The following is a 288358-nucleotide window of genomic DNA, read 5'->3' as shown; positions in this document are numbered from 1 at the left end:
TGCTCTGGCTGGGACTTCTAACACTATACTAAATTAAAGTAGTGAGAGGGCATCCTTGTCTTGTTTCTCATCTTTAAGGAAACACTTTCAGCTTTTCACTGTTGAATATATTAGCTGTCATATGTGGCCTTTATTATGTTGAGGTACATTCTCATTATATTACATTCTCATTACATTCTATATTATGTGCTTGTCATATATGGCCTTTATTATGTTGAGGTACATTCTCTGTATACCAAGTTATTGAAAACTCACATAATCTTTACAACAGCCTGCCAAGGGAATCCTTTTATTAACCTCATCTTAAAGATCAAGAAATTGGCCTTACAGCTTACAGAAAGTTAAGTAATTTCCCCAAAGTTTGCAAGTGACAAAGCCAGAACTGGACCCAGCCGTCTGACCCCTCCAAAGCCCCTTTTGAGAGCTGAAGTAGAAGGCCATGGTGGAAGCAAGCTTTAATTGTCGCTCCTCCAGCCTGCAGCATGCCCAGAGAGAGCTGTCCTGTGGTGTCTGTATTATTCATTTAGCCGTGGATGATATTGCATGTTATACTATACTTTCCTATGTGTGTGGCTTAGTATTTTTATTTATTTTTTTAATTTATTTTATTTTATTTTTTAAGTTTGATTTATTTAGTCATGAGAGACACAGAGAGAGGCAGAGACATAGGCAGAGGGAAAAGCAGGCTCCTCGCAAGGAGCTCCATGCAGAACTCAATCCCAGGACCCTGGGATCGTGACCTGAGCCGAAGGCAGACACTCAACCACTGAGCCACCCAGGTGCCCAGTATTTTTAAAAATACATTGTGAGCTCCTTGAGATAGGGATCATGTTCCACTATAGCCCTGCACACATGCCAAGCAAACTGTTCAGTAAGCACACTGTATTTGTCTATTGGGGCTCAGAATTACCCGAGGACAGACACATGCAACACAGAAAATCAGAGCTGTATCTTAAAGATCTTCTAGGCTTAGAGTCTCATTTTACAGTTGACAAAACCAAGGCCTAAAAAGTAGAGTCAGAGCCATGGGGTTCAACACGTTCCTCTGGGTGGAGCCATCCTAAATTATTCTCTCTCCCTTGACCCCTTCCTCTGGGACCGTGCTGGGATTCTGTGTATATCATCTGTGTTAAACCCTCAGAATCCAGTGTCTGTAAAACAGCTAAAATCTGGTGTTAACACCAGTTTAATCAGATTTATACCCAGAATATATCAGCCTTATAGTCAAAAAGAGCCTTAGAAATCATTTCCATTCAACTCTCAGGTTGTAGATGAAGTAACAGGCCCAGAAATGGCAGGCAACCTCCCAGTTCATCAGCTGGCCGGTACTTATCATTTAAATGAGGCTCCTCTACCCAGAGGGAGCAAAGATACATAGGAAATATACATTGGCCTTCTTCTGGTTGGAGCATATGTGTCAGGTGAGGGTGGAGTGTGACTGTCTTCCCAAGCCAGTGTGCTTGGGGAACATTGTCCACTCTTCAAAGTCAACAGTAGCTCACCCTGTGCTAACCCTCTCTGCGCTGTTCTTTAAGCAATAGAAGTCACAGTTTAGGCCTGTGGGGGAGCTGGAACTTGATTCCCCCACTCTTTCCATTTCTCCAGCCCTTCCTTTCCCAGTGCCAACGCTGGCCCAGCCACCAGGTTAGGAATGTCACACATGTACAAATCATTAACTTCTCTGCCCTGTTTCTTCTCCTTGGGTAAAAAGCCTAGACCTAAGGAAAGTAAGTGGCTCCATTCTGTTTTGCTTTTCACAGAAGCAAAGGGCCAGAGGAAAGAGAAGCCCCACTGCTTCTTATAGGAAGTGTTGGCACCAGAGTATCAAGTGGGTAGAGCATTAAAGAAGGCTGTTTTGTCCTCACTAGAGCTTACCAGTGACCTTCCTCGGGAGTCAAGCCCTGCCCCTCCCATGCACTCACAAGCACAGTATGGATCAAGAAGCAGCACATATAAAAAGACCTTTTCTGAAAACTGAAAGGGATTGTTCTTGACAAGCCTGCAGAAACAGCAAAGAGCATATGGGAGGCTGAGCTCTACATGGGGAAATCTGTCAGACTAACAAAAGACCAGCTTTCCCAGGGACAGGAAGTTTGGAAGGTGGACTTCAGAGAAACTCTTTCAGTGGAGACAGAGGAACCATCCTCTTCCCAATTCCCTCCAGCTGTTCTTGGGCAGCTGGCTCATGCCCACCCACCCAGGCCCGCAAGCAGGTGAGAGACATTTTCATCTCCTGTATGGCTAAATTGCAACCACAAATGAACCATTCTGTCTGTTTCCTTCTTGCCTGCACCCAAATACTACTGAAGACAGTCTCACTGTCAGGCAGATGGGTTACTACATCAGGATCACCAGCCCTACATGGGACGAAAGGGTGGATGAAAGCTTATTACTTGTCTCTGGTCAGGTCACACTCCTATCGACAACTTTTTCAAACCTTCCCCACTCCCCTGCCCTTCTGATACCCTCTGCATCAACAAGTCAACATTGAGTCTTTCCTTTGTGTTACCAAATGTTTAAACCTACCCACATATTCACCCTTCCTTCTTGCTTCCTCTTACAATTGAAAAGTTCTTCTTTCTAACTAACCAAGAACAGTTCCACTACTTGTATAGCCCATCTTTCACCCACATTTTCATGAACCTCATCTGTAATTTATCCAGTCTTGCTCTTGTGTATCCAGTCTTTCCCTCTCTAATAGATCCGTCTTATGGTTACTTAAACTCATATCTTTCTCAACAAAAAAAGAATCTCTGAACATAACATCCTCTGTCTGTGGCCTTCTGTCTCTCTTTCTCTACACAATCTAATTCCTCAGAGTAGTTCCACTTTCTCACCTCCCATTTACCGTTCAGCCCACTCCAGCCTGGCTTTTGCTGTTGTTATTCTGCTAAAATAGCTCTGGCAGTGGCCATCAGTGATATCCATGGTCAATACAGTGGTCATCTTCCAATAGTCATCTTGCCTTTTCAGCATTTGACTCTATTGAATTGTTGAATGACCATTGCTTTTTTCTTAAAAAACAAAACAAACCAAAACTTTGCCTGCCTTCTTCTATGACACAATGCTTTTCTTATATCTTTGACCTGATCTTTGACCCTGATCTTGCTAAATCTCCCTTGCATTCTTCTCTACCTAGCCATTAGTTGTTTGAGTTCAAGCTATGGAGCTATCTTTACATCTGTTTATTTGAAAGTGCTTTTAAACATCACACCTTACTGCCTTATTAAAATGTTTAAATCAGGGGCACCTGGGTGGCTCAGTTAATTAAGTGTCCAATTCTTGATTTGGGTTCAGGTCATGATCTCAGGGTCGTGGGATGGAGCCCTGCATCAGGCCCTGTGCTGGGGGTGGAGCCTCCTTAGGATTGTCTCATGCCCTCTCCCCCTTTCCTCCTCTTCCTCTCTTAAAAAAAAAGAAGTTAAAATCAATGTATTATAAACATCTTCCCATATTTGCAAAATTATTTCTATGAGTGCTTATTGTGGTTGTACCACAACTTACTTATTTTGTCTCCTGTTGTTAGTCATGTAGGTCATTTCTAATATTTTTACTTTTATAAATAGTACTATGATAAAATTCCTTGTCTAATCCTTTCACATGTGGCTAGACAAATGATATTAATATTGATTACTACCATCCAGTCAATAATAAGTTGCTATGGAGAAGTTGGGATATTTGGAAAATATACACTTAGTGTTTTGAAGCCAGTGACATAGAGTACAACTAACCAAGTTTGCCCACACAGCAAGTGCCCACACAGCAGGACAGAATCTTTGACAAAAGAAACTGGCTTGGTCTAGGGTATTATATCTGCTATTTCTCTGTTCTTCTGAGCTTTCAACATGGGAGGTACTATCACAGATGATAAGGAGTTCTGGCCAAGGAACTGCTCACTCTGAAAGTCATGAGCTATGTGCCTTATTCCCACCCTATACTTTGGCAGGAGTTAGTCCTTATGGAGCCAGTTGGATCTCAAATGACTCCAGAGTAGTCTGAGGACATGGATTGACTAGAGCAGTTTCTGAGGCCCCGTATCAATCCTGGAACTGATCTGTCAGGCCCAGACTGGGATGGCCACAGGACCAAATAGGTCAGCAGAAGTCAGAGCCAGAAAATCAGCAAGACAGTATGAGGCACAGTCATGGGAGTGAGAGAGAATGGGGACGGAGGAGAAGGAGAGTTAGCACAAACAACCCCAGGGTTCCTCTTTCGTCTCCCAAATGTTTAATATTGAAGTGTCCCAGGTCTTAGTCCTTGGACTTCTCTTTTCTACCTATACTTTCTTCCTTGGTGATATCATTCAGACTCATGGCTTCTAATACCATCTATAGAGACCGTTCCCAATTGCATATTTCTAGCCTGATCTCCAACCTGAACACCTGACTCTTATATCCACCTGAAAAGTTGACAGCCCCACTTGAATGTTTAACAGGTATTCAGACTTAACATTTTTAAAACTAAACTCCTAATTTTACTCTCCCCACCCCAATTCTGATCAAACCTCAGGTAATAGCAATGTCACCCTTCTAGTTTCAGACCCAAAAACTTGAAATCATCCTTGATTGACATCTCTTTTTCTTACAACCTATATCCAACTTAGAATCAAATTCCATTGGCTTTATCTTCAAAATATAATCAGACTCTGCTTCCATCCATGAAAAAATGGGAAGTACTCTCTCACCATAACCAACTGAAAAACCGGATCAAGGATATGAAGCAACTATCTTTAGACATTGGACAAGAGGCAGAACAGGACTGTTCTGATCCCTAAGGGAAGAGAAATAAATGAGATGAACCCTCAGATGTGGAGGAAATTTTCAGATTACTCAGCCTCCATTACGGCACCATTGCACAAATTTTTATAGATTGGAAAAACCCTAACAGAGCCCAGTGATCTTGCTGAACTGAGGAGGCAAGTTAGAATTTGAGGAAGCTGAGTCAGCTAAAATTTGCTAGATAAATGTCAAAAAGAAAGGAGCTACATGAAGAAAGAGCTCTATATAAGAAGTCTACTCTTTGAATGAACACCAGTCTGTGTGCAAAGGGTGATACTTCACAACTCTAGGCCAAAGGAAAACTGCTGGAAAAATACTGATTCCTGAGAGCCAAAGGCTGAAAAATTCTTAAGACTTATGTAGGGCTGGGAATCATTCAAGTTCTTACCAGCCGGAGTAGAGAGGCCTTGTTGTGGCAGATTGTATTTTCCAGTATCTCCCACACCACATACTCTTCTACAACGTGAGTTGCTATACCCACATCAAGAAGTAGAGTCTTAAAAAAAAAAAAAAGAAGAAGTAGAGTCTTTTTTTTTTTTTTTTTGTCCTTTAATCTGGGAAGGTTTGTGACTGTTTCTACCAATTGAACAAGGTAGTGATACAGTGTTGACTTTGAGGCTAGTTTGGAAAGGCAGTATAGCTTCCAGACCAGAGTCAACTACCACATTCCCTCAGCTCCTACTTGGAGACATGAGGTAGGGCTCTTATGATCATCTGATAGAAGAGGAAGAAGCTAAGCTTAGGTCACAGTTGGGTCACACCACAAGTGGACTGGTGCTGCAAGTGGACTGGTGCCCATCCAGGGGCAGCCCTGAAAAACAGTGCTCAGAGGAAACTTTCATAATAGAACTTCCGCCCACTTGTCATTCTCTTGTAAGAAAAGATAAATAGCCTAAGGCAAAGAATATATAGGTAGCGATGAATAGCTTAGCTGTATTGGTCAGGGGCCTGGAAAGGACAAAGCTTGGAAGATAAGGGGCAGGGAGGTCTGAGAAAGAGGCATGTGGCTAGACCTATGGAAGTAGGCATGAAGTATGATGTATTTTGCCACATTTTTTTTTTAATTTTTTTTTTTTATTTATTTATGATAGTCACAGAGAGAGAGAGAGGCAGAGACACAGGCAGAGGGAGAAGCAGGCTCCATGCACCGGGAGCCTGATGTGGGATTCGATCCCGGGTCTCCAGGATCGCGCCCTGGGCCAAAGGCAGGCGCCAAACCGCTGCGCCACCCAGGGATCCCTATTTTGCCACATATTAATGGCCACCAGAAAGCAACTGCCACCAAACACAAGTAGACGAAATGACTCAGCCAGTTGATCTCAGATAGCTTCTGTCACTGGCTACCTCTGTGCAAACTCCCAGTCGCAAAGGCTAGTCTAGCTACTGCTTCCACAAATGACCAGCCTGCCAGGAACAGAATCTGATGCTCAGCTCTCAATACAGCACCATCCTTCAAGGACATAAGCCAGACACTTATGGCAAGTTGATAACACTGGAACTTTTTCATTTTGAAAGAGGAAACACCAGTTGACTAGCATTAAGACATATTTCATTAACTCAAATGCATATGCATAACCTCATGCATTAACTCAAAATGGATCACAGGCTTACATGTAAAATATAAAGCTACAAAACTAACAACAACAAAATAACAGGAGAAAATGTTTGGGATCTAGAGCTAGGCCAAGAGTGATCCACAAGGAAAAATGGATAAATTTTACCTTATCAAAGTGTAAAATTTTTGTTCTGTGAAAGATCCTATAAAGAGGATTTTAGACAGTAATTGGGAGAAAACGTTTGCAAAACATACAGCTGACAGAGAACTAGTATCTAAAAATATACATAGAAAAATCTTAAAACTCAACAGTTAAAAAAATCCAGTTATAAAATGAGCAAACACATGAACAGGTATTTCACCAAAGAAGGTATACAGATGGCAGATAAGCACATGGAAGGATGTTCAATATTCTTGCCATTCGAGAAATATAAATTAAAGCCACAGTGAGGTATCACTACATACTTAAATAAGTAAGAAATATGACCTCAAATGCTGGTGAGGATGTAGAAAAACTGGATCACTCACACATTCCTGGTGGGAATGTAAAATAGTCCAGCTGCACTGGAAAACAGTTTGGTCATTTTTTTACAAAACTAAACATAAAATTACCATATGACCCAACAATTACACTCTTGGCCATTTATCCCAGAGAAATTAAGACTTATGTTCACACAAACATCTGTACACAAATATTTGAAGAAGCTTTTATTCATTACAGCTAAAAAACTGAAAACAGCTCAAATGTCTTCCAGGGAATAAATGGCTAAACAAACTGTAGTATATTCATACCATGGAATACTCAGCAACTGAGAATGAACTATTGATGAACCAGACTTGGATGAATCTTCAGGGAATTATGCTGAGTGATAAAAAGCTAATTCCCAAAACTTATGTCCTGTATGATTCTGTTTATAAAACATTTCAAAATGACAAAATTTTAGAAATGGAGAATAGATCAATGGTTGTCAGGCATCAGGGATGGAAGAACAAAAGGAAAGGCAGCTGTGGTTATAAAAGACCAATATAGGGATCCTTGTGGGGATAGAACTGTTCTAGATCCTGACTGGTGGTAGATATTCTAACCCACATGGGTGATAAAATGATACAGAACTAAGTGCATGTGTACAACCACACACACACACACACACACACACACACACACACACACACGAGTACAAGTAAAATTGGGGCAATCTGAGTTGTACCAACATTGATATCCGAGTTGTAACATTGTGCTATAGTTTTGCAAGATGTACCATTAAGGGAAACTGGATAAAAGAGTACATGGGATCTCTGTTTTAATTTTTACAACTTCATGTGCATTTACAATTATCAAATAAAGGTTTCATTTAAAAACAACATATTCCTGGTTGATATTCCATATTTGGATTCTTTGGATCCATTCTTGCCTGTGGAGCCTTGGCCAACACCACAGTCCAAAGGCTTACGGAACACTAGATCCACTGACATGGGATCAAGCGTGACCTTGCCTCAGACGGTGGGCCTCACCTTTCTGCAAAGGAGATGTGGGAGTGGGCACATGACCATCCCCTAGTTCTATCTCATACCCAGAAGTTACTGGCCTGATGGAGGGGTGAAGTGGCTGCTTAAAGATATAGCTGAGGCACCAATTTGGAATTGATAACCTGCAAAGTTGGGGTGTTGTCCCCCAGGATGTGATCTCCTCCCAATCAACAATCATTATACAGTACTGTGTCTCCCAATAGGCAGAATGCATAAGTCCAGGAACCAAGAGGAAGAACCATTCACCATCACTCCAGTGGCCTCCTCGGGAAGTCTCTGCTTCCAGTCCTAGCAAATTGTGGCTTTGTGGGTCTAGAGGTCCCGGTTCCCAAAGGGAGAATGCTTCTACCAGGAGGAGCTATAGTAGGAGTTCCAGTAAGCTTTAAGTCACAGCTGCTGCCTGGTCACTTCAGGTCCTCATCCCAAGAGACTGGCAGACAGAAAAGGATCACCACATTGCCCAAGGTCATCAGGATGCTGTGTTACAGGATGCTGGGAGCAAGGAAGACTGTCTTGGGCACTCAAGTAATCTACTGGAGTGTCTCCTGATACTCCCTCTCCCAAGTATAAAGGTAAATGGAAATGTGCAGCAGCCTTAATCTGGGAAGGCATGGTGACCCACTGCTCAGATCAATAAAGGTCTGGGTCACAACACCAGATTAGCCACTTGGAACAGGGGAGATGCCAGCCAGGGATGAGGAGACTCTAGAATGGGTAGTACAGAAAGGAGATAATGAGTATTGGTTGTGGCCTCAAGACTAGCTGCAGTAGCAGTAGTGAAGACAGGGAGAGGTATGGCTAGTTCATCCCACTAACCTTCCTTAAGTTCCCCAAGGAAGCAGACCAACTATAGTTTCAGAGAAGCTGTTCCCAGATGGAGTGGATTTGAACAGCACAAGAAGTTGTTTGTAGTGGATACTATGAGGCAGCATCCAGATTCCCTCAGCACCCATGAGTGTTGCCTATTGATGGCTCATAGCTCTGTCGCTCTCTGGACAATGTTGTCAGCTAAAGGGAGCTTCCTTGGTTCATTTCTACACGCCCTTCTAGGAGGCAGCCCACATCTGAAGCCTGGTCACTGTGGGGCTAGAAAGCCCTGGCCAGTGCTTCAGTTTGGGAATCTTTATCTAAGAAGCATTTCAAAATTAATTCATTCAAAACAAAACTCTTACAGTCCTCTCTGAATCTTTTCCCTTTCCCCATTTCAGTAAATGCCAATTCCCTGCTTCCAGTTTTGAGAGCTTTCCTTTAACTCCTCTTTTTCTGGTTCCCCAGATGTCTTAATATACCAGCAAATCTTGTTGGCTTTACCTTCATATCCCCACTTTGACCACATCCCAGCATCACCCATTGCTAACCCTCTGGTCCAAATCTGTATAAATTCTCTCCTAACCAGCCTCCCTGCGTTTGTGTTTGCCTCCTGCCATCTAGTCTATGCAGCAACCAAAGTGAATATTAAGAGCTAAGTCAGATCATGACACTCCTCTAGCAAATTCTTCTAGTGGCTTATCACACTTGGACTACAAGCTAGAATCTTTACAACAGCCAAGAAGCCCTAAATGGTCTGGCCCTGTGCCATCTGTCTTAACTTCATCTGCCACACTGCTCCAGACTCTGGCCTTCATTCTGTTCCTCAAGCTTGCTGAGAAGGCTCTTGCTACAGGGTCTTTGTACTTGCCTTTCTTTCTTTCTTTTTTTTTCTTAAGGTTTATTTATTTATTTGAGAGAGAGAGAGAGAGAGCATGAGCAGGAAGGGCAGAAGGAGAGGGAGAGAATCCCAGGCAAATTCTAAGCTTAGTGCAAAGCAGATGTGAGTCTCTGGAACTCACAACCATGAGACTACAACCTGAGCAAAACCAAGAGTCATTCACTTAACCAACTGCACCATCCAGGTGCCCTGTACTTGCCTTTCATTCTGTCTGGAATGCTCTTCCCCCCAGATAGCCACATGGCTCCATCCCTCACTTCCTTTGGGGTTCTGCTCCAATATTACCTTATCAAAGACGTGTTTCCTGATCATCTTCTATGTAATAGAAACTCCACTCTCACCTTACCACTACCGGCTCTCCCTACCCACCTTTGCTTAACACTTACACCTGACAGAATTTTTTGGTTTGTCTATTTCCCTCCACTAGAAGGTAAGCTGCATGAGGACAGGGATTTGACTTTTTCGTTCATTGCACTATATCTCCAGTTCCTATAACAAGGCTTGGCATGTGGTAAATACTCAAAAAAAAAATAATAATAATTATTGGATGAACCAACAAAGTTTCAGGTACTTTATAATTTAGGCTTTCACACTGCCCTGGCTCCACTCCAAAACCACCATACCCTGAAGTACAGATACAGAGACCACCACAGAAATAGCCATAGTCACGTGCAACACACAGCCTTCACTGACCCAATAAATATCTTAGGAGAAAAATATCTCTTTGATTGTGAATTCACTGGCCTGAACCATTTTGACTGCAATGGGACTCAAAGATTCAGGAAAAAGGAAGAGACCCAAACCTGCAGGAATGGCTCATGGCATGACACCAGAGCCAATGTATCTATCAGGCACAGCGTTGAGGTCCCATGATACTTTTATGGCCCACAAAAAATATAATGTTAATTTCTGTTGAAATCAGAAGAAAAATGAGTATAATAATAATAATAACAAATAGATGATAATAAACCTAGCTTGGATTATATCTATCTTTTTTTTTTTTTAAGATTTTATTTATTTATTCATGAGAGGCACAGGGAGAGAGAGGCAGAGACCCAGGCAGAGGGAGAAGCAGGCTCCATGCAGGGAGCCCCACGTGGGACTTGATCCCGGGTCTCCAGGATCATGCCCTGGGTGGAAGGCGGTGCTAAACCGCTGAGCCACCCAGGCTGCCCGGATTATATCAATCTTTATGCCAATGTAGTCATAAAATAGAATTTTTAATATTTTTTATGGACGAAGCAGCCCAGGAAGGCAAAAGGGACACATGAGAGTCATAATGTGGCCCTGTCTGACACAGCTCACCTTTAAGGCTCTGGGGAATATCAAGGGCCAGAAGGATGGAGAGAAGGAAGGGAACTGAGGTTCAGCATACTTTCCCACTTATTTGTCACCCCAACCTAGCATTTTAGTCCCATGCTATCAAAGGGGAAACTGAAGCCCTGAAAACTTAAATGTTTTTGCCAAGGCCATTGGGAGAGTAAATGACTGCGCTGGGATTGGCACCTAGGCCATTGGAGACCAGGCCACAGGTCAACTTATTGCACTGCAGCTGACAAATGGTGCCTGCAAACCCACAGATACGGAAATGTGGTTAGACACTGCTCAGATCTGCCCTTGCCTGCCAAAGGCTGCCCTACACTGGGTCCTGCCCCCTGAGTCACCCCAGCTCCACCCTGCTCTTTGGGAGCCCGAATTTCCCTCATCAATTTCATCCCCAACGCCAAGCCCCTGCCCCACCCTGAGTTCCCCATCTTAATCACAAAACTTGGGGAGAAATAGGATCAAGTTGAAATGCCCCACCCTATGAATAGGCACGTCTGGCTGCTCCCTCCTGCCTGTCAGTCCTTCCAGAGAACAGTAACTTGGTCCTGAAGGAGAAAAGAACAGCCTGGGAGGGATTCATTCTTATTCCCACCACTGGCTGAGTGCCAACTCCTTCCTTGAGCCCATGGAAAGGTCTTCAAAGACTCGGAGGGCATCTTCTGTCTGCACCTAATCCTCCTCAGCACATGCTTGGGGGTAAGTGAGCTCTTTCCTGAGGCCCAAGCAAAGGTTCTCTAAGGAAGCCCCCCTGTCTGTCTGTCCTCCGTCTCTCTCCCCATTTGGTGAACCCTCAGATAGGAGTGGCTGGGTAGTATTCAACCATCCAGGAGAACTAGGAAGTGAAGCATGCCTCAGGAACAGAGGGCCCAGTTGAATTCCAGCTATGGATAAATAATTTAACCCCTCCAGGTGTCACTGTAACTTGCTAAACACTAAGAGTGAACAAAAGATTCATCGCATGCTTAATAATACAGATTCTGGAATAGAAATACACCAATAAATGTTAGTAATCTTTTATGCCTGTTGTATCTTCCACTCTGATTTGCCTGGTTTGGGGGTTGTCATATTCCTGGGTTTCTCATTAATTCATGACACATTTATTGAACACTTGCTATCTGTCAATCAGTATGTAAGCATTGGAAACACAACACTGAACAGAAGAAATCTTTGTCTTTGAGGATCTCCTGCTCTAGTAGGGATTGCAGAGAAGAGAACAGTCAACTACAACATAGTGTGATCATTGTCGAACTCTGGATCTCAGGCAATGGTGTTGCCATCAGGGAACCAGAAGCTCAGCTGGCAGAGAAAACTATAAGCCTTCAAAAAGTAGGTAATATGTAGATAAACAAGAAATCAAATCATTAGTACACAAGATGGACCAGGATGAATAATAACAGGACCCTGAAACCTTGAATTTGGCCATTTTATAAAATAAGCAGTGTAAACCTAAGTGTTCCTGGGTATTCCCAAGAGAGAAGCTCCTATTAGGGTTCTGGGGATTTAGCCTTAGGAGTTTTCTAAATTGATAATAGATTATTTTTATCAGGGCTGGCTTCATGAGTAAGTGGAGTAGGTTGCCACCCACGTGTATGTTCTGAGAGAAACGGGAGGCTGCCTCAGCCACATACTAAAATGCCTCCTTACGTCACCATTCCTGGAAGTCCATCATTAGAGTCAGTCCTTAGGGATACTTTTAGCGCTCAGAGTCTTCTTTTAGAGGCATGTAGTCCAGAGAGAGATGAGTCTTTGCTCTCACTGTTTGTTTGCGTAGGTTGCTCTTTTCCACATATTCAAATCCTGTCTGGCATTCAGGCCCAGAACACTTCCTCAGTGGTTTTATTCCAGCCTTGCCTACCCTTGTCTTTGGTACAAGTCTTTGATCCAGCAGGTATGGCCTTGTGCATCTTCTTGGTTGTGTGTGTACACTCTTCCTAATTAGTGTCTATCGATTATCAACTAATGTGTCTATTGTTGCATTACAAACCACACCAAAACTTAGTAACTTAAATGATTATTACTCACAACTCTATAATATGAGCTGGGATCAGTTGAGTGGTTTTTTGGCCAGTTGGCTAAGTGTCTCTCATGCAGCCGCAGTCATCTGAAGGCTCAATTGTGATGGGAGATCTAAGAAGGCTTCACTCACATGTCTAATACTTCAGCTGAGGAGATTAGAACCACTGGGGCTGGCTGACCCTACTCTCCATATGATGCCTCATTCTCGGGGGCCTCTCCAGATAGTCTCCTCTCTAGCAGGTTATCCTGGGCTTCTTTACAGCATGGCAGCTAAGTTCTAAAAGGGAGCATTTCAAGAAGTAGAGCTCCAGTATGCAAGTACTTACCTACCTGCTTCATGTGTGTTAATAGTTCTTTGGCTGAGGAAGCTACCCAGCCAACCCAAGAAGCAATGTAGGAAAGGACTTCAAAAGGTACATGTGGTTTATGGTGTGCCACCAATAGCCACAGTTTATAAACACTTAGAGTAGGCATCACATCTTTAAAAAAAAAAAATAGAGTATACTGGTAGGTGCTAAATAGATATTTATTGAATGACAGGTATTGAATATAGTTAACTGCCAGCAAAGCTCTATAGGATGGGCCTTGCAGGCAAGAGCTGGAGGTTGCTCCATTAGGAAAGCAGAAGCCTGAAAGGAAAGGTTATTGAACATCAAATACAAATTGGTAGATTTTAGTGAATTTAACTAAGGCCTTCCCCATTGATTTCAAGGCCAGAAAAATGTAAGCAATAAATATCATAAGAAGCCAAAGTATACTCAGTTCAGTACTATGTTACACCTCATGGAGAACACAGAAGAAAGCAGAGCCTGTGATGCCACTGAAGAAACAAGCAAAAATAGGAAAACTTAAATATTATAAGACCTAATAATGTCCCTAACAGTATTTAGCACATAATAGACACTCAAGAAATGTTCTGGAAAGAAGGAATGGGATGTGGTCAGAAAGAGAAAGATAGGGTAGTCCAGGTTTGGCAAACTACAGCCCACAGGCCAAATCTGGGCCTCCATCTGTTTTTGTAAATAAAGTTTTACTGAAACACAGGCATGGCCATTTTTTTACATATTACTCATGACTGCTTTTGCACTATCACAGTAGAACAAAGACTCTAAGGCCTGCAAAGCCTAAAATATGTACTAGCTGGCCCTTTACAGAAGTTTGCCAACCCACAAGTGAGTCTAGTGACTCAGTGAATGCTTCCTAGACTCAGTAAAACTGATACAACTTTCCTTGATGGAGGAGCAGGTAGTTAAGCACTAGGATAGATGGAAGATGAAATACTTTGTGCTCAAAACCATGAATAGTTCTGGCCCCGGTGAAAAATGTTTTTTGGGACCCTCCGCAAGGAAGGAATTATGTTGATGTGCAATAATCTCAGGCTCCAGCCCCCTGTTTAGACTAGTGGTCCACGTAATTCCTTCTGGCTTTCTCCCCTTCTCATCACCCTGTTTTGCATATCTACCTCTACATTTTTGACCTATGGTGAGGCAAGGTATCCAGGTATCCAGATATCAAACTTGGATAGGAGGGAACCACTAACAAGGTAGATGTACTTTCCATTTGGATATATATCTGGGTTCAAAGGAGGAAAGAGAGAACCAAACTCTAAGGAGAGAGGGCTTGGTACCTTAATCCTTATTCCTTCAGCTTACATGGGCCTCAAGAGGTCATCTTGGTCATTCCTCTGTGGTCAGACTGGATTGATTTTAAATCATCTCCTAAATCTAAATCACACTCACACACACACACACACACACACACACATAGGGATACAGACACACACCCCTCACTCTTCCCATGCCCACATGCTTAAAAAGAGCATAGTCTCTCCCCAGAGCTGACTTATCCATAGGCACAGTAGGCACAGTGCCAAGGGTCCCATGAGATTTTTAAGGACCAATAAAAATGTTTCAATTTTAATTTCTTTTAAAACCAGAAGGAAGACTGTATGTAATATCAATGGATATATAATAAGCATCCAGACTGAATTATGCTAATCTTTATACGAATTATATAAAACATAATTTTTAATATTTTTGTATGGAGGGAGAAGCCCACAAAGGCAAAAGTACCGAGGGCCAGCAAAAGCCAGAATGCAGCCCTGTCATCCTCAAGGAACATGTCTCAGGGTTCACAGACTTGATGGAGAGAGAATGCTTTGCAAGATCTGAGCAGAATTCCTTGTGACCATGTCCTTCTTTGGCCCAGTCCTTGGGAGAATTGAATACAGCTGCCTTTGACCTTTGAGTCAGAAAAAAAAAAAAAAAAAAAAAACCTCTCTGGGAAGGAAGCGGAGGCTTGCAGCTAGACAAGAAGAGTGCTGGTGTTGATTCAACTGGCCCCAGGGCCTGGCGAGACCAGACTGCCCAGCAATGCCCCCGCCACCAGTGTGTCCACTCCTGGCAGAGCAGAACCCAGCTCAGACCCTTCATAAACAAATATTGCTTCAGGCCCAAGTGTGTTGACTTAAGAAAGCTTCACCTCTCTCTGGCAATGCAGATTGTTCTAGGGGAGCAGCGCTCTGGCTAAGAGTTCTCCAAGGAGTGAGCGCAGCCTGGAATTTGCTTTCAAGCTTGGTCAAGTTTTTAGAGCCATAAGTGCTGCATCTCAGGAGCCAAGGATTCTGTTTGTTGATTAACCAACTGCTTTAATTTTCTTCCGCCCCCGGCCTCCCCACTTCTCGTTTTTTGCCTCATACTGGTCCTTTTTGGAAGAGTAGGGTAACTGAAATTTGCTTTCCTTGGAGTCAGAGCAGCTGATGCCACTTAAAACTCAACTTAAGATTTACCTGGATGATCTTTGTAATGGGTTGAGTTGTGTGTCCCTCCCCCCTCCCCCTGCCACTGCAAAGATGTGTTGAAACCCTAACCCCTAGTACCTTGGAACATGACTTTGTTTGGAAAGAGGCTCATTGCAGGTGAAATCACATTTGGATGCAGTCGTATTAATTTGACATGGTTGGTTTCCTCATGAAAAGAGCACTACTGTGTGGAGAAACAGAGTCACAGAGACAGAAGATGATCAAGGAAAACCAGAAGCAGAGAAAGGAGTTCTGCTGTAAGAAGCCAAAGAAACTGGGGCTACCAGAAGTGTACAAAGCAAGGAGGGATAGTCTCCTAGAGCCTTCAGAGGAAGTATGATCCTGCCAGTACCTTGATATCAAATCTCTAGCCTCCAGAACTGTGACAGAATAAATTTCTATTGTTCTAAGCCACTGATTTGTGGTACTTTGTTCTCGAAGCCCTAGGAAACTTGTACAGTCTTCAGAGCAAATAATCCACACAGCGAGAGCCTCAGGAATCAGTTGACTGACTTATGGAGCCCTTGGTCAGTGTAAAAACCTTACCTCTCAGAGTTTTTCTTTCTCCATTACCTCATTTTTACCTCATGAATACTTGGTGACCCAGGGCAGATTTTATTATCACTCATTTTACAGATGGCAAAATCTGGAGCTCAGGATGTAAATCATTTACCCCAGGTCATTTGTTAAGTGTCTCTGTGGCTTAGAAGAAAACAGTGAGTAATAGAAATTCAAAGTCAGTTCTGCCCCTGACTAGATGTATAGGGCCTTTGGTGAGTTACCCAATCCCCAAGGGATCTGAACTTCGGAATTTCAAGTATAGTTACATTTGTTTAAAGAATATTAAAAATTACCTTAAATCCTAAAAAAAAAAAAAAAGAAGACCATAATTTCAGAATTAAAAGCACGTCTTTTAAATAGAGTACATCTAGTTAATTTTTTTTTAAACTCACTACATTGTCCTTCCTTCCATCCCCACCCCCATCCCCCAGAAAACAGATATAAGGATTGGCATTTGGGAACCACTTCTGAAATCTCTCTAGGCCTCATTTAGCTTATCAGAGAGTGTTGGATTTCTCCTTGATTCCCTTCTACCACTTAACATTTTATGATTCTCTGACCCAAGCCCAGATTCTCTTTCTACTAACAAATCTGGAAACAGGAACCCCTGTGTCTGGATGGCGACGACAGCCAGAATGCTCTGGTCAGAGGAATGTCCAGGTCGTCCTGGTTGAATGAGTGTCCCAGGTTCTGTGCTGAGACCACACTATACCCTGCTGTATTCTGAGAGAGAGCAACCAAGAGTTGTTTTGGTGGCGTGTCAGGTAAGCCGTGAGAAGAACTGACTCCCTCTTAGGAAGTGACCCCTTCATATTTGAAGCAAAACAGTGTGGGATTTGATGTGCGAACAACAGCCTGATTTCTCCCTGCCCCTCCTGCCAGCAGGCTGGTTCTGGCTGGCTTCTCTCTCACCCTGAGCTAGAGGTCTCCTTGGCCCTGCAGGCCATCAGTTCCCCTTGCTGCTCTAGGTCACCTGTTTGGAAAAGCCAACCTGGAGAATCCATGCTTCCACACACAGGCTGCCACTGTGCTAAGCCTGAAGCTTGAATATGCCTCTTAGGTAAGATCATCAGTGATAATAATAATAATAATCTTCTGCACAGTTTTTGAAGGATTTTTAAATCCGCTTTTTTAAAGATTTTATTTATTCATGAGAGACACAGAGAGAGGCAGAGACATAGACAGAGGGAGAAGCGGGCTCCCTGCAGGGATCCCAATGCGGGACTCGATCCCAGGGCCCCAGGATCGAGACCTGAGCGGAAGGCAGATGCTCAACCACTGAGCCACCCAGGTGCCCCAAAATCCAGTATCGTCTTTCCATGATATCAGTGCTCAGGGAGATCTTCATGAAAGAAATGGGGCTGGAAGGGTACCCTGCAAAGGCAGGTGGTATTTGAACCAGGAGTTAGGGATGGGAAGGATGGGAATGGGATGTGGGGTGGCTGGAGGACAGAAGGAGCTGTGCTTACAGCTGGGAAAAGCCCTGCCTGAAGGAGGCACTGAACTCCCCCAGGATCAAGAGGAGATGAGCCCAGAGTGTGGAGATATCACAGGCTTTGGAGGCAGCCTCATTGGGGGTCAGACCCCCATTGGGTTGCTTACAGGACTGCTTTGGAGGCAGCCTCATTGGGGGTCACACCCTCATTGGGTTGCTTACGGGAGTGCTTCCCCCTATCTCCTGCCCCCTCGCTGTGAGGAAAAGCTCCCCAAGGCCAGAAAAGTTAACTAATCCTGAAAGGTCAGGAAAGGGCAGGAACAGAATGAGTCTGATAGGGATTCTCTGTATTAAAAAGTTGTTTAGGGCAGCGGTCACACTGACTCCACCCTCTCAATCTTCTGACCTGTTTGGGTCCCTCCATCCCCCCCCTCCCGGCCCCCCAAGGAGAAGTTCCAGAGTAGCAAAAATCCAAGGAAATCAACAGACAAACTTGACCCCTCCAAGGCCATTTGACCAAACCACCAAGCCAAAGAATAGTCCTGCCGCCCCCCCTCCATGATCTCAGGCGGGGTCCACAATAAGGACTGAGGAAGTGACCTGCTCTCAGGAAGCGGGTGGACAAGTGACCTAAGAGTCAGCCCTTCCCTTCTTGGAAGGAACTTATCATCTAAAGAAGGAAAGCTTTAAAATGCACTCCTTTTTCAGTGCAGAAGGAAAAGGAGTGGAGGAAGAATTTAGTGTCCTACAATAGTTTCTAGAATATAGAGGAAAAACTTTTTCTACAAATGGATACCTGCTCCCCCCAATCTGAGCGGAGATTCTGCAGCTTTAAAGAGACCTTTCTCTAGGGGCACCTGGGTGGCTCAGTCAGTCCAGCATCCGAGCATCTGAGCCTCCAATTTCTTGGTTTTCAGTCAGGTCTTGATCTCAGTGTCACGGGATCAGGTTCCACATCAAGCCTCGCAGAGCCTGCTGGAGATTCTTCTCTCTCTTGCTCTCCCTCCATCCCTCCCAACCTCTCTCAAAATTAAAAAAAAAAAAAAAAAAAAAAAAAATTTAACAGAGATCTTTCTCTAGAAAATTTACCTTCTACTTTTATAATTGTCCCAATTGAAACCTAGAGGAATTTTCTATCATATATGATGTTGATGTGTTTATTTCTTCATCTGTTTTGTTGCCCATCATCTCCTGTTGCAGCTGTTGAGATTCAGACTTGGCAGTATGTGTCGAGATGAGGCCTGTCACCCTAGGAACCAGAGGAAGATTGGGAGCAAACTCCTAATTAATATGTATTTGGTTTGTCATGACTTTATTTGAATTTGCGTTTCTTTTGTGAAAGTAATATATATATGTATACCCCTTTCAACTTTGTGTTTTGATTATGAAAGTAACTTAAGTACCCTTTGGAGAGTTTAAAATGAATACAGGTTCAAAATAAAATAATAAAGTAAAATAAAAACTTCCTAGTATGGTCTTGTTCTCCTCCCCAGATACACTCATGGTAATTAGCTCCTTATACATTCTTTTATAAAAAAAGCGTTTATGTAACTATGAGAGTATATCCTTTCTCAAAAACACACACAAATGGAATCGTACTATGCAGATTTTTACACATCTTGCTTTTTTCACCTAAAAATCGTCCTTGCTGATTATTGTTTATTGATAGTGTGATCATATGTCCTAGTTTGTTTGCCTGGGACAGTCCTAGGTTACACCTGCTGTCCCAGCATACTTATCAATAGAATCCTTTCTACTCTCAAAAGAGATTTTGGTTTGGATAAAGCTTCTAGTCACTCTACTTATCAGGCCAAATGGATCTTTTTTGCTTTCCGTAAGTTCGTGGAATGTTACACCATGGATAGCTCAAATGTAATGAATCACCCATCTGTGGAAACTTAAGTTATTTCTTGTTTTTAATGACTAGAAGCCATTCAGCAGAGAGCCTCCTGTATACTTACCTTCAAACTCCTGTGAAGGCACAAGTGCAAGATAAGTTCTTAGCAGTGAAAATTGCAGGGGCTCAAGGATTTGTGCCTTCTATATATTTTCCTATGAAAATATTTTTTTTCCTTTCTAAGTGTGGTATTATACTCTGTTATATAAATATATCACAATTTCCTTATCCACTTTTTACATTTTGGACATTCTAGCTAAATACCTCTCCAAAAAGGAGGAACTGCAAGCAGAAAAACCAGCCCAGAGTCACCCAGATCCTCCCACACGTCTTCACTGGACTTCTGACCAACCAGATCATGATCCCCCCTCACCTGATTACAGCAGGTTCTCATCTGACCCATCCTCTCCTCCTGCAAGTACCCAGTCCACTTCCTCCAGGAAGCACTGCCTGGCTCCCCAGCTGTGCTCACTGAGACTGGGATGGGGCCCCTTGTACTCCCCAGCATCCACTACTTCTCCAATCACCACACTCATCACATTGAACTATAATTTCTCCTTTAAAAAAAAAAAAGAAGATTTATTTATTTAAGAGAGAAAGGGGTAGGGCAAAGGGAAAGAGAGAAAGAATCTCGAAGAGACTCCCTACTGAGCCTGGAGCCCTACATAGGGATCGATCTCAGAACCCTGAGATCATGACCTGAGCTGAAATCAAAAGTCAGATGCTTAACCAAATGAGCCACCCAGGCATCCCCATAATTTCTTCTTTAATTCCCATCTTCCCACTTGAACTCTGTGTTAGTTTCCTATTGCTGCCATTGCAAATGACCACAAACTTAATGGCTTAAAACAACACAAATGTATTATCTTGCAGTTCTGGAGGTCAGACGTCTGAAATAGGTCTCACTTGGGTAAAAAGAAGGTGTGAGGTGTTCCTTCTGAAGATTCTAGATGGAATCTGTTTTCTTTCTTTTTTCCAGCATCTAGATAGTGCTCTTATTCTTTGGATCATGGCTCCTTCCACCTTCAAAGGCAGCAATGACCAGTTAAGTCTCCCTTACATCACATCACTCTGACACTGACTCTCTGTCTCCTTCTACATTTAAAGATCCTGTGATCACATTAGGCCCACCTAAATAATCCAGATTACCCTCTCTATTTTTTTTGTTTTAAATAATTCTTCTCCCAGTGTGGGGCTTGAACTCATGATGTCAAGATCAAGAGTCACATGTTCTACCAACTGAGTCAGCTAGGTGCCTTAGGCTCTATTTTGAAGTCACTTGATTAGCAATCTTAATCTCCTCTGCAGCCTTAATTCACTTTAGTGTGTTGCATAGAATATTCAAAGTATTCAAGGATTAAGACATGGACATCTTTGGGGGCCATTATTTTGCCTACCACAAACTCCAAGCTCTGCAAAGACAGAAAACATTTCATAGTCTCTGTTGCATCCCCAGTACCTGGAGCAGGTTAAGTATTCAATAACTGTTTCTCAATTCACTGCTTCCTGCCCTGTGTGATTCTTGAGGGTCTAGTCAAGAGAGGTGGCTCTAGGAGTGCCTGGGTAGCTCAGTTGGTTGGGCATCTGCCTTCAACTCAGGTCATGATCCCAGGGTCCTGGAATTGGCCCCACATTGGGCTCCCTGCTCACCAGGGAGTCTGCTCCTCCCTCTCCCTTTTACCCTCCCCCCTGCTCATGTTGCTCACTTGCTCTCTCCCAAATAAATAAATAAATAAATCTAAAAAAAAAGAGAGAGAGCTGGCTCTAGGGCTCCTCTCATCAAAGTGGGCAAGAAAACCTTGTAGAAGCTGGACAATCCTTTTACAAAAGACAGGGGCCATCATAGGTGTCGTTCAAGGCAGGGACCTTGTCTTTCATCTCTGTGTTCCCTAGCACAGAGAACCTGGCACACTTTGCAAATTCAATGTGTGTTTGTTGAATGGGTCAGGGTGGGACAAGTCTAGTTGGGGAAGAAAAGCTAGCAGCAAGGTGTCCACTAGGGCACAGAGTCAAGGTGAGAGAGTTAGAAGTCAGTTGGGGGTCCCTCCTATGTGACCACAGGTTTCTGAGGCAGACAGTGCTATATCAGTGAGGCCCTGAGAGCCACTGGACAGTCAGGTCAGCAGCCAACAGACGAGGGAGTACAAACGTGGTTAGCAAGAGAAGAGACGGGGGCTGAGTTCAAGAACCTGGGCATGAATGTTGGTTAAAATGGAGGGAGCACGTCAGAAGCCTGCAGGCGGGTAGGAGCAAGCCCAACCATGCCAGATTCCTGCTCCATGCCCCCAGGTATGTGTACTGTTGTTCTGTGCTGGGAACCAACTCCACCTAGCCACAAGCCCCTGGACGGTGCCCATGACACGGGAGCAGTAGCAGCCGCTGAGGGACTCTAACGCAGACCTGACCTGGGGGCAACACAGCAAGCAGCAGCAATAGTAGATACAAAGCTGAGTATGACAGAGTCATGGCCCTTGCAAAGTCACAGTCTGGGACAGCAGCCAGGCACTAACCCACTATTATGCAAGGTATTAGATTAGAATAAAAGGGGACTAAACTAAAGGTCTTTACAAAAAACAAACAAAAAGGGTCTCATTTACTCTTCCCAGCAATGCATGTGGTAGATATTATTTCTTCCATCTTGTAGATGAGAAATGTGCAGCTCAGAGAGGGAGGGTAATTTGCCCAAGGTCACATAGCTGGTAAATAAGTGGTAGAACCAAGATACAACCTCCAATTTTTCTTACTCTTAAGCCTACACTTTTAAACTCTGTTCCATAAAAGCAGAGACTGTTTTGCTGTATTGTGGAGCATAGCACCAAACATATCATTCTTATGCCCCAGTACTTGGCACACATTCCTTTTATAGCTCTATTTTAGCTAAGCTCTTGGTAGAATAAGCACATTTCACTCATGCCAAACAGGACTTGAAACAGGATAGCTTTATGTTTCTGAGCTTCCTTTCCTACCAAACTGTGAGCTTCTGGGAGAAGGAACTACGGTAGTCCCCCCCCACACACACACACCTTTTACTGCTTTTTTGCTTTTCCGAGGTTTTAGTTACCCACAGGCAACTGTGGTCTGGAAGTAGATGATCCTCCTTCTGATATATCATCAGGAGGTCAGTAGTAGCCTAATGCTACATCACAATGCCTACGTCATTTATCTTGTTTCATCTTACCACGTAGGCATCTTATCATCTCATGTCATCAGAGGAAGGGTGAGTATGATACAATAAGGCAGTTAGAAAGAGAGAGACCACATTCACATTGATTTTAGTTATACTGTTATAATTGTTCTATTTTATTATTGGGTAGGTTGTTAATCTCTTGTGCCTAATTTATAAACTAAACTTTATCATAGGTGTGTATGTATAGAAAAAACAGTATATACAGGATTCGATAATATCCACATTTTCAAGCATCCACCAGGTGTCTTGGAACATATCCTAAATGGATAAAAGCAAGCTACTCTATATCATCTTAACCTTTTAGCCTAGCACACAGTAAGTGTTCAGTAACTGAGTATGAGTAAGTGGAGTTTAACCTGATAGTGTTGTAAATCTGTGGACAGGAGGGGTACAAAGGGGATCTGGGCTGGAATGATGGGGGCCCTCTTTTTCTTGTCACTGTTAGTACAGTGTCTGGCACTTTAAAAGTACTAGTAAACATCAGCTACAAAAATGAACAGATGAGTGAATCCTGAATGTACCCTAGTTCTAGTTTATAACAGTAGAATCCTATCCACTCTGGGTAGTTCTAGAACCAATAGAGATACTGTTTTACATTCTGGGGACCCTCCCCAGCCCAAAGAATTTCACACTGTGTCTATAGAATCCCCCCGCCTCCAAAGAAACTACATTTCAGTTCCAAGTAGTTGTACCACAATCATAAACATAACCACAAAGAATGGAAACAAACCACCAAAACACTACAAGTGGGAGGCCCAACTCCTCCCAACCAACCAGTCAAGAGTGTTTCCAAACAAACACAAAGGGGTTTACACCTGCTCCAGATCCTGCCAAGAGAATAGAAAGGAAACCCAAGAAAGTCAGACTGGCACCAAGTGAGAACCCAAACAGGATGTTTCCTAGAAGAGGAGAGATTCCAGGGATTAATAGTAGTAGGATATTGACCTAATTCTACTATCTTTAAGGGATATAATTGCATAGTCCAATGAATCATACAATTCAGGCACATCGTACAAGCAGAGATGATAATAACAACGGACTTTTATTGAGTGAATATGAGGTTCAATGCTAAGCACTCTTTAACATTAGCTCACTCTTCATGGCAGCCCGGAGACCTGCTAAGACTGGGCATTGAGGTAATTAAATCATGTGAACCAGCAAGGTAGGTGAGAGAAAAGTGAAGGTGAGCACAGTGCCACAGCTGATGGCAGGAAGTCCAGATCTCCACAGGCGAGAGACCCAGTACCAGTATCTGCCAGACCTCCAACACTTTAAGCTGATGACTCCCAGACACCAGAGTCCTCTGGGGAAGTTTTCGAAAGACAGCTTTCTGGGTCCCTCTCAGACTCACTCAATCTGCATCTCTAAGCAGGGCTTAGAAATATATATATTTTAACCTATATTTTTAAAATCTATATTTAAAAATCTCTATTTTTAAAACAGCCACCCTGAATTCACTCTCATTCGTGTGTATGTTTGCAATATGCATGGGCCCTTAAGGAAAGTGCGAATGTTAAAGTAGTTCAGGACCCTGGACTGGCTTATTCCCGACTACTTTCCCTTAATATACCAGTTTTACCTGGTCCTGTGGCCTCTGGCTCTGAAACCCCAGCATTTGGGGTCCTATGGAGTTGGCGTTTCTCTGGGCTATACTCAGTTTTTGAATTTGAGTCAATTTGAAACTCCCTGGGACTAACTTGGCTCCCTTTGACATTTACTGCTACTCGGGTGGCTACGTCCTCCCACCCAGCTTTTGCATCCAGCCAAAGCAGTGCTGAGCCCTGTTAGTGAGGATGAGGGAAGGGACAATTTGAATTCAGAGTAACAACAATCAGAACATCTCATAGTAAGACGAGGGCACTACAAGAACTGGCCCAACCAAAGGCTTGAGATCTACTTTCTATTAGGAGAGGAATGAGTGCAGTCCTGAGCCTACAGAGAAGAGGATGCAAGTGAGGAGGACAATGAGAGGCCTGAACTTGAAGGTGGAGCTAGGACCATCTCAACAACACTCCCAGGTTCTGAGTCCTGTTCATGAGCCTTCATTTTGTATCAGTAACCATCTCCACCAACCCCTGTGTCTGGTCTTTACTACAGGTAAACCCCTCTGCTCGTTGTTGGCAACCAACCATGACCCACAGACAAAAATAGACTAGCTGGCCTCTACAAGCACTTTGCCTTCACTGATGAGAAACAAACGCCCATTTGGTTTACTTTCCCTTCAAAAGTCCAGGAAGCCTCTTGACAGAAGGTACTGGGAAGGTTTAGTGAAGGCCAAGGGTTTAAGTTTTGAAATCTAAACCATTTGACAGGTTCTGTGAAGGTGATGAAAGCCAAGAAACTTATGGTCAAATTGAAACCCTCCTACTTTATGTCTCACTAGATGTGGTAAGACATTCATCAAGAATGCTTACATGCAGAAAAATTCATGTGCAGTGAAGCAGGCTTGTGCTCCACAGAAAAAAAAGAGCTTTCTAATAGAGCCTTCTATCAGATGAAGAGTCAGCACTGGCAGGTGTGAAGCCATTTTTATTGGATATAACTCCAACTCCTATCTGTCAGCCATGCCACAGGTAAGAGGTTGGAACAAGATGACATTTTGAGATATCTTCCAATCCCTACATCCATGACTCCGTGATCATTATCACCATAAACCTTGAAGGCTTGCCTGAGTACCTTTCCCAAATGGGCCTTGCACCAGAATACAGAGAATAAGTAGCTCAGGAAAGGCCTGGTTGAGAAGCAGAACTAGTCATATTTTAAGGAATATTTCTGCAAAATGCTAAGCCTATGATAACTTACCAATATATAATCCTAGGAATATTTCTGGATTTCAGTTATTGAGAATCCAAGTAGCCTCAGCTCTGAGCAATGTCTGCTCATCAGCTCTTTTTTGAGAAGAGTATCTGTCTTGTACATGTTATTCTCCCTGTCTGCAAACACTTGGACCCTAGTTATCTGCATGTCTTGCTCCCTCTTTTCCTTCAAGTATTTGTTCAGTTGTCACCTTTGTAGTGAGGCCTTCCTAGACCATCCTATTTATCAGACTATCTTTTAATGGTAGTATTTAGACCACTTATATTTAGTGTAATTTTTGATACAACTGGGTTTAAGTCCAATCTGTTGCTACTTATTTTTAATTTATCCCATCTGTTCTCTGTTCCTTTTCATCTTCCTTCCTGCTTCTTTTATATATAGAAAAACATTTTTTGTGTTCCATTATAAGTATTTCTCATGGGGTCTTGTTTATTTTAGTGGTTGCTCTAGAAATTACAATATACATTCATAACTTATCATAGGCATATTTTTGAAATAACATTATAATATTAAATCATTTCATGAATAAGATAAAAAAATACATAATAATACTTATTCCATTTCTGGCTTTCATATTATTATAGTATATATAGTACTATATTATAGTAGAGTATAGTTATTTCTACATATGTTATAAGCCCCACAAATTGTTAGTATTTGGTTAAATGTCAATTGCATAGACTCATTGAATTTATACTCAATGACTTATAATCTATTATTATTATTATTATTATTATTATTTTGATCTTAAAATTGTCCCCCATTTGGTCAGTAGAAATCCCTTCAAGTTATCTCTTGTGTCCTTTTGGTATGTTAGTACTTTGTTACTTTTGGTAATAGGCCCTAGGATCATCTTATACTTCTCTGCCCTTACCCTGAAATTAGCCAATTCCCTTGATTCATTTTAATGCAAGGTGATATTCAAAAACCAGGATCTGGGTGTTCACTGTGCTCCTTCCTAATAGAGTCTCATTCATTGCTTCTAGGCCCCTGTACTCTCAGTGGACAGAACTAGGAAATATAAATATAATTATAAATATAAAGAAAAAACCACACATCTATATCTATTTCTATCTATTAAAAACCTTGAGATTTCACCAATACCTCCAATTCCAATCCAACATTGCAGGATTGATCTCAGCTTTCCCTTTTCCATACCTGTAACTCCCTTCACTAATAGTGAGAAATTGGCTTTCATTTTCCTCAATATATTACATATATGCATAATCCACCAAATGTAACCAGTATCCTGGCTACTTTGGGGCCAGTCCTTGGTCCTGCAGTCCCACTGATTCCCACCAGTGGCATCCTTGTTCTTGAGCTGCTCTAATCCCTGTTGGTCATGTTGGGGCAAAAACCTGTGCCCTAATGAAGGGCTCAATAGCCCTGACATAGAACAAAAGAGATGGTTGCATTGTTTGAGACTGACGACCTGTAAAGAAGATGCACTGGGATAATCAGGGACCTTGGATGCTAAGAATGCCAGAGCATATGCCATCATATACATGCAGGATGTAAAAGAAAAATATGTTAGGAGGTGTGCTGCATTGGTAGAAATGGAGGGGTGGAAGCATTGGAGATCCTGATAAAAATTAAGTTCTCTAGAGAACCCAGTCATTTCCAACTAGCTAGCCAAATGTCTGATTATATCTACACATGAACTGGGCTACAGTGATTCCACTGGAACTTTTACTGTCAAGTGGGTCACATCCGGGAGAATTGCCATTACACATTTTTCCAAACGGGCTACAGGTGCTTCCCCTCCAGTAAATTAAATCCTTAATAGCAGAACTAAAGGAAGCACATGTACACTCATACACAGACTGAATATAATACTGGCCCCCAATCAAAAATCATCAGGAAGTCAGACTTCAAGGCAAGCTCCTGTCCTGAAATGACTCTTTCATGATCAGATAGTGCAGGTATCAAAGAGAAAAGGCATAGATGGAGCTTTTGCAAGTGCCTGAACCCAGAAGGGATGAGGTTCTGAGAGATCAACTGGAAATCAGATCTGTTAATACCTGAATAAGTAAGTAAATGAGCTGGGCCTTGCAGACTAGGATTTCTGTAAATGAGAAGGAAAAGGAGTAGAATGTGAAGCAACTAAATCATGGATCCAGAGCAAGCCACAAACACACCAGAACTGTGTGACAGAAGGGTGGATGTATCTGCTACCCTAGAGGCAACATAGGTCAGGGCCTTGGCAAAGTCACATCTCTATCCGAAGCTAGGTGTTTGGTACCGCTTGGTAGTAGCTGTGTTGTTAGTTTCCTTCTTCATTCCATATGGTGGCTAGTCGATATCTCCTCTCTCAGAAGACATGAACGTCCTCAATCTCCTGCCTCTGCACCTACAGAGTGTTGCATTTTTAATACTATTTATTTATTTATTTATTTATTTATTTATTTATTTATTTCAAGTGATCTCTACACCCAACATGGGGTTCAAGCTCACGACCCTGGATTAAGAGTTGCATATTCTAGGTGGCTCCGTCAGTTAAGCATCTAACTCTTGGTCTCAGCTTGGATTGTGATCTTGGGGTCGTGGAATTGAGCCCTGAGTTGGGCTTTGTGCTCGGGACAGAGTCTGCTTGAGATTCTCTCTCTCCCTCTGCCCCTACCCCAGCTTGCCCTCTCGCTCTAAAATAAAAAATAAATAAATAAAAGCTTTAAAAAAATGTGTGAGATGCATGCTCTACTGGCTGAGGCAAGCAGGTACCCCTGAATTATTGCATTTATACCTACTCACAACGTTTTTCCTTCCTTTTTTTTTTTTTTTTAGAAGATTTTACTTATTTATTCCCAAGAGACACAGAGAAAGAGAGAGGGGCAGAGACACAGGCAGAGGGAGAAGCAGACTCCATGCAGGGAGCCTGATGCGGGACTCAATCCTGAGACTCCAGGATCACGCCCTGAGCCAAAGGCAGATGCTAAACCGCTGAGCCACCCAGGGATCCCCAACTTTTTTCCTTCTTAATCACGGGAAGACATATCCTGTCCAAGGCTGATTCTTCAAACTGCACTCAGGCTCCCTTCCCATCTCCCCCACCCCACACACACAATTATCACACTCAACCCTTTCAGGCTTTTTCAAAAGTCATGAAAGGCCAAATGTCTGTCCCGTAAGGAGCACATGAAATATCAATCTTCTACAGTTTAGCACTTGCCCTTTTTTAAAATCTTTTCTTGAACAGCAAAACTTGTGTTGTTCTTGTTGTTAAATATCATCTTACATGTTTCTCTAATTATAAAGGTAGTTCATGTTCATTATAGAGTATTTGCACAAAACTGTACTGAAAAGAACCTTTGTAATCTTGCCACTCATTGGTGGATTTCCATGTGTATAGATCTATGTCTAACACTTAATAGCTGACATTTCCCTGAGTGCTTTCTGTGTGCCAGGCTCACCAGGATCCAGTGAGAGACATGCCCCCAGTTGTGCATCGAGTCAGTGGCATAGTCTAGACTCAGTCCTAGGAAGTCTGGCTCCAGAGCATAAGCTCTTAAATTAGCTCCTTATGCCTCTACTTTTCACCCGAATCAGAATCATATTATTATAAGTAGAGGGAACATTTTTCTGTATCACAAAATGTTTTAGAAATGTGATTTCTAAAGCATAACCAAGATTTTTTATATAATAGCTGGTCAGTTTCCATTCAGTCGTCAACCCACTGCACTTTTGCTCCCAGTCCTCACCACTCAACAATATAAACTGACCTCACAAGTGTTAAAGGTAACTTCTTTGATGCCGTGTCCAATGGACAAGTTAAAACCATTCCCTTTCTTGACTCCCTGACAATATTTGACACCTTTATCCCTTCCTTCCTTCTGTAATTTAGTCAATAAGTATTTACTGAGCACCAATTATGCTCCAAGCACAGTGCTAAGTATCAGAAACCTCCTTCTCTATTGATTTCTGGGATATGTTCTCCTTTGCTTTCCTTCTCCTTCTCTGACAATGTTTTTCTTAGTCTCAAACTGCTTGGTCCTCTGGTCCTCAGCCCTGTGTTGGAGTCTTCACTAGTGTCTCTCAGCCCTGGCTGTGCCTTAAAATCACCTGTAACATGTGCCTGGAGATTCTGGCTCAGGGTACAGCCTAGGCATCAATATTTGAAGATGCAACATGTCCTTTACTCAATGGTTGCTCTTCCTCCTGTGTTCCTCATCCCAGGAAATGGCCATACCTCTCCATCCACTTATTGAAAGCTAGAAAACTTGCTTTCCCCTCCTGTTCCTTTTTTTTTTTTTAATTTTTTTTTTTATTTATGATAGTCACAGAGAGAGAAAGGGCGGGGGCAGAGACACAGGCAGAGGGAGAAGGCAGGCTCCATGCACCGGGAGCCTGATGTGGGATTCGATCCGGGGTCTCCAGGATCGTGCCCTGGGCCAAAGGCCGGCGCCAAACTGCTGCGCCACCCAGGGATCCCTCCCCTCCTGTTCCAGTCAGTCACTATGTCCTGTTGATCCTACCCACATTCCACATCTCTCCATCTCCTTTGTCATTACTTGTATTCAGCCCACCATCATCTCTTGCCTGGATTATTAAAATGCCTTCCCAGGTGATCTTGTCTGCAACTTCACCTTACCCCAATCTCTGTCATTTTTTGTTGTTTCGAAATGAAGACAGCTTTGCTGTTTTTTTTTTCCTGATTATATAAATAATACAGCATTAATATAAAAGTAATACAGTCATAGAAAAATAAGGATAAAAGAAATGATCACCTGAAATCTCACTACCCTGAGATACTTCTACTCCTCCATCAACTTTTGAATGTTGCTCAACCATATGAGAGAAGATTCTGAATTTGTTCCTTGCTGGGATTCAGATGCCACAGAGTGGAAAGAGTGACCATCTAACTGTAAATAAATGGGATAATATCATAGTGCTATTTTGTTTTGAATAGAGGGCACTTTTTTAAAAAAATACTCTTTTCCATACCTTCCCTCCTCTCTTTCTCTACTTCCTGCACCCCACCCCCACCCCACTTAATCAAAGCTAAGAACTTGGTAGGTGTACTTTCATACCTTTTCCTCATGCTCACCTAATCGTATACTGTGCTGGGCTTCTCATAATAGTGACCCAACTACAGAGGTTTAATCTCTTGAGAGTTTATTCTAGGTATGAAGTCCATGGCTCCATAATGTGATCAGGGAGCCAGGTTCCTTCAAACTATTTGCCTTGCAATCTTTCACGAGTCATATCTTCAAACCCATAAAATAGCTGTCAAAGTGGCAGCTCTCATATACCCCTCTCAGATAAGAAAAGGGGAAGGCCGCTTTCCAGCTACATCACTCCCTATGGTATGTGCACTTTAATTTATTCAGTCATTCCCCTAATGGTGGGCATTCACTTTATTTTCAGTATTTTGCCAACCACAAACAACACAGCAATAAACACCCTTGTTCATGTATCCTTGGTACCATGATTTATTTCTACAGACGAGATGGCCAGCAGTGGGATTGCTGGGTTGAAGGACATAAGTATTAAAATTGTTATGGTCTTTCTCTGATTGCCAAAAAGTTTTGTAGCAATTCACATTTCATCCAGCAATGTTATAAGTATATGTTTCCTCTTCATTTTCACCTGTAGTATGTGTTATCACTGTTCCTAATTTTTACCAATCCAGAGGGTTTAAAGTGACATCACTTTACTACTTTAATTTTAATAAGCATTTTAAGTGTATTTATTGGACATTTGGATTTTCTCTTTCATGAATTGCATGTTCAGATTATTTGCCCATTTCTATCAGATTTGCCTTTTCTAAGCAGTTTCTGAGAGCTCTTCGTATATTACGGATATTAATTATTAATTAGTATAGTGCACTTTGTATACTAATATACTATATAAAAACTTTATTGGATTCTCTTTGCCTATAGAATTAAATCTAAGTGGTTTAACAAAGCCAGGTGTGTTGCCTGAGTGGGAGATGGTATTTAGATGCCTTTGATAAGAACATTTGGGTAACTCCTTTCTCTCTATGTATATATTTGCATCCTCTGATTTACACAGAAGTTGAACAGTTCAGCTGATGAGGAAGGGTCTGAAGCTTGTTCTTGGCTGGATTTCAGTCATCCAATGGACTGGGGTGGGGAAGGGGTAGTGCCTGAGAGAGGCATGATGATAAGTAGCAGAGGCCCCAAGAGTACTAAGTCATCATAGAGAAGAAGGCATCTGGCTCCTTGAATCAAATGCAGCATTTGGGCCAGAGTGCCCAAGGGGAATGGTATTCTGGGTTCAGGGTGGACGCTAGCACTGGAACTTGTCTCACTAACCACTTTGGCAGCAAGTGTGGCTCCTGGAAGAAAGGCAGCTCATGTGGAATTTTCAAAAGCTATTACAGTGCAGTCAAGCAGCCTCACTGTGGAAGCTTTATTTGACCTGTACCCAATAGAAGCATTTCCCCAGAGCAGTGGCAATACTTTCGGGTCCTCCCATGCAGCAGTGATGCTCCAATGTCAACACTACAAAGCTCAACAGACTGCTAGGTATTTGTACCAATGACAACACGAGTCTTCCAGCCTTAGGTTGGCACTCTTGTTGAAGCATGAAGGCCTGGGACTGCAGAATTGTAGCCTGGCTAGCCATGAGCAAGTGATAACCTAGACTATTTCATCAAAACAGAGAAGTACTCCCTAATGAGTTCCCTAAATACGTGGTGAAAAAGACCCTGAAAATATCTTTGATTTTCTGCCATGATTTTGACTTCCTTTAGTCAAGCTGGCAGGATGCAGAGCTTGGGAGAGCGTGATATTGATGGTGGGGTTGCCCCTCCACACACTGACTGGTAGGAGCCTGAAACTGGTCACCTTCATTCTTATTGTACATCTCATGGCCCCTGCCAACTCTCTGGCCTTACCTCCTGCAGTTTCTCTGTCCTTCTCTGAGTTCTGAATGTGCTAAACCAGGAGAAAAGTCCTCCAAGCACCACACTTTCTTTGTCTGACAAAACTTTGCAATTGCAACTCTCTGCCCCTGAAACACTTCAGTCAGATTATTTATTGGCTAACTCCTGCCAGCCACTATCTCCTTCAGGAAGCCCTCCTTGATTCTTCCCATTTGGGCCTCAGGTCTCTCTGAAATGTCCTCAGAATATCCTGCATGTTCCCATACCCCATGCCTTCTATCAGACTGTGAGCTACTTTCTTCAGCATTGAGTACAGTGCTTGACCCATGATGAATGCTCAGTAATGTTTGTTACCTGAATGAGTTAACTAATAAAAAATTAAATGTCCATATATGCTCAACATTGTACTCATCTCTTCTAAGAGAAATAAAGGGCATGTCCCCTGCGCTCAAGTGACTGATAACTCAATTGAGGAGACAGGTTTTTTTTGTTTATATGTTTTTGCTTTTTTCTCCCCAAAACTAGTAAATAATTATATGTATTTAATATTAAATGTTTAGGAGCAATGAGGGCTGGGAAACTGGGACATAATGGAGCCATATACATGAGGAAAAGAAAGAACACCCTATTCTGTTAGTGAACATCTCTTTATGGTTCAAAAATAGCCCCCAAATGTGTCAAATATTGACTATGTGAAGCCCACTGTACCAATCACAGAAGCTACAAAGAGGGAAAATTACTGCCCTTGCAGACTTACTATCTAGTTGGAACCACCTCAGATTTTGTTTGGAAGTAGGCAGGGTGAACACAGGAATGAAACAGATAACAAACAAGTGCCATAGCTAGAAAGACAGGACAAAATAGTTACATAAAAATAAAGAAAATCCATTTTCACTTATTTAGAGAGCAAAGATAAGGGGCACCTGAGTGGCTCAGTTAGTTAAGTGTCTTCCTTCAGCTCAGGTCCTGGTCCTAGTGTCTTGGGATGAGGCTCTCTGCTCAGTGGGGAATCTTTTCCCACCCTCTGCTCTTGCACTCTTACTGTCTCACGCTCTCTATCCCCCTCTCGAATAAATAAATAAAATATTTTTTAATAAAAGAGCAAGATTAAAACATAGATAAAAAATTTAAAAATTAAATAATCATAAAAATAAAACAGATAATATGCAGCCTTGGTGGTGGTATGGTGAAATGAGTACTATTGCACACTATTCGTGGGAGGGCAAATTGGTACATATTTTCTGGAGGGCAATTTGGCACCATATATCAAGACTTTCAAAAATACTCCTACTCTTTTGACCTACTGGTTCTATTTCTAGTAATTTATGTTAAGGAAATAATCAGAGGCATGGACACTTATGTACCAAGGATATTAATAGCCGTGTTATTTTTAATGGAAAAAATAAAAACAGTCTAAATGTTGAACAATAGAGAATCAATTAAGTAACTTATGATTCATCTGTGTAATAGACATTTTACAGCCATTAAAATCCATGTTTTTCCCAGAATTTCAGCATTACGGGAAATTTCTCATGGCATAACATTAAGTGAAAAAGCACACAAAACTATATACATATCATCACCCACATTTTGTGGTTGTGAAAAGAGATACACCCAAAATGTTAGCAGTGGTGGAATTATAATCTTTTTTTTTTCTTCTTTGCATTTATTTTATGTTTTCTGTATGTATTATTTTATAGGTAGAAAATGGTTTTAATCTTTTAATGAAAGAAAATTGGTAGGTAATTTATGCTAAAAGCAAGATAAACAAGTGACCATAAAGTCACATTCACACAGAATGGCCAGGAATTGCACCCACTCTTGGTTTTCATGCCATGTAGCTATAGCCTTGTACTCTACAACCTTTGTAGTGTTTGAGAGGGGAATGCATGATGAACAAAGCAGAGAAGGGACTTGAGAGATTCTCCATGAAACACTTGTCATATTCAAGGGCAACTCAGAGGCCGTGCAGTTAACATCCCATACCCTGTGCCCCTGTGTCCCCTTTTCTTTTATCTTGTTTTCTTTTTCTTTTCCTTTCTTTTCTTTTCTCTCTTCACCCCTGTTGAAGAAAAGGCTGGAACAACCCAGAAAATTGAGAGGGTTTGCAAGGTAAGGAGAAAAGACTCTCACACTCACACCAGCAACTTGGGATCCTCATGTCTGTCCCCAGGAGTCCATAATGACCATTCAGGAATATCTGACCTGCCCCAGGCATAATGAGGTCAACAGTGTCTCAGTTCTCTTGACTGATGGAGGAGGGAGACTGAGGTAGAGATTGAGGAGCAAAGAAGAAGGAACAGGTTCAGATGTTAGTGCAGGAGGTCAACCTGATAATTACAGACGCTTCAAGCAGATGATCAATGTATGTTTGGCAAGCAAAAGCTAGCTTCCATTTGTGTCACTTTGGCCCCTGGTTCATTAAGGGCTTTCAACATTCCTTATTTTATGGATCCTAACCACAACCCTGTGAGGCACTAGTCCCCTTGTTTTGCAGATGAGATCACTGAGGTTCAACAAGATGAAAGGATCTGCCCAAGGTCTCTCTTGGCTAATAGCACTGGAGCTGGACACTGGGACTTCAGATTCCTCTTTCTTGTTTGACACACTAGGCTGTGCGAGACACATTTTCATATAAGAACACACAAGTAATATTGAACAATAAGAAGAAAAATGAAAGTGTTGCTAAAAGTTCGTGCTTGTGATCTTTGAAATTATTTTTCATTTCTCAGCCTCTCTCATGAATGCAAAGGAGACACACCACAGACAGGCCCAAGACACCGCCTCTGGTACTTAATGCCATTTTGTGTTGTGTTGTCCAAGCACAGCTGCAGAGCCTGGGCTTAGGGGGAGTTTCTGGGGATGGCCCTGTTTGCCCAAGGCACTGCTGAAACACTGGCCATATGGCTCGTGTGTGGTGGGCTCAACATTGGTTCTATGCAGAAGAGTCTCTGGACAAGCTACCATCTTGGATAGGCACCCTGGGTTCAGGTTTTCGTCCCTCCAAATGGCACCTCATTAGAGGAAAGCACAGTTAAGACCCCACATTGGGCACACCTGTTTATCCAGCTCCATCTCAGGTCATGCCCTCCCACTGTGTTTGCTTCTGACATGCACAGAAATGAAACACCTGGAGCTACTTTTGGCCTCGTGCTGCATATTGTCACATTTAATTCTCAGGCCCATCCAATGGAGTCTCCATTTTATAATTAAAGATCTTGTGGAATCAGAGAGGTCAAACAACTTATTCAAGGAAACATGACTAATAAGTGGATAGGACTGGAGCCCAGTTCTTTCTGTCAACAGAACCCAGGCACATTTCAGTGTGTGACCCAGCCTCCTCGGACAATGGGCGCTCTCTCACCTCAGCTCACTGTGATCTATCAAAGGAGATTCGACCAACTTGAATGTTTAAAAGCTGTACTACCACTGTCCATCAGGCGAGTGCACATGAAGAAGCATTTGCAGATCATGCATGAGACAGAATAGAGCTTTTTTTTTTTTCCCATCAAGGAGATTCGGAATCCCTGTTTTCTGGAAAACCTTCCTGGCCCTACCCGAATCTGCTTAACTTTAGAACACCATACCTCCCTTCTTCCCTGTCTTAACCTCCAAATGATTTTCCCTTGAGACAGTTACGGAGCAGTTGCAGAAACATTTCGGACCAGTCACACGGCAGCTGCCTGCATGTTTGCATGGGGGAAACTGTCACAGGATTTGGGCCCACAGAAGGCAGGGGCCTGAGCTGCCTGCATCACTCTAGGTAAGGCAGTGAATCCCAAATGAGCCCTGAACCATCTGCATCTACCCACCCCTCCCTGCCAGCTACCTTTCCAGGGGACACAACTGAGTCATCTTCTCAGACTTCAGCAAGTTCACATCTTGACCAAAACAATAGCAGAGTCTCTCCTCGGGAGATTTTCAGCCTCAGGTGAGAAAAGAAGAGTTCTTTTCATAGAATTTTCTCCTTCCGATCTGCTCTATAACCAGCTTTTTGGACTTTGGATTAGAATTGCCTGCCTGCCTTCTCCCACATGTGCTCAACACTTGCCCTCTGTGAACTGTGTGCAGTCTTCAGCCCTCCTGTCAGTGGTTCGGGGCTTGACCAAGGTCTGCGATGATCACACATAAGGCAGAAAGTGGAGGCTTGACTCCATCACTACTTTTCCTGTTGCTTAGCATTTGTACATTTTCAACGCATGCTAATCCAGTCTCCTCCAATAAACCGGAAGAGCAGAATGTTAGAGATGGGAGGAACCCTAGTTCACAAAGCACCTCCACAGCCTGCCTGCTCCTAGACACCTCCTGGGTCTTTGGCATTTGACCCAGAACTCTCCCCAATCACTGCAGCAGTTCCTAGGGGAGATGCCTCTTCTTTTCCCTTTGCCTCCCAAACTGTGGCAGGTCTCTCACTCCCAAATCAGTGCTCAGTGTTCATGACCAGAGAAGCAGAATCTTATGGCTCTAATTACCCTCAAGGGACCTCTCAGGTTAGCCAACAGAACTGCAGGTGTGGGCATGGCTGCTTGACTTGATTTTGCAGTGCCAAGGAAGGGCAGGCGTGATTTCTCTCTGGGGCTACAAGCCACTCATCCTCCTCTAGCTGCCACTCCTCTGCCACCATCACAGCCTCCCCCCTGCCCTCCCTGGACTAAGCTGCCTCTGTTCTTGGGAGCAGGGGAGTGGGCCTCCAGCCTAGAGGCTCCTCTATATCCTTTTCTGGACAAATCTTGCCTGCACCCGCCAGTGCCCCGTCCCAGCCTGGGAATCCCAGCAGTGCATTTGTGCTCACTGATGGCTGGGGTTGGCTATGGTACTGACGCCCTGAAGAGGATTAACGAGCTTCCCAGGCCTGTTGGTCGACTCTGCCTTGGGAAGCCGTCCAATCCAGAGCAGGGTCTATCCCCACAGCACAGCATGCTTTTCTATGACTCAGAACTTGCAAATGCTGAAAATACTACCACCATGTTCCTTGGGATGACAAATTCTCCCAATTGCCATCACTACGGACTTCCTTCCATGGCAAGCTTCACACTTGGTCTGCAAATCAACATAAGCCCTAAGACTCTGAGCATCAGGTGAGTCCATTTGTTGTTGTTGTTGTTGTTGTTGTTGTTGTTGTTACTTCCCAGTTATTCCTGCTAGGGAAATCGCCAGTGGTGTGGATAATCCAAAGAGACAGATTATCTAGAAATAATTTAATTCTCTCCCTGGAGTGTGTTAGGTGATTTATTTGTTTTAGGCAGAGCATTTACCTTTGTAATGATACTTAAAGTAGGGTAATGAGGGAAAGAAATGGCATTCCATCATCCCAGATTAGTTAGATAGGCAGCTCTGGAGGTGTGGGAGAAAGGGGAACCAGTGGGGCAGGGTTATAAAACAATGTGTTCAACATCCACCATGGCCAGAGGAACCCCCCACTCACTTCTTACCCAGGCTGTTACATGGGCTCACTGTTTTTGCTCCCAGGGATATGTCCACACATCTTGCCATCTTCCCATTTTGCCATCTTCCCATCAGTGTGGAGAGGCCTGCCATCTTGGGAGCCACAGAGGAGCAAATCAGGGAGGGAAAGAAATGCTTCTTATGTCCAAGAAGTTGAGAGCTGTACCCCCAAATAAAAAAGAGTAGGCTGGAATGTTCCTTGTCCAGTAAATATGGGAATATACCCTTGAGAGAGTGAGAGAAAAAGAGCAGGCTCTGGAGTTCATGGATGGCTGACTCCCTATTGCTTATTCTAGGATCTCAGAACTCTTGGCCCTGAACATCAGGACACCAAAAGACTCCAGTGAGCAGAGAGGGGGGAGGGAAGGCAGCTAGAGTGAGAACTATACAGAATTCAGATTCAGAAGAAAAGGGTTGCCTCTTGTTGGCTATGGGATCTTAGGCAAGTTATTAACTGTTCTGACCCTCCATACGCTCATCTACAGAAATTAAAACAACAACAATAATCAGAGTTAGAGCTTACAGATGAGAGGTAACTAAATAATAATGTTTATGAAAGTATTTTGGAGCTGTAAAGTCCTGTGCCAATTTCAGTTATTACCATTCCTTTGACTTGCTCAGTGAGATCCATCCACAGACCTGGATATGCAACTCAAGGAACATGCCACATTAGAGTGTGAAGGACTGTGTTCAGCACATAGGGGCATATTCAGCACATAAGGGGCATATTCAGGTGTGTTCAACAGTCCTCTCTTATTCGTGGGAGATTTGTTCCAAAGACCCCCCCAGTGGACACTAGCAAGCCAAACCCTCCATGTACTGTTTCTTTTCTACACATACCTACCTATACTGAAGTTTATAAATTAGGCACGGAAAGAGATTAACAACAATAACTAATAATAAAACAGAACAATTATAATAATATATCATCATGAAAGTTGTATGGATGTGATCTTCCTCTCGGAATCTCTCATTGTACTGTGCTCACACTTCTTGTGATGATGTGAAATGAAAAAATTTCTCTGAGATGAGAAGTGAGGGGAATGACAGACATTGCAACGTAGCACTAGGCCACAACCAACCTTCTGATGACGCATCAGAAGGAGAATCATCTGCTCCTGGCCCACAGTTGGCAAAGGATAACTGAAACTGTGGAGAGCAAAACCATGGATAATAGGGGGACTACTGCCCTTAATCACTGCTGTTCTCACTCTGACGTAGGTAGAGATAGCACAAGAATCCAGCCTTCCTGCACGTAGTCTTTTCTCAGTTTCCTGACATTTGGATGAATTTGTTAATGATTCTAGATCTCAGCCTCTTCAGAAATGCTTGGCAGTAGAATTACCATCTACTTTGGAAGCCAGGCTGGAACCTGCCCGGACTGTCAATAAGAGGGTACTTCTAAACACTCTGTGTGGGGTCCTTTGTGCAAGATCCTTTCTTCAAAGGATGGGGAGGTGGTAGGGAGATGGGGGGAATGGGCAAGAGTAGCAGGAGGTAGGGAGGGGGTTGGGGGAGTGATAGCCACTGCTGGCCTGAAGGTTTCCCATGGATGTCATCTTTTCCCATAGAGGAAAGAGAAAAAAGAATCATGACCGAAGGGTCAATATGCCTGTGATTTCCTTCCTGGTCTGAACCCTCATTCCCCTCTCTTATTTTGTCTCCTTCTTTCTTCTGACTGTTGCCCCCACCCCTGGCCTTAATGTTTCTGTTCTCTTGTCCTGTTAAAGCCACAGGGCCTCTGGGCTCAAATGGCAGACTCCTTCAGAGGAAAATATGAGATGTGCTCTGGGACCAGCGAGGTAACCTGTAGGCTCTCATTGTCGCTGAGAACAGGGGCAACAACTTCACGTGGATATTGTCAAACGGGCTACTCTGATTTAGGTGAAGTCTGGCTATTACTAAATCTTCACAGACTTGTGTTCCTTACCTGTCCAAAGCTGATGGAATCTTAATCCTCCTTCTATGTGTGGTCATCAGTGACAACTAATCCTTCACCTCAGGACCTTTAGTTATCCTTCAACCACTTACCCACCACCTCCCAGTGCTTTCTACCCTTCACGGTAACTTGGCAAATTTCAGATTGTCTTCAGTAAACATAGTGTTTCTATAAATAGAGTTCTATTTTTCTTAGGTTTATTTATTTATGTTAGTAATCTACATTCAGTATGGGACTTGAACCCATGACCCCGAGATCAAGAGTCACATGCTCTTCTGACTGACCCAGCTGGGTACCCCTTTACAAATAGAATTCTTAATTAGAATTTAGTAAGTCAGAAACTTTCAGAAGGTTCATATCCTGTTGTAGGCTGACCTAATGTGGAGATTCTTGTGCAGGTGACTTTTGGGGAGAGTGCTCTAGAAGAATCATGAAAGGAGAGAGGGGAGCAGGATAGAGAAGGAGAGAAGTTATACAGGAATGTGGTTTCAGGAGAAATGTGGTCTCAAACTGGTCCTTCTGGGAGCTTTGGAGTATAAATGGCAGCACAGCTTGTCCTGCACTGAGGCAAGGAGGTGGGTGCCTTTGTATCCCCTCACCAGTCAGCCACTGGCTGGTAGGCTGTGGAGAGGTGTCATTCTCAGGCACACGGGGAGATGGTTCTGGTGGGTCAAGGTGTGAGCTGTCAGCAGCAGTGCAGGGGTTGGAAGAAGGACAACTCTTACTGTAAAAGGGATCCCAGGGGTACCAACAGCCTCTGCTACATACCCTCTGACTCTTTAATTCCAGTTCTGGAACTCTGCCATATTGAAATAATTCTAAGTATAGAAGGTAAAAAGAGAAAACAAAAATGTTTAATGCAGTGTCATTGATGATAAAGCATTTCAAAATGCAAAAACCTGGGATCCCTGGGTGGCGCAGCGGTTTGGCGCCTGCCTTTGGCCCGGGGCGCAATCCTGGAGACCCGGGATCGAATCCCACGTCGGGCTCCCGGTGCATGGAGCCTGCTTCTCCCTCTGCCTGTGTCTCTGCTTCTCTCTCTCTCACTGTGTGCCTATCATAAATAAATAAAATTTAAAAAAAAAATTAAAAAAAAAAAAAAAACAAAACAAAAAAAAAAATGCAAAAACCTGGGATCCCTGGGTGGCGCAGCGGTTTGGCACCTGCTTTTGGCCCAGGGCGCAATCCTGGAGACCCGGGATCGAATCCCACGTTGGGCTCCCGGTGCATGGAGCCTGCTTCTCCCTCTGCCTGTGTCTCTGCCTCTCTCTCTCTGTGACTATCATAAAAAAAAAAAAAAAAAAAAAAAAAGAAATACAAAATGCAAAAACCTAAGTTTCAATAGGACAAGAATAAGTTAATTTATATAGTGGTATAATTAAGTAAATAAATAACACACTTGCGTGGTATACTTTGCCACCACAAAGCCTCTGCCCCTATCTCTCTCCCTGATTTTATCTGGTACTAGTCTTCCCCCTTGCTCACTGTACTCTAACCAAGCGGATCTCCTCTGTTCTTGTGGTACGCTGGGCTTGCTATATCACTGGGGCTCCTGCACCTGCGTTCCCTTCACCTAGAACACTCTGGCACAGCTGCTCCTAAATCAGTCAGAGTTTAGATTCCAGATCTCGGAGATGACTTCCCTAAACACCCATCTTTAATAGCTATCCTTGTCACTCTCTAACATATTGCCCTGTTTTATAGCTCTTATTACTCTGTGGTTTGCGCATTTATTTCTTATCTCTTACCTGTTTTCCCTCCACTAGAGTAAAACCTCTGTGAAAGTGGCAATCTTGCCTGTTTGGTTCAGAGCCTGAAGCATAGGAGTTACTCAACAGGTAGCTGTTTGATAAGTAAACAAGTGTATACACAGTTTAAAACAATGTTTACCAGAATCATACAATGAAATGGAAAAATGGCCAAGATCTACTGTTAAGTGAAAACATAATGATTTAAAATGTCATATATTATATCATTATATCTGCATGGAGAGAACTTCTGCTTTCTGACTGTAATGGAGTAACAGGAACTCCAAGAATTTACTTAACTTGAACAACTAAAAATCTGGACAAGCTATGACACAATGGTTTGGACAATAGTCAGCACATGACTGTGGTCCCTTAGAGAAGGGAAAAACAAAAAACCAAGGTCAGTTCCACGACTGCTTCAGCCTACTAGCTGGAGACTGTTCCCAAGCTGCAGTGTCAGGAGAAGAACCCAAGCGCCTGGGGGTCTTACTGAACTGAGAGATTGGAGTTCAAGGAAACCAAGATGGCTTGGGAATCTTGGGGGAATTCGTAGTTTGGGAGGCAGCATATCAGAGAGGACAGACCTCCCTGAGTGAGAGCGCTGAAGGTCTGTAGATCAAGTCTTTTGCTGAGTACTGATTCACACATGTATGAGAGAATCCTACATGAAGCTAATGGGGGAATGGTTGGAGAGGGGGGCCCAACAGTGGAAAGCAAGAGCCCCCCAAATTCCTGGAGCCCACAGAATTCTATTCCCCTTAGCCAGAATTGATATACCTCATAATACACACAGTGTCAGGGAAAGTCCTCAGAAAGGCATTGTCATACCAGTGGTGCTAAATCAGCTCCAAACTCACTGTCACTGAGGATCCACCCCTAACAGAACTTAAAGCAAGCCTTGCAGGAATCAACTGATTCTAAGTAACTTAACTGAATGTGTACAAGAACAAGATGTGTACCATTTCAAGGATTAGAACAAAACCCAATGCCCAACAATGTAAAATTCACTGTATCCCACAACCAAGCAAAACTTACCACATATGCATCAAAGTAGGAAAATACTATCTGTAACCAGGAGAAAATCCAGGAGAAAAATCCATTAGTAGAAAAAGACCCAGAAATGACAGAGATGATGGATTTAGCAGACAAGAACATTAACACAGCTGAGGAAGATAGAGAGAAACATAAACACAATGAAGGGGAAAATAGAAGATGCAAAAAGGGCCTAAATAAAATTTCTAGAGAAGGAAGGTGCAATATCTAAAATATACTGAATAGGATTAAAAACAAATCAGATAATATAAAAAAATCAATTAATTAAAGACATAGTAATAGAAACAGTCCAAAGGAAAAAAGACTGGGAAAAAAAAAAGAGCTTCAGTTACCTGTGAGTCAGTATTAAGTGATGTAATGTATCTATAATTGTATCTATAATTTGAGTTCAAGGAGAGGAAGGAGAATAGAAAAAAGTTTTTGAAAAAATTACAGTTGAAATTGTCCCCAAATTGATGAAAACTATAAACTCACAGATACAAACAGCTCAATAAATCCCAAGCAGAATAAACAAAAAACTGTATCAAGACACACCATAATCAAATTGCTAAAAGCTGGTGATAAAAATTAAAATCCTAAAATAAATAAATAAATAAATAAATAAAATCCTAAAAGTAGAGGGGAAAAGGATGTACAGAGGAGCAAGAGACAAGAATGATAGCACTCTTCTTATCAGAAACTTTGCAAGTTCAAGACAGCAGAACCTCCTTAGGATGCTAAAAATAAAAATATCTACCTCAGCAAGAGGTAGAATTCAACTTAGAATTCTATACTTGATGAAAATATCTTTTCAGAAACAAAAACAAAAATAAATGCTCTTTAAGACAAAGAAAAGCCAAAAGAATCTTTTGCCAGAAGACTTCCACAAGAAGAAATGTTAAGGGAGTTTTTCAGGTGGAAGGTGATGGAAATTTGGATCTACACAAAGGAATAAAGGGCACCAGATGTGTCAAATAGTAGGGCAACTATAGAAGAAAATTTCTTTTGAATATCTTTAAAAGATAATTGATTCATGTAAAAATAATTACAATGTATCTTGGGGTTTATAGCCTATGTTGGAGTAAAATGTATGGCAATAGCACAAAAGATAGGAGGGAAGAAATGGAAGTAAACTGTTGTCAGTTGCTTTCACTATACATGAAATGATATAAAATTATAAAATTATTTGAAGGTAGACTGATAAGATGCATGTTGAAAACCATAGAGAGCAACCACCAAAAAAAAAAAAATTTAAGAGCTACAGCTAATAATCCAATAGTAGAAATAGAATCATTAAAAAATCAACCCAAGAGAGGACAAAGAGGAGAAAAGAAACAAAGAATAAATGGGACATGTGGAAAATAATAGGTTGAACTTTGCAACCAACACAGGAGAATGATATCTCTCCCAACCTCTTGATTTGGGGGAAGGAAAGCCACTTGGTTCAGCCTGAGCCACACTTGAGGCTCTCAAGTGGAAAGGGAGTTATGGTGTGAATCACGGCTATACCAGAACCCCACCCTGGCCACCTTCCTGAACACCATCCTAAAGGATACCACGAAGGAAAACAACCTTGGACCTTCATTTGTCAGCCAGAAAAGTCTGTCCATCAGCCACCCCATCAGGCAAATAGCTGCAGTGAGCACTGCTTGTACAGAGAGAATAGCCAGCGTGCCTGGACAGACCAAGAAGGTCCAAACCACTCATGTGCAGAAGTATCTGCTCCAACAAGGTTTCCTCATGTGTCAGTCTTCTAACTTCATAGGCACTAGAGGGGTATGGTCTGCTGAGGCCACCAGGAAAATGTATAGTGAATGAAGGGGAGGGCCCAATGTTGTTTGCATGTTAGCATGGATTAGTTAATTAGATTGGCTGGATTATGCCTTGGAACTACCAACCCTAGGAGAAAGAATTCTTTTACCAGTAAGTTTTCTGTGTTGCCAGGAAGCCAACAATTGTGGGCAAGAAGGTTACAGCAGGAAGAGGAAATTATACCCTGAAGACCAACACTCTTGTTTCAATTTGCCCTTGGGGCTAGTCCTGTTGAGTTTTTAATGATAGTAGTGTGGTGGTTCGTAGTCTTTTTCAGCTGGAGGCATGTCATTGACTACTAGAACTTGGAGTGAAATATTTGGGAAAAAATAAGACTCAATATGACACCAAAGTCAGCAGTGATTTTTACCTTCGGTCATTTCTAGAACACAGCAAGCCCTCACAGCATCTCCGACAACCATAGACAGAGCACTCATGTTTGACCCTTTGGTCCCCTTTACATCATCATGTCGCTGAAAAGAGCCTGTTTATACCATGTCTTACATAATCCTGAGATGAAGTTCTCATATGTTCCAGTCAACACTGTAGATTTTCTTGGTTGTTGGTGTTTCATGGGTTTTCTGAGAGTAGGGTGGGAGGGTAGTCTCTGGCTCCATGTCATGCCATTCCTCTTTCTAAAAGAAAGTCTGCATCCCTCTCCATACCCTGTGCACGATCTGCTTGACTCAGCGTTCTGACGTATGCTGAATCCTCAGCTGTAGCCAAAAAAAAAAAAAAAAAAAGAACTTTATGCATTAACCAACATTTGGCAGCACCCTAGGAAAAGATCAAGAGGAGCAGAGAGAGTAAATAGGAAACAGAGTTCCAGCCCCAGGAAGTACGACTTGATTCGGGCAAGGCTACCCACCTGCCACAGCCAAGGCCTCGAGCCTGAATGGGTCACACGGGATGGGCTTCTGTCACTGGCAAGAGCTCTTCAGCCTTGAGGCCTATCGCTGGGCTGGGGCACAGCCAGTTGCAAGAAAGGAAATCATTTATGTACGTCAGGGATGTGTTTTCTCTTTCTCCCCGCTTTGCGGAGATGTTCTTGGGAATTCTTTGCCAGGAAGTTGGTCACTTCCTGCCCCAATGATGAGATTTCCGAGAGGCATAAATAGCTTCTCTTCTGTGGCCCCAGCAGCTGGCTGCAGACGCCTCCACAGTCCCGAAGGCGGGCCTCAGGGAGGGCGCTTCCCAGCGGTGGGAAAGGTGAGCAACTCGGGAGCACGTGAGCGGGAGTTGCAGGCCCGGCCTTGAGGACTGAGGAAATTGCCAGAAGTGTGCGGAAACACATGAGAAGAAAGAAGAAAAGATGAGGAAGAGTAAGAACATGTGTTTGTAAGGAAGGTCTCAGGAGACACAGCCAAGTCCCAACAGGCGTGTCAGGAACCGGTGGGTGAGGGCCACAGGGGGAGCCACACGCAGGCAGGGTTCGAGTGCTCAAAAAGGTCTAGAAAACAATAGCTGCTAGGACAGAAAGCTGTGACACTCGCCTGTCATGATACCTGGTCAGACCAGATGGAAGAACTCCCCAAGTGTGGGCTGGACACCACGTTGAAATTTGCCTTACACATACGTTATTTTTGTGCAACCTAAATGTGTGCTAAAGTTCCACTGGAAGTTTATCCATGTCGATGATTAAATTATTATAAAATACATCTTATTTCTCCCAAAGTGTAAGCCTACCTCGGCAAGAGGAACCCCTGCCTTGGGTCTATGCTTTCGAATTTTTCCTCTTCAAAGTATGGTCTTGTATCGGGAGGGTTGGCATCACCTAGGAGCGTTTAGAAATGCAGAATCTCAGGCCCTACCCAGACCTACTAAATAAGATGAGTCACATGCACATTAATGTCTGAGAAACATGCTTCCTCCAGGCGCATCTCTCCTCACTGGACGGGGAGTCCTCAGGGCTAAGGAGATCTGGCCACCCAGAGCCTACCTCCTCTTTTAGACCCTGCTCCTGACAGAGGGGAGGCCAGAATCCTTTGCACAAATAGCCCTGCCCAATCCTGCCTCCAGGATGTGCGAGGCTTTCCCCCGGACCCATCCTCCTGGGGTCCACCTCCCTGCCAGCGTGAGATCACCTGAAGGGGTGGCCTTGGAGCAGCTGCTTGCAGGGATGGGTTGCAAGCTGGTGTACGCACAGGCTTGCACATGAGGTACCTGAGAGAGAGCCAGGAACAGGAAGAGAGAGAAGCAGGGACAGATGGGATGGGGAGGGAGACGGGAGTCATCATTCCCTGTGCCGCCCCACTCCAGAGCAGAACTCCAAGGAGTTCAAGCATTCCAAATTTGAAATTGTCCTCCTCCATCATTATAAAGGTATATTTGTCAAAGTAGGAGGATGAAACATACCTTACTCAGCAGTTTATTCTCTCGATGCATCACTTAAATATTTAGGTTTACGTATATGGGACTCCATGTCTGGTTTTGCTTGTGCCCCACCAATGTTTTTGTTGTACCCAAAACGCACAAATCTGGGAAGAGCCAAATGACCATGCTCACGTTAACTGGTCCCCAGGCAGGATGGGACCGTTCCTGAACAGATCTGTCTATAGGCCACCTACCTGGCTGGTGATAAAGGCAGAAAGTATGCTTCAGAAGGTGAATAAGGGTGTTATAAAGCAAAATATGGATTTTTAAAAAGCTTTTATTTATTCATAAGAGACACACAGAGAGAGGCAGAGGGAAAAGCAGGCTCCATGCAGGGAGCCCAACGTGGGACTCGATCGCAGGACTCCAGGATCATGCCCTGGGCTGAAGGCAGATGCTTAACCGCTGAGCCACCCAGGTGTCCTGCAAAATATGGATTCTTGAAGGTAGAACAAAAACAGAGCAAGAATCAACCATCAACAGAAGTATAAATAGAATATCCTTTTAGCCCAGAGGAAAATGAGATTATTTCAGCCAGAGATGTTTCTATTGTGAAAGCTGGAATGTCTGAGATGAATTAGGAGTAGTAATTCTGGTGGAAACAAGGTAGGAAAGGGCAGCCTGTAGCTCGGTCCAGCTAGAGAACTGAACATATATAGAAAGTCCCAAGGACTAAGTCTGCCACAGTGAGAGGGACCAGGCCGTAGAGGCTCTTGATTTAAAAGATCAAGGGTTCCCAAACTGCTCTGCAGCCATCTTCATGCTTTGAGAGGTTACTAGGATGTTACCAATATTTTTCTTACAAAATTTCTTTAAATATATATATTAAAAAGATACTATGTAGGACAACTCTGAATCTACCTGTGAAAAAAATTTTAATTTAGACACTGACCTTATACTTTTCACAAAAATATCATAGAACTAGGGACGCCTGGGTGGCTCAGCGGTTTAGCACCTACCTTCAGCCCAGGACGTGATCCTCGAGTCCCTCACCAGCCTCCCTGCATGGAACCTGCTTCTCCCTCTGCCTGTGTCTCCAACTCTCTCTCTCTCTCTGTGTCTCTCATGAATAAATAAATAAAATCTTTAAACAAATACATCAAAGAACTAAAGGTAAGACCCAAAACTGTAATATTCCTAGAAGATAACATACAAGAAAACCTGGATGAGCTTGGGTACGGCAAATGGTTTTTTAAAATACACCACCAAAGACACAATTTATGAAACAAATAACTGATGAGCTGGACTTTGTCACAATTGACAACTTCTGCAAAAGACAATATCAAAAGAATGATCCAGAATGATCCAAGTCACAGACTGGGAGAAAATATTTGCAAAAGACATCTGATGAAGGACTCTTATCCACAATACACAAAGAACTCTTGAAACTCAACAATAAGAAAACAACCCAATTTTTTTTTAATAATTTATTTATTTATTAATTTTTTATTTATTTATGATAGTCAGAGAGAGAGAGAGAGAGAGGCAGAGACACAGGCGGAGGGAGAAGCAGGCTCCATGCACCGGGAGCCCGATGTGGGATTCGATCCCGGGTCTCCAGGATCGCGCCCTGGGCCAAAGGCAGGCGCCAAACCGCTGCGCCACCCAGGGATCCCCAACCCAATTTTTTAAATGGGCAAAAAAATGTGAACACAAGCACTTCACCAAAGAAGATACACAGATGGCAAGTAAGCATATGTAAAGATGTTCAGCATCATATGTCATTAACAAATTACAAACTAAACAATGAGATACCACTATACCCCTATTAGAATGGCCAAAATCCAGAACGCTGGTAACACCAGATGCTGGCAAGGAGGTGGAGCAACGAGAATTCTCATTCAGTGCTGGTGGGAATGTAAAAATGATATTATCACTTTGGGAGGCAGTTTGACAGTTCCTTCAAAAACTGGGGCAGCCCCGGTGGCTCAGCGGTTTAGGGCCACCTTCAGCCCAGGGTCTGATCCTGGAGTCCCGGGATCGAGTCCCGCATCGGGCTCCCTGCGTGGAGCCTGCTTCTCCCTCTGCCTGTATCCCTGCCTCTCTCTCTCTCTCTCCCTCTCTGTCTCTCATGAATAAATAAATAAAATCTTAAAAAAAAAATACATATACTCTTACCATAGGATCCAGCCATTGTACTCCGTGGCATTTATCCAGATGAATTGGAAAGTTATGTCCACACAAAAACCTGCACACAAAGGCTCATAGCAACTTGATTCATAATTTCCAAAATTTGAAAGGAACCGAGGTTTCCTTCAGTAAGTCAATGGGTAAATTGTGGTACATCAAACAATGGAATACTATTCAGCACTAAAAAGAAATGAGCTATATAAAGCCATAAAAAGACATGAAGAAATCATAAATGCATATTACTAAGTGAAAGGAGCCAATGTGAAGAGGCTACGTAGTATACAATTCCAGTTATATGACATTCTGGAAAAGACAAAACTGTAGACAGTAGGAAGATTAGTGGTTGCCAGGGGTTGGGGGAAAAGAGATAAATAGGCAGAGCAAGAGGATTTTTAGGGCACTGAAAATATTCTGTATAGGTCCACAGTGGTGGAGGATACACTTCATTATACATTTATCAAAATCCATAGAATGTACAACACTAGCTCTATGAACCATTTAGTCCATGCCAGTCTGTGCCTCTGTTTCCTCGTCTGTAAAATGCAAGACATTTATAATATCTATTTTTCAGGTTGCTTTGAGGATAAATGTCAGTATATATGAAATTTGTTTATTTATTTTAGAGAGAGAGGGAGAGTGCACAGGCGGGGAGGGGGGATCAAAGGGAAAGGGAGAGGAGCAGAATTCTGTGCTCAGCGGGGAGCCTGATGTGGAGCTCGATCCCAAGACCCTGAGATCATGACCTGAGCCGAAGCCAAGAGTGGGAGGCTTACTGACTGTGCCCCCCAGGAGCCCCAAAGCCAGTATATACGAAGTGCTTAGAACAGTGTTGGCAAGTAAGTATCAGCAAGTGCTTGCTATTATCTCCAGTATTATGATGTTGTTCAGGAGCTGCTTCTGGGATTTTTCTCAATATCTTATATATAAAAAATGTTCTGAAGTCAGATGATGTCGGAGAGATGCTGCAACAATGGGGAAGCTTTTTTAAAAATGTCTCGAGCAGGGAGGGTCTGCCTCTAGAGTTCAACTACCTCTGCAGATGTGCCCATCAAAGACACCCGGCCCGAGTGACCATTTCCTTCCTTTGTTCCTTACCTCATTTGTCTGGCTGGAATTTTATGTTCTTGGCACGTTGTGACTTTTAACTTAGAGAGAAAAGAATGAAGTCACATAGTCAGCTGCGTAATATTATCATCCTCGGCTCCGCCTCATATTCTCTTTCAAAGGCAGAGAATTACAAATAAAAACAGACATCCAGTGAATCTAGCACTTAGTTTTGCATTCGATCCCATTGGAATTCCAAGTACAATTTTCGTTTCTTAACAAATGCCTAACTTTAAACCATACTTAATTTTAGTGGTTATTCTTCCTCCTGACCTAACTTGTGGTGTAGCACAGTTACCGGCTCCCCTTGCCCTTCAATTAGGCTGAAATAGCTTCAACCATCTTCCACCCTAAGTCTGTTCGCTCACATTTTCCATTTTCAACTTGCTGCTCTTATTTTAATGCTTGATACTGTAAACAGACTGAATTTTTTTAAGTTTTTAATTATAAAAATGGACGTAATGAAAAATGTATCATCTTAACCAAGTGTACGGTTCAGCCCAGACTGCATTTTTTTAAAGGTTTTATTTATTTATTTATTTGAGAGCCAGGTGGAAAGGAGAGAGAACTGGGGGCGGGAGGGGGGCGGGGGGTAGAGGGGAGGGAGAGGGAAAGAATCTCAAGCAGCCTCCATGCTGAGCACAGGGCCCACTGTGGGGCTTAGTTCCAGGACCCTGAGATCATGACCTGAGTTTGAAACAAGAGTCAGACCCTTAACCGCCTAAGGCGCCCACGCACCCCAGCCTGGACTGTATTTTTATTGTTAATGCTTGTTTTTTGTGTGTGTGTGTGGTGTTTTTTTTTTTTTTTTTTTTTTTTTTTTGTTAATGCTTGTTTTATGAACCTACCTCATTTAACTTGTGGACTGTACAAACACAAGGTATACGTAGTTTTGGGGGTTTTGTTTTTTTAAGTCCTCAGATGTCTGGTAACTAACACCTCTAGAAGAAAGCTGTGGAAGGTTTTTCTTTATTTCCTGGGTTGGTTTTTGTTTTTGTTTCTATTTTTGCTATTATTACTATTTTTTTAAACAGTCCAGCTCTGTTCAGCAAGAAAAGGTTTGGTTTTCTAAGAAAATCTTAGTAATCTGGATAATGTAATTGCTATCATGAACCTCCCTAAACAGCTTATTATTATTATTATTATTATTATTATTATTATTATTATTATTATTATTATTATTATTATTATTATTATTATTATTATTATTATTATTATTATTATTATTATTATTATTATTATTTTTATTATTATATATATATATATATATATATATATATATATATATATATATATATATATATATATATATATATATATATATATATATATATATATATATATATATATATATATATATATATATATATATATATATATATATATATATATATATATATATATATATATATATATATATATATATATATATATATATATATATATATATATATATATATATATATATATATATATATATATATATATATATATATATATATATATATATATATATATATATATATATATATATATATATATATATATATATATATATATATATATATATATATATATATATATATATATATATATATATATATATATATATATATATATATATATATACTTCCCTCCTGGTAGGAGATGCCTGGGAGTAGTACTGAGGGGTGATCATACCTGCAGACACTTCTGTAGATGGCCCATTACTAGCTAATCTTGGAGAGAATGTCTTCCAGCACTGACTTTGAGCTTCTCCATACAGAGATCATGCGTAGTGTCCGTGACTGTGTTTATTCAACAGCAGCACTGACCAGTCTGGCCTCAGAGTCAGGACTGGCTCAAGTCTGGACCCTGGAGGCACTGATCAACTTTGTGGTCTCTCTTGACCCTCTCGGATCTCAGTCTGGTTACTCAACGTATCCTGGTCATGTGGGTCAGCCAAGAAGAAAGGGCTTCTGGGCAGAATGCCATGAGGAAGATTGTCCCTCAGGAAACAACACACCCTTTTATTTATGGTCTTTTACTAATCCCCCATCAAATCAGATTTTGCTTTCTCACACTGCTGAGGTGAAAGAGACAAAGACTTGTATTTAATATGCAAAAGCAGTAGCTCACATCCAAATTGCTATTATTCCTGCAAAAAGGCTTCTTTCAGGGCTTTACAATCCTTTTGCTATTTACTTGCATTGCATGGGTTACATTTACCTATTTTTTTTGTTGTTGCAAGTTTTATATAGCATAATCCCAAGGGAAGGGAAGCAGTTCTAGACTATTTCTTTTCCTAGCCAGCCATCCCATTGAAGTTTTATTTAAAAAGAAGGAGAAGGAGGAAGAGAAGAAGGAGAAAATTTTACCTGGATTTCATGTAAAAGAATTGCATAATATTTGAATTAAAAATAATTATTTTTTTCTTATTTTTTATCTTATTTTTTTATCTTACTTGCCAAGACAGACAAGAAAGTTAATGACACATGCAAATGTCAAAGCACTATAATGCCTTCAATTTCTTTTGGTTTCCTCCTCTATAAAATGAAAGGTTTGCCCTGAATAAATTATTTTTAAGTTTCCTTCTAGGTTAGTATTTATGATTCTACAGGAGGATATAATGCTGTTTTTGTTAGAAATTCAAGATGGTAATGTCATTTTTTAAAACACACAAAAACTAGCAGGAGAGAACAAAATTTGACCTGGAGTAGACTGGTGACCATTACTTAAGGCCACCCAGATCTACAAATGGTTGGCATTAGCATGGACAGAAGGGTCAGCAGTCCTTCCATGGAGTCCTTCCACCTGGAGTTTAAAATTTGCAGCTAAGGGGTGCCTGGGTGGCTCAGTCGGTTAAATGTCCGACTCTTGATTTCAGCTCAGTAGTGGTCTCAGTACTGTGGGATGGAGCCCTGCATCAGGCTCTGCACTCAGCGTAGAGCCTGCTTGAAATTCTCTCCCTCTCCCTCTGCCCCCACCTGGCTCTTGCACACACCCATGCTCTCTCACTTGCACGCTCTCTCTCTCAATAAAATCTAAAAAAAAAAAAAAAAAAAAAAAACAGAAAAACTTTGCACCAAGGGTTGCAAAATGCCTCCTGGGTTTTGAGGCAGGTAATAAAAGTAGTGGAGTGTGAATCCAAGAGGAATGGTCAGAGCCCCAGTCAGTAGGATCACCTGACCTGCTACCTAAGAGTATGTAAATATATAAATTCCATAACGCTGTGCTGCCAAAAGACACAAGCAAATCTGTGCCTATATCTGGCCTATAGGCTAGTAGTTTCCCGTTCTTGAATTCTAATTTAGCCAATCTCTTTATTTTTTAAGTAAAACCTGAGGTCCAGAGAGGGGCAGTAATTTGCTGGAAGTCAGGTTTGATTCCCCCAACTCAGTGTTCTTCCATCTGATTATCCCCTAGCTTAGATCTGCTCCAACCAAGCAAGTTTACTGATCATCCAAACAGAGAATGGATTGTGGTCTTGCTGCCCTTATCTGAAAATTTGTTATAATAATATCTACTTCATAAAGGTAAAAGGAGATCTATGTTAAAGTCACTTTTTAAAAATTCTGGCATGTTATTAGTCATTATTAAGTTATGAACAGCACCATCTACCACTCACATAGGTAATTTTATTTTGTTTTAGCTTAAATATTTTATTTATTTATTCATGAGAGACAGAGAGAGAGAGAGAGAGGCAGAGATACAGGCAGAGGGAGAAGCAGGCTCCATGCAGAGAGCCCGGTGCGGGACTCGATCCAGGGACTCCCCTCACATAGGTCATTTTAAATTGTCTGGTTGGGGATCCCTGGGTGGCTCAGTGGTTGAGCACCTGCCTTCAGCCCAGGGCATGATCCTAGAGTCCCTGGATCGAGTCCCGCATCGGGCTCCCTGCATGGAGCCTGCTTCTCCCTCTGCCTGTGTCTCTGCCTCTCTCTGTGTGTCTCTCATGAATGAATAAATAAAATCTTTAAAATTGTCTGGTAACCACATTAAAATAAGTAAAGCCAATATATCAAAATATTATCATTTCAACTTGAAACACATATAAAAATTATTGAGAAATTTACATTCTTTTTTTCATACAAATCTTCAAAATCTGCTATGTATTTCATGCTTACAGCACATCTCAATTTGAACAATCACGTTTCAAGTGCTCAGTAGCTACTGTGGCTACCATATTGGACAGTGAAGTTCTGGAAGTTTCCTTGTTCCATTCTTACCCTGCTCACAGCCAACCAAAGAAGAGCAAAAGTCCCCAGAGGTTTATCTGTTTCAAGCCTCTTATTGCTGGTTAATTAAATCTCTAAGCAACGACTGAGTCACTTGCAAGTGCAGAACACAATTTAAGAATCTGTCTCAAAGCCAAGAACATAGCTCCCCCCACACACACAAGGAGGGGAAGGCAAGGCCTTTGGGCTAGATGCCTTGAAGGAGGAAGAGTCTGCATTCAATCAGGTGCTCCTGCAGGAGAGGAGAAGATGTCATTGAGAAGGGGAGAGGAAAGCAGGGAAGAGAAACGGGTCTTATTAAGGTCATCATTTCCCTCCAGTCCACTATAAAGGAGAGTCTGCTGTGCTTTCCTCGCTCAGTCCTCATAATGGTCCATGAGGCAAGTACTATATTATTCCCATGTTATAGAAGAGGAAACGGAATCATAAAAAAGATCAAATAGCTAGTAATCAGCAGAGCTAGTGTTCAATCCCAAGTTCTTAACCATGAAGGCTATGCTTACGGTGTTCTCACACCATCTCCAAATACACACGGGGCATGTGAACATTGATTGACAAGTTCACAAGATGTGCATGAGTGTTTGGTGTTCACATATAATTTATTATTGTCTACATGACTAAATGGTCTATTTTCAGACACATTTCAAACTAAAACAGCACACTGCTTCCTAATAAAAGTGGTTGTTTCTTAATTTTTCTCTTTGCTATTCCCTTTCCCTCACCCACTGTTTCTGGTGGACTCCTGGGAGCAAAATTGTATGAGGGGGCGACACATAGAGCAAAGAGGAAGGAGGTGAATGCCAAGAACCAGCAGAGCTGGCTATCAGCAGAGGAGCTGGCATATCTATAGCATCAGAGAAGAGGACAATGTCAAAAATCTTGTTTATTAATTTTCCCTCCCATGATATTTACCGTTAGAATGGACACTGATAATTGAAATCACACAGTGTCTATGATCCATATGTGGCTTCAGCAGAGATTATACTTGGTTATTTTTCAACATGGGTCGTCCTCAATTTAAGATGGTTCAATTTAGGATTTTTCGACTTTATCACGGATGAGAAAGTAATAAGCATTCAGTAGAAATCACACTTTGAATTTTGATCTTTCCCCGGGCTAGCAATATTCGGTGTGATACTCTCTTATAATGTTAACATTGCCACAATCACGAGAGTAAACAACCGGTACACTTAACCATTCTATTCCCACACAATTATCCTGTTACTCATTTTCAGTAAAGTATTTAATCAATTACATGAGATATTCATCACTTTATCACAAAATAGGCTTTGTGCCAGCTGATATTGCCCAACCATAGGCTAATGGAAGCTTCTGGGCATGCTTAAGGTAGGCTGGGCTAAGTGATGATGTCCAGAAGATTAGGTATATATTAAATGCATTCATAGTATTCTTTTCACCTCTCAGTTATGAACTTATTGAAACCCCTGGCATATACTGGGCATCTAATACCTTTGAATCATGACACTTGGAAGCCACTAGTGAAATCACTTTATAAAAAAATAACAGTTGTCATTCATATACTTCATATATATATGTATATATATATATATATATATATACATATATATATATGTAGGCTTCACACCCAATGTGGGGCTCGAACTCATGACCCTGAGATCAAGACCTGAGCTGAGATCAAGAGTCAGACATTCAGTTCAGGGACGCTTGGGTGGCTCAGTGGTTGAGCATCTACCTTCTGCTCAGGTCATGATCCCGGGGTCCTAGGATCGAGACTTGAATTGGGCTTCCCGTGAGTAGCCTGCTTCTCCCTCTGTCTATGTCTCTGCCTCTCTGTGTGTGTGTCTCTCATGAATAAATAAATTAAAAAAAAAAAAAACCAGAGTCAGACACTCAACTGACTGAGTCACCCAGGAGCCCTCATACACTTCTTGATAGAGCATTTTCATAAACCCTATTTGTGTAATTGTCACAACTTCTCTGATTATGAAACAGGAAAGAAAAATCTTATTATATTTTCCTGTAAACAAGTAAATAATCAAGCTGGAGTTCAGAAGGCTTAACAAAATGGCCCAAGGTTCATGCAGTTAGTAAGTAGAAAGTCTCTTTTGAATTTGGGTTTCAGGTTCCAAGTCCTAAGTGTTTCAGTTGCCTGGAAGCTGGAGGCCATGGAGACCATGGTTTCAAGCTGGAAACCACCTCTTGTTTGCCACTTGCCCAGTTAAGCCAGGGATAGACAGAACCACCTTTTAGAGAAACCTTAACAGAGCTGTCCCTCTCTAAGTGAGTCTTGCTTCCAGAGCAGTACCAAGCCACCCCACTTGTTCAGCACCCATAACTAAAGATGGTTCTGGTGCCAAGTACTATGCTAAGTGTTGGGAATGTGAAGAGGAATAAAGCAGGTGAGAAGCTCACATTCCAGAAGCGGTTCCTCGATGTTTCTGCTGCACATCTGACACAGAGATGGGTGTGTAGGCCTTGGAAACAGGGCAAGAGGCATCAATCATCAGAATAAAGGCAAAATATCAATAAAAGCACCAAAGCAAGAAAAGTTATAATGTGAATAACAAAGAGACAACAGCAAAGAAACTGATACTGACTTCCGAGCTACTCCTCTTCTCATCCTTGTTCCCAGTATCTCCTGTTAGAATGTCCTGTGGCTAGAAACATATTGGTAAAGACTGGCCATATCTTGAGCTGATTGACAGGAGAAGTGGGGGAGATTTCTCCTTTGAAGGCTTCATCCTTGCCTGGACAAATGGGGGCATTACTGCTGGAGTGTTGAGGCAGGATCTGGGAGGGGAGGGGAGGATTGCTTGGTCTTTCATCTCCATGAGGCCACAGAAGCCTCAGACCCTCTCTTCTTCTGGCTGTGTGTTACTGGTTTTGCATCATAATGTGTGTGAAATCTGTTTGTGCATTTAATGCTGAGAATGAGATATCTCATGACAAGACTGTAACTCAAGGAGTGAGTGGAGGGAGACATCACAGGGACTTTTCCCCTGTTTTTTTTTTTTTTTTTAGATTTTTATTTTATTTATTCATGAGAGACATGGGGGGCGGGGGCGCGGCAGAGACACAGGCAGAGGGAGAAGCAAGCTCCTTGCAGGGAGCCTGATGTGGGACTCGATCCTGAGTCTCCAGGATCTGGCCCTGAGCTGAAGGCGGCACTAAACCACTGAGCCACCGGGACTGCCCTTTATTATTATTATTATTATTATTATTATTATTCCCCTGGTTGAGTAGAAGGGAACACCATCCACCACCAGCGACAACCACAGAGCTCACTTCTCTCTTCAGCAGGGTTCAGCCCAGATGGTGCTTTGTAGGGAGGGAATGCCTAATATGAAGCTCTTTGCTTCTAGAAATGGACCGGAGCTTATTTTTTAGTAATGTAGAAACTAATGAACCTCTCCCCACTGCCTGTCACTGCCCACTCGCTAGCTTCCCTATTGCTGGCACCAATCCTCGGTGACCCATATGCCAGGAACTCTGACCAGCAACGGGCAGCTCTTTCTCCTGAAGAAGAAAATTCAGTTTCCTTCAATGCCTAAAGGTCAGCTACATGCCTAAAGGAACAGCTCAATAACTGCCAGAGATGCTCCCAGAAGCTCCATTTTCCATCTTCTCAGAGGGTGTTGGTGTTGAATAAGTCAGGGCTCCATCCTGAAAAGACAAGTGATGCTAACATTGGTTGACCACCAGTCACTGCTGGGCCTACATTAATCCTCACCAAAGCTATAATGATCGCTACTACACAGACGGGGAAACTGAGGCTCAGAGAGATGAAGTGCCTTCCCCAAAGTCACACAACCAGAAAGCGACTGGGCCTGAATTTCATCACAGATCTGTCTGGCTTCAAAGCCCGCACCTTTCCCACCAAACTGCCTGGTGCTATGGGAGTTGGGGCACCCCACAGGTAACTTAATATTCTGGTGCACCAGGGCCAGCCAAGACAGGGGACAATTGTGGCTTGTCTATTACCCCTTGTGTCTTGAGAAAATAAGTCTGTCCAACCTCTAGCGTTTTCCATTCGGTGCAAGGCCTGTGCCCTTGTTTTTTAACAAACTTCGCCAGTTCCAACGTGAAAGCCTGGTCAAGGACCACTTAAAGAGGCATTCTCTAACCCCACACTGCGTGCATCGTTGGACTGTTGAGTGCTGAGGGTCCAGGCACTCTATGTTCCTCATCTCATTTAATCTTCCTGAAAAACAGGTAAAGAGTTTCCCAATCAGGTACATTTCAGTAACCTGCACAGGTGCCACAGCTGGAAAGTGGTAGGCTAAGGCCTCAAGCACAGGCAGTCTAGCATGAGAGGCTGCAGGCTTAGCCGCTACCCCGTGTGGCTTCCCCACTTGTCCTGCTACATTTTAATGGGGTAAAATGAATTGACTAGTGGGAATAACTCACTATCCACAGGGCTGAGGTTGATAGGACATTTTGAGACAAACTAAATTTTCAACATTTCCTTTCTCTCTGCCCCCAAGTCAGATGCCGAAGATGTACCAACTCCTCTGCTGGGAGTCAAGCCCTCTGATTCTTGGCATTCACCTTCTCCTTTGCTCTCTCTGTCTTCCCACCATACAGTTTTGTTTCCAGGGGTTCAGCAGAAAAAGTGAGCGAGTGAAAAGGAACAGCAAAGAGAAAGGTTAAGAAAATACTGGTTTATTGGGGAACGGTGATATTGTTTTATTTTTATATTTTTAATAAGATTCTATTTATTCATGAGAGGCAGAGACATAGGCAGAGGGAGAAGCAGACTCCCTACGGGGGAGCCTGATGTGGAACTCGATCCCAGGACCCTGGGATCATGACCTGAGCCAAAGGCAGACACACAACCACTGAACCACCCAGGTGCCCCAGTATTGTTTTAGATTGAAATCTGCCTGAAAATAGACCATTCAGTCATGCAGACAGTGATAAATTCTGCTAGCTAAGACTTGCCTTTGCCAATGGGCCAGGCATTCTTTCAAGTGGTTTACAAATCTTAACTCATCTAATCTTTACAAGAGCCCCACCAGGTAGGTTTTGTTACTAGCTTCATTTTCCATAAAGGGACACAGGAGCACAGCATGTTTGAGTAACTTGCCCCATGTCTCTCAGATTTGGGAGATGGAGCCATGACTTGAAGCCAGGTAGTCCTGCCCTAAAGAAAACTGAGCAAGCCTCTACGTCTGGAAACAGCCTCTTGGACAGTGGTGGACCTGTGCCCAGAAGGAGGGACAGCCCTCTGAGTAACAGCTCATGGATCACCACCTCTTCTCCAACTTGCTCTCCGGGATTACCTGGTTGTTAGCGGTTTTCCAAGGGTTGGAAAGGAAACTTTCCATTTTTTTTTGTTCTATTTTGTTACACTTCTTCTTCTTTTTTTTTTTTTTTTTTTTTTTTTTTAGATTTTATTTATTTACTCATGGGAGACACAGAGAGAGAGAGAGGCAGACACAGGGAGAGTGAGAAGCAGGCTCCCTGCAGGGAGCCCAATGTGGGACTCGATCCAGGGACCCCAGGACCATGACCTGAGCCAAAGGCAGACACTTAACTGACTGAGCTACCCAGGTGTTCTGATACTAAATATATTTAATTTATATTCTGCTTGGATGATTCCAATATCTAGAGTCTTTGTAACATGATTCTTCTGTTGACTCTCACTCACAGCATTTTATTTCCTTGTGTGTTTTGCGATTTGTTTTTTGAAAACTGCAAGTTTGCATTTATTAGATCTTTACCTGATGGAATTCTCTGAGGCCTGGTTGAGGGTGGTGTCTTCCTCCATAGAGGATTTGCCTTTGCTTCTTCTGGGCACTCAGAATCACTACTTAGGATCCATGTGTTTGTTTATTTTTAAAGATTTTATTTATTTAGTTGAGAGAGAGAGAGAGCACAGGTAGGGAGGGGGGCAGGGAAGAAGCAGGCTTCCCACTGAGCAGGGAGCCCGACCAACGACCTAGACCTACCGATGGTGGTGGTGGTGTGGGGAAGACTTGATCCCAGGCCACCAGGATCATGGCCTGAGCTGAAGGCAGACACTTAACTAACTGAGCCACCCAGGTGCCCCTGCCCACGATCAATTTAAATGAAATCCTCAATTGGAGGTTTTCAGCATATGCAAGTAGAGAGAATCTGGACCTCAAACTGAATTGAGGGCTGCTTTATGGTGACTCATATCTCAAGGAGACATTTTTTTTTCTCTCAAACTGAGAGCAAAAGCCAAGACAAGTGATTCTTTGTGAAGTCCCTTTGTAGGTACCCCACTCACACTGGTTCAGCCCTTCAGAAGCCCAGTCTCTGCTCTGATCCTTCAGCTTGCGTGGGCTCTGTGGTTGCTAGAAATTGAGAGATTTCCCTCAGGGTGCTTCTGGCTTTAGTACTCACTTACCTCTTTAAATTTGCTATTGCTTTGATTTTTTTTTTTTTTTTTTTTTTTTTGCCTTTCAGTTTTTCCTTTTCTTGCTGTGCACCATGTGCACACACACACACACCAAAGCATATCAGCTCAGCAGTACATTTTCAAAATTTAAAATTGGGGCACCTGGGTGGCTCAGTTGGTTAAGTGTCTGCCTTCAGCTCAGGTCACCATCTCCAGGTCCTGAGATCAAGCCCCACATTGGGCTCCTTGCTCACTGGGGAGTCTGCTTCTTCCTCTCCCTCTCCTTCTGTCCCTCCCCACCTCTTGTACTCCCTCCTTCTCTCTCAAATAAATAAATTTTAAAAATAATAACAGTTTAAAAATGTTTTAAGTATTTTTCGATATTTTAGGTATTTGGTAGTGATGGGATTTTTAAGACTATCTGGCCTACCTACAGCAGGAAATGGAAGTTACCTGTTTTTTTCCTAACGTAGTAGCATAAGATAATAAACTAAACCTGGAATCTGGGCTAATTTATTCAAAATGGCTACTATGTGCCAAGCACTGTACTAGACACTGGCAAACAAAGTTCTGCCCTTGCCATCAGAGTGCTGGCTGGTTCCATCTTCTTCATGAAGTCAGAACCAGATTAAATTTGGGCTAAGCTAATACCAGCTATATTTCCTTAAATGCACTTCTTAACCTATAAAAAAAAAGGAGAGAGATACCTCATGGGCAGTGCTGAAGACTAAGTGAACTCACCTATAAACACCAGTTGGGATGACTTCTGACAGAATTGAATCACATGACCTTGCCCAAGCCAGTCATTGTCAAGGAAAGTGGAAATATCATAATTAGCTTAGACCAATTAATATCTAGCTTTGGAATTGGAGACGGGTCATCTTTCTTTGACCCTCAGAAGGAAAGAATTGATGAACAAAATTGGGGTTCAGCTAGCAAGGAAGAAAGGGAGAACTGGAAGTTGAGTAGGCCGGCCACCAACATGTCCCACTACAGTCTGCAAATGCCCAGGACAATGGTGACTACCCCGCAGTTAAACGTCCAAAAAATGTTAGTTACCAGTTCTCTCAACTGCACCCAAAACTAACTTATCCAAACTGGTTTGAGGTCAATACCTTAAGACAATTCTTCACCCAGAAATTAAGTTACTTGACAGGTGCCAATGAAAATCTCTTCAGAAGCTTGAGACTGACCGCCTCTGGTAGCGGATGCCAGCTCCTCACACGGTGCTCCATGCTTCACAGCACATTGCCCAGCAGGTGTTCTCGGGTTGGCCGATTGCCTCTTCGGCTCTCCTCTGGGTTGGTGGATCCCTTGAACTTCTATACAGCCTTCCTTCTGCAACTGGCAAAAAACGTCTCCTCTGGGATAGAGGCCCCACCACACACACACACACACACGCCTGGGAGGGATGACTTCCAGCCCTGTCCTTTCACTTCAAATAAAATATAATAAAGTAAAACAAAAGAGAGAGACAAAAAGCAGAGCAGACTTGGAAAGACAGAAAAAGGAAAACATATACTTTCAAAAAAGCAAGAGAGAAGAAAAGGAGGCAGAGAGGGAAATATCTGTGTCCACTTGAGTTGTGGGGAAACCAGATTTTTAAAACTATTTTTTAGATTTAAAGATTTATTATTAATCATTCCCTTCCTAGTAACCCTCTTTTCAGCAGTTTCTTTATTCTTCTGGAAGCAGAGAGAATGAATAAAGGATCTTTCCTTCTCAAGAAACACTCCCCCCGCCTTCCTTGTCTCCACACCCCTGCCCTAGGAATCCATGATTCCAGGAAACGTTTTCAGATAAAACAATTCCAGTTACTGGAAAAATCTTAAGGCTTTCCTCTGTGGGTTTATAACGGCCTGGTCTCTGACTCACAAATAAAAGAGATTTACTGAGTTAGTAACACCTTTTATGTAGGCTCAAGTCGTTTTATCTTTCCCAGATTCACTCCTTGATCACACAATGATGAAGATAGATGAATGGGTTAGTGGTTTTCAAACTGCACATGTGTGCGTGTGTGTGCATGTGCGTTCATGCATGCGTGTGTGTGCGAGTACATGTTTACTTAACAGAACATCTTTTGGGATGATGATATCTTGTGTAAAACGCCACCATAAAAATCAGATAAAAACAGATGTGCTTTGGTTGAAGGGAGGGTGGGAGGGATAAGGGTGGAGTAGGAGAAAGAGGGGGTTTTATTTTGTTTGTTTGTTTGTTTATTTATTTATTTATTTATTTATTTATTTATTTTTAAGAAGGGGCCTTTAAAGGCCCCAGCAGCACCATGAAGTACTGCCCAGGTGAGGCCTTCCTGGGGCTGTGAGACAATCACTGGCCTAGCTCTTCTCTATGGCCCCTTGGTCTGGTCTAACTCCACTATTCCTTCTTTCCTTCCCTCCTTCCTGCCTTCTTTTCTTTTCCTTTCTTTCCTTCTTCTTCTTTTCAAGGGTGTGGAGACAAGGAAGGCGGGGGAGTGTTTCTTGAGAAGGAAAGATCCTTTATTCATCTTTCTTTCTTTCTTTCTTTCTTTCTTTCTTTCTTTCTTTCTTTCTTTCTTTCTCTTTCTTTCTTTCGTTCTTTCTTTTTCTTTCTTTTTCTTTTCATTTCTTTCTTGATTCTTCCCTTTATAAATTCACCCAGTAGCACAGCACACCTTTCATAGCTATGAAGTAGGAGAAAATACATTCCCTTCCTAACCTTTCTCTTTTTTTTTGGTAATTTTGAAAAAAAAATTAATAGAAGGAATAGTATATATGCAGGGAATAACGTAATTAACACTTACCATCCACTGAGCTGATCCCCTTAGTGGAATGAGTGTTCTCTGATTATATTGCCATGGTCCCCACCCTACTCTAATGAGAAAATTACAATTTGATATATTTGTCTCAAAAAGACTTTTTTAAAGCAAAGAAAGAAAACCTGGCAGACAAAGTTGAGGTTCTCTTATTTGTCTCTGCAATCCTCCTTTCTCCCTCTCCTTAGATGAACTCCATCATAACTGAATAATGCCCCCCGCCAAAGCTATCCTTGTGCTTAACTGTGGATATATTACCTTACATGGCAAATGGGAATTTGTAGATGTAATTAAATTAAGGTTTTTGAGATGGATTATTCTGGATTATCCATCTGAGCCCAATGTAATCACAAGTGTCTTTATTAGAGGGTGTGTCAGAATCAGAGAGACCTGATGGTGGAAGCACAGGTTGGTGGGATGTGGCCAAGAGCCAAGGAATGTGGGCAGCATCTAGAAGCTGGGACAGGCAAGGGTTCTCTCCTAGAGTGTTCAGAAGGAACACAGCCCTGCAGACCCAGTGTAGACTTCTGAGCTCAGGAACTGTAGGATAATAGAGTGGTGTTCTTTCAGGTTTTTAAGTTTGTGCCAATGAGTTAGAGCTGCAATAGGAAACTATTACAATGAATTAGACAGGTTTCCATCTGGTCAGTGTTTTTATACTTGGACTAGATAGATGGATGGATAGATAGATAGATAGATAGATAGATAGATAGATAGATAGAAATAGAGAAATTTTGTGTAATGTATTCTTTATATTCACCTAATGTTTTTGAGGATCTGTCCATTTGATACATGAACAGCAACTTAATCCAGTTCAACTGCTGTATAGTATTTTGTCATGAATATATCACAATCTACCTATATAATCCTCCAATATGGGAATTAGAATATTTTAAATTTTTCATAGCCATAAACATCCTTGTGTTTATCATAAACATCCTGACACACGTACCTCTTTGTACACAGACACAAAAGTTCTGCTAGAACACGAACCTAGCATTTGTGATTCTGTCTTCACCCAGCTTCCAGATTATAAAGTCCAAAATCTTTAGCATATGTTCCCAGACAGTAGACAGGATTACCTCCAGGAAAGCAAATAGGATTTGAAGAAAAGAGAGGGACGAAAGCTTTCACATTCGCCTTAATGTTTTGATGTTTGATTTTTTTACAGGCATGTATCACCTCAGTAAAAAGCAAGCAAACAAACAAAAATCTAGGTATTTGAGACTTAAAATAGAGTTTGAAAACAGAGGTCCTCAGACTAGATACAGCTGCCAGACATGTTTTGTTTGGCCCACACTGGTTTTTAAAAATATGGCAATATTCATTTATGTTAAATAATGAGGAGATTTCACAAAGAAATGCAAAGTTTCAACTTTGGAAACATTGGACCTGCATGTTCACATAGCAAAAATTGGCAGCAGCAAAGTTGAGCTGATACCCTCAGTGGAATGAGTGTTCTCTGATTATTTTGCCATGGTCCCCACCCTACGTCCCCACCCTACTCTATTGCCTTACACCTGCCTGTGTTACTTATTCATTTTATCTCCTAGTCTCCTAGAGGCAGTTGAGTTTGCCCCCCTAGCTAGAGTTGCCAGATAAAAACCAGAACTTCCAGTTAAATTTGAACTTCAAATAAGCAACAAGTAATTTTTTTAGTGTAAGTAGGTCCCAAATGTTGTTGAGCACCCTGTAATTTCATTTGCTTAATCTATCAACTCTAACCCCAGGTTTCCAGCTCTCAATAGCCTGGCCTCCCCCCACCGTTCCAACTTTATCTCTCATTGATTTCCTTTATGCTCTGGCCAAACCAGACAGCTCGTCAGTTTCCTGAACATGTTGTTTGCATTCTTCTTCTGTCTTGGAGATCACCCCTCTTCCTCTCCAGCTACCTAAGATTAAATCAGTGCCCTTTAAGACCAAGTTGAAGGTCCAGCTCCTACAGAAATTTTCTCTGCCTTGGGGATCACTTCTTCCGCCTTATTCCCATGGATAGAACTCACCTAGCATTTTTCATTTTGAAATGCGGTGTTACTTACCTTTTTACAGGAAGGTATATACCTAGATTATAATCTTTGAATTTTTATTATTATTGTACACCTAACAAATGCTTTGATTGTAAGAGACTGTTGGTTGATAGGAATATATAAGATCTGAGATGTAAGGATAATGTATCAGTTAGCTTTTCATACCAACTACTCCAAAACTTAGTGACTTAAAATAACAAATATATATTATAGTTTATGATTCTGTGGGTCAGTTGGGTGGTTCTTCTGGTCTGGGCTGTTTTTTGGGGGGTTAGATGGTCTGGGATGGCCTCACTTATATATCTGGGAGCTTGAGTGGAATGCTGGACCAAGGGTGTGGCTAGAGCCTCTTTCCATGGGGTGCCTCTCATCCTCAATGAGGCAGGACCAGGCTTGTCCACATGGTGATATAGAGTTGCCATCAGCAAGAGCCTCTACAGCGTCAAATTTGCTATTGTCCCATTTGCCAAATAAAGTCATACCGCCAAGCCCAGATTCAACAGATAGAGAAATAGACTCTGCTGCTCATGGGAAGAGGGATAGAGTCACATGGCAGTGGCATGCATTCAGGGAGATAAGAACACATGGGAGGCTATTATCATGATAATCTACCTCACATGATAATAAGAACCCAGTTCCAATGTGCTTAGAAATTCATCTCAATTAAAGAAGTATGCTTATTTTCTTTTATTTTTTTTAAGTATGCTTATTTTCAATCTTGGTCTCTGCATATCAGTAAAACTGGACTTCTAGAATGCCAAACTCCCCTACCCCTGTCCCTGGGGCATCTCCTATGCTGTTTCCTCTGCCTGGAATGCTCCTCCCCACCTCCTTGCCAGGCTAATTACTACATTTCCTTCAAGTCCTTTCCTAAAGTCACTTCCTTATCAGGAGCCTCCCCTGACTCTTCCGACCAGTCCAGGTCTCCTGTTCTGTGCACTCAGAGAGCACCATGGGTGCTGCTTTCACAGCACTCACTGCCACTGTTATGAATTACTTTGTTGTGTACTTACCTAATGCTATCTCTCCCTCTCAACAGAAAGAGCTCCTGGCCTATCTTGTTCGATGTTGAATCCCTGGCTTCCAACACCATGCCTAGCATATAGTAGCTGCTCAGTAGTGGAAGAATAAATGAATAAACATACAAACACATGGCCTACAATTTGCTCAGAGTGGAATAGAGCTGTTCAGAGCACCCTGAACTCTGTCAGAGTGGAAGGCAGGGGAAACTGCTGTCAATTGGGGAGATAAGAATGGGTTGCACAAAATTATCCAAGAACGACTCAAGACTAAATAGAGGGTTAAATGCCAGGTGCTGGACTGTAGTTGCTATGGGAGATGAAGACGGAGAGATCATGACAGGCCAGGTGGTTACAGAAGGCTTCATATAGGAGGTAGCATGGGAACTAGGTCCAGGGAAGGAACAGGATTTAGATGTGATGAAATTAAGGAAGGAGTCTAATAAGTCAAGGTCATGAGTTTGAGCCTCTGTAGCTCCAGTTAGACTGGTATCATCATAAGCAATTACTCACAAGAAGGAACAGGCAGGAGCACGAGTGAGGATGGTTAGGCGGAGCCATTCCCACAATCACTGAACCGGCTCTAGAAGATGGTGTTTCAGAGGACGTTGCAAAGTTGAAAGCTGTCTACACACATAAGAAAACAGCTCATTCAGAGATCAGACTCCTCTGAGCCAGTAAAGAGAACAACAGTAAACATCTGCCTCTGTTCTTCTGGAAACATTGTGGTCTAGATGCTCTCTCTCTTTCTCTCTCTCGCTCACTCTCTTATGCGTGGGCTCCCTCGCTTTTCCTCTCTTTCATGTTTGACTATTTATTATGACAACTTCCAAACATAAACAAAGAAAATAGTACAAGAAACCCCATCCCAACTTCAACAAGCATCAATACTTTGCCATATTTCTTTCATCTCCCTTCCTCTCCAACCTTTTTTCTTCCCTAAAGCATTCTAAAGCAAATCCTAGATACCGTGTCATAACACTTCTAAATAATTCAGTATGCATCTCTGAAAGAAATCAGGGTATTTTCTTACGTAACCACAATGCCTTTTACACACCCAGCAAAACAAAGCATGATTCCTCAGTATCATTTAATACCCAGTCTATAGTCAATGTTTCTTGGTTATCTAAGATGCATCTTTTTACAGTTGGTTTATTTGAATCATGACCTAAACAAAGTCCACACATTAATTTGGTCAACATGTCTCTTAAATCTCTTTTAATCTAGACTACTGTCAAATTAATTAAACAAGGAGGCCATTAGACTTACGTGGCTCAAGTGCCCTGGCAGCCTAGGAAAGCAAACCAAAATCTAAGCCTGTAAATACCTCAAGGTTATGAAATCAAAACCCTAAGGACAACCAATTACAAACAGCCAACTAGGCCTTAAGCTATGGACAATCAAATAATTTTCTTTGTTTTTGTACTTTTACATATAAATCCTTCCTCCGGCTCCTGTTGGTGGAGCACTCCTAACTACTTCTAGTTTGCCACTGCCTAATCCAAATTGATCTTTGTTTAAATAAACTCTTAAACATTTTAATATGCCTCAGTTTATCTTGTAACACTATGGATGTCCCCCCTTTCATTGAGGCGTCTCTTTGCCCACCTCATCCTCACTGCCTTTTTCTCTCTCCTGGATGGGCAGGGAGTGGAAAGATTAAGATCTCAGTTTGAGAAGAGGATGGGAGGGATGGAGTGAATATCAGAGTCAAAGGCCTTATGAAAAAAATTCTAATTGGCTTCAGGGGAAGCAGATTAAGATAAGAGACTCAAAAACTGGAGTTGACCTGCATGTTTTTTTACCACCTGAGAATGAGCGGAATTTACAGAAATATTTTTTAGAAGATTTTATTTGTGTATGTATATATGTATGTATGTATGTATTTAGAGCATGCAGGCAGAGGGAGAGAGAGAAAGAATCTCAAGCATGCTTCACGTTCAGTGCAGAGCCTAACCTAGGGCTTGATCCCAGGACCCTGAGATCATGACCTGAGCAAAATTAAGAGTTGGACACTCAACTGACTGAGCCACCCAGGAGCCCTGAATTTACAGAGATAGGAGTCTGATTCAGCTGCAGGCAAGAAAGGGAGGGTGAGTAAAAGGAAATCCAGTTGAATCTGATGGACAACATAGAAACACAGGCAGGATCAGCTACATCATTTGTAGGGCTCTGTGCAAAGCAAAGATCCCAGAACTCTTGTTCACAAATTATTAGTAATTCCGAGATGGCTGCAGAAGAGCATTAAACCAATCACAGGACTTGTGTGACTGCACAGCCACATGCCCCCATGATGCTGGCCCTGACATAGTCCAGGCCCAGGGAGGAGTTCTACAAGGCAATGCTTTATCAAGTTTTGTCTCATTTGTATTTAAGAAATGTGCAAGGGTAGTAGGAATCATTTTCACATCTGGTAGCCACTGCCAGCATCTCAGACTTACCAGGATGCCTCAGAGTAGTGAATGACTTCTGGAAGGTCATAGAGATCAGTGCTACATAGCTCTCAAATCATGGATAGTGATGGGTCTGGATCCCCTAGAGGCTACTCCAATGAGCATAAGTTCTAGAGCCAGAATGCCTTTTTTTTTTTTTTTTTTTTAACCAGACTTTATCATTTATTGGTTAGTATGAAACCTTGGTCAAGTTACTTGACTTCACTGTGCTTCTGTCTCCTCATGTATAAAATAGGGCCAATAAAAGGACCCATCTTATAGAGTTGTTTGAGAATTAAATTAGTTCATTCTGCTGGACCTGTTTATTGAAATAAATCCAGAGACTAGAGCTGGAAGGGTCCAGACAGAGCTCTGGTAACAGTGCTACCTGCAGGACAAGGACTGACTCTGCTCTTCTATAGAAGAAGGCATCCTCATTGTTCTCCCTAAGATTTTACACAAGGGTAATTAGCTAAACAAGTATTCAGCACCTCCTGTGTGTCAGGCACTTGCTGAGTGGAGAGCAAGCCGCATGTGGTCCTTGTCCTTCTGATGCTGGTTGTCTAGAATAGGGAGGGCTCCACCTGCAGAGTCAAGGCCTGCCCAGGTCTGTCACCAGGCCTTGCTCTAGATTCTCCACTTGTAGCCCACCACCAAGGCAGTTCTGCAGCTAGTGAGCAAGATTGAATTTCAGTATCCTGATTCCATGTTATCAATCTGCTTTGTAACATTCTGTTTTCACCAAGCACAAATCTTGATAATTCAGCATTCCCTTTGTGATATCTAGTAGTTGATCTCCTGCCCCAGAACCTAGACCCCTAGCTTGAGGTCCCATACTTGTTAAAACCCCAAGATGCTGTTAGCCTCCTGGCTGACTGCCTAAGAGAAGCTCCTGGATTCTTGGACGAGGTTGAGCCCACCTTTGGTTAAAGTTAACCATAATCATGTCACATTGGCCTTTGTAGGCTGGCCTGGACCCATGTGTGTCCATCTATCAAGCAAGTAGTCCCAGACCTCACCGTCTTATTCTCAACTCCTCACCACAGCATGACTCTGAACAGATGTGTGGATTTGGATTCCCATCTCACCAACACTCAATTCTAGGATGTGAAGAATATGGGCAAGAGAGGCTGTGGGAGGGAGCCTTAACAATGTCAGTCTGACATTGAAACCAGACTCCTTCCCATCATACGTGGCCCTCTACCAAAGCCTTTGAGGGGCAGTTTGTGTCTGGATGGCTACAGAGCATAAGTCAGGGTGGTAGAGGTGCAGGGAGAGTGGTGATAGAGACCAGCTGCTTTCCCTCTTGCCAGCTCCAACCCCTAGGCCACTTTGATCTTTTCTAGCTGGCAGTCCAGGATCACTGCCTAGGATACCACCATCCTGACTGAAGGCTTCCAAGCAGCTGGACTCTTCAGGTAACTGGTGATACAAAGAAGTGGCAAGTGGAACCTAAGGGAGAGTTTTTCTATATATCCTTCTCCTTCCCCAGATCTGCATTTTAGGATTTCTGAAATGGTGAGACTAAAACAAAACAAAACAAAATAGTTTCCCCGGGGTCACTTTGAAAGAAGTCATGTATATGAATTTCCCGCCTGAGGGCCGTAGGGCTGTGGTAAAGTTGAGAGCTACCAGTCTTATCGATGAAGTATTATTGGAACAGCAGAGAACCAGACACTGAAAGGATTATCCCCAGAAAAATCAAAGAGGACTTCAATGTGTAAATCTGAATCCTTTGGCCCTGGGAAGGGAAACAGCCCAGGCTGGGAAGGGGCCAAGCAAAAGGACAGACAATGGAGAAGGTGGCCAGGGCACAGGGCCAGGACTTCTATCCTATTAGCCCATGGCTTCCCTGAGATTCATCGTACAGAACACTGGGCTTCTTAACAGAGGATAAATAAAGAGAGTCTTTTGGCTACATTTTCTCTATAAACTAAGAGACTTTAAAGAATTAGTGTTGATGTCTTAAAGCACCAGTTGACAAATTAATTAACAATATTTCCTAAACAAAACCAAAGGCTGGTTGGGAAAGAGAGGAAGTCAAAAGTGTTACTTCCTGAAAGTATATGATAGTTTAGAAAGATAATGTTTTCAATCCTACAAAATACCAAAAAAAATTTTTTTTTACGAAGAGAGAAGTAACGATTTACCGACAAATAAAGGATACAGCATTCTGAGGTGGCAGGAACGTTTCCTGTCAGGCGGGTATATCTCAGAAGACTTAGGAAAGGCGGAATTTGAGCCTGGCCTTGCTGGCTGGGGAGGATCCAGATTCCTTCCACATGATGAAGCACCTACTGGGTGCCAGGCACTGTGCTAAGAACCAGAAGCACAAAGACGAGCACTGTGTGGACTCTGGCCTCAAGGAAGGGTTCATAGTCTATGTGGGCAGCAGATGTATGAACAGAGGGCAAAGCCGAGCCCTGGAAAAAGGTGTGATGTTTGGGTGTCTGGGAAAGGAAGCCATGGAGAGAAAGTGTGTGTGTGTGTGTGTGTGTGTGTGTGTGCATGTGCGCGCACACGCACGCACGCAGGGCATCTAGTGTGTGGAGAGAGAAAGAAAGAGGGAAAGAGGGAAGGAAGGTAGCTCTGGATGGGCTCCATTGAGGATGTAACATTTGAGCTGAGTCTCGAAGCTTCAGTGTAGTCTGTGGACTCAGAAGGGAGCAGTGAGTGAGAAGGCATGGACGGACACCACTCATTAGAGACAGGGAGAGAATTTAGAGCAGTCTGTATAACTGGAACAAAAGAGGTGTGGGGGTTGTAATAGCAGGTGAGTCTGGGAAAAGAGGGCAGGAGAAAGATCCTGAAGGCCTTCAGTGCCAAATTGTGTGTGATTTGATCATGTAGGGGGATCTGGGGCCAGCCACAAGTTTTAAGTAGGAGAGGAATGGGCCCATGCTTACCTTTAGAAAGATCACTGAGAGAAAGGAGTCTGGGAGCTCAGAGAAGCCAGAGGAAGGCGACCAGTGTTGGGGGTTGGTGGGGGGCGTGGGGGGCATTGAGCAGCTGCTCATGGGATGCTCACAGCTGGGCAGCAGGCAACAGGGGTTCAAGGCAAGAGAACTAGCTACGTTGAGGGAGACTTTTAGGGGCAACGCCTCGTGAAAGCCATTTGTTGGAACAAATACTTTTCCATTGTTCCATTTCTTCCCCCAGGAGCTCCTTTCATTTTGGAATTGTTGAAATAGCTGTCAGTTCTGTCGTTTTCTGAAGTTTCGGGAACGGTTTCCTTTTTGTCTCCGTTGAAATGGAATCTGCCTCACAGAAATATCAGAGTTGACCTCAACGTTTTGTCTGCCAAGGGCTGTTTCAGAATGTGTCACCCTTGTTCTGGGGCTGAGGGAAGGTCTGTGATTGTCACACTGCTCTGAAGTTTCTGGAAACATGTACTGAAATCAGTTGGCTCAATTGTGTGTGCCGAACAACGATACATTGCCCAGAGACAGGCCCCAAATTCTGTACAAGGAGCCCCTTTGCCCCCCCTGCATAAACAGTGGGTCCTGAGTTGCTCAGGACACCCACCAGACAGAGGTTTTCTGAGGGTAGCTCTGTCCTCACCTCTGTCCTCCAAGCTGGGCGGCGTGAAAAGGGCACTAGAGGAAGTGACTTTTGTTCTAATGCCAAATCCCTGGGAGACTGGTGTTTGCAGAGTTTACATTCCTTTTGACTTTTTACATGATTTCTCTAACTCTTATATTTCATACACCAAGAGCAAAATAGAACTTGACCCCCAATTTACTACACAGGTCAGTCTGCCAGCCTGGCCTGGGGCCTGCGGCTTTGCCGTGCGCAGGGGCCTGGTCAGGAGACTGGAGCAGAGGGCAGGTAAGGTCAAAGTCATGGTGGAAATTCCTGTAGAGGCCAGTAGGCTGTGCCTAGCCTGCCCTTCACTCTCTCTGGCTCTGCTCATAAGGCGGTAAGGGGGTAACAATGACTCAACCCAGCCCAGCCTCACTCTCTTAAATCACATTGTGTGCCCCGGATAGTGGGTCAGTAATAGGAACTTCAGACATAATTAGACCTTGATTCAGAAATTCTTAGGGAAGGGACACCTGGTGGCTCAGTTGGTTAAGCATCTGCCTTTGGCTCAGGTCACGATCTCGGATTCGTGGGATTGAGACCCACGTTGGCCTCCCTGCTCAGTGGAGACTCTGCTTCTCCCTCCCCCTCTGTGGCTCCACTATACTCTTGTTCTATGTCTTTCTCTCTCCCAAATAAATAAAATCTTTAAAGAAAGAAACCATTAGGGAAGAAAACACCATTTTATGTCTCCCCTCTGATATTTTTTCCAACCTTCAGTAGTAATGTAGAACGCCGTTGATTGTGGCAACTGTTCCACCGAACAGAAAATACTTTGCTGCTCCAGACAGAAATACCTGCCCAACAGCTTGAATTTGCCCCTAAACAGTTGTGGGTACACAGGGTTAGGCCATGCTTCCGCTCCCCACTTCCTCTTTCTCTGCCCTTTGCTCCCTCACCAATGGCCTCTCTTCCCCTGGCAGCCCCTGGAGGCCCTTCTTCTCTCTAACAAAGCAGGAAAGGCTCTTACAATGGTTGTTTGTACTCATGGGTTGACAGATCGCCCTTCACGGCAATGATTTCTGTCGCTATTACTTCAACCCGACATTGCATTTCAAGGTGTTCCCGGGAGGCCGTGGGTGGAGAGCAGCGGGGAAGAGTGGGTAGTCTGGACCCAGATCAAAGCCAGGTCGGGATCTGGTGCTGACAGTCACCAGCTGTGTGACGTGGGACAAGTACTTCACCTTGCCAAGCCTCGGTTCCCCTCCCTGTAAAGAGAAACCCTGTCATGCAGTGTCGCTGTGCAGACTCAGGGAGAAGACCTGTGTCAACTCAGAATCTCCTGGCACGCGGGAAATGTGAGCTAGGGTTTATTTATTGGTTAATTGACACACAAATGACTTTATTCTACTGAAGTCCTTAGTATAACACCCAGCAGGTGCTGAGAGTCGTCTCAATTGTTTTTGCCACAAAAAGCTTCGAATGTGTAGAAAAGTTGAAAGACTAGCACAGTTGACGCTCCCATCCGTCTCCTTAAGGCTACGATTGTTTATTCTACAATTGCTTAAATTTTGCCATACATCTATATTTTGTCTTAACCGTTTCAAAGTAAGGTGTAGACATGACTTCTAAATACTTCAACACCTATCTCTTGAAAAATAAGGGCATTGTCCTACATATTCACAATGATCTTTACTAAAGAAAATTGGTGATAATGGCCTAAATCGCGTTAATTCCCAGTCCATATTAAATTTTCCCAGAGGTTATAGGTCTTCTAATAGATTCTTTTTCCAAAGAAGATCCAAATCAAAAGTCTTACATTGAGTTTGGTTGAAATGTCCCGTTGTCTTTTAATGTAGAGCGGTAGGTGTGCAGAAATTCGAGAATCACCTTGTTACTGAAACCAGCTATGTGAAGGGTTGGCTGCCAGGTGGAAAGAGCCACGGCTCCCCGTGAAGTCTGCTGGCCCTGGCAGGTGTAGTGACACAGGCCCTGTGATGCAACCCCATTGTTGGTTTATTGGATGCGTAGGTTACTAGTTTTCCTACTCAGTCACTTGAAGTTAGTGACTTCTATTTTCGTCGTATTCCCTTTACCTGCTCTGTACCTGATACTCTGTACCTGATGGTCAGTAAAAGCGGATTGGCAGGAAAAGAGGCAGGGAGGGAAAGAGGAAAAAGGGGGAGAGTGGGCAAGAGGCTGGCCCAGGTAGGCATCTGCATCCGTGCCTGCAAGGTGCCTGGGGAGAACAATCTGATCTCCTAGAAGCACCTTTGAGTGCTTTCACCTTTGAGTCCCTTCTTCCTTCTTCTGCTCCTTTTCTCCTTTTCCTGCCTTCCTCACCTGAGAGCTGGGTGGGCTCCCGAGAGACACCCTGCTAACTCTAGTTTGGTCTCTTCCTCTCTTTCCAGGAACTAGACTAACAGTGGACAATATTCTAAAAAGTAATCTGTAGTGGGACATCTGGGTGGCTCAGTGGTTGTGCATCTTGCCTTTGGCTCAGATTGTGATCCTGGGGTCCTGGGATCGAGTCCTGCTTCTCCCTCTGCCTATGTCTCTGTCTCTTTCTCTGTGTCTCTCATGAATAAATTAACAAAATCTGTATTTAAAAAGTAATCTATAATAACTTATCTTTTTTTTCTTTTTTTATATATATTTTTTCATTGGAATTCAATTTGCCAACATATAGCATAACACCCAGTGCCCCCCTCAGTGCCCACCACCCAGTCACCCCAACCCCCCGCCCACCTCCCTTTCCACTTTTTCATTTCTCAGAGTTAGATGTCTCTCATGTTTCATTTCCCAGAGTGAGGTGTCTCTCATGTTTTGTCACCCTCACTGATATTTTCACTCATTTTCTCTCCTTTCCCCTTTATTCCCTTTCACTATTTTTATATTCCCCAAATGAATTAGACCATATAATGTTTGTCCTTCTCTGATTGACTTATTTCACTCAGCATAATACCCTCCAGTTCCATCCATGTCGAAGCAAATGGTGGGCATTTGTCATTTCTAATGGCTGAGTAATATTCCATTGTAGACATAGACCACATCTTTCTCCATTCATCTTTTGATGGACACCGAGGCTCCTTCCACAGTTTGGCCATTGTGGACATTGCTGCTAGAAACATCGGGGTGCAGGTGTCCCGGTGTTTCATTGCATCTGTATCTTTGGGGTAAATCCCCAGCAGTGCAATTGCTGGATCGTAGGGCAGGTCTATTTTTAACTCTTTGAGGAACCTCCACACAGTTCTCCAGAGTGGCTGCACCAGTTCACATTCCCACCAACAGTGCAAGAGGGTTATAATAATTTACCTTTTCCTACAACTACATTCATTTTTCCAATGCTCCCCTCCTATGTGATTTTACCCTCAGTAATGAAATTCCTGCCCACAAAGCGAATCGTGGACAAAGCCCATTCTTTGTTCAGAGAGATCTCATGGTGTTACTAAGAAGTCATGCTCTGATGAAAGGAGAGGACACATGGATTCGCTCCCAAGCCAAGTGGAATGGTCCTCCAAACACAACCAGCAAAGTTTAGTTCAGATTTCAGGGTCAAACTATTACTTCTCTTCAGTAGAGAAGAGAACAATGACCACAATGAGTGGAATATTCCCAAGTTTGTGGAGCGAACTTTCTCCAGAACTCACCTCTAATCCATCTCTAAAATTCTAAGATAGACAAAGGCAGACAAGATACAGAAAATTAATGCAAGAAACTCAAGATTATCTGCGTGGCGGACCGACTAATCTTCATTCCGGGCTGATCGTGTCGATATGCTTCTCTGTCACCTCTCTTTGCTGAGCAGTTGGCTTCTATTCAAGGTACACAGGGCCATTTAATTATTAATCGGAGCAAAACAGTATTGGGAAAGTTAAACTTTCTTGAGTGTGTCTGTGTGTGTACATATGTGGATACTTTTTATGATTAGCTGGCTGTTTTGTTTTGTTGTTTACCTCTCTGGGCCCCTGCTTTTCTCCATTTGTGGCAATATCTATAAAGTTATGACCAACAGGGAATTCCTAAAGGCTTGTTGGTCCTCCCCGCTCCCCGGGATGTGCGTGGAAATGTTTGTCAGCTGTGGAGGGCTCACGTACACAAAAAGTGGCTGACCTTGACCTTTGAATGGACTGTGTGTCTGTGACCAGGAAAAAGTGCAGTGTTTGTGTTTGATGATGGTTTTATGCCCTGCTGTCAGTAGAGAGTCCTTTACAGGGCTTGCTGATGGCCAAGGGCTCCAGGAACCATCATGATTATTTAGCCAACTATTTTAATGAGTGTATATAAACTCATTCTATTTTTATGTTAACAGGGAGGGAAATGTTGGAAGATTAAATATGGGGGAGGATGGGTTTTAGCTTCCCTGCTCAGGGCCCCTGGGGATTCTACAGATTTCAATCCAGCCTGTTCTTACCATTTTCTTATTCCAATGTCTATCATCCTTTCTTCTTCTTCCTTTCTTCTTCTTTCGTGCTTTCTGTCTTTTCCTCCCCTCCTCCTTCTTTCTTTCTTCAACATTTATTGCATGCTTACTATGTATTAGACACAATGCTAAATGCTGGGGATACACATGCCCTGGCCCTCCTGGAACTTGGTTTAATGGGAGAGGCAGACAGGGACACAAATCATTCCAATGCAATGGGTAATGATAGAGGTAAATTCAAGGGAGAGGTCCTTGGCTTGGGGAAGAAGGCAGAAAGCTTCCTGAAAGAGATAATTGGGTGATTGATTGAGGGAGGGAGGAGCAGGGTCCAAGGCCAAGCTGTACAACATATTTTGATGTCACTGGGTGTGGTTAGGACCACACAGGAAGGGTGGAAATGATTCCTGCTTCTACTCTGGTAATATACAGGTGACCCTCCATGAACTAATGGGAATGTATGTTCCAAGGTGCCTGCTCAGATGGCTGGCCCCAGGGAATCCTGGCAGAAATGAAAGCTAAAATGAAGGAAAGATCACCTTGAAGGCCAGTGCATGACGTGTGCTCAGGGATGAAGAGTTATGTAAGGGGAAGCCGGCAGGTACTGATAAAGAGGTATGGATGAGGATCAGTGCTCACCAGGGTGGAACAATGGGGGTTGGTGAGGTGGGGGAGATGTCCTGGCCTCCTAGCAAACAAAGCCTACCTCATGCTGCCAGCTTTATGGGGAGCTCAGGATTCAGGAGGAGTCCTTCCAGCCAGTAGTCAGACACGTGGCCACATTAGTTCCTAGACTCTCCAAGGGCAGAGCCCTATATTGGCTGCTCCATGAGACACAGGAAGCAGGAGACCTTTTATAAACTCAGGAAGGTAAGAGGGAGTTTATTGAGGGAAACTTAATTCCTGCTTCTTAGAGATCTCAATCTAATGGTAGAAAGAGCACATATGAGGCAAAAAGACCTTAGTATCATGTCTAATATTAGCAACTGCAGCAAAATAGTAATAGCCATTTTATATTTAGCATCTACTCTGCAGCAGGGCATTGCATGTATTATTAAATTTAATTTTCACATGACTATAAAATGATATATAACAATAGAAGTTATTATCATTCCCTCCATGTTATAGATGAGGAAATCAAAGCTTGGAGAGGTCATAGGTAGGAAGCCCTAGAATCGCATTTGAACCCAGATCATTCTAATTCTAGAACCTCTGATCTCAACTGCTTTCTTGAAAATAGTATGGCTCATTTTTGACCGGAAATAGTGGAATGGAGAGACGTTAGGGACCGATGAACAGCATTTCTGTAGCTCTACTAGTTGTTAAGAAGATGCACAACTTTTAATTTTTTATTTCTCTAATTAGTATAGTCTCAGTATACTTAAAAATATTAGTATTAACCAAAAACATATCATTCAAGGGAAAAAATGCAGATTTGAAAATAGGTTCTCTGAAGACTGTTGCATTGGTAGATGTTATGGACTGAATGTCTATGTCCCCCCACCAAATTCATATGCTGAACTCCTAATCCCCAGCGTGATGGTATTTGGAGGTGGGGCTTTTGAGAGGTCATTAGATTTAGATGAGATCATGATGGTGGGGCCCCATGATGGGATTGGTGGCTTTACAAGAAGAGAAAAAAGACACCAAAGCTCTTTCTTGACATACACACTCTGAGGAATGGCCATGGGAGGAATAGTGAAGAAGTAGCTATCTATAGAATGACCTCACCAAGAACTGAATATGCCAGCACCTTGGTCTTGGACTTCCTAGCCTCTAGAACTGTGAGAAGATAGATGTCTGTTAGGTATCCCCCCCGATCTGTATTATTTTGTTGCAGCGGCCCAAATGGATCAAATCAGTAGTTGATATCAGCACCTGGTGTAGACATGCTCCTCGTGTGTGTGTTCATGAACTAGATCCTCACAGTCAGGAGGATGTTCATCATATTTTGAGACCCTTCGCTCCCCATCTGAGGTTTGGGTGTTCTTTTTCTTATTGACATTTATGAATAATTTAAGCAATAATGACTTCTGTAGATCCTTCTAGGAAAAATATATGAGTTGCCCTATAACCCTACAACAAAGGAGATGTTGGGTGCTACCTGCTGTCTATAGCCCCAAGATGAATGAACAGGGAGAAATGTAGGCGGTTCTACGGAGGGAAGAGGGCTAGGATCTATACAACCCATGGACTGCCTGCCTCACTGCTTGCTCTGGGTGTGTCTTTGATGGCCTGAGGGAAACACACCAAGGGGACTGCAGCTGCAATCCCTCTGAACATGCACCAGATCCCCAGGAGACCACCCAGCTTGAGAGTCTGGTGTGTGTTCAGAGGGACTGCAGCTGCAGTGTCTTGAGGTGGAGAAACACATCCTCTAGAAACAGACAAGTGGAACGCTGTGCCTTGGGAGGGAGCGTCAGCATGCCTCAGACTTCCTTAGTAACCAGGTCCCCCTTGGGATGGGGGGGCCCACTGCTTCCCAACTGGAGCTGGCCCATGAAATCCTCAAGCAGAAGGAATCTGCAAAGGTCTTTTAGTAGAGGGCTTCTCTGTCCGTTAGGTACCTGTGTTTCCCTGGAAACTTTGTGAGAGGGGAGATTCTTTTTTTTTTTTTTTTTAATTTATTTATGATAGTCACAGAGAGAGAGAGAGAGAGGCAGAGACACAGGTGGAGGGAGAAGCAGGCTCCATGCACCGGGGGCCCTGATGTGGGATTCGATCCCGGGTCTCCAGGATCACGCCCTGGGCCAAAGGCAGGCGCCAAACCGCTGCGCCACCCAGGGATCCCGAGAGGGGAGATTCTTATTCAGCAGGTCGAGGACGGGACCTCTGAGTCTGCATCTTCAACTGGCTCCCCAGTGAAGCTGATGGTTCTGTCTGGGGACCACACTTTGAATGCCAACGAGTTACTCTATCCCTCTGTGTCAAGGTAGGCTGAATTTCAGTGACCATCTCAGCCAAATAAGAACCCACACTGCTGCAGAGAAGGAAATTGTCCTGTTTAGCAGCTCTCTGACCTTTTAGAATTTCCTACTCGGCCAGGCCAAGTCCCTTCATTCAAGTGGATGGAGGCCATTTTGTCAAGCTCTGTTCTTGCTAGAGATGGAAATCCAAAGGAGCCCTCTCTCATATCACAATCCTCGGTTATTTAAAGACTACTAAGTCAGATCTATTTTTAAAAGCACTGCTTCTCCCTCTGTTCTTACACCTGCATTATCCCGAGTGGTTAGGAGGAGGGAAGCTATTGGGGCACGGTTGTCAGAGGAATTGGCAGTCGGGAGTATCGTGGGGCTGCTCATCCAGCCAGCGTGTCCTCACACACCCAGATGCTATCTATCCTCCATTCTCTATAATAAAGGAGAGGGTGGAGTTATGAAAGTTAAAATCTGAGGAGAAAACTGAAAATCTCGGTTTAACTTTTAGCCTCATCGCTTATGAACTTGATCATATTGTTCACAGGTCACAAGTGATCTAGTCCAGCCAAAGACCTTTTCTCTCCCCCACCTCCTGCCCCAGCTTTGTATTTCTCCCTTGAGAGACTTGGAAGCAAGGATTCAGTCATCTACCCCAGCCACACAAAGGAGCCCGAATAATCCACAACGTGAATGAGAGTCAGTAGGTTGTATTTTAAGTACCCAACAATCTGCGGTAGATGCCAAACCTCTTCTGCCCCTGTTTTGATTTCCCTGATTTCTGTCCTGTTTCTGTCCCAGGAAGGTCTGCCAACAGCTTTTTGCAACTTTGTGTGACTTTAAATCAACGTATTTCCTCTCTTGGGGGCACCTGTATTTTTAGACTCTTCTCTCTGAGTAAGGGATGAGAAAAATCCTTTGTTACAGAGGCTAACAGTCTCCTAGTGACAGGTTATGTTGTGCACCTGCCTGGATGGCATAGTGGGGCTCCTGCACACATTGCCTACGGTAAAGACGCCTTGGCCACTTCAGGTTCACACTGATCTCCTGGGTGGGGCGGCGGGGGGACACAGACTCTTCCAGTAGAATGTGAGGCTTCCAGCAGAGCCTGCACAATTTCAGGTTTCCAGAGAGCAAGAGTATCCAGAAGTCTACTGTTACCCTGGCTCCACCCTCTGCAGAACATCCTTCGTCATTTCAAGAAGGTAAAATGAGACAGGCAGAGCGGGGGACGAGATGGCAACTTCTGGTTTATTCTGACAGCCAGTGTGTAGGGTGCTCTGTGTGGGGAATATGACTCACCAGCCTTGGTCATGACTCCAGGCCCAGGATTCACAAGTGTTCCAAAATTAGCCACCAACCTTGTACACCCACAGAGTAGTAAGACACTTCCCATTGAAAACAATCAATGGGTAAATACATGGAGAAAGAGAAGCTTAAAAGAGCTGTGGATTATTGTAGTTCTTTTGGTTAGTCTAAAGCATTTTCCTAGAGAGTATGGTCTTCTCTGCTTCACCATTTGTTACCTATTCATCCACCCATTCAAAAACTTTTTACTGAACACCTCCCCTAATGCCTAGCACTGTTGCAGGGCTGAGGGAGGCAGCAATAATAAGGCAATCCTTTCTCTCGTGGAGATCACAGTACAAAGGGGAAACCTTGGGAGAATGACCTAATCTCTTATAGTTTCTTCACCTGCAAAATGGGAATAATAATGTACTGATTCATTGGAGAAGGTGTGTAAACAAATCATCAGAGTGACACTTAGCAGACATTTATTTAATGCTGGCTGTTAGCTTCCGTTGAGAAACAACTGACATGTGATTAAGATCATCCGTGTCCTGGGGCACCTGGGTGGTTCAGTGGTTGAGCGTCTGCCTTTGGCTCCGGTCGTGATCTCTGGGTCCTGGGATCAAGTCCCGCATCAGGGACTCACCACAGGGAGCCTGCTTCTCCCTCTGCCTATGTCTCTGCTTCTCTCTGTGTCTCTCATGAATGAATAAATAAAATCCTAAAAAAAAAAAAAAGATCGTCCGTGTTCTGACGTGCCATAGTTCAATCTCCCCGCTGGGAGCCCAGGGCCTCACAATGCCATAGCTGTGGCCCCACTGTGGATGGGACTCAGCTTTGCTGAGCTCAACATAAGCCTCCAGTCCACTGAACCAACCTCCTCCTCACTCTCTCTGAAAAGTGCTGGGTAATCAATTAGTGCTTGCTGCTGGTAATAGCAACAGTGATGATAAGAATCTGTGAAGTATAACTCCATTTTATAGTCACCATTCATTTCCTCTCAGTGTGGGAACCTCCCAATCAGATGACTGCACGTGAGAATAAAGTCTTACAATGCCAAGGTGTGTCACTGGTTATGTTCCCCCAGCCAGAAAGGGGAAAGTGGGATTGCAAAACCAGTGTCACCTGCCCTCAGCTGATAAGCCCTACTGCCTTCCAGGCCTGCAGTTTCTCTAGGTCTCACTTCTTTTCCCCGGGTGGTCAGGTGTCTGGGAGCCTGCAGGCACTGATAGTTTCTGGTTTGAGTGTTCCCATAAAACCGTGCACAGGTATCTGTTAATACAATTTCATGGTATTACCATGATGTATTTGTGAATTTTGTAATAGAGTCTATCATTTCTGTGTTCCTGGTGACCTTCCCAGACCTCCCTCTGATTTGGAAAAGGTGGGTTAGACCCTTTGGCCTTCCCCAGTGAGGACCTGGCCGCCGCTGGTGGCGGTGGTAGGAATTGACAGGCAAAGCCAAGTCTCCAGAGGCATCTGTCCCTTCAGCCTCCTTTATCCAATTCCAGGCAAGCGCCTGAAATAGCTCTGCCACTAGCCAGTTCCTCAGTCCCTTTAACAAGGGGGCAAGTCTTCTTCCTCAGGGAGAAATGGTTTCGACGTACAATGAGAAGCAACGGTTGCTTTAAATAGCCTTAACAAGGGGCATCAGATCACCACTAAGGTTCCCTCCAGTTCTGTGGTTCTAGAATCTTAATGATCATGAGCCAGAGACAGTTTGAAGGGAGACTGAAAAAACTCAGTGGGGAGAGAAAAAAAAGTTAGATGGCTTAGAACAGGAGCGTGGAGAGTGAAAGCAGCTTTGAAATTTTTCCACTTGGAGTTGTGGCTGCGTTTCGAGCCAGTTTTCGGCTCTGCTGGGTTCTCCTTCCTAAAAGGCACGCCACTGTGGGACTTCAATCAGCCCACCCAGCTAGCTCGCTGGTATGCCCTGAAACCAGCAAAGAACCAGGCAGTCAGAGGTGTGGCTCCTTTGCTGTGCCTGATGCTACTCCCAGCAGACCCGACCTGCAGTCGGTGGTGCTCTGGGGTCTCCAGGGGCTTCCTTCCCAAGGCCACTGAGCGGTCTCCAGGCCTTTTACCTGGTCTTGTCTGTGTTGAGGTGCCACACAGCCAGACAAGCCTGGTGGCAAAAATCCAGCCCCTGTGACTTATGCGACCTGAATATGTTTTGGAGACTCTTCTCTTTCTCTAACCTACGAGCTATTACGAGTTCCCGTGAGAACTAGACGTGCACATGCATACATGGCCATACTTCACTGTCAGTCAAAAAGCTTTAGGAGTAGCAATGAAGTACGTGCCCAGGTGGGCCCCTGGGTGGCTATGGGAACTTAGGGAAGTTACTTGACTTCTCTGTGCCTCAGTTTCCTTGCCTGTGAAATGGAGATAATAGTACTATCTACTCCAATGACTTGGGGTTAATGGTTATTAAATGAGAAAACACGTGTAAGATGCTTAGGATAGTAATTGGCAGATGGTATGAGTGTGTGTTAGCTATTACTATTATTGTTATTAGTACTACACAGCACACCCAGCCTAATGCTGGCACAGGGAAGTGCTCAATAATCCCTGACACCTTTATACTAAACTTGCTGCCTGTCCTCTGGAATTCCTGACTTTCTAGTCGCCCGGCTCAACTGAGCCTCTCTCCAGCTAATATGAATCCAGGGCTTCAGGGGCTGCTCAGCAATCGGACATTAAAGGCCCACATTTGGTGGCCTCCATGGGTGAGCAGGTGGGGCTGGAGACCAAAGAGGTGAGAAGGACCAGCAGTACTCCAAGAATAAACTAATAATAGCAGGATATTTGAAGTCCCCAGTGTGTCCTTGCCGATATCGGTGACCTGGAAGCCTCCTGAGATTCCTGAGACTGTAGGTAGGGCAAACCGTACTGGCAGAGCCATAATCATAATGGCATCTGCTGTGTACCAGGCACGCTTCTAAAGGCTCTGACATCTATTACCTCATGTAGTTTTCACAGGAACCTTTAGTAGTAGGCCTTGTCGTCCTTATTGTCACATGAGGAAATCCAGGAACAAGAAGACTAAGTAGCCTAAGATCGCACAGGTAAGAAGTCCAGAGCCAGGATCCGAACCCAGGCTCCAGAGACCACAGCTTTATCCTCCTTGCTACACTACCTGGAGTCAGGGAGGGGGAACCCTGGGAATCATGCAGGAAGAGATTTCTTCTTCCCCCAGGTGGTAGGAAACCCACTGGTTACTTCAGTGCATGGGGTTTTACCCCACAGATCCATCCCCGTGCCTGCCCCTCCTACGGAGGTCACCTGCCTGTCATGCATTCAACACCCGGAGGGAGAGTCTGCTCAGTTAGCTCAGCACCACCCAGGAAAGGAATCCCTCTCCAGGGCGCAGGACTCCTGCCAGGCCCCTCATAGGCTTTTGGCTAGCCTCCAGATGGCTGCCTTTGCAGAGGAGAGGATGCCAGTCCAATCAGTTGTGACCAGGGTGGTGGGAGGTCATGTGGTACAGAGGAATTAAATGCTTCCCTGCAACCCGAAAGAGCTTGACTAAGACGGGAACCCACAAGGAAGAGTGTGGCTGCTTTGCATCCCTAATCATATTGAATTGTACTGTCTGTTCACTTAGGAGTCTTAAAATAAAAAAAAAGTAAAAAAATTATACACACACACAAAGTGTATATATACATACATATATATGATTGCTTAATAATAATGAAAAATAAAACTCTCTAGTCGTAGAAGATTGGTTGAATAAATTAAGATCCACCCAAACAGCAGATTGCTATACAGCTATTAAAATCAATAGCTATATAGCTATTGAATAGCCTGGGTGGCTCAGCGGTTGAGGGTCTGCCTTTGGCTCAGGGTGTGATCCTGGGGTCCTGGGATCAAGTCCCACGTCGGGCTCCCTGCATGGAGCCTGCTTCTCCCTCTGCCTGTGTCTCTGCCTCTCTCTCTCTCTCTTTCTCACATGAATAAATAAATAAAACCTTTAAAAAGAAAAAATAAAATCAATGCTATGTAAGTGTATTTATTAGCACAGAAGGATGTTTTCAATATGTCAAGACCAGCTTGAAAAACAAAATGGATATTCTGATCCTGTTTTCATAAAAAGCGTATATATGTGTACAGAAAAATTTCTCATTTACACACACAAAATGTTGAGGCTATCTTTGATAGGAAGTATGATAACTTGAGTTGCTTCCTTTTTACTTACTTATATCTACATTTTCTATAGTGAACATGTGTTTCTTGCGTAATAAACTCGGTATTTTAAAAATCTAATAGTATGTTGAAATAGCCTTAATTTTGTCAAAAGATCCATCTCTCCTTAAACGTGAGAAAACAAAATTTTCTGAATTTCTTGTTCTTTTTCATTTGTCCCTCCTGCTTTTGGTGGAAAGCAAACAGTATTCACTGTGGAGAATGACTCGAGGCCAGGAACTTGCCTTGAAGTAATGGCTTATGAGAGAGAGGGGACAGTTTAGAGATTTATCTAACCCAATTCCTTATTTAACAGATAAGGAAACTGGACCCACGGACTTAGCTAGTTTTCCAAGTGCCTAGTAGCAAAAGCTCAGCTGCAATGCAGGTCCTCAGATGCCTAGCCCAGGGCATACTCTGCACCACCATGACAGGCCATGACATCGGCCCTCTTGATGCTGAGAGGAGACCGAAGTCACTTATCATGGAGATGATGACTCTCAGTATAGGAAGAACTATTATGCTGACCACGATCAGTCACAGTTCTTCGGCTCTACAAAGAGGCAGACGTGGAAGTTGGGTTTAACTTACTATAGATACCATGGTGAGAGTTAAGACATTGTGGTGGGTGATAGGAAGATAATTCTGGTACTTCCTTCTGGAAATCTCCTATCTGGAAAGGTTTTGTGTGATTGCACACGAAGGCAGAGGCCCGGACACAAGTCTGGTCCCCAGATTCCTTCCTCTTCTTCAGTAGCTAGGTCATAAATGCTGCTTGGGATATTTTCATTCCCCTTCCCAACGCTCATCTTTCTGGAAAGTAGAATAGTGACAGTAAGTCCAGATCAGCATGGTATAAACATTGTTCTTAGCCCTTTGTGGAACCAGTTTTGAGAAGCTGCACTGATAATATTGGTTTGTCAACTTCCCTAGAGAATTCTTGGCATTAGCACTACCACATTCATCAAGATTTTTGGTTGCACACATCAAAAACCCCACTTGACCCAGTTGAGGCAAAAGAGGGACTGTATTAACTCATGGAATTCAAGGAAAGGTTGAGTATCTAAACTATGCAAAGATCAGGGATACATGGAGCTAGGCCTCAGGAATCATGAGAACCGAGGACGTCAGTCCCGGGCAGGCCTTGGTCTCTGCCTCTGGCCTCTGCTTCTCACACATGGTTGCTTCATCCTCTTTCCACTGCAACAGGCTGACTCCACTTCCCATGGCCATACTTCCACCTGACAGTCTCCATCACTAGGCACGAATGTTGCTGGGGATCTCTCACTTGTCCCAAGTTAAGAGATCCCTGTGGAAGGGCCAGCGCGGGTAAGCTATGACTAGGGCGCTGGGACATAGAAATACATGACAATTCCAACGGGAATGCAGTGTTTGTCCTGGAGGAAGAGTCCAGGAGACTAGGAGGTATTTGCTGAGACAAGGATATCCTCTTCCCCCTCCTTAGAGATAAGGGCTTGAGGAGAACAGCCTGAACAATGAGATGGGAGTGGAATCCTTAAGAAGTCGAAATAAAAACTCCCGAGAGGGGAATGTGCCTGGCTAGGGATATCCACCCTTACAATGATTGACATCTGGTGGAAAAAAACCTGGAGCAAATCTCTCCTTGATCGGGCTCCCAAAGAGAGCACCTGGTTATCTTAGGGGCTGAGACAAGTTTCAAGAACTGTGCCCCCCCCCCACCCTTTCCCAACCCACTCTTAGAGAACTAAACCGTGGGGGTAACCATCCTGCCATTTTAACTATATTTATAAATCCCTGATCCTTTATGTAGGGCTTTTTTTCTATTCTGCGCTTAGCCCGAATGTTGCTATTTTCACAGAGGAAATCGGAGGAAAGAGGCTGTAATTATAGGTCAGACACCAGTTCCGGAAGCAGCCAAGGCAGCAGAGAGCCCATGGCTCCCTGCCCTCTTCCGGGCTGCACCCTGGACCTCTCCCCCTCTTTCCTCGGGCCTAGGGCAGCGCTCGTGCCTTTGTCCCCTTCTCGTCTCTTCCTTTGTTCACCAGCTCCACATATCACGGGACGGAAAGGGAAAGTTAGAAATAAAAGCCAGTGAATTAAAGCACCACGATGCTTGGACAGACCTGTCTCTTGGAGATAATTCAAATGGAAAAGAAAAGGGGAAAAAATATAACACATACACACACACATTTCAGGTCATTGGCCTTTTTAAACAGACCGCCGGCAATATTTACTCCTCCCGAAATAGCACAGTCACATGAAATAAAACCGTGTTCGGTAAAGCCCGCAAAACAAAAGGACAATTTACAGGCTGGCACACTTACTGAGAGCCCTCTGTTTGCCAGCCCGGATCAGGGCCTGCAGCTTCCTGACTCTCCTGGCCACCTCTGCCCAAACCCTGCGGGACATTGGGGGGGTGGGGGGGTGGGGTCAAGGTCACACTGCCTTGGAGACCCTCCTGGACATTTGTCCCCTCCAATAATTTGGGAAGGTGGCCGAAGGGTGGAGAGCAGAGCTGTGACAAGGATGTGGCGAATGTGGCCTCCATCATAGAACAGGTGCCTAGAAGTGCAGGTTGCAGACATCACAGGAACAGTGCCCCTCACCAACGGTGGCCCTCACCCTCTGGCATGGCCACCTCTGTCTCCCTTTGTCCCTCCTTTGGTTCTGTCTTCTTTGTTGCCTACCTCCCCCCATCCTCTCTTGACTTTCCTTCATTTACCCCATACCCTTTTTTATATTCCCCCTTTGCCTTCTCTCCTTACCTCTTCATTGTGCTGGGGCCCCCGGGGGACCTTTCCTGAGCAATCATGCTGTAGCCTGACAGGTCAGTGAGTGGACAGGCATAGGCCAGGTCTGGGCTTGTGGTGACCTCCCATGGGGGCTCAGGCCTCACTGAGGTCTCAAGGAAAGCTTCTCGGCTTCACCCTTTGAAACTCTTCTCAGTTGCCCAAGATTCCTTTTACAAAGCCAAAAGCCATTTGAGAGAAAAAAAAAAAAAAATTCATTAGCTTGGTGAATATGCTTCCCAAAGCCCCTTCACATTCGCTGATGTAATCTTTACATGGACCTCAGGGAGTGTGCAAAGCAGGGGAGGAAGCAGAAAAATAAAGATGTTCAGTAACCGACCCGAATCAGTCAGAGAACCCTGTTTTCTGCTCCCTGGGCTTCTGTGCACAGAGAAAAAAGAGGAAAATAAGAGCCATTCCAGTTGCCAGAGAGAGGCTCTTCTAGTATCCAGGGTGAGAGTTACACCTCACCTGAATGAGGCCTGAATCCCTGGCTTATCACATGTTGGACACTTGGTTGACAGTGGAGGTCATCACCTGGAACCTCACGAGGCCTCCACGGGGGCTCCACGTTTCCTGCCCTTACATCACAGTCTAGCGGCTGTCACCTTCGTGTGTGTTCACTGCCAAAGCACGTCCAGCGAGGTGCAAGGGGTTAGCCAGCGATGTGCATAACACATACTCCAATTTTTTCAAGTGTTTTGCGGTTGTGAAGAAAATTATCTTGAGGGCTCCAATGAAGTTTGTCTGCCAACTGATCAACCGATCAACCAGTCTAGCTATCATCTAGCTATCAACAAATAGTTGCTGAGTCTCAGCATCATGCTACGTGATAGCATGTGTGAGGTTCTGATGTTTGTGGGGAAAGGAAACCTTAAGAAAGTGAGGGTTGCCGAGCCCATGTGCTTTCACTTCTAACAGCCAGCACCTGTGTCTCTATGTCAAAGGGCTGTCCTCAGGCTGTCAGGATGTCCTTTGCCTGGGGACCCTGTGAGGTGAGGGCCTGGACTGTCCACACCCATGGAGCAGCCCTGGACCAGTGACTGATAGGTACAGGGGCGTTGGTCCCCAGTGGGACTGAGCTTGTCACTTGATTTCATCCCTGTTTGGCTTCCACATACTCCCCAGGCTACGTTGCCATACTCCTGATTTTTCCTGGAAACACATCCATAAAAACCACTCTCACCTCAATTCTTATTTTAGGATATGCTTGCTTTGTCTTGGGCTCCATCCCACGTTAATCTCAAGGATCAGAGTAAACGAGAGAGATGAGGGGGGCAGACCAGGCTCTCCTTCCGGCACCAGAGAAGCCTGTCAGTACAAGCTGTAGGTGGGGTCTTCCTAAACACCCAGGGATCAGAGCCAGCACCCAGGCAGGGAGGGGAACCATGGTCCCAAGTCTGCACGGAGTGCAGCCCCGGGGTGGGGGGGCCAAGGACTGATAGGAAATTAAGATCCTTTGACACCTAGGAGTTTCCAGGTTGAAGAATACTAGAAGACAAAACCGAGACAAGAGAACATCTGCAAAGTGGCCAGAGATGACAGCCGTGAGGCATTTCTCCCAAGTGGCTTCCATGGAGCAGACCTGGGCCTGATCATCTGGGAACTACCATCTGGGATGCCCAGAAAGAACTGAGAAAAGGAATGAAGTATTGAGACGTTGATACAACATGCATGAGCCCTGAAAACCCAAAGGAAAGAAGCCAGACACAAAAGGCTACCTAGTGCACGGTTCCCCTTACATGAAATGTGCAGAAATAGGCAAATCCAGGGAGATGGAAAGTAGATCAGCGGTTGCCAGGGGCTGGGGCAGGAGAGGAAGAGGAGCAACTGCTTCATGCACACAGTTTCTTTATCAGCGATGGTGATGTACTGGAATTAGTGGTGATGATCACAAAAACCTTATGAAAATACTAAAGTCCTATAAACTGTGCACTTTAAAATGGTAAAATTTTGTGCTATGTAAATGGTATCTCAACAAAAGGTAGGGAGGAAGGAAGGAGAGAGGGAGGGAGGAAGGAAGGAGGGAAGGGAGGAAGGAGGAAGGGAGAACAAACAAAAGAACTGGGAACTTTGGGGCAGTGGAAGGAGAGGCTGGAGTCCTCCTTCATCGGGGCTGCAAGTTAGTAGAATTTTGGATATTAATGTATTAATGTGTGCTCCTCCCTCCTTTGGCTGGTGATGATTGGGATCATTAGTGTTCTGTAAGTGATGAAGGAGGGAGGACCTCTGTGGCTGTACGTGGTGGCAGGTCCTGCTCAGTGATAAATTTCTGTAAACTTCTTCAGCACCTAAGGTCTCCACTGCCTAAGATATAAGGATGAAGGAGATAGAAGGAGACTTTTTTGCCTAATGATTTCATGAGTGTCCATCTCATTCCCCAACTACAATGTAAACTTCTGAGGGTAGAGATCATGTCCTTTGAGGGAATTGGGGATTCTCTCTTCTTTTCCTTGACCCTGTGACCTCCCCACGCTGACTCTAAACTGAATGTAGACCTGGGGCCTGACGCTAGGGCCCATGCTGGATGAGTCTTCAATCCTCTGTTCTATTGGCTGCTAATTTCTCTACCTTTTTCTCCAAGGATCAGGGATGGTTCACAGTTCCAGAAACTTCCCTCATTTCTGTCCTAATACTTGGCATCATTTGCTCCCTTCAACAGGAAAGCAAGTTTGATTTCTGGAGGTCACGTGACACCTGCTTTTTCTTGCTCACAAGACATGCCAACACGGAGCAAGCATATAATGTGACCACCAGGGTAATATATTTGCTATTAAACTCCAGCAAGATTGAGGCTTATGCATCAAAGCCAGTTCAAAAATCACTACACGTTTTCTCTTTCGGTGGAAAAATAAAGAACTTCCAATTAAACTGTGGAATGGAGCTCCTTCCATCCAGTCCCTCCTGTATTTCCTAAACTTCTGGGAATAAAAATAAGTCCTGTTCGGACTGCAGTTAGTTGGTTCCTTTCTACTCTAGAAACTTCTCCACTGTCCTTTGTGTGCTGTGCTGGGGGCCTGAGGCCTCCACTCCTCACCCCACTCCTCTGCCCGGAGAAACAGACTTGTGCCGCCGGGCCAGGCCTCCACGGGCCCACACTTCATAAGGGGGTCTGTCTCCAGACACCCAGGTCAGGTGTTTACTCGAAGGCTTGGATGAATAGGAATGTCACTTCCTTGTTTCAGAATTGGCAGAGTGCCCGCCCCTCCCTACCGGCTGAGGGCCAGAGATGGCTTGAGGTCTACACGTCCTCTCTACAGGCACATTCTCTCTCTCTCTCTCTCTTTAAAGATTTTATTTATTTATTCATGAGAAACACAGACGTAGGCAGAGGGAGAAGCAGGCTCCATGCAGGGAGCCCCATGCGGGACTTGATCCCCGGTCTCCAGGATCACGCCCTGAGCCAAAGGCAGATACTCAACTGCAGAGCCACCCACGCGTCCCTAAGGCACATTCTCAATGTCCCCGAGGCCCAGCTACATCTGGACTCAGAATTTCTGCCTCCTGAGAGAGTATGAGCATTTGTGTATTTTACATGTGTGTTCATGGGGCTGGTATATGCATACTATAGGTTAGAGTGTTTGGGGGGCATATGATATATATCTACACACACATATATATTTATACACACACAAGAACACATATAGATGTGATTTTTCATAAGTGGTATCAAATGATATATTGGAAAGCTGTTTTTCTAAGCAAATAATAAAAATGGATATTACCGAGTGCTATGGACTAATCTCATTTAACCTTTAAAGCCATTCTGTGAGGTCGGTACCATTGGTATCCCCATTTCACAGATGAGGAGACTAAACTGTGAACAGAGGGAATAAAGTTAGCCTCTGGGGAGCGGCCATACAGCTAGAAAGGGGGCAGAACCTGGATTTGGACTCCTCTGACTCAAAGACTCTGCTCTTGACCATACAGCCCGGCGACAGTAGGCAGCACAGGCTAGCAAGAGTCTTGAAGTTTGTTCATTCATTCATTCATCCATTCATTCAGATAACATTTGCTGAGTGCCTTAACGTGGGCTAGATTATGGGAGTAAAAATATGAACAAGACACAGATCTTCTTGAGACTCAAAGTCTTTTGAAGTAGACAAGGGTATAAATAAATCATTGCAGCTCAGAGTAATGAGGCACATTGCAAAGAGAACAAAAGAGAAGCCATTAGTACTACCCAGGGAAGTTATAGATGTGACATTTTAACTGCATCTCAAGAAAAGAAAAAAGAGAAGCTATTTGCTAGAGAGTTAAACTGGAGAAGAGAAAAGCAGGAAAGGCCACTTCAGGCTGAGCAAATAGCATGTGCAAAGTACTAGAAATCTCAAGTGTGTTATGTGGCTGCAGGTAGAGAGTAAGGGAAGGGAGCTCACAGATGAGCATTCAGACCAGGGAGGTCTGGACGCTCTGCTGAGAAGTATCTGCTTCATTGTGTCAGCACAGGGGAGCCACTGGGGCAGCATGATCATGGTGGTGTTTTAAAAGGACAGCTAAAAATAAATAAATAAATAAATAAATAAATAAATAAATAAATAAATAAATAAAATAAATACATTTTTAAAAAAAAGGACAGCTAGACAGCATTCTGGAGGAAGGTTTGAAGTGGAGGCGGATGGGGAGCAGGTGAAGTAGTTATGCATAGAGGCAGTAAAACAGTGGTTCTCAACTCTGACTGTCTAGGAGCATCGCCTGAGGAAGGAGCATGGAGTTCAAGAAATAGGTCTGGGCTGGAGATATTTGGGGGAGAGACATGAACATCTGGGGAGAGCGTTGAAGCTATAGAAGTAGGTAGTGTTTTGATTCAATTGGTCTGGGTTACAAATGGGATAAATGGTAGGCTTTAAAATCTCCCCACTTGATTCTTTCTTTTTAAAAGATTTTAATTATTTATTTATTTATTTATTTATTTATTTATTTATTTATTTATCAGAGAGAAAGAGAGAGCAGAAACAGAGGGAACAGCAGGCAGAGGGAGAAACAGGCTCTCCATTGAGCAAGGAGTCTGACGCCAGGCTTGATCCCAAGGAGTCTGAGCCTGTGATCATGACCTGACCTAAAGGCAGACGCTTAACTGACTAAGCCACCCCAGTTGATTCTAATATGCATCCCACACTCTCCTACATCTGTACAAGGTACTTTTTTTTTTCAAAGATTTTATTTATTTATTCATGAGAGACACAGAGAGGGAGGCAGAGACACAGGCAGAGGGAGAAGCAGGCTCCCTATGGGGAGCCCGATGCAGGACTCGATCCCAGGACCCCGGGATCATGATCTGAGCCGAAGGCAGATGCTCAACCACTGAGCCACCCAGGTGCCTCCAGTACAAGGTACTCACCAGTGAACAGAGGACCTTGAGCAAGTTTCTTAGTATCTTTAAGCCTTTCGATTCTCTTGTCTGTAAAAAGGAGATGTTATTAGCTTGTACTTCAATCAGAGAAGGTATCACATGTTTGAGCACTGCTCCTGGCACATAGTAAGCATGCAGTGCCTATGCCTAGTTAGCAATGATTCAGGAAAGAGATGATGAAGACTGAAACTAAGTCAAAGGCAGGTGAGATTGCAAGGAGGATATGAATTAGAAAGACATTTCAGGAGTGAAAATACAGAGCTTAATGAATGATTAGATAGATGGTGGGTGAGGAAAAGAGAAGACTTGAAGAGAACTCCCTGACTTTAAGCTTGAATACTCAAGAGATGGTGTCCCCATCTTGGATGATGGGATGCAAGGCCAGAGGAAGGGATAAATGTTGAGGTGGAGAAAATAAATTAGATTAGACGTATTGAGCATGCTACCTGGAGGCATCTAGCAAGAAGTTGGAGTTATAGTCTGGAGCTCAGGAGAGAGATCTAGGCTGTAGATATTTGGGGAGAGCCACTGGGTGAAAAGTTGAAGCTAAAAAAGTAGCTAATGTTTCTCTAGGAGAATATATATAGTGAGAAGAGTTGCGGGCCAAGTATGGAACATGGTGACTGTCCATAGTTAAGAGATTGATAAGGGAGTCTGTCCTCCAAGAATGAGGTAGGGGATACAAAGATGAAACAACAGGATATTTTATCATTAGGAAAATACTACTATCTGTAGGGAAAGACATAGGCCTGGTATAGGGAAAGGTCTGATTGAGAGTTGAGCAAAGTAACAAGTTGTTTTTTTTTTTTTTTTTTTGGTTTTGTTTTTAGTCACTTTGATTCTAGGATGCTTTTAAAAAACTTTCAAGTTTGGGGCACCTGGGTGGCTCAGTCAGATAAACATCCAAATCTTGATTTCAGCTCAGGTCATGATCTTAGGGTCATGAGATCAAGCCCTGTGTGGGGCTCTGTGCTCAGCAGGGAGTCTGCTTGGGATTCTCTCTCTCCCTCTCCCTCAGCCCCTCCCTCTGGCCTCTCTCTCTCTCTCTCTCTCAAATAAATAAACAAATCTTTAAAAAAAAAGACTTTCAAGTTTTCTCATTTTTCCCACTCCTTCCTAAGGGCATCTTTTCCATCCATATCTGGATACAGCACTGGAGCAAAAGGCCTCAGCCACATCCTGCCTGTGACTGTCCTATATTGGGGCTGCTGGGAACCCCCATACTGGGCAAAGCTGCATGCATACACATTATATGCAGAGCCCCTGGCGTGAAGCTTTTAAGGATCCAGGTCCCTGATACCCTGCTCCTCTCAAACCTCCTGTGACTCACAGGGCCTAGCTGACCTCTCCCTCCACTGGAGGAAGCCACTCCTCTATCCCACATGCAGGCTCCCTCATCTCACCCCTATCCACCAGAAAACAAGCCTTGCAAGTAGCAATGTCCCACTGAAAGGTATCGACAACCCAAGTCACACACCGAGTCTCAGAAGTAGGTAGCCTTGGGAATCAAAGCTGCATAATGGCCTGGGCCCCAGGGACTGTAGAAGACTTTCTGAAGCTCACATCTCATATTAGTGGTTCTCAAAGTTTGGTCCCTGAACCAGCAGCATCACGTGGGAGCCTGTGAGAAATGCAGTTTGGTCCCTGAACCAGCAGCATCACGTGGGAGCCTGTGAGAAATGCAGATCCTCAGGCACATTCCAGACTTACTGAATCAGGAACCCTGAGATGGAGCCTAGCAATCTAGGTTTTTAACAGGCCCCCCAGTTGATTCTGATGCATGTTCAAGTTGGGAAAACCACTGTCCTGCATAATTAGCAGCACTGAAAACATGAAGGTTAGAAATCCATCTCTTTCTTTCTGTACGTCTCTCTCTAGTACATAATTCTGCAGACAGTAGAGCTCAAGAAAGGCTATTTAGCAAGTATTTATTGAGGATCTGGTATGTGAACAACCCTTCATAACAAAAGTACAAATACATACAGATAAATACACACACACACACACACACACACATGCACTTTTTCTTTGGGAGTTTGTACTTCCAGCGGAATTAGCAGGACAAAGACAAAACTTAGTCAAAGACAGTGTAAGGCAACATATAAGGGTTGAAATGAGTGGTCTGTAAATGACACCACAAGGAAGTGATCAGCCAAATCTAGAATGTTAGACATTACACAGGATAGTTAACCTCGTCTGTTTATTTAATCAATGGCATGGCGGAAAAAGTGGAGGAGGGACTCTTTTAGTTTAGAAGGTGTTAAAAGAGAACTCACAGACATAACCAAATGCAATGAGAAAGTTCGTTGCTATTTGAATGCTGATTAAAATACACTCAGCTCTAAAAATCATATTTTTAAAGATAATTTAGGGAACTTGAATGTAGACTGAGAAATAGATGGTAGGGAGGAGTTAGTGATTTTATTAGGTGTGAGAATGGCATTGTGGCTGTGTAAAAAAAAGATCCCTTTTTTGAGGTGCATGCTGAGATATTTGGGAATAAATTGACAGAATGTCTGGAATTTGCTTTAAAATGGTTTCCTACCCCACCCCACCCCCAATACAGAGGGAGGAGTGATGAAATAAAATATGGCAAAACTTGATGGCTCATAGAAGCCAGCAAATGAGTCTATGAGGGTTTTTTTTATGCACGTTTGGAAATTTCCATGGTAAAAGCGTTGGGGCTTGCTTGTTTGTTTTTTACTGAGTGTAGACACAGATGGAACAGTTCCCAGGCGGGTGCCCATGGTAAGGACTAGAATGGTTGGTGGAAGAGATGAAGCTGAGCGCTTCCTCCCTCCTGGCCTTCCTCCCTCTCTTGCTTCCCATGAGTTAGTATCTGCCCCCCACCAAGCAGGGTGCAGTATTAAAAGCAGCCCGGTGGGAGCAGTGGGTGTCTTTTGGGGAGTGGGGAGATTGCCTGGGGAAGTTGGCAGCCAGAGCACAGAGGAATGTGGGGAATGCCCAGCTGGGTATCTGGCTGGACTTTGCACCATCCGCCCGTGATGGGGCTTCCCTGCAGAAAGGGGAGTGATGAAATCTGTGCTCTGGGTGAATTGATTTTGACACGCCGGGCAGCACAAAATGAGCTGAAGACGAAGTCTGGTAGAGGGTCGTTAGTGAGGTCTAGGCACAAGGAAGTGATAAAGGCTGGGACCATCTGGGGGTGACCATGACGAGGGGGCCCGTAGAGTGACATTTCAGACGAGTCAAGAATCAGCCGAATCTGGTGGCGCCTGTTTATGAGGCTAGCAGGTGTGAGTCAAAGCTTAACTTGAACGGCCGGGCAGATGGTGGTTGTGTTTAAGAGAGATGAGGAGACTGGGCTGATTTTGAAGATGAAGGATTGGTTGGGAATGTGCAGAATCTGAGATGAGGACAGAACAGCCGAGCTCCCATATTTCCAAGAATAAACTGTTCCAAACAATAGGCCATTTCATGGGGAGGTGAGGAGACTCAGAGTCAAAAACATTGGTGAAATTTTTCACTTCGGCCTCCCCTCCCCACAGCAAAGCCTGATTCAAGTTTGGAAACAGAGGCCCAAAAAGATCTGGAACCACGAGGGATTTAGCAGAGATAAGAGGTGAAACCGAGGGGAGGGTGGGCAGGCAAGTGGGTATTTCCAAGGTGCTGAAGAAATCTTGCTTTTGACATCTTGCTCTCCCATGACTTTTGCTTCCTGTTGTGATAGAACCTTCTCAGGGTTCCACGGGGCACGGCTCCAGTGGGGCACTCAGTCTGCTCCGAGGAGCTGCATCTCAGTTGGTTAACTGATGGCTGGGGAAGGACATTAGACAGGTGCTCCCTGAGGGTGGGACCAGCTCTATGACTCCAGCCCCAAGTACCCGGACATAGCACTTCTTTCTGGAAACGTGGGCTAGCTGCTGATGTCCGCACCTCACAAAACTGAGGAATGCTTCTGCCATGATTATTTAATCACTGAGCTAGCAAACAAGAAAAAAAAAAGTCACACGGGGCAGGATTTCAAGAGCAGAATTACTTCAGCTGCCTGTGGAAATAACGCTGGGTTGTGCAACAAGACTTTTAGGGCTAAAAGGGCACATTAGATCTTGGTCTGAGAGTCTGACCACTCTTTAAAACACAGCCCACTTTTCCTTCTTTGGAATTGCAGATAGGATGCTGGTGAGGCACCCCCTTAGGGTATTCCCCCCCAAGAAAAGTCAGAGAGAGAGATCTGATATTTTGTGACACCCCAGAAGCCTTGTGTTGGTTTCTTCCTGATTCTTCATTTCCAGAGTATGATACCACGAAGCCAATAAGACACATGATAGATTTTTTTTTCTCAACTGCCTTCCTTCCTGCTGAACCTTCTCGAGCTCTGCCCCTCCCCTCTGCTTACCTTGCTCTCACCCCACCACAAACCCACTTCCTTGGCAGAGTCCTAGCCAGCCCAGTAACACCCCAAGTCTCCCCTGTCCCCTGTGTTCTTCCTTCCATGGCTCCAGTTCAGGGGTCATGCCCAGGCAGCTTGATCCTGGCCGAATTTCTTACCTCACTCAGCAGCCCTGCACAGAGCTGGCACTGCCAAGCTGGGTCACCTTGGAAGAAGGCAGGCGGGAGCCACTGGGGCAGGCAGGTCGGGGGGGCGGCGCTGAGAGTGCAGCTGACCTGGGCCCTCTCTTGACTTAATCATTTCAAATATGACTTCTTATCATTACGGTTCTTAATGTCATTAATATAGGAAGAAGAGCTACCACTGAGTGAGTGCCTAGCTATATGACAAGCACAGTGCTAAGCACCCACATGCCTTTTCTCATTTAATCCCCTCCCTGCCCCCTGCAAACACATGAAGTAGGTGCTATCACTATCCCCTTTGTAAACATGAGGAAATAAGGTTTAGAGAGGTTGAGCCACCTGCCCAAGACCAGAGAGCAACTAGGTGGTTGTGCTGGGATACAGGCTAGATATGCCTCATTCTCAATCCCCTGCTCTTTACCGTCATGATTCACTGCTTGAAAGGCATTTCACTTGACTTATTCCCACCTGCTGAAGTGGGGAAGACTATTTCAAACATGAAACTATTTGGGGGAAGAAGCCAGACACCAGAGATCTGGGGTCAGCCTGCCCCAGAAGCCAGAAGGACTTGTAACTGGTCATTTGCAGGGTAGCCTGCTCTTTCACAAGTTTGTGATTATCAAGCTCCGGCTTTGCCAGGCCTTTGGGCCTATTTCCTACTTGAGTGAATGGTAATAGGGCCAAGGTCATATTTCTGATTCTTTTGTGGATGAATTCACTTCCATTCCATCCTGTGGTCACAGATTGTAGTCCTGACTTTGGCCAACATTTTTCAAGTGCAGACCACTGCATGAGAACAAAAGTGGTTTAATATAGCCCTCTGTTTTGAAAAAGAAAATTAATAAGCAAGCCATTAAAGCATGAACCTACAGATGGATGGTCAAGAGTTACAACCTTGTATAAAGATAGTTTTCTATCTGCAGTAGAGACCTAACACTTTAGTGAATCCCAAAAATCCCTTTTAGTGAAAAGCCAAACCTCAATATGTACTCCTTCTCTCCCAAAAGGTATACTGGGTAATGGTTAGAGGTATTCCAACCCAGTTGAAATATTATGTCTTGTTTAATTGTTCTAAGCTTGTTGAGGTCAAGACATATCAACTCATCAAACATCCCTGAGACAGAAGTGAAATCTCTTAGTGTTCAGTAGCTCAGCATAGATCCAGTACAGGGCTAGTATACAGTGGACATGAAGTGATACAGGGAAAGCTGTACAAATTGGCCTCTTGCAGTGATGGCTAAGACTGCAGAGCTGTGAATTGTCCCAAACAGGCTTTGGACCAGTGAAGGAGGCAACTTGCATTCTGCACACAGCTCTGCAGAGGGCTCGGTGGAGAGCCACGGCCATCTGTCAAACTTTGACCAGAGTGGAGGAGACAGGGAACATACTCATGCATGCAGAGATAGACTCAGAAACTCGCACCCAAAATATAGCACACATAACCATGAAGGGGGCCAAAGAGATGAGGCAAAAGAACCAAGTGGGTTTAAACAGGAAACAGATTTCCAAAAGAGGGAAAGCATGGCCCTCAGAGTTGATGTGTCCAAGTCTAGATGGAGAGAATAGTGTGAGTCTATGTGGAGAAGGGCCTAGGTTAGAGAGTGCCCAAGGAGCTTCAGTTTGTGCGGAGAGAACTAGAAACAAAGCCAGCTGAATTCTATGGCACCATGCCAACGCTAGTTGGTTGGGATAGTTCTAGCCCCAATCTATACCTAATCAACTAGTTGAACATTTATTGATCTTCTATAAATGAGTGGCATTTGTACAAGATGCCAGAAATACAATGATAGTTAATACATAGTCTTCCTCTCGAAGAGCTTATGGCCCAGTCTAGTTAGGAAACAGTAAAGCAAAGAGGTGATAGAGGACCCTGTCATGAAGACCATGATGGACATCTGCCTGGGTGCTCAGAGCTAACAGAGGAGGAAGACCAAGCTCAAGGGGGTATCAGGGATGGCAGCACCTGACTTATCTTAAAGCATAAGCAGAAGATGGAAGGCGAAAAAGGTGGGAAAGAGCATTCCCAGGGAGAGTTCAGCGTGGCAGGGGCACTGAAAGGAGAGAGGTGGGGCAGGGAATGTTGTTGAGAAATGAATTTAAAGGCACAGGCAGGAGGCAGGTTGGAATTTGAATGGCAAACCAAGGATGCAGTGGCAAAAACCTGGAGATGAAAGAGTTTAAGTAGGGAAATCATAGTGTTAGAGTTTAATCCTTTAGCAGTCAGCAGTCATGGATCTAGGGTGAGAAAACAGAAGAGCTTATGGAAAACAATGACAACATCTTCCCAAATGCCCACCATTTCTCCCCAAACCCTCACTCTTACAAAGTTTCTCTCTCTTTTTCTCTTGTACTATTCAGTGTGCATACGGAGAAGATTGGGGAGGGCAGCCTGATTCTACTTGTACTAAGGAACACGAGCAGACCCGGTGTCGAGCTTGAAGGCCTCTATATGAATTTCTAGAATTCATCCAAAGGTGGTCTCCAAAGGTACTCAGGAGACTGAGAAGTGATTTGCTAGGAAGGTGCCTTCAAAGTTCTTACAGAGATATCTCTTACGTGCCATTCCAAAATCTCATGAAAGAAAGCTGGCTCTAGGAGTCGTCATATTCATGATCTTTAATGGTATTAGCCCAGAACAATCTGAGAGTAGGTAGGATACACTAGAGAGAGAGAGAGAGAGAGACAGAGACAGAGACAGAGAGACAGAGAGACAGAGAAAGACCAGTACTAGTTTTTGTATCACAATCCTATCCTGCTACCAGCATTTCTCTTTTTAACACTACTGTCTTCTGTGAGAACTTTAACCTATTTACATATGATTATTCTTCCTCTAAACCCATGGCTAAAATGCCCATTTGGTTTCTAAGAAGCAGTGGGTATTGGGCGCACGGACTAGCTTTTTAAATGGGTTTGTGTCTTTCAAAACAGGAAGCAGCATTGGCCAACTTCATTAAAAATCAGCATTGGAGAACACTTACTGAGGACTTAATTACGTAATCAGATTTCAGCCTGGGGGCTGGGAATAAAGTGAGAAAGAAAGAGAGAGAAAGAGACTGGTTGTACCTGGGAGGATGGAGAGCGCATGAGCAAGTGATGAAGACAGCTCAATGCCTCCCCTGTGAGCTGGCCTCTGTTAGTCACAGGTCCCTGAGCCTGGTAGCCAAGATAACCAGATTGGAGATGTCCTACTTCCCCAAGCCAAGTGGTTAGTGGCCCTTTTCCCTGGGAAGTGTCCATCCCCTTCCAGGTATGATTGTCATTAGTGCATCATACCTAATGGCAATGGTATTTCTGTAGAATAACAGCAGTTTGACATGAGACAGCACCTCTGCATTTTTCAAATCCAAATGGGTTAGTGCCCAAACTCATACTGAAGTTAGTGTTAAGACCTGAATCATGCCTTTCCTGACTCCCACCAGGCAGCCTCCCTTTCCCTTTGCCAGTTTACCCTCACCTTAGAGCATCACAAATGCAAAATAAACTTGAACCTTGTGTTGAGAGTTATATCCATGAGTCATGTTGAACAACAGCCTTTTTTCTCTCCACATTAACTGTATTTTTCCTCCACTGTGGCCCAAACAGGAATCAACCATGTAACATTAGTTCATCCAGTGGTTATGGGGTGCCTGGGATAGGCACTGTGTTTGGATTCTACAATGACCCAGGCAGGAAGGTGTCTTCTGATAGAATGCCCAGGGGGATTTGTGAGTGCAGAGGAGAGAAGGTCACCTGAACTCATGCACTTTCAGGTGGTCAGCAAAACTAACACAGAGGGAAAGATTTCCAAACATCTTAAAAACCCATGTGTGGAGAATGCTTCCAGAACGAGAGGAAGAAAGCTCTGGGAATAAACCATCTGACATCAGCAAGGGAACTGACTGGGATGAGACCTTGTGTCTCTTTCTAAAATCATAGTGGTTAGAAATAGCTGTTGGAGGGTGTCTGGGTGGCTCAGGCGGTTAAGCATCTGCCTTCAGCTCAGGTCATGATTCCAGGGTCCTGAGATCGGCCCTGCATCAGGCTCCCTGCTCAATGAGGAGTCTGCTTCTCCCTCTTCCTCTCTCCCTCTATGTGCTCTTTCTCTCTCTCTCAAATAAACAAATAAATCTTTTAAAAAAGAGAAAGAAATAGCTGTTGGATGGACTGTAGGAAGAAGCAGCTGTGTCCTGAGTTATAGGACTGTCCTTTGGATGGATGCCCACTTTGCTCTGTCCTACCCTCTCCACCCTTCTCACTTCCCATATCAGTTCTGGCTGGCCATTTCATGCTTATCTCAAAGTTTTGCTTAAAACTTCCTCTCTTCGGTGTACTCTTTGTTCTTTGTAGAAGATACATGGATCTCCCCAGTCAGAACTCTCTATTCCCCCTAATTTTTCCAATAGCTCCCACTTATTGACCAAATGTTTCTTGAACAGTTATCATGTGCTATTGGGGGAATTCACAAATTATAAAACATTCACTCTAACCTGACCAGAGAGATAACCATGATTACACTAAACAACAATACAAGGTAGTATATGATTAAATGCCAAATATACACAATGGGTGGCAAATATTTCAGGAATTTAGAGGAGAGAGAGAGAGAGAGAGAGAGAGAGAGAGAGAGAAATCATACTGGGGGTGGAGTCCACACTGAGGGCCTTCAGTCTAGATGATAAAAGGATAGAATTAGGGAGGCCCCAAGAAAGGCTAGTTTAGGGAACAAATATTCGGAGCAGGGGTTTCATGGTGGCAAAAAATAAGAATGATGTTTAAGAACTCAAGGGCACCTAATGGTTTGCAACTGCTTTCACACACACACTGTTGAATTTAAGAATGGTGAGCTGAGCCAGATTACAGAGACTTCTGAATGCCAGCCAAGATCTGAAGATTCAGCAAGCACTCGGTGGTCACCTACCTCCTGTCGAGCAGTTTTACATATGATATCTCATTAGTTCAGGAGGACATCTTGTGATGTAGATGCTGTTGTCACTATTTTAGATTTTAGTAAATTATGGTTAAGGAACTTTCAAGGTCACAGAGTTAATAGATAATCATAAGAATGACAACAGCAACAGCTATTTCACACATGCCAGACACAATTTCCCAGTATTCTTATAACCACCCCTTTAGGTAAGAACTATTATTATCCTCATTTTTTAAAAGGATTTTATTTATTTATTTGAGAGAGAGAGTAGGGTGAGGGGCAAAGGGAGAGGGATGAGCAGACTCCCCATTGAGCAGGTGGGCTGATGTGGGGCTCAATCCCAGGACCTGAGGTCATGACCTGAGCCAAAATCAGATGCTTAATCGACTGAGCCACCCAGGTGCCCCATTGTCCTCATTTTGAGATGGAAAAACACTGAAGCAAATTTGCCCAAGGTACACAACTAGAAGTGTCTGGACTACACTTAAATTCAGGCTGTCGAGTTTCAGAGTCCAGGTTCTGAAACCTCTAATGCCGAAATGTCCATAGAAATATCATGATATAAGGTTGTACATGAATTTCAGCTCAATAAAACTGAAGCGTTAAAAAAAATACACACCACAAATGTGAGCCACATGTGTAAGTTTAAATGTTCTAGTAGGGATCCCTGGGTGGCGCAGCGGTTTGGCGCCTGCCTTTGGCCCAGGGCGTGATCCTGGAGACCCAGGATCGAATCCCACGTCGGGCTCCCGGTGCATGGAGCCTGCTTCTCCCTCCGCCTGTGTCTCTGCCTCTCTCTCTCTCTCTGTGACTATCATAAAAAAAAAAATAAATAAATAAATGTTCTAGTAGCCGCATGAAAAGGTAAAAAGGAAGAGGTAAAATTGGTTAATTTTAATAATACATATATTTAACCAAACAACTCTAAAATATTAACATTTCAACAATGTAATCAATAATGTCTCATTATAGTTTTCACATTTTTATGTGAAATCTTCTAAATCCAGCATGTATTTTTCAACTTAGAGTACATTTCAATTCAAATGCTAAATTTGCATCAGAAATATTTGATCCATATTTATATTTCACATAATTTATAGCTGAAAAAGTAGATTTACATACCCAAGTTTTCCCCAAACTTAAAACTTTTTCAATAACTAAGTTGAATTCTAAAAATCATTCTTTTAATATTTGCAATTCTAAAAATCATTCTTTTAATATTTGTCAAAACTGGTTCTTGTATTTTAGAAGAAATAATCTGACTTTGAAGCAAATCCTGTGTTTCAAAATTGTTTAAGCTGGAATAATTCACTAACTCTTGTGTCACCTCAGTAGTGTTAACATTGAAATCAGAGTACTACATAAACTAAAAGCAAGTATAAATTCATAAATAATAGTGGAAGGTTCATATTTTTTAGTTTTTAAAATTAATTTACATAATTCTCTTGCTTACAATGAAAACTTTCTGTATATTAACTCATGTTAGAAAAATGGGTTAAATTGTTGTTATTATGAAAATTTTCCATTTCATCATAAATTGCTGTACCTTCTAGCAAATACATTTTTCCTTCCTTGGAACTTCAAATTTAGCTCATTCATATCCAATGTGCTATTCAGTAAGGAAATATAAATCAAACTACTATCTTTTTGTCTTTGATTATTGAATGTTTGGCAGGTAGTCCTTTCACTTCCAGAAAATCTTCAATTTGAGTTAACAGTATGATAAATCTTTATAAAGGCCCTCCCTTACTCAACCAATGAGCTTTGGAAAAGAACAAGATCATTACCTTTATTTTCTATTTCTACAGTTCCACAAGCTGATAATTCATAGCATTTGTACATTAATGGAACAATTTTAACTACTATAACCATAACACTATCCAGAAAACTAAACACAAATGTCTCCAGTATGTATCATATAAAAAGAATGAAGCAATAGAAGAAAGATCAGTTTCTTACATTAACAATTCAGTAAATCCAGACTTTTGACTACATGGTTGGGGAACACATTACTATGATAGAAACTATGTTTTCATACCAAGATGAAGTTTCTCTTTGACAGATAGAAATAACTCAACCTTATCTACACAATGTGTTCAGTTTTTAAGCTGTGAAATAAGACTTTTTTTTCAAGTAAATTTGAAAATCTTTTGAGGCAAAACATATCCAAAGTATTAAGTGGACGGTATCTCTTATATTGCATGATTTTTCCAACACTAAAGAAACCTCTTGCCGTGTTTCACACCTTAAATCAATTGAAGTTCAATACAGTAGAAAGATTTTGTATCCAATAGGCAATTGTTTAGAGACTTAATTGAAGAGCTTTTACTTTTTTTGTAAAACGTCTGTTTTACCTTTTAAAAAATACTTTTTCAACAAAATTTTCATAACTGAATTTTATTATCTCTTCATGTAAAAAGGATTTTTTTGTGTGTGCAAGAATCTAAGTCATCTTATAGCTGCCAAAGTTAGAAGTTCGAATCCTGCTAAAAATGGTTTTTAGGGGTGCCTGAGTGGCTCAGCTGGTTAAGCATCTGCCTTTGGCTCAGGTCATGATCTCAGGGTCCTGGGATTGAGCCCCATGGAGCGGGCTCCACACTCAGCAGGGAGTCCGCTTCTCCCTATCCCTCTGCGGATCCCCCTGCTTGTACTCTCTCTACTAAACAAAATAAAATCTTTTAAAAATCGTTTTAAAATTATTTGTTGGACATTGAATTGTAATTTCAGGCACTAATATTGATTCTCTTTTGACTGTTGAGAGGAAACATTTTAGCAAATTCACTGTGTTGGCTGAAACTATCTCCTAATATTGCCCACTTTATTATCTTTAAAATTATTTCTTACAAGCAAACAGCTTTTTCACTTTGCTTTGCTGCAGCAAATTGCTATTGTCGTTAACTGTGAAATTTGCGACATGCCTTCTTCCAGTCTCTTTTGTCTTTAGTGACTTATTTAGAGTACACCCTAGCTTCTGCATCTCTATTCAATTCTGCATCAGTAGTATGCTTGCACTTTAAGTATGAAAGTTTTTCCAGGGATCCCTGGGTGGTGCAGTGGTTTGGCGCCTGCCTTTGGCCCAGGGCGCGATCCTGGAGACCCGGGATCGAATCCCACGTTGGGCTCCCGGTGCATGGAGCCTGCTTCTCCCTCTGCCTATGTCTCTGCCTCTCTCTCTCTCTCTCTGTGTGACTATCATAAATAGATAAAAATTCAAAAAAAATTTTTTAACAAAAAAATAAAGAAAAATTTTCCATACTTATTGTTTTAAACCAGAAACATAATTTCTTATATCAAAATTAAAATCAAGTATTTCAATTTTATTACCAATTATGATTTACATAGGTATCATCGTAACTTGCATTGTCTACATAAATTATTCAAAAAACATTTTAATATTACACTGGTGTGCAAAAAAATTATTCAAACCAGTCAATCCATTGATATCAGTTAGATAAGAGGTGTGTTTATGTGTATGCATGTGCCTGACACTTACACAATATAACAATATCTTCTGCAATGTGTTTAATGGCAAAATGATTTAGAGTGCTTCAGGTTTTATTATTTAAGATTTTATTTATTTATTCATGAGAGACAGAGAGAGAGAAGCAGAGGCACAGGCAGAGGGAGAAGCAGACTCCCTGCAGGGAACCTGATGTGGGACTCGATCCCAGGACCTGGGGATCACAACCTGAGCCAAAGGCAGACGGTCAACCACTGAGCCATCCAGGTGCCCCAAAGTGCTTGCTCTAGGATTTATTTATTTATTTATTTATTTATTTATATTTATTTTTTAAAGATTTATTTATTTATTTATCATAGACCGAGAGAGAGAGAGGCAGAGACACAGGCAGAGGGAGAAGCAGGCTCCATGCCGGGAGCCTGACGTGGGACTCGATCCCGGGACTCCAGGATCGCGCCCTGGGCCAAAGGCAGGCGCCAAACAGCTGAGCCACCCAGGGATCCCCTTGCTCTAGGTTTTAAATTACAATTTGATTTAATTAAAATTAAATAAAATTTTAAATTCAGTTCCTCAGTCATACCAGCCACATTTCCAGTATTGAATAGTCAAAAGTAACTAGTGGCTATCATATTGGACAACACAGCTCTTGCCTCTCAGCAGAATTGGAGCTATAATTCAAACCCTGATTCTTTTTTTTTTAATTTTTATTTTTATTTATGATAGTCAGAGAGAGAGAGAGAGAGAGAGAGAGAGGCAGAGACACAGGCAGAGGGAGAAGCAGGCTCCATGCACACGACTGTGGACTCTCCAAGTGGAGATGTTCACTAACACTTAGAATGAGGGTCCGTGTTCAGGAGAAAGACATGGTTAAGGTCTTTGTGGCCTTAGTTTCTTCATCTAAAAAACAGGAACAACTACGTTTACTTTGAGTAAGAATGCTTTGAAAAACACCACAGTGCTCATAACGGGTATGTGGGACAGATCTGATTATGATCAGTTGCGGTGGTGGTAGCATCAGTAGTAGTTGTACAGTTAGTTCTTCCTTGTAACCTTCTTTTCTCCCCTGATTTCTGCCATGTGTTCAGGAACTAGAACCAAAGACCAAACCTTGCTTCAGCCAGAATTGCTCTTTCCCCAAGATGACCAAGGCTGTATATTGGGTCATGAAGGTGTATTTGCTCCTTGGTCCCTTAAGATAATTCCAGGAGATCTTTCAGCTCCTGGTAAATAGAGTTCCATTGAATGTCTCTTTGTTTTATCTACTGTGTCCAGAAAGAGAAGCTCAAAAAGCTATAACTCTGGATGAATTAATGAATGGAGCTTAAAAAACACATAAAACAGTATTTATTGTTTAGGGATACCTAGATAGTATATTTATATAGTTATATGTGTACACACACATGCACACAAAACTATATATATATTTCTAAACAATAAATAGCATTTTAAATATATAAAAAAATTCGTAGGAATTAAAAACACGAAATTCAGAAATTTTACTCTGAGTTTTTTCAACAATGGAGTGATTTTCTGAATGGACCAATATCTAAAGGTGCTAGTTCAGGGAGGCAAGGGAAAGATCTGTAAGTTGGAGGTAACTGTACAACTTGTAATGTAAGAAAGTAGAAACCAGCCTAGAAGATAGAAATACGGAAAGGTAATAAAGGAGAAGAGATGGGCCGTCTGGAGAACCTGAATATGGGAAGTACCAACATATTGCAGAGCAAGGAGAAAAACTCATGAGAATAAAGGAGGCTAGAATAGGATCTCTAGGTTTCTTCCTTTAAAAAAATATTTATTTGTTTGTTTGATCTCCTTCTCACTATAACTTATTTCTGGATGATAGTCATCTCAGAACTGGATCTGGAGCTTCATTCTTTTCCCTATCCAGTCTATCTTGCAGTTCACTGCTGGGTGGGTGGGTCTCAATTAGACCCAATTAAGTCTAATATTTCTCTTTGCTTGCAGCCTCTCCTCCCTTCATTTCTCTAACAGCTGGAGGCTAAACATATTATATCCAGGTCTTGTCAATCACTGCCCTGCTATCAACAGCTTCTCACTACTGAGGATTAAATACAAACTCCTTACCCTGGCATTCAAAGTCCCCTGTAGTAGGCCCCCAACCTGTGTTCTACTTTATCTCTTATTACTTTGCTATACGCCAGCCAAATTAATCTACTTCCTGTTCTCCAAATATGCCACACATATTCCCCTCTTAGCAACCTTGCTCATGCTCTTCCCCACCTGAGTAGTTCTCTACCTTTCCTCTCCATATCTATCCATTGAAATTTTATGCATTCTTCAAGGTTAATTTTAAATGGCCCACTCCTCCTTCTTATGTGTTCTTCATTCCCTATCGGATCATCTTTCTTCTTTTAGTTCTTTTTTTTTTTTTTTTTTAAGATTTAGTTATTTATTTTAGAGAGTGAGAGAGAGTGGGGGGAGGGAGAGAGGGAGAGAATCTTCAAGCAGACTCCCAATCTGAGTATGGAGCCTGATGTGGGGCTCGATCCCATGTCAATGAGATCATGACTTGAGCCAAAACCAACTTAACTGGACGCTTAACTGACTGTGCCAGCCAGGTAACCCCTTTCCTCTTTTAGTTCTAATTGCATTTTATTTGTGCATTTCTTAGCTTAGCTTATACTGTGACTCTCTGTGTTTGACTTCTTCTTCATGAAACTGTAAACTCCAAGAGAACAAAAGCTTTGTCCTCCTCACCTTTATTTTTCTAGCATATGGCATATAGTTCTTAGCATACAGAAGGAAATGACACTATAAATCATGAATTAATGTAGTACTTTCTCTCTTTTGAAGACTAATACTCAATTCATGTTGAAATATGGAGTCCAACATGTGTGAGGACTGGAATCTTATCTTACACAGGTTACAGTTATTCTCCTGTCAGATCCCATATCCTTGGCCCAAAGTAAGCTGGGAAATACAGTCACTATAATTCAATGTGAATGAGAGGGTCTTAGCTACTGAGGCCAAGAAAAGGCCTTAGCCAGTCAAGAAGCTGGGAAATCTTACATAGGCCTTGCTTGAAACTGGAAGGAAATCCTCAGTCATTAGATAGATTTTTTGCTTCCCCTATAAAGGCATTGTGAAGAGATTAGTTTTGTGTGAAGGACACAAGCATTGTAAAGAGATTAGTTTTGTGTGAAGGACACAAGCAAGTGGGTGAGTGTGTGTTTGTGTGCGCACATTGCACATGTGTGCACATATGGTGTTTTTGGAGGCATGACTGAGCTCTCTTTGTGAATAGTGAGGGATGCCTCGTTCCTGATCTTTGGCCCATTGCCGCAGCCGATGCAAGAGGCTGCACTGGGCCCTGGTTCTCTCTTGTGCCATCCCACTGATCATTTGACACTGGAATCTACTGAAGCACTTGACAGGCTACACATCTTTTACCCATTTGTTTCTGTCATTAATTTTTTTTTTTCTAACAGAGGAAAAAGAAGCTCATGTTGTTTGTGTAATTTCTTTCTTTGCCCTGGCCTACTCCAGGCTGTCAGCCCAGGCTAATCATCATATTTCCCCAAATTAATATACAACATGTCATCACCTCTTTTTAAAAATAAAGTCTTGGGATCCCTGGGTGGCGCAGCGGTTTGGCGCCTGTCTTTGGCCCAGGGCGCGATCCTGGAGACCCGGGATCGAATCCCACATCGGGCTCCCGGTGCATGGAGCCTGCTTCTCACTCTGCCTGTGTCTCTGCCTCTCTCTCTCTCTCTCTGTGACTATCATAAATAAAAAAAAAAAAATTAAAAATAAAGTCTTAGGTCTCCAGCCTCAACGACCTTAAAAAAACTCTGTTAATTCAACATATGTAGCCTCAGATTCATCTTTGCTTCCTCTTCCCTGCCTTCCTCTGATATTCTTTTCTTCTCCCTCCCACAAAAGAAAACTGGCTTAGCCTTTGGACTTTTTGATTGAGGTCCCCGATCATCTGGCCACCCAAGTCAAAACTTTGCCATCATTCATTACTCTTCCCTTTGACTTGCCAACTCCCTTTAATCAACTTTTTCCAGTGTATCTTTTGTAATGTCTCTCACATCTATTCCCAATGCCATTTTTCATTTAAGCCCATGATCATCAGGGGATGGAGGACAGGGTATGAACAGGGTTGGTGGCAGTGGGGGGGAAGGTTGGATTGTCACCTGTGAATTTTTTCAAAGTTACACTGTAGTCTGAGTAAGTTTCACAGGTGATGTTGACAAACTGCTTAGTACCACTCAGGCAGGTCTTTATCACCTGGACACCTGTTCTCACCTGCAACCAATCTCTTTGGCTTCCACTTCCCAGTATTTTGGGTGAAAATACTACTTTCAGCATGACATCTATTCTTCAAACATTCTTCATTTTCCCCACTGACCTCAGGATACAGCCCAAACCTGTTAACATGTCATCAGTGGATGCTACCTTCTTTCTCTGCAGCTTTCTCAAATATGGGTACCCTGGGCTTTTTTTCACCCTCCTTCATTCTTAGGCTACACACTCTGCTCAGAACAACAAGGGTATTCTTAGAGCTCATCTATTATCTGTTTACTGATGACTCTCAGATCTCTATGTTCAGCTACATCTCTTTCCTTCCAGACGGCACTATCCAGCTGCTCACTGCATATCTTTCAAAATCAATGTCCAACTTATAATGTCCTGTTATATTCCTCCCCTCTTTGTCTCACTAAATGGCATTGCTGTACACCTGTTACTCAATCCAGATACCCATGAGGCATTCTTTTCTCCTCTCTGTTCCTTACCTCCCCACCCCTACTCCCCAGTAGATCGCTATTTCCTTTACTTACAATAACTCCTAAGACTGAACTTTCCATCCTACCTCACAAACCTTTTCAAGTTCTCAGTATTCCTCTTCTGGCCTGCTGGTCTACCTATCTCTGGCCTGGCCTTCTGTAATCAATTTATCCTCTACACTGCCAACAATGTAATTTTCCTAGAATGTATTTGTGATTGTGACACTCGCTTTTTAAAAGCCCTTCAGTATATCCCAACTGACTTGAGAACAGAGTCCAATAACTGCACACAAGACCCTTCGTGACTTGCTTTGCCCTCATCTTCTGCCCACTGTAGAAGGCTCATACCAAATTCCCTTCAGCTTCCTGGTGTATCCCCTTCTCCCAAGGCTCTGCACTTTACATATTCTACTCTAACTTCTTATAATGTTTCCCTTTCTTGTCCTAACTCCTTATAGTTCTTCAGTTCTCAAGTCTAGAACCTTGTACTCTAGAAAGCTTTTCTTGCTTCCCACCCCATAGACTCTGCACTTCTCCTCTGTTGCTTACCTCTGTCATAGTATTTATTGTATCATCTATGCTCATTTGTGGGGGTTTTTGGTTTCTGGTTTTCTTTCCCTTGCCAGAATCTCTGAGGAAAAAAAAAGCCTGTGGTTTCCCCCGCTTTCTATTCCCATAACCTAGACCAGAAAATAGCCAAAAATAAGTGCTGAATGTTTGCCGAGTGAATCAATGTAGCTTTTCTAGCTTTCTCCCCACCACTCCTCCAGAAATCACCTTCTTTAGCCAACACATCTAACTTCCCCTGTATCTGCCTCTGCTTCCCCATGCATGCCTTCATATCACTCCTTCCTTGACTGACTGGTAGATGGTGAACCAAGTAGTGACAGAGAGGGGAGGTAGAGGTGGGAATAATAAGTTGGACATTTTTGGGGAGGGGGGGACCCGGACTTGCAGAATAAATATTGATGTGGCTGTGGACCGAAAAAAAAATAAGTTGGACATTTTGAGTTGACAGACACTCACTTATGTAATTATGCCCAACCTTCCAGGTCCAGCTTAAACTCCATCTCTTCCTCAACACAAACACCATCTATGAGCTCTCAGAGCTTACGGTCTCCGCTCTCATGAAATATTGTCCTGAATGAAAAGTTATCTTTTCCTGGATACATGCATCATCTCTTCCCCTAAGGGCTCATGCTCCCTTAGAGTTGAGACCATAATATTTAGCCATGAGCCTTGGCTCATGATAGGCCTAATAAATAGATGTCATTGCTTGTTTGGTTTATAGGGTGACCAACTGTCCTGGTTTACCCAGGACTTAGGTGGCTCCTGGGACAAGGGACTTTCAGTGTTAGAACTTGGAAAGTCCCTAGTAAACCAGGACCAGTTGGTCACCCTGTTGGTTAGCTAAACAGCTGTGTACATCTGTGTATTCAATTACATGATGTTTCTTCTGGTGCATATTCTCTGCTTTGTTTTCATAATTGAGCATTAATTAATATGAGCTTTCCCCACTGATGGTGAGTTCCATGCAGACAGGTTTTGTCTCATCCATGGCTATTCTCCAAGGATCTGGAATGGACAGACACATTATAGGAAGTTAATGGGTATTGTTTGAATGAATGGGAAATATTGAGCACTATTATATCTCTCAATAATCTCATTTTTTTCTTGGTAATGGGACTACGTAGTTTCACATATACTAAATTGTTACAGTGCTAGGCAATATTATGGTCATGACAGTCCAATCTATTCAGTATCTTTTTGTGTGTGTGAATGACTCTGTATAGAGTGAATAAAAATAATTTGAATATCCACTGATTTTTACAAAAGAAGAACAGAGGACCCCAGAGATGCTGGGATACAAAAAATTGCTCCTGAACATGACAAGAGTCACTAGGACCAAACTCTCAGGGGACCAGAGAGGAGTGTCACACAGATAAGAGAGACTTTAAGAGAGGATCTTGTTTGATCTCTTTTTGCTGGATTCTTCATGAGAATGTTACCTACAATATAGCAGGTGTTAGTTAAACACACTTATCCATGGCCACAGATGTGTGTGTGTGTGTGTGTGTGTGTGTGTGTGTGTGTGTGTGTTTAAGCTATATCCTTTGGTATAGAAGTCGAAGCTTAGGATCTGAAAATACTGGGGCATTTCCAGTTCAATGTAATACCTGAAAATCCTATACTATTAATATTGCTGCTTTAAATCATAGGCATCACCTGACACTGAAGAAATAATATCAACTTACTGAATTTTTCAAATTGGTTGTTTTTGCAAGTGGGATCCCAAATAGCAAGCCAATAAGAGAAAACATATTGCTGACATGTAGGAGCTAGATATTTTAAGATAGGGACTGTCTCAAAACCTAGACGCTTTTTTCAGGTGGATACAAAGGGAAAACCATTTATAGATTTATATAAAATTCACATATGAGTGGAACATTAAGAAACCATATAGTATTTTTATAATCATTGCTTTGCCAAATATATTCAGAGGGCAGTCGTGTTGAATTTAATCTCTGCTTTTTCTTTAACTATCCACCTCCAGGTCAAATTCTGACACAAGGTGTGGCATAGTTGATTCTGTTGCACTGGAATGTCTTCTTGGCAACATATTGTGTGAAATAAGTAAATTCATTGGCGGAGATATGAAAACCTTCTTAGTGATAAAGAAATGTGGGGAAGCTAATTTATTGAATGGCAAGTTTTTGTTGTTGTTGTTTGTCTTATCCATACGAAAACTGTTTTAAGATTCACTTCAAACATTACTTTTTCTGTTAAATTTTCTCTGGTCCCCGCTCCCAAAACAAACTCGGATCTTCTTTTCACTGTTTTCACACAACACCCATAAGGAACACTTATGATGTAGTCTTTGATCATTTGTTTATGTTGCCCCTCCTCACTAAATTGTAAGGTCCATGCTTTATTTATCTTTCCATTCTTAGTGTCTCGCATATTGCCTGGTACCTAGCAGGCACTTGAAAAATGCTTTCAGGGTTGAATTAAAGTGTGGAGAGTTTGCCAACAACAGGTTTTTTTTTTAGTCACATTCTGCAAGGACAAGAGGATATGGCATGAGCTGAGTCCCTTCAAATTCTATCCTGGTTCCTCATCTATACAGATAAAGGTCTGGGTACATCAGGCATTTATGATTAAAGCCTGTTTAGATGAACCAAAAGACCTCACAGCTATGGAAGAGAGATTCCATGATAATCATAACATGTAAGTTTATCAGCATGTTTTGGGAGATTAATAATACCTTCTGCAAGTCCTATGTACTCTTCTTCTAAGGTAGATCTCCAATTTAATCCATCTCTACTGCCACTGGCCTTGTCTAAACTTCTGGTTGACCAACACAATAGCCTGTATAACAGACTACAATGAACTGATTTAATAATGATAAGCTTGACTAGAAACAATTTATAATTAAAAAGCAAAAGTAGTGGCAACTGAAAACCATGACTGATCTTGCCCTGATAACAAAGGACCCTTCCTGAAAATTGCAGGAATTCTAATCATCTCAGTGAGCACTTGTGCTTGCACAAGGGCCAGAAAGACAACACAGAACTAGAGTCCTTGAAAAATTTTAGAGAAGTGCTGAGTTTAGTTTATGAAAATCAAATTTCAAGAAGCTTTAACAACTTGCATAGTAAGTTATTAGACAATCTCATTGTACATAGAAACAAAAGTCTCCTGTAAGATATATATTAAAAAGGACTTTCCAACTTGGACTAGTTTGCAGCATGTGAGAAGGACCTTCTTGGTCTACCTAGAGTCATGTATCAATTAACCAAACCTGTACTGATCAGCCATTGAGACGCCTTCAGCTTTCTAATTCTGTTGGTGCAGAACATGCAAATATAAATATGTTACATGAGTGAATTAATAAATAAAATAATGAATGAATGAATGAATATGCATAAACCTGTAAGAACTCTAGAAGGCTCACTGAAGTCTGGAACAGTGTGAAACACCTACAATCATGAGCTTCTTAAAATGTGAGTTTATGAAATCTTAAGTAAACATATCTCTGAAAAAAAGCACATGTAAGAATCTGATAGCTACCTCTGAGGAGGAGAACTGGATGTTGTGAGACAGAGATGGGAGCAAGACTTTTTCCGACCCTTTTACTCCTTCTAAATTTTAAATAATAAGTGTATTTACACAAAAAAGGAGGTATTAAAAATCAACATTTTTGGGAAAACTGGGTGGCTCAGCGGTTGAGCGTCTGCCTTCGGCTCAGAGCGTGATTCTGGAGTTCTGGGATCGAGTCCCACATCGGGCTCCTGGCATGGTGCCTGCTTCTCCCTCTGCCTGTGTCTCTCCCTCTCTCTCCGTGTTTCTCATGAATAAATAAAATCTTTAAAAAATAAAAATAAAAACCAACATTTTTATGACAAATCGGATACCTTCTTGATAGTTTCCATTAAAGTGGTAGTGCAAATGAAATTTTTTTTTTGGAGTTCAATTTGCCAACATATAGCATATCACCCAGTGCTCATCCTGTCAAGTGCCCCCCTCAGTGCCCGTCACCCAGTCACCCCAACCACCCGCCTACCTCCCTTTCCAACTACCCCTTGTTCGTTTCCCAGAGTTAGGAGTCCCTCATTTTCTGATATTTCCCACTCATTTTCTCTCCTTTCCCCTTTAGTCCCTTTCACTATTTTTTATGAGAATGAAATTTTTAAGAAAAGTATATAGGACAAATTTTTATTTTTGTAAATTTGGAAGACACTGTCTCTAGTTGATTCTGCAGATAAAGCACATTTGTCTGGTGTTCTGTTAGAGCACAGTTTGGGAATCATGGCTCTTAAGGAAGGAGAATGTTGACAGCCAAAACGTTGCTTGGGTATGTTTTAGAGAATTTCACAGTGATTTGGAAAGAACACTCTCTTTGATGCACTCTTTAAAACTATTAAAGAACCATGATTCTGCTATTGTGGATGTTGTTGTTTCATGAATTGCTCATTTTCCTCAGCAAGCTAGGCATTATGAATACAAGAACGAGATCAGTAACTGTACTTATGTTTATGGACTAAGGAAGTCAAGTCATGTGAGGACAAACCAATCCAAAGAATTTGCCAGTGATGAAGCCTTGGCCTCTGCATCAGTGTCTGCCAAGGGTCTTCACAGATGGGAAGAGGCAGGAGGTCTATGGCATGGAAACATCATCAACACTTTTCTTGCATCAGAGGCTCAAATAGATTAGTACTGCGATTGCAGTTTCCTGATAGATGACTCTTAGTGACCAAATCTCTGTTTAGGACCCAGATAGCTTATTTACTCATGACAGTGCATGAAAAATCATGTGTGTATAAAATTATCATGTGAATAGTTTTTGCTTTCCCAAGTATTTTCTTTCATGGGTCACATTTAAAAATCATGCCAACCCTGTAAGGAAGATTATTCACCTAATTTTTTTCCTGATGTACACATGTGGAAACTAAGGCTCTTGAGAGTGAGTGACTTGGCAGGATCATACTACTGGTAAATAAGAGCCAGGCCTTCCAATTCTCGGGCTATTGTTCTTCCCATCTCCCCCAAGATGGAATGTTATCCTTCTCTCTTTTCAGATTTTGACTCACTCTTTCTTTAAAATTGTGCTCAAAATTCTTCCCCAAGGGGCCATTTGGGAAAGCCTTGAGATCTTTGCTGGTTCCACGTATCTCAACAACTAGTTTCTGTTATCTATTTCCCATCTATTCTGTTATTTTCCAGTATCCATTATCATATTTCAGGATGAATTTTTAACTTTATTGGTTTGCTTTCTGCTATTTATTTCCCCTTCGTATCCTACATAAATTCTCTTTATCATTAATTATACTACCTCTGACTTCTGGACATTTACAACCTTTTAAAGTAATATCCAAAGAATAGTAGTTTCAAACATCCGTGTGGATAAATCTAGGGAGCTTATGGATTTCTCAGTGCTTTTCCCATCGGTTCTCATTCTGTGCGTCTGGGACCAAATCCAGGAATCTATATTTTATTTTATTTTATTTTATTTTATTTTATTTTATTTTATTTTATTTTAAGATTTTATTTATGAGAGAGAGAGGGAGCACATGCATGGAAGGAGGGACAGATTGAGAGAGGAAGAGAAACTCTTCCTGCTGAGCATGGAGCCCACCACAGGAGCCTGAGATCATGACCTGAGGCGAAATCAAGAGTCAGATGGGACACTTAACCAACTGAGCCACCCAGGCACTCTGGAATCTGCATTTTAAATAAGTACCTCAGAAGATTCTGATGCAGGTGATCAAATGACCACACTTTCATTAACCCTGCTCTTGAGAATTAAAAATTAGGTTATGTACTATGTCTGTCCTGGGCTCAATTGGGAATATGGAGGGATAGAAAGACTAAATTCTTGATCTCTTGGTGTTTACAAGCTTTCAGAGGAGGAAGAGCATAGTGCCATCTCCAACAGTACGTGAGGACAGGCCATGTGGGTGATGCAGACAATAAATGCTTGGGCAATGTAAAGAAGTGAGACATCACTTCCGGCCAGATGACCATAAATGGCTTCATAAAAGATAGGGATTGAGCTGAGGTTTGAAAAAAAGATAGGTTTCAATCAGATGGAGAAAGATTACTTCAAGATGTTGTAAGAGTAAAGACCACAGGGTTGCGGGGGTGGGGGTGGAGGGCAGATCAAGGGAATATAACTACTTCTAGGGGATCAGTATATGGAATGATGTGTCTGACCTGAAAAAAGAGTTTGTGTAGGGACATGGTGGGATTTATATCTTGAAAGGTAGTTAGAAAAAAAAAAAAAAGAAAGAAAAAAAAAGAAAGGTAGTTAGGAGTTAGCTTGAAGAGAGCCTTAAATTTGGACTCTTTCTTCAAACATGTGAATAAGATGTGAATGGAGTTTTAAAAGACCGATCTGGCAGGGAAGTTCAAAGCTCTGAAGTATGTTTGGAGCCAATTGCGCAAATTGTGAGAAGGCCTGGTCTGAACGTTTGTGAAGGTAGATTCAATATGGTCTGGAGCTTGACATGATTGTCAAAACTGGCTGCTGAGATCTGAACCTCCTTGACTAGGAGAGTCGGATACACTTTCACCACTCTTGAATTTGAGGAAAGAATTTTGAAGCGATTTAGTTCTGGATCTAGAATCCAACTTCCTACCCCCCAAGCTGAAATCTGTACGTAGGCATCAGGCCACTTTTGCTTAAACACATGGCACCTATTTTTACCAAGTGGAAAGGAAAATGTCTGGAGCTCCTCAGAGAAGGAACCGAGATCTGGGCCCCCCAAGTGCAAAACCCCTAAGCCAAAGGGAGAGACCATTGCGCTTACGTATTTCATTCTTAAAACTTTTCTAGGCTTACATTTAGGCTTAAAGGTTTTCTAAGACTTCTTCCACTCTGTAGGTGCTTATCCATTTTACATACGTGACAACTCAATTCACGAATTCCGTTTAGTACTAGCTCAATTCACGAATTCCGTTTAGTACTAGCGTTTAGTACCAGTCTTATAATAGGTTGGAGAAAGAACATTTGGTTCCCTGTGTGTACTTCTCATACAAATCAACTCACTTATTTTTATTAAACACGATACGCAAAGCACCGCACGTACACACACATACATGGTGACCATGGCGGTCTTTAAGAGGTTTCAAATCTGGGGATCCCCGGGTGGCTCAGCGGTTTAGCGCCTGCCTTTGGCCCAGGGCGCGATCCTGGAGTCCCGGGATCGAGTCCCACGTCGGGCTCCTTGCTGCATGGAGCCTGCTTCTCCCTCCTGTGTCTCTGCCTCTCTCTCTCTCTCTATGTCTATCATGAATAAATAAATAAATGTTAAAAAAAAAAAAAAAGAGGTTTCAAATCTAGGCGGAATCTCCAAGGAAGAGACCACGATGAGAGTAAAGAGCAAGCCCCCAAATCCACAAGCCACGGATCATGCAATCTGCACTCGTTCCGTGGGAGAAGCTGAAGACCTCCGGCGCAAGAAGAGGTGAAAACGAATGGGACGCCAGGGCACGAGAAACCTCTTCTTGGACGGTGTGGACAGGGGGGATTCTTTGAAGCAGGTGCTACGCGGCCCGCACTAGGCGCGAGAACAGTTCTTGAAGCCACCGTGCCCGAACCCCTCAAGAGCTACACCTAGCTACACCTTTACTCGGCCAAGTACCAATTACGCGATTTAGGGCCGGTGGAGGCCCCAGGGCCCGCCCAGAAATCCAGGGCCCAACTCCCGACAGGACCAACTGGCCTCCTCGCCCTCCCCGGGGCCCCGTCGCCCATTAACCCCACCGCCCGCTTCCCCAACCGGACTTCTGCTCCACCCATCTTAGTGATGCAACACACCTGGCGCTCTTTCCCGCCCTAGACCTCAGACAGACCCCATCAGTCGCTTCAGTCCCTCATTGGCCAGCAGGGAGCACAGGGGAAGGGAAAGGGCCTTCCATTTTGCTCTCTAAAACTACCCACTCCGGTTCCCTGGTCTTCTCATAGGCTGTCGGGAGAGCAATGAGAGCCCCGAGCTGCCGCGCACGCGCGCGGAGGAGCTCGCCGGAGGCGGGGCACTTCCCCTTTCTAGCAGGAGAATTCATCGCGCTGTTGTGACGCAGCGGCGCGCCGCTCGCCGTCCTCACTTACGATTGGCTGTGGCAGAAGCCCGTCACACAGCCACGCCCCACTCAGCCTAACCTCCCCGCTTCAGAGCCCGCCCGGGAGGCCACGCCCCACCCCGGTCCCGCCGCTTAGGCCTGCGATTGGCTGAGAGAACTGGCATGTTTACCCGCCTCCTACTCCCTCCCCGAACGTCCGAGGCCGGCGGGACCCCGCGGAAGTTGTCCGTCGATCTCCTCCTTCCCCACCCCTCGCCCGCCCCTCCCCCGGCCGCGCGCACACGCACACACTCTCCCCGCGTCCTGCCCCCGCCCCCGCCCCCGCCCCCCGCCCCTGCGTGCGCCCTCCACCTCCTCAAGTTGTTCGCGGTCGCTCGCCGGGGCTCCTCCGAGGGCGGCGGAAGGGCGCGCGGGGGAGGGCGCTCGGACCGCGCGGCGCCGCGGGGAGCGAGTGTGTGCGCGCCCAGAGCCCGGGCGGCGGGTCACCGCCCCGGGAGATGAGGGTCCGGCGCTGACAGGGAAGAGCGGGCACCGCGGCGGCGGCGGCTCGGGGGGCCCCGCGATGGCAGCGCCTCGGGAGGAGGCTGCGGGCTGCGCGGGCAGCGCGGGCAGCGGCCGCTGAGGGGCCGGCCGGCCGCAGCGCGGGGCTGAGGAGGGGCGAGGCGCGCGCGGCGTCCGCACCCCCGCGCCGTCGCCTCAGTTGTCCAAACTTCGGGCTCTCTTCCACCCGCCCTCCGCGCCGGAGTCAACAACTTCTTCACCCCCCTCCGTCCCCGCCCTCGCCTCCGTCAGCCCCGGGAGGCGGCGGCCGCGCGGCGGGGACCAGGAGCCGCCGGCCCTGAGATGTGGCCGTGAGGCGGCGGCGGCGGGCGGGCGGGCGGCGCGGAGAAGCTCGGCGGCGCCCGGGGGCCGGAGGGCGGCGCGGCCGCGGGGACGGGGCGGAGGGGCGCGAGCTCCCCGCGCCTCCTCCTCCTCCTGCCGCTGCCCGTTCCCTGCACGCAGCAGCCGGAGCTGCCAGGCGCCAGGGCCGCGGCGATGTCGTCGTCGTCGTCGTCGCCGCCGCCGCCGCCGGCGGGGGCTGCCGGCGCCGCCATCTCGGCCTCGGAGAAAGTGGACGGCTTCACCCGGAAATCGGTGCGCAAGGCGCAGAGGCAGAAGCGCTCGCAGGGCTCGTCGCAGTTCCGCAGCCAGGGCAGCCAGGCGGAGCTGCACCCCCTGCCCCAGCTCAAAGGTAACCTCCGAGGGGGCCGCCCCGGGGCGGGGGGAGCGGGAGTCGCGTCCCTCGCGTTGCCTCCCGGCGCCCGCGCCCGCGCCCGCATCCAACAGGTTTGCTCTGCAGAGTTTGCTGCGGATGCCACAGCCCCCTGCCCACCTGCGCGCTCGCTCACCTGCGCTGGCGCCTGCAGCTCTGCGGCTCAGCCCCCCGCCGGTGGCTCTTCACTCCGGCCCGGGGCGCGCGGCGCGGGGGGGGGGGGCTCCAGCCTGCCCTGCCCCCCAAGACCCTCCTCCGCTCTTCCGACGCTCGGAACTACTCCTCTACCGCTTCAGTCAGCCGGGCGTCTGCGCGCAGCCTCTGCTCCCCTCGGCCGCGGAGGGAGCGACCCCAGGGTCACACGGCGCGCGCCCTTGGGGGCCGTCCTGACGCAGACCGCGACGGGGACTCGGCTGCCGGGCACCCCCGCTCCTGAGGAACGGGCGTGAAAACCCGACTAGTTCGTGCAGCGCCTTATTTGCTGGGTCGCTTAGGTTCACGTGGTATCGTTAACTCCGAGAGTGGAGAGAGACTCCGGATACTTCGTTGCCGGAGAAGATACAGACATAGATACATTCACGTACACGGTGAAGTTGGGGAAGTTGCAAGAGAGTCCATACATGCAGTCGCTTTGCAGCGGATTGGGAACTGGGTTCGCCAAGCGGGGGTTCCCGGGGACCGTGGTTCAGATTCGAGTCCGTGCGCGGGGCTCTGCAGGAGAGCTTGGCGCTTCTCGGCGCGCGCGTGCTTTTCCCACAAGGGCTCAGGGGACTTTTAATAAAATGTTTCCCGGTGGTCTGGTTTATTCTTGGTGCGTTATTCTCTTTAAATTTTGTAGTGTTCGTGTCTTCGCTTCTCTGTGAGCGAGAAATTCGCTCGGAACGAGAGGATAACCCTCCTAGGTATTTCAGACAACTCTTAGCACAAAAGAAACCTGATAGAAATCTAGATCATCTGTCTTGCGAGGCCTGGAAATTAAAGGCTCATACTAAAATAGAATCGGTGGTGAGATTTTTCGATCCGTTTCGCCTCCTTCAAGGATAATCTGGTTCTGATTTGTCTTTGGACCTCGCCTGAGTCTGGCTAGGAGTCTAAAGAAAACCCCAGATCGAATCGCAGTTGACCTGCGATAGATCTGGAACCCCCGTTCAGACCCTATACTGCCCTGTCTTGGGGGTGCTTCTAAATCAGGGACCTCCACAGCCAGAATCCAACTAGCTTTTGAAAGGTTTTATTGAAAAAACGTGTAGCGTGTGTGGCTGCATTTATCATTTGTCATGCAGCATGCAAAAAATGGTTAAAATTTACATATCATAGTCCTTGGTAAACCACAGTGGTAGGCATTGCCAAGATTTTAATTCTTGAGTGATATCATAGCTATAAAAGAATATCGTCTTACCTGTTAGGACATTGGATTGCTATTCATGGATTTCAGTTGTAAACTTAATTAAAACGTTTTTAAGTCATTGATTTTTTTCCATTAAATTGTGAAATTTCTCATTATCGGAAGTTTGCTGCTAGTGTTTTTCATATTTATTAAATTTGCTTTTTTAGTAAGGTATTGTGGGTCCTTAGTATTGTCCTTACTAATGTATTTACTTTTATTTAATAAAAATAGTTGCATATTAAACATGGTTAGGAGATGGAGTTTTAATGCAGTTTTTAAAAGCTTGACAAAAATACGCAGAGCCAGTAATCCTTTTAAATTATATGGTGCATAGTTCAACAAGTTGAAGGTGCCATTGAATTTTTTTTTTTTTTTTACAGTATTTGGTCACTAGTAGAGAAAAAATAAGATTGGAACTTTAGATTAATTCTGCATATTTAACATGAAAATACAGTGTTCTTTAAAAGGAAAGTTTAGGTATTCGAGGTAAGTTTATGCAAATATAATTGTGGAAATAAGACCCTTACTGGGATTACCCACTAATAAGAGCTACTTATACTCCAGATGCCAAAAGGCTTGAAAAGTGCTTTTTAAAAAAAATCCAGTTTCTTCACATGGTACTTGGCAGTGTGCTTGATACCACAAAGTTGTGTGCTTTTTTCTGTCTATAGTAGTTTTTTCCATTTGTGGTCTTAACAAAAACCAGTGGAAAACCCTTTAGTATGTGTATGAAAGAGAATTTTTCTTCCTGCTCTGAAATATAATCTTCCTGTGGAGAGATTCAGATATTTGTGGGCAACCAAGATCTTTCAAGTGTTTATACTAACCTGCTTATGTTACACTTTGTCCACATGGATCTAAGCTGGAAAGGTGCCAGCTATTTTCCTCAAAGCTTACTATGGGTAAGAATTAACAAAATAATCCAACTTTTTCACTATAAGAAGTTTATTTGTGCAAAATCATTTACTAAGTAGGTTGCAGGATTTTAATAGGGAAAATGTTCAGAGAAAACTATTTTGTTATAGAAAGTTTTTAATAAAAAAGCCTTGTTAAAAGGATTTTTTAAAAAATTAGGACCTGCCATGTGGGTCCTGAAAATTCAACTGCCTGATTTGTATAGCTTAAAAAATTTTTTTTTCTAAGCATTTTTAAATGTTCTTGTTATGTTAATTCTATAAGCTCCCCCTGAGAACTATGTACTAGAAAATAAAAACTGAGGCATTTTATCAACCTTTTTTTTTTCCTGTTTTTAAATTTAAGTTAATATAGGACTTAATTTTTCTACCTTAAACTTTTACTCTAGTAACAACAGTTAGGAAACTTTTAACATTAAAAAAAAATCTGTTATTCAAAATAGGGAAGTTTTCCAGCTTGTTTTAACCTATTTGGTTTAAGTCTCTGGAAGAATTTATTTAGTAAAGTAGTAGATGCTTTACATTTATATAACTCTTAGCATTTACAAATTGTTTCAGACTTTTTTTCTACAATTATAAAGCAGTATTGTATATAATAAGTGAAACAGTCCAAAGAGGTGGAGTAAAAATAGAGTCCTTATTCTTGATATCCCTTGCTTTTTCACACCTATTAAGGTCATGCTGTTGCATGACAAGCCATAGCTAGGTGTGTTTTTACAAACATTATATTTCACTGGGTCATCCCAGCAACTCTGTGCAAAACCAGTTATCATTTACATTTTATTTATTTATTTTTTCATTTACATTTTATTGATGAGAATGTAGAGGCTTATACAGCTTAGTTTCAAGCCTGTGACTATTTATGTGATATTGCAACTGATATGGGTCCTCAGGTCAAATGATTTCAGTATTTTTGCTGTTAACCTATTTTATAAAAATTTAAACCAGTGTTATAGAGTTGGGTTATTGAGGTCAGTCTTGGATCAAAGGTAAATTTCTAATCTTTCTGAGTTGTTTTGCTTATCTGTAAAATGGGCATAATATATCTCAGGATTGTGGGGATTAAGTGAAATAATGTAAAGTATCTAAAAATAGGCAGTGTTGGTTCCCATTCTCTTTGGTATTTGAAAGTCCAGATTAAGAATATTTTTTAATGAAGGACTCATATAAATAGTAAACTTTGCTAGTGTACTTCAAGAATGATTCTATTTTTAACCAGTTTTCAGAAATGATTTATGTGAAGTAAGGTGAAACTATATCATTTTTCAGCATAAGTATGGAACAGGAAATAGGGTGGGGTTAAGATTGTTTAAATTATTAAAAGCTGTAGTTAGAAGATTTTTACCAAGCAAAGTAGTTGAATTAACCAATAGAATTGTATAGATGTGCATTTCTTCTAAGAGACAGCCAGTAAATAGCAAAGAACAATGAAACTGGCTTTGAGATTGAAGTGAAAAATTTCCTAAGTATCACTCAGATTCTTTGTTGGTATATTCTTAGAAACTGGGTCCCAGGCAGCCCCCCAGGGGCCTCAGCGATTTAGCACCGCCTTCAGCCCAGGGCATGATCCTGGAGACCCTGGATCGAGTCCCATGTTGGGCTCCCTGCATGAAGCCTGCTTCTCCCTCTGCCTGTGTCTCTGCCTCTCTCTCTGTGTCTCTCTTGAATAAATAAATAAAATCTTAAGAAAAAAAGAAAAAAGAAACTGGGTCCCACTGGAAGGTACCCAGGCCAGTAACAGTGATGCTGATATGAAATGCTGTGCTTACCTTCAGGGAAAAAATTTTTTTTTCCCTTGATGAGGTATTTGGTGTTTTAGGGTAACTGGAACAAGAATGCTGAATGATCTGAAGTTTCTTAACTATCTTGACTTTCTTGTGGTGGAGGAAACACTACCAACTCATCTTTTAAGATTTATAAGTCTTCTCAAAGTTACTATCATTTTCTATAAACCCCAAACCCCTTTTTATAGTTGGGTTGGCTCTAAAGGAGAGTTGAAATTCATCTGAATATATCAAGAAAAATGTTTGCAAAGGGATTTAACATTTTTGTCATTTTAGGATTATTTTCTGAAAGTAATGTCATATTTCTTCTAGAAGACTTATTTTTTAGTTAAATTTTAGAATATGCTTGTTAGAGAAATTGATAATGTAGTATCCTTTGCTGGCATCTACATGAAGGAAAATTTTTCTAATTAACATCTACAGAATTCATATTTAGGGTCAAATTCCTTTTCCCCCCCAGTTTTATTACCTCTCCTATTCTATCCTTAATTGAATTTTGGATTATTTTATGAAATATCTAATTGACTAAAGTGATAATGCAGTAAAATGTGTTTAGTTAAAATAGTGTGATCTTTATTGGGATAGAGTGCTATCCTGTAAATAGTAAACTTGAGTTGTCTTTTTGCATCAGTTTAATCATTTTTATTTATGAGAATTATATTTTTCCGTGATAAAATAACAAAGATGAATTAGTTCTTAATGAGTTTTTGTCCCTCTTTGAATGACAAAGATAAGTTTATCAACAAAAATAATGTATTTGGGAAATAGATTTTTATGCTTTATTTTTGGAATTTTTTAAATAGTAAAAAGCTGGTAATGGAGACTAGCTTATTTTTATTTTTGTGTTTAGCGCTCTGGTTCTCAACCGTGTCTGTATACTTGGAGAACTTTAAAAAATATCAATGCCAGGCCCATCCTCAAGAGATTCTAAATTAATTGGCCTAAGGTAGGATACAGGCATTTGTATTTTTAAAAGCTCCCAGGGTGATTCTAATGTGCAACCAGGGTTGAGAATCACTAAGTTAGCATTATCTGTCTATTGATTTAATTCATTAATTGAGACTTTGTCCTTTTCTCTGATACTCGTGGCTCATTACCCAGCCTATTAACATTTCCTGCCCTCACTTCACCTCCTGCTATTTACTTTTCACTCTCTTAACTTTGCTGCCCCCTATAGCTAATCAGCTGCTTTCCTTGAAGTGATGTTAGATTCTGGAGTTTTAGGTACGATGAGATGATTCTATAGGATTTTTCTGTAGTTACCATAATTAAAACTCAACTGTTACCATTTTATAATAGGTGGTCCATTTTTCTTTTCTCTGATTTTAGAGCTGCGGCTGAGTAAAATGAAAGTGAGAAGTAAAACGGGGTTTTAATCCCATCATTCAGGGTAACATGATGATTCCTACCACTTTGGATTGTAAAACTGGTATTTGTTATACACTAAAGGCATTGTTCTGCTTCTAGCGTATATGTTGAATATTAGATATTGAACCAATGAACTTTTCTTGAACTTAACTGTATTTTTGGTCATGCCTTGTCCTTATTCAGTGACAAGAAATTTTTTTTGCATAATATATTTTACTTCTATCATCTTAATCTTGACTACAGCTTTTTATTGAAGATAGAACAGCAAGGACCACTTATATTTCATGTTCTTGTTTTGTCTTTGGCCTTTCTGTTATGCAGTTTGAGTAAGACTCCTATTTGTTGATTTGTCTTTTTAAGTCAGTGTTCAGTTATGGAACAATGTTCTCTCTCCAGAATGAAAGACTTTGAAAGCAGATGTCATCTGTGTTTTCACATCCTATTGTACCAAATAACAGTATTCTGTGCATAGTAAATATAGTTCTGTAGTTAAAGTAACTCTTGTCAAATAAATTACCTGTTAGTTGTCTGACCCTCCTCCCTTAACACTCCTCCCCCTATCTAGTTATTGATTTTCTTTCAGTGATGTTTGTTCAGTGAAGTTTGATGCTATCAGCAGATTGGTTGGTTCCCTTCTGTTTTTTGTTTTTAAACATTTGATTTATTCATGAGAGACACAGAGAGAGGGGCAGAGACAATAGGCAGAGGGAGAAGCAGGCTCCCCAGAGGGAGCCCAATGTAGGACTCTATCTGGAGACCCCAGAATCACACCCTGAGCCCAAGACAGATACTCAACTGCTGAGCCACCCAGGCTCCCTCTTTTTTGTTTTTATAGATATAAATATATATCTATATTTTAGCTATATTTGTGTCTAAATATAGTTCAGGGATTTTAAGGAAATAAACTCTGGGCTTTTGATACCATGACAGTAAATAGTAAATGTAGGTTTAAAATGAAGGAAGTTTGCTCTTGTATTTTATGCTTTGCAAATAACTGGTTTAAGTGATAGGTAGGTAACATTATTGATAGATTTCCTACTAGGAAAGGTGTTGTGTAAGGTTTGTGTGGAAAAATAGTACTGAATTGACTCCCAATCTGCACATGTGTATGCAAACATTAAATGAACTCAAATAATTAGTTTGCAGTAATTTCCAAATTTGACTTGCAATCTTTATAAGGATGTCCTTGAAGGAGATGAAAGGAACAGATTTTAAGTATATAATTACTTTTAATGTATTATTGTGTAACAGGGAACCTAAATGCATTGCTGAAAGAGTTTTACATGTCAGAGTAGGTTCATGCAAAATAAATTCTACTTGTCAGAACAGGATATTGACTAATAAGCAGTTTCAAAGCTACTTTTTATGTATATCTGTTTGAAGTCTTTCCTGAAGGAATTTGTTTTTGTGGGCTTTTTCGAGTGAGTATTGGTGAATTTTAGAAATCTGCAATTTTGATCAGAAATCCTAAAGAAATGTATTATGATTTTCAGAGGAATAATTTGCTGAATATGATAGGCTCACATGATAATATTCAGAGAACCTATTTCTAACTTGGACACCGAAGGCAAGGGATTTCTTGGGAACACACTCCTCCTACTGGAATGGTGATGCTAATTGCAGCTACTATAACCTTACCATATTATATCTAGTTGAGCCTTCTGGTGGTGAATGGGACCTCGGAAGTCATTGTAGTTTAATCTCCATTGGGAATCAGTTTCACTCGTATTCAAAGTAAATAGCTTGTCATTTCATCAGGGAAGCTTTTTTTTAACCTAGGGAGGAGGAAATATGGGGTTTTTAAGCTCTTAGATGTTTTCTCAGATTTTGCTTTATTAATGAATAAACTGGGCAGTACGGAAAAAAGAGGTTAAATGTCTAAAACAAGAATTTTTTAATGGCTGGACTTAAAACTTGTAGTTCAGAAGTATTAGATATGACTTCAAAAATTATACATTTTCTCTTTTAAGTGATTTTGCCTTTGTTTCACACCCATTGGTAAAAGTTAATCTATAATTACAGCTGTTATCAGAAATTAGTGATTATTTGAACACATTGTTAATCTCATGCCTTTAAATTAATAAAGTGAAAACGATGAAACAGTTTTTGTTGTAAACCCTGAATTTTGATTTAGCAAAACTGAGTGTTTTAGACAGACTTTTCTAATAATAAACATCTGCTGAAGCCATAAATTATAATTTCTGTAGGAATATGTATCTGCTTTTTTAAAAAGATTATTTGAGAGGGAGGGAGACAGGGAGCGAGAATTCCAGACAGACTCCCTGCTGAGTGGGCAGCCTGACACAGGGTTTGAGTCCCACAACCCCAAGACCCCTGACCTGAGCTGAAACCAGGAGTAGGATGCTTAACCTCTTAACTGACTGATCTGCCCAGGCGCCCGTGTATCTGCTTAAAACTAACAAAAAACCCAACTTACACTACCATTCTTCTTTTAATTGGCCAGAGGAAAATTTTTGTTTGCCTGCTGTTAAAACTAGATATATATATACTTGCTTTCACAGTCTGGTGCAGAAATATTTTCCTATTTTCCTCTCTTTGGTGTTCATAGTACTTAAAATTTAGAGATTAAAACTTAAGTGGATAAAATGAATGCTTTTTAAAAAAAATGTCTTTAGGAGCTTGTAGTTTGGTGGGGTATATAGACATATAAGGCAGTTTGAATTACTATCATGTTTTGTGATAAGAATAAGCAGTAAGTGGCTAGAGTAGTATACAGGGGACCCAATCCAGTTTTGGTATGTAAGGAGAGAGATCAGGTAAAGTTTCCTGAAGAAAGCAGCAGGTACACTGAGACCTAAAAGAGGTGGTCAGCCAAGACAGATGGGGTCTGAGAGGTCTACCTAAAGGGTAATATGTGTAGCCCTAGAGGTGAATGAGTATAGCATATTTGAGAAACTTCCAGCAGTCTCTGTGGCTGTGATAAAGGATATTGTAACAGGGAACTGATCAGACAAGAGACTGATGAAGCAACGATTAGAGTCTATATCATAATCTTAATGCCATGTGCTGTGTTTACTCCTGATAATAGCATGAAGAGTGTATTGGAGGATGGGAGTAAGGATGTAAGTTAGGATGCTGACACAGTAATTCAGACAAGAGATGACAGTAGCCTTGTCTAAGGCAGGACTTTGTGAGAGGGAAACACCAATGACGATACATTTCTAACTTGGGCAACCTAGAGGCATAATAGCAATTGTACTGAAAGGGAAGAAAAGAGAAAGATCAGATTTGGGAGAAAATGTTTTTTGTTGGACAGGTTCAAAGTGAAGCTGTCCACTAGGAAGTTAAATATTTGGTCTACACCTAAACAGAAAGAGCTATCCTAGAGAAAACAATTTGAGAGTCTTTAGATTAAAAGTGGCATTTGAAATGATTCACGTAGAAGCAACCACTGAAAATGGTGGAAAGGGAAGAGGCCAAGGAATACCATCATTTAGATGATGGTTAAAAGGAAAGGGGGTAATCTCAAGGCAAGAGAGACAGCTTGAGTGGAAGCAAAGGGAAACCGGGAGAGTAGAGGCAAGGCAGTCATGGGAAGAGAATATTTAAAAGTGGGGGTGGGGGACTAGTAACATTGAAAAAGAGCTGTTGACAAGTCAAATAAGAACTGAAAAGTCTCCATGGGTTTTGTAGTCTTACTATCATTGGTGACTTGAGAGGCATTTCAGAGGATTTATATGAAATTTCTGTAAAGTGAGGAATGAATGAAAATTATTAAATCAGTAAGTATGGACATCTCTTTCAGGAAGCTTGACAAAGAAAAAAACTACATCATTAGCTGTCGGCTGCAGAACAAGATTTTTAGAAGGGGGACCAGTTAGATTATTTTATTGGGCAAGGCAAGGCATGGCATGGCATGGCTTGGGCTAAGGGTGGTAGTAGTTGAAATGAAAAGTAAAGAGATGTATTTGAGATGTATCTTAGATAGGACTTGTTAATTATTTGAGGGGAGATGGAGAAGGAAAGATAGGAATCAAGGGTGAATACACAAAGATAAACTCAAAATGGATGAAAGATCTAAATGTGAGACAAGAGTCCATCAAAATCATAGAAGAGAACACAGGCAACACCCTCTTTGAACTCGGCCACAGTAACTTCTTGCAAGATACATCCACAAAGGCAAAAGAAACAAAAGCAAAAATGAACTATTGGGACTTCATCAAGATAAGAAGCTTTTGCACAGCAAAGGATACAGTCAACAAAACTAAAAGGCAACCTACAGAATGGGAGAAGATATTTGCAAATGACATATCAGATAAAGGGCTAGTTTCCAAAATCTATAAAGAACTTATTAAACTCAACACCAAAGAAACAAACAATCCAATCATGAAATGGGCAAAAGACATGAAGAGAAATCTCACAGAGGAAGACATGGACATGGCCAACATGCACATGAGAAAATGCTCTGCATCACTTGCCATCAGGGAAATACAAATCAAAACCACAATGAGATACCACCTCACACCAGTGAGAATGGGGAAAATTAACAAGGCAGGAAACAACAAATGTTGGAGAGGATGCGGAGAAAAGGGAACCCTCTTACACTGTTGGTGGGAATGTGAACTGGTGCAGCCACTCTGGAAAACTGTGTGGAGGTTCCTCAAAGAGTTAAAAATAGACCTGCCCTACGACCCAGCAATTGCACTGTTGGGGATTTACCCCAAAGATTCAGATGCAATGAAACGTCGGGACACCTGCACCCCGATGTTTCTATCAGCAATGGCCACAATAGTCAAACTGTGGAAGGAGCCTCGGTGTCCATCGAAAGATGAATGGATAAAGAAGATGTGGTTTATGTATACAATGGAATATTACTCAGCAATTAGAAACGACAAATACCCACCATTTGCTTCAACGTGGATGGAACTGGAGGGTATTATGCTGAGTGAAATAAGTCAATCGGAGAAGGACAAACAGTGTATGTTCTCATTCATTTGGGGAATATGAATAATAGTGAAAGGGAATATAAAGGAAGGGAAAAGAAATGTTGGGAAATACCAGGAAGGGAGACAGAACATAAAGACTCCTAACTCGGGGAAACGAACTAGGGGTGGTAGAAGGGGAGGAGGGCGGGTGTTGGAGGGGAATGGGTGACGGGCACTGAGGTGGACACTTGACGGGATGAGCACTGGGTGTTTTTCTGTATGTTGGTAAATTGAACACCAATAAAAATTAATTTAAAAAAAAAAAAAAAAGGAATCAAGGGTGATTTCCAGGTGTTCTAGCTTGGACCACAGAATGGGTAGATCTACCACCACAGAGAAGGAATACATTGAAGAAGGAACCAGATAGAGAGGGAAAAAAATCCAGAATTGCATTTTGGAAATTTGAGGTTGGAGATACCTTTTGGCAATCCAAGTAAAGATATAAAATAGATATTCTTTGGAAAGGGTGAATCGCAGAGTGCCCATTTGGCAATTTCTGTAACTTCTAAACATTAATTAGAAGATTTTCAAGTTTGCCTGTTAGAAAGTGGTCATAGTTTGGGATGTTGGCTACTTGGTCTTCTGGCCTTGTTGGGCTCATCTAGTCACTATGCAGTGGAATGTCTGTGTATACCAGATGGTGTATGTGTGAGGGAGATCACAAAATATGTTGGAACGAATGAATGCATGAGTAAGGTTAGTGTTCTTTATTTAGTGTTTTCTGTGTTTAGACTATAAGTTAAGTGGTTTAAGACCTGAGATCTAGACCTTCTCACCAGCATTTAGGTAGTCAGTTCTTGGTTTTATTATTTATTAAATGAAATAATGAAGCAAAAGCTATTAAATGGACTTAAGGAAAAGCACCATTTTGTGTCATACAGTGATTCATAATTTTATACGGACTTACAATGTTTACATACAACCCTAAGTTTAGCATTTTGTTGTTAAAATCAAAACAGGTGGGTTGTATATTTGTGTAAGTCAGTATCTTATCAGTTAGTTATTGATTCGTCCTCCATAATATTAAACTGAAGATATGTATTGCCTGCACTAAAGCAATATTAACATCTTATTTTCTAACAGTACAAAGGAAAAATAATAGTAATTGAGCTTTGTCAAGGTATTGATTTCTTTTAGGTCCTGGGCAGGTAGACCACTACTGAACATAGTTTTTCTAAGAATCTTCAATGCAGAGGATTTTTGTTTCTTAAATTCCTCTGATATAAAAATCTTCATTGATCTTCTTTGGTGTCTCCCTTTTAGCACTTCCTCCTTTTTTTAGAGTAATGAAAACTTTTCATTGGAGAATATTTAACATTTGTTTTATGAATGAGTAGTGAGAAACAAGATGAAGTGAATTTTTAGCACTTTTGTCAGAGCTAGATTTGGGGCACCTGGGTGGCTTTTTTGTCAGCACTTTTGTCAGCTAGATTTATAATTTAGGGTTAGTTACAATCAATAATAAGCAGTTTTAATAAGTTATTATGGGATATCAAGAATTGATCAGACTGTCTACTTGTTTTTGCCTTTCTTTTGGAAAGTTTAGGAAAACTCTCCTACACAAGCTGTGTACACACAGTTTTTGAAAATTTGTATTTGTGGCCATATTAGCGTAGTCTTTCTGATCATCATTTCCCAGTTTGAGAGAGGAAATAAATTGAAGTAAGATACTGAGACTTGGATATAAAAGTCAGTTGGGCTAATTCATCTATCACTTTACTGATTTTATTCTGTAAAACCTCCAAAAAACAAATTGGATGATGTCATCTCCTTAAGTAGTTTTCCACATAGATTTGTCCTTCTAGTGAATTAAGCAGCCTAAATTTGAATCCAAAGTGGAAATAAAGTAGTAAATGTAACAATGTACCTTTTAGGAGGCATTTAGTTTTAATAGTCATATTTCCTTCATAGGAAATTTCTATCATTCACTTAGGAAACTTAAAAATAACCCAGCTTTTACCTAGCTACTGAATACCCAGGCACTGATGTTGGTATTTTATATATTTTGATATCCTGTTTTTAATTTGGACCACATGGATGACCTTACACATAACATATTTTGATATTTTGAGAACTGCTTTTTTTCCTTTTTTCTTTTTCTTTTTTTCTTAAGATCTAGAAAAGTAGCTTCTCCTGTGGAATAGGAATGACTATTTTAGGATACAATACTTGCTGTGAGTCATGAGTGAGTTTCAGTTTTCATGGTTTTCTAAAATAAACTCACTTAACGACGTGCCATAAGAAATGTCATATTCTTAACTACCCTATTTCCTTTATAATGGCTTTATTATTTTTATAAAAACTTACAGACTTCACTGTTAAGTCAAAAAAGAATCTTACAAAGATAGAAAATAAAATTCCTCAGAGAAAATGTCTCTTAAAATTTTGAGTATCTTTTTTCTTTTTTTGATTTTTATTTATTTATTCATGAGAGACACAGAGAGAGGCAGAGACATAGGCCTCCCATAGAGGGAGAAGCAGGCTCCCTGTGGGGAGCTGGATACAGACTCAGGATCATGACCTGAGCCAAAGGCAGATGCTCAATCACTGAGCCACCCAGGTGCCCCAAATTTTGAGTACCTTTCTATATTTTCCCATTAAGTGGGATTAAATAATGTATGCTGTTCTGTGTGTAACCTATTATTTACTTTAATTGAATATTATCAGTGTGCTTCTGAAAAGAAAAAATTAATTTAGATTTGTTTCTGAATACAGTTTCTATTTCTGGAAATACTAAATCAAATTACTGTAAACCTTGATTAGAAAAATTCCTTATATTAAAAGGAGAGGAAATCATTTCTAAGAACTATACAATCTATAATACAATACTAGATTTAATTTTATGGAGATTATACATGGATATCTTCGAAAACCTGATTAAAGGGATGTATCGTCTTGGAAAATATTATATACAATATTGTGTATATAATTTGGGGGTTCTTTGATTCACCACCACCACCACTCTGAAGCCCATCTATGGTCTGATGGTGGAGGGAAGTAGGAGTGTTTTGTAGACTTTGGGGCCTGTTCTAGAGACTTGAACAACCTTGTTAAGTCATTAGTCCCTTTCCTTAACACAGTAGCAGGTGTTTTTTAGGAGTTACAGGAGGAGTAGTTACCAGATGGAACCTCATCACAGTCATCAAAACTGAAAATAGCTTATAGAGGCATTGATCTGCAAAGATCTGTTTAATACTTCTTGTTCCCCCAAAATTCCAAATGAGAAACAAAATGCTTCTAGAAATCTATTTTATTTAATGAATAACAGGATTTATATTCAAATTGAATTAAGCAAAAACAATGTTTCATAATTTATCAGAGAAAAAACCCAGATACCAAAAAACAAATTGAATTAAGCAGATGATGCAAATATTCCATTTATAGACATAAATCAAAGCTATTGCAGGTTTGATCCCAGACCACCACAATAAAGCAAATATCACAATATAGTGAGTCAAATGAATTTTTTAATTTCCCAGTCCATATAAAAATTAACACTGTCCTATATAGTCTTTTAAGTGTACAATAGCATTGTCTAAAAATACCTACATTAATTTAAAAATACTTTGTTGCTAAAAACTGCTAATCATCAGCTTTCAGAAATTTGTAATCACTGATCATAACTCACTATAACAAAGTAATGAAAAAGTTTGAAATTTTCCAAGAATTACCAAAATATGACAGAGACATGAAGTGAGCAAATACTTTTGGAAAAATGGTGCTGACAGACTTGCTCAATGCAGGATTGACACAAACCTTCAATTTGTAAAAAATGCAGTATCTGCAAAGTGCAATGAAATAAGGTATATACCTGAACTCTCTCAGGGGCCTTTCAGTATTCAGCCTTTCAAAAGTCCCAAGTTTCTACATTCCGGGAAATTCATATAACAAGCCCCATTGGTTCATCTTATTTCTTGTTTTCTACATTATCAGAAGTTATTTCTGAAGACAAAAGATAATAAAGTTAATTTTTTTGAGATAAAAATTGAACAGCACCTTCTTATCCTTCTATAATGCAATAGTTGTGGATGTATTCACATCTGAATAGTAATGGAGTAAAGCATAGAAATATTCTTCAAAGTTTTAGATTGTGTTCTAACAGTTTTCTTAGAACAATATTTGTATACTAGGATTCATTATCAAAATGGTAGGGTGGATGTGTTCAAATTTCCTAACAGGTGATGCGTCCAGTTTTTTCCAACCATTTTTCAATTTTAATGAAATCATAGATCCTTAACTAAGTCCTATTTGCTAAGCTGTGAATCATTTGTTAATAAATGTTTCTATTGTTCCTTTATAATAGTTTGAGCCTCTAAAGTTTAAAATAAAAGCTGATTTTAGAGTCTTAGTTATTAATGTTCTAGGAGTATTGCCAAAAAAAGCTACATGTCCTATATTCTGTGCCAGTTTCTTAAATTAGAATCTTGGATTGCATCTTCAGCGTGTCACTGTAGTGGTATTGCTGGGTTGCTATGATACGATGCTTGTTCTAGAATTTGTAGCATGAATCCTATATGAGCTCCTACTTTAGATTTCAAAAATATGAGCAGCAGTAATTGGAAATATGACATGTTTTTCCTTTAAGGAAAATTATACCTATAAAACTTATTTCTGTTACAAATTATACTTGATCCTTTATTCTTAGATCTAAAATAGTGAATTAACAATGAACAACTTGAAATAATTTGGTTATCCTTTAGTTTTACCACATTGGCTTTTATGAAAATGGGCAAGAAAAGAAAGGTTTTATGATAATGAGCATATTAAAATCTCATTGTTCTTCTACTTGATATCTGAGGTCTTAAGAGAAATGAGTATAAACTAGATTTTCTGGTAACATGAATTTGAGACCATACCAGCAAAACTACATTACAAAGGAAAACTCCAAGTTATCTTACTTTATGGAACTTATTTTTTTATTCAGTGAACTATTCTTAAAACTAACCGTATGTAGCCCTATTGATAAAATATTCTTTCTCATTTTATGTGGTGGTTTTTGTGTTTCATGTACATATTTCATATAAATTAACATAGGTGGCATAAAGACAAAACGGGTATCCTAGGAATGTGTGGTGCATACATTTTTGGTAGAATGAAGTTTTTATTATTATTGGTTAGTAGCATTTGACCTTTAAACCACAACTGATCTTTAAACTTTCACCTCCTTTTAATGCTATAAACTTTTAATATTTTGCATATTTGATATGAAAGTATTTTAGAGACCAGGACTGAAACAACAATTTTTAACAGCTTTATTGAGATATAATTCACACACTGTACTATTTCCACACTTAAAGTATACAAATCAGTGGCTTTTAGTATATGTACAGATATGTACAACCATCACTAGTCAATTTTAGAACATTTTAATCTCAGAAATGCCATACCATTTAACTATTACTCATCTCATCCATCTCCTGGCCTAAGCAACCAACTAATCTACTTCCTGTCTCTATAGATTTCCCTGTGCTGGGCATTTTATATGAATGGAATCATACATAGTCTTTTGTAAATCTTTTATACCAAAGGCTTCTTTTCACGTAACATATTTTCAAGGTTTGTCCGTGTCGTAGACGTTTCAGTACTTTGTTCCTTTTATGGCTGAGTAAGAATCCTTTGTATGGCTTTAGTACCACATTTTGTTCATTCATCAGTTGATGGACATTTGGGTTTCCACCTTTTGGTTATTATGAATAATGTTGCTATAAACATTTGTATACAAGTTTTTGTATGGGCATGTGTTTTAATATCTCTTGAGTATATACCTAGGAATAGAATTGCTGGGTCAAATGTAATTTTGTGGGTTTTTTTCCCCCCAAACATTTATTTATTCATTTGAGAGAGAGGGAGAGAGAATGAATAGGGGGGAGGGGTAGACAGAGCAGACTCCCAGCTGATCAGGGAGCTCATTTCAGGACTCGATCCCAGAACCCAGGGATCGTAAACTGAGCCAAAGGCAGAAGCTTAACAACTGAGCCACCCAGGTGCCCCTGTTTTGCATGTAGGTAGTCAGATGTCGTAGCACCATTTGTTAAAAAGACTATGCTTTCAGGGATCCCTGGGTGGCGCAGCGGTTTGGCGCCTGCCTTTGGCCCGGGGCGCGATCCTGGAGACCCGGGATCGAATCCCATGTCGGGCTCCCGGTGCATGGAGCCTGCTTCTCCCTCTGCCTATGTCTCTGCTTCTCTCTCTCTCACTGTGTGCCTATCATAAATAAATACAATTAAAAAAAAAATTAAAAAAAAAAAAGACTATGCTTTCAAAAAAAAAAAAAAGAAAAGAAAAAAAAAGACTATGCTTTCCCCCATTAAATGGTCTTGATGCCTTGTTGAAATCACTTGGCATATGGTTTGTATCTGGGCTTTCAATTCTATTCCATTGATCTATATTTTATTGTTTTGTCAGTACCACACTATCTTGATTACTATTGCTTTGTAGTACATTTTGAAATGAGTCTTCCTACTTTGTTCTTTTTCAAGATTGTTTTGGCTATTCTGGATCATTTGCAATGGTAAAAGTTAAGTTACTGATTTGAGATCTTTGTTCTTCTATAGGCATTTACAGCTATAAATTTCCTTCTAAACTGCTTTAGCTACATCCCATTTGTTTTGGTATATTATATCTTCATTTTCGTTTGTCTCAAAGTATTTTCGGATTTTCCTTTGCTATCTTCTTTGATGCACTAGTTATTTAGGAATGTGTATGGTTTGATTTCTACATATTTGTAGCTGTCCCAATTTGTTTTCTGTTACTGGTTTATAATTTCATTTATAATGGTCTGAAGACATCCTTTGATATTACTATTTATATGTTTTTAAATTTGAGGTTGGTTTTATGACCTGGCATATGATCTGTCCTGAGACTTTATGTGCACTTGAGAACATATATTCTGCTGTTGTTGGGTGGGGTATTCTATAGTAAATATAAATTCTATAGTGTTCTATAGAAGTCTGTTAGGTCTGGTTGGTTTATAGTGTTAAGTATTTCCTTGATTTTCTGTCTAATTGTTCTTTCTATTATTAAAAGTTAAATATTGAGGTCTCTTCAGCTGTCATTGTTGAATTAGCCATTTCTTTCTTCACTTCTGTTTTAGCTTAATGTATTTTTGAAACTGTTAGTAGGTGAACATATTTTTATATTATCACATCTTATTCATGGATTAACCCTTTTATCATAAAATGATTCTCTATCTCTAATATAATTTTTTGTTTTAAAATCTGTGTATCGGGACACATGGGTGACTCAGTGGTTGAGCATTTTCCTTTGGTTCAGGGCATGATCCTGGGGTCCTGGGATTGAGTTCTGCATCGGGCTCCTCACAGGGAGCTTGCTTCTCCCTCTGTGTCTCTCCTTCTCTCTGTGTGTCTCTCATGAATAAATAAAATCTTTAAAATCTGTTTATCTAATATCAATATATCTATCACTCCAGCTTTCTTGTGTTTGTTTGCATGATGTATCACTTTCTATCTTTTTACTTTCTGTATGTGTCTTTGAATCTATGGTTTATATTTTGGAGACAGCATATAGTTAGATCTTATTTATTCATCTGAAATCTCTGCCTTTTGATTGGGTTATTTAATCCATTTATATTTAATGTTATTTGTTGATATAGTTGGATTTATGCCTGAAATTTTACTTTTTCCTATGTCTCATGTCTTTTTTGTGCCATATTCTTTCTTTACTGCTTTCTTTAGTATTAAGTAAATATTTTTCAAAGCAGCACTTAAATTTGTTTAATGATTTTTTTTACTGTATCTTTTTAAATTCATTTTTAATTGAACTCACGTTGTTCTTGGGCTTACCATATATTTATTAGTAGAATCATCTTTGGATTTATACTAGCTTAGTTCCAGTGAGATCTAAAAACATCACTTCTATGTTCCTCTATTTCCTTTTCCCCTTTATAATACATTATTGTTATTCAGTTACATTTATTGATGTTATAAACCCCAATGGTACATTTTTGTAATTATTACTTCACCATCAGTAGTTATTTCTTTAACCCAGTACATGTTTGCTCCCACCAACTCCTTTGTGCTGTTATTGGCAAATGTATTACACTTCTGTATGGTAATGACTTAAGATATGTACATGTATATATATTGCTTTATACAGTGTTTTTTTTAATCAGTTAAGAGAAATAAGAAAATAAATGCATTAATACTGCCTTTTATAATTACATAATTAACTATATTGGAGCTCTTTGTGTGTGTGTGTGTGTTTGTGTATTTGATTACTTTCTATGGTCACTTGCTTTTAGCCTGATGGAATTCCTTTAGTGTTTCTTGTAAGGCAGATTAGGTAGCCAGTCAATTTTTGTTTATTTGGGAATGTTTCTATTTCACCTTAATTTTTGAAGATAACTTTGCTGGATATAGGATTTTTGGGGTGACAGGTTTTTTTGTTTTGTTATGGGCTTTTTTATTTGTTTTTGAGCAGTCTGAATATGTTTCTTTGTTTTCTAGCCTCTACTGTTTCTGCTGAGAGTCAGTTGTTAATCTTAGCCCTTGTGACTAGTTGTTTTTCTTTTCCTACTTTCATGATTTTCTCTTTGTCTTTGACTTTCACCACTTTTATTTCAGTGTATCTGTGAATCTACTTGTATTTTTCCTTCTTAGAGTTTGTGGAACTTCCTGGGTACATAGGTTAGCATTATTCAGTAAATTTGGGGAGTTATTGGTCATTATTTCTTTTTCTTTTTTTTTTTCCTGCTCCTTTCTCTCTTTTGGTATTCCTGTTATGTGCATGTAGTATACTATATGGTGTCCCCCAGATCTCTGAAGTTCTGTTCGTTTTTATTCACCTTTTTTCCTCTAATGAGATTTCATAATTTCTATTTATCTTCAAACTTACCTAATTCTTTCTTCTGCCATTTCACATCTACTGTTGAGTCCTTCTAGTTAGTTTTTCATTTTGTTATTGTATTTTTTAGTGCAGAGTTTTCATTTGCTCTTTCTCTCCCCCTCTTTTGTAAATTCTGTTTCTTTATTGATATTCTCTATTTGATGTAACGTTATCACATCTTTACTTCATTAACTATGGTTATTTTTAGTTCTTTGGATATGCATAACAACTTAAGTCATTTTCTATTAGTCCAACATCTGGTTGCTCTCACAGGCAGTTTCTCTTGCCTCTGTTTTTTTTTTTTTTTTCTTTTCCTTTGTACATGGGACATACTTTTCTGTTTCTTTGTGTATCTTGTAATCTTTTTTGTTGTATACTGAACATTTTAGATAATGTATTTATTGTATTACAGTACATTACTGCAGTACAGTACTAGGTACCAGTTCCAGCCCTCAGAGGTGGTGTGATTTGTTTATGTGTTTAGTGACTGATCTAATGTTGTGCTTCAGAGAGATACAGCTTTAGGTATGCCAGTAGGCACCCTGAGATAACAGTACTTTGAACAGGGCTCTATTTATGTTTTCCTAACTACACCCCCAAGTTTAAATTTCAATGACTTTCATCTTGCTTAATGTTTTCAACAATGTTCTGGGGCATAAATTGTTTTACTATTTTTTTCTGACTAATCCAGTTAAATACAGACTCCTCTGAAGGAATAATAGTTCCTGAGTTCAATGTCTAATATTTATTCTGACACCAGGATGGCTCCTCCAAGCTGTTTCCCTCGTGTTCTCTTGCAAACAAGCTGGTTAAAACCTATTTCTTCATTGAATCTTCCCATTGCCTTTTGCCACTACCTCCACTGTTTTTGAGAACACCCTTAACTTTGAGCTTTTCTGTGCTCTGTTACAAAAATGTCAGTTCTTCATGAGAGACACCTAACTCTGGGAAATGAACAAGGGGTGATGGAAAGGGAGGCAAGGGGGCGGTTGGGGTGACTGGGTGACGGGCACTGAGGGGGGCACTTGACTGGATGAGCACTGGGTGTTATGCTATGTGTTGGCAAATTGAACTCCAATTAAAAAATATACGAAAAAAAATTATTTTGGGAAGAGACATAACAGCTGTTTTATGGCTTGCTTCTCCCTCCAGGCAAAATTTCTGAGTTAGGACTCTAGAGTTGGCTGGGGAAAGGGACAATGGTATATTTCTCTCTGAGTGATAACCCACTTCAGGAGCTGAACAGGAGGTGGAGAGGGAGCAATAGCCTCAGATCTTTTTGGCTTGCCTCTTCCAGCATGGAACCCCACCACCTTATAGGCCAGGACTAAGATAATGGCAGCACCAGTATTCTCAGTGGTGCTGCCCCAAAAGTAGAGGCTTTGTTCCATGAGTTGGGCAAGAGAAGGGAGCCCCTCTTCTCAACTGCACTGGCTCAGAACGTAGTCTCAGTAATAGATAGTTGAGGGCAGAGTGAGAAATGCCAGTGTGATGCTTCTCACTTGAAGAAAGCTGTCTGACAAGGAGCTAGTGAAGGGATTCTTGTGTTCTTGGCTGCACCCCTCCAAAGTGAAGTATCTGTCTAGCTAAGTTCAGAGGAGAGAGGTAGCTGTCTTTGTTCAAATACCACACATTCTTGTTGTTCTTAACAAATTTGCGTAAGTATTCTTGGATAGATGTTTCCTCCTTTGCTCTTTGACTTAGGACCATTTCCAGAGGCTTTCAAAGTATGTTTTTTTTTTTTTAATTTTTATTTATTTATGATAGTCACAGAGAGAGAGAGAGAGGCAGAGACACAGGCAGAGGGAGAAGCAGGCTCCATGCACCGGGAGCCCGATGTGGGATTCGATCCCGGGTCTCCAGGATCGCGCCCTGGGCCAAAGGCAGGCGCCAAACCGCTGCGCCACCCAGGGATCCCTCAAAGTATGTTTTAAGAATAATTTTCATTTGTTTCAGTGGGCAGTGTTTCAGTTCTGTGGAGGTTTTTACCTTGTCTTGTTAGAAGTTAGAACTTCCTGTGGACTAAAATTTTAGCTTCTCTTGTAGTAATAATCAGTACCTTGCTCTTACCTAGGAATTTATAGCTTTCAAGTATGTAATCATGCCAACAAATTTGAAAAAGGAATTGGGAAAAATAACTTGAAATAAAGAGCTTTCTGAAACTGACACAAAAAGAAGCAAACATCTGAGTTAAATCTTATAGCCGTTTAATTGAATCCTAATTAAGAACCCTGACAAGGACATTACAAGAAAATAAAATTACAGACCAATATCCCTTGTGAACTTAGATGCAAAGATGTTATACAGAACATTAATAAATTAAATTTAGCAACATAAATAGGATGATACATCATGATCATATAATATTCATGACAGAATCCAAGGTTGATTTTATATTAAAGATGACTCGCTGGGGTACCTGAGTGGCTCAGTTGATTAAACTTCTGACTCTTGGTTTTGGTTCAGGTCATGATCTTGGGGCTCTCCACATAGCATGGAGTCTGCTTGGGATCCTCTCTTTGCCCCTTCCCTCCACCCCCACATGTGTGCATGTGCTCTCTCTCATTCACCTGCTATTAAAAAAATTTTTTTAAAGACTTGCTGTGTAAGCAGATTTAAAAAGTGTCATCACTTAAATGTAAACAGAAAAATAGAAATTTCTTCTGTATGGTTCCTTTCTCTCTAGTACTTTAATATGTAAATTCTAGCCACCATATTAACCCGGATCTCCACTTACTACCTATTTAGCTCAGTAAGGCTGCTTGCTATTTTGAGGCTTCTCGCTGTGGTACAGTCTGGAAAGTGTTAACAGTGTTAACAGAGAGCTGGTATGATTGTGGGCCTCACTCTGTTTCCCTTCTCTCAGGTATCACAGTCCCATATTGCCTGTTTGCCACTGTCTGAAAGCAGTTATTTTACATATTTTGTCCGGTTTTTAGTAGTTTACAGTGGGAACATTAGTCTGCTGGAAGCAGAAGAGTTTCCCACACTTTGTCATTCGTATGCAATGGGTATGAAATGATGTATGGCATTTCATACATAAATTTATAAATATCGTTTTTACATTTTTCTGTTTTCCTGTGTGATTGAATGTCTTTTCATATCTGTTGGTCATTTATGTTTCATGTACCTTTTTCTGTAGATTTGTCCCTTTTTTTGTTTACAGATATTCTTTTGTGCATTTTGGATGCCAGTCCAGAGTTGGTTATAAAATGAGATGTTTTTTAGTTTTCCAATTCACATTTGTTCTTTTAGCTCTCTGGAGGAAATTAATTTTTATAAATGGTGTGAAGGAGGGATCTATTTTTTTCCTTATATATATATATATATATATATTTTTTTTTTTATGATAGTCACAGAGAGAGAGAGAGAGGCAGAGACACAGGCGGAGGGAGAAGCAGGCTCCATGCACCGGGAGCCTGACGTGGGATTCGATCCCGGGTCTCCAGGATCGCGCCCTGGGCCAAAGGCAGGCGCCAAACCGCTGCGCCACCCAGGGATCCCTATTTTTTTTCCTTATGAATAGCCAGTGGTCCTAGCATAACTTTTTAAATTAAAATTTACTACTGACTTTTTTTTAAAAAGCCAACTCTATTTATTATATATTAACCTTTTGTTTATGTACACCAGACTGTCCCATGGTACCTTATTTTTTCTTCTCCAGTCTTTTTGTCTCTTCCTGCCCCAAATCATGTAGTTTTAATTACTGTAGATTGTTAAGATTAGTCTTCCCTTCTTCATCTTAGAAATCATCTTGGCACTTCTTGGCTCTTCATTTTTCCTGATGAATTTTAAGAGCAATTCTTCAAGTTCCGACAAAACACCCTGCTAATGGCAGCATCATGTTGCAATTTAAATTGCATTCCCTGTATATTCATTGGGGAAGACATTGAGTCTTTTCATTCACGACTAATGGTATATCTTTGTTATTTACATCTTTTATATATTTCATAAAAATTTTGTAACTTTCGGTATGCCTGGGTGGCTCAGCGGTTGAGCATCTATCTGCCTTCAGCTCAGGGCATGATCCTAGAGTGCTGGGATTGAGTTCTGCATCGGGCTCCCTGCAGGAATGCTGCTTCTCCTTCTCCCTCTTGTCTTTGCCTCTCTCTGTGTGTCTCTCATTAATAAATAAAATCTTTAAAAAAATTTTTTTAACTTTCTTAAGAGTCTTTCTTGTTTTTTGTTAGACTTCTTAAATTCCTTACCCTGGAACTCAGTCACCGTATTGTGAGGAAGCTCCAGCCACATGGAGAGGCCACATGTGGGGTTTCTGGCACTAGCCCCAGGTAGACCTTCAGTCAAAAGCTTGAATTAACTGTCAGACATATGAGTGGTTTAGCCTTCACAGGATTCTACCTCTTAGCTTTCTAGTTTTCTAGCTGAGGCCTGAGACATCATAGAGCAGAGATAAGTTGTCCTTGCTGTGTTCTGTTTGAATCTCTGACCCAAAGAAACTGGTAATAAGCCACTAAATTTGAGATAATTTTTACTAAGCAATAGAAAATTAAAATACCAAACATCATTCTGATTATGTTTTGGCTTCTTTAGGTCTGCCTAAGGAACACATAATATAATATTCTAATATTGTACATGGGGGAATGATTTCTTATCCTAAATTAATAAATTGGCATTTATTACTGTGTCATGAACTTGGTTAATTTATATTTGTACTGTGTATGATAAAAAGAAACCATGTATCTGAGTATATAAGACAGAGAAATAGGCTCAGACATTAACTTAAAGCTATCTTGGTAGTCTTCCTAAATAGTTTCATAAATTGACACCAAAGAATATAGTGTAAAACTTCCTTACCACATTTTCCTAAAGATTCTAAATCTTGAAAAATTTTTTTTACAAAGTTTGCTAGTATTAGATGAGTTACTGTAATCATCCAAACAATATACTCAACCACATAGGTATTATTTTTCTCAAACAGTCTGCTCTATGAACCTTGAGGTCTTGTGTAACTTACCCTGGTTCTTTTTAGGAAGAACCAGTCTCGAAAGTTATAGGCCTTTCTTTTATGACCTAGATTTGGAAGTCGCATACTTCATTCTGCAATACTGAGTCTGTTCTTTAGAAGCAAGTCTCACTAAGTCCAGCCCACATTCATAGGAGAAATAAATTCCACCTTTTGAAGAGAAGAGTGTCAAATAATTTGTGGACAAAATTTAAAACTAGTATACTTGCTGAGCATGAAATTAGAACAAAAGAAATTTTATAAAGAATGGTATTAGGCTAAAATATCCTAGTTCTCTCATAGCAGGGGATATTATCATGTTTAAACATCGTTAATGGTTCTGGTAGATTTGAAATCCTTTGGCTAAAGTTTTTTCTTATTGGTTAGTGTATAGGTGGGCACTATCTTTATTCACTTCTGAAGAGGTTGAAGAATAATGATGAGAGTGTGCATTCCAACTGGTTCATGTAAATCAGGAAATTTCAAGTGTCAGTATAAATGGAACATGGGGTATGAAAGGGGGAGTAATGGGAAATGAACTTGGAAAGGTGGTGCCTTTCAGTTTCTCCTCTTCTCTTTCACCTTCAACTTTAGTCATCTTTACGTTACATTTTTAAGGTTGGTAACATTTTCTACGCTATAATTTTCTCTAAATTGTAATTCTAAAAGTCGAAAGTGAGCATGACTTATGTTGTGTGACTACATAGGCTTCAGAGCCATATAATGTAATTACATTTCCTTATATAGTTGGTGTTTTTTGTTTTGTTTTGTTTTGTTTTGTTTTAGTATTTCCTGGAGTTTCCTTTTTTTTTCCCCCTGGAGTTTCTTTTTTTTTTTTTTTTTTTTAAATTTTTATTTATTTATGATAGGAACACAGTGAGAGAGAGAGGCAGAGACACAGGCAGAGGGAGAAGCAGGCTCCATGCACCGGGAGCCTGACGTGGGACTCGATCCCGGATCTCCAGGATCACGCCCTGGGCCAAAGGCAGGCGCCAAACCGCTGCGCCACCCAGGGATCCCTCCCCCTGGAGTTTCTAATTGTGTTTTTCTTGTACTTTTGACTCTCAAGTTTTTCTTCCATGTAATAAGATATCCTATTGATTGATCCTCTAGTAGGCATTCCATGGGGCTTATTTCCTCCTGTTCTAACAGGAGCAACTAATGGCTTAGTTGCTCTCTAGGACTTTATTGCTATTCTAGATTGATTCCCCTATTCCTAGATTCCATTTCTTTCTCTTTTTCCTTTATTGTTGCATCATGCCCTTAGGTAATTTCCTAAGAAAGGTGAGGGTGTCAATTTTTCCAAGTATTTGCATGTCTGAAAATGTCCTTATTGAATCATTATACTTAATTGATAGTTGGCTAGTTACATAGTTCTAGACTGGCATTCAAATTTGAATGCTATAGCTCCATTATCTTCTGGCATCACTCTTGCTGATAAGAAATCTAATGGATATTCTGCCTCTGGTTCTTTTGTGGTTAATTTTTTTTTTAATCTGAAAGCTTTTAGTCTTTTCTCCTGGGCATCTGAAATTTCAAAGTAATATGCTAAATTAACCCATTGCTTGGCATAATTTTTTCCTGATTGAGTAATCAGGAAATCTTTCATGTTTCAAGGCCTTCCTTGACTATCTGGTGATCCTTTATTTTCTGTTAATATTAGTGAACAACAAAAAAAGTCACTTTATAAGTTGGACGGGTTTACTGACTACCTGCTTTTGCTTCGAGCAATTGGTCAGGGGACTAACTAGTAAAAGCTGTTTTTCTCTGGGACAAGTGAGTTTCTTTAGGAAGGCCCACCACCACCAGCACCCCCTTTTTTAAATTTTATTTTTTTGCCTAAAGCATGAATGCTTGACTGTTTTTTGGACTGAGATGGCAGATTGTTCAGTACATACAGATTTTTTTAAAAGATTTTATTTCTTTATTCATGAGAGACACAGAGGCAGAAACATAGGCAGAGGGAGAAGCAGGCTCCCTATGGTGAGCCTGATGTGGGACTCGATCCCAGGACCCCGGGATCATGACCTGAGCCAAAGACAGACGCTCAACCACTGAGCCACCCAAGTGCCCCCATACAGATTTCTATAATCTCCTATTTTCAGTTTATGTTTTAATCTCATCCTGTATTTTACCAGGCAGTTTCTAATTTATTGTGTTTAGGTTTTTTCACTTAGCAGTTCTTATTGTACTTTGAGTTTTCCCAAAATTTGCTGAAGTTTTTTGCCTAAAGGCCTATTCTTCTATTCTCTTTGTTATTGTGGGGTTACACACATACACACACATCTGCATTCCTTTTTTTTTTTTTTTTTAGTCTTATTTCAGAGTGAAGAGGAAGAAGTAAACAAATTTGTCATTTTTAACATGCATTGTGAATCTCTAGTTAAGTATTTAGAATATAACTATTGGAGCAATTGATATTTTTTCAAGGACTATAGTCATATATTTGTTCTTGCATTCTAAATGATTTGAATCCCATTTTCATTACAGATCTGTTTTGTGATCATGGGCGTGCCTTACATATTGTAAAGTAGTGGCTTTCAAACCTTTTGACTGCAAACTATAATAAACACGTTTTTTTTTTTGTTTTTTTTTTTTTATTTTTATTTTTTTTTCTTTTTTTTTTATTTTTTTTTATTTTTTTTTATTTTTTTTTTAATAAACACGTTTTATAAACACTGTACTCATATACATGCAACACATTGATTTTTTTTTTAAGATTTATTTATTTGAGAGACAGTGAAGAGTGTACAAGTGCGAGTGGGGGGATAGACAGTGAGAGAAAATCTTCAGGCAGACTCCCCACTGCCCATGATCCCAAGGACGGGGTGGGCTTGATTTCAAGGACCCAATGAGATCTTGATCTGAGCTGAAACCAAGAGTCAGACTTTTGACTGAGCCACTTAGGTGCCCTGCCGCACATTGATATTTTATATACATTTTAAAATTCTGGTCATGACCCACTAAAATATCTGCTCTCCACCTATGAGTTACAATTCACACCTTGAGAAATAGTTCTCTGGAGCAGTATTTCTGTCTTTTTAAAAAATATTTTATTTATTTATGAAAGAGAGAGAGAACATGAGCACAAATGAGGAGAAACAGATGGAGAAGCAGACTCCCCACGAGTGGGGGCCTGACATGGGGTTGGATTCTAGGACCCTGGGATCATGACCTGAGCCAAAGGCAGAGGCTTAACCTGAGCCACCGAGGCATACCAGAGCAGTATTTCTTAAAATGTGAGCCAGATACATATTCACATTGAATTTTTTTTTTAGTGCTTAGAGATAAGTACAGGATTTTTGTGAGTTGCTGTTTTTTTGTTGTTGTTGTTGTTTGTTTTTAAGATTTATTTTAGAGTGAGCGAGTATGGGGGAGCATGTGACTGTTGGAGGGGCAGAGGGAGAGGGAGGGAAAGCATCTTAAGCAGACTCCTCACACAGGCTCTGTCTCACTACCCTGAGCTCATGACTTAGGCTGAACCTAAGAGTTGGATGCTCAACGTACTGCACTACCAGGTACCCCAGGGCTTTTGTATTTTAAAAGTTGTGTTAATAATTCTTCAAAGATGAAATGTTTCACTTTCCTAAAGTTGTCTTGCTTCTCCTTCTGCCTAAGACCATGCAGTTTTATAGTAGTGAGAATTTTTTTAGTGGTATCAAATTTCAGTCTTTATAAATACATAAAGGTATTACTAACTGAGAAAACTCGTGGGTATTTCCTCTACAGTATGAGTTGAGAAGAAGTCTCATAGCTTAAATAATCACTCCTTTTCTAGTGTATAACACATACCCAATCTAATAAGTTTAACATAATTTGGGAAGCTTAAAAAAAGCAGAGGTATTCGTCTTACACTTTTTCAAACTAAGTATCAGTATTAAGTAGACATCTCTGTGATTTTTAAAAATTTAATCTCAGTAGTCAAGAAACTTAGAAGTTGAGCTAATTGTAAACCTTGTTTACAGATGTGAAAGTTCAGGATTGAAGTTTTGTTATTTTTCAAATGTTGGAAACAAAAGGATTTAATATATTTGTTAGAATCAAATCAATATAATGTGCCCATATTTTTGTTAAAAGTAGAAGGTAAAATAATAAGCATTTACTGAGTGTCTATTATGTGCTAGGCACTGTGGTAGATATGAGGTGATTGGGAGGAGGAGGAAGAGGCAAAAATAAAGATCACACTTGTTTCCTATCTTTAGTGGTCTCGTAGTCTAGGTGTGTTGTACATGTAAAACATAATTGCCATATAGTACAATACATACTATGGTAGAGGTACTCACCTAAGATACATTTGGGTAAAAGTGGATTAACCAATTAACTTTAGTTGTTTTAGAGTTTCTGAGGAGGATGTTTCTGCTGAAACTTAATAAATGGGGAGAGTTCCCAGGATGGGAATGTGGGAAAAGGGCATTCCAGGCAGAGGAAACTAAAATCTTCACAAGTTGCAGGGAATATGGTTTAACCAAAGTGAGGGTACATGACTGAGAAGTGTTGAGAGATGATTGTTGACAGTAGACTGCTGAATTTTATATGCAATCCTGAGGAGTTTGAACTTCAATTTGTAATTTTTGGAAGATCATTGAGAAGTACTGAATATGATCAGAATGATTCTCCTTTTAGCAAGAGCATAGCTTTTGAGATAGTTTAGAAGATAAATCAGGTGGTGTAGTAGTTATGGGACCAGACAAGAGGAGCAGTTAGGATATCACTATTGTATTTTAGATGATGGATGATGAGGATATTAAAATGACAGTGGGAATGACAAGAAAAGGATAGACTCCAGATATGTTAAAGAAACAGAAGGGATCCCTGGGTGGCTGAGCGGTTTAGCCGCCTGCCTTTGGCCCGGGGTGTGATCCCTGGAGTCACAGGATCAAGTCCCACGTCAGGCTCCCTGCATGGAGCCTGCTTCTCCCTCTGCCTGTGTCTCTGCTTCTCTCTGTGTGTCTCTCATGAATAAATAAATAAAATCTTAAAAAAAAAAAATTGAGATGCCTGGTGGCTCAGCGGTTGAGCATCTGCCTTCAGCTCAGGGCATGATCCCAGTGTCCCGAGATCAAGGTCCACATCGGGCTCCCTTGTGAGAACCTGCTTCTCCATCTGCCTCTGTCTCTGTGTTTCTCATGAATAAGTAAATAAAATCTTAAAAAAAAAAAACAAAAACCAGAATCAGTAACACTTAATGATATATTAGGGGTAGTGAGAGAGGAGGAAAAGTCATTATGTTTCCTGGTTTCTGGCATGAATGATGAAATTAGATGGGTTAATTTTTCAGTGGATTTTTTTTTCCTCACTAGATTTTTGAGAGAAGCTTTATGTGTATGAATAGCATCTATAAAATTAATAACTATATTAAAGGTAATCTCTGAATAGGTAATTTCTAAGTTTTTCTTTATTTTTATTTATAGATGCCACTTCCAATGAACAACAAGAGCTTTTCTGTCAGAAGTTGCAGCAGTGTTGTATACTGTTTGATTTCATGGACTCTGTTTCAGACTTGAAGAGCAAAGAAATTAAAAGAGCAACACTGAATGAACTGGTTGAGTATGTTTCAACTAATCGTGGTGTAATTGTTGAATCAGCGTATTCTGATATAGTAAAAATGGTAAGATTTATATAAATTCAAGTAAGATCTAAGGTGTGATTAAAAATTATTGAGACTGATATTTAATAAATGTGTAATAATCAGTATACTCAAACTGGTTTTAAAATAGTCCATTTGGAAGATTATCCATTCATTCCAGTGAGGCTGTTCTTGCTTCTATTAGATTGAAAATTCAGTAGCCACAGTGGCTGATGGCCGCCATATTGTATAGTGCAGATGTAGAGTTTAAGAGAAAGATGTAGGCTTAAGATTATACAGACTGATAGATAATTATCAGGGCGGAATTGTTACCAAGAAGAATGCCTGAAGTGGGAAGAGAATAAAAAACTATGGGACTCTACGCTTCAGCAGTTGGGTAAAGGAGTCAGGTCTGAAAATTATATTAATTTACAATACTTTAGTATATTTATAGAGTCTATTACACTTGAATTTTAATAAAAACTCAGGACCCTTAAAAAGTTAAATAATATAAATAAGTGTATCAAATCTCTGTGAAAAAGAAATTACTGCTAACTTTATTAAACTAAGGTTAAGATACTGTTCATTAATAATTCAACTTATTCTTCATCAAACAGAAATTTGTTTAGGATTTGGGATTTTTGTATGTTGGTGCATAGTAACAAAATACAAAAAATTTAGTTGGAGTAATTAGAGAGTCACTGAGTACATAATTGAAGCTTAAATGTTACCTGAGTATAGAAGGTTATAGCAAGCATAATTTGTAGTTATCTTCATTTCCTTTCCCTTGCCCAATATATGTTCTGGGGGAAGAACAAAACAAAAATTTAATGTAGTTAAATTTGACCCTATTATGCTAGTTGAGTTTTCTTTCATTTCCTTCCCCTTGCCCAATATATGTTCTGGGGGAAGAACAAAACAAAAATTTAACGTAGTTAAATTCGACCCTATTATGCTAGTTGAGTTTTCTTTCATCACACTGTACTAGAAAATTTTTGTTTTTTGTTTTTGAAAAATGAAAATAAAAGTCTTAAAGAATATTTAAGAGATTAGCTGTACAGGGAACATTGATCAAAATAAAATTGGCTTCTAAAACTCTCAGACAGTAAAAAGGGACTCTTTGAAAACAGAAATATTGAATACTGATAAACTTATTTTGTGTTTTGTTTTGTGTTTATCATTAAAATATGTTCAGGAGAAAGCAGTATTTATGTTCAGGAGAAAGCAGTATTTCCATTTTACTGATTTCATATGGTTTGTATTCAGGAATTTTGAAAATCCTGGAAAGGTACTTTATTTTTTATCTCTGTAAAGGTACTGACTTGGGGGGTGGGGGGGGCACCTGACTGGCTCAGTGGATAGGGCATGCAACTCTTGATTTTGGAATTGTGAGTTCAAGCCCCATGTTTTGCGTAGAGATTACTTAAAGTTATTGACTTGGGTATTGAAAATACTTAAATATTTGCATATTGAAAATACTCAATTTGAGTCAAATTATTCTGTAATTTGCTATATAATAATAAACCCTGGGATTTAATTTCTTTCCTCAAGAAAAAAGGTGTGTATGTTTTGTCTTTTTTTTTTTTTTTAACTTCTGGTTATTGAATTTCTGGATAAGCATGAAGCCAACTTACCCTGTTGGCCCTGTAAAGCTCTTATATATATTTGTTATATATAGTTACTTCTGTTTTTGGCTACAAGGTTAATTTTATTCTTTTACTACCAATAATAAGTATGATCTCAAAGGCAAATTTTGTCCTCTTATGGGATATTTTTACTTTTCAGATTTTATCTGTGACTTTCTGCCATTCTTTGTGAAATCGATACCCATCAAACTATTTATTGGTTCTGCCTTCATGTACTGGCTCTAGCAATCAAATTCTAGCAATCAAATTCTAGGTTATTACTTTCTAAGTCTTATGGTTATAGTAATTGACTGTTAACAGTTCTTTGGCTGACTCTAGATGCCACTTCATAAGAATAGTTGGCAATTCGCTTGCCCCACCAAACACGTCTTGTCTCATCCTTTATTCCTCAAATAGTTTATCTCAGGTGACAACTCCTTAATGGTTTGGCCTTAAATGTTTACTAAACCATGTGGTCTCTCAGTCTGTTCATCATTCTTCAAAGAATTGTGAGTTGGCACCACAGTCTAATAGAGAAAAAAGATGCGAAGTTTACTTTGGTGGCCTGGACAGTGTGAATGAAGAAATTATAAATACTATATTTCATTGAATCTGAAGTGAAGAATCTCAGTCTCACATCATGATTTCGGAGAGATTTTTTTTTTTAAAGGCTCAGAGTAGATGAAATACATTAAATTACATCACCAGTGGGGTATTATAAATTACATCTGTAATAGCAGTGAAGGTATTCTGGCCTCCCCACCCTTTTCCTTAGTGTGGTGTGTATGTATATAAATGGAGGTCTTTTATCACACTCTTCTGGATTGTAAGGTAAATAAATGGCTGGGTTAGAATATGGAGGGAGAAAGATGAAAAGGACCAAGTTAGAGATTGGTAGAGTTAGGAACTTTATGCTTTTCCCCCCATAATTCCCTCCCCTCCTTTTTAATTTTTTTCCATTAAGCAAAACTTGGAAAGAATGACTTGTAATTTAAGGAAGAGGAATCTAGAGGTAATCTGTATGTAATCTTTGGTAGTTTGGCATCTGAAGAAGTCATAATTGTGAGATGGAGAAAAGAGAAACAAATACCTGCCTTCTTCACATATTGATGAGGTTTATAGGTTTTGAACTAGGTGTATTGTCACAACTTAACTTTTTCCTTAAAGTTATCTTTAAAATATTTTATGTCGTTTAATTTAATTGTACAACAAAGAATATAAATCTAAATTTCTTTTTCTTTACAGATCAGCGCTAATATCTTCCGTACTCTTCCTCCAAGTGATAATCCAGATTTTGATCCAGAAGAGGATGAACCCACGCTTGAGGCCTCTTGGCCTCACATACAAGTATGAAACATACTATATATTGACAATTTTGCATTTATGATATTTTGCTGAAATCATGGTAGTTCTCTTTCAGATCTGAATATTTTTAAAAAAGATTTATTTATTTATTCATGAGAGACAGAGAGAGAGAGGCAGAGACACAGAAAGATGGAGAAGCAGGCTCCTCATAGGGAGCCTAATGTGGGACTCGATCCCCTGACCCAGGATCATGCCCTGAGCCTAAGGCAGATACTCAACCACTGAGCTACCCAAGCATCCTGATCTGAGTGTCTATTTAAAAATATTTGACTTTTAGTATGTTTTCTTATCATTATTTTCTTTTCCCAAAACCTTTTTCAGTTTCTTTAATTTACCATTTAAACCATTTTAAAGTGTACTATTCATTGGTACTAAGAATGTTCACAAAACTGTGCAACCATCACCACTATCTAATTCTAGAATTTTTTTCATCACCCCAAGTGGAAACCCCCTTCACAGCAGTCACTTCCCATTCCCCTTTCTCTACAGTTCCTGACAACTACCTATCTACTTTTTTGTCTCTGTGGATTTGCCTGTTCTGAATTTTAATATAAATGAAATCATATAATATGTGGCCTTTTGTGTCTGGGTTTTTTATTTAGCATAGTATTTACAAGGTTCATCAGTGTCGTTGCATGTGTCCATACCTCATTCTTTTTAATTGCTGTATATTTCTTTTTCTGGATATACTATGTTTTGTTTATCCATTAATCAGTTGATGGATGTTTTGACTTATTATAATGAGAGCTATTATGAACATTGATGTACCAGTTTTTGTTTTAATGTTTCCCATAAATTTTTGATAAGTTCCCTTTTTTTTTCATTCACCTCAAATATTTTCTAATTTTCCTGTGACTCCTTCTTTATTATTTAGGAGAATGTGTTTAATTTCTACATATCTGTGACTGCCACATTTCTTTCTGTTACTTATTTCTATTTCATTGTAGTTAGAGAATATACTTTGAAAGTTTTCAGTCCTTAAATTTATTGAGGCTTGTATTAGGGCCTCACATACAGTATATGATGGAGAAAGTTTTGTGTGTACTTGAGAAGAAAAGAATGTATATTCTGTTGTTGGGTAGAGTGTTCCATAGAAATCTGTTAAGTCTAATTGGTTATTGACTAACGTTATTCAAGTCTTCCATTTCCTTGTTCTTTTATTTACTTCTATCCACTATTGAAAGTGAGTTGTTGAAGTTTTCAACTATTGTTGTTGAATTGTATTTCTCTCCAGTTCTGTCAGGTTTTGCTTTATGTATTTTGGGGCCCTGTTATTAGCTGCTTATGTTTATAATTATTATATCTTACTTATGGATGGATGGTCCTTATCATTATAACTCTAAAAGGTTTCATAAGTTTATTTTGTCTGATATTAGTATAGGTACTCCACCTCTCTTTTAGTTACTGTTTGCATGATATATCTTTTCTGTTATTTTACTTTTATAATCTGACTTTTTTAATCTAAATTGTCTTGTAAAAGTTGGATCATGTTTTTATAATCAGTTTTGACAGTCTTTGTCTTTTGATTGGAGTGTTTAATCCATTTACATTTAAGGTATTTACATTTAAGGTATTTACAGATAAGGTAGGATTTACTATTTTCTATAAGTTGTATGCCTTTTTGTTTCTCTAGTCTCCATTACTGCTTTTTGTATTAAATAGATATTTTTTTAAAAAAATAGATATTTTCTAGGGTACCATTTTAACTCCTTTGTATCATTAACTGTGTTTTTTATTTTCTTAGTAATTACCCTGGGGATTACTGTTAGCAACGTAAAACAATCTAGTTTGGTTGAATACTAACTTAATTTCAGTAGTATGCAAAGTTTTGGTTCAATATACCTCCATTCGCTTCCTTACCTCCTCTTAGTGGTTATTTATGATATTGTTGTCATACAAATTAGATCTTCCTTTTTTAAGATTTATTTATTTATTAGAGCATGTGCACGAGCACAAAAAGGTAGAGAGGTAGAGGGAGAAGCACACTTCCCACTGAGTGGGGAGCCCAATACAGGACTCAGTCTCACAACTCCAAGATCATGACCTGAGCCGAAACCAAGAGTCCGATGCTTAACTGACTGAGCCATGCAGGTGCCCCACAGATTAGATCTTTATACATGCCCATCAATGTAATTATTCCTTTATGTGGTTGTCTTATAGAGCAGTAGAATAAATGTGTTATAAATAAATACATTTATACTGTCTTTTATATTTATATATGAATAGTTGACCCTTGAACAACATAAGTTTAAACTGCATGGGTCTGCTTACGTGCAGATTTTATTTGCTAAATACTGTACTGTAAATGTATTGTTTCTTCCTTATGATTGTAAAAAAAAAAATTTTTAATTCCAGTATAGTTAATATACAGTGTTAATGCTAGTTTCAGGTGTGCAGTGTAGTGATTGAACAATTCTGTGCATTTACTCAGTGCTCACTGTGATAAATTTACTCTTAATCCTCTTCATCTGTTTCACCCATTCCCCTCACTTATCCTCCCTTTGGTAACCATCAGTTTGTTCTCTAATTATAGAGTCTGTTTTTTGGTTTGTCTCTTTTTTTTTCTTCTATTGTTTTGTTTCCCAAATTCCACATATGAGTGAAGTTATATGGTATTTGTCTCTCTCACTGACTTATTTCACTTAGCATCATACTCTATAGATCTGTCCATGTTGTTGCAAATGGCAAGATTTCATTCTTTTTTATGGCTTAGTAATATTCTGTTGTATACACACATATACTACATCTTCTTTATCCATATTCATTTATCAGTGGACACTTGAGCTACTTCCATAATTTGGCTGTTGTAACTAATGCTGCAATAAACATAGGGGTGCTACATCTTTTTGAATTAGCGTTTTTGTATTTTTTGGGTAAATATCCAGTAGCGCAATTACTGGATTGTAGAGTAGTTCTATTCTTAATTTTTTGAGGAAGCTCCATACTGTTTTCCACAGTGGCTGCACTAGTTTGCATTCCTCCTTATGTTATTTTTTAACATTTTTTCCTCTAGCTTACTTTTTTTTTTTTAACAATACAGTATATAATATTTATAACACATAAGATACGTGTTAATTGATCTGTTACCAGTAAGACTTACTGGTCTTACTCAACAATAGACTATTATTAAACTTTGGAGGAGTCAAGAGTTACACGTGGGTTTTTGACTGAATGAGGAGGGGTCAGTTCCTTTAACCCTTCCATTATTTAAGGTTCAATTGTATGTTCTTTATTTCTTCTTGTGGATATCCTTTTATTTCTTCATAAAGGAATCCGTTTAGTATTTCTGGTAGAGCAGGTCTGTTAGTGAATTCTCTCAGTGTTTGTTTATCTGGGAATGTCTTAATTTCCCGTTCATTTTTGAAGGACAGTTTTGCTGGATATAGAATTCTTGGTTAACTGCACTTGTCCTTCAGCACTTAGATTATGTTATCCACAGGTCTTTTGGTGTCCATGGTTTTCTGATGGCAAGTCAGTTGTTATCTTATTTAGGACCTCATGTATACAATGCTATTTTTTTCTTGCTGCCTTGAACATTTTCTTTGTTTTTAATTTCTGTCAATTGGATTGTAATGTGTGTAGATGTGGATCCCTTTGACTTTATTCTGCTTGAAGTTCATTTAGCTCCAGTAAGAGTTTATTGTGTAAATTAATAGTTTCATCAAATCTGAGTTGGTTTTAGCTATTATTTCTTCAGATATTTTTTCTTCTTCTTTCTCTTCTCTGAGATTCCCATCATATACATGTTGCATGACTCATGGTGTCTCTCAGGTCTCTGAAACTCTGTTCCTTTTTGGTTCATTCTTTTTCCTTTCTGGCTCTCAAACTGGATAATCTCTTTTTTAAAAAAGATTTTATTTTTTTATTTGAGAGAAAATGAGAGAACAGAACAGAAGAAGTGGTAGAAGGAGATGGAGAAGCAGGCTTCTCACTGAGCAGGGAACTCAGTGCAGGGCTCAGTCCCACGACTCGAATCAGGACCTGAGCTGAAAGCAGACACTTACTGGACTGAGCCACCCATGGACCCCTGGATAATCTCTATTGATCTACCCTCACATTCACTTATTCTTTCTTAAGCCAACTCATACTGTTTTGGATTGTTTTTGTGGGTCAGCAAGTTCACTGGAGTCCTTAGTCTGCCATTCAGAAGTCTTTCTCTGAAGCACGTCTCTTTAGTTGAAACTGATGGAAGGATAGTCTTTCTGACCTAAATGCCATTGTGTGACAGTTCACACCTCAGATATAATTGGAAAATTGGTAATAAAAACCTATTATGTAGGCAAAACCAATTCTGCCATTAAACCTTCCCTGTTTCTATCTAGCTCTAACTGCTTCATCCAAACATCCCCTCAAATATGTGGCTTTAACATAATGTCATCTAGGGTTCACTCAGTAGAATCACATTAGCACTACCTCAGTTGATACTTTAGTAACTAGAGCTCTTTAGATAGGATTCAGGGTAGATCATCTTACAGTACTTACAAACTGTTACAAAGATTCCATTATAGCCATAAAATATTATACTATACACACATCTGTATAGTGTTTCTTTTGCACATGTTTTTATATAAACTAGCCTATGGTCATGGATTTTTGTTTGTTCCCTAGTTGTTTAGTTAAAATATTCTGAGAATATTCAAATGATACTCTTTATTTTTAAACAGGGCTCTGTGGGAGAAAGTAAAAGTTCAAAGGACTCTTGCCTTAATGCTTCAAATAAATTTTATACTGAAAAAATAATATTAATGACCTGAAATCTGGGGATCTCAGGGTGGCTCAGCGGTTTAGCGCCTGCCTTCGGCCCAGGGTGTAATCCTGGAGTCCCGGGATCGAGTCCCACATCGGGCTCCCTCCATGGGGCCTGCTTCTCCCTCTGCCTGTGTCTCTGCCTCTCTTTCTCTCTGTGTGTGTCTCTCATGAATAAATAAATAAAATCTTTTTTTAAAAAAATGATCTGAAATCTGCAGGCAAGCACAATGATGTTTATCTAGAGAATTTTTTTTTTTTTAAAGATATTTTATTTTTTTATTTTTTATTTATTTATTATAGTCACAGAGAGAGAGAGAGGCAGAGACACAGGCAGAGGGAGAAGGCAGGCTCCATGCACCGGGAACCTGATGTGGGATTCGATCCAGGGTCTCCAGGATCGCGCCCTGGGCCAAAGGCCAGCGCCAAACCTCTGCGCCACCCAGGGATCCCTATCTAGAGAATTTTTTAAAAAGATTTTATTTATTTATTCATGAGAGACACAGAGAGAGAGAGAGAGGCAGAGACACAGGCAGAGGGACAAGCAGACTCCATGCAGGAAGCCCAATGTGGGACTCGATCCCGGGACTCCAGGATTACACCCTGGGCCCAAGGCAGGCGCTAAACCGCTGAGCCACCCAGGGATCCCCATATCTAGAGAATTTAATTAATATGTCTATGTATGACCAATAGTACTCATTTATAAGACTAGCTAATTATATTATAGCAGTACCAATAACTATTGAGCACTTACATGTTTCAGAGATAGTGACAACTGCTTTTTATACACCATCTCATTTAATCCTTCTGGTTACACAATAATTTTGTTCATATTTTAGGGTAGGGGGATGGGGTAATTGGGGCAGTAAGGGAGAGCACTTTTTATAATGAACACTGAGTGTTATATGCAACTGATGAATCATTAATTTCTACTCCTGAAACACTATATTTTAACTAAATTAAATTTAAATAAAAATTTTTAAATATTGTTCACATTTTCTAGATAAGCTTATATGAAGCTAAAAGAGATCAAGAATCCTGGCCAAGATTATAAAAGTAATAAGTGGCAGAATTAGGCTTACCACTCAAGTATTACTCCTGAGTACTTGCTCTTAATTTTTAAAAGCTTTAGTGCCTCTTCTAAATATACTTTGTGGCCCGAAAATAATACAGACAAATTCTTAGTGAGGCTTATTAATTCATATATTTTTAGCTTCATTTTAACACCATTGTAGATTAGATCTTCCAAATAATTCAACTAGCCATACTTTTTCTTTTTTAGCCCTCATAGGTGAGTTTTTAAAGGTGTTACTATATAGGTACAGATGTACTTTGGTTAAATGGAACAAAAATTTATGTACTACTAATTCTAACAAGTAAGAGAATTATTATTACAAAGCATGGTGAAATGGAAATGATCCTTGGCTAAGCCGCTTAACTTCTCTTTATCCTCCTTTATAAAACTGGAATAAAATAGGATTGGATTGTATAAGGATTGAATGGGATAATATATGCATAGAACCTAGTACAGTTTTTAAGACTATACTATTTTCTCTTCCCTTGTTTTCTTAAAAGATAAGTACTTTTGGCATGTGGGTAGAAGTATATTTTTGTTCTTATTGTTATCTTTATGCTGATACCTTTATATGGTACCCTTGATTCTTACAGCTAATTTATTAGTTCCCTAAAATGAACAATACTGAAATTCTCGAGTAGTCTCACCCGCACTTCCTACTTCCCTAGCATCTAATGTAAAGTAATAACCCATTTATTCTCACAGTAAATACCTTTATAGACATTCAAAGTTTCTACTTTCCTTTTTTTTAAATATATTTATTTGACAGAGAGCACAAGCAGGGGGAGGAGCAGAGGGAGAAGCAGGCTCCCCACTGAGCAGGGAGCCTAACATGGGGCTTGATCCCAGGACCCTGGGATCATGACCCGGGCTGAAGGCAGACACTTAACCAACTGAGCCACACAGGCACCCTTCAAAGTTTCTACTTTTCATACACTCTTCTCCATCCCATTCCTCAACTTTATATTTTTATTATTGTATAATACTTACATGGTTAGAATGTGTAATTGTATACTACTGTTCTGTCACCTTTATGTCCTTTGCTTGTTACTAGTTCTACAGGTAATATGTTTAATTTTACTGCCAATCCTTATATCAAAGTTCCTCTTTGGTAATTTCTTGGTAATTTGGAGCTCATTCTTTTTTTTTTTTTTAAGTTCTCATTTATTGAAGTAATCTCTACACCCATTGTGGGGCTCAAACTTGGAACCCCAAGATCAATACAAGCTGAGCCAAGGAGGTGCCCCTGGAGATCATTCTTTATTAGAATGACTCATGGGAATATTATTCCTTGAGTTTTTGCAGGTACAACAGCAGTTTGTGTGTAGCTTTAATTTTTAAACATCAACTTGATTTGATATGAAATCTTTGATTCATTTTAAATATTATTCCATTGTCTTGATTTCAGTCTGATTTTCTTTCCCTTATATAACAACGTGGGTTCAAAAAAAAAAAAAAAAAAAAAGACGTGGGTTTCCTGTTTGGATCCCTAAAGGATGTTTTTCCTTTAATGGCCAAGTGCTTTACTGGTTCCACATAAGTGTTGATTTTTCTAAATAAATTTTCTTAGTTGAATCGTTACTCTTTCCTTACAAAAGCCCACTTTTATTTCTGAAAAGTTTTCTTCAGTATTAGTTTTTAGTATTTCTTTTGCTGTACTGCTTTGTTTTTCTTCTTTGGGGATGCTAGCTATTCATATGTTGGCTCTTCTTTGGCTCTCTGTTTCTCTTAAAATCTTAATATTTAATCTCTTTTTTTATTGTGTTGGATTGTTTTTCATCTTTCTTATTTCTATTCCCTTTTTCCTTTTCTCTAGCTAGTTGTAAGGCAGCCTGACAGTGAGTATTAGAGACAGGCAAGAGGAAGGGAATGATGAGTATTAGTCAACCAGCGATGCCTGCCACAGGCTAGAATCATTGGAGGGAAGAGTCTGTTTTGAGTAAAATGAAAAATAATATATTTTTAATGACAATAGGTTGGATAATCAGCAACATCAGCTATTTTTTATATAGTTCCTGGGAGGTAGAGAGGAACCCTGATTTACATTTGGGTGCTAGCTGTTCACTTCCAATTACAGTGTTGATTTTTATTTTGCCAGAACTTATCTTTTTAGTGGTCATTCCATTTTATGTTAAAAAACAAGAAAAAAATTTTATTCTGCACTCTTGGGGACGCTTTAAGTAATAGTATTCATTCATTTATTTATTTTGTCTAACATATATCTAAAGTGGAAGAGGAATCCTAGGATTAGCAAAAGCTAATAAAAATTTTAAGATTTATCAGCATGTTAGAGCTTATAGAACTAGAAAATCTGAAGTGGAAATTTTTTTAATAGTGTACACCAGTTCATGTGAAATTTGAGACCATAGTTGATATAAAATTAATGATATATTTAATAATACAAAGGTTTTAGAGGCATGAAATTCTCCTTAGCTGGTAAGTTAATGTCTTTTTTTTTTAAATCACAGGTAGTTGGATAATCTGAAAAAGTTTCCTCAGTCTTTGAATTTCTAAAAATAGTATCTCCGTTAAGATATTTTTATATGCTCATGGAAATTAACAGTGAAAATTCAGCCAAACAAACATATTGTTTGGCCTCACTGGAAATTTCATTAAAATTCCCTGAAAATAGCAGTGGGTGCTATTTTTAACATTTTAGGTGGGTGGTGAGTTGCTATCAATTATGATTTTTAAAAAATGAGTCTTCTCCCAAGACAGAATACACAGAGACATACAAGAAATTTTCATACCTCCATGATCCCCTGATGAAAAAACTCTGTCCTAGGTATATGTTTATAGTTTAAAATCTTTCTAGTAACTAAAACTTGGTATACAGTTTTTAAATTTGGTAATTAAATGGTCTAGGTACATCAGAAACTACTAAATGCTGAGTGAGCTGATTTATAGGATCAGTCAAGAATATTGTTGCCACATTATTATTTAAATTATCATTTTTTAGGGTGGAATATATTAAAGCTGCTTTGGTAAATGAGATTGTAGACAGTTGTAGCATTGAGGAAATTTGCTCAATGAAAGTTTTTCTGTTGTTAACATACTTTGTATCAACTCACTTGAAATTTTTTGTTCTGTGTTAGAAGTTTACATTTGCATTTAGCTTATCAGAAACTCGATTTTAGAAATCGATTTGATAGGATGAAAAATAAACATTAAATTAATGGGGGAAAAATCACAAGTAATTTCAAAACCTTTCAAAATTTTGTTTCTTCAACCCTGTTCATGAATTTCCTAAAAATGTGCTAATTTTTTTCCACACCGTAATGGAAATACTATAAACAATGGAAAAATGGAATAAATGAAATAAACAAAGAAAAAAGGGACAGAAGAAAAACTGTTTTAGTAGTGGGTAACTAGTCATATTTTTTAATTTATAAAATATTACTATATGGTGATTATTAACAATTACAAATTATTTTTGTTTTCTTTCCTAAGTATTATTGCTTTGTTTTTATTGAGGACAAGCAAGATTATAATTCTCTGTATGCTGACTTTTAGGTAATTAGGGAGGCTTGGCTGCTGTATTAGCCTAGAATATAGGCAGATTATGTAGTATTTTAATTTTTTTATTAGTTATTTTCTTTAGTGGCACAGATACCTAAGATGTAATTATGTAAGGTACAGACTAGAATGTAGACCATTTTAGTAATAACCTGTATTTTAGGGAATAGAAACTCTTCTTTGTGACCTCTATAATTAGACATGTAAACTGGGAACATATACATTTTACACTATACACCTTCACATTCAAACAGCTCTTAGATTTAATGTTTAGACACTTAATATGAAGTATCTCATTTAGTTCAGTATATGTTAATTCTTACATGAATTCTTTCATACATATTTTTAAAAAGATTTTATTTATTTATTCATGAGAGACAGAGAGAAAGAGAGAGAGAGAGAGAGAGAGGCAGAGGAAGAAGCAGGCTCCATGTAGGGAAGCCCGACGTGGGACTCGATCCAGGGTCTCCAGGATCACACTCCGGGCTGAAGGCAGCACTAGACCGCTGGACCACTGGGGCTGCCCGAATTCTTTCATATATTAAATCAGTTTTAAAACCCATTTCAGGGCAGCCCGGGTGGCTCAGCTGTTTGAGCGCCACCTTTGGCCCAGAGATCCTGGAGACCCGGGATCAAGTCCCGCGTCGGGCTCCCTGAGTGGAGCCTGCTTCTCTCTCTGCCTGTGTCTCTGCCTCTCTCCCTGTGTGTCTGTCATGAAAAAATAAATAAAATCTTTAAAAAAAAAAAAAACAATGAGTTTCCTCTTAATAGATTTTGGAAAACATTGGGCCACCATATTCCTTGAAGAGAGCCTTTTGTGTGTATACAGTTCATTAAAGTTGGTTCTTGGTCTTTTGCCTCTCTGGGCCAAACATTTCTGGTTTCTTTAGCTTTTTTGTATAGATCTTATTTTCAGACACTTAAATCATCTATGTTATTTTTGCTGTACCTTCTTATAAAGTCTTCTACTGGTGAAGATCAGAATTTTAAATATTTATTTTAACTGCCTTAGGAAAGTACGGTCATTATGAAGTAGAATGGTAAGATTATCCTTTTTTGGTTATCTTTTTGTGCTTTGTACTTTTATCTTTTAGGATTTTTTGTTTGTTTGTTCGTTCACAAAAGGAGGACCAGCCATATGTTGAACATATGATGTTTGCCATTTTACTAGAGAAATTAATCCATTGCTAAAAGTATCTATTGTTCTTTGCAGCACATTTCTTAGATTCTTAGAGCAAATTATCTCTTCATATAGAAGAATATAGAGAAAGTTTAGTAATTACACAGTCACTCATCAACTATGATTTTTATTCAGTAAATGTGTTCAAGGCATTGTTCTAAATATTGGAGATAAAGTACTGAACGAATAAGCAAAATCCTTTAATTCTAGTGGAAAAGAATAGTAAATAATACTATGTCAGGGTGTGATAAATACAAGAAAAAAAGTAATGCAGAGAGAGTGACAGTGGGGGCAGGGTACAATTTTATGGAAGCAAAGTCTTAATTTTTGCATCCTGAAGATTTTCAGCTCAGATCACTAGTGTTTGTTTTACTTCTGTTTGACATTACTTAGCATGTGTTTATTAGATAACCTTTTGTTATCATCACTTTAGTGGTGCTAAGTTGGCTACATAAAAGCAGTTTGCTGCTAATCTTGACTGGTCAGGTAATGTTCATTATGTCAGGTAAATGATGTAGATGAAAACTATGTAAGAAATAATGTGATATCTGTGATAGGCATAGGTTTCAACTGAATATGTGATTTAGGGGATTCAGCTTGCTGTCATGCAAGTCTCCCAAAAGGCATGCGATTATTCTTAATAGTATTCAGCTTTAAGCCCTATATTTCTGATGCAGATCTTAAGAAGTAAAGCATATAGGCTAATGCATGCCATACTTGACTCATGTTTAACTTTAACTCATGTTAAACTCATGTTTAACCCATCTTACCATGCATCTTAACTTCTACTGAACTAGGATCCACATAAAGATTGAGTCTCTGATTCTATACCCACCAACCCATGCCCTACACCATCTGCTTCTCAAGACATCTCCTACCTTTCTATAATAAGCCCTCTTTCTTCTTGGCTGATCCAAAATCATATCAAATGTAGGGCTCAATTGCACGTCCTCCTTAAAACTTTTCTTACTGACTTTATTCCACATTGATACAGCCTTTTTCTAAAAGTCTCCTCCACTCATAGTCTGTGCCATATAATTCTTTTTTTGTGTGTGTGCCATATAATTATTTAAGATTTTATTTTTTTATTTAGAGAGAACACAAGTGGGGGCAGGGGGAAAGAGAATCTCAAGCAGAGTCCCACTGAGAGCAGAGGCTGACATGGAGCTTGATCTTATGTCCCTGAGATCATGACCTGAGCCGATATCAAGAGTTGGATGCTCGACTGCCTGAGCCACACTATATGTAGCTAAAAGGAAAACTTGTTTCCTTTATCCATAACACTTTTGACACCAAAGGTGTGGATTTTCCACACCAATAAATTCTCCACTTCTCTGCAAACACCAACTGAGTTGTCCTATAATTTATTCATTTCTAACGCTAATGACTCAGAGTTACCATAATTACCATGGAGAAGGGGTTCCATGTACCACCCTCCCAGCACCTTGATATGTTCACCAACCCAGGAGTTCTCCAAACCCCTTTGCCGGGAATTTTGATGGTAGTCCCCTTAGGTGAACGTGATTCATTAAATCACTGGCCATTGGTGAACTGAACTCAGTCTCCAGCCTCTCTTCCCTCCCTGGAGGATGGGGAGCAGGGGCTGAAAGTTTCAACCCTCTCATCATCACGTTGGTTCCTGTGATAACCAGCCTTCATTTTCCTAGTTATCACATTAGCTTAAACTCAAGCATGTTTGAAAGGGGCTTCTTAATACAGAACCAAAAAAAATGCATCTCTTACTTATCACTCAGGAAATTCCAAGTTTTAGGAGCTTTGTGCTAATAACCAGAGAGGAAGATCAAATATATATTTTCTTATATCACAATAGGCAAGTATTGGACATGAAAAATAAGCAGGCACTGAGTAGGCTGTGCCAGTGAAATTGTGTAGCAGTCTGTGAGACTGTACTAACTCTTCAGAGGACTCTGATAATTTTTGTGTCTTTTTGCGTGCAACCCAAACCAAAATTATCTGTATAGGTGGTTGATTATTTATAAATTAAAAACTGATACCATTTTCTGTTCTTTTTTTTGTGTGTGTGTTACAATGCATACTTACTTAACAATAAAAAGTTAGATAATAATTAAACTGATAAGTATCACTCCTTTGGATAGTTGGGCAAAGATGCATCAGACAAAACCAATATTTATTAAGCTCCCAAAACTGTTGTTAAGCTTAGAATATTATTGAACTCCTAGTAGAAAAATTTGTTATTCTATGGTGAATGATAAGTCCCAAATCTGGTAATGCTTTTTTTGTGTGTGTATTGTAAAGTGTGTACGTTTAGTGTAGCAATTTTTCCCCCTTCTATATGTGGCCTGACTACCTAAATGTTTATTGAATGACTGTTTTTACTTTGGGATGTAATCTAACTTTTTTATTTTTAGGGCACTAGATTAATATGTTGTTTGATAGCTAATAAATTAAGGCACAATTTGGGGCTATCCTCCTGCCCTTTATAGCTGTTGGTTTACAATAAAAAAAAACTGTAGTGTATTTTCCTTTCTTCTTAAAAGATAGATATAGGTGTGATGGAGGCAAGTTGAACTAAACCTTTTTTTTTTTTTTTAAGATTTTATTTATTTGAAAGAAGAGAGAAAGAGCATGAATTGGGGAAGGGGAGGGACAGAGGGAAAGGGAGACACAGATTCCTCATTGAGCAGAGAGCCTACTTGGGGCTCAGTCCCAGGACCCAGAGATCATGACCTGAGCAAAGGCAGGTGCTTAACTGACTGAGCCACCCAAGCACCCTAAACCTTACTTTTAATTCTGATTTGTGGCAGCAAGTGAACATTTCCTATTTTAAGATGCTTGGCACCCATATATATATGAAAAGATATATATATATGTAATATTTATATATATTAATGTATATATATTATATATATTTTTTATAAATATATATACACACTTTTTTTAGAGAGAGCATGCATGGGAGGAGGGGGGAGGAGGCGCAGGCTCCACGTTCAGCACGGAGCCCAGTGAGGGGCTTAGTCTCAGAACCCTGTGCTCATGACCTGAACCGAAACAAGAGTTGAATGCTTAACTGACTGAGCCACCCAGGGGCCCCAAGATGCTTGGCACTTTTTTTTATTTTTTAAAGATTTTATTTATTTATTCACGAGAGACACAGAGAGAGACAGAGACATAGGCCGAGGGAGAAGCAGGCTCCATGCAGGGAGCCTGATGTGGGACTTGATCCCAGGACCTCGGGATCATGACATGAGCCAAAGGCAGACGCTCGACCACTGAGCCATCACAGTGCCCCTGCTTGGCACTCTAGGTAGAAGTCCTGCTATGACTTGTAGTTTATTCACTGTGGTAAACAGACATTGCTTCTTGAACCCTGAACTTACATAACTTAGTTCATTACTTCCCAAATGTAAATATGGTATGCTGGGGGTTTTTTTTTTATTGATTTAACTTTTTCCCATTATAGTTTTATAGAAGAGATAAGAAGTTTTTTGCTTTTTATTGTTATTGATACAGTATCCTTTACAATCCAGTTTATTCTTATCTGGTGGTTTCTGATCTTGTATTTAAAGAACTCTGGAGATTAAATTAAGGTGGATTAGGAGATCACTGGAGCAAGAACTCATTCCCAGTGAGTATGGACTGCAAAATAGTCTTAGTTAAGTATTTTTAGGTGTTGTTTTTATTTTTTAGCTCCTATAATTTCACAGTTGCAACAGGTGATATGAAGCAATAAATCCCCAAATTTACTAGCGTAGGAGGCCAAATTCTGAATATGTATTTAGTTTTTAAAAACTGATAACCAACTCATCACATTTTCTAACGAGATCAGAAATCTCCCTCCTAGGTTGATAGAGAAGGTATGTTTGATATGAAGTGATAAATTAGGGTAAAAATTTATAGGTATCATCTTAGCTTTCATATGACTTTCTTTCATAGTTGGTGTATGAATTCTTCTTAAGATTTTTGGAGAGCCCTGATTTCCAGCCTAGCATTGCAAAGCGATACATTGATCAGAAATTTGTACAACAGGTAAGGAATATTTAGTGTCTTAAATTTTCTTACATTCATCTTAGCAATGATTTATTAATTTGTGATTAGAATACTTTTTCAGAACTTAAATGGTTTATTTCACTTTAACAGCATTTAATACTCTTGCCAGACAGAGTAAAGATGAAGTAGCTTTGAGAATGAGAGTATTTTAATCAAGAGTGAGCTGCTAATGAAGTTGAGTCATTTTATCCAATGTTGAATTCTCATAGTAACTTTATAAAGACAAGGAAAGCAAGCCTTTCTGGACAATCTGAAGACTATTCAATCTAGTGGCAAGAAGCCGCCTCTTAAATTTTTAAATCTTTGAACTTTGACATATGTTTTAAGCATTGTGACTTTGAAATGACAAAGAAAAAATGGAAATGGGATCATTGTTAGGAGTTTGGGCCTTAGGCTCCTTTCCTGTTAACAATTACCAGTGACCTTTCCTTTTTCCTTTCCCCTTCCCACTTTAGGCATTCTAGCCATCCAGTTAAGGAGATAGAGTGAAACATGTGATAACCTTTTTTTTAACTTAATTTTTTAAACTTTTTTTTTTAAATATTTATTTATTTGAGAAAGTGAGCATGCACAAGTAGGGGTGAGGGACAGAGGGAGAGAGAGAACCTCAAACAGACTCTCTGCTAAATGTGGAGCCTATGCAGGGCTCAATCCCAGGACCCTGACCTGAGATCATGACCTGAGCTGAAATCAAGAATCTCCTGCTCTAATGACTGAGCCACCCAAGTGGCCCCTTTCATTTTTTTAATTGCTTTTTAGCTGTTAAGTTTTAGAACCTATATACTGAAAATTAACTTCTCAGAATGTGTTCATTTTTATTTTCACAATCTTTTTTTTTTTAAGATTGTATTTATTTATTCATGAGAGACACACACAGAGAAAGAGAGAGAGGGAGGCAGAGACAAAGGCAGAGGGAGAAGCAGGCTCCATGCAGGGAGCCTGACGCGGGACTTGATCCCTGGTCTCCAGGATCACGCCCTGGGCCGAAGGCAGGCGGTAAACCACTGAGTCACCCAGGGATCCCTCACAATCTTTTCAACAATGCAAATGCCTCTTTTTAACTGTGGGAATTGGTTGGCCCTAGACAAGATTGTGAAGTAGACCAGATCTTTCTAGGTTCACTTTTTCTCTGGGAAATACTTACCAGTATGTAAGGTCACATTAGGAATTGGATGCTCTCCTCTTCTAGAGTTATTTGCATTTTCAAAAAGATTTGAAGATGAGTGAGAAGGTAGTGATGAACCCAGTGTTGGTAGGATTAAAATCATTATGAGAACCTTTCCTTCCGTCTTACTACACTGTATGGTAAAGATTCTACAAACATGAATTCCACATATTTGGAGTTCATTTTTGGTCATTCATAACTACCTCTGACCTCACATGAAGTATTCTCACTAGTTGCTGTGAGTGTATTGATTGATGGAGAATACTGTCAAGAATATGTTCTTCAACCATTCAAGCAGCTCCTCATAAATTATGAAGAAATACTAGATTTGTGCTAACAGTAAAATTTACATTTCATTCACAAGTAAAAATCAAATTAAATGGAGCTTTATTATTTTGGTAATTGCAAATGAATGCATATTTATTTTCTTCTGTAGCTCTTGTGTGCTACAGAAGGAATATAGTGTATTAAGGAACTCTAGTAATACCATATTAAATTATGTTTAAGATAAAAGCAAGTTAAGGGGAACAGTTACTTTAATGCTTCTTCAGTCTGGAGCTTGAGGTATTTCTGCTGCTGAATTATTTCATAGGTTTGAGAGGGAACAAGAAAACTGGTTAGAGTGGGACCCATCTTCTACCTTCTCTAAATACCTGAGTTTAGAGAAACCAGAGCCCAGTAATTTGTTCTTAGCAGCTTAAATGACTATGCTTGCATAGATCACTTCTCCTAGTTATTCTTTTTTTTTCCCCTCCTAGTTATTCTTATGTTACCTTTGTATATAAGGGAATTCTCAGCTTTTAGTATTTTGAAATTATTTGATTGCATGGTAATTTTTAGAAATATGGGAGAAAAAAACCCTAAGTATAAATGTGGACATTCATTATTTCAAAAGAATAAAACACTTGCATAATTCCAAGTTATGTTCAAATTCTAGGATTTCAGAAGAATAAAGGAAACTAAGAATTATTGAGGGTGTACTTTTATGTGCCAGGCACTGTCCTTATATGCATTTATATAAAGAACTAGACCATGTTTAATTCCACACAGCTAGTAGATGGGACAGTCAGAATTGGAACTAGACCATGATATTACGTTCACGTAAAAAAAAACAAGATTACTTTCAACCTTACTCATTTTATCAATGATGAAGAATGACAGAGGTTATGATTTACCTTTTAAAAGCGTAGATATAAGTATCAACGCCAGAATAAGAAACGATTTTCTAATAACTAGGTTTGTGTTTATTATATGAATTTATATTGATTTATATCTATTTGTATTTATAAATAGATTATTTTACTTATATTAATACTTCAAAATAGGTTTCTTTAAATAGATTTGACACTTGGCTAATCGCTATTCTCTAGGTTAATATTTTTCTTCTGAGGATCAATTTATACTAGATTCTGTTCTTGAATTAAGCAAGTCGGCCTTAACAATTAAGAGCCCCTTTTATTAATTTAAAAGCTTATCTTCTAAGTAAACCCAACATCAGAAACTGATTTGAGTGTCTCAAGTGAGTAGTTTAGCCATTTTTAATTACAATAATTTGAACTGAATTTATTAAGTATATAAACACAAATTCTTGTACTCTGGATATTTTTGGCTGGAGCCTCATTCAGGACTTTAATAACCTAGTGAACAAAGAATGCAAACTATAAACAAGACTTTTGTTTAGGGGTATATAAATATGACTAAAGTCATCACTGCCTTCCACTCTAGTAGAAGAACTGCATATGTAAACAATTACGTATAATTCAAGACAGAATGGGCAAAGAACTTTGATGAGGTTCAGAGCTTGCCATCTTGACTGTAATTATCAATATCAAAGTACAGAACATAAAATTTCTTGATGACTTCATATAAGTAATTATATTGAGAGGGAATATTTTTAAATTTTTCCTAAGAAAATCCAATGTTTTATTTAAAATACAGTAATACTATTTTTTGACAGAAGAAATTCAGTTTCTTCAACATTTAGAAATGGAAGTTTGAGCTTTTGACTTTAAATTTTTCAAAGACCTCTTTATCGTGCATTTGCTGAAGAGTTGTGCAGAGAGGTATAGGAAAATGGTGATTTGGCCAGTTTGAACTGGTTTAAAATTTTACAGCCGGTTGCTAAAGTGACTTTAAGTAAAAATGTGTGGTCTTTCTCATGTTTGATTTCATTATTTCATGTATGTTTTTTATTCTGTTAGCATGTATATGCTGACTTGATTTTTTATTGTAAAACCACAAAGCAGCTTTGGTTTGTATAAATCTTTCTAATAAATTGTGAATACTCATTTACACGTGTATTTTTTAAACTTCATTTATTTAATGACATGCAGTTTGCAAGCTTAAGGTTTTTGTGTGTAGTTTTGAATTATTATCAGAAAGCATTTAAAAATCTCTCAAATTTCAACATTGTATAATTATGAGCTATGGTTAGTAGCCAAGAATAGGATAGAATTTTAAAATGAATGGCTAGGCAAAAAATCCCACTTTTTTTTATATTGTTGTTTTCGAAACGAAATACTCCTTAAGCTTTTCTTTAGCTTCATTATTTAGCAAGAATAAAATCAATCTAAGGCAGAATCTCTAAGAATCTTTAAAATTTTTTTAAAGATTTCATTGGGTTATCTCTAAATCAGATTAATATAAAGTGAAGTTTTAGCTCAATTATTTTTAAAAAGTAATTTCTCAGATTTTTTTTAAAGCTCCTGGAGCTTTTTGATAGTGAAGATCCCAGAGAACGTGACTTCCTGAAGACTGTTCTGCACCGAATTTATGGGAAATTTCTTGGATTAAGAGCATTCATCAGAAAACAAATTAACAACATTTTCCTCAGGTAAACTGGTCATATATTCATATGTAGCACTTTCCCCCCCCTCCATGTCTTTTTATTCTAGTTCCTTTAGATTAATTTTTAGTATCAACTCTGTTAATCTGATAGTATTTGAGTCATTTTTAGCCTATATTGTGGGCGTCATTGGATTGCATGTAACTTTTTACAAACTTGTAACCTACTTCTCATGTTAAGTGGATAGTAGTAATGAAGACAGTTTTTAGGACGTAATACCAACACTCATGTTTAAGATTTATTAATTTGTCTAGTTACCTATTTGAGCTTCTTCTTTTTTTTTTTTTTTTGAGCTTCTTTAAAAAGGTGTATAAATACTATTTAAATCAATAGCTCTTGAAAGTACTTTCATTAGATTTTCTGACAAAGCTAATTAAATTTATATGGAACCTGTATTTTGACTCCTTTATAAATGATAATCTGTTAAGCAGTTGCTTCTACTAATTAGGAGATTTTGCTTTAATATACCCACATTTCAGGTTTGGTTTGTTTTAATTGGAAATCTGGCAAAATTCGGCTAGCATTGTAACAATAAGAAAACACATTGTAACAATAAGAAATCAGTAACAGCTGCCTCCTCTAGAGAGAGCATCTTTCTGCAGGTCTCTTCCTCTCCTAAGTCCACTTATTTAACACCTTCCCTGTCCTGTAGTCATTTATGTGCTTTAACAGCAAGCCTAATCTTGGAAAGCTAGGCAGCTGTGCAGCTTAGGTTTAATGAAGCTATGAATAAAAGTGGCTTTATTACATATGGGTCCTTCTGTCTTGGATTTTCCTATGGGTAGAGGTTTTCCTATTTTGAAAAGTATTTGCTTGAGAAAACCCATCTTTCTTTTACATTTTTAATAAATAAAACTTTCCAAGTGAAATAATCCATTATCTTTATAGCTAATTTTAGCAAAAGTAGTAACTAATTTGGGACAAAATAGCTTACAGAGAGTTCCTGAAGGATGCTTGTATATTTCTTATAGTTGCCCTTAGGATTGATTTCTTTACCTTCTTGAGTCTCCTCTCATTTTAGTTTTCTAATGTTTGAGTTTTCATTACATCTCTCTTTATTTTAAATTCAGGTTTATATATGAAACAGAACATTTCAATGGTGTTGCTGAACTCCTTGAAATATTAGGAAGGTAGGTCAGTTTTTTTGTTTTTAAAGAGTTAAATAACTTTGAATGTTTTATGTATTAGAATCTTAGCTGGAGTTGGAGAAAATATTTCGTATTTAGAATTTAAATATAGAGCACAAGACATAGTTTCTCAACTGAATTCTTTTTATAGCTTTTAAGCGGTCAGCATATTAAAGTACTTGCCATGCAAGACATCTGTTTTAGAATAGGCTTCCTGCTTTTGAAGCTGTGGCATGTTTTATGCCTGATCTTGCCAGACTCCCTTAGAAATTTCTAAGATCTGATTGGGAAGAAATGAAATAAACTATTTTGAATGTTTGATGAACTTATAAGAGTTCTTGTTGAGATATTGATAGGCCATTCCAAACCCATCTGTTCTTTTTAGAAGAATCTATAGCCTCAAAATTTATATAAACATTTTGCCTTCCTTTTTTTTTTTTTTTTTTTTTACATTTTGCCTTCCTTATTCATCACACAGCAGTATTAACTTGAGAAGATTAGGCCCCCTCTATTTCTAGTTAGAGAATGTTTATGGAGAAAATTCTTAATTTCAGATCTTTCAGCAAAGTAAGAGAAACTCCAGACTTCAGAAATGTTTTTTGCTTCAGAAAATATGGAAAGTTCTAACAACGTTGTGATATTGACACTCCTGTGGCTTTAGGTAGGAGAACAAAGGCAGTAATGCATAAATAAAGTGATAGGCTTTATAGAAAATGAAGATAAAAATTATTTTGTGGGACTTTAATTGGCAGTCCCAGTTTCTTTTGGGATCATGAATGACTTAGAGGAACAGACTAGTTTGAAAATGGGTAAGTCATTCAACACCAGAATTAAAGCAGAACACTGATCCTTATGTACTCGTGGATATAATTTTTGGAAATAAAGTAGTAACTACTTAACCCTTCCCCCTACCTTTTTTTCCCTCCAGTATTATCAATGGCTTTGCATTGCCACTGAAAGCAGAACATAAACAATTTCTAATGAAGGTTCTTATTCCTATGCATACTGCAAAAGGATTAGCTTTGTTTCATGCTCAGGTAAGTTTCAGACAGATTTCAAATAAAATGAATATTGTTTCAAAGGCTGATATAAAGGCAGAGAAATTGAGGAATATTAAGGCAGCAATTTTAGATATAATTAAACAATTTGCTTTGTAAATTGCTTACGGTAAATTTTCATTAAAATTTAAAAGTATTACGATAATTAGCTTTATTAAATAAGCTCAGTACACTTCAAGTGTAAATATAGGAGAGGTAATACCAAATTTTCTTCCTTTTTTAGTCCAAGCCTTGACTTTGAATGAGTCCCACGTAGCTATAGAATGTTCCATCTAGCCTTGATAGCGTAGTTGGACGATAATTTTAGTCTCTATGAAAATTTAGAGAATAATATCCTATCAGCACAGGTATACATGCAGAAATTTGCTAAAAACTAAAATTAGCTTTTAAAGTGTCAGTCTTTAAATTTATAAATAAATAAATAATAAAGTGTCAGTCCCATTTCATGTTGTATCAGAAGTTACTACTGAAAAAAGAAATCTTTTTTGACCTAGAAGTTATTTTCAAGGTTAAAATTTACACAGTTGTGAGGATATTCATGTTTATATATTGAGATAGGGTAAAACTTATTAAAATGACGTAGTCATTTTTGTTACCTAAATATAAACTTCTTGTATCACTGTTATTTCATTCAGTAATATTTATAAACTGTCCCCTGTATTTTAGCTAGCCTACTGTGTCGTACAGTTCCTGGAGAAGGATACTACACTAACAGAACCAGTAAGTACTCTATTTCTTTTTGTCTCTAATCTACGTTTTAGCATTTTGTTGTAGCCTTCTTTAAACCCCTATAAAGTTATCAAACAGTAGTACTATACTTTAAAGTCATTTAGAAGCAATATTAGGTTAATCTGCATTCAAAGAACAGGGTGGAGTTCCCCACAAGTTTTAAGTTGTGTCTTGAATAACTTAAATGTAGATTAATATTAAAGTATCATAGTTGAGGGCAGCCCCGGTGGCTCAGCGGTTTAGTGCCACGTCAGCTTGGGGTGTGATCCTGGAGACCCGGGATCGAGTCCCACGTCGGGCTCCCTGCATGGAGCCTACTTCTCCCTCTGCCTGTGTCTCTGCCTCTCTCTCTCTGTGTCTCTCATGAATAAATAAATAAAATCTTTAAAAAAATAAATAAAAATAAAGTATCATAGTTGAGATGTGTGATGACAGGATCCAATGACTGCAGTGAAATTTTGTATACATAATATCTTCACTAATAATCTTTTTATTCTTCATTCACCTTTTGTTTTTTTTAAGATTTATTTATCTTTAGAGAGAGCATGCATACAAGCTGGGGGAGAGGCAGAGGGAGAGGGAGAGAATCCCAAGCAGACTCCCTGCTGAACACCAAGCCTAACATGGGGCTCAATCACATGATCTTGAGATCATGACTAGAGCCAAAACTAAGAGTCAGACACCCAACTGACTGAGCCACCCAGGCACCCTCTTCATTCACTTTTTAAAATTAAAACATACTGTGAGGGTCCTTGGAGTTTTGTTTTGTTTTTAGAATAGGTTTTTCCTTCTTATTAATGTTAAACCACATGATAGGGATTGAAAACATTTCCTTGCCTTTGGTGATCAAGATGCAATCTTGGAATAAAGGTTATTTATGAATCAGCATAGCAATTCAGTCTTTCAATTCTGCTATTTGCCTACAATGAGAAGATTCAGGAGAGAATAAGAATGTTATTATGAAAATTGAAGATCCAAGAAAAACAAGGTAGGGAGAAATAGAAAAGTCTGAAAGCAGAGAAAACAACCTTTTAACATTGATAAAGTATTTTGAGAGAATGTTTTCAAGGCATCCTAAATCTAAATATTTAAACTGAGAGTTCTTAAAGAATACAAAGGATTTGAAGGATTTAAATAAGATTTTCTTTATTATGAGTTACTGATGCTATCCCTAGGCATGCTTAAAAAGATTATGAACTTAATGTTCTTCCTCTGTCTTGAGCATCCTGTAAAGGTTAAAAAAAGATATCTTTCCACTCCCTAATGCTTAGAGTTTTTGAACTTTTAGACTTGCAAATCTTTCTGGAAACAGCTAAAAAAAAAAAAAACAGTTTTTAAAGACAAATCAGAATTGGAAGCCTGGTATTTACATGAAACCATATAAACCTCTAACGTTAATTAAAACTTAATATAAATCCATGGTACCTCTCCTCAGAATTGAGACAAAACCCATAACATAATAAGTCATGGTTCATAATTGAATTATAGACATGTAATTTAAACATAAGTTAATATGAGGTAGGTTGAGGAGAAGATAGGTGATTTCTTTTTAAAGAGTAGATTGGGAAGAGGGATGATGGCCAGATGTCTGACTTAGGTGAGCTGAGTTAATGGAAATAGAAACAGGATGAAGAGGTAGGCAGGTAAATATCCAAGATGATGAAGGAAAGTATTTTTCAATTCATAATGATCTGTAGATGTATAGATCTTGCAGTTTCTACCATAGGCCATTCAGCACCCAAATTATGGCCATAATACTTGGGTTTGTGCCTTCACATATCAGTCTCTAGAAACCTGTTATTTATATCAAAGCTTCCTACAAATTATAAATAAGTCAGAGCTTTGGCTTTTTATTACATTATTTATGTACCTAGATGTTCAGTTGAAATTTTATTTTCTAAAGTGGAAGTAGCTTTATTGTTACTGCTATTTATGAAAGTAATGTGTAGTTCACATAATATAAAGTCATAAAGTACAAGGGGGAGTAAGTTCCTTAAAATCTTGTCCCTTAAAAGATAACCGTATAATTTGGTGAATATATTTCTAGAAGTTTTTTAAACTTTTTTTTAAATTTTTATTTATTTATGATAGAGAGAGGCAGAGACACAGGCAGAGGGAGAAGCAGGCTCCATGCACCGGGAGCCCGACGTGGGATCCGATCCCGGGTCTCCAGGATCGTGCCCTGGGCCAAAGGCAGGCGCCAAACTGCTGCGCCACCCAGGGATCCCTCTAGAAATTTTTTCTATGCATATATGCGTGTGTGTGTGTGTAGGTTAAACAGTGGGACAGTGCTGATCAGGTTTTTTCACTTCTCAATATAATGTGGCTACCTTTCCTATTAATCTGTTTCATTATTTTCACTGGTAACATCAAATTCCATTATATGGATTACCATAACATATCTTCAGTTAATGGACACATGAGTAGTTGAAACATGTTGCCGGGTAAGAGGATGTTTAGTGTGTTAGAATTGTTCTGTGTCCTGTCTGTGGTGTTAGAAGAAAAAAAAAACTCTCAGAACAGCACACCAAAAATTATTATTATTATTATTTAATGTGATTTTTTTCAAGTATTTAATTTTTAAAAATTTTAATAATCTTTTACCCAATGTGGCACTCAAACTCATGACCCTGAGATCAAGAGTTGAATGCTCTACTGACTGAGCCAGCCAGGTATCCTGTGTATAGAAATGTTTAAAAATCATTACAATTAAAGCCATGTTGCTACATGGAAATTTTAACATATTCCATCCAAGTTGTCTTCCAAAAAGTTTGAACAATTTAATATTTCAGTCCAGAGTCTGAAGATACATTTCCTTCCCTCACCCTGGCCAATGTTGAATATTAAGCTCTAAAATTTTTGCTAGTCAAATAGGTATGAAATATTTTTTTTTAAAGATTTTATCTATTTGAGAGAGAGAGCCTAAGTGAAGGGAAGTGGCAGAGGGAGGGGGACAAGCTGACTCCTTGTTGGGCTAGAAGCCCAACTTGGGGCTTGATCCCAGGACCCTGAGAACATGATCTGAGTTGAAGCCAGACATTTAACTGACTGAGCCACCAGATGCCTAGTATGAAATAGTATTTTAATAGGCTTTTTAAATTATTATTACTACAAGGATTACACCATCCTTTTATACAGTTATTGGTCATTTCCATTTCTGTTTCCTTTGCTTACTTTAATCATTTTCCTGTTACAGTTTGCAAATAGTTTTTATGCATTTGGAGTTTTTAAATTTGAATATAGTTTTTAATCTTTGCCCTAAACTTTAAAAAAATTATGTAGTGGAATCTAATCTATTCATCATTATGGTTTCTGGCCTTAATGCCATGTTAAGAAAAAAAAATTTTTTTTTAAGAGCGAGCTTTGGGGATTGGGTGGAGGGACAGAGGGAGAGGGAGAGAATCTTAAGCTGGCTCCACCCAGTGCAGAGCCCAATGTGCTGCTCTGTCTCATCCTGATATCATGACCTGAGCCAAAATCAAGAGTCAGATACTTGACCAACTGAGCCACCAGGTGCCCAGAAAAATCCTTTACTTTTTGAGATTATAAAAATGTTCTCCAGTATCCTATTTTTTGGATTTAGTTTTTACCTGTGAAAACTTTATAGGTAGAATATTAGTAATAGTTTCCTAGTGCTACCATGATGAATTACCACAAACTTGGTGTCTTAAAATAACAGAAATTTATTCTCTCAGAGTTATGAAGGTCAGAAGTCCAAAATCAGTGTGTCAGCAGGGCATCCAGCAGGTGCTCTAGGAGAGATTCCATTCCTTGCTTCTTCCAGTTTCTGGTGTCTCCAGTCTTCCTAGCTTATGGCATGGCTCCAGTCTCACACTGCTGCCTCTTCTCTCATGTCCTGTGTGTCTTTTTATAAGGACATGTCACTGGATTTGGGGCCTGTCCATATAGGGCTACCATATAGGGACTACCCAGATAATCCAGGATGATCTCATCCTGAGATCTCAAACTAATTAAATTTCCAAAGATCCATTTCCCAAATAACTCATATTCATGGATTCTTTTTTTTTTTTTTTTTTTTATATTCATGGATTCTAAAGATAAGGACATGGACATATCTTTTTTGGGGCCACCATTTAACCCATTACAGCATTTGAAATTGAAATGTGTGACACAAGTAAAAAATATATTAGGATTTTTGGTGTATAACAAATTATCACAAAATTTAGTGGCTTAAAACAATAAACATTTATTATCTTATTCTGTGAAGCAGGAATCCAGGGATTACTTAGCTGGGTCCTCTGCTTTTAGGGTCTCTCATAAGGCTGCAGTCAGGGTGTTGGCCCAGGCTGGGGTCTCATAGGAAAGATTATGTGAGGAGGGATCTGCTTCTGAGTGCATATGGTTGTTGGCAGAAATCAATTCCTCAAGTGCTGTTGGACTGAGAGCCTCAGGTTCCTAGCTGGCTCTTGGTTAGAGGCCACCCACAGTTCCTAGTCATGTGGGCTTCTCTAGCATAGCAGCTTGCTTTATCAGAGCTTGCAAGATAAGAAGGCTCTAGAGAGTCAGCTAGTAAGCTGAAGTCACAATCTTTTGTAAACTACTCATGGGAGCTATATTCAGTCTTTTGCCACATTCTGTTGGTTAGAAGCAAGTCACTAGGCCAGCCCAACTTGTGGCAACAGGATTACACAAGTGTGTGAATTCATGAAGTAAGGATCATGGAAGATCATTTTAGGAGTCTGGCTACCAATAGAACTACATTTTTTCTAAGTGGTGGGACAGTAGCCAGATACCACCACTTAACTGGCTACTTCATCTATTTCCCAAGGAATTGAAATGCCACTGTTGTACTAAGCCCCATTTACACGTGAGTGTAGATACTCCTCTATTTCATACCCCCCATTTTAATCAAGTATGCTTTACACCCAGCATGGGGCTTGACCTCATAACCCCAAGATCGAGTCGCATGCTTTTACTGAGCCAGCCAGACATCCCTATTTCATATCTTTTTGTCAGTTTCTTTGCTAATATCTTCTTGTTTTAGTTGCTGATATCAGTAATGCAGGTTCCATTCCATTAATTTTCCCCTCCCCCCACAAAAATTCTTAGTTATTTGCTTACATTTATGGATTTTAGAATAAATATTTCTAATTTCAGAAAGTAATCCAGTTGGGGATCCCTGAGTGGCTCAGTGGGTTTAGCCCCTGCCTTCGGCCTGGGACATAATCCTGGAGTCCCAGGATCGAGTCCCATGTCAGGCTCCTGCATGGACCTTGCTCCTCCCTCTGCCTGTGTCTCTGCCTCTCTCGCTGTCTCATGAATAAATAAATAAAATCTTTTAAAAAAAATAATTCAGTTGGTATTTGATTGAAATTACATAAAATGTAAGAAAAGTACATGATATTGAATCACGTATTTGAAGTGCTACATGATCAGTAAACATTTCTTGCAAATTTTATTCTTTACATTAGTTTTTGTTATGAAATGCATCTTTTGGGATCCCTGGGTGGCGCAGCAGTTTGGCACCTGCCTTTGACCCAGGGCGCGATCCTGGAGACCCAGGATCAAATCCCACGTTGGGCTCCTGGTGCATGGAGCCTGCTTCTCCCTCTGCCTATGTCTCTGCCTCTCTCTCTCTTTGTGTGTGTGACTATCATAAAAAAAAATAATAAAAAAAAGAAATGCATCTTTTATTATTGATACTTTGTTTTATAAAGATATTGATTTTTACATATTTATCTGGCCACATACTGAACTTTGCTACTGTTAGTAATTTTTCAGGTTTTTTAAATTAGGGGGTATATAGTCATTATATATTTAGACAAATAAGTGTAATTTGGTATTGGTATTCCTGTCCAAGATTGTTCATCACATCCTTTTTATCTTACTGGATTGTCTCCTGAACTGTGTTCTTCCCAATTTTAATTTGAACAAGTGTTTATTACTGAACCAGGCTATAAAATATAACTGGACTACAGCTATAGAATAATCTAAAAGGCTATCAAAGATTATTTCTACAAAACTACCTGGCCCTGACGGTTTACAGCCTACTTCCAAGAAATCATTATATAAGAGGACTGCTGGTTTCTGAGACATCTTCATTCTAGCTTTAAATTTTTATCAGAATATATAGTCAAACATACCAAATAACTGTTCAAAATCTTTTGAGATGATCACAGTTTTTCCCTTTTAACATAAAGCTTGTAATGAGTTGAACTATCCTGGAATTTCTGGAGTAAGGCATAAGGAAGCAAGTAGTTCTGTTAATATACTGTTAATGTTTAACGTAATACAAATTTCTGCAACTGGGCTCCACTTAAATTCATAATCCCTTCCTTGTATTTTGGTTATCAAGATGGTGCTAGCTATGAAATAAATTGGGAAGCTTTCTGGTGCCTCAGATGGTTTTAAGTAACAGGAATTCTTTGTGCCTTAGTTTATCCTTACAATAACTTCCTTCCTTCAGCCACACCCCATCGTCATCATCATAGTTTCCTTTATTTTCTTATAAGTAGCATTTACTATTAAAATTACTTTTGTGTTTAATGTATAATTCCCATTGGTACTCAGTAAATATTTGTTGAATTATTAAAAGTGTAAAGCTGAGCAGAAAATCTGGGGATACACTGAGATATTAAATAATACTGATCTACTTCAGAATGATTATTGATACAATAACAATTTTTAAAAATTTCCTGGTATTAGCCAACTTCATTGCTTGTGCTAAACTTTTTCCTTTTTGCAGGTGATCAGAGGGTTGCTGAAATTTTGGCCAAAAACATGCAGTCAGAAAGAGGTAGGTTTTGTTCAATAAAAATGGTATGATTTTTAAAAAAAATTCCTTCATCTTAGGGCTTAATTATAAACCATGCCTCTTTGAGCTGGCTATATTGTCTCCACTACAGAGTGTAAGATATGGTCTTTGGGGGGTTAGAGAGGGAGTTAGGGGGATAGCTGAACATTATAGTAAATTGCATATACAACTTCTTGTCCACTATGTAATTTGTAAATTAACCTTCTCCTTTGTAGTTTTCTATGTTAACATCATATAATTTGTCATGTTATGTTTCTTAAAATTTTTTTAACCTAGGTGATGTTTTTAGGAGAAATTGAAGAAATCTTAGATGTTATTGAACCCACACAGTTCAAAAAAATTGAGGAGCCCCTTTTTAAGCAGATATCCAAGTGTGTATCCAGTTCTCATTTTCAGGTATGATATTTTCATGAAGCCATGTTTATACTATTATTCTTTTTCCTCTTTTAGTTTTGACATTCCTAAATGTCTTTTTAGGTTGCAGAAAGGGCATTGTACTTCTGGAATAATGAGTATATTCTTAGTTTGATTGAGGAGAACATTGATAAAATTCTGCCAATTATGTTTGGCAGTTTATATAAAATCTCCAAAGAACACTGGAATCCGTAAGTATCTTTTATGTCGATTGTATTATTGTGTTTGTGCTGTTTGTCTTTCGATCTCGTAATTCATACATGAAACCCATACAGATTTGGAGCCTATCCCAAGGTTAACATCATAATTCTATTGTGTATTTGACATACATATAGTTTTATAAAACTGTAAATATATGTATGTTCTTAATTTCTATTTAAAATTGCAAATCTCTCTGAAGGGAGAACTATCTTGTGTGACATTCTGCACCGCTGTGTGGTCAGACCCAGTTGGGGAGACCAACCCAGCTCTGGGTTAGTGCTCTCCCAGGGAGAAGTTGAAGTGCTTAGAATCCTATCAGCAATGTTCAGATTGTGCAGACTGAACATCCTTATCCTACTTTGTTTTTCTCACAAGTTATGGTAGGTAGTTCCTTTTCATCTTTTAATACTGTTAGCTTGAGAAAGTAGACTGTAGAACAGACAAGAAGGTAACATTTTTTAAGAGCTTAAGCATAAGACAGACGTGAATTTTGGAATTAGATAGATGATCTCTATCACTACTGGCTGTGTGACATCTTGCATCTTAGTTATCTCTAAAATGGATTGAGTCAGCCACCATGTAGGGATGATAATGTTACATTTTCTGTGACCCAACACTGTTTATTTTCATTTTAGGACCATTGTAGCACTGGTGTACAATGTGCTTAAAACCCTAATGGAAATGAACGGCAAGCTGTTCGATGACCTTACTAGCTCATACAAAGCTGAAAGACAAAGGTATTGGGCATTTTTAATTACCAAGTTATCTATACATTTTAAGTTAGTTGAATGTGATTTAGTCCAATAAGGTAGCTTACCTAAATTAAAATTATAATGTTTAAGTCAGTTAGAGACTTTCAAATTGTAATACTTAAACTTTTAAGTAATTTCTAAATAAAAAACTTACCCTACCGGTTAGATTATAATTTTAATGTGGATTATAAATCCTGTTTATCTCATTCACAATTTATGCCAGATTTATATAACAATTTCTTATGGTTAGGTATTTATGAAAATTGTTTTTTTTTTTCAGATGGGCTTCCATAGTGAGCTTTACTCTTCAACTGCTCTTTGCACGACAGTTTGGGAGTGTCAGGTTGCCCATTTTTACAAAGTGGTATCTTAAAGTTTGACATAGTTCTTTTTCAGTCAGAGGGAGCTCACATAATATTTTGTTACTTGCAACAGTATTTAGAGATGGTAGCATGTAGCAGCATTTACAAACCTGCCTAAGTGATCGCCTCTTTTGGAGAACTTCATATATAACCATCTTAAAAATCGCTTCTCATTTATTTCAAACATTAGATGGGTAGTAACCACTGTACCTGAGCCCACCCACCATTTGAGGATAATAGCTACCATTTACCTCTAAGAAGCTTATTACCTATTGTTGGGAAAAGCTGGTCTCTCTTGACTAGAAGTTCCTAATCAGGGTTTTCCTGTGGCAAGTAGAATATCTTTAGGGCTATCCTAGTCCATCAATAACTCTAAAAAAAAATTAGGTACCCAGTACCTAGTTTAACCCTTGGGAAGCATAATTATAATCACAAGAAACTTGCGTATTTCACGTCACAAAGAATAATCATAACTGCAAAAATTAGTACCTTTGTCCCCTTAAATGGTATTTAACTACAAAACTGTAAGCCCTTTTGTTTTTATATGTTCATATAGTCCTTCAAAATAGTTTGGTCCAAGTTACTCAGAAGCATTTTCCTTAGAATTAAAATTAAATAGTTGAAACATAAATATTTTGAATTTTTTTTTTAAATCAAACTCTAGTTCTTATTTGATATCAAAGATACAGACTGGTTAGTGGCTAGAGAGGTGATTCCACCAGAAGTGGCTCCAGCCTGACCTCACAGCCACCCTTCGGTTTCTGTAAAAGGTGACCATCCTAGCTGTGGTAGCTGTAAGAGGGGTTAGGTGAGAGTGAGTGTAATAGAGTGTGAATGACAACAGTGGTCGTGGATGTAGCAATATGTAAGGGAAAGCAAGGTGTAACTGAGTTGGTATAGGAGACCCACAGACCTAGTAATCACAGGAGAGTGACAGAGAGCAATTTAGGTGCTCCTGGTAATTGGCCTTAAATACTTTAGTAAATGGATTTAAGTGAAATGTGGGCGAACAGTGCTCTCCTGCAAACTGCCAAACAGCAAGTTTCTTTAGGTTCTAAATGAAGGTTTTCTGACCACAAAAATCTTGGTTTATCTACAGAGAGAAAAAGAAGGAATTGGAACGTGAAGAATTATGGAAAAAATTAGAGGAGCTAAAGCTAAAGAAAGCTCTGGAAAAGCAGAACAGTGCTTACAACATGCACAGTATTCTCAGCAATACAAGTGATGAATAAAAAAAAGCCCACCGCCTCTGTTGGATAGGCAGTTTTGTACACTTTTTTGAAATATGTAAAATTATGAAACAAACCTCTCAGTATAATATAATTAAAAAAGGCCAACTTTTTTTCTGGCAACTGTAAATGAAAAATATGGACTAAACATAGCCCTGTGCTATATCATGTCCATAGTATATTGTAACCTTTGTCTAATCATGGATTTATTGTGTCACTTCTGAAGTTTCACAGAAATGAATGAACTTTATCATCTATGATATGAGTGAGATAATTACGGGAGTGGTAAGAATTATGACTTGAATTCTTTGATTGTGTTGCACATAGATATAGTAGTCTGCTCTGTATATTTTTCCCTTTTATAATGTGCTTTTCACATTGCTGCAGACCTTAGTTACATCCTAGGAAAAAGAATATTTCCTAAAATAAAACTAAGGTATAATCCTTACCCTCCCCTCTGTTGCTCCCAGAAATACAATGGGGAGAGTTACCTGCCCTATGCCTTCCTTCCTTCATTAGAGATATAACTGCACTCTGGAATTTGAGCAGCAACTTAAATCTCCAGACTTTCTAAAGCACAAAATATAAATAAAAGCTGGGAAAGTAAACCAAATTCTTTAGATTGTTCTTCATGAATATTCCCCCCTTCATCTGCAACTCCCCAGAGTGATGAGCCCAGACTCCTGGAGGCAGTGCAGGTGAACACTGAGCCTGCCTCTCAGTTCATTCCTCCTCTTCCTCCTGAAGGCTGAAGGCAGGGCCCTTCCAGTCCTCACAACCTGCCCTTCATCCAGTCCCTCCTGACCCAGGGAAGGAGGCTTTGAGTCCCACAATGTGGTGACGCAGAGCGCTCACTGTCACTGCCTGGCTTTATTTAAAGGAAATGCGGTAGGCTGCCCCTGTAGAGTTCCTGACTGTAGCGAGGTCTTGTATGTTTTCACTTGGTCAAGTATTTCTCACATCTTTTGTTATGAGTACCATTCCAATCTCTTTACTTGCAGTTGTGTGGAAAACTGTTTTGTAATGAAAGATCTTCATTGGGGGATTGAGCAGCATTTAATAAAGTCTATGTTTGTATTTTGCCTATGTGGTCTTTGCTTTCTCCAGCTCTAAGCTGAGGCATCCAGAGGCAGCCTGCTGCCCCTTTAGGTTCATACAAACATACACGTGTGTACGTAGAAAAGACTTCAGGTTATGTGCCAGAGTTGACCACTACGGCCACAAAGTACATCCGTTTTACAGAATCCCTGCATAAAATTCTAAATTTTAGGATACCCTTTCATCTTCCTGCATGTCTGTGTTCAGAGAATAGTGGTTTAAATTACCTTAAATGTCAGTTTCAATTAAAACAGACCCACAATTTATAATAAATAGCGCTTCCCTGGGCGAGGTGTCCAGGGAAATTGTGGCAGAGTCAGAAATTAGACAATATTATAAACTTCCCACTCTTTTGCATTCATGAAAAAACTCCAGCCTGGGCCCTGCACACGATTCCTAGGTCAAGGTAAAAGCAACTCCTTTCACCCACTGGGGCCCCAGGACAAACTCTTCGTTTCGGTTCACAGCTCATATTGTAGCGTCTCAGGTAGCCACCTCATTGCGGCCACCCGGATCAACGTGCCCTTGCCAAACCCCCCACGCTCCCCAGGGCCAGCCAGTGTTCCTGACAGCTGGCGGCGGGCAGGGCAGAGCGAAGGTTAGGTCTGAAGGTCTGTGTGGTGGAAGGTTGTTTCCTTCACTGAGGAGCAGCCACAGTGGATTCGGACAGGCTCGGTCGGGCGACTTTGAGGGTCACACCTGAGGGTCCCTTTCTCAGATGGCGCTTTTGTGGGACAGGAACAGAATTTTTATTTGTGGGACTAGATCCGTCATTGTTCCTATCTGCCATCAATCCCCACTCCCAGCCTGCCCTTCCTTGGACGCAACCATGATGTACCTCAGGAGTCCAGATCCATCCATCTTAGGAGTCCAAGCTCACATGGCCACTTACTGGGACGTTACAGAATGAAAGCATACTGGTGCCCCCTGGTTTAGCAGATACTCACACTGGCAAACTGACTTTTTGCATGAACCTAACTTTTATTTACCTGTTAACAAAATCATGGGGGTCCACTGCATAGGCACCTCCTAGGTACACATGTCCCGGTGCTTCTGCAGGTTACTCTCTCTGCAGTCTCACACCTTCATCAACAAATACTCTAGCCCGACAGGTAGGTGGCTAGTCCATCCACAAGAAACCTTAGTACTACTTTCTAGTAGCTTTAAAAATGTCTCACTTGGAATTTAACAAATGAGAAAGCATGTTGGAGGCTGGATAATGTAACTGGCAGATGACGCCAGAGACCAGGGATTTTGCTCTCGTGTGCAGTGTGCGGAGGCTTCAAAGCATAGCTGCACACCTGCATAGTCAGGATGTGGGGGGTGGAAATCAGTCTCTTCCATTGACCTGAAAACCCTCAGGGGGGGGGGAAAAAAAAAAACCTAAGGTAAAACGTAGAGCCTTAATCATCCTGTTAGAGTTGAACTATACACCAAACAGGTAAGAAGGGCGGCTTCACAAACCTTCAGAACACTTGATAATCCAATTCCGCCTTCCACAATCCCTATTCACATGTCCAAAAAATGTTCGTTAATAATTTAAACACTTAAATAAGGTTTTTTGTTATCCGCTGGATCTGTTCCATCAGGCTCTAAACATCCTGTTTTGGGGGCCAGGTCAGAAGCTGTGGTTTCGCAGACCATTCCTCCCAGCGAGGCCCGTTTCAAGCGACCACAGCAGTGCTGGCAGCTCTGTCGATGCACACAGAAGTGAGAACTTCCATCACCGCGGACAGTCTTACGGACGCCACAAGGCAGCTTCAGCTTATGTGGTTTGCTGCCTGACCTCTTTTTTTAAGGTACCTCTTCCTAATTTTGATCATCCATTTCACACTCAGTTTGGCAAACTCTGCTGCTTTAAATAACGCCAAGAAGGCCCCACAGAGAAGGGCGATTGTGTTCCAAGGGTTGGCGGTGATGATCTGGAAAACAGCAGCGAACACAAGCTCATCAGCTGGCTTCAACTCTGATTGCTGGGTCCTATCAGCGTTACTGCCGAGGGCCTCCCACCCCCAGGTTACTGGAGCAACACGAAAAACACCTGGGTTCTACGATGGCCCTAACTCCACTTCGTTCTGACTGTACCTTTAGGATACAGAGCTCGAGTCTGAGAAACAAGATACTAACCCCTTCCTCCCATAAAGTCATCCAGGGAAAAAAGTTGTGTTTCTCAAAAAAAGCTCTGCACAAATCAGATGTTCCACACTGAGGTTTAGATTTCTGGCCTAATAATGCCCAGTAAGTGAACTGGATTTGAAACAAATTTCCCCCAAAACCATACCCACTCTGTTGGGTCAGTTCCTCTCGTTTTCTTCCCATCTCACAGTTCCTCAAACTTGCCTCCACCTGGTCCAGCGACAGTCTCACCTCCTGGACTCCTGCCTCCTGGCTGTGCCCTCATTCCCCGGCCCGGGGTGCTTTCCTGCTACCGAGCTTACTGATCCTTCCCAGCTCCTTGGAGCACGACTCTGACCATGAAGCCAAAACCCTCTTGACTTTGGCAGAGACATTTATCCCACAAGCTCCTCTGGCAGCCGCTTACTGTCTGGAATGCGTCCCTGCACCGCTCCCAATCGCGCTCCCACTAAACGTTAAACACTTCTAGGCTGAGGTCACGTCGTGGATTTCTGAGTCCCCAGCACTCTTAGGTCGTTTAGCAGGGTGACCTTGGACAGTCTCAGCGTCGGGGCTCCCAGATGCTAAATGCTTACACTGGCACCCCTGTTCAGGGCCGTGAAGAAGCTAAGTGACCTCAAGGGGAAGGCAGGCCTCTTTCGGGCGGGTGTCGGCCTTTACTCGGCTCGATGGGCACCTCCTACTGAATAATAGCTAAGTGAAAACTGGCTCATCACACGCTTTACATGTAGAGCTGAAGGCGTTCCTTCTTCCACCCAGAACCCTGTTGGGTAAGCGGCACGTGCCGCTGTGTACAGAGCCCTGCCGGCCCACGCTCACGGTGGTGCTCAGAGATCATGGAGCAGCTCGTGTTACAGAGGCCCTCCATGTTTGGGTCTCAGCCAGGAGGGGTGCTTCCCCTATGCCACAACCACATTGGGACATTCTGGAATTATCTAAGCACCCATCGTGTTAGATCAGGGACTGGCTCTGGTTCCCTGGAATGTTGAGCAAAGCTGTCCTGGCATTCCTCTCCTCCAAGACTGAGTCTGAGAACCTGGCATTCACTGATGCATTGTTAAATTTTTTAATGTACCTTTCTGCTCTGACAACAAATAATAAGGAATATTATCCAACAGAGATTCATTAAAATAGAATGGCTTCCAACAGCCATCATCCAGACAAGCTTAATGCAATCCATGCTTTCTGCTCGGTTCATTGACTCAACATCACTCTGAAGCAAGTACTCTGTACTAAGCACTCTCCCAGACGGCGGATAAACGATGGTGAAGAAAAGATGAAGTCCTCACCTTCGCAGGGCCAGCTGTCTAGTGATGGCAGGGCCAATTAAGCACAAACAACCCAGAACGTGAATGTCACCAATGACAAACTGATTCGTGCCATGAGACAAGACAAGGACAGCCTGCAAGGATGAGTCAAAATACCTCAGGCAAAATACAGGAGTCTGCTCCTGTAACCTGCAGGAATACTCACATCTTGGACTTTCTGGATGAAAGGATCTTTCCATTCAAACACCACAAAAAACAACTGGGCACTTTTTTCGGCAGCTGGCCTCTGGTCAATGTAGTTAACCACACTGGTCTAGGTAAGAGAAGAGAAAGGAGGATTACCACCTGTGCCCCTCCCTGCCCTGGGTCACAGGCGGGAGAGGGTAGTTAGGGGATCTTGGACCTTGGTTCTCCCCACACCAGCTTCTGGGCGGAGAAAGCCAGACATCTCATAAACAGCATCCTGAAACTGGTACCAGAGCCGAGACTCTACCCTGGTTTCCAGTTCTTTGGGGGCAACGAACAGAATCTGGGATGTATAACAGGTGTTCTGGATTATCACCACAAGGTCCGTTATGTACCTGGACTCGGGATTAAACCATTCTCCACGTGTTCAGGCATAATCAGAAGTCACAGAAACCTCAAATTTCAAAATACTTGATCTTAAAAGCTGAGTAGTTCAACCCTTCGGGTCTACAGGGACAAAGTGCGACCTCACAGATCCACCCGGCTGAGCATTCCCTGGAAATATTTAGTAGGCGTGCTTGGGAAGATCGGGTTATCAATCACGAGAAGCTCTGCGAGGTGTCACGGAGAGCAGACGGGTGCCAGAGGTCGAAGCCCAGCTCCAGCAGGAGGGCTGGGGCCCCCGCCCCGTCTGAGCCCTGCTCTGCTGCTCGCAGATGAAGTGCCTACACCACCGAGGCGTGTCGGCATCAAAGGAGACAATACGTACAGAAGGACCTTAAACTTTAGAACATGATATAAAAAACCTTGTAAACTTCATTCAAAAAAGTTCACGTCACCCACCAAAAGACTTCTAACTGAGGCCCTAACGAACAGCACAAACATTCTAAAATCTATATACGGGTTGGGTTCACCGGGATTTGGACCCCCCTGGGTTCTGGTCATGGGGGAGCTGCGGGGAGACCGGGCAGCGCAGGGTGAGTGCAGCGAGTCTCCTCTCCACCACTGACGGGCCAGGGCCAGATGGGAAGGTCCTGGGAGTTCCCAGAGGAAAGTGTGGAGCAAAAGTCTGGGATGTGACAGTTCTCTGACAAACTAGGAATACTTTAAGGACCCACTGCCACAGGGGTCACCACATCTTAGGGGACGAGAAAAGGCCTGTCCTCTTGAAGAAAACTGGCTTTAAGCCCTTCCTAAAGGCATAAGATCTGCAGTGGTCCAAGGCCCAGGGACAGGGCAGACCCGGACGAGGACATGGCTTCTGGCCAATGAGCCTCGTCGGTGGGAGTCAGTCCTAATTTAACCGCCTTTCCCGATGCTGCCCCTCAGAGTCCAGCCCAATGGAACAACTCCAAGGAAGAGCAGAATTTTCTAGAATAGACTATCTCCTCACTGCCTCGGCAGGCACCCAGCCACCAATATGTGGGATGGCTGGCTCTGGGCGTGGATGGGGCCAGGGGGCAGCCACGCCAGAATGGAAGTTCCAAAGGTAGGGGTGCAGCCTTGCTTTCGGGGGTGACTGACAAACAGCCCTCTCCCTCCATCCCCACCGCCAGGCCTCTGCCCAGGTCCCCTCCCATCTCCGGCCGGTACCGTGGCTAGAAGCCCCCCACACATCTCGGGGCTCCAGGCCGGTGGGCTGAAAGCCCTCACATTTCCCACTGGTAACACACTTTGGGCACATACCCAACATATCGTGACTTCCTTAGAAGTGACGTAACGTCACTCTTACTGTTCTGTTACACACTTTTCAAAGTATTCAGAAATAGAAAAAGGAGGAGATAAAGAAATTAACACAAAAAGAAAGCTAGTGGGCAGCCCGGGTGGCGCAGCGGTTTAGCGCCACCTTCAGTCCGGGGTGTGATCCTGGAGACCCGGGATCGAGTCCCACGTCGGGCTCCCCGCATGGAACCTGCTTCTCCCTCTGCCTGTGTCTGTGCCTCCCTCTCTCTCTCTGTGTCTCTCACAAATACATAAAATCTTTAAAAAAAAAAAGGAAGCAAGCTAGTATTTGCCCCAAGCATCTCAGTGGATCCTCCTGTGCACAGCACAGCACTCCAGAGGCCCCGTACCTGGTCTCTCTTCCCTGCAAATCACCGATCTTCCATGCGGCCTCTGAAGGCCAAGGTCATGGGCTTCATGGGTGGGGGGCGAGTCACCTGCTCCTTGAAGTGGGGCATCTCTGTTTGGCCCACATGTTTGCTGAGGACCGACGGTGGCCCAGGGAAGGGGGTGCAGAACACGTCTCCCCCCAGGCACGGGGCCCCTGCTCACTGTGAAGACTGCCCAACGCTCATCTCTTCTGCACAGCTTCTCTCCCTGCCCCCGGGGCCAAGGGTGGAAGGGGCCGGCCCGGAGCGCAAACCCAGCGCCACCTACCTCCTGCCGGAACTCCACCGCTTCCCGCCCGTCCTCCTCCTTGGTCTTCACCAGGGACATCTTGACCCAGGTGCGGAAGCCCCCGGAGAACTTCCAGCTGGAGTAGGCGCTCTCACAGGCCTGCATGAAGCCCACCCTGTCTGGGCTTGGAACACAAAGAAAGGGCCACGTAAGGCCGGACGGCAGGATTCAAACTCCAGCCCTTGCTTCCAGCCGGTTGCTTGGCTGGCACCGCCAGGATGCTGCCCACTTCCTGCTTCCTTTCCAGGCTCTGCTTCTTGGTTTTCATACGGAGGGAGAGTTGTCACCCACCTGGAGGGTGGGGGAGTCCCTCCTCCCAGAGCGCTGGCCCCGTGCCTGCGGGTGCGTCGGCCAGCCTCACAACTCTGACCTCGGTGGCCCCGAGGAGCCTCGCCGGCCTGCCAGCCTCCTCTGGGAGGCCCAGTAGGGGACCACACGGACACCCGTGGCATCAGCCCAGCCAACACCTCCCCCAGGGGGATCTGGGCGTCACACAGAGCAGAAGAGACCATGGCAGAGGCTGCAAGCTCTGAAATGGAAGGATGGAGCAGCGGGATGTGAGCCAAGGGGAGGTGGTCCTTGGCCACAGCCAGGGGAGCGGCCCCTCCTCCGTGGTGACGGCCACCTGCCTTCCCTTAAATGGAGCCCTGGGCTCTGAGGGACCTGAGGCAGGCGGGCTCGGGGAACATGCAGAGAACGCTCCCAGTCCCAACGAGCACTCGGCCCCAGAGAGGGCACCAGTGTGTCCCCCAGGCAGACAGGCACTTTCATCCCCATATTAAACACACTCGACAGGGATCCCTGGGTGGCTCAGCGGTTTAGCACCGCCTTCGGCCCACGGCGAGATCCTGGAGACCTGGGATCGAGTCCCACATCGGGCTCCCTGCATGGAGCCTGCTTCTCCCTCTGCCTGTGTCTCTGTCTCTTTCTCTGTCTCTCTCTGTCTCTCTCATGAATAAATGGGTAAAAATATTTTTTAAAAAATAATTTTTTTTAAAAGATAAATGAATAAAAACATGCAACAAACCCACACTGAGCCCACACTGCCCCTGACACCGCAGGGGAGACCTGGCCGGAACTCAGGGGGCTCACAAGGTCCCAGCAGCGACAGGACCAAGCCTCTCTGCCTGTGGGTCCCAACACTCACCACCCAGATCTGCTTCGCTTTGTGAAGCCGGGTTTCCCGGAGCAGCTGAGCTCCGGGTCAGTCCCCAGGCCCGGGGGTCACCTCCGCCCCAGCCCCTGCCCTGCCCTGGGATGCGCGAGCTGGAACGGGACTGCGCACGGCAGGCCCGCTGCGGACTTGAAAGGCCACCTGTGCAGGAACTCCTGGAAAGACGAGAAGAGGAGGTAATCGATGGCACTGAAGTCCTCGCTGCTCTCATTCAGGCGGAACTGGAGGAAGACCAGCTCCCGCTTCTTCACTTCCCGGGGCCCCTGCACAATCAGGGCGGATTTCTGCAGAGACAAAGGCCAGAATTAGCCCTGGGGGAGCCCAGGGTGCTGTGCTCCTGCCCCCCACCCCTACCTTTGTGAGACCCCCTCCCGCCCCAGACACAGAGTGTGAGTGGAAAGCTGCTCGCCCCGCAGACCCCAGACGAGCACAGGCCACACCGACCATCCCCTGCTCTCTCCTGCTCACCTCTCCAGCTCACCAGAGCTGAGAGCCATTGGCCTCCGTCCACTTTTCTCAGTGGCTCCCTACACTAGGGGGCCCTTTACTTAGGATGCTGGTGGCTCAGTCGGTTGAGTATCTGAATCTTGATCTCAGGGTTGTGAGATCGAGCCCCGAAGTCAGGCTCCCTGTCTGAGATTTGTTCTTTCTTTCTCAAATAAATAAATAAATAAATAAAAACAAAGGATGCCAGCTTACATCCATTGCACATACAAATGTTCTCTTCCAGTCTGTCGCTTTTCCATTACCTTTGCTTCTAATGCCAGTTGTTACATGAAGCTTTAAATTTGATACAGTAGTATCTGTAGATATTTTTCTGTGTGGCTTCTGGGTTTTTGCTTGCCAAGGAAAACCAGTATGACATCAACGTTCTGTATTTCTTTTTTTTTTTTTTTTGAGAGAGAGTGCGTGTGTGCCCTTGAGAGAGCGTGGTGGGGGGTAGAGGGAGAGATTCCCAAGGGGGCTCCCCACTGAGCCCCACCCCAACACCCTGAGATCATGACCTGAGCTGAAACCAAGAGTCTGACACTTTTAACCGACTGAGCCACCCGGGTGACCCTCTCTCCTATATTTCTTTGTAACACTTAAACTTTTTTTACCTTCAGACGCTTTATAGGCCCCACTTTCAGTTTTATATCTGGTGTGAAATAGGGATCTACCTTCCACTCCCCAGACAACAAACAGAAGAGGGTTTGATCCCCGCGGGTTTACATTGTCCCGCCACGTGTCCCAGCAAGTCCCCCCCACGGCGCCGCTCCCCGTCCCCAAACCGGACGGGGTGATAATATTGTACACGTGCTCTTCTGAAAGTACTTTTTAAAAACTAGATTGTTAAATTCCTTGAAAAAACCAACTGGGACTTTTAACTGACGAGACTGGATTTAGACATTAATTTGGAAAAAAAAACCTTTACATCAATAACTTTTATAAATGCTCTGCAGGTATTTGAAGAGGCACAAAGTGCTACCCACACACTCACTCTACACTTCCGAACTGTGCTGTTCACTTTTTATCCTTTCTCCTTTGTGTCTATTTCATCTGTGGACGTGGGAGAGAAAAGTGCGAATTTAGTCACCCTTTAAAGGCAACAGGTATTTTTTATTCCTAACAGGTTCTGCCTAAAATATACTAATGGAATGCTGTTTTGCACATCAAGAGTTCTGACTGTTAAATCACAGTGGAGAGTCCTAGCTTCTTCGCTCCGTCTCACGCCCCTCCTGTACCCCGCGCCCGGTACAGTCTAACGCCGCCCCTCACTTTTCCTGCCGCGTGTTGCATTTTCCCGAGAGATCTCTGTCCATTTTACTTTCCACCTTTCCGTGACAGGCCGAGCGGCCGAGGATGCTAACTGTTCCCACTTCCTCCCAGGGAACTAGAACCACTTCCCCAATCCCAAGTTTTCCCAGAACGGCCACCCCCCTGGAGCCTCATTTCTGCCCCAGCTGCGGCCACGTGAGGAGGTTCCCGGAACGTGCACCGGGCCCGTCACACTGGGCACCCTCCCGGGGCGGGCCCCGGGACCACACCCTGGGGACGGCAGTGACAGGGGCCGTCGCTGGCCACCTGCCCCTGGTGCCCACCACCTGCACGTCCAGAAACACGCTGCCCTCTGGTCTCAGCCGCTGTGTCTGTTCTGGGCTTTTCTGCACAGCAGCTCGGCCCATTCTCTGCCCAATGCACGAGCTGTTTTCTGGAACTGGAACATTCCAGGAACAAAGTGAGAGAGGCAAGGGCTTAACATCTGGACCCTGGGAGTGCGGCCAGTGGTGGGGACGGGACCGGGTCCCACAGGCTGGGAGGGTGGCGGCCTGAGCAGTGGCAGAGCACAACGTGCTACCTGATGAGGGCACGACAGGGGCGGGGAGACCTGGAGGCTGGCAGAGCAGGAGCGGAGGCCCTGCTGGGCGGCTCCACGCGGCCGCGCCCGCTGCCAAGGGCCTGGGGCCTACCCACCACCGAGGCGCCTACCGGAGCAGGACATCGGCAAGCCAACCTCCAAGTCCGGGCGGCGGGGCTGGAAATGCTGGAAATGGGGGTCGAGGTGGGGGGTATATTTTCTTGCGTCCACTCCAGGCTCAGCCACGGAGGACCTCCACCAGGCACAACCTGCCAGCGGCCACGGCCAGGGGCCACGGCGGGCACAGGCGCCTCCAGCAAGGTGTTCCCTGGGTGCTTGCAGGGGCAGGACCTGCCGCAGGCCGCCCCCAGCAGCCTCACTGGGGGGGGGGGGCACTCCCTCCTTCCCCGCTGGAGCTCTCCTGCGCTTCCCTGCCCCTCCCACTCCTCCACGGCCATGGGCTTGGGGACACCTGGCACCCAGAGAGGACAGGACTCCTCCCAGTTCATGGCTGCAGAGACCAACCATCACCCTGAGCTGGAGGCGGGAACTGCCTTCCATGTAGTTCCCAAAGGAACAACTCTCCTTTTGTGCCCTTATTTCAGGGCTGTTTGTAGTATTTAGTGAAATGACATCCCAAGGGCGCAGCCTGGGTGGCTCAGCCACTTAGCGCCGCCTTCAGCCCAGGGCCTGATCCTGGAGACCCGGGATCGAGTCCCACATCGGGCTCCCTGCATGGAGCCTGCCTCTCCCTCTGCCTGTGTCTCTGCCTCTCTCTCTCATGAATAAATAAATAAAATCTTAAAAAAAAAAAAAAAGTACAAGCGGCACAAAGGGGCCTGGATTGAAGGTCAGGGGCTCAGGGGCAGCGCGGCTCAGCTGGGGCACCAGAAGAGGGGTCCCCAGAGAGCCCGCGCACAGCCGGGGCCCAGCTACGCGCCCCAGGGCAGCCAGCAGGAGCCGGGACCCTGCTCAGGACTTCCAGGCTCCATCCACTCTTCCTTACACTCTAAAACCTCCTTTCCTCTTCATTTACACCAGCACCTGGCCCCCTGTGCCGGAGGCCGTTCGTCTGTCCGTCCGTCCGGTCCTCTCCGTCGATGCTGCTGGCTTCACATGCAAGTGTCTAGCCAGCCTTCGTTCCCCATTCCCACTGCTGGCGGCCAGGCCGGGGTGCCCAGCCTGGGTGTGGGGTGCCGGTGCCCCCCCAGCAGTTCGCGCTTGGCCTGCGCTCGCCTGGGACTGACGGGCCTTGGCAGTGGGCAGGGACCCCCAGCAGGTGTTCCTCTTCTGAGAAGAGACTCCCCCCAGCACCTGTCGCCCGCTCCACCATGGAGGCCCCAGGCCAAGGCCTGCTCCGTCTCCCTCTGCTGCCCCAGCGCCCAGGCAGGGCCCTCCCTGGGCTATACAGAGAATGTTCTTACCCAGACGCCAACGCTCTCCCTGGCAGCTCTGGGCACCCTGGGAGGGCAGGAAGCACGGCAGGTCCCGCCATGAGGCGGTCTGGTGACAACTGTCCCGTGATGACGGCCCTGCGCAGCGCCCTGCCCTCTGAGCGCGCCGACACAGAGCTGGGAGCCGCAAGGAAGGCTTTCGCCTCTACCAAAGCGTCTCCTGCGCCTGTTTTAGGGCGTGGGATTTCTCTGCTCTGTTTGCTCGGTCCACCCGACCCGATTTACATCTCAGACCAGTTCAAAGTATCTCATCCAGTGGCGGAACCTGTGGTGGCTTTGTGGGACGTCACGGCAGCTTTATTTTACTCTAGTTGCTGCAGGAGAGGAATCATTTCAGCCGGATCTCAGGAGGAAGCCTCGAACGCACATCAACAGAACCATCTCGGCCGGACTCTCGACCTCAGACCCACCCAGGAGCACGCGTGGCTGCACACCAGCCGTTACTCTGTCCACAGCTCCGCCTCCCGCCGCTCCTGGGGGGCACCTGACCCTGCGGACACTGTGCACAGACACACGTGCAGCACGCGGCCTCCTCCACCGGGACACCCTTCCTTCCTCTCTTTAATCCAGAAAACCTTTACTCAGCCCCATTCGATCCTTTCTGAAACAAGGATATGGGGTGCAAGCGAGAAGGTGTAAATAAATATAAAATTCCTTTCCTGCCTTCAAAACCCTGTGCAGGTGCCGCCATGGCCGGGGACCCTTGTTCCCAGATGGGATTCTTTATGTTGGCATATTTATTTCAAAACATGATTCTCAGACCCCCCTCCTGCCCGGCCCATCCCCAGGAGGAACGATTCGGTTGGCCCATGTGGAAGCTGGAAAGCTTTATTTTGCAAACCTACCCTGGCAGTTCTGTTGGGCACTCGGGTATAGGACTCGCTTAACTACGTCACACTGGCCTCACGCCGCGGCCCTTCGTCCGTCCATCAAGGACAGGCTCTAATCACGCTGTCAGGAATCCCTGAGGATCACTCAGAAAATGCTGAAGCCCTCACAGCCCTTCCTGGTGCAGGTCAGCCAGCCGTGGCCATGACTCCACACGGGACAGGCTCACAAAGGGAGTGAGTCACCCCGCGGCAGGAAGAAGACTGGAGCCCACGGGCCATGGCACTGCCACAGGGCACAGGGTGGCACAGGGCGACGGGAGTTACCAGGGTCTGGTTGGAGAACGGGTCCGGGTAGTTGATCCTCTGGGTGGTGCAGTTCATGTCGCCCGGCTGGCCAGGGCTCCTCAGGGGTGGAATGACCTCGTAATGGTGCTTGCAGCTGAGCAACTGGGCCTGACCCGGGTACAGAGCAATCCCTCGGGGGCACAAAGGGAGGAAAGGGAGTGTCAGAGTCACGGTCCCTGATCGCACCCCTCAAATTACATCACACGCTCTTTTCACACCCACCAACAACCCAAGTTCAAGACTCCCTTCTCTAATGATAGACACAATCCCCTTCCCAGAAGGCCCCTCTCCTGGCTTGCGGTGCAGCCTCCCTGGTGCCTGCATCAAACCCCACCCTCCTTCGCAGTCCTGCTCGGCACACCCGAGGGTGCCTCAGTGACTGAACCTGGCAGCGCCAGCCCACTGGCACCACCGCCCACCTGCGGATTCACTGGGAGAGGCCCTCACTGTGGTACTGCCCACATCTCACCTTGCCTCTCACCTCCTGCTCTGATCAGGGGCCCCAGGTGTGCAAGTCACACCCCAACGGTCCCTCCCTTCCCCCACCCCCGGCACCTCATTCAAGGCTCTACTGATGGCACCCGTCCAACCTCCGTGGCAGAAACAGGTGATAGCAGCACGTGGCACCAGGCACAGGCACAGCTCAGAGAGGCCCAGAGATCAGAAGAAGAAAGTAAAACCCACTGATAAAGGGACCAGAGCAGACACACAGAGAAGAGGGACAAATACAAGATAGGCCAAGATGGGCGAGGAAGCTGCAGGCAGCACCCTTTCCAGAAGCCCAGGCAAAAGGCACCTGGGCCTCTGGCTTTGCCCTGTGGGCAGGCCATGCAGAGGGAGACTCAGGCTCCCTGTGGGCAGAGCCCGTGCACACAGCAGGTGGGCACAGCCGGAGCCCTCAGAGCCCAGGCCTGCTGGTTCTCGCCCACACTTCCAGAGCCCAGTGCCAGCCTCACTGCCCTGAAGCAGACACTACACCCTAGAGCAGAGATGACCGCCTCCTCAGGGACTGCCCTCCCACTGGGCCAGGAAAGGTAGGGAGCCCCCTACCCCTAGGGAGGGCCCCAACACCTCTGATTGGCTTTACCTCCCCTGCCCCCTTTCACTCTCACTGCTCCTCATCACCGGCCTCTAGCTCCAGGCAGGCTAGACACGTCCTCTATAGAGATGCCCTCTGTCTCCCTATGCTCCCCTTTGCTCCCGCTGATCCCGCTTCCAGAAAAACTCTCCCCTCATCTATCAAAGCCCCGCTCACATCCTACCTCTGACCTAAGCCTTCCCTGCCCACCCCAGTTATGCAGTGACCAGGCCCCATCCGCCCCTCTGCCGGGCACAGGACACTCTCTGCTGGGTACAGACGGCAGCTCCCCGGGTGTGGACTCTACACCTAGACTGTGCTCGGGGTCCTCTGCCTCTGAGGTGCCCAGCCCAGTGTGGGAGGACAACGGGGCTCGTTGGTAAGCCGACGCCCAGACCTGGGCCCCGATGCCCGTCCGGGGCAGGCTCTACCTGGGGCGTCATAGCGATCCACCTCCTTGTAAGACACCGACATGACAGGGTGCTTGAGCTTCTCACGGAAGTCGGTGATGGTCTGGTAGACCAGGAAGACGGCCACCGCCATGAGCAGCAGGTAGATGAAGATGAGCAGGACCGAGAAGACGTTCTTCAGGCAGGCCTTGCTGAAGCGGAGGCTGCTGGAGGCGGACTCGCTGTCCAGGCCTGAGCGACAGCATCACACGGGTGACCTCCAGGCCCTCCACCTGCTTTACCGAGGAGGCGAGGCCACCCACACGCCCCACCTTCCCACCTCAGCCCCCTCCCCCGAACCCTAAGGCATGGCGGGTCGACTTGCACTGTGCAATTCCTGTGCCAGAAAGGGGGCTCCAAGTGCAAGGAGACAGTTCCTCTCTTTAAGAACCTCCCAACTGGAAGACAGAGTTCCAGTCCAAGAAGGAAACCAGCCCCAACCTACTTTTCTGGCCTGGTCCCTTCCCGCCCCGCTCCTCCAGCCCCTCCTGCTCCAGCTGTGCTAAAGGACTGTGTGTGTGTGTGTGTGTGTGTGTGTGTGTGTGTCCCCCGCCCCGCGTGCAGATCCCCCCTCGGCCCTGGGCCCCTCCACATCTGCCGTCCCCATGCTGGGCCTGAAGCACTCTTCTTCCCCAGCTGACTCCTGACTCATACTTCGGCTCTGGTCTAGAAAGGTCTTTCCTCAGGAAGCCTTCCCTGACCCATAAACTGAAGCCAAGCAGAGGGGCCTCGAGAGAAACCAAACCTGCCAACACCTTGATCTCGGATTCCCAGTCTCCAGAACTGAGGAAAAAAAAATTCTGGTGTTTAGGCCGCCCAACCTGGGGTACTTCGGTAGGGCTCCCCCGAGGCTGAGACATTCCCATGGGCTCCCTGCGCTGTCTCTATTCCTTGCTGAAACTGGCGCTCCCCAGGGGAAGAGCTCTGTTCCCTCCACAGCGGCTACGCCCAAGGCTGAGGAGACATGTGAGTTTAAATTCAAAAAGGTAGGGGAGGGATCCCTGGGTGGCGCAGCGGTTTGGCGCCTGCCTTTGGCCCGGGGCGCGATCCTGGAGACCCAGGATCGAATCCCACATCAGGCTCCCGGTGCATGGAGCCTGCTTCTTCCTCCGCCTGCGTCTCTGCCTCTCTCTCTCTCTCTCTGTGACTATCATAAATAAATAAAAGTTAAAAAAAAAAAAAAAAAAAAAAGGTAGGGGATCCCTGGGTGGCTCGGTGGTTTAGCGCCTGCCTTTGGCCCAGGGCGCGATCCTGGAGTCCCGGGATCGAGTCCCGCGTTGAGCTCCTGGCATGGAGCCTGCTTCTCCCTCTCCCTGTGTCTCTGCCTCTCTCTCTCTCTATCATAAATAATAAATAAATAAATAAATATAAAAAACAAAAACAAAGGTACACGCTCGGCTTCTGGCTTCCAACAACGACCCTTCTACAGACAACAATTACAGAATTAAGACAAAACCCTTAAAAATCATGTGAAGGCACTGGAGAATGACCAAAAACAGGCAGAAAGGAGAAGCATCCATCTTTGAAGGAAAAAAAACTGCACCTGATCAGATTTATAAATTGGCATGTTTTTGCCTGAGGGTGCTCACCATCCCCATGAGGCAGAGCAGTCAGAGTTAAGGGGAACCTTGAAAGGGATGGGGAAGGTGAACCTGCAAATCTGCAAATAAAATAGGTTTAAATTCTTGGCTGGAGACACCAGAGGACCCAAGAAAAAAAGCAGCAGCTGGAAACTAGAAGAAGCTAGAGGAGATTTCAGCTGCTGCTAATATAGGGAACCTAGGAGTTTGGAACTTGAGTCTCATAACATTAACTACCTGCTAAGACAAAAATCCTTCAGAGGCTTGTAACAGAATCCAGAATCTCCATGATGTACCAGTATCATGTCTAGTGTTGAATGAGAAATCACTAGGCATGCAAAGAAACAAGAAAACATGACCCAGGTATGCCTGGGTGGCTCAGTTGGTTGGGTGTCTACCTTTGGCTCACGTCATGATCCCAGGATGCTGGGATCGAGTCCCACACTGGGCTCTCTGCTCAGCGGGAAGTCTGCTTCTCCCTCTGCCTGCTACCCTGTCTACTTGTGCCCTCTCTAATAAATAAATAAAATTTAAAAAAAAGAAAAGAAAAGAAAAGAAAAACGTGACCCATGCTCAAGGAAAAAAGTAGTCTATAGAAAACCAAAGCCAAGATTACTCAGATGTTGCAATCAGCAGACAGGAACTTCATAGCACTTGAATGAGCTAAAGAAAAATATATAGATACGGAACAAAGGGAAAACAGAGAAATGGAAATTATAAAAAAGAACCAGGGACACCTGGGTGGCTCAATCAAGCATCTACTTTTGGCTCAGGTCATGATCTCAGGGTCCTGGGATCAAGCCCCAAGTTGTGCTCCCTGCTCAGTGGGGAGCCTGCTTCTCTGTCTTCCGATGCCCACCCCCACTCATACTCTTTCTTGCTATTTCTCTCTCAAACCAATAATTTTTTTTTTAAAGGACCAAATGGAAATTCTAAAGCTGGAAAGCAAATGAAATGAAAAATGCACTGCACTGTCTTAATAGCAAAAGAAGCCAGAAAAAAGAGTCAGTGTATTTGAAGTTAAATGAACAGAAATTAACCAATTTGAAAAAAATAAACAAAACTGGAGGAAAAAATGAACTAGATAACTGTGCAACAATATCCAGCAGTCTAACAACATGTAACTGAAGAGAGAAAATGGGTCACAAAGAGTATTTGAAAAAAATCATGGCCCAAACATCCCAAAACTAGAGGAAAAAAAACATCAATTTGCAGATCCCAGAATCTCAATACATGCCAAGCAGAATAAATAAGAAACCACTTCTAGGCAAATCATTGTCTAATGCAAAAGCAAAGTTAAGAGAAAAAAAAAATCTTGAAAGCAGGGCAGCCGGGATGGCTCAGTGGTTTAGCGCCGCTTTCAGTCCAGGGCATAATCCTGGAGTCCTGGGATCGAGTCCCATGTCTCGATGGGACTGCTGGAGCCTGCTTCTCCCTCTGCTGTGTCTCTGCCTCTCTCTCTCTTTGTCTCTCATGAATAAATAAATAAAAATATTTTTTAAATAAAATAAATAAAATCTTGAAAGCAGCTAGAAAAAAAAAGACATTATATGCAGGATATTATATCTAACGATAAGTAACTTTTGATCAGAAATGATGGAGGCCAAAAGGCAATGGAACATCTTTAAAGGGCTGGAAGAAAAAAAAATTGTCAACCCTGAATTAAAGTCCAGCAAAACTTAACCTTCAAAAAATGAAGGTGAAATAAAGACATTTACAAACAGGGCAGCCCAGGTGACTCAGTGGTTTAGTGCTGCCTTTGGCCCAGGGTGTGATCCTGGAGACCCAGGTTCAAATCCCACATTGGGCTCCTTACATGGAGCCTGCTTCTCCCTCTGCCTGTGTCCCTGCCTCTCTCTCTCTCTCTCTCTCTCTCTCTCTCTCTCTCTGTGTGTGTGTGTGTGTCTCTCATGAATAAATAAATAAAATCTTTTAAAAAAAAGATATTTTCAAACATAAAAGCTGAGAGAATTCATTGCCAATAGATCTGCACCACAATTCTCACTAAAGAAATTCTGAAAGCCAAAGGGAACTAACACTAGATAATAACTCTCAAACGTACAGGAAGGAATAAAGATCACTGAAATGCTAAACAGGTGGGTATATATAAAAAGCTATGTCTTTTTAAAACATAAGACTTTCTAAAGCAAAAATTATATAACAATATGATATGGTTTATAACTTGCAGGAATGAAGAAATGGAGAAACAAAAAATACATGCAACGAAGAGAAACCAGCAGAATGGTAGAACCAAATCCAACCATATCGATAATTCCATTAAATGTAAAGACACTGGGACCCTGGGTGGCTCAGCAGTTAAGCGTCTGTCTTCGGCTCAGGGAGTGATCCTGGAGACCCTGGACCGAGTCCCACATCAGGCTCCCTGCATGGAACCTGCTTCTCCCTCTGCCTGTGTCTCTGCCTCTGTCTCTCTGTGTATCTCTCATGAATAAGTAAGTAAAATCTTTAAAAAAAAAAAAAAAAAGTACAATCTCTATAAATAAATAAATAGATAAATAGATTAAAAAAATAAATAAATAAAATAAATGTAAAGAGACTAGAGGAGGGTCCAAGATGGCAACATAGGAAGACTTTGAACTCCTGTCCTCCCATGGTCACGCCAATTCCACACCCACATATAGAGCAATTCCTCCTGAAGAACTAATGGCTGATCGAATAGCTTTTGCACAACAAAAGAAGAGGGACCAACAGAGAAGGGCATGAAAGATGGGATAACAGTAACAACAGACACCCCTCCCCTGACACTGCAGACTGTAGTAGCGGGGGACCACACTGCAGAACCCTTGTGCAGATTTACCTGCCCTGGGGCATACACACAAAAAAAGCTATGGTTTAAAATGTTTAAATGACTAAAGATGAAGGAAACCCATTCACTAACCCTACAGCATCTGACAGATGGTGGGGAAATTGCTAGAATCTTCTCTGGGGTCAGAGGTACTGGTGAGCACCACTGTTTACATTTCCCTTCCACCTTGGTAGCACAGATAAGAGCAGAGGCTGGATGCTCTAGCCTGTCTACTACTTCAGTGAGACTTGGATCCCTGGCCCACACCAGCTCTAGCCATATTCCCAAGGTGCCCCCCAGCCACATCTACCCAAGCACCAGCTGACCCACCAAGATGCCCCTGCGGAGAACACCTAGGGACCCCTAACTGGCACCCACTACAGCTTCAGTCAGCCAACCAAAGCTGCCAGGCACACACAGTCTATGCAGGTAAGTTCCTACACAAGGCTACTCTTTCAAAACAGGAGAGGTAGCTCTTTCATCTAATTCATAGAAACAAACACAAAAAGTCAAACAAAATGAGGAGGCATATAAACATGCTCCAAACAAAAGAACAAGACAAACCTTCAGAAAAAGAACTAAACAATGACAGAGATAAACAACCTACCTGATAATAGTCATAAAGAGACTCACCAGGCTTAAAAGAAGAGTGGAGGAACTCAGAAATTCAACAAAGAGATAGGAAATATAAAAAGAACTAGCCAGAGTTAAAGAATATAGTAACTGAAATGAAAATACAGGAGAGGACATCAACAATAGATTAGCAGATGCAGAACGGATCAGCAATCTGGAAGAAAGAATAATGGAAAGTACCCACTGAACAGCAAAAAGAAAAAAAATGTAAAAAAAAAATATGGACAGATTATCAACAGATGAATGAATAAAGAAGATGTGGTATATATATATACAATGGAATACTATTCAGCCATCAAAAAATGAAACCTTGCCATGTGCAACAATGTGGATGGAACTAGAGGATATTACACTAAGTGAAATAAGTCAGAGAAAGACAATTATCATGTGATCTCACTCATGGAATTTAAGAAACAAAACAGAGGATCATAGGCTAAGGGAGGGGAAAATAAAACAAGACGAAATCAGAGCAGGAGACAAACCATAAGAGACTCTTAATCATAAGAAACAAACTGAGGGTCACTGGAGGGGAGGAGGGTGGAGGGATAGGGTAACTGGGTGATGGGCATTAAGGAGGGAATGTGATGTAATGAGCACTGGGAATTATAGAAGACTGATAAATCACTGAACTCTACCTCTGAAATGAATAACACCTTAAATGTTAATTAACTGAATTTAATTTAAAAAAAACAAAATGGGATATAGCTGTCATAATATTAAAAATCTTAATTGAGGGGAGCCCCCGTGGCTCAGTGGTTTAGCACCACCTTCAGCCCAGGGCCTGATCCTGGAGACTCAGGATCGAGTCCCATGTCGGGCTCCCTGCGTGGAGCCTGCTTCTCCCTCTGCCTGTGTCTCTGCCTCTGTGTGTGTGTGTGTGTCTATCATGAATAAATAAATAAATAAATTTTAAAAATCTTAATTAAAAAAAAAGAAAATAGATCCTGTAACGGATCTCTGAGATAACATCAAGTATATTAACATTTGCATTATGAGGGTCCTAGAAGAAGAGAGAGAAACAGTGCAGAAAACTTATCGAAGAAATAATAGCTGAAAAGTTCTCTAACCTGGGGAAAGAAAGAGATATCTAGAGAGTCCCCAATAAGATGAACCCAATGAGTTCCATATCAAGACATTAAAACATCAAAGATTAAAGGTAAAGAGAATCTTAAAAAAGAGCAAGAGAAAAGTAAAAAACTACTAACAAGGGAAACCCCATTAGGCTATCCGCTGATTTTTCAGCAGAAACATTACAGTGGCAAGATATATTCAAGTGCTGAAAGAAAAAAAAAAAACTATGACCAAGGATACCCTACTCAGCAAAGTTATTATTCAGAATTGAAGGAGAGAGAAAGTTTCCCAGACAAGCAAAATTTAAAGGCATTCATTACCACTACCTGGCCATTAAAGGGACTTCTTTAAGCAAAACAGAACATAACTAGAAGATTATGAAAGGAAAAAAATTCATGGGTGAAAGCAAACATATAGTAAAGATAGTAGATCACCTACAAAGCTAGTATAAAGGTTAAAAGACAAAAGTAGTAAAATCAATTTTTTTTTTTAGTAAAATCAATTCTATCTAAAACATCAATGAAGGGTGTTACAACACAGAAAGATGTAAACTCTGACATCATATACAAAAAATGGGGGGAGTAAAAATTTAGTGCTTTTAGAATGCGTTCAAATTTAAACAACCATCAACTTAATATAGATTGCTATATACTCAGGATATCATATATGGGCCTCATGGTTACTATAAACTAAAAATTTGTGATACACACACAAAAATATAAAGAGAAAGGAATCTAAACAACACCAAAGAAAGTCACCAATCACAAGGGAAGAGAGCAACGAAGAAGAGAAAAACTACAAAAAATCCACAAAACAATAAACAAAAAGGCAATAAATACATGCCTATCAATACTTTAAATGGTCTACATGCTCCAATCAAAAGACACAGGGCAACTGAATAAAGAAACAAGACTCATCTAATGCTGCCTACAAGAGGCTCACCCTAAACCTAAAGACACATAGAGACTGGAAGTGAATGGATGGGAAACACATTTACTATGCAAATGAAAGCAGGAAAAAAACCAAACACACACCAGAATAGCAATACTTCTATCAGATAAAATAGACTTTAAAACAAGACTGTGTAGCAAGAGACAACGAAGGCAACAAGAGGATATAATAATTGTAAATACCTATGCCAAACACAGGAGTACCTAAATACATGAAGCAAATATTAACGGACATGAAGAGAGAAACTGATGGTAATACAATGCTAGTTGAGCACTTTAACACCCCACTTTAACCAATGGATAGACCATCCAGGCAGAAAATCAATAAGGAAACAGTATCTTTAAACAACACTAGACCAGATAGACGTAACAGATATATATAGAACATTCCATACAAAATCACCACCAATACACATTCTTTTCAAGCACACATAGAACATTATCCAGAAAAGATCACACTAGGTCACAAAGCAAGTCTACATAAATTTAAGAAGACTAAAATCATATCAAGCATCTTTTCTGACCACAATTGTATGAAACTAGAGATCAATTAAAAGGAAAAAAAAACTAGAAAAAAGCACAAATACATGTAGGCTAAACAAGAAATGAGTCAATGAAATCAAAGAGGATGGATACACACACACACTCACACACACACACCTGGGAACAAATGAAAATAGAAACACAACAGTTCAAAAATCTTTGGGATGTAACAAAGGCAGTTTTAAGAAAGAAGTTTATAGCAATACACGCCTACCTCAAGAAACAAGAATAATCTCAAAAACTTACCCCTACACCTGTAGAAACTAGAAAGAGGAACAAAGCCCAAAGTTAGTAAAAGGAAGGAAATAATAAAGATCAGAGCAGACATAAATTAAATAGGAACTAAAAAAATAAAAATAGAAAAGATCAATGAAACCAAGAGCTAGTTCTTTAAAGGATAAACAAAATTGATAAATCTTTAGCCAGATTCATCAAGAAAAAAAGGGCAAGAACTCAAAAGAACAAAATCAGAAATGAATGAGAAATTAAGATTGATACCACAGAAATACAAAGGACTATAAAAGACTAATACAAAAATTATACACCATCAAATTGGACGACCTAGGAGAAATAGATATAGAAACATATAATCTTCCAAGACTAAATCAGGAGGAAATAAAAAATCTGAACAGATTTCTGTTCAGATTACCTTGACACCAAAACCAAAGACACTACCAACAAAAAGAAAATGATAGACCAATATTCCTGATGAATACAGATACAAAAATACTCAACAAAATATTAGCAAACCAAATTCAACAATACACTAAAAAGTTCATTAACCAAGATCAAGTGGGATTTATTCCAGAGGAATTTAACCATGGATGGTTCAATATCTGCAAATTAATCAATATGATACACCACATTAACAAAATGAAGGGTAAAAACCATATGATCATCCCAATAGATACAGCAAAAGCATTTGACAAAATTCAACATCCATACATGATAAAATCTCTCAACAAAGTTGGGTCAGGGGGAACATACCTCAACCTAATAAAGGCTATATATGACAAACCCACAACTAACATCATACTCAATAGTAAAAAACTGAAAGCTTTTCCTCTAAGATCAGGAACAAGACATTCTTGCCATTTTTATTCAACACAGAGTAGCAAGTCCTAGCCATAGCAATCAGATAAGAAATAAAAACCACCCAAATCAGTAACAAAGAAGTGAAACTGTCACTATTTGCAAATAACATGATACTATATATGGAAACCCTAAAGACTCCACTAAAAATCATCAGAACTAATGAATACAGTAAAGTTGCAGGATACAAAGTTAACATACAGAAATCTGTTGCATTTCTATACACTAATAACAAAGTAGCAGAAAGTGAAGTTAAGAAAACAATCCAATAAAATTTTTTAAAAAAAGCAATCCCATTTATGACTATATCAAAAAGAATAAACTACCCCAGGAGAAAATTTAACCAAGGAAGGGAAAGACTTGGTCCTCTGAAAACTACACAACACTGTTGAAAGAAATTGAATACCAAAAAATGAAAAGATAGCACATTTACGGGTTGTCAGAATTAATATTATTAAGAAGTCCATATTACCCAAAGCAATCTACAGATCCAATGCAATCCTTTTCAAAATACCAATAGTATTTTTCAAAGAACTAGAACAAATAATTCTAAAATCTGTATAGAACCAAAAAGACCATCAATAGGGCAGCCCGGGTGGCTCAGCGGTTTAGCGCCGCCTTCGGCCCAGGGTGTGATCCTGGAGACCGGGGATCAAGTCCCATGTCGGGCTCCCTGCATGGAGCCTGCTTCTCCCTCTGCCTGTGTCTGCCTCCCTCCCTCCCTCCCTCCCTCCCTCCCTCCCTCTCTCTCTCTCTCTCTCTATCTCATGAATAAATAAATAAAATCTTAAAAAAAAAAAAAAAAGACCATCAATAGCCAAAGCAATCTTGAGAAACCACAAAGCTGGAGGTATCACAATCCCAGATTTCAAGCTATACTAGAAAACTATATAGTAATCAAAACGGTATCTGGCACAATATACAGACTCCTAGGTCAACAGAACAGAACAGGTAGCCCCAAATAAACCCATGTTTACATATGGTCAATTAATCTACAACAAAAGTGGCAAGAATATACAATAGATAAAAGACAGTCTCATCAATAAGTGGTGTTGAAAACACTAGACAGCTACAAGCAAAAAAAATAAAACCAGACCATTTTTGTACACCATACAACTTACATCATACACAAAAGTACACTCAAAATGGAATAGAGACCTAAATATATGGCTGGAAACTAGAAACTCGTAAGGGAAAACATAGTCAGTAATCTCTTGGATACTGGCCTTAGCAACACTTGTCTGGATCTGTCTCCTCATGTAACAGAAGCAAAAGCAAAAACAAACTATTGTGACTACATCAAACTAAAAAGCTTTTGTACAGCAAAGGAAACTAACAAAATGAAAAGGCAACCTACTAAATAATGATAACATTATTTGCAAAAGATATATCCAATAAATGGTTAATATCCAAAATGTATAAAGAACCAATTCAATTCATGTAACACACCCAAAAAATCAGATTTAAAAAATGGCAGAGAATCTGAATAGACAATTTTCCAAAGAAGACATCCAGATGGCCAAAAGACACATGAAAAGATGCTCAACATTCCTAATCGTCAGGGAAATGCAAATCAAAACCACAGTGAGATATCCCCTCACATCAGTCAAAATGAGTGGTACCAAAAATACAAGAAGTGTTGGCAAGGATATGGAGAAAAAGGAACCTTCATGCACTGTTGGTGGGAAAGTAAGTTGGTACAGCCACTATGGAAAACAGTATGGAGGTTCCTCAAAAAATTAAAAATAGAAGTACCATTCCACTACTGGATATTCACCCCAAGAAAACTAAAACACTAATTCAAAAAGATATGTGCACTCCTCTGTCTATTGCAGCACTGTGCCAAGATATAAAAACAACCCAAGTGTCTGGCAATAGATGAATGGATAAAGATGTGGAATATTACTCAGCCATTAAAAAGAATGAAATCTTGCCATTCACATGGACAGACGGACCTAGAGGGTATTATGCTAAGTGAAATTAAGTGAAAAACAAAACAAAACAGAAACAGACTCATAAATACAAAGAAGTTGAAGGTTGCCAGAGGGGAGAAAGGTGGGGGTGACAGGCAACATAGGTGAAAGGAACTAAGAGATTCAAACTTCAAGGCTTTCCAGCGATGACAACCTCCCAAGAACGTGCCTCTTGCAAATGACTTCCTCTATCCCTCCCTGGAAGAATAGAGAGGAGGCACAAGAAGCAGAGCCCAGTGCAGAGCTCTAATTCCTTCCTCACGGATATAAAATCACCACCATCTGTAGCCATGCACAAATAGCAGTTTTATGTATTGGCTGTCCTTTGCCAACCTATAGGGAAGAAAAGCAAAGCTTCCAGGATGCTCCTTCAGACAGAAGCATCACTAAAAGCAACTTGAATCAAAATGAGTGGAAAACCATCCCAATAAACACATTTTAAATTTAAAAAAAAAAAAAGGACACAAATTGCCAGTTATAAAGTAAGTAAATTCTGAAGATGAGAAGTACAGCATAGAGAATATAGTCATTAATTTTGTAGTAACTTTGTATGGTGATGAATGGCAATTTATTGTGGTGAGTATTGTTGAACACTATGTTGTACACCTGGAACTAATATATTAGTGTACAACAAGGTCAACCATACTTCAACTTAAAAAATGTAAATGGACCAAACATTCCAATTAAAAGGCAGAGACTGTCAACCTGGATTAAAAACAAGACCTAACAATATGCTCCCTATATAAAAAAAAAAAAAAAATGGACTTTAAATCCAAAGATAGAAGAGTATTTGCCCATAATTATTTCATTTTCTTTTATTTGAAAGCACAAAAGCAGGATCAGCACAGACTTATCATAGGGTTTTAGGTCAGAGAAAAGTAAGTCATTCATTTCATACTTCTACAAACATGCACTAACACCAACTCTGTGTGCAAGACTTTGTGCTAGGTGCTTCAGGGAGATACCAAGAGAGAACTGATGGTCTGTGCTAAAAGTGCCACAGAACTCAGAAGGACAGGAGGATGTAAACTGTGAGATTTCTTTGCTTGGGCTGAAGTATGGATATAGGGGAGAAGGGCAGAGATCAGCCAAGGCTCTGTGGAGGTCACATAGCCCTGTGCCCAAAGCACCAGGAGGTTCTGACAAAGTAATAATTTGGTGTTCATTATTAAATTTATTTTCTGAACTGAAAGTCCAGATATCCAGTTGAGTGGTTAAAAGCATGAACTTTAGTCAGGGATCTGGACTCCAGCTCTGCTGCAGACCACTCTGAGACCCAGGACAAATTACGTAGTGCTCCTAAGCCTCACTTTCTTCATGTGAAAAGGAAATAATTATTTCAGTGTTATAGGATGTCTAAAAGGAATGAGAGAATGTTGCAAAATGCACTATATATATAGAGTGTTTGCTTAATGCATTAATGTTCCTAGAGAAATGGAATGTACCCTCTACCCCTCAAAAAACAAAGCCTTCAATGATGAAGATAGCAAAAATGAAGAGCACAGCACTACATACAGTCTCTTAATAATGATAAATTAGAAAAAAATAGGCCAAAGATAAAATGAAGGTGAGGCAGAAAACAGTATCTTTCACGTGGGAGGCATGTAATGTTTCCAGGTCCTTTTGATGACTGAATGACCCAAATAACAGAGGGACTAAAGTCTTGCAGTGCTAACAGCTACCTTCCATCTGTAGAACAGCAGTGCACTGCAGGTATGTGAAACCATAAGGCAACTGGTGTGCCTTGCGATTCATGGCGGAATGCTTTAGAGTTTTTACATTACACAGAAGTGCAAGTTCCCAGAAGTGTCTATGAGGTTCCTTCGGGCAGTAAAGAGCAGGTGAGTGCAGGCAACAGCCACTGACAGCCACAAAGAGAAGTGAGGAACCAGGAAGCCCTAAGGAAGTCCCTTGGGCAGCTGAGCACGAGCCACCATGGATGGGGACAGCTCTAGTTCTCCAAGAGGAATGAAAGTAAGTCTCTTTTTGAACTTTCGTCTCTGATTCTACTTTTACCACTTCTTACTGTTATTAGCGACAATGTCCATTTCTGCTCCCTGGTGGCTTCGCTACCTGCCTGCTCTCCATGTTTCTCTAGGACTTTGCTCCACTGCACCAGTGAATTCCCTCTCCCGGAGAGTATCCTGTATAGGGTGTCCTGTCACACACATCACAGGACACTGCTGTCCTTCAGACCTAGTCTCTTGCTGCTTCCCCTTAGCTCAGGCGCTGATTCCTGATCAGTCATGTGTAGCCGGGCTGCAGGGTCACAGGACTCAAGGTGTAGTGGCCTGTGTACACACGGACCTACTCATAGCTGTTGTGCCTGGAAGGCACTCCCAGTTCCCATGGCCCATGTGGGATCACAGGTTCACTTCAAGACTTTTTATATTTTTAAGTAATCTCCACAACCAACACGGGGCTTGAACTCAGAACCCCAAGACCAAGAGTCCCTACTGACTAGGTCAGCCAGGTGCCCCCCACAGGTTCACTTCAAAACATGGCAGGTCAAAGAACATTCCCTGTCACGAGCTGCTCATAACTGCGGGGTCAACAGGGATCAGTTTTCGACATCCAAGCGAGGTTTGAGAAAATCGTAAGACAAACTGAAAGAACTCTGAAGTGGCTGGTTTGGTGTATAACATCTGAATAGAATTTTTTTAAGAGCTGGCAGGGACCTAAAAGGCCATCTGGTCCAAACCCACTCTGTGCAGTGATCCAGGTCCCAGAGTCTATAACTAGCACAGAATAAAAGCCCTGGGGTCCCACCTTCTAGTCCGTGTTCTTTCCCTACACGGCAGTGAACATTAGTACTTAGTTCCAGTCACTAGCAATGACAAAAGGAGATCTGATTGAAAGAATATAACTTCATGCCAAGTAGAAGCTCAGGGCATTTTCAGGTAAACTGTATCCTTCATCCTGGCTAAACCATGCAATGAAGAGGAACAATAATGGGCATCTGTGGGCTGGTATTCACTCTATCATAAGCCACATAAACATGATTTGCAATGGTTCCACCTTCATGATGCCTTTGGTTAGGGAAAGAGATGAATCTCCCCCTACATCTTCTTGAAAATTCTAAAAAAACTAACTGAAGGCAGAAAAAGGTCACATGACAATTTGCATCCCTTGGATTTGCTTGGCAGAGCTACTTGGACAAATTACTCTCATGGAAACACTGTCCAAGTGCCTCCTCTGCGTCTCTCAAAGAAGCCAAGGTGAGCTTCTCTACCACCTTTTCTTGATCCATGTAAATTAAATAAATTAATGTAAATTAAATAAAAACTGTAAAACTCTTTATCATCCACACATGCTGTGGCACTCCAATTCTGAAACAAGACACCATTATATCTTACCATTTTAAAAAAAAAAAAGATGCTGGACATTTGAAAAAAATGTCCTATGCACTCTGCAGTCAGAAAAACCAAACACTGGCTTTCTGTGGCAAGCTGGAGAAATGTGTTTTAAAAGTATACATCCTTTTTAAAAAAAAAAAAAAAAAGATTTTATTTATTTATTCATGAGAGACAGAGAGAGAGAGGCAGAGACAGGCAGAGGGAGAAGCAGGCTCCATTGGGAGCCCGACGTGGGACTTGATCCTGGGACTCCAGGATCACGCCCTGGGCCCAAGGCAGACGCTCAACCACTGAGCCACCCAGGTGTCCCAAAAAGTATACACCCTTTATATGAATGCAAACCCATGACAGTAGGAAGTAAAAAATACAGGCGCCTGGGTGGCTAAGTCAGTTAAGTGGCTGCCTTTGGCTTGGGTTATGATCTTGGGGTGCTGGGATCAGGCCCCATGTTGAGCTCCCTGCTCAGCGGGGGAGTCTGCCTCTCCCTCTGCCCCTCCCACTTGTGCCCTCTTTCTCACCCTCTCAAATAAATAAAATAAAAATAAGTAAAATCTAAAAAAAAAAGTCAAAAATAATGCACAAGATTTTCTTGCAAAAGGTAATCTAGGAGTTTTACAAAACCCATGACAGCACTCCTTCAAAAACCCAGACTTGCCTCAGAATGTAAGTCAGCCATCAAGGGGGTGTGTGATGAGTAATCCAACTGCTGAAAACCCAGGGGGACCTTTACTCACAGGAAGGGGGAACTGATGGTCTACTGTAACTCTGCAAAATTCTACCTTGCAAACAGCACTGGGATGCATCCTGAATGCAAAGAAGGAATGAACGGTTTCTCTCTTTTTTTTTTTTAATGATGTGGTCAGTTTGTTGTTATAGTGGGGTTTTTGAGATATGATTTACATACCATAAAATCTACCCCTTTTAAATGACTGTATTTAGTTTTTAGTATATTCATAAGGTGTGCAACCATCACCACTATGTAATTAGCAGAATGTTTTCATTAGCCACAAAGAAACCCCATACCCACCAGGAGTCACTCCTCCTTCCTCCTAGTCCTTGGCAATCAATAACTGGCTTCCTGTTCTATGGATTTGCCTATTCTGGACAGTTCGTGTAAATGGAATCACTCAACACGTGACCTTTGGTGTCTGACTTCTCTCACCTAATATAACATTTTCAAAACTGATCCATGATGTAGCACACACATTGGTTCTTCATTTCTCTTTATTGCCAAATAATATTCCATTGTGTGACTATACCATTTTATTAATCCATTCATCACTTGATGAACCTCTGGGTTGCTTCCACTTTTTGGCTGCTATGAATAGTGCTGCCATGAACATTCATGTACAAGTTTTTGTGTGGATGTTTTCATTTCCCTTGGGTATATATACCTTGAAGTAGAATTGCTGGGTCACATGGTAACTCCATATTTGAACTTTTAGGAATTGCCAGACTATTTTCCACAGTAGCATATGCTGTGGCACTCCAATTCTGAAACAAGACACCATTACATCTCACCACTGAAATTTTTTTTAACCAATTTACATATCTACCAACAATCTACGAGGGGTCCTAATTTCTCTACATCCTCACCAAACCTAGTCCATCTGATTGATTGTAGCCATCATCATAGGCGTGAAGGCTACAGAACGATACATGTCTCCCTGCAGTTTAGATGTGCGTTTCCCTGATGATGAAAGACGTCAAGCATCTTTTCATGTGCGTATCAGTCATCTGTGTTGGAGAAACATATTCAGATTCTCTGGTCATTTTTCTACTTGGGTTGTCCTTTTATTATTGGATTATAAAAGTTCCCTGATCAGATCTATGATATGAAAGTCTCTCTCATCCTGTTGGGCTGTCTTTTCATTTTCTTGGTAGTATTCTTTAATGCACAAAAGTTTCTCATTTAAAAAAAAAAAAAAGTTTCTCATTTTGATGAGATCCAATATATTTTTTCCTTTGGTTGCTGATCTTCGTCAATTCTATTAATATACAGCTGTTTCCACGGAGAATGGACTACAATGACTAATTAGCCAAGTGTCTTCCTCAATTTTATTACAAATGTGATATAACAAACTGCTTATTCAGTTAGCATGTCTGCTCTCACTTCTCCCTTGGAAGAGAATAGGTGGTTGTGATTCGTTTGATGGAGAGGAAACAAATTGAGGCTTTCATATTATGGATTGGAATTATCCATCTCAGAGAGTAAAATTGGGAATATAATCCTGAACGTCCAGGTGCTTCACTTGAACTTCTGCTGCCCGATGTCAACAGGCCCGACATCCTAGTACCCTCCTGTCCTGCAGCTCCCACCTCCAGGCCCCCAACTAGGGCTCCGGCTCCACCCTCTCTTCTGGCCCCCCACTGTGACCATTCCCCAAGGTTATCTCCACAGCCAGCTCCCTCTATATGCCGTCCCTGGCTGTCTTCAAGGCTACTACTTTCACTAGGCCAGTCCTCACCTCCCTCTGCCCCTGGGCCCTACCAGCCCAGACACCTGCAGCACAGAAGCACCTTCTCTTCGAGCCACTGACCCCTCTGGGCTGTATGATGTATATCTATCTTCTCCCACTCACCAGGCTTCAAACCTCAGAATCTTCTTTGATTCTTCCTTCTCCCGCTCCCCCACATCAATGCCACCTACCAGAGCAGCCTCTGACCCAGCACAGTTCTCTCTCCACCCTAATCCAGCCCTAGGGCACTGCCATACTGTTCCTCCTTGAATTCTCGTTTCACTCCTGCTCCTCTGCTCCAATCCCATGGAATACTCCCTGCCACCTAAAGCCCTCCGTAATGTGACCCAATCTGTCCTTCCCACCTCATCTGCTTCTACTTTTCTCATCACCAACCCTCCACTCCAGCCACACCATGCTACCCACTGTTTCCAACATGCCCTGTTTCTATCCTGCAGGACGTCTACATGGTCATGCATGCCATCCCTCCTCCCCGGCCAGCCCCTTCTTTTCCACCTACCAATCTGCCCTCCTCAGTTCAATCCCGCTTCCTTCATTAACCCGCCCCTCTCCGTTCATTCCTGAATCACCTGTCTCTACCATTTCCTGGACCCTCAACCATTCATTCTAGTTGCTCGGATGAGATACGTTCCTGTTCCAAAGCCCCACATCCCCCTGAGGGTACAAATAAACACTGAGCACCCACAGGTACTCTGCTAGGCATCAAAGCTACAATAAAGGGAAGAAAAGACAAAAATTCTGGGATTGCCTCACAGAACTCGGGGGCAGGCCCAAGGGGTTGGTAACGACTAATTAAAGAATTATATTCAAGGGGTGCCTGGGTAGCTCAGCTGGTTAAGGGTCTGACTCTTGATTTCGGCTCAGTTCATGATCTCAGGGTTGTGAGATCAAGTCCTGCATCAGGCTGTGCACTCAGCAGGGAGTCTGCTTGGGATCCTCCCTCTCCCTTTGCCTCTGCCCCTCCCCCAGCTTGGGTATGCTCTCTCTCTCAAATAAATAAATTTTTTTAAAAAAGTTATATTCAATAAATGTGCTCTTTCAACTGTGCTAAATTCACAAAGGAAAAATACTGAGCATCAGGAAGGCACAGGGCAGGGAGAAAAGGCCCTCATTAGTTGTTCAGGACAGGCTCTGCAGGAGGAGGGTAAGTTCTTCTTTAGATAACCTGCCTTCTCTCGCTACATGTCCAGAGTTCCTGGAGGTAGGCCCTGCTTCATTGGCCCTCTTAGTGGTCTTAGCACATGGCATAACAGGTGAAGGAATCCGTGAGTGACTGGTACAGGAAGGGGAGGATTCTGGAGCAGGAAAGCATATCATCCGGAAACTAAACAGACCAGGAAACAGCCCTGGGTTCAAATCCCAGCCCTGCCACTCATAAGCTCTGAGCATATTATTTGACCTCTCCATGCCTCAAAACTAACCATCTCCTCACAGAGTGGCCGTGAAGACTCTGTGTAAGTATATATGCAAAGCCCTATGCAGGCCTAGTACATGAAAGCACCCAATAAACAAATGGTGGCTACTGGCATCCTTATCATTATTTGTATTATTGTTAGAGGACTCAAAGGCAGGAAATGAGCTCTGAGAGTCATAGATTAGGTTATCAAATTTGGGCCAACTCACTACTGAGACTTCTTCTGAGTCTGGATTTTCTATGGTCTACAAAGGCAATGTGCCCTGGAGGGTTTCCCTGAAAGCACGCAAGGCTCTTGCTGGTCCATGATCTCCCCAAAACTTGCTCTGCTTGAGGTCTGGTTTCCTGTTCTGACTGACTTCACACTTTAAGGCCCCAGGAATCTGAGGAAAAAGAGAAGCTAAGGCCAAAGGTCATCATGGCCACTTCCTAGTTTGCCTGGCACTTATCTATAAAAGGAAACACAAAAGAACGCTTCACCCTTCCAAATCTGGCCGCTCTCTTCTGCTGGCTGTCTCCATCCATCCTCCCCCGATTGGGGGCAAGAGGGTAGTGCAGGGTACAGCAGGTGAAATAACAGCCTGCCAAAGACGTCCAAGTCCTGTTTCTTAGAACCATACATATGTCAAGTTACATGGCAAAGAGAAATTAAGGCAGCAGGTGGGATTAAAGCTGCCACGCACCTGACTGTAACACAAGGACATGTTCCTGGGTTATCCAGGTGAGTCCAATGCAATCACAGGGTTCTTCAAACGTGGAAGAGGAAGCAGAAGTCAGTGTCAGAATGATATAGGAAAGACTCAACTGGCTACCAGTGGCTTTGAAGATGGAAAAAGGGCCATGAGCCAAGAAATGTGAGCAGCCCCTAGAAGCTTGAAAAGGCACTGAAATGGATTTTCCCCTAGAGCTTCCAGAAAGGAATTCAGTCCTGCTGAAACCTTAATTTTAGCCCAGTGAGACCCATTTTGGACTTCTGCCCTCCAGCGCTGTAAGATAATAAATCTCTGTTGTTTTAAGCCACTAAGTTTGTGGTAATTTGTTATAGAAACAACAGAAACTAATACACAGAGCTAATGCAAATAAATACGAATGTACTGTTCTCTCCCTGGGGCTTTAGGGCTTCAGAGGCAATGCCTAGAGTCAGAGTGGGGGCAGCCAGTAAATGCTACTACCTTTTACGCAACAGGCTTTAATAAAAGGATGCTTAAAATACTTCTTAAGAGGCACTGGTGCAGTAGAAAGAGTTTGAGGGCAGGCGGAGCTTGATCCAGTTTATCAGCTATGTGAGTTTTCCATACTTTCCTTAACTCCCCTGGGCCTCAGGTCCTCATCCATCAAAATCAGGATGACCACCCCACAGGAGGTGAAAGTTACAAAAATTAAATGGGGCCCTGGGAATGACAGAGCTTGGCCCCAAGGAAGCAGTCAGTAAACAGCTACTCTTCCAGCCTCCTTCCTTCTACAAAGTCTCAAGGATTAGGCACACTCACAGAATGTCCTAGCTCATTCTTCTCCCTTATAGATGCAAAGATAGAGGAGCAGAAGCCCATCTCCTTCAACCTACCCAAGAAGTTGGGAGTCAGGCTGAGGCTCCATACACTCATTTATTCAACAGATCTTTATCGTAAGGCCAGAGCTAAGGTGGCAAGCAAAACGGACTGGTCTCTACCTTCACGGAGCTTACATGCCAGCAGAACCGACGTTCATCAAGTGCCAGGCAAACAAATACACGGTCCCATCACGGATAGATGGCTACAAGGGAGAGGTGCGCAGGCCGTGAGGGACGAGATCAGAGGGTGGATGCGATCTAACCAGGACGATCTAACCAGGACGTCAGAGATGCTTTGTGGAAAACAGCAGAGGAGCTAAGAGCTGAAGGATGATTAGCGTTAACTAGATGACACAGGGATAAAACAAAAAGGCCCGATGGTGAGGGTAAAGCCTAAATAAAAGAAGGCCAGCATGGCTGGGGGGTAGAGAGAAAAGGGGAAGAAGGGAAGGAAGGGGAAGAAAAGAGTTCTCTGGTTTGACTGGCTGGGTGATGGGTTCCATTCCCCAAAACAGGAAACACTGGAAGAGGGCCGTGCTGGAGGCGAGGGGGGGTGGTGGATCATGAGGTCAGTTGCGGATGTACGGGGTTTAGGTTTAGGGTACCTCTGGGACGTCTCAGCAGAGCTAGCGCCTGGGCATTTGGATATATAAGATACGTAAGTTTGGAGTTTACATGGAACCTCTGGGCTGGGGGTGTAAACCTGGTGTCACATGTGAGCAAACAGTGGTGGAAGCAGAGAAGGGGCCTGGGTAGGACGGCCTACTAGAGAGACAAGGAGGCTTCTGACAAACATTTAACACCCAAAAGCTGGAAGGTGACTGCAAAGGCAGCTGCAAGGAGCAGGTCTGGGAAGCAGAGTGTCACATCACATATGAGAGCACAGTGTATCCAGGAGGAAGAAGTGGTCAACATTATCCAACATTACCATAAGATTCCGTAAGACGCCACCTGACTGATGGGACCCTGCTTGCCCAGCTAGGTGACAATACTGGGGAGACCTGATGTCCAGGAGGTGAGGCCTATTAGATATTCTCCCTGGGAAGTGACTCAGATATTAAGAAGTTCAACTGTTACCTGCTTCCTAAGGAAAAACAAACATCAGAGCAGAGACCTGTTGAATCCAATGGCCTGGCTTCAGGAACTGGCTCAAACCAGAGTACAGAAAAGAGCAGATACTGGCCTGAACACATCCCCTATCCCAAGGCTGGTTAAATATGTATAGCTTTAAAACTAGGGCAATACTTGAGACCTGACACCGGGGCGCAGGGCAGGGGGCTCCTCCTCTTCCGCAGGTACCCAGCTGGCAAGGCGCCTGGACTGGAGCCTCCCACTGAAGCAACAGCAGAGCCCTGCTTTCCAGCCCTTCTGCCCCCAGCACTGAATCCACTTACCTGGTAAGACTCCTGGACCTTGGACTCTGTCCGTCTCCTTTTCCTGCTCGTCTGCTCGCTCTGAGTTCTCAACCACCTGATCCAACTCCTCACTCAGCTAAAGGGGGAAACAAAGAGGGCAAACCGGTCAGCTATAGCAGCCTTGCTGGTCGGGACTGGAATGAGAAAGCAGAAACTGCCTTTCAATTGTCACACACACACACCACGATGTAGGGTGTGTTATACCAATTCTACAGATGAGGACACTGAAGCTCAGAAAGTCACGTAACTTCCTGTATGCTGGGTTCCCAGGGCTGCTGTAACAAAGCACCATGGGCTGCAAGGCTCAAAATAACAGAAGTTTATTCCCTCACGGTCCCGGAAACTAGAGATCTAAAATCAAGGTGTTGGCTGGGTTGGTTCCTTCCGAGGGCTGTGAGGAAGAATCTTTTCCATGGCACTCTCCTAGCTTCTGGTAATGGTGGGCAAGCCTCAGCGTTCCTTGGCCTGTAGATGCATCTCATCTCCAATCTCTGCCTCCATCTTCACACGGAGTCTCTGTGTCTCTGGTCTCCACACGGTCATCTTCTTACAAGGACACCATATTAGATTGGGGCCCACTCTATTCCAAAATGACCTCATATTAACTAATTACATCTACAATGACCCTATTTCCAAAGAAGGCCATTTTTTTAGGTACTAGGGGTTAGCACTCCCCACATATCTTCTTGGAGGGACATAATCTAACCACAACACTTTCCATGGCTATAGAGCCAGAAGTCAAATCCAAGTTGGTCTAGTTCCAAAGCCTATGATCTTAACGGCTTCCCAGAGGAGGAGGAAACGCAGCTAAGAGTCTGCTGAGAGAGAGGAGGAAACTGCAGTTGGTAGCAGGGCTCTGCAGGACTCTGGCTCATGTCCACCGACTCAGGCTGCAAACGACAGAGCAAAATGGGGAAGGCAGTCCATTCCAGAGATAGATGCTGATTAACAGCCTGGTGGTAGGCAACTTCAACCTCCCCTCATCAGTGTTCTCACCTGCCAAATGGGGGAAACACCACTGAGAAGGGGGAGGGCGGGGGGTGTCTGTGGGTGGCTCAGCAGTCGGGCACCTGCCTTGGGCCCTGGGCGTGATCCTGGAGTCCCGGGATTGAGTCCCACATCGGGCTCCCTGCATAGAGGCTGCTTCTCCCTCTGCCTGTGTCTCTGCCTCTCTCTCTCTCTCTCTTACTCTCTCTCTCTCTCTCTGTGTGTGTGAATAAATAAATAAATAAAATATTTTTAAAAAAGAGGATAGAGGGCAAAAAGGATACAATGATAACCAACAATTCTTGCAGCATTGAGGAGGAAGGCAAAGGAGGTCAAGACAAGAATTTAGGGGACCTATCAGTGATTGGGAGAAGGGGGAAGGGAATCACTTTCCTAAGCATTTTCTTAGGTTCGCAGTGTCAACACTTAACGTATCAAAAATTTTTCAATAAAATTAATCTTTGAGAGACTTGGATTAAAATAAAACTCTTACGTATCTACTATATTTCCATCTCTCCCTCTTTTTTTTTTTTTAATTTTAGCTTTAAGTAATCTCAATACCAAAAATGGAGCTGGAACTTCTACAACTCCGATACTGGGAGTCCCATGATCTACCAACTGAGTCAGCCAGGCGTCTCCATCTTCCTTTCTATGCCTCCACTGCTGCCCCTTAGAATCAAGTAAAACCTCCAGTTTAAAGACTTCTAAGTTCACAAGAAAACCAACAAGTGGGAGAGGGCTGGGAGGCTGGGGAAGACGCCATGAGATACAGGCAGTGGGAGCACTGCAAGAGGTTTCAGGAGCTCTCCTGGACAAATAAAGGATGTCAGTTCTGGGAAGGCCCAGAGTTCTTTGATCCAAGTCTCACCCAGTTTGGCCCAACCCAGTTTCCTTCCTGACTACCTGCAGCCATAATAAGCCCACTCCTTGCCTGCCCCATCCCCAAAGCCAAAATCTCCCTTCAGCAAAGAAACATTAACTCAGAGCTAGGTCCACTCTCAGAAGGATCCAGGCTAGATAGATGCAGGCCACTCTCTGGGAGGCCTCCTTCTTCTGAAGAAGGCAAGAGACAGGGACTTCAAAACAAGCCACTGAAGAAGGTAAGGGGGAGGGTCCTTCCAGTGTCTTCCATCTTGGAGTGCCCCAAATAGAAAGTTGACTCCACCTTTGGCTTTGCCATAGCAGGATAACTACTCATATTTTAATAAGCATTTTGGGAGCCCTGCTAGGGAAGGAGATACTGCAGGTTATGTATGGATGGCGAGCAACGTGGTCCTACAAACCAGGACCCCAAAGCTCCCCAGAAGCAGGAGCTACCCACGTCCTGTTAACAAGAGCCATCGTTCACTGAGGGGTCACTCCCCGCCAAGCACTGAGCTAAGCACTTTCCATATACCAACTCACTGGTATATGAGATAAGGACTATCACTATCTTCCTCTGCAAATGAAGAAACCCAAGGCTCAGGAAAGTTAAGTGACCTGACAGATGGCCAGAAGCAGAGCCAGAATAAGAACACAGACTTTCTGACTTCAAAACAGTATTTATCCACTATGCTCTACTTCCTGTAAACCTAAAAACTTTCAGAGGAAAGACACACTCTTTCCTCAGAATTCCCTCACTGTCTAGGGTATAGAATCTAGGAGCCCACAGAATCCACAACACTGGTTAAAATTCATCTGGTTTCTTTTGGATAAAGGAGAGAGTAGGAAAAATACAGAAATTTGTCCCAAAGTCAGATTCCAAACCAAGTCCTGTACTAAAAATTAGCAAGTTTTAGGTAAGTCCCAGCTGCCTTCAATCCCAACTAAGCCATCTGCTTTCTCTAATCCAGAGTATTATTTACAAAGGGAGGAACGTACATCAATATTGGTCAGTATTGATCAATATGGCAGGAAGTACAAAAGAGCAAGATCTGCAAAATGCTAGTCTGATCTGGGAAGTCAGTTTCTGTGGAGCATGCAGCACTTAAGATCCCTCCCCGAGTAATAGTGGGGGAGGGGGGAGGGCAGGGATTTTAACCAATGGAGTTTGAGAGCAAGTTAAAGAAATGGTGTGAGAAAGGGGAAAAAGGGACAGGAAAGCAGGTGCACGTTGGTAAACAGTGAGTTTCCAGCATGGTTTGAATATAGGTGTGTGAGAAGATAATCCAACATACAGCTCTGAGCTGTGCAGCTTTGAAAGCTGCTAAGAAGTCTGGGTTGTTGGGGCAGCCTGGGTGGCTCAGTGGTTTAGCACCTGCCTTCGGCCCAGGGCATGATCCTGGAGACCCGGGATTGAGTCCCACGTCGGGCTCCCTGCATGGAGCCTGCTTCTCCCTCTGCCTGTGTCTCTGCCTCTCTTTCACTCTCTCTCTCTCTGTCTCTCATTAATAAATAAATAAAAGAAAAGAAAAGAAAAAAGAAGTCTGGACTGTTGCGGGTAGATCAAAGCAAGGCCAGCATCAGGGGTCTATTAAAAGGGATGTGGTGGGATCATGGCAGGGCCTCAAAACAAACCTGCACAGCATGGAAGACACCAAAGGGAGAGGTGGTAACACACAGCGTGTCTCAGGTGGCCGGAGCAGACATAAGGACACAAACCTGAGGGCCGAAGATGTGGAACTGACCCAACTTGCAAGTGAGGGGACCACCGCGCGGGCCACGGGGGAAGATGATCACCAGAGATGACCAGGGTGTAAGGCCAGACAAGAGGTGGAGAGCAGGTCACTAGTTCCAGGGAGCCAGGAGGTCTGCGGGAAAGCTGGAACCCGTAGCTCAGGACCAACAAGAAAGAGACAAAGAGCTGGAAAAGTGATAGTAAAAGTAGTGGGAGGAGGCGGTTGAGGGCTGGTGAGAAAACCCGAGCACAGCGCGGAGCCCCTGGGTGGCGGGGGCGAAGGCACCTCTCCAAAGTCGCGCGGCCCCCGAACAAGCCCTGCTTATTCCCGGCACGTACACCTGCAAGGGGCCGCGAGGCCCTGGGCTAGCAGAGGGGCTGATACCCCGGCACGTCCGCTGCAGCCGGGAGCGGGGCGCCGGTGCCTCCACTTGTTGCAAAGCACAGCCGAGGTCAAGGCCGGCGCGCCGCAGCCCGGGCAGCCCGGGCCCGACGCCGCTTTAATCATTCACCTGCCGGTTACGGGTCGCGGCTCCGCGGCCCGGCTCCATCCCGCGCCCGCGGCATCCGGGGGAGGCTCGGCGTCCCGCCTCCTTCCCGCTCCGCCGCTCCTCCGCACGCGGGGACCCCCCCCCCCGCACTCCTCGGAGAGCGCGCTCGACCCGCCGCGACCCCCCCGCCCCGCCCCCGGGACCCGGCTCCCGAGCCCCACGACAAACTTTGCTTCGCCGCCCCATTGCCTCGTACCTCCTGGTAGGATGTGGAAAGCTCCTGCCGGATCATGGCACTGACCCGAGCCGAGGCACCCCCGACACCGCTGCGGCCCGGGAGAAGCCGCGGGGCGAGCACCGCGACCGCAGCCTCCCGAGCTGCCGGCTCCGCGAGGCGAAACCGGTTCGGAGGTGCGGCCCGGAGACCAGGCGGGGCGGCCCTCCGCGCCTGCGCCTCGCTCCCGCTGGAGCCGCGAAGGACGCCGGGAAATGTAGTTCTGGGCGAGAGGCGCCTCTCGGCCACCGGGAGCGGCACAGCCTGAACCGCGTTTAAGCCGAGGGTATTCTAGAAGGCACGTGCTCTCTCTCCATCTCTCACTTCCTCTGTTTGTTGGAGGAGGAGGGACGGAGGAAATGAGTGGAAGTGCAATAAAGAGGTCAAGTCAGATATGTGGGAGAGCCTAATCTATAACTGCAAGAGGCAGCCTGGTGGTTTATAACCACTAATAAATGTGTGCAGGGCACTTTTTATCTTACAAAGCACTTTCACTCATATTATTCCCTCGATCCTGCAAGGAACTGTGTGAGCCGGACATCTTTCTCCCTGTTTTACAGATGGGGAAACTGAGGAACCTCGTTTCAGAAAGGATTTGGGAAGGGCAGCAATGAAGTTTTGGTGGTGGTTGTTTTTGTTTTTGTTTTTTTTTTTTTTGTTTTTTTGTTTTTTTTTTAATTTTTATTTATTTATGATAGTCACAGAGAGAGAGAGAGAGGCAGAGACACAGGCAGAGGGAGAAGCAGGCTCCGCGCACCGGCAGCCTGATGTGGGATTCGATTCCTGTGGGTTTCGATTCCGGGTCTCCAGGATCACGCCCCGGGCCAAAGGCAGGCGCCAAACCGCTGCACCACCCAGGGATCCCTACCGCAGGTCTTGTAGTACCCTCCTCTCTTTGCCTAAACGGTGCCCTGCTCACAGGGCCTTAATGAGCCTAAACAGATCATGCAACAAAACCCCAAAGCGCTGTTCCCTGCAGCAGAAGCCTTCTGTCCTGAACATGGTGGAGAATATGGTGTTTGCCTTGTAGCCCAGTAGATCTGAGGATGGCATCTTCCAGTCCTCCCACTGCCTGAAGGGCTATTCTGTGTGGCCACACCGGGCTGATTAGTGGTGAGGCAAATAGAGGTCGCTTATGCTTTGGTGAATGCTACTCTGTGTCCTGGCAGCTGCAGCTCTGCAACGCCCTGCATGCAGGCCACTTGGGGCCTCTTCCCTCCTCAGCGGCAACCACAGTAGCACCAACCACATCAAAGCCCCCTGGACCTCCAGATCATTAATAGTGGGAGGCCTCCCTCCCCTCTTCTGACCACCCTCCCCATCCTGGGTTCCTAGGTCTTGCATCTTTAATGGGACTGTGTATATATTTATAGCCCCTAACATATTGAAGGTGCTCAACAGTGTTCAATTTATGAATGGAACACTTACTCCAGCCATCTAACTGTTGTTTGTAAATACAAATGACAACAAACAACTCATCAAATTCCTAGCCATATTAATACAGTTTGGTTGATAGAATGGGTCACATAATCATAGATTTTTAGAGCTGGAAGGAACCGGAAAAATCTACTTCAGCCCTATCATTCCTTTCTACTCTTTGTTGCTGTGGCCAAACTGGAAAAGTACAGAGTCCCACCTTTGAAGGAGATACTGGTGCAACAACATTTAACATGGTTTTACAAATACAGCACTGGGCACTGGGATAGAGAAACAAATGGAATACTCTCAGGTCTTTGTCCTTCTGGCTCTTCCATGCCAGAATGGAGAAACCATGAACACATAAATAGAATTTCTGTATTAGCTTTTCCTAAATCCTTTCCTCCCTTTCTTTTATGAGCACATACGCATCAATCAGGCTTTCATCCTCTCCACTCCACAGAGATATGCTTGTCAAGGTCACAAATGACCTCAGAGTTGTCAAATCAGATGTCCATCTCCCTATCCTCCTCTTTTCTAATTTTTTTTTTTAGTATAGTTGTAACACAATGTTACATTATTTTGAGCTGCACAACAGAGTGATTCAACAAGTTTATAGGTTGTGCTGCGCTCACAAGTGGAGCTACCATCTGTCACCATACAATGCTATTATAATATCATTGATTATATTCCCTATACTGTGCCTTTTATTCCAGTGGCTCATAAGTTCCATAACCACATCTCTCACTCCCCTTCCCCCATTTTGTCCATCCCCTCTAGCAATCATCAGTTTGTTCTCTGTATTTATAGGTCTGATTCTGCTTTTTCTTTGTTCATTTGTTTTTTTAACCTCTTTCTTGGTCTGCCAGCGGCATTGGCCTCAGCCGCTCCTCAGCTCCCTGTCTCCTTTCCTCCTCTGGCTTCCAGGACCCCAGATGCTCCCATTTTGCCTCCTGTCTCACTCACTGCTCTCTCTCCAGGCTCCTTTGCTGTCTCTCCCCATTCACTGAATTCTCCAAGATGGCATTCCCAAGCTAGGGCTCTGATCTCCCTTCCACTCACTGCCTAGGGGAGAGTGAAATGGGCTCCTCTCTAGTCTCATGGTTTGAATTACCATCTGTATCCCAAAGATTCTTGTTATGGGTTGAATTGTGTTCTTCAAAAAGATATGTTGAAGTCCTAACCCTTGGTATCTCAGAATGTGACCTCATTTGGAAATAGATTGTTGTAGACATGCTAGATACAATGAGATCATACAAAGTAAGGTGATCCCTTCATCTGCTATGACTCAGGTCTTTACACAAAGATGGAAGATGATAGGAAGATGGACACACAGGGAGAATGCCCTGTTACAGCAGAAGCAGAGATCACAATGATGCGTCTCCCAACCAAAGTGGGTTTAACTATTCAACTGCTGCTTACCGATGAAAACGCATTTTTCACAGAGGGCAGAGACTGGCCCTTGGCTGGGTTTCCACTGAATTTAGTTAAGAGGAAGCATTGCTCGGAGATTGGAGGGGGTCAGGACAAGAGAGAAGCCAGGGTTCTTCTTTTCCTGGCTCCCTGTTTCTAGAAGTTTCCCTTCCATGGCTCCAGCCCCTGATGCAAAGGCTTTTTGTGGTTCTAGCTGGTGACCCAGGTCCCCAGACTCTAATATTACCACCCTCTCCCTTCTAAGGGTAGGATGATGTTAACTTTCCTGCTGTTTCTAATCTTCTGGTTACCTCAGGGATTCTTCTCAGCCTCTTTCAGCCCCTGTGCAACCAACTGTCTGATTAAAAATCATTCTGTTTGGGACACCTGGGTGGCTCAGTCAGTTAAGCGTCTGACTCCAATTCAGGTCGTGATCCTAGGGTCCTGGGATCAAGCCCCACATCGGCTCCCTGCTCACAGGGAGCCTGATTCTTCCCTCTCTTCCCAGCTCATGCTCTCTCTCTCTCTCTCAATAAATATATAAATAAAATATTTAAAAAAAAACAAATCATTCTGTTTCTCTTAGAACATTCTGTATTCTCTTTGCAGGTGACTGATTCATTTGGGAAGATGAATCTGGGTTCAAGTAGGAAAGGGCAATCAGAGGAATGCCTAGAAAAATCCAAGGGCATATATGAGCATGCTATTAAATCCTAGACTTATACTCAGTATCCCAGAGAGGGGAAGCTAGATCTGATCAGTAGAAATTATACGGAGTATCTTCTGGCTCAAAGAAATTACTAACAGATAGAACTGTAGAGAGAAAGGGCTCAAGCAAAGAAGCAGCACACTCTATGGCAGGGACATTATTAAGGAGCATGATGCATCAGGAAGGGGATGATATTCTATTCAAGGGCTTAGAAGGGCCTCTTCTTACCTGAAGATCCTGTGACACAGTGTAACATAGATTCTGCACGCTGCAGCTTACACGGACTTTCACATCCATTATCATTTTTGGTTTCAGCACAATTCCATCAAGGAGGCAGGTTGGTATGTTACTAATACGGAAATTAAGATTCAGAGGGTTTGTGATAGATTCTGTTCAGGTTGCTCTGTACTAGAATCTCATTCTGTAAATAAGTAAATGTATGAAAATTTGGTAGTCATTGAGGGAAGGTGTAGCCTGATGATTAAGGGAAGATGCTGGAAGGGGGCCTGGGCTTAATTCTTGGCTCTTTCACCTATCTGCGATCTTTGCACTGTATTTAAGATCTCTGCATTTTAATTTCATTATCTATAAAAATGAGTGATAATACTAGTGCTTCATGGAGTTAAATCAAAGATTAAATGAGTTAATACTTGTCAAAATGCTGAGCCAATGCTTGGCACATGGTAAGTCCTTCTTTGCCAGTTCTCCCACCCACAAAATGTTGGCCAGGGCCCAAGAACTCAGTCCTTGGTCCTTTCCACCTTCCTATCCACCTGCATGTCTTTGATGAGCTCATCCATTCTGTGGCTTTAAATACAACCTACATGCTAATGATCCCATGATTTATATCTCTAGCCTGGAACTCTTCCTTCAAATCCAGACTCATATAGCCAACTGTCAATATGAAACTTCTGTTTCAATATCTACGTGTTCTCATACTGAACAAGGCTGATCTTGAGCTTCTCCCCCCAAACCTCCTCTTCTCACCATCTCTCCTTATCTCAGTAACTCCACCCTTGTGGTTGCCAAGGCCAAAACCCTCTGGGTCATCCTTGACTCTGCTCTGTCTCTCTGACCCCATGTCTCCTCTCATTTGTCAGCAAATCCTGCCAGCCACAGCTTCAAAACACATCTGCTTGCTCACTACTTCCCTTGCCAGCACTCTGGTGCAAGCCACTATCACCCAGCATGGAGCCTGCTTCTCCCGCTGCCTGTGTCTCTGCCTCTCTCCCTCTGTGTGTGTGTGTCTCTCATAAATAAATAAATAAAATCTTTAAAAAAAAGTATTTGCTGAATAAATGAATGAAGGAATCTTTGCACAAATATTAGCTATTATCGCTTCAGTGCAGTTCTGCGCCATGCCCTACCCTTTGCAAAAATCCCATTGGTGACACAACTGGGAAAGAAAAGAAATCAGCCAGAAGTAAAAGGGAATTTTTAAAAAGACTTTTAAGTAAACTCTACACTCAGTGTGGGATGGAACTTACATACACCCCACCCCCCCTCAAGAGTCTCATGTTCCACGACTGAGCCAACCAGGTGCGCCCCAGAAGTAAGAGGGAATGAATTAAGCTGGGGTCTTGGGTGATGAAGTTTTGGAATATAATTAGTGAAGTACGGAGCCGATGACCAGGAAAGAAATTTTGAGATGTCTTTGGTGCAAAATGGTGGTTTTATTAAAGCACAGTTTAGGACCCGTGGGCAGGAAGAGCTGCTGCCCCGGGCCTGTGAGCCTGGCTGATTGTAGACCTGGGAGTTGGGAGGGGTCTGGGGATAGCTTACTCTCTAAGGAGTTTTGGAAGCAAGGTTTCCAGGACCTTGAGGGGCGTAGCTATTGTTGGGAAAAGGTCACTTATTACCGTCTAATAAAACCTGAATCATGAGACTCTTCAGATGTGTATTGGTGGGCCATTTGCTGGGGGGATGATTGCCAGCACGTATCCTGGGGATTTAGAGATAAAGGACATTTCTAAAGGAATTTTTACATGTTAAAGTAGACTTACAGGATCCTGGGGTCGGGCTAAGATTGCCTTCTGCCCTTAGCAAAGTATGAACATCAAGGCAGTTGAGTCTGTAGAGGAATGTCCCTCTCCCTGTTTCAAGGACTTGTCCATGTGTTTTGTCCTCAGCTAGTCCTCTGTTCCATCACTGGGTTTATACATAGATCTTCCCAGGTGGGGCTGTGTCGCCCGCGTGTCACCTGCTCAGGAGCTACTGTAACATATAGGTCGCTCTCTGGCACAGCTTCCAGCCCGTGACTGGGGAGTCAGAAACCCCGGGCAGGAGAAACCAGGCTCCCCGCCTCCAGCGGCGCGGTCCCGAGGTCCCGAGGTCCCGAGGTTCCGGGGCGGCGGGGCGGCGGGGCGGGTGGGCACCGGCCCCGCCTCCCTGCGCCCGCGGGCCCCGCCCCCATAAGACCACGCCCCCATAAGACCACGCCCCCGGCCCGCCCACGCCGAGGGCCCCGCTCCAGGTAGCCCCGCCCCCAGGCCACACGGGCCCCGCCCCCGGCAGCCCCGCCCCCGGCGGCCCCGCCCCCCCGGCCACCCGGCCCGGCTCCGCGCGCACCATGGCGGGCCCCGCGCCCCCGCGGCGGTGGCGGTGGCGGCGGCTGGCGGCGCTGGCCCTGCTCCTGGCGCTGGCCCCGGGGCTGCCCGCAGTTCGAGCCGGGCAGGCGCCGCGCCCCGCCGAGCAGGGGCCCCCGGTGCGGCTCTTCACGGAGGAGGAGCTGGCCCGCTACGGCGGGGAGGAGGTGAGGCGGCGGGAGGCCTCGCGGGAGGCGCGGGCCCGGAGCTGGGCGCCGGTCCTGCGGGCCTCCTCTCTCCCGGCCGAAGGCCGCCCAGGGCCTCCGGGAGCCCTGGCCCCGGCAGCGAGCCCGCACACCCCGCCCGCGCGGCCCCCTCCCTCCGGCGAACTGCCCCTCCCCCTCCCCCTCCCCCCCTGGCGTTGGGCGGGGGTCCGCCCGGGAACCTCGGACCCTCAGGGGTTTTAAATGGGGTGAGGGCGGGAGAGAGGGAAGTGGGAAGTGGGGCAGGCCCAGGGGCGATCCGGCTTCCTGCCGGGACTCCTCAAACCCACTTCTAGTGCCTGTGCTCTTGGCTGAGCTGGAGCTGGGGGTGGGGATGGAGGTGGGGGTGGGGGAGAGGAGGTTGGAGGCAGAGACAGCCATGCCCCTCCCCCCAGCACCCCCACATCGGTCAGTAGTCTGGGGGTGTCCAGGAAACTCCTCACCCCGCGTCCGTTTGGGCTGCTGGCGTCCGTGTGATGCCCAAGAAGAGCGGGAATGAGATGCTGCACGGGGGGGCAGGCCCATAGCGGGCTGATGTGGGAAGAGAGGGGAGCAGTTTGGTGGGGAAATCACACATGAGGAAACTGAGGCATGCCACCAATTAGTGGTAGAACGACGAAGAGGCCCAGTGTTGTCTTGTTAAAACCCTCCAGCCTGGGCTCCCTAACCGTAAGTTGGCTAGCCCTTGGAGAGACTGGGTTCGCAAGGGGGGAGGGGTTCCCAAGGGGGGGGTGCGGTCAGAAACTTGGCTCTTAGGCAGGGATGGCTGGTTTGAGTATCTTTGTAAAGAGATGTTGTTTAGAAGCCTGAGTGGAAGAGAACATGGAGGGAGGGAGACAGGGATGTGACTAGACGTTAAGGGACACATCTCTCAGGGCAGCAGGGAAGCAGATAATACAGGATCCAAGGAAAGGAGTTAACAGGCCTACTCTCCTTAGAAGGGCCTGCTGGCAAGAGCGGCTGTTGGCTGATGTCTGGAATTCCAGGGTGTTCCACACTTCCCTAATGGAGGAGGCTGGCTCAATCTGGGCTCTTTATACAGTGTATTTATGTTGAACACTGCTAAGCAGAGAGGGCCTACGTGGCCAGCTGCCAGTAAAAACCTTGGGCTCTGAGTCTCTAATGGGTTTCCCTGGGTGGAAACATCGCACACGTGTTGCTGTGTTGTGTTGCTGGTGGAAGAGTGTGCTGTGTGTGACCCCTCCTGGGAAAGACCGAGCATAAGGAAATCCGCCCATGGATTCCTTTAGACTCTGCTCGTGTCCTTTTATGATCTGGCTGTGTATCCTTCTCTAGGGGTGTAATAAATCTGAGCTGGAAGTACAACCGGATGCTGATTTCTGTGAGTCCTTCTAGTAAATCTTCAAACATGGGGGCAAACTTGGAGGACCCCCCCCACCCCCAAACACACACACAGAACCCAAGAGAAGAGAGAGTTCAGGGTCGAGGATACTTGCCGCAACAGCTCCAGGGACTGCAGGGTGAGGATGGAGAAAAGATTTTTGGCTTTTTTATGCTGACATTATTGATTGATACTTAACTAAGGGAAGGGGAAAGGGAAACTTGAGATGGAAACAAGTTAAGGAGAGAATTGTTTTGGGTGTCTATAGGCAGAGAGAGGAAGAGTCAGGTAGGAGAATTGAGTGCAGCTGAGTAGAGCGTGCTGTGCTCTGATCCACCCTAGATGGTTCTGGTTTATGCCTGTTGCCTGGGAAGAATTACTAATAGCACCCCCCTTCACTCTCAGAAGTGTGACTGTCTATATAATACATGATACGGTATCCTTGTTAGAGCCTTACACATTTGGATCATGCCGGGCTATGAGTCCCTGTTCGACCATGTGACTTTGGGCAAATTACTGAAGCTCTTGGCATCTCATTTTTCCCCACATCTATAAGATGCTTTTATTAGTCAGAAGTCCACCAGAAATAGAACCTATATTTGCTTTATTGCAAGGAATTGGCTTATCTAATCATGGGTGCTGGCCAGACAAGTCTGAAATCCTTTGAGCAGGCCAGAAACCCCTGGGCAGTAGCTGATGCCCCAGCCCACTGATGGGATTTCTTCATCTTCTACAGGGAAACCTCAATTCTGTTCTTAAGGCCTTTCAACTGATGCAGTTGGGCCACCCAAGATTATTCAAGATAATCTCCGTTGTGTAAAGTCAACTGATTGTAGACTACAGAGTATCTTCATAGCAACACCCAGATACTGTAGTTGCTCAGAGTTGGCACATCAAATTGACCATCATAATGGCTATCATAAGAGTTCCTACTCTATATAGGGGTTGATTGAGGATTAAATGAGATAGTGAGGGACTCCTGGGTGCCTCAGCGATTTAGTGCCTGCCTTTGGCTCAGGGCGTGATCCCGGAGTGCCCGGATCGAGTTCCACATCAGCCTTCCTGAATGGAGCCGGCTTCTCCTTCTGCCTGTGTCTTTGCCTCTCTCTCTGTGTCTCTTGCGAATAAATAAGTAAAATATTTTAAAAAAGAAAAAACGAGATGGTGATATGCAAACTGTAGGATAGGCCTGCAGTAATCTTAGCTGCTGTTTTTATTAGCTTATTATTAAAGTTATAAGGAAGAGGCAGTATAATAGGTCCATAATCATTTTATGCAGTTCAAAAATCAAATAAGCTCTGAAACGAGATGGATTTGTCTTTTTCTTTGAAGATTTTATTTTTAAGTAATCTCTGCACCCAACGTGGGGCTTGAACTTACAACCCCAAGATCGAGAGTCACAGGCTCTCCCAACTGAGGTAGCCAGGTGCCCCAGAAGAGTTGTTTTTGTTTTTAATAAGTCATTTAATAGCAAAACCCTATCTGATCTTAACTCCTTTGGTGATAGAACCTTGCCAGAACTGACTCGAGTCTACTTATCATCTTTACATATTATACTTAGAGTGAATATTCATGTTCATTCTTTACTGTGGCAATATTAATATAATTGATTTGGGGTCCTGCCTGGACCTCCATAGGGAAGATGAGGTGACTTTGAGGATTCTCTTTGGTTCAGAGGGGATGTCATCCTCCACATTCCTAGTGCAACATGATTTTTACCATCAGAAAAATGTATTTTTCTGCCTTAATTGCATTGGAAGCTATCAAGGGCAGAGAGGGTCACCCCGCTTGCCCCCACACCCACCTGACTTCTGGGCCTGGCACAGATGTATGTATTTAACTCATATAGCACTAACTCTGTCATGCACTATCCTAACCACCTTATTTTTTTTTAAAGATTTATTTATTTATTTATGATAGACATAGAGAGATAGAGGCAGAGACACAGGAGGAGGGTGAAGCAGGCTCCATGCCGGGACCCCGATGTGGGACTCGATCCCGGGACTCCAGGATTGCGCCTTGGGCCAAAGGCAGGCGCTAAACCGCTGAGCCACCCATAGATCCCCTCCTAACCACTTTAAAGCACCAATTCATTTAATGATGACCACAGGTCCATGGGGTAGGTGCTATTATCTCATTTTTCAGGGGAGAAGGAGGCAAGGGGAGGTTAAGTAACTTGCCCAAGGTTACACAGCAAGTGAGTTATAGAGGTGAACCAGGCGCTGCTCCCTCTGGCTTGTACAAGGGAAATGAACTACCAAGAGCCCCCCCCCCGCCATGGCTTCAGGCAATGACCTGCTCCAGGGGGATAGTGGTTCTAGAAGAAGGTATCATATCAGAGTGCAAGCGTGACCAGAAATGTAGTTTAGCCTCTGGAGTGTCTTCAGTGTGATGCTGGGCCCTGAGTTGCCAAGGCCCCCTTGGCTTCACGGTTATTCCTCATAGATAGACTTTGTCTGTGCTCAGCACCGGCTCTCCTTGGAAATCTGTGCTAAGGTGGGGAGGCGGACAGGGTGACATTTGTTTTCTGCTTTTCTAAAACTTAGTGATAGTGAAGAGCAAGACTGTACTTCCTCCAAAAGGATCGTTCTAGACAAACAAAGATAATACAGGCAGTGAAGGCTGTGGGATGGAGGCTGGTGAATAAAGAGGTGAAACCACCATCTCTAATAGTACAATCAAGTGATGGCTTGTAGACGTTTGGCCTGTGTTGTGTAATACATTCTCCATCCTCCCCCTCGTACACACACAGACACACATACACAACAAAAGTTCCAGAAGACAATGCCTATTCTTTCTATGTGTGATGCACTTCGACATTTTCTATTTTCTGTTCTATTTTAAACTTTTCTTTTTCTGCTTCATTACACAAAACTTGGTTAATAAATCACTAAATTAATCCCGTGATCCACTAATAGGTTACCGATGCCAACTGTAGTCAGAAACTAACCCGGCCTCAGATCCTCAGAGGGCCCCATTATTTCTGCAGAAGAAAATATCCGCAGCGGTTTCGCTCTTTACCAGCGAGGCCCTTTGGCTCTGTCCCCAGGCCCTGGTGCAGGGTCTGAGGCTCAGGGGCCCACCTTCCTGCCTGCACCCAGGCTCCTGACCTCTCCCTCCCAGCTGTGGGAGAGTCCCTCTTTCCTCTGCCCTGCTGCTTTCATATGCCCTTCCATGTAGTTCCCATGGCACGCTACTGGCCCTGCTTGACTCTAAGCAGGGAGGAAGGCCAGGTGGTGAGGCGAGCCCAAGACCCAGAGGAGAGAAAGGCCAGGTCTCATTCATGCAGGTGGTTCCCTGATTCCCCCTGGGTGCCTCTGACCCACCCCGTGTCTCACCTGGTGGTCCTGAATCTCGTGGATGAGTTTTCCAGGCCACCCTCACCCTCCTGGTCCCAGGCAAGTGTGTTGTCCTCGTGCTGTGTGCCCTCTGGTGGAGCAGGCCAGAGAGTGGAATGAGCTTGGGTTCCAAGGCTCCAGGTTCCAGAGACTGTTCTAATTCCCTCTGTGACTCTGGGCAGGTCTCCTAATTTCCTGGCCTGGAGAGCTGCAGCTGTAACATGAAGGTGTTGGATAGATTATCTTCAAGGCTCTTTCAGTTTTAAAATTCCTCTAGAAGCCTTATTTGTCCCTTGGGAATTGCATTTTTTTTTTCCTCTCTATCTTTCCTTTGGGAAGATCTCCAGTCTTCTTCCACTTGGTTATCTGATTCCTCTTTGATCTTATAACTTTCAAAATCTGGAGAAGGATCCAGGGAACTAACATTTATTTCCCCAAACTGCAACGTGCTTCATATCTCTTGCCTTGGTTAATCCTGACAATAGCCTGGTGGATACTTTCATTATCGTCCTTGTTACAGAGGAGAAAACTGAGGCACAGAGAGGGTAAGTCATTTGCCCAAGGCATCGCAGCTTATGAGTGGTGGCTCATACCCAGGCCTGTTTGACTTGAACACTTGTGCTTGGAGTCACCACTACTCCTTTGGGCTCTTGGAAAAAGGCAGACCCTCTGTGCAGACAAAAACCGAAGCATCCTTCCAGGTGGATGAGAAGGTAGGGGGCCAGGGTGTGAAGCTGGTGATGAGCATGTGTGCCTCTGTTGTGTCTGTGGACATTTCTGTTTCGGGGTCTGCATTTATGCTCCCAAGGCTTCTACTCACCCTCTACCTTCTCAGTTGCCACCCCCGGGGCCTGGAAACCATGCCTGCTGCTCTGCTGCCCGCAGACACCCAACTCCACAGGCCAGGAACTACCCCCACGCCCACCCCCAGCACACTTGAGGTTTTGATAAAGCCATTCCTCTCTGTGGAATGTCGGTAACAACATTCCTGTCTACCCCTTTGCAGGGACTTCCTCTTAGCACTTAGACCTTCAAAGTATGGTTTCATGGGGAGATAAGCAATGTAACTGTTGGAGAAATTGAGGGTGTGAGTGATAAGATGCACGAGTTTATATTTTATACGTATGTGAATGTCACGTTTATATGCCTCTGTGCACGCAAAAAAGGAATAACCTATCAAAGGAAAAGCAACAGAATGAGAAATATGACAAAATGCCATGGGTAAAATTATAATATATGTTTTAAATTGAAATGATATATAACCCCATTTGATAAGCAACTGAAATCAAGATATAGATAATCACAGTGAAAGAAAGGCCGTAAAGAAAAATGCAGGCTGCTGGCTGGTGATTTTAAAAGGCCATTTACAGTAACTCTTACTGGGGCGCCTCGCTGTCTCAGTATGTAGAGCACGAAACTCTTGAACTCGGGGTTGTGCGTTTGAGCCCCAAATTGAGTGTGGAGATTACTTAAAAATAAAATCATTAAAAAAAAACAACAACAATTAAAAGGAACACCTGGGTGGCTCAGTGGTTGAGCATCTGCCATTGGCTCAGGTCATGATCCTGGGGTCTTGGGATCGAGTTCCACATCGGGCTCCCCGCAGGGAGCCTGCTTCTCCTTCTGCCTGTGTCTCTACCTCTCTCTCTGTGTCTCATGAATAAATAAAATTGTTAAAAATAATAATAATTTAAAAATTAAAAAAAAAAAAACCTCTTAGTTGAAGTGGAGCAAGCGTCCGCCAAGTCAGCAGAAGTTCTGGGGACTACATGTCCGAGCTAATAGGGACTATAATAACCAGCCATTTACTGAGTTCCTGTGCTGGGCCTACCGTGTGTGCACGTACACTGTTCCCTTCAGTGTTCCTGCAAGGCCAGTGGGTGTTAACCGTATATAACGGTTAGAGAAACTGAGGCCTGCAAAGTTATGTGACAGTGAGATGTGTTTCCTTGGCCACGTTGCTTACCTCTCTGAGCCCCAGCTCCTCTTGGTTAAATGAGGTCATGAAAACACTTGGCTTTAAGCTCCACGGAGGGTGAGAGCCTAAAGGCCCCTCCCAGAGAAGACCAAGCCATGTGCTCTTAGAGATCCAGAGATTCTTGAACCCCCAGCTGCAATGCCCCCCTTTACCCCAGTCTATGAGCCAACTGGTTGGTGGCCCTGGACCTCCAGGGGGGCCAAGACAAAGGAAACCTGGGCTTGTCTGTCCAAGAACTGTGCCAGTCGCCCCAGCCCCCAGTCCACCTGGATAGAATCTAGAAAATTCTTGCTGTTTTTGTGTAATTCTCTTTGGTCAGGGATGGGGGGTGGGGGTAGGAATCTAAAGATAACATTTTATACCTACAGATATAGCAAAAAAATACAGTATAAGATTCACTTAGTCCTTTGGGGAAACAGCATTGCTTGTGTGTTTCTGGCACTGTAAATGGTTTTTTGAAGAAAAAACTGGTTAAATTTTTAACAAAAGTGATTACATCATTCATATACTTTGGTCCAGGAATTCCATATATCGCATGCTGCAAGGGAATAACTCACCAAATTATAAAGTAGCTTATAGAAAGATATTCATAATCCTTCCATATATTTATAGTTTTAAGGAATTGGAAAGAACACAAATACCCAAAATAGAAGAATAGCTAAACCAACAGGTACACAGTATGGCTAATATAAGAGACTGCTGTTTCAGTGACAACCATTTTGGTTATTTCAATACATGGGAATGTTTGTATGAAGCAATATTGCCTGTAAGAGGCAAGATATAAAATTGATCATTTAGGGGCACCTGGGAGCCTCGGCCAGTTAAGCATCTGCCTCGAGCTCAGGGATGGAGCCCAGAGTGGGGCTCCTGCTCAGCGGGGACCCTGCTTCTCCCTCGCCCTCTGCTCCTCCCCCTGCTTATGCACACACTCTTTCTGTCAACTAAATAAAATTTTTTTAAAGATTGTGTTTATTTATTCATGAGAGACACACAGAGAGGGGCAGAGACACAGGCAGAGGGAGAAGCAGGCTCCATGCAGGGAGCCCGAGGCGGGACTCGATCCCAAGACCCCAGGATCACGACCTGAGCTGAAGGCAGATGCTCAACCGCTGAGCCACCCAGCCATCCCATAAATAAATCTTACTAAAAAATAAAATAAAATTGATCGTTTATATTGATTGCTGCATGTAGGTGCATTGACAAGGATAAAAGGAAATTTAGGCTGATTTAGAGAATTAATCATTTTACATCCTTTGAATTTTTATCTGTGCAGAGTTACTTCAGTCCCTGGGTTGTCCCCCCCCCCCCCCCCCCCCGCCCCCAGAATGGTATTGCCATGCCCTTTGTCAGGATACTTTATTACCTTTCCAAAGTTTGTGGGTGGACATGACATTGGGCAGGTAGGGGCAAGCTCCTAAGAGTGACCAGCTTGCTGAGGACCCGCTCAGGCTGCTTTGTACCTTCAGCCACTGCCGTGTGCACAGCCTGTGGTGGGAAGAGATGCTACTAACTTGGGCTAGAGGAGCAAAGCTCTTGGGCTCCCCCTAACAGCTTCTCCCCTGCTTCCCAGGAGGACCAGCCCATCTACATGGCTGTGAAAGGAGTGGTGTTTGATGTCACCTCCGGAAAGGGTAAGTGGCTCGGCTTTACAAATCTTTACTTCTGGGGAGCTCTGCAGCCAGAGTGGGCACTGGATGCATGCAGAAAGGGAGGGAACGCTGGCTAGGTCCTTTACCCTCAGACTGAGTTAACAGTCTTTGTCAGTGTTGTACTACCACAGTTTTTCTAATAATGCCATGCCCCTGCTCAAGAACCTTCCATGGCTCCCCACTGCCTAATGGCATCAAATTCAAACTTGATAATTTATCACGGTTGAAGGAGTGAGAGGAAATGTGTTGCTTTGCAAGGCTCTGGGGTCATAGAACATGATGGAACATATTCATGCCATTCCATGGTTTCTCCAGTGGTGACAACAGATGATATTGTGGAGGTAGTTTTGTTGTGGTTCATTGTTTAGCTGATACCAAACAAAAGGTGTTGAACGGAAGTAGACTTGGCTTCCACCAACATTTAAGAAGACTGAACACTCTTCTTGTTTGCATTTTAAATATTTTTAAGAGATTATTTTCATTCTGTATATATATGTATTTTTAAATCACCTCTCAGTCCAGCATGGGTGACTTAACTCCATATTCTGAGTTAGTGGAATCCAGACGATGGCAAAGGGTGGCTTATTGGGCTTCACATCTTCACTGCTTCCCCTCTCCTTGGGCTTGGAGGCTTTTTCAGCATTGGATTGGATCTGAAAAGCCCCCGTCCCTCTGCCCTGTACAGACTCCTGCCTATTTCGCACGCACATCCAGGCTCATGTCTTCTTCCTTCTCCTCCGCTGCAGAGTTTTATGGACGAGGAGCCCCCTATAATGCCTTGACTGGGAAGGACTCCACCAGAGGGGTGGCCAAGATGTCCCTGGATCCTGCAGACCTCACCCATGACACTGTGAGCCACATTATGAGCTTCTGTTAAAATGTCCCACCCCTTTGGCCATGGCCTTTTTGACCCCTAGGCAATAGCAAAGCTTCCTAATTAGCATATTGACATTCCAGTCCTACTCAGGACCCTTCCATGACTCCCCAGTACCTACAGAGTCAAGTCTCCAAACTCTTGTGAACTGGTGATCACACTCAGTGATCTTCACAGTTTGGCTCCAGCCTGCCTTGGCAGCCCCATCCCACTTGCAGTCTGCACCCGGCACCCGCAGCCTCTTGTAGGTTTGCTGGTTGGGTCTTGGATAACCCACTCCCCAGGCCACTGAGCATGAGCAGGGTTGAGAAGCAGAGTATCCCCTCTGTTCATATTTCTTGTGAAGGAGAAAACAGCATTGGCAAAAGCCATTTCAGGGCCTCAGTAATTCTAGCAGAGGGGCCGGCACTCACGCTGACTGTGCTCAGATGAGTCAAACTCCTAAACCACAGCATTACAGAAACATTTAGGAGTCAAGGAGCGGGGAAGGTCACATGCATACTGCGACCATGCATACTGTACTGGGAGGGGGGCAGAGAGCCGTTAAAAGGAGGTGGGTGCAGACTGTGCAGAGTATACCCCACCCTGCCCCGGGCCTGGTGTTGGTTGGAGTCTTGAATTCCTCCATCAGTCAAACGGCAAGCCCTGATGAGGCCAGGCCTGCCCCTGGCTCCACCGCCCTACCCACAGACACTCTTGAAAAGTCAGTTGATTAGCTGAGATACTTTTTGGCTGGCATTAGGGGCATGCGGGGAGGTGGGTGGGGTGGTGAGGGTCCAGTGCGAGGCACGACTGGCTCATCCCACCCCCCGCCCCATGTTGCTTGGGCTTCCACAACCACCCCCCACCCAAGACGGGCCTGACAGCCGAGGAGCTGAAATCCCTGGACGACGTCTTCAACAAAGTGTACAAAGCCAAGTACCCCATCGTGGGCTACACAGCCCGGAGGATTCTCAACGAGGACGGCAGCCCCAACCTGGACTTCCAGCCTGAAGACCAGCCCCATTTTGACACAAAAGATGAGTTTTGATGTTCTTTCTGCAGAAGCCTGTTCCTGATATGTGGGGGTGCGGGCAGGGAGACCTCATGTGCCAAATATGCAAAACAGGCCACCTGAGCCAGCCTCTGGGCTCCCCGGACCTGAATAAAGCCGACGTTGAACCCGGGACACCGAATGCCTGTTCTTGCGCTTGGCTGAGGGTTCTGTCCCCGTGGCATCCTCCCCACACACTGGCCAGATGGGGAAGGATGGCCGAAGCAGGGAGCCCTCTGGTGTCACCACTGGCTATCTGGGCAGTGGAGTTACATGGGATTTACTTTTTCTTTAGATTTCTCTTTTTCTGTACTTGCCAAATTTACCGTGACCAGGTTTACTTTAGAGTGAGTGCAAAAATACACTGTGCATTTTGTTTTCTTTAAAGATTTTATTTATTTGTTCATGAGAGACACAGAGAGGTAGGGAGAGAGAGAGAGAGGGAAAGAGAGACAGAGAAGCAGGCTCCATGCAGGGAGCCTGATGTGGGACTCGATCCCAGGTCTCCAAATTCACACCCTGGGCAGAAGGCGGTGCTAAACTGCTGAGCAACCCAGGAGTCTCATTTTCACAAGAGAGCACGCCCTCTCCTTGAGGCCTCATCTGCTCCGTGGGGAGGGGCAGTCTTGTGCTTGGGCCACCCCATCTCGTCCTGTCCTGCCTTGCCCGCCCCCCGCCTGTGAGGGACCGTCCCCAAGCTGGCAGAAATGGGGAGGATGCGCAGATGTGGTAGGGAACAGTAAGGGGGGTGTTAAAAGGTCTGGCTTTATGCCACCTCCAGGAGAGCATGACCATTTGGATTGGCTTCAGCCCATCTGCAGCTGGAGCAGTGAGGAGGCCGCAGGCCGTGTGGCCAGAGTCTGGCCTGGAGGTCGTCCTGAGTGTGGGAATGCACGTACCACACACAGGACTAGGGTCAGACCTCCGCCTCCTAAGGATTTCATCCCTTTTGAGGGGGGATTTTTTTCCCTCTAGTGTCCAGAGACGTTAAACTCAGGGCACAGGATAGCCCTCCCTCCCCAGACAAACAATGATCTGGCCCAGCATGTCAAATGTGCTCAGCTTGAGAAAGCCTATGTTAAACTCATCCTGGGAATTTTATAGTAGAGATGAATTTCTTTGACATAAAATAAATAGCAACCACTCCCAAGAGAGAATTTTTACATTAAGCTGAAGAATCTCCTAAGGTGACTATTCAAAATGCTGATTCTGGGTCCCACCCTCAGGGCTCTTGATTCCATATTTCTAGAACATGGCCTGGGAATTGCATTTTTAATGACTGCCCTCCCCCTGCCCACTCCAGGAGTCCATATGGATGGGCTCAGATAGACTTTGAGAAACACTACCTTCCGCCTTCCGCCTTCCCCCTCACCTCAAGGAGAACCCAGCCAGAGCCTTTCTGAGAACCAGGTTTGGCCTATGCCTTACTCTTTTGTGTGTCCAGACTAGAGATTCTCCTGGTGAATTCCTGGGTCCCGCTCAGAAGCTGGGAGCTTGGTAGCCACCCGCCCAAGAGTAAGGGGCCTGGAACTTAGCAGATGGGATCCTTTGGCCTGGAATTCAGAAAGTCCTTCACATGGCCAAGGCGGTCTGTACTGGGACATGTGGCCTGAAAACAAATGACGCGTGAATGAAGACAAATGGTTACGAGTCCTTGGAAACACCTGAGAGAGGACTTCTTTTCCATATGTGCCACGCACTCCCCCCATCATCAGGCAGTGAGAGGGGTAGGATTCCATTCCTTAGAGCCTGGTCTGCAGGGTGGGAACTTCCAGGACCACTGTTTCCCCCACTCCCCTCTTTCTCTGCTCCTGCCCCCTCACAGCAAAGCAGTTTTCCCTCAGGGCCTCAGGCTCCCCACTCCTGGGGCATTTATGCCCAGTTCACTGCCCTACACCCCAGCAAGGGGCTTCTCTGAAGCAGAATGCCCCTCACTTAGAGATTCCAGGATAGAGCTCCCAGAAACCTGGGTGGCTGGAAGGGGCTCCACATAGGATGTGTGCATCTCAGGGAAGGAGAACAGGCCTACCTGGGGACTGGCATCATGGGATGTGCACAGGACCCAAAGGCAGATGGCCCATCGACCCCAACTCCCGCATTTACCTATCATCTTTTCTTTGCTTTCAAGTATTATATCCTTACAAGACTCTGGACACAAATCCTCTGGGGTCCTCCATAGCTTCTCACTCACCTGCTTGGCTCTAACTGCCTGCTTACAAGCCTGCCACCCCCCAAACAGGAGGACCTTGGGGCCCAGCACAGACCCTCACTGACAGTGGCTCACCTTCTTCTGCACGAAAGCCCTGCCTCCCAGGAAACTCAGTGTGGAGCAAACCCCAGGGGACCAAGCCATAGCACCTGCTGAAGCCAGGCCTCCCAGCGGAGGGGCTGCAGACATAATGGGGAGGCTTAGTGCCAGCTTGGGATGAAGAAGGGAGGAAAGAGCTCTGCGCCTTTACCCAGGAGAAGAGAGGGCTGAAGGAGAGGCATTGGAGAGTGGGAAGGGGGTGGGTTCTTAACCAGTCCCCATACAAGTTCAAGTTCAACCTCTCAGAGGGGCAGCTCCGGTAGGTGCCCCTCCCCGCCAGTCCCCACATCGGTGTGTTGTTGATGCTGACATAATTGGTTAATTCCTCTCCTAAATCTAAGTTCCTTCCACAGGTGCAGCCCATCCACAGCCTCTCTCAGGGGAAAGGGAGCAGTTCCTGTGTCACGTTTCCCTGCACCCCAGAGTGTTGCCCAGTTCCCTCCCTCTCTGTGCTCCAGGGTCTGCAGCTGCAGGATCTTCCTCCCAAGCTGCTGGCACAAGCCAGCTCCCTTGCATAACAGGGAAGAAGCGGCTTAAAGGCAGGAAACAGAGCCCTGTTCTCCATTTGGAAAATAAGACCGCCAAGTATTGAATGTTCCAGAGGGGTGAGCGCTGGAGCTCACCAGCAACCCAGCTCCTGGAGGCAAGGTCATGCAGAGGGCATCTGGCCCATGGTCCAGCCTCACCCTTGGTTGGACAGGACGGCCTCCAGACTCAGACCCCTCAGGCCTTTATGCATCTGCTCCTGTGGGTGGGGGTGCTCCTCACCACATCATTAGCTTCTAGGAGAAAAGCTAAGGGTCTGAATAAGCAACCTCACCCTCTGCATTGGCTGCCTTCAAAAGGCTACTTCTCAGAGCCCCTGTCTCCAAAGAGCATGGCCTGCTGGGGGGACTGTCGGTTCTTGCGGTTGCTTCTACAAGGGCCTAAAGCTGGAAATCCATGCCTGGAGCCCAGTCTCCACCAGGCAGTGAGTGCCCAGACCCCGGGCCTCCCCCAAGGATCCCTGTAATTTCTAGAGACCACCTACAGGGCCCAGCTCTGAAAGGTCTCTGCTTTGAGGGCACAAAGGCTTGCTTTAAGCAGGCCTGCAACCGCACAGGCTTTTCCAAAGAGGCCAGGCAGGCTGCCTCCCGGGCTGTGGGGAAGTTGGCTGGGCCGAGGCATCCACCCAGGACATCACACGTAAGCGCCGCCTCCAGACTTATTTAATACCATGGACATGCCACTCACCTTTTGTGCTCTAATTCGCTGCCTGTCAGCCCGGCCCACGTGGTGTAATCTCTCAGCGCCAAGTTCAGCATTTTCTTCCCTGGGCTCCTGTGCCAAGCGAGCCCTCTGAGCCACCCTAGGGCATTCCAACCGGCAAGGGCAAGGAGCAGTGAACATCCCCCAGGAACAACCCTCGGCCAAGAGGGGCTGGAGTCCGCAGACCACTGCCACACCCCAGGCTCATTCTGCAGGCTCCCGAGGAAGCACCTCCTGCACACAGTGGTAATCAGCTCAGTAACCCTCCCTTGAACTGGCTGAGCTTCCTTCCCCGTGTCATTCTCCCCAGTGTCCTGAGCCGGAGCCCATGGATCATGTCCCACATGTGTGTCCCTGCATACAAGCCCCTACCCAGTGGGGGTAGAACCCAGGGCAAGACACAAGCTTACTTCCTCAGACACCAACACAATCGCCTTACGCCAAACTCAGGTTTACCAGTAACATCTTCCACGTGTAAGCACTGTACAGTTTACAAAGTCTCATTCCCGTGACTATAGCTGTATAAGTGATTCCCCCCGGGACTTACTGTTATGAAACGGCTGTTCCTGGTGCTCTGAGATTCTGTGGGTCAGTGACTCTGGGAGGTCCCAGTGGGTGGGAATGCTTGTCCACCCTGCTGCTGGGGCCTCTGCTGGAATGACGAAGGCTGGCTCGCTTACGTGTCCAGCGGGTGGAGCCGGTTATTGGCAGGGAGTTCCACTCACTCCTCTCCACGCGTGACTTCTCATGGCTGGGTGGCTGGGCTGTGCCTCCTTTTATGACCCCACCTCTAGCGTCAGGCAGTGTCACTTCCCACTCACCATGGCAGCCACAAAGTCCCGCCCAGGTCAAGGGACACCAGGCCGATTTGGGGAAATACAATCTACTACGGGTCCCTTGCACATGATCTCATTAGGTTCTTACAGAAGAACCTGCATCTTTCCAGGTTTCCAGTGTTTAGCTTGATGCCTGACACATAGCAGGTGGGCAGTACATTGCATTTCTCTTGCGGAGAGGGACAGGTTTTAGAGTCAGACTGACGTGGGTATGAGTCTCGGTATCAATGCTTACTGCCTCCATAATCCCGGACAAGTTATTTAGCTTTTCAGAACCTCAGTTTCCTAATGTTTAAAATGAAAGCCCAAATTCCCATTTCACAAGACTGGTGCTAGCACTGGATGTGTCGTGCTGTAATGGGCCGAGCAGACTGTAATACCCGGTGGGTGCCCATTTTCTCGGTTTCTTCCCCTTCCATTCCATTCCACCGCCACCTCAGGACTCAACGCTTCTTGGACTTCCCAGCAGGTTTCACAGACCAACAGCAGAAGAAATCTTCAGTTATGCGTCCAGGGTCTTGGGAGCAGGCTGGGTGGAAGAAGTCAGGGTGACAGGTTTCAGCATGCTCGCTTCCCCTCCCCGGCCACTTGCTGCTCAGCCCAGAACTTTGAGCAGTAACCCAGCTCCCCTTATGGCATCTCCCTCCCACACGTCAGGCTCTTTGGTTTCTCAGATGGCCTGGAGATTCTCCCAGAGTCCCAAGGGCAGTGGGGAAACCTGCCCACCTCCCCCAGGAGCAATGCCTGGACTGCAGTCTCCCTGCCAGAGGCCTAGTATCAGGTGTACTGGGGTGTACCCACTGTGGTGCACCACCTCCTACCTCAGCTGATGGTCTGGGTGCCTGCTTGCCATTCACTTCCCCTGGGGTTGGGCCATACCTCGCATTCTAGAAGTCAGGTGACTTCAGTTCCAGAAGATGCCGTACTTACAATGTCCCCTGGGCCCTTGCACATGCTGTTCCTTCTGCCTCGAATGCTCTTCCAGCTAACTGCCTACCCCATGACTTTCCTCTTGCCCGCATCCCCTACAAAACCTTATCTTGGCTTAGGTATCACCTCATCAAGGAAGCCTTCCCCGACCCCTCCCTGCCAAGATGGCAGCCCGCACCCCTGGCAGCACTGGTCCTGCTGCCCCAGAACTGTGTGTTACTGTGTGTCCGTCCCTTCACCGCCTGGCACAATGAATGCCCAGCAGCTCCTGTGCTTGATGAGTGAATGAGAGAATGGGTCCGTTCTCCCACAGGTGGGGTACCCCTCTCCTTGGCGGCCCCCCTCCTTCGCCACTCGGGGACACAGGTCTGCACTCTGGGCCCCATCCTGGGGTACCACAACAACTTCCCACCCCTCACCAAGGTCCCCAGTAGAGCCCGCTGGGCATCACCTCCAGGATCACTCCTGGACCAACCATGCCTGAGCCTTTCCAAAGCCTCCTCATGTGGGCAATGAACAAAAATAGTAAGTGGTTCCCCTGGCAACCACCACAGCAGATGGTAACCAGCACGGACAGCCTTGGAGAGCCTTGAGGCCGGGGGGGGGGGGGGGGGAAGCCCACTCCGACTGGTCGCTCTCCGGACTGGGCCGGGCAGGGGGCCATCTGAGCGGCCTCTCCTCCTCTCTCGGCTTCCTGGGGACCACCTGCTCCAAGGCCCAAAGGGAAAAAAATGAGTTGGAGGAGCTGCCCATCTGCCCTACCATGCATCACTGTCATTCCCCGTGTTGTTGCCTCTGTCCCCTCCCTGTGGGGTCAGTGAGGTCCTCCGCTGGCCGCCCTGCCCTGTCCAGATGAGGCTCCCACCACGAGGCTCCTACCAGGTGTGTCCATGGTGCCAAGCTTGTCCCCGGCCTCACCTGGAGTGTCTGGGTCTCTGCCCAAGCCTTCGGCCCCCGGGTCCCGGGTCCTCCCCCAACCCTCCAGCTGGGCTCACAGCTTGGGTCTTGGCAGCCCTCCCCGCTGCTCCGCCCCAGCCCTGCCTGAGCTTTGCTCTTGTCACCACCTAGCTCCCCTCTAGGATGAGTACAGGCCCTGGGGCTCCACGGACTGAGGTTCTGGAGGCACCTGGGGTGTGGGAGTCGGGGGGGGGGCGTGGGGCAGGAGCTGCCGAGGGTGCCAGGGAAGGCAACAGAAAAGCACTGCCAAAGGGTGAGGCCAGCGTGAGCTGCAGTCTGCAGGAGGCTGGGCTCTAGGGGAGGCCCCCCTGAGGGGGGATCCCAGCTCTGAGAGTAAAAGGGGGAAGGCAGGACCCGGAGTGAGCCGCTGGGGTGCTGAGGTGTCTGGATGGGGAGCCCAAGGTTTCCAGGGTGGTTGGTGGCCGTGGCCCTGGGCAAGGGGGTATGGGGGCCGGCCTGGCCATCATGCTGCAGCTGTGTCTTCCCTGCGGGTGACTGAGCCAGCCTTTGGCCGCCCTCTCATTCCCCCTCCTCCCGGGACATTGACTTTGCGGTGTCCTGCCAGCTGTGGTCACCTCGACTCGGGCAAGCCCACGCGTCTACCCGCCCCTCCCGCTGCCACTGCCTCCTGCCTCCTCTGCCCACTCACTGGCTGCAGGCCCCTTGCTAGCGTCCCCTGCTCTGTTGGTGACGTAGCAGATGTGGCATGTCGTGAGCTAGTAGGCACGAGCCCCGAGCCAGCACCACTCACTTGCTACTTCATTTGACCTTCTGGAAGGAGGTGTTAACGTTCTACGTGTGACAAACTGGGTCTCGGGAGGAGCACGCATGGGCCAGAGAAACCAGCCCTCTGATAGCAGCCGGGGCCTGGAGCTGGGACCGCAGCACCAGTCTTCCTTCCATCCTGGGTTCCTCCCACTCCGACTCGTTCCACCTGAACATCGAGCCCGCGAGGCGAGGCCCGGCCCAGGGCAGGTGGAAGTGGGAGGCGGCGGGCTGGCCTGGTGGCAGAGACTCGGAAATCCTTGAGGTTCTCTCGAAAGAGACTCCTTTGGGCCAAGGATGTGTGGTAACAGGATCAGGATGCTGAGCCCCATGGCATCACCCCAGAGGGAGGCTGGGTGACCCAGGAGGAGCCCACAGCCTGACAGTGGCAGCCGCGAGCACCCCGGAGAGCAGGAGAGGCGAACAAGCCACGCGGGCAGCAGCGCCCACGCGGAGGGAGCCGAGCCATGGCTGGGGGCCGCTTGGGCTCGAGCCCCGTATTCCTGGGGCTCCTGCCCTACGCCCTGACCTCAGGGTTTGCCGTCAGCATTGGGCGGCTCTCACTAGCTGGGTCCCAGAAAGACACCTGTCCCTTTCCCGCCTGCCTGAGCCCTCTCGGCCCCTCTTCCCGTTTAGCCATGACCTTCCCCTTAGCTGTCAGCAGGAACCCTCAGACTGGCTCCCGGCCCCGTGAAGCTCGGGCAGTCTCCTTTCCACAGTGTGTGACTGTCCCCAGATCTCACACAGCCGTTCACCCGGCCGCCGTAGGTGTACTTCGTGCCCACTGTGTGCGGTCTTGGGGCTGGGGTCGGGGAAGAAGCCAGGAAGGTAAATGTGAGGACTGGCCGGGCTCTCAAGGGTCTCCGAGGAGAACAGTGGCTTGAGCGGCAAAGCGGTTTCCCTACCCCAGGAGCTGGTGATCTGCGGGGACCCTAGCCACAGGGTCCCGAGTGTGACAAAGCTGGGACGGGGGTGGTGGGGGGTGGTGGGGGGCAGTCCGGGCGGCCCAGCGGTTTAGCGCCGCCTTCAGCCCAGGGCCTGATCCTGGAGACCCGGGATCGAGTCCCACGTCGGGCTCCCTGCACGGAGCCTGCTTCTCCCTCTGCCTGTGTCTCTGCCTCTCTCTCTCTCTCTCTGTGTGTCTCTCATGAATAAATAAATAAAATCTTTAAAAAAAAAAAAAAAAGCTGGAGCAGGAGGTTGCTGAGGGATGCTGGGATTTTCATGGAAACTTCTGGCCCGCCCGTGGCCACTTGCACGGGGCGACAGTGCCTCCTGGTGGGTGATTCGCAGCGCTCCCCAGCAGCTGTTTCCCTAAAGCCCAGAGGATTAAGCTCTCCTCAAGAACTTCTATTTTGGGTTCCCAATATTTCCACAGCGACAGGCTAAGGGGAGCAGCCAGAGGGCTTCTCAAGGCCCCGGGGCAGAGCCCTCCAGCCCTCTGGCCGCGGGGCTCGGCCGCTCTTGGTCTCAGGTGCGAGGCTCCCCTCCACGGGGCTCCTGGGTCCGGGCCCAGGACCGGGCCGTCTGTCCTCCCAGCCGAGTCTGGCCTCAGGGGGAATGCCGTGTGCGCACCGGAGTGACGTATTGCAAAGGACCCCGGGTCCGGGTCGGGAGGCCTGGAGGCTCACCCCACAGCAGCCGCTACCTCGCTACCTCGCCGTGAGACGATAAGCACAGGAAGAGCTGCTCTTATTCAGTATTTACCGGGTCAGCCATTGCAACAGGAGCCTTAGGTATGTCACATTGATCCTCACAGCAAACCTCTGAGGTTGGGGTCATCGTTCCCATTTTATAAGTGAAGAAATCGAGGCACAGAGAGGGTAAGTAACCTTCCCAAGCACACAGTGCCCGGCAGTCAGGGCTCAGGCTCACGCTTCTGGAGACCCACCTTGCTACACTGAATTACGGGCCTGAAAGAGTCAGGAACTGGTGGCAGGATCCACAGAGTCGTGTTTTTAGATGTTCCCCAGGTGATCATGATGGGGAGCTATCCTCGAATCCACGGAGTCCCTCCAGCTCCAGCATTCAATGAGGCCATCTGGGGTTCCAGAGGCGAAGTCCTGATGAGGGAGGGTGAGGCCCTAATCCTCCTGGGTGTACAGCAGGGCAGAGGCACAACAGAAACCACACGGAAGGCCCAGCAATTCTCCTGCCTGCCATCCTGTCAACGGAGGGTGATTGCCTTCTACAGCATTCTTCTTGGAGAGTTTTGTCACAAATATTGCCAATTCATCGCCAATTCACCCACTGGTTTACCACAATTCATCTAGAACCATTTTTTTTTTAAAGAGAGAGAGAGCGAGAGCATGCAAATGGTAGGGAGAATGGCAGAGGGAGAGAGAATCCTAAGCAGATCCCAGGCTGACTGTGGAGCCCGAGGTGGGACTCGATCTCATGACCATGAGATCATGACCCAAGCCAAAATCAGATGCTTAACCGACTGAGCCACGCAGGCACGCCATCTGGAACCATTTTATATTTTTGAGGTGATGCATTTCACCTACGCTTATTGAGACCTACTGTGTGCCAGGCACTGGGCGAGGTCCCAGGCCTGTGGTGGTGAAGGAAGCCGCATGGCCCTGCCCTTGCGAGTCTGCTGTCTAGAGGAGGCAGGCAATAAACACACGATAATGAAAAATAGAACTGCGCTTCATGACACGTGCTCTGATGAGAATGACAACGCACGGTGATGGAGAACAACAGGGTGGCAGGGGGCCCTAATTAGAGCGGGCTGCGAAGATCTAAGGAGGTGATGCTGCATTTTTAGCTTGTACCTTCCATCGGTGAAGGATTTCCTCTGTGTTTACTAGGTGCTGAGCAAGGTAGCCCAGAGGGTACTTTTCTCTGAGCTCCTGGGATCCTCGTGCAGGACAGTGGGGCAGGCATTATAACATTTCTCTGCTGGATCCCTCCAGAGATGAAGGGTTTGGAGCTTCCTTTGGACAGATCTCCACGCAGGGCCTGTTTGGGGCGAGAGGGTATGGGGCCCAGGGGCTGGCAGTTCAGAACAGAGAAGTCCCCGGCAGCCAGAGCCTTGAGGTTTGCTGACAGCTCTGACACCCACGGGGCAGGACTCACAGTCTGTTGGCAGGGAGGGAGCTTATGGTCTGCGTGTGCGTGCACACACACACACACACACACACACACACAGGTGCATGGGAGCTGACCCCATCTCCAGCTCACCGGTGTGCCCATCTTTCTTCTCACCTCCCTTCTGTGCGGCTTCAAACCACTTGTGGTTTTGCCAGCTGCTGCCTGTTGGTGGGTGCCAGTAGGAGGCGCTAGAGGGCGCTGGAAAGCTGGAGGGGACACCTGCCGCCCCCTCCTTACCTCCCACTCTAACACCTGGGAAGCTTTGTCACCCCCTCACCCACCCCAGAGATGTCAACACCTGCAGGCACGTGCCCCCACCTTTGAGGCCTGGGTGCGCCCCTGTTTCTAAGTTTTCAAAATTCCAAATGCTTCTTGTTATTGCCTCGCCCGGGGTGGGGGGCAGGGGCAGGGTGGTGCTTCCATGCCACCTGTGTGACACATTTGTAGCATTCTCTGACATCAGTGTCAGGGGGCCCAAACCATCTTCTGGCCTCTGGGAGCCTTTCGTGCCAGAGTGGACTCAGGGAAGAAGAGCAAAACCCTGCAGGTGATTAGTCATTGACATCCCCTGAGAAAGAAGGGCCACGTTGTCCCGAGAGAGGTCAGAGTCTGTTCTCAGCCCCAGTGCAGGCCTCTGCATCTCCGGGAGAGGGGACAGTGAGGAAAAAGGGGAAAAGTGCCGTCTCAGGTCCAGGTGTCTCTGGCACACCTCACCCCTCCCCTGTCTCCTTGCTGCACTGCACCTTCCTACCCCCCCACGCCCACCCCCGGCCTGTCCTGTCCACAGAGCACTCCCAGGAGACCAGGCCGCAGGCTTCTCTATGGCTCCCAGTGTCCTGTGAAGTTTGGGGAAGGGGTGGTTGTTCTGGATGTCCCTCTGTTAGTGTGATGTGGTCGTGTCTCAAGCCCAGGCCAGAGCAGAGGGCTCCAGAAGATCTGCCGTAGAGCTGAGGCACGCGGTCACCCGCCCCTGCAGCAGCCCCATGGGGTTGGCCAGCCAGCAACCGTGCCCTGAAGAGGTGGACTATTCGGTTCCCGTGTTGGAAAGTTCCAACGGATCATAGAAGCTGAGCTAGCTGAGGGCACTGAGGGGGGAGTTCTTGAGCTAGGTGGCCGATGCCAGCAGGACTCCGAGCAGGGGTAGAGGGAAGCTGGGCAGAGCTGGGAGACGGAGGACAGACTGACTCTGGGGCCTTTCCGGGAGGGACAGAGGCTGCTGCCTCAGCTCGTCAAGAGTTTCTGTTTCCCATTCGTGTCTTTCTTGCCAATAAAAGCTCTTCCTGCAGTAACTTGACTTGCCACCAGAAAAGCCCAGGAGGTGGAATCTAAGGGGAAGGGGAAGGAAGGAAGAGGAACCCAGCATTTAGACACCGAGGACCTGCCACGTAGCAGCACCGTCCCGGGAGCAGCTCCCATTGATGGAGGTGACTGGGGAGATTCAGTTTCTCAACCCAAAGCAGCAAAAAAAACCACTGTGAAAAATATACCCCTGTTGACAGAAAGAGCAGGCAGGTGGTGTGGGTAAACACCGGCTGGCCTGGGTATCGAGCTTCTGGGAGAGGAGGGACATTCCGGGCACACGTCCTCCACCAGGCCTGGCCTCACTGCAGAGATGCACCCGAAGGACCCACGCAGCTCCGGCTCATGAGGGCCGCCACCCTGCCAGGGGGTGTTTCTGAAAGGACCGATATAAAAAGCCCTTGCGTTGTCTGGCTCTTTTGGCACCTCTTCAAAATCTTTCATAGCTACCAGCCCAGCTGATTGTCAAGCATCTGGGACCCCCGTCTCCCTAGCTGTGTAATCTGGAGGGAAAATAAAAAGGTCACATGAGGGGATCCCTGGGTGGCTCAGCGGTTTGGTGCCTGCCTTTGGCCCGGGGCGTGATCCTGGAGACCCGGGATCGAGTCCCACGTCGGGCTCCTGGCATGGAGCCTGCTTCTCCTCTGCCTGTGTCTCTGCCTCTCTCTCTCTCTCTCTCTCTCTCTCTCTCTCTCTCTCTCTGTCTATCATGAATAAATAAATAAAATCTAAAAAAAAAATTATTGAAAAAAAGGTCATGTGAACAGGAGTTAACAGTCTTTCTTGGGCTTTTGTGCCTCCCTCAGCTCCCTCAGAAGGTGCTGCATCAAGTGGTTGTGGGAGAAGGATGGGGTGGGTGGGATACTGCCCATGTGGGTACCAGCTCCTACAGGGTGAGCCAGGTGGCCATGGTACACGGCACCCTTCCTTGAGGGGAGACACTCTGCCTCTGCCCGGGGCCATATGTCGGTTCCAATGCTGGTGGCTTTGGGCTCCCTGGGTCTCACCAAGGTTCTTAGGCAAGCGGCCTTCATGGTAGTCCCCTCAGGTGCAAGTCCTTAGGGCCAGGCTAGAAGCCAACGTAAGTGGCCAACACCGACTGGTTCTCCAAGTTGTCCTTCCTCCTTTTCCTCCCTGGGAATGTGCTAGTCTTGGCCAAGACCATCTGCTTTTTCCCTTGGGATGAATTCTTTCTCAAAAGACACCAGTGGAGTCCTGGTATCCGAGCTCACAAGACACATCTGACCCTCAGAGCAAATCCAGCCAGGTGTCAGTTCTATTATCTTCGTGTTATGGGTGGGGAAACCGAGTCCCTGAGTATCACATGACTTACCTGAGGTCAAAGAGTCTTCAGAGCCCTAACACCTGGTCAGTCCTATGTTCTGCTCCCCACATGGTGCTACGCATGCATCACCTCCCAGTTGGATGGAAGGTTGTTTCGAGATGGCCACCCTGACTGTCCAAACCCAGCAGGTTTCACACGGTGCCTCGAGGCGTCGAAACAGTGGCTCCCACCCAGACCCTGCATCTCTTCTTCTTTTTTTTAAATTTTATTCATTTATTCATGAGACACACACACACACAGAGAGAGAGAGAGAGAGAGAGAGAGAGACATAGAGGGAGAAGCAGGCTCCCTGCAGGAGCCCAATGTGGGACTCGATCCTGGGTCTCCAGGATCATGGCCTGGGCCGACGGTAGGCACTAAACCGCTGAGCCCCCCGGGCGTCCCATATAGTCTCTTCATAGTGAGTGAGCACCTTCTGAACCTTTGCCCCTGGGGATACACAGCGTTGGGTTCCTGCAGCCTCTGGACACGCACTTTTCAATCAATAACCTTGTTTTATGTGCGTTTTGGTCGAGAGACTCTGTCACACGTATTGCGATTCCTTAATGCTGCACCCACGGCCCAGGACCCTGTAATTCGTGCCTGCCCGAAGCTGCCGAACACTCCCCCTTTTCTCCGCAGCGCCTACCACAGCCGTCTTGTGCTTGGCAGCACCACACAGCCCTGCAGCACCGCCCTGGTGTAATCACCAACGGAATCACAAAAATAGAAAAAACCCAAACAGAAAACCACGTCCCTGCTGAGACTGTGAAAAGGACCCTTATTCCCAGCCTGGGCGCGTCATCTAGTGCCCTCGGCTGGGAGTGTCCAGAAGGGCAACTCAGATTTTCGCCATTCTGCGTGTTGGCCACGCATGACCACAAAAGAGCCCCGAGGATTGATTTGGGGGGTGACGAGTTTTAGCGAGCAGGTAAATCTGCAGAGGGAATCCATGAATAGTGAGGATCCGCTGTCTTTATAGCTCCGTTTGCCCAGAGAAGTGCTGCATCTGAAGGCAACTGGCAGGGGAGGTGGGAAGGGGGTGCTAGAAGGTGCAGAGGACAGCAGGTGAGGGGGTGCTCCGGAGGGTTGGGAGAACAGCCTGGGCTGTGTCCACAGAGGGCCTCGAAGCCAGCCGAGCAGCCCCCGTGGGATCTGCGCTATAATGCTGCCCTCCCCTCACACCCAAAGCACCACAGATCCTGGACTTCCACGTCTCTGCAAGCTGCTGGCTCAGGATTCAGAATTTGGTTTCCCTGCAGAAATCATGTTCGGTAGGTTGGTCCTCAGCCTAGGTCACAGAGGCCCATCCTGCCTAGTTAGGGAAAATGGTGGCATCGCAGGGCACTGACCCAGCCCTCACCACAGACCCCCACTCACACCGCAGCCAGGTTCCGCACGGGGCCTGGGGCCTTGGCCTGGGGCCCTGAAATGCAGTGGATGGGGCGGGGGTGGGGGGTCCTCCAGCAAGGTCTCAGGTGTGCTGGGCAGGCAGTGGGAGAGGTCTGTCTTTTGTGAGGTGGGGTGACAGCCAGGGTTAGGCTTTCTAGTAGGGAAGGAGCCCAGGCATCTGGGGATGGAGATGGGAAGGGGGAGTAGAGAGGAGGTCCGTGAGGACAGGCCAGGGAAGGGACATTCTGGAGCCCCAAGCCTCCCTCCACTTGCTGCCCAGTGTGTCATGGACAACCTCTAAGGTCACGGGCATGGGCCTGAGGGCCTCCAGCAGCTCTGAGGACATTTCCAAGAGGGGGGTGTACAGCTGGGCCCATGTTAGAGCTGAAGCCGAGGCCAAACCTTGTGCTGCTCTCACCTCCAGAACAGGATCTCAGGGGAGTTGGGACACCCCCCTCCCACCTAGAGCTGACACATCACTGAACACCCCCCCTCCCCCTCAGACACTCTTGTTTGCCCTGCCCCCCGCTTGCTGCCCAGGACCAGCTGAAGCAGGGACGGGGATGGGGCAGAAGGAGCAGCAGGCCCAGCCTACGGAGTGGGCCCCAGAAGATACAAGCTACCGGCAGACCTAGAACCTTGCTCTGTGTGACAATGCGGCTTGTCTTCTACACGTATCTCTTCCGTAAGGTACACCACAGCCTTCTCACGCTTAGGGACAGCCCTGGTCTGATGTGCCCCTTGCTTGCCACAAGACAGGAAAGGGTGGAGGCCTGACCCAGCCTGTTCCAGAAGCAGGTTAAACAGAGTTCACAGTCAAACCTTGTTTAGGAAGCTCTGAGCCTAGAGCTCAGAGGAGGACTTGGGTCCAGTCAAGGACTGCTGAGGAGTGGCCTCAAGTGACTAATGGCTGATGCCTGCTTCTAGGGGGATGAGGGCTTTCCTGCATCGAAGAAGAAGGAAGTGTGAGGGTAAGAAGGCTCCTGAACTGAGCTGGGGAGGGGGATTCTGAGACTGAGCTTTGCACGCCAGCCTTACAATCAGTGCCTGCCCTACCTGAGCCTGGCCCACGCAGGGAGCTCGGCATCCTGCCCACTCTCTACCTCTGGTTCACTGGGCTCCCAGCCATGTGTGTGGGAGGGGAGGTGGCCTTCTGGGGAGCTCTTGCCCCGGGTTATTGCAGCTTCCAGGAGGATGATTGGGGTTGAGAACCTGTGAGGACAGCAGGCATTTGGAGCAGCTCCTGGACTGATGCTTCTGAGCTGAGCTTTACGGGACCTGGAGAGTCACCAGATCAGTTGTGGGCAGGGATACATTTGGGAGAGCACGGCCACATCCACCATTCTTGGTACAGTTGGGCTCTTAGGAGTTTTTTTTTTTTATTAAAGATTTTATTTATTTATTCATGAAAGAGGCAGAGACACAGGCAGAGGGATAAGAGGCTTCCTGTGGGGAGCCTGATGCGGGACTCGGTCCCAGGACCCTGGGATCATGACCTGAGCCAAAGGCAGATGCTCAACCACTGAAGGTGCCCTGCTTTTAGGAGTTTTGTTAAAAATGAAGTGAGTGTCCCTAGACACCCTGAGAGGGCTCCAGGGCCTTTGGGGACAGTAGGCATAACACTGGGCCTTCAGAGTCAGCCTCACGATAGCAATTTTCACTTCCACCCTCCAACCGACTAAACTAACCTCCCTGCCTTCCCCCACCAGTAGAAGCAGGGCAAGATGTGGCCTGTGGGGTCCCGGACCACTACCTGAGTGGGAGGTCCGGAAAAGGGGGAGTTTCGGACACAGGAGAAGCTCACGTCAGTGGCAGGGTGAAGGATGCCTCCTGAGAGAGGGGAAGGAAGCAGGTGGCACATCGGGAGTGGCTCATGGCAGTTGGAGTGACCTGTAACGGAATGGGAAGTAACAGATTGGCAGGTCCCAGGAGGGGAGCTGTGGATATGCAGACCTTGTGAGGTCTGCCCCCGTCCCCACCCCAGTCCTACATTCTCGCTTGTCCACTCAGAGAACATCACAGAGAACCAGGGGTCAGGAGAACAGTGAGTCCCAGGCTGCACGTACTCCCAGGGCTGCCCTGCCCACAGGCACCTTGGGAACGTCTTTGTATTACTGAAGTCCTCCATGCTTGTGGGGAAGAATAATGGGAACAAGAAACACATGAGAAGGAAGGTTCTCCTCCCTCTCCACCAATGGCCTCTGGCCACTTTGAAGCCAGGCCCAATCATCCCTCACTTGGGAAAGCCAAGGATGTGAATTAACGTGTCCTTATGCCTGTGGGTGTGTCAGCAGATGTATATTTCCATGTGACAGCCTCGACTCTTCCCCCAAGCATGTGAAACAAAGAGCTCAGGGCTTGGTGTTCGGTGAGTGGCATCAGGGACTGAGATGACCCAAAGCAAGTGGTAATCTCAAGCCAGTTCACTGCGATGTAGGTTTTTATAAATTATTCACTTCAGAGTTAGCTTTACAGCTATGCTTGGTTCTGGCTGAAGTGGAGTCCAGTTGGGATAAACTGAGCTCACCCCCATCAGTGGGGTTGGGTGGGCAACCTGAATCCAGAGGTGGTGTTCTTGGGTGGGTGTGGGGTGGGCATTGGTGGGGAGGTGGGAGTGAGGACTCAGCAGCATGAAATGAGTTGAAAGGCAAAGGTCAAACCATCCCCAGGTGTCTCTCTCTATGCCCAAATCTCTTCCTCTGGGTGAGTAAGGGCCAGCGTAAAGCCAGCTCCACGCTGGCTGTGTGACCTTGAGGAGGATGGTGAGCTGTTCTCCATCATCGCTTCAGCTTACCACCCCATCCCTCCAGCCTCACTCTGAGCCCCAGGAGGCCGGCTCAAAGCTGCACCAGTGGGCTCCCTCCTCCTCTGGCTTGGCTAGATGAGAGGAGAGTGAGGTCCTAGAGGCTACAGCCCGGCCTCCCTCTTTGCTGGGCTGGGGTGTGGCAGTGGCTGATTCCTCTCCCGAAGGTCCCCATTTTGCATGGGCTGTCTGCCCCTACAGCTACAGCACACACCAGATTCTGGAAACTGAACCCCTTGCTCGTCCCATCAGGCCTAGGGCAGCTTTGCTGGCTCTGGGTGCCCAGCAGCCCTCGCTGACCTCTGACCTGCCCGTGCTTCTGTGTGGTCTTTTCTTGAACCTCTTAGGCCCGCATTTTGCATGTGCCTCCTGTGCTTGCCAGAACTGCCCAAGACAGGGCTGGATGCTCTGAGCCTCAGTTTCCCCATCTTTATGTTGGGAATGATGATGACACCTGCCTTACTCACCTCTGTAATCCTGGGGCTGGATTTTTAGGATGTGCTCCCCTTTGGGAGGAGCTGGGGAGGTATACAGCTGAGGGTAACAGGTAACAGAGGAGACAGGCAGGGACAGAGATTGGCCATGGGGTACAAAGCTCATTAGTGTGCTGCCTAGGCCTGTGCTCGGATGACCACCAGGGTGGGGTGCTTGTACCTTGGGATTAGGACAGGTGGGACCACATTGCAGTCCATCCAGGCTGGGAGGGCTCAGAATGCCCACCCTCCAAAAGCCCTGCTCTTGCCACCCTCTGAACACGATTCCCAGCCCTCCTGTAATAGGGGGTGGGGTGGACAGAATAATGGCCCCACAGTGATGTTCCCATCCTGATCCCCGGAATCTGTGAGTATGGCAAAAGAGACTTTGCAGACGTGATTAAGTGAAGGATCCTGAGGTGGGGAGATTATTCTGGATTTTCTGCATGGGCCCTAGATGTAATCACAGGGTCTTTGTACAAGAGAGGCAGGAGGGTCCAACAGTGGTACAAGTGACAGAAGCCGAGGTAGGAGTGACAATGTGAGTGTCCTGCAGACTCAGTCCTGCAGACACCTTGAGTTTAGCCTGGTAAGACTGGTTTAGCCTGGTGAGATCTGGCCTCCAGAACTGTAAGATAATAAACTGGCATCGTTTTAAGCCACCACACCGTAATTTGTACAGCAGCAATAGTAAACTAAAACGGGGAAAAGTCCAGGCCCCCAAGAAGGGGAGACTATAATAAATTCTGGGTTTTGCTCCAGCTACAACAGACTCCCTTCCAGGAGCAGCTGCCCACTGGGGGCCTGACTATAACTTTACAGGGCCTCAGGGTCCTCATTTTGGTCAAGGAAGGACAAGGTTCCCCCCCCCCCCAGGTGAAATGTTGACACTAAATTACTTTCTGCCTTAAGGGTCTCAAACTCCAGTGTCACCAGGAGCTGCAGTAACCCTGTAACTTGCCCAAGCGAGTGCCCGGGTATAAGACAATAGGGGATAGTGGGGCTTGAGGCAAACCGGAGAATGCACTCCTTGCTTAAAGACATCAACAATAAGTAACAACAAAGGCAATGGACTGGCTATATATTGGCTTGTGGCCTCGGAGTTTCAGGTCCCATATGAACCTGCTAGTTCCTGGCTGACCCCAAAGAGAGGTTGTCCACAGGGCAAAGAACAGCAGTGGGTGTGATGAGCACCTCTCAGCCCTAGCTGTTCCTTGGAGTCACCCCCAACCTCCACCCAAATCTCTACCACTGCTAACTTATGTTTTCTAAAAGGGGATTTTGATACAGAGCCAGGAAAGACCCACTGGACCTGGTGGCCAGCAGCTCTGCTTCACCTCCCTCATCCTTTCCCACCTGCACAAAACCCTCCAAGCCCACCCTGGGGACACTGTCCCTTTAGCTCTTGGGCATCCCCTCTCTCTTCCCTCTCCAACAAGGGAGGCCCCTTGTGTGAAACAACCAAGAGGATCCTACTCTTGAGTCAAGGTTTAACCTATACAAACCACGGGTGGGCATGCTGGAGACTCAGAGAAGAGGGACACAGTCCCAGAAGATGAGAACACAGATGTCATGAAACCCATCAAGGGCTTTGGAGTGAGGCAGACATGGGTGAGCCCATCGCCACTTACCAGCTGTGTGACTTTGGGCAACACACTTCACCTCTCTGAGCCTCAGTTTTCCCATGTTTAAAAATGGGAATAATACCTTCTTTGTATTGTTGTGCAGGTTAAATTGGACAATGTAGGTGAAGGGCAGCATCTGGCCGACAAGAGGAGCTCTGCACACAGATGCAGGACAGGGACAGGATGCCTGGGGCGAGAATTCTCCTTAGTGAGTGCATGACCTCGGGCAAGCCATTTCATGTTTCTGTGCAGAATTTCCTCATCTGCAAAACGGCTTCACCGATGTTCTCATAGGGCTGTTGGGAGGATGAAGTGGGATAGGACACGCCAAGGACTTAGACCATGCCTGGACTCCGTAAAGTCTTCATAAGCATGTTCATTAGTTATGAAGCCCACCCTGGCATTGATGAGCTCATGTCTCCTGTGCCTGCAGGGCCCTGGGCTGTGTTTCTGGGAGGTGGATTGAAAAAGTTGGAGCCTGCTTCCTGGCTTTCAGGAGAGGTTGACCATATTCTCCCCACATCTGTCTGCCTAATTCCTTTCTCTTATTCCCCTATCCTGGATATTCCATCATTTGCACCTCTGCCCTGTTGTCTGTGACCTCCCCAGACACCTCTCGAGCAGCCTCTGGTGGCCTGGGCCCTGGTGTGTGTGGGAGGCACTTGGGGCTGCCCTCTGGGTGAGAAACCCCATTAGTCACCACAGAAGATGAGCCCGGAGCTGCACACCCTCCGCTGGCCAGCACACATGCCAGGCGGGCTGGGATGAATCACTTCCCACGCTGTGTTGTCATCCAGGCTCGAAACAGAGGCCCTGTGTGCAGCTTTTGTGTGTAGTGTTTCTTTCCATTCCATGATTCAGAAAATGCCACTCACTCAGCCATGTGATCCCCTAATCGTCTGCCAAGGAACTGAGTGCAGAGGGTTGCTGGAAAACCCTTGAAGGACAGGGGAGGGTGGCTGTGTTTGTTAAAAAAAAAAAAAAAAGTGGACTGTGCCCAGAAAACTGCAAGCTGGAACTCAAGAAACCATCATTGGAAAAAGAGCACTGGGGGGCTCAGGTATTATGAGACCAGAGACCCGCCCATGAGAGCATTTGTCGTTGTGCAAAGTCCCCTAATGTGGTTGTCTACAGATTTCCACCTGCTCCATGCCCAGAAAAATAATGATTATTTTCTCTGATTATGAATGTGAAACTTGTTTATGCAAAAATTCTGATCAATACAGAAAACTAGGGATGTCTGGGTGGCTCAGCAGTTGAGCATCTGCCTTTGGCTCAGGGTGTGATCCTGGGGTTCAGGGATCAAGTCCTGCATCAGGCTCCCCGCAGGGAGCCTGCTCTCCCTCTGCCTGTGTCTCTGCCTCTCTCTGTGTCTGTCACGAATAAATAATTAAATCTTTTTAAAAAATACAGAAATCTATAAAAAGGAAAGGACTTATGTCCTGTAGGCTATGACCAGACATTGTTTTCATCCCCTGAGACATTGTCCATGTGTCTTCAGGCTCAGAACCGCCGGTTTCTGTCTGGTGCCTTGTGCTCCTGGGCCATAGCCTGGGTCTGATCCTGGCTCCTGCCCCAGTGCTGGGCCACTGCGCCTCCAAACGCATGGGGAGGTTGGACAGATCTGGACCCCAGCATTTGAGTTCTAGGCCCAACTTGGCCATTAGCTTGCTGTGTGCCCTTAGGCAAATCACTCTGAGTCCTGTTTTTCTATTCGGTTAAAAAAGGGATAATAATTGGACTGATTTGTTGAGAGGATGAAAGGCTTGAGTGGATGTGAAAACTGCAAAGCCCCCAAATCTCTTCAGATATAAAGGGAGTGCTGGCCTGATGCGGCTGCTGTGGCTCATTTAACCCCAGGCTAGTACTCTGCCCACATTGACCAAAGGCCTTCCCCAGGCACCCTCAGGATTGGCTCAGAGCAGGGATGTCCCAGGTCAGGGGCCCCCAATCATGGTGGCACCATGCCTGGACATCCGCCCAGCACTGAGGTGGGCAGGCACCTAGTTCAGAAACATTCAAAGCCCTGTTTCGTCACCAGTTTTGAACCAAGATAACTCTCTTCCCTCACCTCCCACAGGGATACTCATTGTCACCAAGACTGGGCTGATCCTCAGGGCCATTCCTGCTCAGACGCACTCTCTGATTTCAGAGAGTGGATTCCCCAACTTGTTGCATCATTTTTATATTGTAAATGAATTTTAGTAAAGTCCTTAGCTTGAGAGGAGATTGTGCGCCTACACCAGCGACAGTAATGATAATAGAAGAACATTAGTTTAGCTTGCTCCCAACTACTTCTTATATTCATCTTATGACACACCAGGAACCTGCCTATTGGGGACATTCCTTTCCCATGTTCTGGAAGAGTTAAAGGAGGCTCAGGGGATGTCCTCAAAACCCCAGACCCCACTTCCCATGTCTCTGCCTCCCTGGCTTCCCTCCAGCAGAGCCAAGAAGCCCCAGGTGGCCAACAGCCCCTCCCTACATAGCCTCCCGGGGCAAGAGGGAATCCAGGTTGACCACTGCAGCCTATCTGTTGGCACAGTGCTCACAGACTGTCCCCGTATGGATTCCAGACATGGCAACCCATCAATCACCTGGGTGTGCATCCAACCTTTTCTCATGAAAATAAGTCCTGCCCGGTTCACGTGTCTGGGTGTTGACCTCAGTGCCCTTGATCTGAGGCCCTGCTCCCACTGTGTGTCCCTTTTCCCCTCCAGGCTCCCTTGAGCCCCACAGGAGATGGTCATGGGTTGAGAGCCTGCCTCCAGTTCCACCCCCACCCCACCCCCAGTCCCAGTTCCTTCCCTGGCCTGCTGTGAGCATCCGCTGCCACATACCTCAAGCCCTGGGCCTTGCCTCACTGGCACGACCCTCCCCCCAGCCCATCCTCATTCACTCCAAGCAAACAGCTATGCCTCCTAAAGGGAAGCAGCAAAGTGAGGCCTCGAACCCGGGTCTTGTTCAGTCTGTGGTGAGGACTGAGGACCCAGCATCCCTCAAAAAGCCAGCCTTGGAATGGAGGAAGTGCAGCTGCAGGTCGTGGCCATGGCCAGGTGAGACAGGGGGCAGGCAAGGGGCCCTGCGGGAAGCCAGAGGCCTGATAGTGGGGAGGGCAGTGGAGGGTCGGAGAAATAGACGCTGGGGTTAACCAGGAGGGGCCTGTGTGGCTCTCAGATCTCTGGCCACTCTGGGGCTGCCCAGGGTGCTGTAATGATAAATAATACATTGTAATAATCATAACCACCATGACAGTGGCAGGTGATACACAGTGAGCACTTACTGTATGCTCAGTATGGGGCTAACATGCCTTACCTGTATCACTTCATTGGCTCCTCAGAGTCACCTGCCCACACAGGTGTCATCGGCATCCTCCGTGTTACAGATGAGGCTGCTGGAGCTTGAACTGGTTCAACAATTTGCCCAAAGGCATTATTTCATAAGCAGAAGATCTGGGATGAGAGAGTCCAGGCTGTCTGAATTTGCATTCCACTCTCTCTGACTTCTTAAGATCTGCTTCTTGAAAAAAACAAAAACAGAGATACAATCCACCCTGCCCAGAAGGTGGCTCAGCGGTATCAGGTTTGTCGAGGAAAGAGGAATGTGTTACAGGTGTGTGAGTGTTTATCTGGCTTCAGCACCGGGAATCCCTGTGATCCCAGGGTCTGGGATGCTCTTGGGGGTCTTGCTAGTGGAGGTGGGCGTGGTGGGAGGGGCTCCCTGGGAGCAGCCAAACCAGGCCTGCTGGTTCCGGGCTGGTGAGTGGTGCCCACACCACTCTCCCACCCACACCCCCGTGCATTTGTATCTGGGATACGGGGAGGAAGCCCAGTAAACTATGCCAGGACTGGCTGGAGAGGATCAGGGAAGAATAAATGGCAAATTCATAAACTGGGTTTTTAAATTAATTAATTAATTAATTAAAAAAGGATTTTATTTATTCATTCATGAGAGACACAGAGAGAGGCAGAGACATAGGCAGAAGGAAAAGCAAGCCTCCTGTGGGGAGCCCGATGCAGGACTCAATCCCAGGACCCCAGAATCACGACCTGAGCCAAAGGAAGATGCTCAACCACTGAGCCACCCAGGTGCCCTAAACTGGGTTTTTAAAATATGTATTTTATAATAGGATTTGAATGACAAATATCCACTGGGAAAGTATAGCTGAGTTTGGCCTCCAACAAGGTGTGTTAATTCAAACAATGTAATTCACTGACAGGCCTCAGGGTTTAAGTGCTCGAGTTAAGCAGGTCAGGGGAGCGTGAGCTGGGCCATCATCTGTGTGGCTCCTCTGCTCCTGCACGGGAAGTGTAGACCAGCTGATTGAAACTCACTTTTACTTTTCCAGTTGAAAAACTGCTGCAAATAAGTGTTGGAAAAGCAAAAGGGGAAACATTTAGACATGTGGCTCTTTAATCTTTCTGACTGCACTCATGGTGAGAAACATTTCATATCAGCCAAGTGCACGTGCACGTGCACACACACACACACACACACACACACACACAGGTGCACGCAGCTAAAACAAATATCCCTGAAACAATTTTTAGCCATAGTACATGAAACGCACCCAATATTTCAATTTTATTCAATTTAATTTAAATTTTACTTTGTTCAATTTCACTTAAGTAAAATTTTATTTTACTCGATTTAAATAAAATGCGGTTTGAGATGTACTAAATTGTTTTCATGACTCCCAATGTGTGGCAACTCACACAATTAAAAAAAAAAAAACACAAAAACCTAGCTGACCACACTGATAGCAAGAAAAAGGAACAGACTGGAGTTTTTCTTGACTCCTCAATCAAGATCTGGCCCCAGATCAGAGGCTGGGCCTCCCATTAGTCCTAGTGGGGACTCTGCACCCATGGATCCTCAGAAAACACAGACACTGTGGCAAACGCTGGGACTCTGAGCAGATGGGGAAGGAGGTTCCAGAGGAGAAGGCAGAGGGGCCCTTCCAGAGTCACTATTTAATTGGGATTATGTAGACATAAAATGACCTTCAGGGAGGTCATTGAATGGAGGTGGTGAATGGGATAGAGGGTGGTGAAAGGTAAAATGCTCCCCAAAGTAGTTTTGGGCATCCTTGTGTGATCAGCACAAAGGTGGGGCGGCGTAGCATGTGGTTAAGAACAGAGACTGGGGAGCCAACCTTCTACTCCTGCCAGTGCTGCCTCACCTGTGCGACTGCGGGGTGCCTCTTCTGTGCTTCCATTTCCTCATCTAGAAAATGGGGATATAGGGATCCCTGGGTGGCGCAGCGGTTTAGCGCCTGCCTTTGGCCCAGGGCGCGATCCTGGAGACCCGAGATCGAATCCCACATCGGGCTCCCGGTGCATGGAGCCTGCTTCTCCCTCTGCCTGTGTCTCTGCCTCTCTCTCTCTCTCTGTGACTATCATACATACATAAAAATAAATAAATAAATAAAATGGGGACATAATAATATTTAGTCCTTAAGGCTGTGACGGATCAACATGCCGCTGGTGCTAAACAAGAAGGCCGCTGACCTGCTCACACCAACCAGGCTCCAGCTGCTGCCTGCGAAGGTCAGTGTAAAGCATAGAAGAGCTCATGCTAAGTGGTGTATAAGGGGTGGGGAGTCCCCGAACCCCCACAGAGGTGGCTGCTCCCAAAGAAGTCAAAGGTGGGAATCAAAACACTTCCACCCAAAGTTGGGGCCAGGGTTGAGCGTCTGCCTTCAGCCATTTATTTAGTTATTTAGTTATTTAGTTATTCAGTTATTTGTTAATCAATAAATTAATATTAAGAGCCATCATTTTGGGGGTGCCTGGATGGGTCAGTGGTTGAGCGCCTGCCTTCAGCTCAGGTCGTGATCCCCCGGTCGCGGGATCCAGTCCCACATCAGTTTCCCTACAGGAGCCTGCTTCTCTCTCTGCCTCTGCCTCTCTCTGTGTCTCTCACGAATAAATAAATAAATAATATATACATATATATATTTTAAAAGAGAGCCACCATTATGTAAATCCTACTTTTTGAGGGTCACCTGCTTCCTGGGCCTGGCTATGCAATGAGAGTTCACTGCTTTCCAGGCCTCACCCCCGCTGGCCTCTCTGAGGCTCCCCAGGTCTTGGACCAGCCCCTGAGGGGCGAGCACAGGGATGGTGCCACAGTTGGTTTGCGCCCAGTCTTCCCGCACAATCTTTGCTGGCCCAGAGGTAAAGATCCCTTGAGTGTCTGTGTATCTCAGGGCCAAGATTCTCTGGCTCAGCATGTGGGCGGGTGGGTGGCTTCCTTCCACGCTGCATCAGGAGGGGGTGGGGGGTGTATGCGGGCACCTGGGGACCCCAGCCTGGCACACCGTCCCTGGCACCCTGTCTAATGAACCAATAAGGAAGGGACAGAGGAGTCCCTTTTTCAAGTGCCAATGTGATCCTGCTACCTTCCTTTCTCCCTGTGTGACACCCCCTGGGATCCCTGGGATCATGGAGCCACGGGATGACCTTCAGGGAGGGGGACACAGGCTGAATGAAGGAGGTGAAGGTAAACCGCTCCCCTCGGCTCACCTGTGGGCCTCACCTCCCCCGCTGCTCTTCCCGAACACCTGGCCTCGCTCCCCCGCCTGCGCGCTGCGGGCCTCGCACCCCCGGGCCTCACGGGCGGGCGCCGGGGACAGGGTTGCCCCGAGTCGCCACGCTCGGTGGAGGCGCGGGCCCTGCGGTCGCGGAGCTCCGCCTCCCGCTCCCACGCGCTCCCGGGACCCGCTGAGCGGCCCCGCGGCCTAGACGCGCTTCCCGGCTCCGGCCGCTGGGGGGCAGTGCGGTGCAGGGGCGCCCTGAGGCCGCGGGCGCCGGGGTCCCTGCCGTCCTCCCGTCCTTCCACGGCGCTGCTGGGCCTTGCCATCCCTCCTGGGACGGTGCCCAGCCTCTTCGCCCGGCTCTGCTGCTCCCCTTCGCTCCTTTTTTTTTTCTTTTTTAAAGATTTTTTTTATTTATGAGAGACAGAGGCAGACACGCAGGCAGAGGGAGAAGCATTTCCATGCACCGGGAGCCCGATGTGGGATTCGATCCTGTGTCTCCAGGATCGCGCCCTGGGCCAAAGGCAGGCGCCAAACCGCTGTGCCACCCAGGAATCCCCCTTAAATAGTACTTTTATCCCTTTTCCTTTTCTCCCCCCCACCCCACCCTTCCTCCAGAACATTCAGTAGCTCCTTATGCTTTCCTTTTTTTTAAAGATTTATTTATTTATTTTTATTTATGATAGACACAGAGAGACAGAGAGAGGCAGAGACACAGGAGGAGGGAGAAGCAGGCTCCATGCAGGGAGCCTGACGCGGGACTCGATCCCGGGACTCCCGGCCAAAGGCAGGTGCCAAACCGCTGAGCCACCCAGGGCTCCCCCTCCTCATGCTTTCCTTTCCATATTAACCCCAAACATCTCATTCTGGGGGTTCTTTTGTTCATTAAAGTGTTGCCACTTCAAGAACAATGAAAAATGAAAGAAAAATAATTCCTAAGTCCATTCCATGATTTTGTTATGTTTTGCCCTCTCTTATTCTGCGTGTGTCTATACATACATATATATGTGTATATATATATGCACACACACGTATATATTTGTTGCTGGGGTCAGAGTATCAATACAATCTTGAATTTAACAGTTTTCTCTTATTTTGAAATTATAGACAATTTTTCAAATTACCATTTGGCTGCATAATATGCATCAATATGTCAATATGCAGGAATGTCAGCTTGGGGCTCCAGGCTATGCTCTCCAGCCCACCATTCAAGCCACACCAGTCTCCATTCTGAGGCTGGTCAGAGCCAGCCCTCAGAATTTGTGTGGAACAAATGCGGGCAGCTCCAAATCTGGCCCATCACCAGAATCACAACTGTGTTAATGGGACGTGGAAAGTGCTTCAGTCCAGGCTCCCACGGTGGTTCAGATCCAGGAGGTCTGGGACAGGGCTGGTGTATCCATCAGGATCGGGTAGGTTCTGTGACAGTAACAAACAACCCTAACTTCTCCTGACTTGACATAAGGGAAGTTTCTTTTTTGCTTACTCATTTCAAATGATCACCTTGGGTTAGCTAGGAACTCTCACATGACTTGTCCTTATCACAGGTTCCAGACTGACAGAGTGGCCACTATCTGGAGTGTGTCTGACCTCTGTGATGGGGGTAAGGAGGGGGAACGTGGTGATTATGAGCTGGCTTTTCACACCAGTTCCTCCCGGAAGTGACACTCATCGCTGCTACTTGTATTTCTTTGGCCGCTGATTCTCCCATCATGGGGAGTGCAATCCTGTATGAGGCCCCTGGAGGGTCCTGTACTTCTAGTTTTTAGAAAGCAGTACAGTTTTGGGAACCATGGGACGAGGTAGCTCCAGAGGAAGATCCTGGTTTACACCCTTTAGCACAGAGTCATCACATCTCTGACTGGGTCTCCGTACTCACCAGGGCACAAGGAAAGGGAGCAATGACAGCAAGGGTGAGCCCTGACAACCTGCAGGTTTTACCTGGGAGTGCTCTTGTGCCAACAGCAGGAACTCAGCCTTCTTAATGAGCTGATGGGAAAGGATATTGGGTGATTCAGAGAACTAACTAGAAGCCTGGCAAACCAGGTTCAGTGAAATGGGCAGGGTACACCCAAGGGAGGTCCAGCAGCTGAGAGCCCGGTCACAGACAGTCTGGTTAGGACACCAGTGTAGATGCTGCTACTGGTCCCGTGGATTGCTGACTCTTGACCCTATCACGTCACCTCTAGCTGTCTGTCTGTCCCTTGAGGGTCAAAGCCCAGAGCATGAGCATCCCAGGGGCTGAGTCTGCATCACACACAGGCTTAGAGGACTGTCTGCCCCTCTCTAAGACCACACACTTGTGGATCTCCCCCAACAGGGAAGGGAGCTCTGATGTGGGCAGGCAAAAATCAGCAGACATTGTCTACCGATAGTTACCTGTTCCCTCTCCAAAATGAGCTCATCTGGAAGGCATTCAGGAATTCATGTGCTTCTCTATGGAGCCCCTTCACTGTTTTTTTTTCAGGGGGAGTGAAGAGAGAGAGGTATGCATTTGCTCACCATCTCGGCATTGGTTCCACAGGGACCACCAGTGTCCACCCAGCAGAACCAAGCTAACTGGCTTGGAGGTGGTTGCTCCTCTGCCCCAGAAGGATGGGCTGGGAAACAGGAAGGAAGAAGGAACACAACAGCCCCGGCTCCATCGGATGCCTTCACAGAACAGCCACAACAGTGAGAGGCGAGGTTCCGGTGAAAACAAGGTGTGAAGCAACCTATGTTGGACTTGAAATGGTTGGGTGAGCGGGCCTAACTGCTTGTCATAAATGGTGGCTATGAATCAAGTTATTTTGACCCATTTTTAGCAATAGCCTTTCCCCACAGCCTGGGATCCACAGCCTGGGGCATGGATGCTGGGGGAGGAGGCCTCGGCCCTGCTTAGGAAAGCAGCTTCAGAGATGGGAGAAGGAAAACAATATGGGGGTCATGGCTTTTCCTAAAACAGTGTTTCATAAGCAGGACTGCACAGCCCCAGGAAGCCCCCGGGGTTCCATGTGTGCACAGGCCTGGGTAGAGAGCCACCAGTTAAATATAGGACACTCAATTTAATTTAAATATCAGATAAACAAACAATTTTTGTTTGTTTGTTTTTTTTAATTTTTATTTATTTATGATAGTCACAGAGATAGAGAGAGAGAGAGAGAGGCAGAGACATAGGCAGAGGGAGAAGCAGGCTCCATGCACCGGGAGCCCGATGTGGGATTCGATCCCGGGTCTCCAGGATCGCGCCCTGGGCCAAAGGCAGGCGCCAAACTGCTGCGCCACCCAGGGATCCCAACAAACAATTTTTGTAATGTAAGTATGTCCCATGCAGGTTTGGGATATACTTATACTTTAAAAATTATTTATTTTTCTGAAATTCAAACTTAACTGGACATCCTGTATTCGTACTTGCTAAACCTGGCAACCTTACTTGGGTGTGCTGCCTTTCTTTGATGTGCTTTGGGGCTTACGTTAGATTTTTCTTGGATTTAAGATTTCGCTGCCAAAAGCATGAAAGTGGCTAGCTCTTCATGTATTTTTTTTTTTTCCATACTGAAAAACTTAGGTGTAGCGAAGGTTTAATTCATTCTTTCAACCCATACACAGGTTTTGGAGCCCCTCTGACAGCCCAGGTACAGTTGTAGACAGCGGGGCTAAAAGAAGGCAGAGCTGCTGCCCTCTGAGAAGTATCCCGAGTCACCAAGGGAGACAGAGCCAACCACTGATCTCACATGGTCGACGTGCAAGGTGCAGCAGAGAGGGCTTTAACACCATGCAGGTCTTGGCAGAACAGTGAAGAATAAAGCAGATAGTGAAAGGGACCATAAGGGAAAGGAGGGAAACTGAGTGGGGAAAAATTAGAGAGGAAGACAAACCATGGGAGACTCCTAACTCTGGGAAACAAAGGGCTGCAGAAGGGGAGGGGGGGTGGGGGGATAGGATAACCCGGGGACGGGCACTAAAGAGGGTGCACGATGGGATGAGCACTGGGTGCTAGGCTATATGCTGGCAAATTGAATTTATTTTTTATTTATTTATTTTTTTAAGATTATATTTATTTATTCATGAGAATACACGGAGAGGAGAGAGAGAGAGAGGCAGAGACAGACAGAGGGAGAAGCAGGCTCCATGCAGGGAGCCTGACGTGGGACTTCGAAGGAGGCGGAGGCGCTAAACCGCTGAGCCCCCCGGGGCTGCCCGCAAATGGAATTTAAATAAAAATTTAAAAATAAATAAAAAATTTAATTTATTTAAATTATAAATAAATACATAAATAAATAAATAAATAAATAAATAAATAAATAAATAAATAAAGTAAAGCAGAGCACTAAAGAGATGCGAACCCGGGATTGCCACTGGCACTCTGGCTGCCACAGGTCCAGGGGTTGAAGTTGATGCGCGCAGAATGTGGGGAGACACTGATGCTCTGGGACTTTCCTTTCTCCCCTACCTGATAGTTGAATAATGACTCGGTTGAGACTGATGAAATAGTAAAGCAACCACTTTGTGTTTGGTTGACTTAGAAAAATATGACACCGGCAAGACATTTCCTAGGTCTCTAGGACGGAACACCGGGGCCGGGCCGCGGCCTGCTGCTGGTCTGGGCTGCAGGGGACGTGCGCCCAGGAGCCCCCCTCAACGTGCCCTTGACACTCTGCCCCCTGCCCTTACCTGTAACCACAACGTGGCCCAGAGAAATTAAGAGACTCTGAAGAAGAGAAAGGTTCAAAGGGCAGAAGAATGCTCTTCACCTTGTTAACTCCTGAGTAAACACCTCCCCGAGTGTGGGTGAGTCAGCGCCAAGGAACCCCGGTCTGTGAGGGGCAGGCGGCTCTCTCGCCCACGGAACCCGCGAGGGTAAAATGAGAGTCCAGTTACTGTGAACCTTGATACTTGTCCTTTTTTTTTTTTTTTTTTTTTTTTTTTTTTAATCATTTGAACAAACAATTTCCTTTCCTTTCCAGAAGTCTCTCTTTTCTGGGAACTGGGCCTGGTTTTCACACCCTCAGGTCTGACCGGGACCCGAACCTGGGCATCACGGGGGCTCCCGGTGGCTGGACCATCTGAGGCTCAGGAGACTCAGCCTCGGAGCTTGGCGGCTCTGGCCCCGGGGCTCAGCAGCAGCGTGGGCCGTGGAACGGGGCCCGGAGACGGTGTTGTGAGTCTGGCACAACCTCACGTCGCCCAAGGATTCGAGAGCCAAGCGCCAGCCTGTGGAAAGAACGGCCCTCACCCTGCTCCCACGGGCAGCTCGAAATAGCACTCTGCCCTTCGTCCTGAGCAGCTGAGGCAACCGCCTGGTGGGTGTCCCTGACCACAGGCCCCTTTGTTCCTCTCGCCCACATGGTGCCTCTCCATCCCTCCCCCCTGGCCTTAGCTCACAGCTCAAGGACCCTTGGGCCCATGCTCAGGGCCACCGTCTGGCACCTGGGCCCAGGTGCTTTGCCCACTTGGACCCTGGGGCCCAGGCTCAGGCCCACCGTCTGGCATCTGGGCCCACGTGCTTTGCCCACCTGGACCCCGGGGCCTGTGCTCAGGCCCACCGTCTGGCACCTGGGCCCATGTGCTTTGCCCACCTGGACCCCGGGGCCTGCGCTCAGGCCCACTGTCTGGCATCTGGGCCGAGGTGCTTTGCCCACCTGGACCCCAGGGCCTGCACTCAGGGCCACCGTCTGGCATCTGGGCCCACGTGCTTTGCCCACCTGTACCCCAGGGCCTGCACTCAGGGCCACCGTCTGGCATCTGGGCCCAGGTGCTTTGCCCACCCTGGGCACAGAGAGCGTGTCTGGAATGTGCTGCTGATGAAAGCAGCACAAGCGTCTCCTGCCCGGTGTGGGCACTGCCGCCCTGAGCCCTCTGCAGGTGCACCAACCCTGACCTGGGGCCATGCCCGAAACTTTGGCTGCTTCCTTGGAGCAACCTCAGTGTTAGACACGTGCATCTAGGGTTTTAAAAACTTCAGCAACTGGGAGCCCCGGTTAAGAAATACTACGCATCCTACACCGTGTCCCATGCACACATCAGGCACCCGACGGCCTCCACGCGTGGACCCCATCTGCGGCTCTCTGCTTTCAGGCTTCCCCAGGGTGCAGCTGATGGGAAGCCCTGGCAGGAGCCGGAGACAAGAAAAGGGGCGAAAGTATTTATTCCCCCTGGAGGTCAGCCCAGCCTGGTTGGCAGTGCCCTGGCTGATGAGTGCAGCTCCTGTCTGCGCCCTCTCTGCATCTCCCTGTCTCCAAGTTCTGGAAACACCCTCCTCCTTCGAGCCTCAAGCCTCAGGGTGATAACAAAACCCTGCAGTTCCTAGACCTGGCTCTGCCCTAGCTCTTGTGATTCCCTACAGCCTGCCCACGTCTTTGTAAATAGTCCCTCTTATTAATGCCCTTTAAATAACCTGATCAGGGGATGCCTGGGTGGCTCAGCGGTTGAGCATCTGCCTTCGGCTCAGGGCGTGATCCCCAGGGTGGGGGCTCGAGTCCCACATCGGGCTCCCTGCGCAGAGCCTGCTTCTCCCTCTGCCTGTGTCTCTGCCTCTCTCTCTCTCTCTCATGCATAAATAAGTGAAATCTAATAATAATAGTAATAATAGAAATCAATGACCTGATCGGAATGTGCCATCTTTCTATTGCCACATCCATGTAGTGTGTGTGTCTATACGTATAACACACATACACACACATACACACAACACACACACACCCATGAACGCAGAAGACTTCTGAAGTAACATTGACCCTTACTCCCTTGATACACTCGGATGTGTGTGATTCTATTCTAATTGTTAAAAATGCTCATCTGATCCACGGAGCTAATTCCATGACCCGCTTCGGGGTCTCCATTCCCCAGTGTGAAGAGCATTGCTTAGGACCGGTCGGCCCCGTGGAGACAGCTCTCAGCTGGCCTGGCCTGGATATGGCGTCTAGAGGTCAGCATGGAACATGCCATGGGGGCCATCAGGTGACCGCAGAATGGATGTCATGTGGGACTCCCCTTGCCAAAGGCTTGACTCCCCTTTGAGGGTAGTTCCTTTCTGTGGTCATCATGTTCCAGTGCTGGGTTTCCACTTCCCAGGCTCGGCTCTTGAGTTGGTCTCAGAAGCCTGAGAGATGGATGTATGTGTTCAGGGGTGACTCACTCCAACACGAGCGTGAGCACCAGTGCTGAGTCAGCCACTCACAGTGAGGATACAGCCCCGACTGGGCTGATGAACCACGTCCACCCATCAGTGCTCTCCCTTTGGCGGGGAATTTTATCCAGAAAGCCAGGCTGTCATCAGAAGGGGCTTGGGCCCCCGGGGGCAAGGGAGGTCTTAGGAGCCCGGAGCACACCTGGATGGCCTGAGCACCTTCTCTCTGAGACGTCTGCTTCACTGCCTCTCCTTTGTCCTCACACTCTTGCTGACCCATGAACTTTCTTGTTCTCTTCCCTTCTATGTCTGACGACTGGGGCTTCTTATTTCACTTCTTGGTGGCAGTGGCTGGGGGTGGCTGTGTCCACCGTGGCCCCCCCATGGCTGCTCAACAGGTAGCCAGCACCTGTGTTTGGGGGGGAGCAGCAGGAGCTCCCTCTGCTCCATCTTCTAGGTGGTCCAGAGATGTGTGGGCAGCGTCTAGCCAATCAGCAATAACCATAAATGCGTATTTCTGGAGTGCTTTGTGGAAAGCTAGGTACGGTGCTGAGCGCTGCATTGGCACAAGCTCATTCCTCTCCTATAACAGCTGATGAGACGGTGCCGGTGTCCTCGCTTTGTATAAAAGGAGACTGGGGCTCAGATAGGTCAGGTATCTTGGTTGAGGTCATAGCATAAGCCAGTTGCTGGGCGGCCCTAGAAGCATGCTCTGGAAGGATGGAGGATGTCCTCTCTCCCCATGAACTGTCACTCCCTAAAGGCAGGATTGTGCCCCCTTCAGTAGTTCCCTCCCCACCCTGTTTGCACCTGCAATGTTGGGGGAGGCACCCTGTCACCTGCGCTTGTTGACAGATGCGGTCGCAGTCCGGGGACCAGGCTCCAGGCAGAGGGAAGGCCATGGGAGCCTCAGACCACAGGGAAGTGACTCCGCAAACACACCAGACCGTGGTCAGTGACTCAGCCGCCTGGCTGATGGACGGCGCATGGACGTCAGTCCTCACTCCGTGGCCTTTCCGTTTTCTCCCCAGAATAATCACAACTCCTGGCTCTGGGATCGGGTTTCCCTAGGAACAGGAAAACATTTGATAACATGGGGCCTTTGGACAGGTGGGCCGAGTAGGTCCAGATGAAAACAACCCTCTCCTGCCCTTTCACCCCGAACCCAGGCACCTCCCCAGTTGGACCTGGTCAGGTGAATAGTCAGGGGCAGGGACACCACCCTCCGGATTGAATGCCCTCGTCCCGACCCAGGAAGTCTGTGTGCCCGTGGGATCCGGCCCAAATTCCTGCTGGAAGCAACTGGATCTCAAGCACTCCTGTCCGCTTGGGAGACTGAGTATCACACGGTGTGCCTCCCCCCACCTGCACGTGTGGACCCCGTCCTGGGCTTGGGGAGCCCGAGGGAGGGAGACACTGGCCCCCATGCTCAGAGAGCCCCTGGTCTGCTGGGCACAAGGCACACACCTGTTAGCTCAGGAATCACCAGGGAGGGAGGGGCTGGGGAGGGAGCCCCAGGGAGGGGGGTTTCAGAGGAATGAACTAGAACTCTCCATTCCCAACAAGCCTTGCTCAGTCACTTGCCCCTGAGGGGCCATGGACTACCCCTGGGGCCAGGGGACTGGATTCTCTAGGGGCTCAGCCACCTGCACCTACTCAGGCTGCCGCTTCTCCGTCCTGCCGCCCTGCCCATCACTGGCTCAAGGCTCACTGGGTCTCTCCTGGAGGACCCACTCGGACAGACGCCTTGACAGTGGATGCCCCGCGCTCCCCAAGATTGAACAGGTTCACTGCCCGCCCCCAGTGCAGCCTCTCCCCTAAAGCACCAGCATGATTCATTGTTCCAGCCGTTCTCCGTGTCCAGTGGCCAAGGTCTGCTGAGGCTCCGTCCACGCGAGTCTCTCCCACGGGGTCCTCCCTTTCCTCCCTGCGCGGCCACCCTGGGCCACCTTGCATGTGACCCCCATAGCCAGCTCCTAGATGTTCTCTTCATGCCATTCACACTTTCTTCCCCAGTTTTGAAACCTGGAAAACCTGCTGCCGCCCCATCCCTCCCTCCTCACCCCTCCTGCTGCTGGGGAGCAAGGCCTGTGCCCTCGGCCCAGGAATGGCTTCTGCTGGCTTCTGTTCTCCCGTCAAGCGCCTGGGTACCGCTGTGCCCTCTCCCTTCTCTCTCTCTCCCCTTCTCCTCTCTCCCTCCTCCTCTCTCTTCTCTCTCCCTCCCTCTGTCCCCCTCTCTCCCTCTGTCTAACCCATCCCTCTCTCCCCCTCTCTCCCCTCTCCCCTCCTCTCTCTTCCTCCCTCTCCCTCTCTCCCCTCCTCTCTCCCTCTCCTCCTCCTCTCTCTCTCCCCATCTCTCCCTCCCTCTCTCCCCTCACCCTCTCTCTCCCCCCTCCCTCTCTCACTCTCCCCCCTCTCCCTCCCCCCTCCCTCTTTCTCTCCCCTCACCCACACACATGCACACACCACACCAGCCTGTCTCCGCTTCTTGCCCTCTAGTAGTACTGTCCCATTCTTCGTGTTGACCCTGCCTGAAGCCCCCTCGCACCCCCAACTCAGGGAACCCCCACCCTGCCCCAAGGCCCAGGTCCAGGGCAGAGCTCAGCACTCCCTGGCCAGTGCACCCACAGGACCGAGCATTTTCAATGCCCAGCAGAAATCTTTGTATCCGGAGCCGTCTACTCCTGGCCGGTGACCCCCGTGCTGAGGCTGTCTCGTTCCTCTTGGTGCTTTAATCCCTCTCGCTCAAGCCAGGTGCTCCGGGAAGGCCGCCCAAACCCAGCACCCACTGTCTGAGTCCTTCTTCCTACCTGGTGCTCAGCATCTGCCTCAACCTCCCGAGCTCTACCTGCAGCCTCCCGAAGGGGGAGTAACGGGAGCTCAGGTACAGGGGCTGCAGAGCTTGTCACCTGCTCACAGAAGGGCCAGGTGACCTTCATGAGGGATACAGGGCCCTGTAGCCCCGCGCACCAGCCCTGTTCCATCCTCCCATCCGTGTTTCTTCCCCTAGACTGTGGGTCCCCATCACCATCCCGAGCTGCTTTGTGTTAGTCACTGCCCCCAAATGTTGGTCAGAGTGTTGGACCCTGCCGTTCCCTGTGCAAAGCCCTGCGGTGGCTCCCTGGGGCTGGTGACAGGCTGGGACCTCAGGCACACAGGGAGGCTCATGGCAGGGCTAGTGGAGTTTGTGCTGCTGCTGCGGGACACAGGCCCCGGCTGGAAGGGTGGTCCCCTGAGCTCTCAAGTCAGCCACCCCAAAAGGAAACCCAGCCACTCGCGGCTGGTGACCAACAATTGCTAGAAACTTCCTCAGCTCCCTCCTCCCCAGCCCTCAGATGCTTCCTCCACCTTCACCATCCTTCCTTCCATCATTTCCATCATCCCAAAGGCAGAGACTTCACAACTGCCCCCCCAACGCCTCCTCCCACACACACACCCCCGCCCCCTCTCACCAATTGTATCTTCCTGCATTTAACCTACAGTCTGGTTTGTCCATCCCCTCCTGGCCCACATACTCTGCAGGCAATCACCCATGCAATTTCCCTTCTCGGGAACCCCTCCCTTCTTTTCTCCACTGATCCAAATCTATGGCTCTGGTCTCCCCCTTCTCGTGAATTCTCTGACGCAGAACTGACTCCCTGAGCCACATTACAATCCTGTTGCAGCCGGCAAGCATTGCACCATTTAATATTTAATTATTCTTTGCACTTAAAAAAAAAAAAACGCACATCAATTTTCCTTCCCCACCTCATTTTTAAGCTTCTACGGGGTAAAACTATTTTGTATATTGGGCGAAGGCAGGAGAATGCAGGCTTTCTCTAAACTCTCTCAGCTTCTTGTCTGTGCACCTGATCTTCATAAGGTCATCTATTAGGCATCTGGTAAAATCTTTCTTGGGCAACTCGGAAAATTCTGTCACAGGTTACAGGAGGCCTCATGCCATAGGCTTCCCAGACTGAAAATTTACGGACCAGAAGCCCCACTTCCTCATTCCGCCTAGCTCCTTGGGAGGGTTCTCTGAAGGTTAGAGAAATGAGGACCTCTGCCCCGTGGGAGGAACGGTAGCCCTCCTCGGTGGCAGCTGAGGGGGGCCAACCATGAGCTGGAGCAAGGCCGCGAGGTGTCGTGACCCTGGCACCTGTGCCCCAGGGAGGGGAACCACTTGTTCCTCCACTTGACCCCACAGAGAAGCCCCACCCTGGAGCAGAGGGCAAGGCGGCCGTGAATCCGGGGATCTTGTGACATCCCACCTGGCACCGGGCCCTGGGACCGCCCCACCGTGAGCTTTGGAGAGAGGCTTTAGCAAGCTGATTACAGTGAGAGAATCCCTGGGAATTTTTTTTGACATAACCTGGCCCAACAAGGACTTCCATCAGGTCAGGCTTGTGTGTGGCCAGGCCGTGGGCAAGCCCAGGAGCCCCTGGGGCCCTGGGAACATGCATGGTACGAGCCTGGCATCCAGGAAGGGCGTGGACTCAATGTCCAGGGCTCTTTTTATCTCTTTCTCTCCCTCACTTCCCCTCCAGCTTCTGCACCTGCATCCCATGCACCTCACATTAGCTCTTTCCTGCCAAGCTCATGGCTCCTTCAAGCCACACCTTCTCCTCCCCTGGAGCTCCCCATATAGTCACACGGGGAACTGACTCTTCAATAACCTCTACCTGACTTATCTGGGGGCCACCCTACCCCCCTCCCTGCTCTAGGAAACTGGACTTCCCAGAGGCCACCGTGGGAATGACTATGGGCCCTGGAGTCAGCGAGGGGTGGGGTCTCCTGGGGCCCACGTGCCTCAGGCCACGGCACACACTGAACCGTTCACTGAACACTCAGTGTGGGTTCTGGGGAACCATGGGGGGCAGACACGTGGTGCCTGGGCCTTGCGATGTGGTGGGGCCACAGAGGATGTGGCCAACGAGCAGGCCACTTCCATGTGCTATGGTGCTAGGCACAGAGGGGAAGCCAGGGCCATGATGGGGAAGGTGACCCAGGGGAAATAACGTCTAAGGGGAGGCCTGGAGAGAGACTGGAGGTCGGCTATAGGCTTGGGGGAAATTCTGTTCTACACAGGGAGAAGTCAGACACAATGAGGGTTCTCGGGGAGAACCACTGGCAGGTTGGGATGGCTCGGAAAGGAGTGAAGAAGAAGGGGCAAGAGGCAGGGGAGACTCAGGCAGCAACCTCGGTTCATGAGAGGAGACTGGACTCCATCCAAGAGCCCTGGGGAGTTGCTGCAGGGCCTTACACAGGGGGGGATGATAATGTTAAGGTTTTCATTTCGAGTCACATAACGGGGGGAATTCAGAGAGAGGCCTGCTGTTGCCCAAGTTCACGTTCAACGAGCAGATCGAAGAAGAGAGGCCTGGAGACCTGCCCTAGGCCTTCAGTGGGCAGGGCCGAGCTGGCACTGGACCCTGTGCCTGTGTGGGGGGAAGCGGGGCAGTGGGGGTATAGGAAGAGGACAGCAAGCGGAGAAGCTGAGGTTCTAAGGTTGTAGTTGATGGAAGTAACCAAGTTGATTTGACTTACACTGAAGGGGACGTTGGTTGTGAAGCTGCAGGTCCAGGACAGGATGACAAGAGGAGCCCTGATTCAGAAGTGGGGTATCCTCAGGCCCCTCCTTCCCACGTCTGCCTCTGCCCATTTATGTCATCTCTTTGCACCCGTTCCCTTGGTCCTGCTTGCCCCATAGCCCTTCAGGTGGTGAGTCTTAGGCTGGCTCTGGGTTGGAGGTCCAAGTTCTCAAGAGAGAGGCTCTGAGAGCCCCCAGAGCATCTAGCATAAGCTGCTATGGCCAGCGGTGTCACGCGAACAAATCCAGGTGCTGGGGCTCATGATGGGTGCTGAGGATCACCCCCAGAAGACTGTACTAGCAGACACCCCCACGCTGCCAAGCTCAGTATGCCATGCTCTCCACCCTTCCTGGGTATATACAGAAAACTTTCTAATCTTGTAGGAAGGAAATACACAGGTTCCTATAATCCAACCTATAATATAGGTTCCTTTGTTCCTAAAATCCAAAGGATTTTAATGACAGTAGCTGATATCTTTGAGCACTTACTCTGTGCTGGTTACTTCACTGACTGATTTACACATATTCTCTTACTTAATTCTTGTGGCCCAGAGAGGCAGATGCTATTATTGTTTCCAATTTATAGGTAAGAAAACATAGGTACAGAAAATTCTGGTTGAGCTTTCCTGTCCAGTTTCTGAGGCATAACACCTGTCTCAGAGTGCAAAGGAAGAGAAAGGCTGCACTTTTATCCAGTTGTGCTAGTTAATGTTCAAAACCCAGCAATCTGGGGGTGCCTGGGTGGCTCAGTCAGTTAAGTGTCTGACTCTTGATTTTGGTTCAGGTCCTGATCTGAAGGTTGTGAGATCAAGCCCTGTGGCTGGGAGTCTGCCTGAGATTCTTTCCCTCTGCACCCTCCCCCCTTCCCCCAAATAAATAAATCTTTAAAACAAAACAGAACACAGCAACCAGCAATCTGGAGAAAAAGCTCTGGTTTGTAGCATTTGCTGATTTCCAAAGTGTAAATACTCCCACCATGGCTGATTTCAAGCTACCAACTTCCCAGAGCCAGTGACGACTGGTCTGGTGGGGCTGTGCCCAGGAGCTATGGGATTTAGTAGAGCAGTGGTTCTCAGCGTGTGGTCACCAAAAACTTGCTAGAAATGCAAATTCTCTGTTCCCACCCCAGACTGAATGATGAGAGACCTTGGGGTTCAGGCAAGAGGAACAAGACTCTGTGTCTTCACAGCCCTCTGGGAGCTTCTGATGCATGCTCAAGTGTGCAGACTGCTGGAGCCAATGCGTAATGTGCCCTCTTGCAAACCTGGCTTGTCCCAGTCCTTATCCTGCGGTAGGGAGAATGGGGCTCATTTCCCACTCCTTGGCAGGTGGGCAAACTGAGGCCAGAGAGGTGAAGGTGCTCTGGAAACGGAGGGTGAGTGAAGTGGGTTAAACTGTCACCCTGCCTGCCTCGGTCACCTCTCCCAAAAAGTAACAGTGGGGGGATCTTGGCAGAGTGCCTCAGCCCTGGCCCTCTACAGCTCTGTAAAGAGACGTGCCATGGGCCCAAGGATGGGAAGGCTGAGCTCTGACTCCAGGCAAATGGCCAGGGCAGAGGGAAGGAGGGGACTTCAGGGGCCTCCGGTGCTGGCTCCTCTGAAGTAGGGGAAACCAGGGAAGAGGCACACAGAAGCACCTGGCTCTCGCCCTTCCAGGCTGGCCCCAATCTGCAGTAAGTCCTGGGCCTGATTCAGGAGGGGCTGGCACAGCAGCCTCCAGCCTCAGATCTGAGCCGAGAAGACCTGAGAAGGTTCCTGGGGCAGGGATGGGTGGGGAGCTCCTGTCCAAGTCCCAGCAAGCTCTCTGTGGGACCCGTCTCAACAAACTCCCTCAACCCCAATCCAGATTAACTATTAACCAAAGGCAAACAAATCCAGAGCCAAGTATCAGAAATGATGCAAACACCATGTCAGCCCCGGGAGGCCTTGAGACACCTGGGCAATCAGCAAGGGTGAGAAATGCTCACTCACCCGGTGAGGACAACAGTCATGTAATGTCTCCTGTGCAACCGGTCACATGGGGGGTGGGGAGGTTCCCCACTGACCTCCGTGTTTCCGATGAAGAACCAAAACACAAACAGAAACTGTCCTGTCACGATGAAATCTGTAAGTCACGTGAGTTTTTCTCTCCCAGAGTTTGACACAGAGCGAAGATCCAGAGCAGGCGTTACTCAGCAGAACCAGGCCCTGCTGGGGTGCTGGCCTGCTTTGGCTTGGCCGGAAAGTCGGAATTCCAGTTACTCTCCTTTCAGGAAAGAAGCTATGCATGACAGTTTCCTCCAAGGAATCTGCTCTAGAATTTCTTTAGTGAAAATCCTGGACCCAACGCCAGCCTTCCCCTCCTGGGCTACTACGTCTCCACGTTGTCCCATCCGGGTTTGGCCTCCGTGTGGGCCCCCGGGGAGAGGCAGGCTGCCCAAGCTGGCGCCCCTTCCTCCCAATCCAGAGTGGCCCATGTGGGGAGCTTCAGATATTGCTGGTTTAAACGCTAAGGGAAGGTTTGGCCTTTCCACAGACAGAGCATTCAGCTGAGCAAATGCTGAGCAAATGCCTGGTGGCGAGTTGAAGGTTTTGGGTAGCAGGGAGGTTGCGGAATCAGAAAGGAAAGGGCAATGGCCCCCTCCATTCTCTTGCCCCCATTCTTCCAGGCTCTCAACCAGCAACTGTTGATCACCTGGCATCCTGCCGCTGGGCCATGGTGTGGGCAGTACGCGAGTGGGTAGCCAGGTCCCTGCCCTCCAGGGGCTTACATTCTATTTAGGAAGATAAAACCATCACAGGCCAGCACAAAAAGCAGCACTAGGGAACAGCATGCACCACAAACGCAGAGCACTGAAAGCATGGATGGTCCCTGCGCTAGACACACTGCATCCGAGTTCTAGCCCTGCCACTCCCTAGCAGCTGTGTGACCTTGGGCAAGTTGTTGAAACTCTCCGAGGCCCAGTCTACACATCTGTAAAGTGGAGATAAAAATTCCCAGCTCAAAGGGCAGTTGCGAAAAACGAAATAATGGTTGCAAGACAGCTGATAACATGCGCTGCACACAGTAGGTACTTGATAAGTTTTAAGTCTCCTTAATGCCATTTTGGACCAAGATGGGCTGTAAAAGATGAATCATTTATGTCTGAGCTCCAAACTTAGAACAGATTAGAAGCAATAAAACGAAAGGAGGCTTTAAAAGAACAGGGAAGGGGTGCCTGGGTGGCTCAGTGGTTGAGCCTTCAGCTCAGGTCATGATTCCAGGGTCCCGGGATCAAGTCCTGCATCGGGCTCCCCACAGGGAGCCTGCTTCTCCCTCTGCCTGTGTCTCTGCCACTCTCTCTGTGTCTGTCATGAATAAATAAAATCTTAAAAAAAAAAAAGAACAGAGAAAAATGAACATTTGAAGGCCTGACATAAGAGAATATCTAGAAAAAGTATAAAAGCAGATGAATAAACAAAATAGTGCCTGGGGACCCCACAGTGTGGAAGCAAACAGCCACCTCCACTCCACAGCCTCCAGGGCCATCGGAATAGATGATGTTCACAATGAAACCATGCTCAATAGCCTCGAAGAAGCCAGGGATGAGCATAGTGTGTTTTAAACATATTTTCATCCAAAATGTTTACCATTTAAAAAAAAAAGTGTGGGGTTAGTGCATTTTCAGGTGTCTAGAAGAGCCACAATATCTCAGCGGTTAGATTAGCTGGGTTTTCACTCTACTTTTCATAGATTTGTCAGAGATCTTAGAATCATGCTGAGCACATTATGGGGGCCTAGCAGACTCCCGTTTACTGATAAATCCATGCAGAGTTGAAATATGGTTTGCTCTGTTTGCCATTTTCAGCCGTTTTATTAACTGAAGTTAGGGCTAAGCTCCATCTTCTCTTTGAAAAGACAATAATATGCCCAGCCTCTCCTGACACCCCCACCTACCTGTCCCTCCTTTTACACTCCAGATTTTTATTTTTTAAAGTTATTTTATTTTTTAAAGATTTTATTTATTCAATCATGAGAGAGGCAGAGACCTAGGCAGAGGGAGAAACAGGATCCATGTAGGAAGCCCGATGTGGGACTTGATCCTGGGACTCCAGGATCTCGCCCTGAGCCAAAGGCTCAACGGCTGAGCCACCCAGGTGTCCCTATTTTTCCAGATTTTAGTTAACAGGACCGTCACCTACCAGACAACAGTATTAAGTTCTCCGTTCATGAGATTAGCAGGTAACTGCAGTCCCAGGTCCTGCCTAGAGGGGGCGCCCCAGGTGCACCCTAACCCCTAAACTTCCAAAACTGAGGTGAAACCTGAGGCCCTAGGATTTCCCTGGTTTGGGGACTCCAGCTCTGTTCCACTTGAGCCACACAGACGCCTCGGAGGACAGGAACGTGGCCCCAAGCAGAGAGCACTCAGAGCTTTGCCAAGGGTCACCTCGCCACGGGTGACAGTGTTTCCAGGACACCGAGCTGCCAGGCTTTGTTCCTCACATGACCTGCCTCCCTCCCCCCAGCTCCAGGCAGGTGACAGACTCTGCTGGCTGCTGGCCGGAGCAGGAGGGACTTGGTGGTGCCTAGAGCCCCACTGCTCCCCTGCCCTGCTGCTCCTCCCAGCCAGGGGCCGGCCTCTTCCTCTGTCCCTTGCCTTGTCCCTGGGGTTCCCCACAAAAGGTGCTCTCATCCCAGGCTTCCATGTGATTTTTGACTTTTACTTTATGCAAATGCCTTTTCTTTTTTTAAAGTGTAAAATAAATTCTTCTGGAACCAGCCATAGGTAAATATCTTTATGTTCAAAAATTGCCACTTGGAGCAATCTGGGAATCTCTATTCCCTATTCCTCCCTGTCAGGGTCCTGGTCTGGATACACACTCTCTGGATCTTTCTTTCCTTCTTTGCAGAGGCATCCTGAGATGGGAGGTGAGCCTGGAGGGGAGAAGGGAGTGTGGTGGAGTCCGGAGATTGAATCTGGATGCCATTTACTAGCTGTATGACACTGAGTGAGTTATTGAACGTTAAGCTTTGTTTGCCTTATCTCTAAAATGGGCGCTGGAACTGCTCCTTCATGTGGGAGGGTAACAGGAGAAGCCTCCCTTCCCCTACCTGTACGTAGGCAACTCATCTGATCCTACTGTGCTCTGCTTCTTCACGAAGTCTTCCTCGATTATCCCAACTGGGGTAGAGACAGCGAAGTACCCACTCCAACCCTACTCCCCCCTTTCCTTCACGAACAGAATCTCAATTTTTTAAATTTATGGGCAGCAACGCGCCCAGCTGAGAAGCTACATTTCCCAGACTCCTCTGCAGTGAGAGTGCACATGGGTCACACGTAGGCCCGATGAGATGTAAGTGATAATCGCTGGGAAAGGCGCCTTAAAATAGGCAGACTCAGCTGTGCTCTTGTCCCTCACTGTTTCCCCTTTTCCTTGGCTGGAAGGTGAATGTGATGAGCTGAAGTCACAGGGGCCCTGTCATGTGACCACATGGCAGCTCTGAAAACAGAAGTCACATGCTAAGTATGGCAGAGCAAAAGAGTAGAAGGAGCCTGGGACACTCGAAGGCATGGTCCACCGGAGTTCAGGGCTTATGTCACATAAGGGAAGAAGCACCGGTTCTCTACGAGTCCTGTTACGTGGAGCCATGTGATCCCATGGATCAGTGGCTTGGCGGCCCTGCCTGAGCTCCACTCACACAGATGGTCACAACTGTATTCCAGGAGACTCAGGTCACAAGCAAAGTTGCCTAACAATCTAGACTTTTGGGGACCCCATGTGTGAGGAACAGGAAGTTTTAGATTCCCAAAGGGTGACTGTGCCTGCCAGCCGAGGAGGTGGTGCGTTCAAGTTCTCCGCCGCCTGGTACCTATGGGAGGAATGCGAGGCAGATGAGGCGGATGGAGAAGCCAACACTGCAGTTCGGCAGGATTTGCTACCTCATGGGCAGCGAGAAGGGGGGGTGACCAGCAGAGGCCGGCGGACCTCCAGCTCACCTCCGAGGTTTGGGAAAACTTAGTCCATTTTGTTTATAAGTGCATGGGTTCTAGATCACGGAGAACCACGGAGTTCCACTTCGGGCCAGGGTAATTATTTCTTCATGTGAGCTCAAGCTCGCAGTTAAATCTAAAGGAGTTTGCTGTGCATGTCCTGCATGCAAGTTCCTGTGCTTCGTGCTGGGGGAACTCAGAGATGAAGAAGACCCAAGCCTTGCCCTCAGGGAGGGAGTCGACAATCTAGCTAGGGGATGGCATAAGCATAGACGATTCCCCCTGAGAGTAGGGGATGTGGAGAGGCAATCATAGAGGTAGAGAGGGAGGAGGAAACAGAGAGGAGGTGAGGTCTGAGGCCTCGGAGGGGAGCTGCATCTGAGCTGGGCTCTGGAAAAGGAGTGCTGTCTCTTTTTTTTTAAAGATTTATTTATTTATTTATGATAGACAGAGAGAGAGAGAGAGGGAGAGGCAGAGACACAGGAGGAAGGAGAAGCAGGCTCCATGCAGGGAGCCCTACGCGGGACTCGATCCCGGGACTCCAGGATTGCGCCCTGGGCCAAAGGCAGGCGCCAAACCGCTGAGCCACCCAGGGATCCCCAGGAGTGCTGTTTCAACAGGCGGCAGGGTGGGGAGGGCTGGCCCAGACTGAAGGAGCAGAGGGAACAGGACACAGCGAGGTCACCAGCATGGAGTGATTCCAAAACGGTCACAGCCTAGCATGGCTACAAGTGTTGGGAGCCAGAGGCAGTGAACCTTGGGTGCTGAGTGTGGGAGGTAAAGCTATGACTGAGTTTGAAAATAAAACTAATGGTGGTCAGCAGGCACTGGGCCTGTAAGAGGTGCCAGCCGACCCTTCTAGGCGCTTTCTGTGAATTAACTCACAATAACCCTAGAAGGCAAGGGCTGCTGTTCTGCCCATTTTACAGGTCATGACACTAAGCTCTCACCAATGTCAAAGCCCTGAGGAGAGCCCAGATTCAGCGCAGTTTGGCTCAAGGGTCTCCCGGTAGTGATGAAGCTATAGTCGGAAGGGGTCAGACCGTGGTGGGGTGGGGGTCTTAAACCACCCTAAGGGGTGTGGTTTTCCCTGCTCAGATCTGTGAAATACACACAAGACCTTCAGAATTACACTTGTGACTTTGAGGCATCCCCTGGGAGCTCCATGAGGAAGGGCAGGTGGAGGGAGAGAGTCAAGGCACAGGGCCCATTAGGAGGCTGGAGTCCAAGAAATACTTGAGGAGCTGTCCCGGAGCAGAGCCCGGCTTGTGAAGCTCTCTGTGCATTACTGAGGGAACAAGATGAAGATTTTATTATTTTTTAAAGATTTTATTTATTTATTCACGAGAGACACAGAGCGAGAGAGGCAGAGACACAGGCAGAGAAAGAAGTAGGCTCCATGAAGGGAGCCCGACGTGGGACTCGATCCTGGAACTCCAGGATCATGCCCTGGGCTGAAGGCAGGGGCTAAAGCACTGAGCCACCCAGGCGTCCCAGATTTTATTTATTATTTAAAAGAGAGAGAGAGAGAGCACAAGGAGGCAGAGCAGCAGGCAGAGGGAGAGGGAGAAGCAGGGTCCCTGCTGAGCAGGGAGCCTGACACGGGGCTCGAACCCAGGACGCTGAGATCATGACCTGAGCCGAAGGCAGTCGCTTCACCGACTGAGCCACCCAGGGGCCCCCAAGATGAAGACTTTAAAGAAATGTCAAGAGAGGCAGAGGAGCCTGGGAGGAGAAGAAAGGCTGTTCAGATTTTTTGTTTGTTTTAGAGAGAGAGCGAGAGCATGGGTGCAAGTGGGGGTGGGGAGAGGCAGAGAATCTTAAGCGAGCTCCATGCTCAGCACATAGCCTGACACCAGGTTCGATCTCATGAGCCTGAGATCATGACCTGAGCTGAAATCAAGAATCCGATGCTTAACCAACTGAGCCACCCAGGAGCCCCAAGGCTGTTCAGATTTGATCAGACTTGTCCCAAAATATATCCTGTAGATAGATCGTCTGCACATGACATAACGTATGAGCAAGCATATTCCCTGCACTGTTTTATGTGACCACAAAGGACCAGACCCAGCACGAAAGCCCATCAATGGGACACTGTTTAAATACATTATGATTTATCCGTACATTGAAATACTATGTTTTCGTACAGCTTGGGAGGTAAGCATGGTTTTCCATTTTCTAATGTTTGGAAAAACATGAAGAAAAATATTTTATGGTATATGAATATTACAGGAAATCCAAATTTCAGTGTCCATAAATCAAATTTTATTGGGACACAGGCACGTTTATTTGTTTATGTACCAAAGCGCCTGCTTTCCCACTACGATGGCAGTTGGGCAATGTGAAAGAGGACCCAGGGCCTGCAAAGCCAGAAAGATTTATTTTCTGGTTCTGTACAGAAAAAGTTTGCTGATCCTACATAGACTCTCTGGAAAGCTGCATAAGAAACGACCCTCGGCAGTTGCCTCTGGGGAGGGGGTATGCAAAGGACGGATTGGAAGGGAGATTTCCGACAGTGGAAATTGTGTACTTCTTAGATTTTGAATCGTGACTATTTAACCTATCTTTAAGTTTAATTTGAAATTTAAAAGAGAAAAAGAGTGGACCCCGTTTCTAATCCTGAACTGAAGGAAGAGGAATGAGCGAAGGCAGAAAGGGTGGCCAGCCTCTAGCCCTTCAGGGCTGGGTCTGGGGGAGGTCACAGGCCTCCAGCCCTGAGAGGTCGCCAGGTGAGCCCGGACTTGGCCTCAGCCTTGCACTTGCAAAGCGACCCAGGACCCAGAGCTCTCCTTCCCTATGGGTGAGGAGTCCATGCTGCTCATGTGCCTAGAGGCTCTGCCCCAGAAAGGG

The 288358-nt window shown here is 44.3% G+C and overlaps 3 protein-coding genes and 2 long non-coding RNA genes across 10 annotated transcripts; 2 read left to right on the top strand and 3 right to left on the bottom strand.

Moving 5' to 3' along the window:
• Positions 1-81676: 81676 nt before the first annotated feature.
• Positions 81677-121391, bottom strand: LOC121492172. 3 transcript variants are annotated; one of them, XR_005988128.1, is made up of 4 exons: positions 120953-121391; positions 87949-88142; positions 85793-86014; positions 81677-81737 (listed from the first exon to the last, which is right to left on the bottom strand). It is a non-coding gene; the product is annotated as an uncharacterized LOC121492172 (long non-coding RNA). The 3 variants fall into 3 exon arrangements; XR_005988127.1 differs by lacking the exon at positions 81677-81737 and adding an exon at positions 81746-84987; XR_005988131.1 differs by lacking the exon at positions 85793-86014.
• Positions 119924-185858, top strand: PPP2R5A (protein phosphatase 2 regulatory subunit B'alpha). Of its 2 annotated transcripts, none has more exons than XM_041757426.1 (13): positions 119924-120795; positions 150434-150630; positions 153459-153560; positions 168011-168103; positions 171992-172122; positions 173205-173264; positions 174190-174298; positions 174986-175039; positions 181755-181805; positions 182100-182219; positions 182301-182428; positions 183074-183175; positions 184652-185858. In XM_041757426.1, exons 1-13 carry the CDS (start codon positions 120600-120602, stop codon positions 184782-184784), a joined length of 1476 nt encoding a protein of 491 aa, XP_041613360.1. In that variant the 5' UTR covers positions 119924-120599; the 3' UTR covers positions 184785-185858. The 2 variants fall into 2 exon arrangements, with proteins under 2 accessions (XP_041613360.1, XP_041613370.1); XM_041757436.1 differs by lacking the exon at positions 119924-120795 and adding an exon at positions 144294-144348.
• A 982-nt stretch (positions 185859-186840) lies between these two features.
• Positions 186841-224905, bottom strand: PACC1 (proton activated chloride channel 1). Of its 3 annotated transcripts, XM_041757456.1 has the most exons (9): positions 224730-224880; positions 223967-224168; positions 220379-220475; positions 199520-199729; positions 197990-198141; positions 193185-193327; positions 191849-191993; positions 189489-189596; positions 186841-187801 (listed from the first exon to the last, which is right to left on the bottom strand). In XM_041757456.1, exons 4-9 carry the CDS (start codon positions 199629-199631, stop codon positions 187640-187642), a joined length of 822 nt encoding a protein of 273 aa, XP_041613390.1. In that variant the 5' UTR covers positions 199632-199729; positions 220379-220475; positions 223967-224168; positions 224730-224880; the 3' UTR covers positions 186841-187639. The 3 variants fall into 3 exon arrangements, with proteins under 3 accessions (XP_041613390.1, XP_041613382.1, XP_041613399.1); XM_041757448.1 differs by lacking the exon at positions 223967-224168 and having other exon boundaries at positions 224730-224902; XM_041757465.1 differs by lacking the exons at positions 186841-187801; positions 191849-191993; positions 223967-224168 and having other exon boundaries at positions 189485-189596; positions 224730-224905.
• A 5915-nt stretch (positions 224906-230820) lies between these two features.
• On the top strand, positions 230821-241420 carry NENF (neudesin neurotrophic factor). The gene is made up of 4 exons (XM_041722571.1): positions 230821-231037; positions 239302-239362; positions 240127-240230; positions 241108-241420. Exons 1-4 carry the CDS (start codon positions 230855-230857, stop codon positions 241282-241284), a joined length of 525 nt encoding a protein of 174 aa, XP_041578505.1. The 5' UTR covers positions 230821-230854; the 3' UTR covers positions 241285-241420.
• A 15456-nt stretch (positions 241421-256876) lies between these two features.
• On the bottom strand, positions 256877-267024 carry LOC121500488. The gene is made up of 3 exons (XR_005990396.1): positions 266871-267024; positions 263659-263862; positions 256877-257332 (listed from the first exon to the last, which is right to left on the bottom strand). It is a non-coding gene; the product is annotated as an uncharacterized LOC121500488 (long non-coding RNA).
• Positions 267025-288358: the final 21334 nt, after the last annotated feature.

The sequence above is a fragment of the Vulpes lagopus genome, chromosome 1, assembly GCF_018345385.1.
Source record: "Vulpes lagopus strain Blue_001 chromosome 1, ASM1834538v1, whole genome shotgun sequence".
NCBI classification, from domain to species: Eukaryota; Metazoa; Chordata; class Mammalia; order Carnivora; family Canidae; genus Vulpes; species Vulpes lagopus.
The sequence above is the reverse complement of the archived record's forward strand: the minus strand, read 5'-3'. Positions and strand labels throughout refer to the sequence as shown.

Excerpts from the sequence above, each read along its gene's own strand:
- PPP2R5A (XM_041757426.1), top strand. The coding sequence starts at position 120,600 with ATGTCGTCGTCGTCGTCGTCGCCGCCGCCGCCGCCGGCGGGGGCTGCC. Across the intron at positions 172,123-173,204 it reads ATTAACAACATTTTCCTCAG|GTTTATATATGAAACAGAAC; the intron begins GTAAACTGGTCA and ends TTTTAAATTCAG. Across the intron at positions 181,806-182,099 it reads AAACATGCAGTCAGAAAGAG|GTGATGTTTTTAGGAGAAAT; the intron begins GTAGGTTTTGTT and ends TTTTTAACCTAG.
- PACC1 (XM_041757448.1), bottom strand. The coding sequence starts at position 224,765 with ATGATCCGGCAGGAGCTTTCCACATCCTACCAGGAG. Across the intron at positions 198,142-199,519 it reads GGATCGCTATGACGCCCCAG|GGATTGCTCTGTACCCGGGT; the intron begins GTAGAGCCTGCC and ends TGTGCCCCCGAG. Across the intron at positions 189,597-191,848 it reads CGGTGGAGTTCCGGCAGGAG|ACCAGTGTGGTTAACTACAT; the intron begins GTAGGTGGCGCT and ends TCTCTTACCTAG.
- NENF (XM_041722571.1), top strand. The coding sequence starts at position 230,855 with ATGGCGGGCCCCGCGCCCCCGCGGCGGTGGCGGTGGCGGCGGCTGGCG. Across the intron at positions 231,038-239,301 it reads CCCGCTACGGCGGGGAGGAG|GAGGACCAGCCCATCTACAT; the intron begins GTGAGGCGGCGG and ends CCTGCTTCCCAG. Across the intron at positions 239,363-240,126 it reads TGATGTCACCTCCGGAAAGG|AGTTTTATGGACGAGGAGCC; the intron begins GTAAGTGGCTCG and ends CCTCCGCTGCAG.